Raw genomic sequence first — 288,358 nt, 5'->3', positions numbered from 1 at the left:
CAATGACTCGCCGGGTGGCAATCGCATAGTTTATATTTATATCTCGATTTATTATTTCCCTCAATTTACAAGTACCCCCTCTGTGCCACGGAGTGGAAACGGACAGTTGTTCCTCAAACTTCACGAGTCTGTCTAAATGTTGAAAGAGGAAAGACCTTCTTTAGGAATATCCATGACTAGGCAGAGAATATGGAGACATACGAACCAGATCCGGATGCTCCACTAAGCTGCCGGATCTAAGCTTGTCACAAAGGCTGAGAAAGTGATGACGTTAGCCGAACACTTTCTCTGTGATGCAACTCCACTTCTATGCACACCCATGAGTGTAGATGTGTCATAGAGTGAGCTACACTGCCTCGGAATCCGGGCTTCAGAAACAGACTTTCCCTGCTTCCTGCAGATCATGCTGTGTACAGAGATGTCTTTTACGTGTGGCATTTAATACATTTTATTGAATTAGTATTTCGCTCAAGGAAACCAAGATAATAATAATAATAATAATAATAATAATAATAATCATACATCTTCATTATAGACCGTTATGCCTTCCAGCGTTCAGTCTGCAAGCCTCTGTGAATTTGCTAAACGTCACCAGAATCTCCCACTTGTAACTAGTTCTGTGCCCTCGATTAGTCGTATACCTCTTAGCTTTAAATCGTTAGAAACTGAGTCCAACCATCGCTATCTTCATCATCCTCTGCTCATCTTACCCTCCATAAAAGAGATTATAATAATGTTATTTGTTTTACGTCCCACTAACTACTCTTTTACGGTTTTCGGAGACGCCGAGGTGCCGGAGTTTAGTCCCGCAGGAGTTCTTTTACGTGCCAGTAAATCTACCGACACGAGGCTGACGTATTTGAGCACCTTCAAATACCACCGGACTGAGCCAGGATCGAACCTGCCAAGTTGGGATCAGAAGGCCAGCGCCTTAACCGTCTGAGCCACTCAGCCCGGCCAAAAAAGAGATTATAGGTAACCTATCCTCCACCATTCGCCTCACATAACCCTACCACCGAAGTCCGTTTATGCGTACCGCTTCATACATAGACTTTATTCCTAACTTCTCCTTTATCTCCTCATACCACGCACCCTCCTACTATTGTTCCCACCTGTTTGTATCAACAATCAGTCTCGCTACTTTCATGTCCAATACTTTTAACTTATGAATGACATATACTGAGTCCACCCAGCTTTCACTCCCGTAAAGCAAAGTTGGTCTGAAAACATATCGATGTAAAGATAGTTTCGTCCGGGAGTTTTCATCCTTAGTACACTGCACCATGATTCAATCTCACTTACTACACTACCATTCTGGGAGAACACACATACTAAATAAAATACTTCAAATTATCTACTTGCTCCAGCTTTGTATCCGCAATCTGACATTCAATTCTCTTGGATTTCTTACTTATTGACATCAGTTTCGTTTCGGAAAAGCTAATTTTCAATCCATACTCATTTCACCTATTTTCATGTACCAAGATATTAGACTGCAGGTTTTCGGCACAATCTGCCATTAAGACTAAGTCGTCAGGATAGGCCAGACTGCTTAGGCCTACTACATTTCCACCTAACTGAATCCGTCCCTGCCACTTTATACGTTTCAGCAGATGATCCATGAACAACAAAGATGAAAGATTACAGGCTTGCCTAACGCCCGTTAAGTACCTTAGTATATACCATCAACTCTCATTGCGCCTGGCGTCTGATCCCAACTTGGCAGGCTCTGTATTGGCTCAGTCCGGTGGTATTTGAAGGTGCTCAAATACGTCAGCCTCGTGTCGGTAGATTTACTGGCTCGTAAAAGAACTTCTGTGAATTAAATTCCGGCACGTCGGAGTCTCCGAAAACCGTAAAAGTAGTTAGTAGGACGTAAAGCCAATAACATTATTATTATTATTATTATTATTATTATTATTATTAATTCTCACTGCAGCCCAAATGTCGACATAAATGCCTTGGATTGATTTTAATAATCTACCCTTAATCCCATAGTCCCCCAGTATGGCGAACATCTTTTCCCTCGGTACTCTTCATATGCTTTCTCTAGATCTACGAAACATAACTGTCTATTCTTCTCGTAGCATTTTTCAATTACCTAGCGCATTCTGAAAATATGATCCTGATAGCCCCTCTATGGTCTGAAACCACACTGGCTTTCATCCAAGTTCCTCTCAACCACTGATCAGGGAACACTTTGCCTGGTATACTGATCAATCGATAAATTTTGCAGTATTTTCTGTTCCCTTTCTTATATATAGGTGAAATTACTGCTTTTGTCCATTCAGAAAGTATCTTACTAGCACTCCAAGCTAATCTTATTACTCTATGAAGCCATTTCATTCCTGCCTTTCCACAATATTTCATCATTTCAGGTCTAATTTCATATATTCCTCCTCGTTTATGACAATGGACGGCTCCATGGCTATATGGTTAGCGTGCTGGCCGTTGTTCTCAGGGGTCTCGGGTTCGATTACCGGCAGGGTCGGGAAATTTAACCATAAATTGTTAATTTCTCTGCTACTGGGACTGGGTGAATGTGTCGTCTTCATCATCATTTCATCCTCATCACGACGCGCAGGTCGCTTACGGGAGTCAAATCAAAAGACCTGCATCTGGCGAGCCGAACTTGTCCTCGGACACTCCCGGCACTAAAAGCCATACGTCATCCCATTTCATTATGACAATGGAGTTTATTTACCATCCTTTCCACTTCCTCAGGCGTAATTTCACCAACATCATTGTATTCCACCCCATGAGCTCGGTTGTTCGCAACGCCACCACGAAGATTTTCTTTTATGTTGAGAAGATATTCAAAATATTCCTTCCTCCTGTCCAGTGATTCCCTTGGGATCTATTATGAATTCACCAGGATTACATAAAACATTATTCATTTCATTTTTCTCTCCCTTCCTAAGATTCTTTATTACTGTCCAGAAAAGTTTCCCTCCTGCTTGACCTAGCCTTTCTCTTCTTGTTTCGCTGCGTTTCTTTCTCCTATGTACAAATCCCTGTCTGCATCAGTCCTTATTTGAAGCCATTCCTGATATGCCTTCTTTTTATGTTTACAAGCTGCTCTCACTTCATCATTCCACCAAGTCGTTCGCTTTTTCTCATCTTTACAAACTGTTGCTTTTAGGCATTCCCTTGATGTTTCCACTACAGCATCTCTGTATGCTACTCATTCTCTTTCCATATCCTGAACCTGCTTATTGACCATCGTTTGGAACTTTTCACTAAACATATCCATAGACTTCTGTATCATTTCCTCGTCCTGGAGATCTTCTACACTTACTCGTCTGCAGAAAGATTTCACTTTCTCTATCCTGGACTTAAGTTCACTACAGATCAGATAGTGGTCTGTGTGATCGAAAAATCCCCGGAACATCCGCACATTCTTAACAGATTTCCTGAATTCAAAGTCGGTTATGATATATTCTATTATGGTTCTGGTGCCCATACCCACCCATGTGAACAGCCTTATGCTTGAATAATGTAATCGTAACTGCTAAACCCATACTAGCACAGAAGTCCAGGAAACGCTTCCCATTCCTATCAGCTTCCATATCTTCCCCACATTTACCATTCACCCCTTTGTACCCATCAGTTCTATTTACAATTATCGCATTGAAATCGCCCAGTAACATTATTCCGTCCTTAATTTTTTTTTGTTTTTTTTGCTAGCTGCTTTACGTCGCACCGACACAGATAGGTCTTATGGTGACGATGGGAGAAGGAAGGGCTAGGAGTGGGAAGGAAGCGGCCGTGGCCTTAATTAAGGTACAGCCCCAGCATTTGCCTGGTGTGAAAATGGGAAACCACGGAAAACCATTTCCAGGGCTGCCGATAGTGGGGTTCGAACCTACTATCTCCCGTCCTTGATGTTGACCCTGACTACAATGTCACTCAATGTTTCATAAAATTTGTCAACTTCATCCTCATTTGAACCTTCACATGGTGAATACACCGAGACAATTCTCGTCCTAACTCCTCCAACTGTCAAATCTACCCCACATCATTTGCTCAATTACGTGCCTAACAGAAATTATGTTGCTTGCAATAGTATTCCTGATGAACAGCCCTCCCCCCCCCCCCCCCCCTACACCCTGCTTTTCCCTTTTTAACACCAGTCAAATACACTTGATAATCTCCTATCCTTCATATCATTTACTCCTAGCACATCCAGATGCATCCTCTTTGCTGACTCAGCCAGTTCTACTTTCTTTCTTCCATAAGCCCCATTAATACCGATAGCACCCCATCGAATTCCGTTTCGTTCGCCAAGTTGTTTCCAAGGAGTCCTTCGCCTGTCAAATGGGAATGGGACTACTCCCATAGGTCTGAGGCTTGCTTAAAATGTTCTGAGCTCGGTAAATTCATGAAGCAGGATGCTACCCTACTTACACATAGTCCAAGTGAGGATCTCTCCTCTGACGGATTAGGAACCACCGGCGCATTGTATAGTCCTAACCACCTGAGCACAAGGAGGGCCATGATTCAGAATATGTCCGAGATGCCCACTCCCATTCCGTAGCAACTGGTATCCCGACTCTCAGGAGCACTTAGTAGAACACTCAGCCGTTGCCCATGGTTTACGAACGAGGACGTGACTACAGTAACCCACACCATGAAGCAAAATAATAATAATAATAATAATAATAATAATAATAATAATAATAATAATAATAATAATAGTAGCCTCCGTGGCTCAGACGAAAGCGCGTCGGCTTCTCACCGCTGGATCCCGTGGTTCAAATCCCGGTCACTCCATGTGAGATTGTGCTGGACAAAGCGTAGGCGGGACAGGTTTTTCTCCGGGTACTCCGGTTTTCCCTGTCATCTTTCATTCCAGCAACACTCTCCATTCTCATTTCATAGCATCTATCAGTCATTAATAAATCACCTTGGGAGTGGCGACCCCATGGTACTAATAGCCTATATCTGCTTCATTCATTACATCCCTGACCCAGTCATTGACTGGAAAACAGGTTGTAGGTTTTCATTTTCACTTTCATTTTCAATAATAATAATAATACTAATAATACTAATAATAATAATAATAATAATAATAATAATAATAATAATAATAATAATAATAATAATTTCGTGTAGCTATTGTTAGCCTGTTGCAGCACTTGTAGACAGAACCTTCGGTGAGGGTTGGTGGCATCTGGTGTATATAATAAACTGTGGGTTAATGTGGTGGGGGTGTTTGGGTGGGGGTGGGGGGATGTTGAGTGTAGTGTGTGAGTTGCAGAAATATTTTAGGGACAGTACAAACACCCAGCCCCAGAAAAGTGAGAGTTAAACACAAGACCGAGCGAGCTGGCCGCGTGGTTAGGGTCGCGTAGCTGTGAGCTAGCGTTCGGAAGATGGTGGGCTTAAATCCCATCGTCGGCAGCCTTGAAGATAGTTTTCCGTGGCTTCCCATTTTCATAGGTGGCAAATGCTGGGGCTGTACCTTAATTAAGGCCACGGCCGCTCCCTTCCCAATCCTAAACATTTCTCCTCCTTGCATCGCCAAAAACCTTCTTTTTTTTTTTTTACAAGTTGCTTTACGTCGCACCGACACAGATAGAGTTTACGGCGACGATGGGGCAGTAAAGAGCTAGGAGTGGGAAGGAAGCGGTCGTGGCCTTATTTAAGGTACAGCCCCAGCCTGATGTGAAAATAAGAAACCACGGCAAATTATCTTCAGGACTGCCGACTGTGGAGTTCGAATCCACTATCTCCCGATTACGAAAACCTTCGATGTGTTAATGCGACGTTAATCCACTAGCAGAAAAAAATATATAGCTCTTACAGATGACTTTGTGTTTTTGAAAAATCAAAAAAAGAATAGACACTTGGGTAGTCCATGTCTAACGTTTTCCTGGCATTGTACATTATATACTAGTGTCCAGAAGTTAAGTATAAGTTACGAGTAAGCAGGGCAACAGGAAATAGACCGCAAATCGCACGACATATGCACCTACCAACCTTAGATGTTCGCTCTGTAAAGGAGTGTTCCCTAGCGGCGTAACCGCAAGGTAAACACAGCCAGTGCCTGCGCCCCTTCCTCAGTCGTGTTTGCCCTGTTATAGTGTGCGGAGTGTAGCCTCGTGGTGAACGTGACAACATAATAGCACAACGACGCCATTTGGACCCCGTTTTGCAGGGTAGATTACTCGGCCGCCTGGAAGCAGGCCAGACACAGACCGAAGCCGCTGTATCTTTGAATGTGCCATAAAGTGTCATTTCCAGGCTTTGGAGACAATTTCGAGACACAGGAGATGTTAGTTGTAGGCCAGTACCAGGTCGACCGAGGGTAACCACCCCACAGCAGGACCGATATCTGGCCTTAACAGCCCAACGAAATCGGAGTGCACCTGCAAGACAATAATATTGTCGGCGGAGCTTGCAGCCGTCTCAGGTGTTGCCGTTTCCCGGCAAACTGTGTACCGGAGGCTCAGAACAGCAGGGCTGTTTGCCCGACGTCCAGCGGTGTGCGTCCCGATCACTCCAGCACAGAGACGGGCCCATTTACTGTGGAGCCGTCAACATCTAAACTGGACCATGAATGTATGGAGGCATGTGCTCTTCACAGATAAATCCCGCTTCAGTTTGCAGAACGATCTCCGTCGCACATTAATCTGGAGAGAACCAGGTAGCCGATACAACCACAGGAACATCGTTTAACGGGACCGGTATGGCGGTGGTGGCGTCATGTGTGGAGCGACATCATGTTGAATGGCCGTACGGACTTGCACATCTTCATGGGTGGTCCGAGGAACACTGTTAAAGCTCGGAAATACAGGAATCAGGTACTGAGACCACATGTTCGACTCTTCAGCGGTGCGGTTGGTCCAGACTTCCTCTTAATGGACGATAATGCCCAACCGCACCGCGCTGCTCTGGTGAATGAATTTTTGCCTGGGGAAGACATTCATCGCATCGACTGGCCAGCGAGGTCTGCGGATCTGAATCCTATTTAACATTCCTGGGAGACATTGGGGAAGCGAATTGCATCCCGTCAGTCTCCACCAAGGACCCTCCAAGACCTTGGCATTGCCTTTTCGAAGGAATGGGATCGACTGCCACAAGAGCTCTTGGACCATCTGATAGGGAGCAATGCCACGTCGCTGGGAAGCATGTGTGGCCGTTACGGGTAACCATACACCCTATTAACAGCATATTTTGTTGTGGAAGACATTGCCAGGTTGTGTTAGTTGTTGTCAAAGGTGTACCTTAGCTATCAGAACCTTTCTGACACTGTTTTCTTTGGACAAATTGTGTGACATATGGTGTGCGATCAGCTTCCGTTTGTTCAAGAGTCCGTCTGACATCCCTATCAGGCCGTATGGCCTCGTTTAGTGATTGTGCTTAACTTTTGGACACTAGTGTACATCACACCCCCTTGCCATTCAAAATACTAAAACTGCACTCACGGACATTCGTTCCGCAAGAGCCATGATCCATATATGTAAGAAAGGACTACAGAAAATTGTCATTTTTTTCTATTTTTACGCTCAAAATGATGGCCATGAGCCCAGGACTCAAACAACGGGCCATCAAATTGTGCATATGACCAATCCTGCCAAGAAGTGTGAGTTAACTCGTTCATATTTAAAGGTGAGTTAATTTATTTACTGATCTGGTTGTTGATAAGTGCAGCATACTTGAACTGTTACTAGAAGACATTAGATTAAAACAGAGTAAAAGCGCTTCTGTCAACACCGGGTGAAATTCTGTTTTACTCTGGAAGCAGCAGACGGAGAACGTCACGTAATTCTAATTTTCTTTCCAATTATTTTGTCCTTCACCTCTCATCTTGTAGAAAGCGTAGCACAATATTTGTGAAGGAATGAGATCTAACAAATTATCCACCGAAAACTTTCTCGTAATAACTCAGCTACAGTTAGGTACACGACCGTATTTAGCATATTTACCGCCCCAGTCCATTAACAGAATGTCGCCCCTATCCCATAAGAAAATACATATTTTTAAAAAAATTGCTTTACGTCGTACCGACATAGATAGGTTTTATGGCGACCATGGGGTATAAAATGGCTAGAAATGGGAAGGAAGCGGCCATGAGCTTAATTAAGGTACAGTCCAAACATTTGCCTGGCGTGAAAATTGGAAACCACGGAAAGCCATCTTCAGGGCTGCCGACAGTGGGGTTCGAACCCACTGTCTCTCGAATGCAAGCTCACAGTTGCGCGACACTAACCGCATGGCCAACTCGCTCGGTCACAAGAAAAGAAAATATAAGAAAAGAAAAGAAAAGAAAAGAAAAGAAGATAATGAAATGAAATAAATAAATGAAATTAATAATCGACATATAAATTAAAAACTTAAAAAACGAAAAAGACAGAAAAATAACACTTTAAAAAAGTAGTACATAAGTCTATAGTTGGCTTCACTTGCCAATACGAGACCACTGCTGAAGAGGTTTTTTTTCGCACTTTCTGTTGGGCAAAGCCATCGATCACATGCCCTTCTGGTGGCCACAATCGTTAAGGCGTTAAGTTTCTATGGTCTGACACCGAGGTTAGCCGGTTCGAGTCCCGTTGATGGAAAACAAATCACCATTAGAATGTTGGTCGTCTGGGTAGGAGAGATGGTGGTATTCAATTTCTAATCACTAGGTTGTGAGCCAAAAGCATGGATTCAATTCCAAATATCTCCGCAATATTAATATCGGGTGAGGGTATAATATGACTCTGTTGATGGTTTTCGTCCGTCGGATAGCGACGTTAAGCCTTGTGTAGACCACTTGGTGTTATTCGGCAGGAGTAGGCTATGTGCCGATGCCGGGTTTGACCCTCTCTCTACCCTCATTATCATCCCCACATCCAGACGCGCAGGTTACCCACGGGAGTCAAAAATAAAGACCTGCAGTAGGCGAGCCGAACATGTCCTCGGACACTACCAGCACCAAATGCCATACGATAAATACAATCGATCACATCATCAGAGTTTGTTGATGTTAAGGGTTAATGCTCAGTACACAGGAAAGTCTTGCAAGCCTTCTTTAAAAAGGAATTCTAGATGGGATAGGAAAGGCCTAGGAGCGGGAAGGAAGCGGCCGTGGCCTTATATTAAGGTACAGCCCCAGCATTTGCCTGGTGTGAAAATGGGAAACCACGGAAAACTATCTTCAGGACTGCCGACAGTGGGATTCGAACTCACTATCTCCCGGATGCAAGCTTACAGCTGCGCACCCCTGCCCGCACGGCCAACTTGCCCGGTGTCTTTTATGTGTCCTCTTCTGTTTCCCCCACTGCTGCTTCTCTATCCTGTCACTTGTATCTTTCTCTGTCATTAAGCTCTGGCATACTGGTTAGTGTATATTTATTTTTCCAGGTCTCTGTCCCTTCCACCTTGATACCCACTTAGTTCCCGTCTTTCGTCTGGTCCTACCCGTTGTCTCCAATATTTTTCTAGTCATTTTCTCCATATCCATCCTGATCACATATCTAGAAAATAGTCTTGTTTATTCCGAGATCGTTGCTCTGAACCTTGCCTACCTAGCGTCATCGTTTCGTCCGTGTACAGTACCACGTTCCTTACTGTTGCTTCGTAGTGCCTGAGCTTTGGGTCCATTGATGAGTTTCTTTTACAGTATATGTAAATGGGTAATCTCAGAAACTACTCGTACTAGCCCGATTTTGAAATTTCTTTCACCATTTCAAGGATGGTATCATTCCGGGTAACATAGGCTATGTACAAGGTAGTTAGAGTAAAAGGTAGGGATCACGCGCAGGTCTCCCCACCACGCTTGGCCGTCGATGACGTCAACATGAACCCTCAGCGCCTTGTCTTCTGTTTGAGGTAGGCTGCTGTAAGCTATTCTGTTTTAGCCACAAGTTAGAGATAAGAGAACTTCATTGATATTTTAACATCACCTAAGAAAATGCATTCCACTCCACTATTACAGTAGAGTAATACTAGGAGATCAAATACAGTGTGAATCCAGCAGCGTGTCTGAAGTATTTCGATCTGTATAAAAGGTTGTAACAATGCTAAGACTGTGATCGCAGTGGAATGACCATTCCATATGTTCATGTTCTCAACACCTATGATAACAATAACAAGGGACTCTAATTGTTACAGACTCGAACATTAAAGCTTGATGACTGCAAGAAATATGTCCGTTGTTACAAGCAGTATTGGGAAACTATATACACTGTCAACAACACAAACAGCAAATGTCAGGAAACTGTCCACAACACAAACAGTACAGTAAATGTTCTCCTCCAAGTGCCAGGAAATGACAAATTCCACGTTAACATTAGGTAGGCCATATTAATGAGCCTGTATATTAACATTCTTAGCACTGGTTTCATATAAAACATAATAAACTGCCTTTCATAAAAAAAAACCGGTATGTTATACACAAAGAATAATGCTGATATTAAAACAAAAAGAATATCAAAGACACTTATCCATAGCATCAGTGGAATTTCTTTGCTTTTCTTCTTTCTTTATCGGTGTTGTATTAACTGAAACCCGGTCTCTTCATTGTCTTACTTTTGTTTAAAGCGTCCATTCGAATGAAAGAACGGCTTCTCACGAAGCAACTTGCAAGCTCATAAATTTCGGGGAATTTCTTTTTCAGGATATCCGTAAGGTTGGTGATGATGTTAGAACCGTCTTTCAGTTCTTTCCCGTGGTAAAATTGAAACTACCGAGCTCGATAGCTGTAGTCGCTTAAGTGCGGCCAGTATCCAGTATTCGGGAGATTGGGTTCGAAACCCACTGTCGGCAGCCCTGAAGATGGTTTTCCGTGGTTTCCCATTTTCACACCAAGCAAATGCTGGGGTTGTACCTTAATCAAGGCCACGGACGCTTCCTTCCCACTCCTAGCCCTTTCCTGTTCCATCGTCGCTGTAAGACCTATCTGTGTCGGTGCGACGTAAAGCAACTTGCAAAAAAAAAAAAAAAAAAAAAAATTTGGGACTCTTTGAAATTTAATTTCTACCCCTTGTAGTTTGACCTGTCTTTTCTCCGTAATTACTTTCTATATCGAGGTTCTTCTTCTTTATCCTAAAAGCTATATAGCCAGTGAAGTCTTCAAGCAGCTCCTTGGTTTCACGACTGTCCTCGAGCTGTTTTACTAGATCTTCAAGGGCTTTAACGAACTCTTGCTCATCCTCCGATAAAAAATAGGATGTTGTGGGCTCAACGCTGGCCTTCAGACTGGCACACGACATCCAAGTTTTGATCGAGTTCATCAGTACATATTTGGGCGTAATATTTCATAATCTTTCAGAGAACAGTTGGAAATTCTTATCGCCTCGACAGCATTGAGGCTAGAAGCAATGATTTCACCTTTCGCGTCACAGCTGTCGGAAGCGGCTCGTCATAAAGCCTTCCGAACCCACGAAGCTGAGAAAGATAGCTTTCGATAATGTCTTGATTACTTCTGTCACCATTTATTTACGTCAGTGGTTTTAGGGAATACATGAAAGTGTATGTTTCGTTCCTTCGCGTGCCTGCTATGATTTGTGCAACCTGCAATGGCATGACAAAGCATACTGAAAAGTGTACACTGTTACTGCTTTTTACGTTTTATCTCATAAAATAAATACACACGGTTTCTTATACACCACAGATATGTTACTATCGTGTATTATTAGCACCTAGCTTCTGCGTGTACAGCGATTCTTATTCGAACTACCTCTATCTCATTCAGAGCAGATTCAACGCGAGGGTCCTGCGTGACGTCACAGCTCTGCTTTGCCACTGCTCACCTCTCTCGTGATCCCTACCTTGTATTCTACGTACCTTGGGCTATGTATTGTACCTCTCCCGGGCATCGACTGAGTACTAAGTATAAAAATCCTGCCTCACAGATATGTAACGGATGGAAATTTTTTGGATGAAGAATTTCGAAAAATCAAACGTGGGCATTGAAGTCCCATCCTCCCAACTTTCATTCAGAGCAACGGCTTGGCTCGAAAGCATATGGGTCATGGTTCTGTCCGACGAAAATAAAGTGGGCATGTAACATAAACATCTTGAAAGTATGGCACGATAGCAAGAGGAATACATTAATTCAAGAAATAATAAGAATGCATTTTTACCAAATTCAAAACACAATTTTATTCACTGAGAGATGATCTATGAAAAGTTCTGTATACACATGACATGCCAATGATTTGCCTCCGTGGCAATTTTTGAGATATGCTACACTTAACTTATCGCACGGACAATGCCACCTAATGTCTTTATGAGTTCGTTATTCACTCTTAAATTGTATTCTGACATTCCCAAGTCGAAACCACTCAACACTGCATATATTACAGATTCGTGGCAAATATTAGGGACTTTTCCCCTTCATTTTAATAACGATATCATTTGGATATCTACTTCGTTACAAAGGTCAATGATCCTGTTTGCCCCTATGGCAAATATGCCATCCACTTATTACTGTAAAAGAACAATATAAATTACACGAATGCATTTGGCATCTCTAGTGGTTTTTATGTCCGCGATTGTGAAAGTATTTAATAAGTACGTTCCACATAAATCAACAAAACACCTAGTCATGAAAATCCCACAGTCGCCTATTACTAATGGTTCCTATAATATCTCATTACAAATTACCGCACTACCGAATACACGTGTCTCTCCGGGGTGACCAGCTTATTAAAAATATTTACAATGTGGTCATTACAACGCTGGTGATCCTGTAACTTCAAAAATGAATCACCAAACAGTTACAGAAGACACAAATAATAAAATACATAATACGATGGAGCATTTCCCCTCTAAACAAGGCAATCAAATACTCTCCAATGCTCTCCGGAATCTGTGACCCTACAAAGGCCTTCTGGTATCGACCCAAGAACTTCGGTACCAGTCGGGTATCGAACCCCGCCATCCTCACTCGATGTGCTAACTACGAATTTATTTTAATACCCTAATTGGAGAGAATGCATCAACTACCGGTTCATTAAACACAGAACCTTCCAGTGGCAAAGACAAATTACTGCGCAAGTGAATATTTTAAGTATCGTGCGTTTAAATGGGTGAAACTTTCTCTGCAGGTGAGGAACACCACATGCTTGGGACAAGGCGAGCAAAAAGAAACAAAAACGACGAATCGCCCACTATACCGCGCCGCGCAGCGCAGCGCAGCCGAGAAGAAATTTCCGTGGTCTGCTTCTTGTGAAATGAAATGGCTGAACGCCCACTGCAGGGAGCCGCGGAACAGGCTTGTGGAATTTCCGCGCCAGAAGCCTCCAGGTTTCTGGAACGGAACTTTTTCCTTTCGGCGCGCTTGTCTGGCGAGGGTAGAAGGATGGAGTAACGGAAAGAATGTGGTTTCGTGCCGTTTCGGCAGTCCTCGGGAGTCCTCGACTACAATAGTGCCAGCATGCTAGTACCTTCACGCGGTTAGTGGTATTGTGCACTGTACGCCTTTCTGTTAGCTTGTCTGTGTTTCTGTTGTCTTCTGAGTTGTGTTTCCTCTTCTGTCCTGTGCTCATCGTTCATTGTGGTAAGTAAAATCATGCATAACCGAATTGAGCTAGAATTCAACAAAATCAACATCGAGCCGGATGTTTCCATGTGTTTTTATACTGTAAATTTAATTAGAATATAATTTAAAAATGTAAAGGTGTTACTTCTCCAACAAACTCTTCAGTGACGTTTATTAAGTTAGGTAAAACAAATTTAAGGTTTTCATTTCTTTTTTTAAATTCAGATTTTCAGAATGAATGAAGAAGGATTGGTGCTTTCGGTGAAGGAATATCCCCATCTGTACGATCCCTCTCATCCCAAGTACCACGATAATCTGGCAAAAGACAATTCGTGGGATGAAATCAGCAAGGAAATGGGCCTCAATGGTAAGTACATTTATTTCCAATTGACAAGCACGTTAAAGCTATTACCCAGTACAGTGAAAAAAAAAAGACATATCAAATACAGCCATTAAATTCTAAGGATATCATAATTAACGCTCAGCCTTCTATCCATAAGCAAAACGTGTTGGAAGGAAAGTAGTAGCGTAAAAGCAAAAGCCGCTATAAAATTGTACTACGTGACAAGAAAACAATGATCCTATACCAAAAGAAAGAGTAAACGAAAGGAGTTAAAAGATAAACAGATGTAGTGCAACCTGAAAAAACATCAGATTTTAACATTATAAATATGTTTAACAATTGATCACATTTTTGTTTTCTTATTACTTAAGAAACTTATTGTTTGTTATAATAATTATTGCCTCACATATTCATGCATTTCATGATTATGTTTCCGGTTAGGCAATTGTTCATCAAAAACACATATACAGAGAGATGAAAAACGATAGTTTCATTATGATGAAAAGTCTAAAATTATACTACTTAGTTAATGTAAAACGTTTACTAATAATTGTAGGCTATCATGTTAAGTTCTCAAAGACAATACGTTAAGAATTAACTTTTATTCGTTAGTGTTCCTTCGGCCAACATTTATCATTCTTTCTTGCCATTCCACCGATCCTGCATGGGAGCTGAAATAGTCCTTAAATCTGTCCCTGATCCTGTGTACGTCCCTCCAGTGCGTCTCAAATCTTGAAGCGCAGGTGTTCTGCAAGCAGATTTGGATGATCTTCGCGTAAGAAATTATGAAGCACGCAGGTTGCCAAAACAAATTTCGTCATATGTTCTGGCGAAACTTGCATTTTCCTCTGATATATTCTGAACTTCTTAGATAAAATGCCAAATGAATCCTCACAGGTATTTCTAGCTCTGCTGTGTCGGTAATTGTATATTCTCTTCTCCGCGTTTCTTTTTGATTCATCACCGGGATAAGGCCGCATCAAGTTCCGTTGCAGAGGAAATGCTTCATCTGCAACAATGACATGAGGCATGAGCTGATTCGTTCCAGGTAGAATTTTATCCGGAGGAAAGTCCAGTTTGTTCTGCTGAAGTTTTCTTCCGAAAATACTATTAGAAAATATTCCCCCATCGCTATTTTTGCCCTGAGCCCCTACATCTACAATCACAAACTTATAATTGGCATCGACTAGAGCTAGAAGCACAATGGAGAAGCTTTTTTTGTAATTGTAGAACAATGAGCCACTGTTGGCAGGCTTGTCAAAAACCACATGTTTCCCGTCCATTGCTCCCACACAGTTCGGGAAATTCCATCTTTCTCGGAACTCGAGTTCATTTCTCTCCCAGATTTCTTTGTTTGGTTGAGGCATGAAAATAGGAACCAACTTTGTCCACACAGCGTCACACACATCGTACACAATCCTTCTGACGCTTGTCTCTCCAAGTCTAGCTAAATGCAAGTGTTATGAAATAGTTCCCGGTAGCAAGAAATCTGAAAAGAAAAAGAAAATAAATAAATAAATAAATAAATAAATATTATTGCTTCTTGCCTAATTCTTTGCGTTTGTTAAATGATCACAAATTTTAATTCATCTCTGATCTGATTACTTTCTTTCTCCAGCTAACAAGAAATAATTTGATAATATTAAATGCCCTGTCAGTTTGATCAAAAGCCTGTAATTTAGTTGTGAAATCCCTAAACTGAAAGGATACAATTTTGTGACTGGTAAAATATTCGGAGAGATCCTGCACGTCCCTTAACATCCCAAAATTTAGTACAATTTTGCTTTGAGCCATTGATGGTTACGTGTTTCTCTTAATTTCTAGTGAACAAAATAAATATGATATACTCAGTTTTGCTTCCTACGTCACGATGAAGAGAACTGCTCAAGACAGTGGGATGTGGCTACAGTGACAAGGCTTAGCCTTTAGATAATGATTGATTGATTGATTGACTCATTGATTGATTGATTGATTGATAGTTTTTATATTTCAATAATGATATAAACATTTAAGAAATTATTTAAACTTTTATGCATAGTTATATAATTAACTTATTTATTTATTTATTTATTTATTTATTTATTTATTTATTTATTTATTTATTTATTTATTTATTTATTTATTTATTTATTTATTTATTTATTTATTTATTTACTTTCAGCTGATGAGTGCAGAGCCAAATGGAAGTCCCTGCGGGAATGTTATCGGAAGGCTTTAAGAAAAAGACAACCGAAATCTGGACAAGCAGCCAAGAAAATCAACCCTTGGCGCCTCGAGGCACAAATGGAGTTCATCAGGCCCTTCATCAGAATGCAGAGAAGCCAGGTGAGCAATGGAGGAACTCCATCCGATGACGATGAACAAACAGATATTTCTGAGGTTCAGGAAGAATCTCAGGATGTCGACTCGGGTTCCTCACATACAATTGAAGATACTCAGAAAAATGACAAACGACCAGGATTGTGGAGTGGCAAGAGAGAGAAAACTGCGCCTTTAACACTTTCGGCTGCTATTTTTAAAGAGTTTGTTGAGTTGAAGAAATCGCGACAATCTTCTCTAGGGCAAAAGGGTGACCATCTCCGAAAATACTTTCAAAGTGTAGAAGAGACAGTAAGAACATTTCCACCACAGTTACAAGTAAAAATTAAAAGTCAGATTTCCACCATCATTCATCAGGCAGAATTTGAAGCAATCAATATGCAGTCATTTCCAGCACCAAATTTTATCCATCCCGAAATTCCTGTCCAGTATCGATTTCCACCAAGTTTGACTTCTTCCAGTATCCTTACACACACTCAAACAGGTTCACAGATCCCAATCCCACCAACACCAGGCCATACTCAGGCACCCCAGTTCAATCAAAATCACCAGACGAATGACGTCAACCACCCAGTGAACGACAATTAAAGTGTAAACTATTTCGTTACTCTCCATACCGCCTCCCACAAAATTATTGAGACATCTGCTTTTGTTATAAGACGTTATTAGAGCAACAATGATATGTTCATGTTATCTGTCTCTGTGATTCAGATTTGCTTTCATTTCTCAGTGTAGCAAATACGTTCCATTTAACAACTTGAATTTCTATTTAGTAACTTTTTTTATAACTACGTTCCTTTGCTTTAGATTTCCATTAAATAATATATTACATTTTCAAACCTAAACTGCTGAGTAACAATGACTTTGTTATGTTGTAAGTGGTTCTCTGTGCTTCAGATTTGTAGTACGGTAATTTTAGTGTGTAGCAAATACATTCCATCTGAACAAATTGTCTGTGCTTTAGATTTGCACTAATTTCTTAGTGTTGCGAAACATTCCAAGCCCTAAACTGATATTATATTTTGTGTCAGTCTTTGTCACGTATTTCTGTAAATATCTGTCTCTAGCAAATAAATTGCATTTTAAAACAATTTAATGAACGTTTTTGTGTCTATTTTTTTTGGAAATGGCGTAGTTGAACGATTTTCTTTTGCGCATATCTTCCCGACAAACAGTTTTACAATTATTTTAGAGATTGGAACATGTTCCATAAAAGTATGTTAGTCACGAAATCCATTAAAATAAAAAGTATATTAAAAATTCAGCCTTTGGGGAAGAGTTTCCCAACTAACGTTTGTTCACCTACGCCTTTTCAAAAAAACACTGAGTCAATTATGTTATATTTTATTTCCTCCAGAACCTGTATAGTCTTAAAATGATTTAGTGCATTACCTTAGGATGGAAATTTTCAGCAGCTCTGTGATACTTTCATACTATTTAATCTGATGCAATTGTATAATCTATTATCATCTTTAGCCCTAAAGTACCTTCGGATAAAATGGGCTTTTGTGTATCGGACAACAAAATAAATAAATAAAAACCTTTTCGATACGCTACATTGAATTATCAGTAACTACTATTACTGTAGCTATACTGTGTTACTATGTTTGTACGAGAAAATATGAAATTAAAATATAAATGAAACAAATAACTTACCTGAGGCATACAGCAAGTCTTTCTTCACATGGTACAGCTCGGCGAAAGGTGGTATTTTCTCGCTTTACACGCGGCTTAACTAGGTTCAATAGTTCATAGAATTTTTCTTGGGACATACGAAAGTAGTGGAAAAATTTACTTCGGTCCTGTAGTAGATCAGGAAATAAATGGTGAAACTCTCCGTACGTTTCTCTTTTCTCATAAGTGTTGTGGACCCAAACTTTTCTTTCGCGTTTTTCTTCTTCCTCATTTGCAAGTAGCGCAACCAAAAATAATAAATCCTCCTCGGAACTGGAACTCATCTTTCTGTGTGAGCTGCACTTCCCCAACTGGTGAGGCGCGGCGCGGTGAGGTGTGCTGTATGGGCGAAGTCTCTTAAAATGGCCCGTGGAATGTTCCGCGCGGCGCGGCGCGGCGCGGTTCCCTGCAGTGAGCGATTACCTTATTACCTATTTGCTTTCTGCCACCAAACTGAATAACAATTAATTCCCTTGAAAAGTCATATTAGGGTTCTTTCTTCGTTTCTGGTCAATAGCGGTCATAACCCTCCCACTTCGAGGCCATATTTCATTCGCCTAGGGAAACACGCCCTGGCCAAAACAGCTGAGCGGCTGCACACTATTACACCCGGAGTAAGCGATTGATTATATTCATTCATATCTATCGCATGTTGTTCCGGACATATTATCCTCCATGGATATTAATCCCATATTACTCACTTACTTCCAATGCCTCTGCAAATTACACTACTGGCTTATATAATTATTATTTCTCATATCCTGCATATCTTTCACACATTCTCTCTATCGCCTTCTATTTCAAACACATATACTTAATATCCACACTATTCAAATACCTCTAGAATATATTACGATGATCCTTACCGAAAGGGAATTATAATACAATACTTCACACGTGAAGCAATCCTGACTTTACGTCTGATCTTAGCGGATTGAATCAAGAAGGACAAGCCCACGTACATGGCATTCGTAGATCTAGAAAAGGCATTCGATAATGTTGATTCGACCAAGCTATTTATGATTCTGAAGATGATAGGGATCAGATACCGAGAACGAAGAATTGTCTACAATCTGTATAAAAATCAATCTGCAGTTGTAAGAATCGAGGGCTTTGGAAAAGAAGCAGCAATCCAGAAAGGAGTGAGGCAAGGCTGCAGTTTGTCCCCTCTCCTTTTCAATGTTTACATAGAACAGACAGCAAAAGGAAATCAAAGAGAAATTTGGAAAGGGAATCACAGTCCAAGGAGAAGAAATCAAAACCTTGAGATTTGCCGATGATATTGTTATTTTATCTGAGACTGCAGAAGATCTCGAGAAGTTGCTGAATGGTATGGATGAAGTCTTGGGTAAGGAGTACAAGATGAAAATAATTAAGTCCAAAACAAAAGTAATGGAGTGCAGTCGAACGACGGCAGGTGATGTAGGAAACATTGGATTAGGAAATGAAGTCTTAAAGGAAGTAGATGAATATTGTTACTTGGGTAGTAAAATAACTAACGATGGCAGAAGTAAGGAGGACATAAAATGCAGACTAGCACAAGCAAGGAAGAGCTTTCTTAAGAAAAGAAATTTGCTCACTTCAAACATTGATATCGGAATTAGAAAGCTGTTTTTGAAGACTTTCGTGTGGAGCGTGGCATTGTATGGAAGTGAAACATGGACGATAACCAGCTCAGAAAGAAAGAGAATAGAAGCTTTTGAAATGCGGTGTTACAGAAGAATGCTGAAGGTGAGACGGATAGATCGAATCACGAATGAAGAGATACTGAATCGAATCGGTGAGAGGAGATCGATTTGGCTAAATTTGACGAGAAGAAGAGATAGAATGATAGGACACATCTTAAGACACCCAGGACTTGTTCAGTTGGTTTTTGAAGGAAGTGTAGGTGGTAAGAACGCTGGGGGTAGACCAAGGTATGAATATGACAAGCAGATTAGAGCAGATGTTGGATGCAATAGTTACGTAGAAATGAAAAGGTTAGCACAGGATAGGGTGGCATGGAGGACTGCATCAAACCAGTCTATGGACTGATGACTTAAACAACAACAACTTCACACATTCACGTATCTTTCAAGGTCATTAGTTCACACCTCGAGTCATCCTTTCCTTTCTTCGCTTATCACCATCCTTAAACTAAAGGAGGATGTCTACAACCATGCAAAATTTAATTTGTGAAGCACCTGGACAATTAATGATCGGAACTTAGGAAGATCCTACCAGCTGATTTAAATGGAAATATTATTAAAGTCGGCTGAATTATTTAAATGCACCCCATCTACGAATGCTTCACTAAACACACATAACAACATATAGGGCATTAAATACGAAATGAATGAATGTTTTCTTTGCTATTTGCTTTACGTCGCACCGACACAGATATGTCTTATGGCGACGATGGGATAGGAAAGGCCTAGGTACAGCCCCGGCATTTGCCTGGTTTGAAAATGGGAAACCACGGAAAACCATCTTCAGGGCTGCCGACAGTGGGGCTCGAACCCACTATCTCCCGATTACTGGATACTGGCCGCACTTAAGCGACTGCAGCTATTGAGCTCGGTAGATGAATGAATGAATGAATACGTATGGCTTTTAGTGCCGGGAGTGTCCGAGGAAAAGTTCCGGTCGCCAGATGCAGGTCCTTTGATTTGACGCCCGTAGGCCACCTGCGCATCGTGATGAGTATGAAACGACGGTGAAGACGACACACACACCCGGCCCCCGTGCCAGCGAAATTAACCAATTATGGTGAAAATTCCCGACCCGGTCGGGAATCGAAATCGGGTCCTCTGTGACAAAAGGCTAGCACGTTAACCATTAAGCCATGGAGACGGACATTAAACACTAATCCAGATTCCCGGAGATAAATAAAACAAATAATCACCCAGAGGGCAAGTAAAATAAAGCTATTAAAGAGACTATACCCTTTTGAGACTCGCGTATCTCGCTATCTACACACTATACATGAAATCAAAATGCGTGCTCTTGAATCTGTCTCCTGAGTTAAATTATCGTAATAATGCGACCTTTGACGGATTTTCATGTTAGGATTTCATTGGAATGTACTTATCATTTCGGTGTGTAACCTGCTGTCATCTGGCGATACCCATATCCATATCCATATCCATGACCGCCATCTCGCTAGTAGAAGATCCTGGGTTCATCTGGCTCCGCGTTGGCTTCATGATGTACTGGAAACTGCTACCTCCAAGCCGTTGAAAATTCCACGCTTTCCTTCCACTCAGGAATACCGCTGGCATATAGGCGCGTTATTGTAGTTGTCGGTACTGTGTTCAAGGGGCACTCGCATGCATGTGAACACAAATGTAAGTCGAGTTATTCGAAGTACTGTTTATCTGACTTCAAGACAAGTGTAATCATGGTAGTGACAACTCATAGGCTCGAGATGGACTACCACAAGAAGCGATTAATGTCCCTGAAGATCGCCAGTCGCGCTCCGTTCATTACAGATAGCGATATTTGACAATTTATCTATCCCCAAAACTGAGCCTCACTATTTAACTTACTTATTCCTTGTTAATATTATAACATTTATTTGATAGCGTTTATAGCCTCTGGTAGCTGCACACGAACTATAGAACTATGTTGTTTAGCTCTCCGTAATCACAGTCTCACTACACACTGACGAGTACAGCTAACGTGACCCGATCTCTAAATGTAACTAATTTATTTAGCCTGTCTAGAATATCACTTATAATAATATCTTTTATTCACTCCATCACAAGAGGAGTGCTGATCACAGGTAATGCTGTCAATACCGCACACACCTATCACACAATAACTGTAGATATGTGCACAAAGAAACACTTAATCTGCACTATGGCGTGAATCGCACAAACCATGACATAGTATAAGCTGAAATGTGCAGGGTGAAACGCCTTATACAGTCGACTAGTGGAGTTCGCTATGGAAAGAGAAAACTCCTCCCACTTTTACATATTCGCTCCGTTAGTAGTCATCGTCCAGAGTCGAATGGTTGCTCAATTTGTAGCACTTTACACTATCTATTCTCATTCAAATCGGATCGTGCGCTTCATAGTAATTACGAATGCGTCCTTTGTATTTTTAGGCGCGCGTGGTGGGGATGATGGGGAATCCCAGCTTTGAGTTAAGAAACGCCAAGAACCATTTAGCATTTACCACTGCGATGCTGTCTCAAGTGGCGTCATTAAAACTGCGTCGAAAAGTAAATCACATTTCTAAATCATTAGATACTGCAAATTATGCGAAGTTTATTGATCCTTCTTATGTAGTTTTCCTGAGTTTGTGACGAATTATCATTATTATTATTATTATTATTATTATTATTATTATTAGTGAGCGCGCGAAATCTGTCGGTTGGTGTCCGGGAAATAGGCAAGGAAGTGGTGGTAATATACAGTTCTTAGGTTGAAACCCTGTAAATTAGCCACGCCTTTTGACACAAGCAGCATCCTCAGCCTAGCGTTATATCGTCAACTCTCTTGCACGATAGAGGTCACGCTGTATCCAGAGCTTCTCTCTCTCTTCTTACGCGTAATTAGGGCTCCAGTCTCGGAACTCACCCAGCGTCGTTCGTATTCCGGACAAGGCATAAAATGCTATTTGCAACCAAATATTTCATAAATTAATGCGAAAAACGGCACATACATCTTACTAGGCTTTCAGACATGTCCAATGACGTGGTATTGAACGGTTTCAGTATCATTGTGGAATATCAGAGGCTTCCCATAAGAACCGTGATTTGGGCCCTCCGCCACATTAGCATAGGCTAATACAAACGAAATATCGAATTTGTCGTACAAGGATGAGACAAAGCTCATTCTAACCCTCACGATGCGAAGAAAAAACTTGGACGTTTTAAGGCCCTAAAACCAACCGTTTCGAGATATTGGCAACACACTCCCCCGCTGTAGGAACTGGATAGAGAAATGACTGGCCGTAACCATGGCGACGTCCATTCAAGTGTTCTAGAATCAGGGGCGTAGCCAGGGGGGTGTTTTACTGGGGTTTAGACCCCCACATGGAATTTTTACAAAAAGATAAGAACAGAAACTGACAATAAACTAAATAAACAATCAGAGACATAATTGTTGAACCAACAGATATGTAATTCACTTGTAGCAGTGTTCTTATACCGGCAACTATTTCATGCACCTCCATTGTATTCTACCATAATTTTGTAACTAAAACCCCTCCCCCCTCGGCTGATCCTGGCTACCCTACTGTCTAGAATACATTCCTAAGCGTGAGTGTAGGCAAGACCAAGGAGAGATTCTCTTTAAACATTTTAAATCATAGCTAACGTTAATCTTCGACATGCTAATGGTCATTGCATATACATAGCCATACTCTTATCAGCACACTGATTTCGTACTAAAGTGTTGATTCGCTTTTTACATGAGATTCTGTTTAAATATTTTAAAACTCATAGACAAAGCTAATCTGTCGAGATATTCTAATGGTGGATGGATCCACATTTCCATTCTTTGATCACTATAATTATTGTGGATGGCCATAAAGCGTAGTTTTCGCTATTTACAAGGCCGAGAAATAGAAGAAATATCCTCAACAAAACCTGGTCGTAGCCAAGGCCATGGCCCTCTTCATGTAAGGTCAAACATCGTAACAGTGAAAAAAAAAATTCAGTAAAATTTATAAATTCCTCTTGTATAGTTGGAGTCTGACATTTGAGCGCCGAAAGCAAAAACAACGAACTACGCTGCGTTGTAGTAGTTACCTCTGTCTGCGGCATATCACCCTTTCATACAGGCTGAGTATTTAATAAAACATGTAGGTCTTATGCAATTCAATAAACTTTGACCGGTTCCTGAGCTCGGAATAATAATTCCATCATTTAAGACAGAACATTGCCGATAAATATGAGATTTCATAATCACCAACAAAATCATCAGTTTCTGGCACTAGCCTCAATAAATGCACATGTTCAATACAGAATAGAACTGTACAACTAGCCAGTGATTAATTTGCAAAAAGAAACTAACAACGAAAATAATATACAACTAATACAGTACCACTCCGAATAACATCACAAAAGCGACTGAGAGCAAGCCAACTCACGTGGCGATAGCTTCCTTAAATGAGGCATCGCTGTTATCGTTGCCATAGCAACAGACGTTTTTCGAGCAGCGTTAGTCAACTTTTTCTTTCGCCGGTGACGCTAAACGCCAGACTCCAACTCTCGTGGGCCTTAGTATAGAAGTAATACACATTGATGTATGAATAATAGCGTTATTCTGTATTGCCGCAGTTCATTGTCTCAGCCTGTTTTGATCTTCTTCTGTCGGTTAGACCATTCCTACTTTAGTTATTTCCAAGGCCGTCCCTAAGAATTATTTTCGGAAGAGGTTAGGATTGGGGGGGGGGGCTTCCAAAAGCAAAATCTATAATAACAACAAATATTTTTTACTTTCAAATAGATTTTACAGAATGAAAAGTTTTAGAGCGGCACCTTTTACAACCTAACGGGAGAAGTAGAAAGGTAAATTTATAGCAGTCTGGTTGGCAGAACACGCTTTAACACGTGCGTGCAGTGCGGTAAAACGATTTCCGTCATTTGTTTAAAAATGGAGGCGACAATGTGTTTCACTGCAAGTAATAAAACGATTTAGAGGTTTGATTCATTTCGTAAAAATCTTCTAGCGGCTCGATAACATGAAAATATTTCTATATGTTTAATAAATTTGGTTTGTATTGTGCAAAATGTATTAAGAACATTAAAAAACAATCCGTATATCTCACCAAAATTAAAATTTCCATTTAAGGTTTCGGTAAATTTGTTAACTATATTCATACAGAAATATTTGACCCAGTCCGGTGGATATGTGAAGGTCTTCAGCCTGTTGTCGATAGATTTACTGGGACGTAAAAGAACTACTGCGGGACAAAGCTTCGGCACTTCGGCGTCTCCGAAAACCGTCAAAGGTAGTTAGTGGGACATAAAAAACAATATGATTTAAAAGGAGAAATGTTTAACGATTTTATAGGTTAAATACAATTGTTTACTTTGAAAATGCTTGTTTCTATAATACTAATTTATTATAGGCTGTTCAAAACCCGTATATGTTGTTTAAATTTGTCAAGTTCACTTTCATTTTGGAGGGGGTTTGAACCCCCCTAAGCTTCCCCTGGGTACGGCCTTGATTATTTCCATATGACCTTGTGACATATCATTTTGAAGTCTGTACAATATGATTTTGCAAGATTTGTGCTATTTTATAAGGCGGGGGAATTCAGAAAACTTGGAGCCTTTGTAATCGTTAGACCGAACGACAGTGTTGCCAACCCATAAATATTTTCTCCGCTAAATTTTAGTTGAATATCCGCTAAATTCCGCTAAATATCGAACTGAAGCAAAATAGCATATACCAGCTATTTTAATTAAAGAGATTAACTCACTACTCACCAGTTTCAGAACAGTTCATCTTCTTCTCCTCCCCGCAATATATCCTTTGAAGCAGATGTGCTGGATTGAGGTCCTGTGGTTTCATATGAAGCCACATGGTACCATTCTTTTTCAAAGTATATGCTGGCACTTCACAGCAGCAAAGCACATACGGAAATTTCCAAATCTATTTCGGAAGTTATTTTCACTTTTTTTTACTCTTTTCATTGTTTTTGTTAAGAGCGGAAAGAAATAATGTCAAACAATTTCCCACATATATTGCACTGCCAATAGGTGCATCGTAGGTATTTGGGGTTAGTGAGAAGCTCAACCAACTAGTATTTTAAAGTTTAATTCTTTAACCACTCTTTACGAAATATCTGACTACTTGTTAACCTCTTCTTTCGACATATTGTCGTGCCAAAAAAAACCTGATGTCAAAAGAAACACGTTATCAAACACGACACTCCCCGGCTCCTGAAGAGTAGGTACAGTAATGATTTTAACAAATTCTGACTGAGGCTGTGGGCAAGAGCTGGTCTAGAAAACGAGTCGTAGTATGCAGCATAAAATCAATACAATGGGAATAAGTAGACTATTTTGCCTTAGTAAGTTCTATATTATTTTTTTCCTGGCGATGAAAGGTGATATTGTTACCACTGAAAATCGCTAAAAGAAGTTTGAAAATCCGTCAAAAATCCGCTGTCCGCTAAATGGAAAATTTATCCGCTGTTCTGTTTAAAAATCCACCAAATTTGGCGGAAAATCCGCTGAGTTGGCAACACTGCCGAACGAAGCCGGGGCGGACATCTAGTGACATAATAAAAGTATCTTGATTTGAAAAGAAATACCTCCCTCCCACCGGCAAAGGCCCCTGTTGGCCATGTTGGGCATTGGTTCGTTATATTTACATACAAGATCATTAGTTCAGGCTTTTTAAAGTCCATCATTCGGAAGAGAACGCCATAAAATCATAGGTAGCCGTTATGTTGGAGATTGGAACCGAGATCTCGAACAACGGCGCCAGCGGCTTGAATCGAAGCATAACCTACTGCTTCAGAAAGAGTAGACTATAATATTGTACATACTTGTATGTCTTTTTATGTTTTACTATTAGGAGTTATGTTACCATTTGCTCTCTGTAACTTATTCTGAAATCTCATGGAGGTAGGGACGTTCCGACATACTAAAATTTCGATATTTCATTCGATAACAGTAGCGTGATTAGCTGCCACCCCTGGAGGCCCGGGTTCGATTCCCGGCTCTGCCACGAAATTTGAAAAGTGGTACGAGGGCTGGACCGTGGTCCACTCAGCCTCGGGAGGTCAACTGAGTAGACATGGGTTCGATTCCCACCTCAGCCATCCTGGAAGTGGTTTTCCGTGGTTTCCTCCAGGCGAATGCCGGGATGGTACCTAACTTAAGGCCACGGCCGTTTCCTACCCTCTTCCTTGTCTATCCCTTCCAATCTTCCCATCCCCCGCAAGTCCCCTGTTCAGCAAAGCAGGTGAGGCCGCCTGGGCGAGGTACTGGTCATCCTCCCCAGTTGTATCCCCGACCAAGAGTCTGAAACTCCAGGACACTGCCCTTGAGGCGGTAGAGGTGGGATCCCTCGCTGAGTCCGAGGGAAAACCGAACCTGGAGGGTAAACAGATGATGATGATGATGATGATGATGATGATGATGATGATGAACAGTACTTAATGAAAGTATCGATATACCGACACTATCAAAACAAAATATTAATATTTCTCGATACCAAACGATATATTTTTTTCCAAAATACAAGGATTTGAAATGATATTGAATTACGTTAAATTTGCAATCATGGCAGTTCCAAGAGAAACAAGATAATTAAGAGAATCAAATATGACAACAATGTGTGTAAAATCATAATCAATAGTTTGTTGTATTAGAACTGAACTTGACATGTTTACAACATTGTTTACATACTCTGACACTTCATTATTCTTGTTAAGTACATCCATGCTGTAGTAGTCGGTGGAGCAATTTCCGCAGTAACTTTCATGAGAAAAACAGGAATGCCAAAACATTTATGCGATGAGTATTTCAGATTTACTCGCAAATTAAAACACAGAACACAGATAACTGAATGGACAAAAGTTCTTGTTAACAGTCACTTTGTCTATACAGCCGAACCTTGATATCTCAGCCCTCCATTTCTCGGGTTTTTAGTATCTCGAAGTAACTTAAATTTCCAGGCTGTTTGTCCTATTTTTCACGTGTATTTATTTCTTTATTACTCGAAATTTGGTTACACGAATTTCTCGAAGCAAATATTTCCTCCCTTGAAGTAAAAAAAATACTCTGTTACTCGAATTTTGTGCAACACTAAAGGGGTCCATAGACGTGCAATATTATTGTGCAATATCGTAGTTTGTGCAATATAATTGATAGTGTGCACTTCGTATTGAAGGGTTGTGCAATATATTGTACGAAATCAAAGAAGTTTGAAATACACTGACTGACAGTGACAATGCAACACCAAGGAGGAGTGGTTCGAAAGGGATGAAAGTTGGGGAAAAAACAGAGACGGCACGGATGAATAATTGATGTTTATTTCAAACCGATATGCAGGTTACACAGTGCGCACGGCATCGACTCAGTAGGATGTAGGACCACCGCGAGCGGCGATGCACGCAGAAACACGTCGAGGTACAGAGTCAATAAGAGTGCGGATGGTGTCCTGAGGGATGGTTCTCCATTCTCTGTCAACCATTTGCCACAGTTGGTCGTCCGTACGAGGCTGGGGCAGAGTTTGCAAACGGCGTCCAACGAGATCCCACACGTGTTCGATTGGTGAGAGATCCGGAGAGTACGCTGGCCACGGAAGCATCTGTACACCTCGTAGAGCCTGTTGGGAGATGCGAGCAGTGTGTGGGCGGGCATTATCCTGCTGAAACAGAGCATTGGGCAGCCCCTGAAGGTACGGGAGTGCCACCGGCCGCAGCACATGCTGCACGTAGCGGTGGGCATTTAACGTGCCTTGAATACGCACTAGAGGTGACGTGGAATCATACGCAATAGCGCCCCAAACCATGATGCCGCGTTGTCTAGCGGTAGGGCGCTCCACAGTTACTGCCGGATTTGACCTTTCTCCACGCCGACGCCACACTCGTCTGCGGTGACTATCACTGACAGAACAGAAGCGTGACTCATCAGAGAACACGACGTTCCGCCATTCCCTCATCCAAGTCGCTCTAGCCCGGCAACATTCCAGGCGTGCACGTCTATGCTGTGGAGTCAATGGTAGTCTTCTGAGCGTACGCCGCGAGTGCAGGCCTCCTTCAACCAATCGACGGGAAATTGTTCTGGTCGATATTGGAACAGCCAGGGTGTCTTGCACATGCTGAAGAATGGCGGTTGACGTGGCGTTCGGGGCTGCCACCGCTTGGCGGCGGATGCGCCGATCCTCGCGTGCTGACGTCACTCGGGCTGCGCCTGGACCCCTCGCACGTGCCACATGTCCCAGCGCCAATCATCTTCGCCACAGGCGCTGCACCGTGGACACATCCCTATGGGTATCGGCTGCGATTTGACGAAGCGACCAACCTGCCCTTCTCAGCCCGATCACCATACCCCTCGTAAAGTCGTCTGTCTGCTGGAAATGCCTCCGTTGACGGCGGCCTGGCATTCTTAGCTATACACGTGTCCTGTGGCACACGACAACACGTTCTACAATGACTGTCGGCTGAGAAATCACGGTACGAAGTGGGCCATTCGCCAACGCCGTGTCCCATTTATCGTTCGCTACGTGCGCAGCACAGCGGCGCATTTCACTTCATGAGCATACCTCAGTGACGTCAGTCTACCCTGCAATTGGCATAAAGTTCTGACCACTCCTTCTTGGTGTTGCATTTGCTCTGTCAGTCAGTGTATATTGCACAAACCACAAAATACTGTGCCGTTTGTTGGCAATATTGTGCAATATCCCGTCCTCCCGCGAGTTGTTATCAACAGGTGGGGGAGAACGTATCGCGATGGCAGACAAACAGGAGGAGAAAAAGTTTCTTTTGGAGTTTATCGAAGTGTACCATGACCTTCCGGCTCTATGGGACGTTAAGAGCAAAGATTACAGTAATCGCGTTAAAAAAAAAGTGAACAGTACGAGGTGCTTATTTATAAATATCGCGAAAAATACCCGAACGCCGATAAACAAGAAGTTATTAAAAAATCAATTTTCTGCGTAATAGTATTCTTTTTCTCGATTTGAGGCGTAACCAAAGCGATAAGTTCATCAAACAATTCACCATTCATGCGCAGAAAGTTTCGAAAATCATTTGGCTAGCATTTTCTCAGTTCAGTGAGTAAATTTTCATGAGTGTATCTTTCTCTGTCCAGAAACCACTGTTTGGCCCATGTCCTCCTTTTCCGTTTCTGCTTCTTTTTGGCACTTACGCCCACGGCGAGTAAAACTCAGCAAAGATCAGTGTCACTCAACATGTTCACCAAACAAAATAACGGCATGGACTGACTATATATTGCAACGCATATTGTACGTCTGTGACCGCTTTGCACAATATATTGTACAACCCTTCAATATTAAGTACACACTATCAGTTATATTGCACAAACCCCGATATTGCGCAATAATATTGCATGTCTATGGGCAGCTAACAATATATTGCACAATCCATTTTGCGCAATAATATTGCACGTCTATGGACCCCTTAACTGTGCAATACGGCATATGTGGTTTGTGAGGAACAGTTAACGAGTAAAGAAAGGTTTACAGTGATGCTGGGAGCTAATATGATGAGAAAAGAAAAACTAAAACTTCTAATGATCGGAAAATCGGCGAAGCCTCTCTGTTTCTCGGATGTGAATTAATTGCCGGTCACGTACGAAAGCAATCCCCGAAGTCGCGGTTGACAAGCTCCATGTACGAATCTCGGCTGCGTGGTATTGACGAGAAGTTTCAAAGTGAAGGGAGGAAAGGTTAACAGTAACAGAAGAGACTAACGGATTTTTTTCCAAAGGTGTTAACCGAGGTACATTTCTTGTTTCACTACTGTATGTACTGTATCCTGCCTTCTAAAAAGTTACTATAATAAGGGTGATAATTAAGGGACACTAGGACTGAGCTTTAGGCGTATTTCATCAAATATTTCGATTTTTCGATTTTCACATAAGGCTCTACCCCTGACCATTGCGGATAAATTAGCGATATAATTTTCCACGTTCCGCCATTTTTAAAGGCACAGCGGGACATTGAAATGCCTGCTGCACAGCCATTTAAACGCCCCTTCCTCTTCGATTCTCACCGAACATTATCCTGCACACGCATTTATGCGTTTTTCATCACATAATTTTGAAATGTGGTGTATGGCACCAACACAGTACTGAAGGAGGAGTGTGTAAACCACATTGCTAAGAGAATGGGAAAAGGTTTGAGACAGATGATACAAACTTGGAAAGTGAAGCGTGTGCATTTAGGTGGCCGTTCAGGTGGTCTTACTAATGCTACAATTACCAAGTTTACCAGCTATTATAGGAATTACATTGTACAAATCACACTTAATGTTGCAAACATGAAAAATGCTATCTCTGCCACACTCTACTATTACATATCCACCAACAGTAAGCCTCAACATAAGAAATGCCCCCAAGGCTTAGATGATTGGTGCTTCTATAACAAAGGCATAGCAGAAGGTATGGTACCTCAGAGTCATGATAAAATGTCGGTCAAACTTTCTGAGCCATTAGTGTGTAAGATTATGCCTGTGTATCAGAGGCTGGCCTCTGATGAAGTACTATCCCGATGTGTCCGTGGTGCCACGCAGAATCAGAACGAAAGTCTACATTCTAGCATCTGGAGAAAGTGTCCAAAGGAAATTTTGTATCAAGAAAGAGACTTGAAATTGGTGTATGCACTGCTGTGGCAGAGTTCAATAAGGGGTGCAGTGCAAAGTCGGATATCAAAAGAACTTCAGTCTCTCATGTGACAGAAAAATCAGTCCTTAGGCTGATGCTCGCAGAAAGTATGAAATACAGCGATCGTCCTCTGAGAATAAAAAATCGACTCGACGGAAGGCGAAGGTCACAAAAATGAAGAAAGAGGCTTAAAACGGAAGACAGAGAGTGTGGCTTATGTTGCAGGACAGTTCTAATGAGTAAGTCAACTGACAATATTAAAAAATATGCATGACTTTAGAAAAATGCTGTTTTGTCAGTTTCACATTTTCAGATGTATAAAATGTCATCCACATTACAGATATGATGCTATTACCTTGAAAATTCACACGAATGTTCCTTAGTACATTATCCATAAGCGTGTGCATTACTTTTACGATTGACATTCTGGTTTGCCTGTAAAAAATTTCAAAACTTAAAATTTCAATAATTTTACAAAAAATAAACCTGAACAGGGGAAAAGTTCTATCTCCATAGTAAATAATACAATCTCAAAAATGATGCACAGTTTCATTTATATAAGAATGATCATTACTTAAAAAATGTGCTATCTGGATCACTTTGATATGCTTAACATTTAGAATATTTTAATTATTTGCATATAAATATTAGAAAATAATTAATATCTATGAAACTAATAAAGCTACACTGATGAAATTTAGTACAGATATTCATAATAATACATACCTTGAGCAAACCAAATATTAAGGTGATATCCTAATTTTTACAGGAATTAGAAATTTCAGTCCCAGTGTCCCTTAAAGTAATGCTGTAAAATAGAGTTTGTATATGTTTAAATACTGTTAAAAATAGCATATTCAGTATAAGACCATAGATACATATTATTCAATTATGTGCCATATATGCTCAAAAACTGTATTCTCTACATCTCGAAATTTCGATAACCCGAAATAAAATTCGAGATATCAAGATTCGAGATATCGAGGTTCCACTGTATTAACATACTTCGTGCCTTGATTTTACGCCCCTTGTGCGTGGGGGCGGTAGAATAATACCCACGGTATCCCCTGCCTGTCGTAAGAGGCGACTAAAAGGGGCCCAGAGGCTCTCAACTTCGGGGGGGGGGTGGATTGGCGACCACGGGGCCCTTAGCTGCGTCCTGATATTGCTTCCACTCTTCAATTTCATCTATCATATCTGACCTCCCTTGGTCAACCTCTTCATCTTTTCCGAACCCGACGCTATTAGAGCATTCGAGGACTAAGGGAGTCTTTCATTTTCGCGCCCTTCGTGGCACTTATCTTTCTTTGGCCAATACTTCATTTTCTGAAGTGTCGCATCCCCTCCCTTTTTTCTCTCTGATTTTAGTATTATATAGAGGATGGTTGTCTAGTTGTACCTCATCTTAAAACAATAATCACCAACACCACCACCTTGCTTTTAAGGTAGCAGGACTACTTATAATGTTTACTTTTCTTTATAATTTTGTACGCATTGTTCGATTAATCACTATTCCTTAATTTTTCCTATCGAACTTTTAGAATCGGTAATGTCTAGGGCTGGGAAGTTGAGGAGTCCTTTTCTTCTCGAGAGTCCGAAGACGAGGCCCAACAATTATGTTCATTCTCGGTCAGTGTAAGCCAAAAAATAGTGGGTTTTATTTGCCGCTTTTTTCCTTTTCTACGGTTTTTGACTTAAAAGTGGTTTTTTTGCCTTTTCTTAGATCTTAACGGCTTCTCTTTGCACCTTCACTTTGTCTCGACTACATTTGTACTGCCCATTGTTAATTCTAATCATCAGTAGTTCGTCCATCACCTCTTAAACGTCTTTTCTGTAGTGAGAGAGAGAAAATGAAATGGAAATGAAATGAAAAAATGAAATTATGTGCAATATAAATGAAATTTTGAAAAGAGAAAATGTTGATGTGTTTTTGAAGACGAAGTTCAAGTATGAGCCCTTAACATCCGTTCATGTTGAGAGAAGTTTCACGATGTTTAGCAACGCGCTGTCTGAAAACCGACGATCTCTCCACTTAAGAACCTGGAGATGACTATTGTGATATACTGCAAATCCAACTGAGGTAAGATTTCCGAATTCCAATTTCTGTAACCCTAGTGTGGTTATGCCAAATATGATTCAATCACAATTTCTTTTTCCAGCGGGTTCGCTGAATTCATTCTTTTTTTTTTTTTTTTTTTGCTAGTTGCTTTACGTCGCACCGACACAGATAGGTCTTATGGCGACGATGGGACAGGAAAGGGCTAGGAGTGGGAAGGAAGCGGCCGTGGCCTTAATTAAGGTACAGCCCCAGCATTTGCCTGGTGTGAAAATGGGAAACCACGGAAAACCATTTTCAGGGCTGCCGACAGTGGGGTTCGAACCTACTATCTCCCGAATACTGGATACTGGCCGCACTTAAGCAACTGCAGCTATCGAGCTCGGTTGAATTCATTCTAGGTGGAAAAACATTTCATTCTAAATTCTGCAGGTGATTTAAAAATGGATTTCTTTTTTTTAAATGATCTTAATCTAAAAATATATATTGTCTGATATATTTTTACACTGTATGTTGCATACCACCAGAATGTTGGATTTTAAAGCATTATATTCCTTTATTAAATAAGTAATTAAAACAGAAATTTTGAATAAATTTTGATCGCATTTTTACATGCTTTTTGCCAGATTTTAGGTCCAATTTTGGATTTTTTTTTAGGCATTTTTACAGGTCTTTTAAGAGAATTTTTACGTCTTCAACTTCCGACCCCTATTCATAACATACTATCGATAGTACATAAATATCGATACTGATATATCGAATACCGTCAGAAAACTGTCGATATATCGAATATTGACAGATATTTACTCATATTGATAATCCCTACGTGGAGATGGCGGTGGTGAGTACACTTTTAAGAGAAAGTACAACTGGGCATTCATCCCCTCGTAACACTGATCAAAGAAATGAAATGGAAGTAGTCCGGCCCTTCTAATAATGAAGGTATCGGCAAAAGAAAGGGAAGAGGTTTGGAAGGGCGTACAAATGAGACTACCTCGCTTTCATCGTCGAGGTGCGGTCGCGTCGCAGAATTCCTGCTTCTTGAGTTTCAGCTCGCGAGCCACTACGAAAATGCGGGGATGTTTTGGCTAAATAATGGTAAGGCTGTATTCTGCTCGAAGGCAGGTCCGAACCTCCGCCTGAACCGGAGTTTACGTACGGTAGGGTGGCCAATGGCCAGTTCCTTTACGCTCCTTCATTCCCCTACCCCCACCAAATGCGCGTGGCAACCGCTTGACCCAATGTTGCTTAACTTCGGATATCTCACTGGATCCGGTGTTGCAACACGGCTACGGCTGTTGGCGCTAAAAATGAGACAAACAATAATGAAATAATAATACGTTGGACAGTACAAATCCAACTACACACTGTGTTTTTGGGGACAAGTAAATGTAAATGATCTCATCATGTGTGCGTGTGTCAAAAATATTTTGAGTCTTCCAGTCAATCAGTACATTATTACAATTACTTTCTTCTTCTTAATCTGTTTACCCTCCAGGGTCGGTTTTTCCCTCGGACTCAGCGAGGGATCCCACTTCTACCGCCTTAAGGGCAGTGTACTGGAGATTCAGACTTTGGGTCGGGGGATACAACTGTGGAGAATGAGCAGTACCTCGCCCAAGCGGCCTCACCTGTTATGCTGAACAGGGGCCTTGTGGACGGATGGGAAGATTGGATGGGATAGGCAAGGAAGTGGGGAGGAAGCGGCCGTGGCCTTAAGTTAGGTACCATCCCGGCATTTGCCTGGAGGAGAAGTGGGAAACCACGGAAAACCACTTCCAGGATGGCTGAGGTGGGAATCGAACCCACGTCTACTCAGTTGACCTCCCGAGGCTGAGTGGACCCCGTTCCAGCCCTCATACCACTTTTCAAATTTTGTGGCAGGGCCGGGAATCGAACCCGGACCTCCGGGGCTGGCAGCTAATCACACTAACCACAACACCACAGAGGCGGTACAATTACTTTACAGAACGTTAATCTAGAGGAAATTACCGGTTTTTATTTTATTTTGGTTGGGGCTGGAATAATGCAATCTCATCACTCATCACTAATCCTCGACGTCTTTGCATTTATAGAAAAGACGCCCTACAGGAGCACTTGAAGGAATACCTGTGTTTCTTTTGAAGAACATCGTTGGAATGTGTTTGAAAGTACTGGAGAGGTAAGAAGTACCTCACCCAGAACTGGTGAAGCTACTGGTTCTATTGTAATACAACTTACACGTTAGTGCCACCGAGAGATGTACATCAGTTACTAGAAAGTAACTATTACAATTCTATTTCAAGAAGTGCATTCTTTCTTTCTTTCTTAATCTGATTACCCTCCAGGGTTGGTTTTTACCCTCGGACTCAGCGAGGGATTCCACCTCTACCGCCTCAAGGGCAGTGTCCTGGAACGTGAAACTTTGTGTCGGGGGGATGAAATCGAAAAATAATGATTTTTAAAATGTTATTAGCTTTGTGTTCCACTAACTATTTTTACGGTTTTCAGAGACGCCGAGGTGCCGGAATTTAGTCCCGCATGAGTTCTTTTACGTCCCAGTAAATCTACCGACACGAGGCTGACGAGCACCTTCAAATACCACCGGCCTGAGCCAGGATCGAACCTGCCAAGTTGGGTCAGAAGGCCATTGAAAATGATTGACGCGCAGGATTCGAACGCTATTTCTCCCATTTTTAGACCGTCAAATGAAAGCTTCAACCCCTTTATAAATAATAAAATAATAATAATAATAATAATAATAATAATAATAATAATAATAGTACCTGGAGGAGAAGGAGGAGGAAAACCACTTCCAGGATGGCTGAGAGGTGGTGATCTAACTCCCCTCTACTCAGCTGACCTTCCAAGGCTGAGTGGACCCCGTTCCAACCCTCGTACCACTTTTCAAATTTCGTGGCATAGCCGGGAATCGAACCTGGGCCTCCGGGGATGGCAGCTAATCACACTAACCACTACACCAAAGAGGCGCAATTTACTTGCTCATATCGATTGAAATAATCATTTATTCACATCATCACCTCATCATCAGCCTCTAATTCTGCAAGAGGTTTTCACATTGCTGAGCATACTAGCAGCGATGTAATGCGTAAAAATTTCCACCAGAAATTCCATCATCTGTCAGTCATTTTTATTAGCCTATATGAAAAATGGTATATGTTGCATGCAATTCTAAGTGTCTTAGTTCACTATTGTTCTGTGATAAGTGACAAACAATAAATAACTTCTGGCATTTCTACGATGAAATTCCGTCAAACTGCCAATACTGGACTAAACTCTTCTTCTTCTTCTTCTTCTTCTTCTTCTTCTTCTTCTTCTTCTTCTTCTTCTGAGAGGACAAGTTTCTTCACCACGTCCTTCCTTGTGGAAGTCCTCTTCCCAGCATACTAAATGGCTGACTGTCTAATTAGGTTTGCTCGTGTTACTCAAGTGACCCAGTGGAACACTCGCCACAGTGTCTTGAGCAGAGAAAGCCCAGCTCGCTCAGCGGAGAGCCAAGTAACGGTGCGCACTTCTGAAAGCAGCGAACTGAGGTATACGTCGTGTAGCTCAACGAGCAGCTCATATTTCTGTGCAGAAAATGATTGAAAATGTTCGACGCGCAGGATTCGAACGCTATTTCTCCCATTTCTAGACAGTCAAATCAGTGAAAGCTTCAACCGTTTTGCATTCATCTGTTCAATACCATAGTAAGACCAAAAGTAGAATATGCCAGCATTGTTCGGAGCCCTGAGTGTCAAACATATGTCTATCAGATTGAAAAATTACAAAAAAAGATTTTTAAAATACTTACAATATTAAAAAAAACTGGCTGCTATCCCCGTATGGTACCCTATAGTGATATCCTTTTAAATTTCGGAGTGGAGAGTTCAGAAATTCGCAGTAAACTTTCTTTTTAAAGTTGGAAGCTATGCTATTGATAATCCTGAATTACTGTCTCCCCTAAATTTCCATGTACCTCGCTTCAATTCCAGAAAAAACATAACATTTTAAAATGAAAAACCAGGACGTGTGCCTATGATAACTCGCCGGTAAACAGGATCTGTAGTATCTTCAACAGTGCCTTCAGTCTGCCATTGAGTGAGTTTATAACTGAACTTCATCGCGCAATTGTATGAAGTCCTAAAAATAGGGGAAATTGTAAGGTGAAGTCCTATAATATTATGTTTGTACCTGTATTGCTTCATTTACTTTGTCATTTTACTTTGTCGTGTGTTGTTCCATCATATTAACATAAGTTTCTTTAGTTTTTAGAAAAATAGTTTAATATTTTATATCAATATTATAGGAGATTAGATAAAATTGTAGAATATAGTTTAGATATAAGTATCACCACGTTAATTGTAGCTTATCTGACGTAGTTACCACTGTAATTGGGACACTAAGTCCTGTAGTGTGCAATAAATAAATAAATAAATAAATAAATAAATAAATAAATAAATAATAATATACCGGGCTGAGTGCCCTTCTGACCCCAACTTGGCAGGTTCGATCCTGGCTCAGTCCGGTGGTATTTGAAGATGCTCAAATACGTTAGCCTCGTGTTGGTAGATTTACTGGTACGTAAAAGAACTCCTGTGGGACTAAATTCCGGCACCTTGGCGTCTCCGAAAACCGTACAAGTAGTTAGTGGGACGTAAAGCATATATTATTATTATTATTATTATTATTATTATTATTATTATTATTATTATTAATCTTTCTTTCTTTCTTTCTTTCTTTCTTTCTTTCTTTCTTAATCTGTTTACCCTCCAGGGTTGGTTTATCACTCGGACTCAGCGAGGGATCCCACCTCCACCGCCTCAAGGGCAGTGTCCTGGAGCGTGAGATTTTGGATCGGAGATAAGCTTGATGATGATGCTTGTTGTTTAAAGGGGCCTAACATCGAAGGTCATCGGCCCAGGATCGGGGATAGAACTGGGGAGGAGGACCAGTACCTCGTTCAAGATGCCTTACCTGCTATGCTGAACAGGGGCCTTATCGGGGGACAGGAAGATTAGAAAGGATGTACAAGGAAGAGGGAAGGAAGCGGCCGTGGTCTAAAGTTAGGTAGGCCTACCATCCCGGCATTTGCCTGGAGGAGAAGCGAGGAAACCACGGAAAACCACTTCGAGGATAGCTGAGGAAGGGATCGAAAACACCTCTACTCAGTTCACCCCCCGAGGCAGAGTGGACCCCGTTCCAGCCCTCATACCACTTTTCAAATTTCGTGGCAGAACCGGGAACCCGGGCCTCCGGCGATGGCAGCTAATCACAGTAACCACTACACCAGAGAGCTGAATAATAATAATAATAATAATAATAATAATAATAATAATAATAATAATAATAATAATAATAATAACCCGTGTGGGGATTTACCGGTTACCTCCATCGGGCGCGTCCCATTGGAATTGGGGAAGCTCACTGGCTCTGCCGCCAGCAGAGTCAGAGGGTAGTAGGGAAATAAAATACCACCGTGAAAAAAAAACTGATCCCTTGCCAGGGTTACGGCGAAGACTGGTAAATGACCAGAAACCAGAAAACATCTTGAGGCAACCTCTAGGGCTAACAACCCTAGTTGTAAAAGGATGGGTACCCGTCCAAAGCAAAGTCAAGTCAAAAAGCATGATGGCACAACATTTCAAGAAACATACCCCGGGGGGTAAATCTTCGGATAAATCCCTCGTCGTGAACGCCACGGCGCACGAGTCTCGTTCGGATTCTGGGGGAGACTCGACATCATGCAAGAGAAGAGTCGGAGCGTCTCGGTGTACCTCGAAGAATCAAAAACTCAGGCCAAAATCTAAAACCTTTCTAGCAACTTTCAACATAAATTCACTTACACAAACTGGCAAGCTGAAAACCCTCACCAAAGCTCTTCACGAAAATCAGATATCCATACTGGCCCTACAGGAAACAAGGTACCCAGATGAAGAGATTTTTGAATCCGAAGGCTACCGATTTTTCAAGAGCAAAGCGCAAAGAGGAATCCTCAATGGAGCTGTGATGCTTGGAACCGCATTTGCTGTTAGAACCAAGATCCTTAAATCGGTTGCAAATTTCGAACCTGTGAATAACAGATTGTCTATACTCACAATTAAACGCGTGAACAAAACCTACGCCCTAGTTAACGCACATGCTTCTGCAAACGATAAGAACAAGTCTGATCCAGACGAAGTTGATAATTTCTGGGACCTACTGGATGAAAAATTAAACAAAATCCCCAAACGCCATGTCAAGCTTCTTTTGGGTGACTTCAATGCCCAACTAGGTCGTGAACAGAAGTACAAGAAAGTTATAGGAAATTACCCTGCTCACAAAAGAACCAATCCCAACGGCAAAAGACTAGTGTCCATTTGCGAAAATCACAACCTGCAGGTCATGTCGACATACTTTCGCCATCTACCCAGAAAGCAAATGACTTGGCGTTCTCCCGTCCAAGCTCTCGGAGAGTTCCAAATTGATCATGTTGCAATCTCCAGAAGAAACAGCCCTGAGATTATGAATGTCTAGGTAAAGAAAGGCATCAATGTGGCCTCAGATCATTATATGTCTCTTATCAAATTCAAACCAATTCCCGCAAACACAAGAAAGACAACCAAACAGATCACACGCTTCGACAATGATAAACTTCGGCAAAGGGTCGAGGAGTTCCAGGAGAAGGCTAGACCAAATGACTGTGACCTTAACAACGCCAAAAGTCTCCTTGTTGAGGCCGCCAAAGACGTTGCAGAAATCAAGAGAAGCAAAAAGCATGCCTGGTGGAATGGTACTTGCGAATCAGTCCTCCAAGAAAGACTCAATGCGTGGAAACAGTACTACTCTACGAAATCAGAAATTGATTGGGAAACCTACAAAACCCAACGTGCCCAAGCAGCTAGGGTGTTCAGAACTGAGAAACGTAAATACGAAAAATCTCTCATTGAAAAGATAGAACAAAACTTTAGGAAGAATGAAAGCAGAGAGTACTACAGAGCCTTCAAACGCAAACTATCTGGCTATAAACCACCATCTCTATGCTTTGAGCGAAAGGACGGCACACTGGCGACGTCAAATGAAGAAAATTGCAGCATTCTGGCAGATTACTTCAAGAATTTACTTAATTTCTCTAAACCGCAAAGCGCCATTGAGACCAAGGAACCCTTACTCAGGTACCCAGATTCCAGACCACCCGACAGAGATGAAATCAAGCGCCACATTGCCCGTCTCAAAAATAACAAAGCGCCGGGGGAAGACTCAGTAGTAGCAGAACTATGGAGATATGTCCCAGAGGAATCACTTGATATCTTGCAAAAGCAAATAGAAGAAATTTGGAACAAGGAGACCCTACCCGAAGATTGGAAAATAGCTTTGATCCATCCATTACACAAAAAAGGCAGCATGAAGAACATCAACAACTACAGAGGAATATCTTTGCTACCCGTGACTTACGAAATTCTATCACTTGCCATCCTGGAGCGTTTGGAAGCACAAGTCGAACATCAAATAGGTGAATACCAAGGAGGGTTCAGAAAAGGTCGCTCAACAGCTGAACAGATCCAAAATATCAAAACGATCATCAGATATTGTGCAGTAAGGTCCAAGCAGTATGTGTCTGTCTTTGTGGACTTTAAGAAAGCGTACGACTCCATTGACCGGGAAGTCCTGCTAAATATCTTAAATGAATTTGGAGTTGATTTGAAACTGCTGGCATTAATTAGAGCCACCCTGACCGATACAAAATCCAAGGTGAAGTTCCACGGATGTCTCTCGCATTCCTTTGACATCAAAACAGGAGTCCGACAAGGTGATGGGCTATCCCCGATACTCTTCACCTGTGTTCTTGAAAAGATCATCAGAACCAGGCGGGTGAGATTACAGGAAACCAACTACACTCCATTGAGAATAGGAACCAAATCCAAGGGCATCGCAACAGACTGCTTAGCATTTGCCGATGATATTGCTGTTCTCTCTAACGACATAGAAACCGCTAAAGTTCAAGTTGAAATTTTAAAGGACATTGCCGAACAAACTGGTTTGCAGATATCGTTTTAGAAAACAGAAGTAATGACTAACATCAAAGAGGCTCCACCAAAACTCCATACAAAATACGGGGACATCACCCGAGTAGACAAATTCAAATACCTGGGTGAGATCATCATGAAAAATGGACTGGACAAAGAAGCACTTCAGGAGCGAGTACGCAAACTGGAAATAGCCTACCAAACATCCCGCACAATCTACAACAAAAAATGCCTTTCCCAAAACACCAAGATACGTCACTATGAAACAGTTCTGAAGACAGTAGTTCTATATGCAGCCGAAACCCTGTCTCTAAATGCCAACAAAGGACTCCTTGAAGAACTGGAGAAAAGAGAACGCAAAATTGTGAGAGGAATCTTGGGATCAAAGTACAGAAATGGAATCCATCAAAAGAGATCCAACAAGGAAGTCTACAGCAAAATAGAGAAAGTTACCGACACAATCAGAAAAAGACGGGCACGATTTTACGGTCATCTGAAAAGAATGGACGGAAGAAAGTTAACTAAAGAAATCTTTCACTTTTTTGATTCAAACCTCAAAACCACAATTCCCTGGTTTAGAAATACCAATGAAGACCTGCAAATGCTACATATCTCAGCTGAAGACGCCCTTAACAGAGATCTCTTCCGCAAGAAAATTTTGACGAACGGGCTAAACCGAGACGAGCAACCGAAGAGAAGACACGGTGCCCCTTGGACAGAGGAGCGTAAGCAGGCCCACTCACAAAGAATGAGGGAAATTTGGGCTCTAAAGAAGGCCAAGTTCAGTGTCAAATGCAACAAGACTTAACGTGGTCCTTGATGGCCCCAGCGAATTATATAATAATAATAATAATAATAATAATAATAATAATAATAATAATAATAATAATAATAATAATAATAATAATAACAACAACTAGGGCACCAGTGCTGCTCCGCAGCATTATTTTGGATTATTAGAATTTAAAAATAACGACATTGTGTAATAATGTATAACATTTATTTCACAACACTTCCTTCCAGACAATGTTCGCTGTGCGTCGATCCTTAGGTTTAATTTCTACTTTTACATCTTTAAATGTTTTCCCTCGGGATAAAGCAACATACAATTGTCCGTGGCTAAAAATAGGATCAGGCAAATAGATTCCAACTCGATGAAGCGTTTGAACCTGAGCTTTGCTGATCGTAATACAAAACGCTAATGTAATAGGAAATTGCCGTCGTTTGAAAGAGAAGGGCATTGTAGTGTCAGATGGTGACAAATCTGCGCGAGGTGGTAGTATTCGCTCCCCACTGTTTACATCAATTAGAACTTCTAAAGCTATGATATTGTCGTGCATTTTTCTAACTATTAGCCTCGTCCCGTTCAGTAATCCCTTAGTTGCATTGAAAGTCCTAAGGAGCATTACAATAGCACCTTCTTTCAAAGTCAGCACATGGGGAGGTAGACAACTCATCTCAAGGCTGTTCAAAAATTCAATGGGAAACTGCAAAACTTCACTTTCTTCTTCAGTTACCAATGTATTCACACTCGTGTAAGATTTTGAAGTTCCTGGAAGTAGATCTGAAACTACCCTATTAATTTCATGGCAATGTTCACTTTTCGGTGCAAGAACTGCTGTCGTGCAGAGATTGAAGGTGTCATGAGAGGATGAACAATTTTTGCCACACATTTCAGTGACGATATCTGTATTTGAAAGTATCGAAGAAGGCAAGTCGATAAAGTTCTCATCATTAGAAGGGTGTTCACCATTACCGATTTTCAAGAGGAAGTCTGCAATTTCACATTCATCCGCCTTAGCTCACATATTCTTGTGAAGTTTAAAAATTTTGAAAAGTGACCACAGAGATGAAAACTTAATTGAATTTTGTACTATAGCAGCTCTTGTTGCATGATGAACAACAGGTAATACTTGTCAGAAATCTCCGCCTAGTATGATAATTTTTCCACCGAAAGGTACCTCATTACCCATGATATCTTTCAGTGACCGGTTTATACACATTAAAGAATGTTTGCTATGGGTGCTTCATCCCAAATGATGAGCTTAGCAGAACGGATAATGTTAGCCTCTTTGCTGTTCACATTCAAACTTGATACAGAATGTTCATGTAAATTTAGAGGTAATTTAAATAGCCTGTGAACTGTACGACCATGAGGAAGCAACATAGCAGCAATTCCAGTCCACGCTACAGAAATGACTTGTATTCCTAAATTAATACAACTGTGGATTAAACACCGATACACAAACGTTTTTCCAGTACCGCTTGGTCCATCCAAAAAGTATGCCTTGCAGTCACTTGTAGATGCGTCACTATTCAGGAGTAACTGAAGAATTTCGTCAATAACAACCCGTTGTTCTTCATTAACTGTAGCCCTCATCTGTGTTAATTCACCAACTGTGATTTCCTCCCGAGTTTCCTCTTCATTTTCAGGGGGATCCCCAATATTAGGTAAATCGAAAGACGAAAGAGAAAAACCATGTAAATTTAGTGTAGTGGAAATGTCTTGCATAGCTAATTGGCAAGCTATTTCGGGTGTGTATGATTTAAGAAAATTTTCAGACATAGCCTCTTTGAAGATATTCCATACCGGGCGATCTGGCCGTGCGGTTAGGAGCGCACAGCTGTGAGCTCGCATCCGTGAGATAGTGGGTTCGAACCCCACTGTCGGCAGCCCCGAAGATGGTTTTCCGTGGTTTCCCATTTTCACACCAGGCAAGTGCTGGACTGTACCTTAATTAAGGCCACGGCCGCTTCCTTCCCATTCATAGGCCTTTCCTGTCCCATCGTCGCCATAAGACCTATCTGTGTCGGTGCGACGTAAAGCAACTAGAAAAAAAAAGACATTCCATAAATTTGAAGCATTTGAAGGTGAATGAAATATGCAGGCAAATAACTGTCGAAGCTGACACGGCATTTGAAAGGAAGAGGCCTCTTCCAGACCACGTTGCCATTCAATATCGTTCAATATTAGCCCTCGTGCTGTGGCGGCTGCTTTGAAAGTATGGTACGTTACATTTTTATAAGTCCTCAAATCTTCGAAACAGGTGGCTCCTACCATATGTAGAAATAATAGACGTAAATGATATCGCTCCGAATCAGGTCAAACATTGTACATTCGGTCTATAGTTTTAGTATACATTTTACGTTCATGCCATTCATTCTTACTCAATGCATAAAGAAGTGGAGTTTCAGGGTAAATGTAAGGACTTCTTGTCGTAGGATTGCTGTTCAGTTTGAACCATTTAACTAAATGTGTCATACGTAACTCAGCTTGGATCAATGCTTCCTCAGGAGAATCATTCTTGAAGTAAACGTTGTGAGAGTCAGGCAAATGAACTGGCAATCGAACTATAGTATGCGACTGATCGTGCATACGATTACGATGACTGCATGGTCCATGTACCATATGAGCTTTCACCATTTCATAGAGTTCTTCATTAGAAAGATCATGAATGTCAGCTGATACAACTTTATCTATGTCCTCTGTGTTCCTAAATTTCGAATTATCTTGTAAGGTTAGTAAGAAATGATTGTGAGACAGCACACGTTTTTGAAATTCCACAGTGTACAAGAACGCTGTAACTATTCCAAAGATTTCCACTTTATAAATTAGTCGTAATAATTCTTGCACCTTAGGATGGAAAACTCGTACCACAATGTCCGGTCGATTATTTAGTGTCTCCCAAGGATGAATACTATTTATTATTTCAGGCGATGTAGGGTTACGGGTGAATGTGATAAATAGATCTGGTTTCCCAAACTTTCTGACTACTGCCATAGCATCCTGGTAATTCTGCATCATATTACTTGGACTTCCAATGAACGAAGAAGGCAGAACTACCATTCTACCAACTCTCAAATTCTCCTGTTCAGCTCTCACACGTACAGCATCTGCTAACCCTACATATGTCTCTACACGCAATTTAGTTTGTTCCCTCCGAATGTACTTTAGTCTGTCCCCTTCAATACGGCAGTAATAGTCCACAAAATGTTGTTGAGTAAGTTTTCCAGCATTTATGACAGGATTGAAGGTACCAGAAGGACCACCTCCTCTCACTGCAATTCTATATAAAATATACTTTCGCGTAGAAACATTCTTCCTTATTGGTGTCTGACGTACACCCTCAATAGGCAGATCTATATGCCAACCAGGTTCACCACAGGGCCAAATTAAAAGTATAACACAGAGGATCGCAATGCATACTATCATAAACTATTTTCTGCAACCCGCCTTCCTTTTTATACACTGTAATTTGTCTGTCAGAAGGTGGTGCTCCATCAGCTGTTTCAAACACAGTAGCAATTTCAGAATTTGTTGGATCATTATAACGTCGCTTATCTGGAGATGGTTCATGGTAGAACCGCATAACAAAATTGAGTCGAGGACGATTTTCTTTCTGAGCAAGAACTTCCTCTTTGACCTTCTGGTGCATGGTCTTGTATGAACGAACATAAGGATTACATGTATTTAACAAATCGTTCAAATCTGTAAGTGTCTCTTTGGTCAAATTTAGGTTAGCATCATGGGATATTCTTACTTCATTAGCTTTGGCTAAGTCAAGAATATATAACTGACCATCTGAAGCACTTTGCCCATCTTTACGGTATAATGTTGAAATTCGATGATGAACCATACCGTATTTTCTGCAAGTGTAAGGGCTATAATTTGGTGGTAAGTCAACTTTTGCACCAAAGGAAACAAATGAAATTGCGTTATTGTACTGCCGAATATTCAGTCTAAAGTTTTTGGATTTTCCATCGCTACCAGTGAACAACTGTTCCAGTTTGTCAACAATTGTAATAGGTGGAAGTTTTACCTTTCCATCATAACAACAGAGAGTGAAGCGTCCTGCTGTATTCCTCTCGAATTTAAAATACAGCGCAGAGCAATATTGACAAACCTCTTGAAGATCACCTACAGAAAAAGACCTTACATTTGGAATAACACGTGAAACAGCACGGCTTGAAGTAATATTAAATTTCAGACCGTCAGTTTGGTGATTACCCTATCTTACAGACTTAGCAGTTGACTCACGACGACCTGTTAAAGTGGCTTTACGTTTAGGCCTCTGAACTTCAGGAGTAAGACCTGTATTGTTGGGTTGGTGTTTATCCAAGATATTATAATGTCCATTGTCCAAATCCCCAGTAAATAATAAGTCATGAATCATGTGACCAGAACCGTAATCCGTTATTACATCATTATTTTCCATTTAAACTCTGTAGAGGTGCTCAGAAAACAACTCACCCGCACAGTGAAGTTCAGCATGTCCACCTTTCTGTCCTTTACCAATCATTACACATTTATAATAAGCAACCTTAGTGATGTTTTGTCCATACGACTCGTCAACAACAATAAAATTCCGATATGCATGTCACTTTTTGGTAATATTGTCTGCAAAAATTGAGCGTATTTCAATATGTCTATCTTCATTTCCATATAAACAATATGAAATTGCGCGGAATAAACAATTACCATCACCAATAAAAGGAATCACTTCAAAATTGTTTGTATTTGAAGGACCACACGTCACTGAAAAGTTCTCAGGCACAAGAAGTCTTGTTGTTGTTGTTGTTGTTGTTTTTGTTGTTGTAGAAGGACCACACGTAATCAAATTGCACTCCGTAAGAAATTGCTTGCCATTTTCCAACTTACGTTTTTCATACATCCGCTTAGCACTCTTCGTCTTCCTACCAACACCCATAATCTATTAAAAGAACTGACACTACTCGCAAAAATTAAATGTGTACATCATCATGTAAAACAGTATCTTATAGTCCATGTAACAACAAATTTTCTCATTCCCAAGGAGGCTGATTAAACGCTACTTGGAAGAACACTCGATTTGTTCTGGGTGATTTCCGACAAAAGAGTAGCGTTACAAAAATGTTGCAAAGTTTGGGCTGGGTAGAATTGAGAGAAAGAAGGAGAGCTGCTCGACTAAGTGGTATGTTCCGAGCTGTCAGCGGAGAGATGGCGTGGATGGGGAAAATATTCATTTATAGGAAGGGGAGTTAGGGATTGGAATAACTTACCAAGGAAGATGTTCAATAAATTTCCAAGTTCTTAGAAATCATTTAGGAAAAGGCTAGGAAAACAACAGATAGGAAACTGCCACCTGGGCGACTGCCCTAAATGTAGATCAGTATTGATTGATTGATTGATTGATTGATTGGATTGATTGATTGATTGCTTGCTTGATTGATTGATTGATTGACTACGCGTCGAGCTGTTTGCTCTTTGAATATGCAATGGCGTGAGTTCCTTCCCAAGGCGGCTGAGTCTTCGATATGCTCAAAAAACACTGCGCGTCAAGCTGTTTGCTCTTTGAATATGCAATGTATTGACTTCCATTTTTTAATAACTTCCGTTTTTCCATACATCCAACTCCCATAATTAAAATATTTTAACTACTCGTAAAAATTGACTGTTTACGTCTTCATGTAAAACAGCATCTTATAGTCCGTGTAACAACAAATTTCTCAACCCCCCCCCCCCCAGGGTGGCTGAGTAAACGTTCCTTGGAAAAACACTACGCGTCGAGCTGTTTGCTGTTTGAAAATGCAATGGCGGGGATTCCTTCTCAAGGCGGCTGACACTACGCGCTGAGCTTTTTGCTCTTTGGATATGCAATGGCGGGAGTTCCTTCCCAAGAAGGCTGAGTAAACGTTCCTTGGAACAACACTACGCGCCGAACTGTTAAAAAGTCCTTCAAAGATCTTCGTCATAGAGACAAATGTACGCATAACTTTTCTCAGAATCTAATTTATGAGTTAATACCCCAAAAGAAAGCGCTTGATCCATTGAATGTTTTTAGACCAAAACGAACTGTGTACCTTAATTAGAACGAAAGATATGATCGCTTCAATGAAAAAAGAAAAATGTTGAAGAAATGAGACGTCGAATTGATTGTGCACTCATAACTTTCCTTAGAATCAACCAATTTGAATAGTTAAGAGCTGGAATGAAAGAGCTTTATCCACTGAGTGTTCTTACGGCAAAAATAAACTCCGTACCTCAATTAGAACCAAAGATATGATTGCTTCAAAGAGACAAAACATTGAAAATCAAATAATTTGAGAAAGGCGGAAGTTAAGTGATTTATAGTACTTGATGACAAATCTGTACATGAATACCTTTCAGTTTAAACAAATGAAGGAAATCGACCGGATAGAATGGCCGGACTGACTGACTTTAGTTTTCATAAAAAAATATATATATAAGATAATAATAATAATAATACTACTACTACTAATAATAATAATAATAATAATAATAATAATAATAATAATAATAATAATAATAATAATAATAATAATTGTTACGGGGTTACCCGTGGAGCAGAAAGAGGTTAAAGAAGGTGTGGGCTTGAATGGGTCTAACTACGACATCAAAAATTGAATTAAAACTTTAAAAGGTTATATTTCTTTTCCGAAAACAAACTTAACAATCTTTTTCACTGAGTGAACATAACAACATGACAGGTACAAATAGAAATCTTGAAACAAGACTAGGAAAATCCAAGATTAGTGAATTTTACAGATTCTGGGCTTCAAGCCCCTTGTTTACAAATTTACAATTTCAAAGTGGTATAATTTAGGCAAGGATAGAAATCCCCCAATTCAAGAACACTTTGCTCCAACAAATTTACAGCCTTCCAGAGGCACTCCTCAAAATTACAATAAACTTAGAAAAGAGCTTACAGGCTCTCCAACATTCTTCCAATTTTAACTGCCCGCTTAAGGCAACATTACACAAAACTCTTACACTCTTTGGCCTCTCTAGGCACAATTTACAATTGAAATTACTTTTACAGGGGTATTCATATCCCAACCTACTGGGCCTTCATGGAAAAAAACAGGTTAGATAACTGGTCCAAACACAAAATGAATGGAGGCGTACACTTGCACTCCTAGATAATAAAGAATAAAATCCTAACGGGGCTCTTGGGCCATAGATACAGGGACTAATCCCAAGCTACTGAGGTGACATGAATAAAGGTTAATTTAATGCATTACGGAAAGGAAGAAAAACAGTTACAAAAACGTAGTCACTTCAAACCAAGATGGAGGGGAGCTCGAGAGGGTAACTCACTCTCTATCCCCGATTTACAGTTAAAACTCTATGAAATGTTTACAATTAGCCGAAAGAAGATTTAAATTTTAGAAAAGTTTGTTACATAATTAAAGATTCGGACCTTCCCCTCGGATTACTTGGCGGATACAGCAAGAAAGTTAGAATTTATGTGTCCATTACCTTGTAGATGTTCTGCTGGCCGAAGAAAGAGGCGCCCCGCCTCCTGCCTTAACACACACACTTAGAAAGACGGCGATAAATTGACGAGGGAACGTGAAAAGCCGCAGTTTATATACCCGCAGGAAAGGTTCGAGAGGATTCTGGGCTAATCCGTACACGCCCTCTCAATTTTGTTGGTTAAATTCAAAAGTTACACTCAAAATCGAACAAGAAGACTGTGATAGGTTGAAAATTAATTACTGAATTTTTTCATTGGCCAGATTCAAAACTGGCGGAAGGAAAGAGAAGTGTTGCCAACCCAAAAAAATGAACATCGATTCAGTTATGAAAAACCTAGGAATACAAAACTTCTTTAGGTTATAAGTTCTTCCATCTTGCGCCAGAGTGCATGTTCATAATTTTTGGTAGTGTCATCCGTGGAAAAATGTCCAAACTTCTTGATATATAGCAAAACAAAACAAGGAGAAATTCAATCAGTTTAGGAAATTTCAACATAACACAATTGCTTAATATTTCAGTAGTGACATCTTCTGATTAACGTTCTAAGTTCCTGTAGTATCAGTTCACCTTTGGATCGATAGAGGAGTTTATTAAGGCGCTCATTTTGAATGCGCGGGGTTGCGGTGTACCTTCCGGTACAGTAATAATAATAATAATAATAATAATAATAATAATAATAATAATAATAATAATAATAATAATAATAATAATAAACCGAACGAGCTGGCCGTGCTGTTATGGGCGCGGCTGTGAGCTTGCGTCCGGGAGATAGTGGGTTCGAATCCCAGGCAAATATTGGGCCTGTACCTTATTTAAGGCTACGGCCGCTCTTTCCCACTCCTAGGCTTTTCCTATCCAATCGTCGCCATAAGACCTATCTCTGTCGGCGCGACATAAAGCCACTGGCAGTAATAATAAAATTTATTCCTTTGATCCTGTGTGCAGGAATTGTGATTTGATACCATTTAGGCCCCCTCCGAGTGAATATCTATGTTTTGTTTATCAGTGCCAGATTGCAGAGAAACCAGAACTCTGTTTGGGCTATCTACGGGTGAGTTTTATTTCATTTCGACGGGTGAAGACCAGAGAATTTTGCATCCCGACGTCCTACGACTTGGAATGTCGAATGTACTTTTTATCGCCCTTCAAAAATCCGACTACCTCCACCAGGCTTGAACCCCGATCTTGGAATATTTAGGCTGACATTCTACCATTAATCCACAGAAGGAGCGTTACAGACTGTTTTGTCTTTTAGCGTTCAATCACCAAATTTTACATTTCTGCTTACGTCCCACCGACACAGACAGATCTTATGGCGATGATAGGATATGAAAGGCCTAGGACAGATAAGGAAGTGACCAACGCCCTTATTAAGGCACAGCCCCAACATTTGCCTTGTGTGAAAATGGGAAACCACGGGAAAACATCTTCAAGTCTGCGAAAAGTGGGAGTACCTTAATCAACGTTATGGTCGTTTCCTTCCCACTCCTAGCCCTTTCATATCCCATCGTCGTCATAAAAGCTGTCTGTGTCTTTGTGACGTAGGCGTAAATACAAAATTGAAAAAAAATGTGTCACCATAGCAGTTCTTTTTTATTCCAATAAACTAACGAAGAACACGATTTCGATTGAAAGACCTGCATCAAGCCTGTCAGGAGGCCATAATAAATAAATAAATAAATAAATAAATAAATAAATAAATAAATAAATAAATAAATATTAGTAGCATCATCATCTACGCCATGATAGTATTTGAATTAAGTAAAACTACAGACGGAGACTATGTACTAGTGTATTAAGAAAAGAAACAATGAAACTTCTTGGTGCTACAGAAACAATGGAGTACTGACTGACCGCTACCAGGCTGTTCTATTAGATCTGCTCGTATTACTCAAATCTAATTTCGTGTGGCTATGTCTAGCCGAGTGCAGCCCTTGTAAGGCAGACCCTCCGATGAGGGTGGGTGGCATCGGCCATGTGTAGGTAACTGCGTGTTAGTGTGGTGGAGGATAGTGTTGTGTGTGGTGTGTGAGTTGCAGGGATGTTAGGCACAGCACAAACACCCAGCCCCGGGCCATTGGAATTAACCAATTAAGGTTAAAATCCCCGACCCGGCCGGGAATCGAACCCAAACCGAAGGCCAGTACGCTGACCATTCAGCCAACGAGTCGGACGTATTACTCAAATGACCCAGTATGTTACTCGTGCCAGTGTCTGAGCAGAATAGGTTGTCGTGTGATCAACAAGAGGTGTATCTTCTATTAAAGGCAGTTTTTACTTCAGATTCACTGGGTTTTAGGATCAGATAGTTCCTAAATTGACGAGTTGACTTTCTGGAAGTGCTATGTGTCATTTATGTAAACATTGAGGTTATACTTTTTCTGCTCATATAACTGTTACGGAGTTATCCGTGGAAGTCAGAGGTGAAAGAAGGTGCGGGCTGGAATGGGTCTAACTACAAGTCCGAAAGATGAATTTAAAATTTAAATAAAGGTTATATTTTCAATAGACAACAAGAGTTAACAAAAGTTTACATAGAATTTGAAAACTTAACAAGTCAATCAGGTACAAGACCAGAAAAGCACGGATTTAGATACAAATTAATGATCTGGGCTTCAAGCCCCACCTTTTACAATCTCTGAGCTCTCAGCTCACAACCACAAAATACCAAAGGGCAGAAAACCCTTAATTACATGGAGCATTAGCTCCCAACTTTACATCTCAAGCTTCTCTAAGGCACTTTTACCACAACACCATAAAGAGCTGACCCGCTCTCGATCGTTCAAGCCTATAAAGGCAATAACAGACTTTTACACAAACTGCCATCAAGGCATAATAAAGAAACAGGGGTGTCTCGTACCCAATCTACTGGGCCTTAGTGTGCAAAAACTAGGTTAATTTAAATGGCCCAAAACAAAAAGGATGGAGGCGTGAATTTGCACTCCTAAATCTACATTTTAAAACCTAAGTGGCGCTAGGTCGATACACAGGGGCTAATCCCAAGCTAGGGAGGTGACTCGTGTGAGAAAACTTTAATACATTAAGGAAGAGAAGAAACGGTTACGAAAACGTGGTCACCCCAATTTCAAATGAAGGGGAGCTCGAGAGGGTAAAGCACTCTCTATCCCCGAATTAAAGTTCAAGAAAACTGAAGTTTACCAGGAAAAGGGTTTACATGTTTAATAGTTTACATATTAAAGGTTTCGAACCTTCCCCGGGAGTTAAACTGCTGAGCTAGCAAGAAATAAAGATGTTAAGAGGCCATTACCTTGATGAAGAGCTGCTGCCTGAAGAACGGGGTGCTTCCCGCCCCCTGCTACATATCCACACACTAAGCTAGATGTTACTGAAGTGGCCCGGAGACAAGGAAATCACCAGTTTTTATACCCTCGTGGAAAATTCGAGACCTTTCAGGAATGAGTAGACACACCCACTCAATTTTTATTGGTTGACTAAGAATTACACATGGAAATTTGAAGAAGAAAGCTATGATTGGAGGAAAATTAATTACAGAAATTACTGATTGGCTAAATTCAAAACAGGCGGAAAGAAAGGATTAATGTTGCCAACCCACAAACCACAGAACAAAATTTAGTAAAGACAAAACTTATGAATACAAAATTTCTTCAAGAGAGTTCATTCCATTGCACCAGAGTGTATTACCATAGTTTTTGGTAGAGACATCTGTTAGAGAATGTCCACACTTCTTGATCAATGAAAAACAAAAGCAAATCAAAAACACTCAGTGACATCTTCTGATAAACCGTAGAGTTGGTTCAGTTGTTAAAGTTCCGGGTTTCTCCAGTAGAGAAGTTTCAATTAGCGCAAGATTTGAACTTGCGTCGTAGAGGTGTACAGCCCGGTACAATAACAATAGGTCTACTCTGTGATGTGTATGTAAATAGATATAATTAAGAACTAACTAACTTGGCGTCCAGCCGCACGGAGTAGGGAGCAACGCGTCCGCCTGTCACCCGCCGGCCCCGGATTCGATTCCCAGCCGGGTCAGGTGTTTTGATTGTAAATGATTAATATCCCTGGCCTGGGGACTGGGTGTTTGTGTTGTCCTTACCGTTCCTTTTCTCACACTCAACACTTTACATTTCCGCCATTTACAAATTACACGCAGGTTCCTCACATATGGTGCAAGTAGGGGCAAAGGATATTTCTAGGTAGACGCCCCGAACAAATAGCACTTTTAAATTTTAAAAAATAACTAACTTGGCCCTGAAGTTCACTCAGATTAATTCCTGGGGGCAAAGGTGGCCGGGCGTTGAGCTAACCACTCTACCCAATCAAGTGCCGAGGTTACGGATAGTGGAAGTTGTGGAAGCTCTTAGAACGGTCCTCAATGGCCTGTACAGAGATGACTTTGATTTGCTGTCCGGCTCCATGGCTAAATGGTTAGCGTGCTGGCCTTTGGCCGAAGGAGTCCCGGGTTCGATTCCCGGCGGGGTCGGGAATTTTAACCATAATTGGTTAATTTTGCTGACACGGGGGCTGGGTGTCTGTGTCGTCTTCATCATCATTTCATCCTCATCATGACGCGCAGGTCGCCCACGGGAGTCAATTCAAAAGACCCGCATCTGGCGAGCCGAACTTGTCCTCGGACACTCCCGGGACTAAAAGCCATACGCCATTTCATTTCATTTGATTTGTTTTTTTTCTTTTTTTTTTCTTTTTCTTATGACTAACTAGGTGAGGGCTATCGTCAAACATCTATTCCCTAAAGTGCTACATGCACGGTGTTTTAATTTGCTGTTCTTGCTGTAGCCGTGACTGATTCTACTTGTGAATCAGACCGTTACATTAATGCCTGTCCGGCTCTGTGCCTAAATGGTTAGCACACTGGCCTTTGGTTCAAAGGGTCCCCGGTTCCATTCCGGGACCGGGTCGGGGATATATTTAAACCTTTCTGGTGAATTCCTCCGGGGAACTGTGTGTGTGTGTCGTCTTCAACATTAAAGATTTCTCTCTAGGTAGAGCCTCATCTCCAAGGATGCGCAGGTCGCCCTTAGTATCAACTTGAAAGACATACACCAGACTTCTCCGGAGGCCACATGTCATTACATAAGCGCGCGTCTCTCTATATAAAACTGTGTTCATGCCTGTACTCTTTAAATGTAATCAGATACTTCTACGGTGTTTAAAATAAGTTTTACATTCCGGTTTAGTTCTTGCTAAATGTACGTATATCAAAGCGTACGTACCTTAAGAAGGGCATATACAAAGAAAGTCCACCTCTGTGGTGTAGTAGTTAATGTGATTAGCTGCAACCCCAAGACGCCCGAGTTCGATTTCCGGCTCTTTGAAAAGTGGTATGACTGGAACGGGGTGCACCCAGTCTCGGGAAGTCAAATGAGTACAGAGGGGTTTCGATTTCCACCTCAGCCATCCTCGAAGTGATTTTGCGTTTTTTCCCCACTTCTTCTCCAGGCAAATGCCGGGATGGTTCCTAACTTAAGGCCACGGCCGCTTCCTTCCCTCTTCCTTGCCTGTCCCTTCCAATCTTCCCATCTCCAAAAAGGCTCCTGTACAGTATAGAAGGTGAGGCTACCTGGGCGAGGTATTGGTCCTCCTTCCCAGTTGTATCTCCGGCCAAATGTCTCACGCTCCAGAACATTGCACTTGGGGCGGTAGAGATGGGACCCCTCTCTGTGTCCGGGGCAAAAATTAACCCTGGAGGGTAAACGGATTAACTAAATACATTTTTAAAAAATAGTATGCAAAGAAAAACAACACGCAGTCAGCTGTGTAAAAGCAACAGAAACGCAACAAAAGCACAACATTAGTAATGTGAGCTTTTGAATACAAAAATATTGTTCATTGTCCGCCTCTGTAGTGTAGTGATTTGTGTGAGTACCTGCCACGCCTGAAGGCCCGGGTTCGATTCCCGGCTCTACCACGAAATTTGAGAAGTGTTATGAGGGCTGGAACGGGGTCCATTCAGCCTCGGGAGGTGAACTGAGTAGAGGGTGGTTCGATTCCCACCTCAGCCATCTTTGAAGTGGTTTCCCACTTCTCCTCCAGGTAAATGCCGGGATGGTACCTAACTTAAGGCAACGGCCGCTTCCTTCCCTCTTCCGTGTCTATTGCATTATGTCGATAATAAATTCAAGCCGGGATGAGTGGCTCAGGCGATTAAGTCGCAGGCTCTCTGAGCCCAAGTTGGCAGGTTCGATCCTGACTCAGTCCAGTGGAATTTGAAGGTGCTCAAATACGTCAGTCCCGTGTCGGTACATTCACCGGCACGTAAAAGAACTCCCACGGGACAACATTCCGGCACTTCGGCGTCTCCGAAAACCTTTAAAAATTAACTAATAAGACGTAAAAACAATAACATTATTAATAAATTTGAATGTAAAATGTATTTGTTCATTCAGAAAATCAACGACATTTAAAAGGCTGTATGTCATAGACTAATGGTTCGGTTATGGGAAAATGGTTATTGTGCTGACCCTTGGCTTCGAATACTGGCCGGGTCGGTGATTTTCACCTTTATTGGTTTATTCACTCCGTGACTCAAGCGGTAGGACGTCGGCCTCTCAGCTCACTCCATATGAGATTTGTGCTGGACAAATCGGAGGGGGGACAGGTTTTTCTTCGGGTACTCTGTTTTTTTTGTCAACTTTCATTCCAGCAATACTCTCCAATATCATTTCATTTCATCCGTCAATCATTAATCGGTGCCCCAGAGGAGTGCGACAGTCTTCGGTAGCCGGCACAATTCCTATCCTCGCCACCAAAGGGGACTTCATTTATCTCATCCCTGACTCGGTCGAATGACTGGAAACTGCCTGTGGATTTTCATTGGTTAATTCCGATGCTCGGGGACTGGGTGTGTCTGCCGTCTTCATCATTAGAATTCTACATAGGTAGGGCCCCATCCTCATAGATACGCAGGTCACCTATACGGCGTCAACTTGAAAGACCTCATCGGAGGCCACACGCCATTATTATTATTATTATTATTATTATTATTATTATTATTATTATTATTATACCCTAATAAACAGTAAATTCCCATAGTAGTGTCTAGCCGAGGGAGTAAAGACATACTGTCGCCCAAAGCTCCGCCACCGAACCCCAACACACCGAGTCAAACACTGACTCTACCTCTGACTCCAACAATGAGTCTCACACTGACTCCAACGATGAGTCTCACACTGACTCCAACGATGAGTCCCACACTGACTCTAACACTGACTGACTGTCCGCGGCGAGCCTCCTTTTTATAGCTCGGGTGATGTGTGCCGGAATATTCGCGACGTGGTTAGAAACGGAACATTTTCGTTCCATCTCCATATACTCGCAAGTAAATCAGCCGACGAGAATAATACACGGAAAGGCCGGCCCCGCCCTCCAGGCCGGCTGTGAGATGCCCAGTCGTCTGACTCACTAACTCCTTCCAAGAACTACCGAAATGGGCTGGCACGTACTATTGCGGTTCTAGCGAAGGTCATCTGGATCAACAAGTCTTACTCCCAATTTCCTACACACCTACTCCATAAACTCATTTAAATCCCCAATCATCCTTCAGTCAGCATCCCTCCTACGCACTATCCCACTGGTAACAATCTTTGCTTCCTTAAACTCCTTCCGTGGTGCCGTAACCAGATCCTACACATCTGCAACTATGTTACCACCTATTCCTGCTTGGCTTAAGTTGTTGGTACCAACGTGGAAAATGACTACTTTCTCCTTACCTTACTCCTTCCCTTCTATTTTCCTCAACATCTGTCTTAACCTAATTCCTGGATAACCCTCTACTCTGCTTCCCTTTCTCCCACACAATTTCCCACATGACTTACAATTGAGTCACCCATAACCAGAACCTCAATCCCACCCACCTCATTATATCTCCTCCTCTACTGGTCTCTCTTAACTTCCCTGACTCCTGCTGAGCCTACTTCCCTCTCTCTACCCTGTTCCACCTCTCTCTTCCTATCCTCTACTCTACGTTTCCCTTTCCTACCATTTTCTTGCCCCGCCTCTGTAACACTTTCCTGATCACCACCTCCCTCCCTCTGCTGTTCTACCTGTAGTGGCTCACACAGATTCTTCACCGATATCTTTTTTCTTCAGCACTTGCTTTACGTCGCACCGACACAGATAGGTGTTAATGGCGACGATGTGATAGGAAAGAAAGAAAGTGGGAAGGAAGCTGCCGTGGCCTTAAATAAGGTACAGCCCCAGCATTATCCTGGTGTAAAAATGGGAAACCATGGAAAACCATCCTCAGGGCTGTTCCACAGTGGGGTTTGAACCCACTATCTCCCGGATGCAAGCTCATAGCTGCGCGCCCCTAACCGCACGGCCAACTCAGCCGGTTCACCGATATCTCTCCTGTGCTCACTCCCTGACGAAAACCCTTAGTCCTCAGTTTCCTTCTGCTTAAAACATTAGCAAACCTCTGAGCACACCTGTCTTGCACAACGTTCTCTCCTTCATTTCCCTCCCTCTTGCCTACCCGTATCCTGTACATTGATATTCACTAGACGCTGATTGAAAATAACATATTTTACGATTCTGTTTCTTCCTTATTTTCATACATTTACAGTACGTACCAATGGCCTGTCAGCTTGGTTCACCTGTAACTCAGTAGAGGTCTAAAATCTAGCGAGAAGTTTCCTAACCTGTCTCTGTAAGTTTCTCTTCCTCCCACACTTCGAGATCTCCAGCGACGTTATGGAGAAACCCGACATTCCATTAATACACGGTGATGCGCCCCAGTTATTCATTCCTCTCACTAGAACGAACTAAGAAAGAATCCGTTGTGGTGGTCTTAGCTTGAGCAATTCTCCATGTTGTCATGAATTGTTATTTATTACAGCTGTTTCTTGAAACATTGTACTACTTAGGCCTAGTTTTCTCTGTCTCGTAACTTACAGTGTTAGGCGTGTTTATAATTAATTGGGGCCAAGATTGGAAAGGAAAAACAATTAAGTTGCCCATTTGCAAAATGTTCCTATAAAGAGAATCTTCGGGAATGAAAAACATATTCCGAGTGCTACACTTCATCTAGGAGGCGGAAGTTGTTGAAAAAGTCATCTTTTTTTTTTCTTTGCACTAGAACGTTGCTCAGTAGCACAATAATTCATTCTGCATTATAACGAAGGATAGACTAATACCGCGTTTTCCTTTCTTCTTCTTTCCTTTCGCCCTCTTTCGGGTACCACTGCATCAATCATTTCTCTGTGTGTTGTTCTTTTCTTAGTGCCCAGTATTACTTCGTTATTTCTGATCTTCGTTTCCGCTCGTCTTCCGAGATAATACGTTTGGCTTTTAATGTAGATTTGCCTTGGAACCTTATATTTAGTTATTATTTTAGCTGTTCGATCGAATAATGTATTTTCTGTAATTTTTAGTTCTACTAGGTCTTTTTCAGTTTCTTTAAACCAGTTGGGTTTTGTTTGGCGGTTACGGATGAAGTCAAAAATTTGTTAGGTTAATCTATTGGAGTTCATTCTGAGAAGACGACCGTACAAATTTGAGAGTTTTCCATTTTCTTATAGAGTATTTCATTCTTGATGTATGTCATCTTATTATCCTGAAATTTTGGTCCTATGATCTTGCTTAAACTTTTCCTTTCTTTTATCTCGAGTTTCTCCATCCGGCTTTTGAAATGTTTTTATGAAGTTGGAAGGCCCGTTCAAGTTATTTCTCCTGGAACCCATTGCTTTGCATTCCACAGCATTCCAAATAATCCATTCTCCGATATATTTAAATTCTTTTACTGTTTCAATCTTTTGTTCTTGGAATTTGAGGTATCTATGTGGGTGTTTGTTGTTTGTCGTTATTTTGTTTTTTCGAAGGGGATGTGGAGACCTATTTTAGCTGCTCGTTTCTCTAGTTCAAGGATTTTTCCCTTGCTTCCTCCATTGTTTCAGCTAACAAGACCATATGATCTCCATTCTTTTGCATTATATTGCTGATGTGGGATGATGGTCATTATTTCATCTTTTAATAAGTTTTCAGGACAATATTGCATAGCATTTTGAAGAATTTTTAGATTATTTTGATATGTTTTTTTAAAAATGTAACCATTTATTCTCTATTTTCAGACCAATAGAAATCCACAAGTGACTATATAAACATTATACTTTTTCTTACATTTCGTTAAATTTGCTAAATGTCTTTTATGGTCGAACAAACTGACCAGCACTTGTTGGGTGGGATCTAAGAAAGGATAAGGGAAGTTTATGACTGTGAATCTTGTATATCCAAAATCTGTACAGAACGCAATACAGGACTCTGATAATTAGGAGAAAGTATTTCTTAACGTGTCTCAAGAACCATATATATATTTACATACAGTATTTACTAGTGGCGCCGCCTCTGTGGTGTAGTGGTTAGCGTGATTAGCTGCCACCCCCGGAGGTCCGGGTTCGATTCCCGGCTCTGCCACGAAATTTGAAAAAGTAGGGCTGGAACGGGGTTCACTCAGCCTCGGGAGGTCACCTGAGTAGAGGTGGGTTCGATTCCCACCTCAGCCATCCTGGAAGTGGTTTTCCGTGGTTTCCCACTTCTCTTCCAGGCGAATGCCGGGATGGTACCTAACTTAAGGCCACGGCCGCTTCCTTCCCTCTTCCTTGCCTATCCCTTCCAATCTTCCCATCCCTCCACAAGGCCCCTGTTCAGCATAGCAGGTGAGGCCGCCTGGGCGAGGTACTGGTCATACTCCCCAGTTGTATCCCCCGACCAAGAGTCTGAAGCTCCAGGACACTGCCCTTGAGGCGGTAGAGGTGGGATCCCTTGCTAAGTCCGAGAGAAAAACCGAACCTGGAGGGTAAACAGATGATGATGATGATGATGATGATGATGATGATTTACTAGTGGCGTTCGGCGTCAGAAGACCACACGGCAAGCATTTATAGAGTGAGAGAGCATACATTCATACTGTAGATCTTCTTGGTTGAAAAAAAGTCATGACTATAGCTCGGAAGTTGAGGAAATTTTTTTCCCTCGAGTGTCTGAAGACGGGGCCCAACGTATGTTCATTCTGGGTCACGTTGGCCAGAAAATGGTGGGTTTCCCTTTCTTGCCTTTTTTTTTGGATATTATGGCTTGTTGGTCCTTTTTTAGCCTTTTCTCAAAGGTCTTAACGGCTTTTCTTGCTACTCACCTTCTTTCAACTACATTTTTACTGCCCATTCTCAATTCGAATCATCATTGGTTCATCGACAACCTTTCAAACAACTTTTATCTAGTTGTACATATATTTGAACCATACCTGGAAAGGGAGGATATGAAACGAAAATGAAATAGAAAAATTAAACTAGTGTTTAAAAAACAGGAGTATCAAGTTGTGTGCAAGATGAGTGAAATATTGAAAGGAGAAAATTTTGATGTGAGTGTTTTTGAAGAGGAAGATCTCACTTGCTTCAAGTATGAACCCTTAATATCCGTTGATAAGGAGGGAAGTTTCTCAATGTTTCGCAACGTGGTGTCTGAAATCCGACGATCCTTTACACCTAAGAACCTGGAGATGACTAATGTGACATACTGCAAAGACAAAAAACTGTGGTAAGGTTTCCGAATTCCAATTTCTGAAACTCTAGTCTGGATAAGCCAAATATGATTCCAGTTATACTAAATTCAATTTATTTTTCCAGGATGTCCATTGCGGGTTGGATGAATTCATTCTAAGTGGAAAAAATAATTCTAAATGCTGCAAGTACTTTATTTAACAAACACGTAATTCCCTTTTTTAAAATTATATTAATCTAAAAAATATATACTGCCTGTAAGAATATTTCACTCATATATGTTTACACTGTATGTTGCGTACTACCAGAATGTTTGCGTTTTTAAACATTATATTCCTTAATTAAATATATAATTAAAAATATAATTGTGAATGAATTTGGATTGCATTTTACGTCCTTTCTGCCAGCTTTTAGGTCCTTTTTTTGGACTTTTCGGGTGTTTTTTATAGTTTGTTTAGGCAAATTATAGGTCTTCAATTCCGAACCTTAGTCAAGACTTATAATTTAATACTACAGTCTGATAAATATTGAGGAAAGGGCTAGAAATGGGAAGGAAGCGGCCGTGGCTTTCATTAAGGTACAGCCCCAGCACTTGCCTGGTGTGAAAATGGGAAACCACGGAAAACCATTTTCAGGGCTGCCGACAGTGGGGTTCGAACCTACTATCTCCCGAATACTGGATACTGGTCGCACTTAAGCGACTGCAGCTATCGAGCTCGGTATTATTATTGAGAAATTACAGCACACCAACCTTCGCACTGGGCCCTACAATCAGTTATCCCCCCCACCCCCCTGTGCACCTCAAGGCCAAGAGCAAATGGAAAAAGAAGGGATTTAAAACAACAGTTAACTTTCCGCTTCAGTACAGAATTATCCTCTGAAGTGAATACTATTGTTCTGGGCAAGAAAAATGCCAAATGTAACACCACCAAAACGTGCATTTTAAAATCAGCTAGTGAACGAATTTGGAAAAGATGTGTTTACGACAGATGAGCATGTTTTATTTGAGAGCGGATAGGAATTTTATTGTACAGCAGCCCGTTAAACGAGAAATACATCCGGAATGGCACGAGTGCGAAGAACAACAGGAGTTCCCATGCTCTTCGGAGACAAGACTGCTAGATAGCACTACATCCAGCAAATCATTACGTCAATACACTTCCAAGTAAATTGGGAGATAATTCTTTCTTAATCTGTTTACCCTCCAGGGTTGGTATTTCCCTCGGACTCGGTGAGGGATCCCCCCTCTATCGCCTCAAGGGCAGTGTCCTGGAGCGTGAGACTTTGGGTCGTGGGATACAACTGAGAAGGATGACAAGTACCTCGCCCAGCCGGCCTCACCTGCTATGCTGAACAGGAGCCTTGTGAGAGGATGGGAAGTTTGGAAGACATAGACAAGGAAGTGGGAAGGGAGTTAATATACCATCCCGGCTTTTTCCTGGAGGAGAAGTGGTAAACCAAGGAAAACCACTTCGAGGATGCCTGAGGAGGGAGTCGAAACCCCCTCGTCGATGCGACGTAAAGCAAATTACAAAATAAAGGTAACGGTAGTCGAACCTGGGACCTCAGAACCGAACTGACCATTCAGCCAACGTGCCTGACCGAATATATTACTACATTGTGTGTATTATAATGAAATTATATTTGCGTTCGAGTTGCTACCATGAACACAGTTCGAAACCAATAGAAATTCAATTAATCTGTTAAACGAATTCAGTTAACCCACTAAACATTCTAATCAATCGACAGTCTTATTTTTAATAAATATGACCGTTTTCTAAACCATTAAGTCTGAAGTGAACACTCTTGCCGTCAAACGATATTGAATACATTACAATAATTGTTTGGGCTACGATTGACCTACCGTGTGATGCTACAAATATTATTATGTGTCACTGGCGTGCGTAACAAGTGACGCGCGGATCTGTATTACCGAGTTTAAACATCATTTTTAAACACTTAACCATAAACCAATATACAATTACATTATTAATTTAATTTCTTTTTCTAGCTCCTGATATTCAAAGCTGCAACCAGAAATAATGATAGTAAGAATGAGCCCACGGTCTCCCCCTGCCCGACTGAAATGAGCCCCAGGGGTCTTTCAAGTTGAGGGCGTGGGTGGGCAAACACGGGTCCCTAGCTGAGTCTGGTCTTCGTTCCACTCGCTTGTGTCAGGCTTCTCACTTTCACTTTTCCTATTCGACCTCACTTGGTCCACTCTTGATCTCTTTCGACCCAGACGGTTTGCGAGTCCTAGGGACTTTTTCATTTTTACACTCTTCGGGGCTTTCCTCTTTCTTTTGCTGATACCTTCATTTTTCGATGGGTCTGACCTCTATCCGTTTCTTCTCTGATCTGATCAGTGACGGTTGCCAAGTTGAACTTTCTCTTAAAACAATAACACCACCACTATAATAATAATAATAATAATAATAATAATAATAATAATAATAATAATAATAATGTCCGCCTCTGTGGTGTAGTGGTTAGTGCAATTAGCTGCCACCCCCGGAGGCCCGGGTTCGATTCCCGGCTGTGACACGAAATTTGGAAAGTGGTATGAGGGCTGGAACGGGGTCCACTCAGCCTCGGGAGGTCAACTGAGTAGAGGTAAGTTCGATTCCCACCTCAGCCATCCTGGAAGTGGTTTTCCGTGGTTTCCCACTTCTCCAGGCAAATGCTGGGATGGTACCTAACTTAAGGCCACGGCCACTTCCTTCCCTCGTCATTGTCTATACCTTCCAATCTCCCCATCCCCCAACAAGACCCCTGTTCAGCATAGCAGGTGAGGCCGCCTGGGCGAGGTACTGGTCATCCTTCCGAGTTGTATCCCACGAGCCAATGTCTGAAGCTCCAGGACACTGCCCTTGAGGCGGTAGAGGTGGGATCCCTCGCTGAGTCCGAGGGAGAAACCGACCCCGCAGGGTAAGCTGATTAAGAAAGAAATAATAATAATAATAATAATAATAATAATAATAATAATAATAATAATAATAATAATAATAATGGCATATGGCCTCCGGAGAGGCCTGGTGCTGGTCTTTTTTTTTCTAGTAGACGGCCTATTAGGCGACCTGCATGTCTGTGATGATGAGGGCCCTACCTAGGATGATTTCTAATGTTGAATACGCCACACACACACACCCAGCCCCCGAGCCATTGGAATTAACCAATTAAGGTTAAAATCCCCGACTCGGCCGGGAATCGAACCCGTGACCCTCTGAGCCGAAGGCCAGTACGCCAGGCCAGGCCAGGCCCAGTCGGACTTCAACGTGATAAAGGACGGTGACTCAGAAAGCAGGGGTGTCATCAAGAAACTTGAATCGTGGCACCATCGACTGCTTTCTTGAATTCTGTACTTTCTTCTTTGTATCCTCTTGATGTGGACAACCCTGGAATCTCCACCTGCGCCACCTGGTGGGAACACCGGCGTACGACTGCAACCTTCTCTACTCTTTCTCTTCAGTAAGAGCTTACCAACGGTGCAGGAGAGACAGGTTTCATGTGCGACAGCGCTCAAACATGTGAGTGTGTCACTACAGCCTTAGAGGCAATGTGGTGAAACATTTGCTTCTCGCATCATGAACTTTCAAGTGAAATCCGTCTTTTTTTCTAGATCGACTGTCAAATTCTAAGTTCTGTCATGACTTGATGACCATATTTAATGGAATAAATTATGAACTAATCTAGTTTTGCGAGTGAAATTTTAAATAATTGATATTATAAAGGTTCGCCCAAAATAAGTTTTCAAGCAGTGCGCGGATTAATTTTTGTTCAGCACAGATTTTTTTTTAAAAAGACTGAAAATATTATACTCTTGTTTCGTGTGTTGTGTGTGTGTTATTCCATCGATGATGCTATTTTGTTTCAACAATGATTCGATTAGGTGAAACATGGACGAATCCGGTGTTACCCTTGTATGTCAGGTGACCTAGACAGTCCCAGTGTTCTAATTTTTGTGTTGTGGTAGTGACGTGTTACTAAGTGACCTTCAAGAAGGAGTACCAATAGGTTTTTTTGTTTTTGTTTTTTACTTATATCGTTATTCTCCCCTAACAAGATGGTGGCTAAGGTTAGTTACCTCTGCTGCCGCGGGCGGACATTACATCCAGCGCTAGTGATGATGGTGATCGTCTTCCTACGATCTGTTGAAGGTAAGATACGATACTGAGGTCTTTAACCTGTTGTGAAGCATTGCGTTACCTTGAAGCAATCAAAATATAAACACAAGTAGTACGATGTTCGGCCTTCAACTTGAACTGCCGTTTGAGGCAAAGGCTGTCACTTCCTGCTCCTTGTGAAACAGTCTTAACGTAGGTGACGGCTTCTGAAGCCGTTTATTAAATAATGTTCCAGCATGATCAACCAGCATGAAGACAGAAAATGATAAGCATGGGTGTGAATAAGATTAGCATTGCAGATGAATATTTATGCTTTGTTAAGCATATTGGTACTACCAGAGAAGCGAACATCAAACACAAAATGAATGCATTAGGTAATTAATAGAAAACGGGAAAAGACCTACTGTTAGAACATACCTGGTTTTTATACGATAAGGACTTTTAAGTCCTCAGTTCTGAAAATAACTTTACGGCATGTAGATACCGTACTATTGAATCAATGATATGAAATTACGTATGGCTTTTAATGCCGGGAGTATCCGAGGACATGTTCGGCTCGCCAGGTGCAGGTCTTTCGATTTGACACCCGTAGGCGACCTGCGTGGCGTGATGAGGATTAAATGATGAAGACGACACATACACCCAGCCCCCGTGCCAGCGAAATTAACCAATGATGGTTAAAATTCCTGACCCTTCCGGGAATCCTGTGACCAAAGGCCAGCACGCTTACCATTTGGCCATGGAGCCGGACTATTGGATCGATGATATCTAAATATTAAATGTTATTACAAACCAAGAGCCTCCGTGACTCAGGCGGCAGCGTGCCAACCTCTCACCTCTGGGTTCCGTGCTTCAAATCCCGGTCACTCCATGTGAGATTTTTACTGGAAAAAGCGGAGGCGGGACAGGTTATTCTCCGGGTATTCCGGTTTTCCCTGTCATCTTTCATTCCAGCGACACTCTCCTATATAATTTCATTGGTCAGTCATTACTCATTGGCCCAGAGAAGTGCGACAGGCTTCGGCAGGCGGCACTCTTCCTGTCCTCGCCGCTAGATGGGGTTTCATTCATTCCATTCGTGACTCGGTCGAATGACTGGAAATAGGCTGTGTATTTTCATTAAAAACCAAGCTAATTAAGTCGTAAATAGATTCACACCTTGTTTTCCTTTTAAATTTATATAATTATTGTAATCTTTTAATATCAGCAATTCTGATTTAGGTACTTTTGTGTCCTGAACCATTTGTTGTCTTAGTTATATTCCCTCTATGCCCCCTCAAGCTACACAATTAAAACATAAATACTCCAATATTAGTTACTGACCAACATTCGAAGAAGAGTATTTGTTGCAATATAATGGCTGAGGTTACTGGCGGTATACTGTAAATCACATATGATACAACAGGTTCAAAGATGTTAGGTCCTAAATGAAAGAGAAACTTCAGACATCATCATGTATTCGTACCGTAGTAGGAAAAATTTTGGGATGAAAGGCAATCCGGCTTCAAAATGACGGTTTCGGCAGTTATCTTGTACATTAATAATACCAATAATCCCACTCACAATCGCGTGTAGGAAATGGATATTGATAAGCAAAATATTAGATTAAATAATACCAATGAGTAGCCTCTGTGGCTCAGGTAGCAGCGCGTCGGCCTCTCACCGCTGGGTTCCGTGGTTCAAATCCCGGTCACTATATGTGAGATTTGTGCTGGACAAAGCGGAGGCGGGACAGGTTTTCACACGATTTCACAATACCCTATACGAGGCTTGCCAGCATTACAGCATTAAACGAGACACAGCACAGCAGTGCATTCTATGCTCGAGAGTGGCTAAAACTTTCTTTTTTTTAAGTTGAACAGTGAGCAAGTGTGGCTGGCTCTAATCATTCTTAAAACCTATTTTAAAGTCTGGTGAAATCTAGTAAATATGAATGCCTTTGCTGGCGAGATCTAGTGTTTAAAGTACACTATGTCTTCCGATATAGGCTAGAGCAATTTTGTTACTTTCATTGATCTGTCTCAGTCTTATTCTTTGCTTTGACAATATGAAAGTGACCGAGGTATGAGCGATGCCAATAATACCATTCCTTATGCAGCCAGTCACTGTTATGAATAGTGTGAAAATGTTGCTTGACAGACTGATATGTAATAGCAACTTCTAGCTCAGTGAGGAAAGCACCGGGAAACTACCTCACTCCTCATTTCCCTAGTACGCCTCTTCAGTGATGCCAAGGCCATCTATGACAGCTGATGGTAGAACTGTAGAGGATCCAACCAGCCTTCGGGCTGAGGACTAAACATACAGAAAATATGATATTCATTATAATTATTAACCACAAGCTGTCTAGGGCTAATGCTCGATAGAATGGTGCAAGAATGGTAGCGTTAAAATTGAAATAACTACACTTTAGTAAATCAAAATTACTGTTGTAAAACTGAAGTAATAATCAATATTAGTATTTACTGGGTTTAACTTTTAACTTTTTTTTTATGATGATGATGCTGGTTGTTTAAAGGGGCCTAACACCTAGGTCAATAAACCCCTCTTTTTAAAGTTGAAACTTAGCAGTATATACTATTTAGTGAATTGTGTCAATTGAAACCCCTTTGTTAGCTTCTTACATTCAAAATAACACCTAAGATCAGAACTAATGATTAGTCTCTAATGATCATAATGACCGGGCGAGTTGGCCATGCGGTTAGAGGCGCGCGGCTGTGAGCTTGCATCCGGGAGATAGTGGGTTCGAATCCCACTGTCGGCAGCCCTGAAGATGGTTTTCCGTGGTTTCCCATTTTCACACAAGGCATAAGACCTATCTGTGTCGGTGCGACGTAAAGCCACTAGCAAAAAAAAAAAAATGATCGTAATGTGGCTACATATAGTCTATCTCTGAAACGAAACTTCTTGTAAACAGGTGTATTCAACACAATAATGAAGTGGAATGGAACAATACGTTAGAAAGCTTCAGTAAAATTTGAACGGCTTGTCTTTTCCTGAAACAAGAACAAGAACCTGCGAAGTCACTCGTCGCCAAGGGAGCCTTGATTTATTTTCGCATACAAACCGAATTAGTCCCCTCAGCATTGGTCTGTATGGAAAGAGTGACACGCTATCTTCAGAAGTAGAATACTCGGGAAGGTTTACAAGGACTAAGTTGGTAACGGGGAACTGTACTAATTACAGTAACTGCATAGAGCACCAGGAAATCCGGCTTCATCACAGTTAAAATTCCCACAAGTTGCTATTTAAGGTAAGAGAGGACAGTAGTACTTTGTGATGACGCAGCTAATTGTTATCTTTTTCTTTCATGGACTCTGTTTATTCATGATTCCCATGCACGTAACATATTATGAGGAAACTTGATAATTTGTTTTATGGTGGTTCCTAGATTGTGTGTAGCTGTATATGAGCTACATTTTAAGTACAGTGAGTTGTTCATTTCCATTTATTTGCTCTTCAGGCATGTTTCAATGAGACAACCCTGTCCAGTCCATAACAAGACACTTAAATCATAGCAGAGTGTGGAATCACTCTGGTCCTCTCATGCAAATGTTACAATACGACTGAGGAAGTCGTCACGCTAACCCTGTGACACTCAGGAACTGCTGGCTGTCTGGCTGGGCAGCAGTCGTTTGACTTTTCTCGTTTTTGGCTGGTGATTTAATCTCGTAGGCCTACTAATACCTTCAGATTTTCAGCGACGATGGGTTGAGGAAATGAATCTTAATTAAGGGGGCATGTGCACGAAATCCTTCAAAACTATGATTTTTTATTGTTGCTGAAATTGCTAGCTTATTATGTAGGGAATCTAGTCCCAAAAGGATTTGGTTGAATTCAGTGCACTAAATTCATAACACATGCGCGTCAGGTGCCATGCCCCCTTTTTTCAGGCATTGCTTTTATATATTTTTTTTTTTTTTTTTGCTATTTGTTTTACGTCGCATCGACACAGATAGGTCTTATAATATTATATATCTCGTAAAGTTTTCAAATATAAAAGGTAATTTATTTTTAAAAATCGAAATAGGAATGAAATGAAAAACGCATGCAGACAATAAATCATCAAGATCTTAGAAATTACTAAAAGAAATTACAAGGTCCAGGACCTCCGCGTTGCTGAGAAAAGAGTACGTCAATATGACAAAAATTCAAATTTGAGTTTTTTCAATTTTTTAATTTAAATTAACTGATTAATGTTTATAGCTAAGAACGATGTATTTTAAATCAGTGTACAAAGTTGCATGATTCTTATTCAAATAATGTCCAAGTTACATAGGCCTACATGAATGAATTTTCGTGCATATCTTTCCTTAACGCAAAGCCCCAGGATTTTACGGGTGTGATAATGGGAACCCACGGAAATCTATATTCAGGGCTACTGATGGAGGGGTTCGAACCCCCATCTCCCGAATTCAAACTTACGGCTACATCACTCGTACCGCGTAGATAACTCGTTCGGTGGCACCAGTTGTCTTGACATGTTCAAGACCCTTAATGTTATGAAGTTTTATATAGGGTGTTCCCAAACATGTTGGAAGTAATCGGGAAGTAGAGGTTGAGGTTTAATGTAAGTACATTCGCCGTAGTACACCCCAAGACAACACAAAAAGTTAACCGTTTATTAATTCATAGGGTAATTTGTAGCCTACATCAGGTTCAGTTACAGGGATGATGGAATCTATCCAGGGAAATATACAATAGTGATAACTTTCGCAACACTTTCTCCGAACCTAGTCGTGTAGTCTGAAGCATCAATTACAGATTTATACTTCTCATTTCCTGAGGAATGCTGACTGGTTTTTCTTTCAGTGAGCTCTTTGTCTTAACCTTTGTTATGTATATCCCTTTCTTAACGGAGCCATTGCTTCACTCTTGAGAGAACCTGTCCATAGGTAATAATACTGAAAATCGCCACAATAATGCTTTGTTCTACGTCTCTACTATTATTATTGAAATTAAGAGAAGCAGAGGTACAGAATCTTTGCCTGCTACTAAATTTAACGTTTCTGGAATGTTAACCGACTGTGCTAGGACTCGATCAACACAGGACAGAAACAAACGCCAAATATAAACCTGTAACACAACAGCCCATTAAGGTCTTGGCATGCCACGATGACTGCTGTCCAACCAGACGACCTTCAGATGTCAGCGTGACGATGTCATCTATGTTGCTTGGCTTCTGACCGAATCCGCTATCTCCAATATCAAGAGCTCCTCAGTTGGTCTCACGTTGCTCAATGAACCCTGTCTGAACCATCACTCCAGATTTAAAGTCTCTGGACCGGCCGGGAATCGAATTCGGGGTTTTCGGGTGAAAGGCAGACACTCTTCAACACAGACGACGAGCATCCAGTTAACTACCCTACCCAGACAGCCGAAGATGTTAAACGTATTCTTGAATCCACCTACCTCCAAAATCAATGGGTATTCACTAAAACGGCCGACCTTTTCACCCACTGAACTATCTTGGTGGTTGTAGCCTATTACTAGATATTGTTAGTTCCTATTAGAACGAGATCATCCTTCATAAGAGGTTCTTCTTTAAATGCCGTATCTGTTTCGGATGTTACTTATCATCATGGTGATTTCAGACTTGTTGGTGGCGTTTCAGAATAGTTCTACTGAACACGTGTGGTTTCAATCTCTCACGTTCCATAACCTCAAGACCTATCGGCGTCCTCTACTTCTCTTTGCGATTATCTACCCTTGCATGACGAGCTGGAGTTTTCGATAGGTGGCAGCCCTATAACTAGCCTTCAAAATGGTGTCTGTAACTTAGGTGCATACCAAACAGAGAGCAGTTATTGAGTTTCTTTTGGCGGAAAACCACGGAGTCACAAATATTCATAGGTGCTTGCAGAATGTCTACGGAGACCTAGCCGTGGACAAAAGCATGGTGAGTCGTTGGGCTAGGCGTTTCATCGTCACAACAAGGTCGAGCAAATCTGTCTGATCTCCCGCGTGCCGGCCGGCTGTGACGCCTGCAAAGTTAGAACGTGCGGACACCCTTATTCGAGGTGATCGACGGATCAGTCAAACACCTCACTGCTGAACTTGACATCTCTGTTGGTAGTGCTGACACACTATCCGCCAGTTGGAGTATTCAAAGTTTTGTTGTCGCTGGGTTCCTCGACACCTAACGGAAGACCTTAAAGAGCAAATAAGAAACATCTGGGAGGAATTGCTTGTTCGTCATGAAGCTGAAGGTGACAATTTCATGTCAAGCATTTTCACAGGCGATGAAGCATGGATTCATCACTGCGAACCGGAAACAAAACGGCAATCCCTGGAGTGGCGCCACACTAATTCTCCCACGAAGAAAAAGTTCAAAACCGTACCCTTAGCTGGTAAAGTCATAGCTACGGTCTTGGACTCTGAAGTGGTTATTCTGTTCGATGTCCTCCCTCGTGGTGAGAAGATCAATCCATAGAATGTCTTGACTCCAATCAAGGCGATACTCCGGAGATAAAAATATATTTTTACCTAATGCATGGATTTTCACGAAACTCTGTGGGAATGTCATCTTTATAAAAATAGAGATATCACGAACATTTCTTTCATAGACAATTAATAGTTTTCCACAATTTTTCTTTGACATTTTTAATACCATTTTTTCATGAAATTTAATTAACATGTAAATTAGCAATTAGGTAGACAAAACTTCTTTTCAAAGCACCACGTATAGATTTTTCTGTACATAATTTATATAAGGAGATATACCGTGTCCGCCTCTGTGGTGTAGTGGTTAGTGTGATTAGCTGCCATCCCCGGAGGCCCGGGTTCGATTCCCGGCTCTGCCACACGAAATTCGAAAAGTGGTACGAGGGCTGGAACGGGATCCACTCAGCCTCGGGAGGTCATATGAGTAGAGGTGGGTTCGATTCCTACCTCAGCCATCCTGGAAGTGGTGTTCCGTGGTTTCCCACTTCTCCTCCAGGCGAATACCGGGATGGTACCTGAATTAAGGCCTCGGCCGCTTCCTTCCCTCTTCCTTGTCTATCCATTCCAATTTTCCCATCCCCCCACAATGCCCCTGTTCAGTATAGCAGGTGCGGCCGCCTGGGCGAGGTACTGGTCATTCTCCCCAGTTGTATCCCCCAACCCAAAGTCTCACGCTCCAGGACACTGTCCTTGAGGCGGTAGAGGTGGGATCCCTCACTGAGTCCGAGGGAAAAAACCAACCCTAGAGGGTAAACAGAGTAAGAAGAAAATAGATCGTACTAAAGTTTGTGTAATTCGTACGTTGTAAAATTTTGGACTTAAAAAATACTACTACAGTAGAAGTCCGATAGTCCGGCACGCTCGGGACCGGCCCGGTGCCGGATTACCGAAAATGCCGGACTATCGGGCGGTACCTCTTACTACGATATAGGTTAAGGCGTACAGCGAAAACAGCTGTAACACAGCGTTTTGCAGTAAAATGTTGATCAGCAGAATCATTAGTTTAATAACTTTAGCTCAAAATTAGGGCAGCACCAAATTTTCCTTCAACACATTCAGTTTACAATATTTTAGTGTGACTTAAAAAAATCTCGAATATCTTTTTGCTTTCGAGACCGTTGTGGCTTGGCATAAAAGTTATTTCTGATTATACTGTATATAAATCAATAAGTACAGTGGCATTATAATTAGTATTACATTCGGCAAAAGTGATGAATTTATTTAGGGACTCGGCGGCTCGATCGCAAACTGTAGCGAAAAGTGCTCGCAATCAAAACAAGGAACTGAGTGTGTGGTGACAGCCGATTGTGTCTACCAGTAGCAGACGCGTTGTGGGCACTTCCGGGTGGTTTCGAACCACGCCGTGCGCTTTAACTGTCGCAAACGTAAATAAAAAAATTTCTGGAATGGTGCCGGACGATCGGGTGTTCCGGACTGTTGGATGCCGGACTAATGGAATTCTACTGTACTTGAAAAAATTTTGCAATAAAAAAATCCATACGCAGGTTTCTTAATATAGGTAGCTGTGATACATATACCATACACATTTTGTTACATATGGCAGAATATTATGGGAGAAAATTGGGATTTAAATGTAAAATTACAATTGGCAAACAAATCATTATTACAGTGATAAATTGTTTGAATTCAGCGAAATAACTTCGTGACAAGAAAAAAGAAACTCAATCCTTTCAATTTTAGTAAAAAAAAAAAAAATCACAAAAATGACAAAAACATCGATTTTTATCTCCGGAATGTCGCCTTAATTGGGAAAAGACCGCCAAGAAGAAGAGGAGGTTATAGTTTGATGATAGAACGCAATGAAGGTGCTTGTGCATATGTGCTGCGCGCATGCAAGGCTTCTCATTATTAATAGGACACTGATACAAGTGAATTATGTTGATATTTAGATCGCAGTACACTACAACATCTTACATTCAAATACAGAACAAGAACAATACGATCAAGGTCAGTTTCTGTTTATTTTCTCTTTGCAAAGCCGGGCGGAGTGGCTCAGACGGTTGAGGCGCTGGTCTTCTGACCCCAACTTGGCAGGTTCGATCCTGGCTCAGTCCGGTGGTATTTGAAGGTGCTCAATTACGTACGTCAGTCTCGTGCCGGTAAATTTACTGGCACGGAAAATAACTCCTGAGGGACTAAATTCCGCCACCTCGGCGTCTTAGAAAACCGTAAAAGTAGTTAGTGGAACGCAGAACAAATATTGTTGTTGTTGTTGTTTGAGTCATCAGTCCTTAGACTGGTTTGATGCAGCCCTCCATGCCAGCCTATCCTGTGCTAACCTTTTCATTTCTACGTGACTATTGCATCCTATATCTGCTCTAATCTGCTTGTCATATTCATACCTTGGTCTACCCCTACCGTTCTTACCACCTACACTTCCTTCAAAAACCAACTGAACAAGTCCTGGGTGTCTTAAGATGTGTCCTATCATTCTATCTCTTCTTCTCGTCAAATTTAGCCAAATCGATCTCCTCTCACCAATTCGATTCAGTATCTCTTCATTCGTGATTCGATTTATCCATCTCACCTTCAGCATTCTTCTGTAACACCACATTTCAAAAGCTTCTATTCTCTTTCTTTCAGAGCTAGTTATCGTCCATGTTTCACTTCCATACAATGCCACGCTCCACACGAAAGTCTTCAAAAACATCTTTCTAATTCCGATATCAGTATTTGAAGTGAGCAAATTTCTTTTCTTAAGAAAGCTCTTCCTTGCTTGTGCCAGTCCGCATTTTATGTCCTCCTTACTTCTGCGATCGTTAGTTATTTTACTACCTAAGTAACAATATTAATCTATTATTATTATTATTATTATTATTATTATTATTATTTTGTAAAATTTCTATAGGGGAGGGGTATTCTAACCCCCAGTAACCCCCTGTTAGCTTCTCAACCTAGAAACAGGGTCAGATTCTACCACTCAGTCATACACCAGATAACATTCAAACAGGCTTGTATATACAAAATCACCTGTAAAATCTGTGACTCTTTTAATACTGGATAAACTAGCAGAGGATTTGACACTAGATTTCAACAACACGTGGTGGAATTTCGGCTATATAAGCATGATAAATCAGCAGTTGCTGCACATCTACATAGCACAGGACATGAAGTGCCATATATAAAGAATTATCTCACCATTTTACACACAAACATATCTGTAAGGGATACACTTGGACATTTTAGAAACACTATAAATTCATATACATCAAGTAAGACATCTACAACATATGCTCGGTGCTAAAATGGAAAATAAATATTTTTAAAAACTCTTAAGCTGTAGCAACAATTGAAACGACACACACACTTACAGGACCCAACATGAATGTTGTATATTTACAGCATAATATACACGCATGGACAGAAATGGTGTGCCGATATAAACAAAGCATGGCGTCCCTATACCTCCCCATCTCCTCGCTTAACGCACTGCTGCAGGTAGACAACTCGCTACAAGACTGTTGTGCCTGAAATGGGCACAGTGGTGGATGTATAGCAGTACACTCACTGTGCCTTCATCACTACCCGTCCACTCCCTTACCCTCCTTTTCAGTAGCGGGGTGGGGCAGTGTTGACTGTTTATGTCGGGACACCATTTCTGTACACACGTGTACCTAACCCCTATTCTTAAATGTAATACTTTCGTTCTTTCTTAGTCATTTTGCCAACCAGGGTTGGTTTTTTCCTCGGACTCAGCGAGGATCCCACCTCTACCGCCTCAATGGTAGTGTCCTGGAGCATGAGACATTGGGTCTGGGATATAACTGGGAAGGAAGACCAGTACCTCGTCCAGGCAGTCTGACCTGCTCTGCTGAACAGGGGCATTGTGGGGGATAGGAAGATTGGAAGGGATAGAGAAGGAAGAGGGAAGGAAGCGGCCGTGGCCTTAAGTCAGGTACCATCCCGGTATTTGGCTAGAGAAGAAGTGGGGAACCACGGAAAATCACTTTGAGGATGGCTGAGGTGGGAATCGAGCCATCCTCTACTCAGTTGACCTCCCGAAGCTCGTACCACTTTTCAAATTTCGTGGCAGAGCCGGGATTCGAACCCGGGTCTCCGGGTTGGCAGCTTATCACACTAACCATTACACCATTACCAAATGTAATACTACAGTATTATATTATTCGGAAACAAACGCATATCAAGTAGAATAACAATGTCTGATCACCATTTCACCACGTAACGATGGAGCACAGTCTCCGAAACGTGTTGTGAAAATTATTAAACAAAAGTTCGAAGTGACTGATAACAGTGTTTTTTTAATGTTTCATAAAGAAGAAGAAAATAATTTGCACAGTGAAATGCTGTTTTGTTACAGTGGTGCAACTGGAAGACTGGTACCAATAATGTGGTCTATTATTTTGTAGTAGTAATTTTTTGTTATTGGTTTTTACGTTGCAGCGACTCAGACAGGTCTTACGGCGACTGTGGAATAGGACTGGGCTTTAGTCCGAGCATTTTCCTGGTATGAAAAAAAAAAAAAAAAAAAAAAAAAAAACCATCGAAAATCATCTTCAGGACTGCCGACGGTGGGGCTTGAACCCACTATCATCCGAAAGCAAGCTGAAGGCTACGTGACGTAAACCGCGCAGATACTCGCTCGGTAATTAATATTTACATACGGAGAGTGAGGGAAGTTCTACCCAGTGATGCATTTAAGTGGAGTAGATGTCAGGCCCTCATTCCTCACACACAACTTTCCTCGTCGTGCTACCAATTAACGAGAGGTGCTTTGGAGCTCGCTATGCCCTAAATAGCACCAAGACCGAGGCACTGGCCCGAGACCCGCCATGTTCTCTTCACGAGGATTCGTTACGACACCGTGAGATATTGTTTGTCTCCATACTCCGATGATTCCTAATCTTCTTATATGAACCGTTTATTGTGAAGTACTCTTTCCGGCAGTGGTAAAAGTGTGGTTTATCTACTGGCTGTCCACCCATACGGCCGAGGTTCGAATCCTAGTGGAACCAGATATGGCGTACAGTCGTCTAGTATTCGCAAGACAATGCCATTGGTCTGCTTTACGTGGTTTTCTTATTTTCACCGAATGTGACAGCCACATGATGCGAGCTCTATAGGAGACTATAGGAAACTTGTCTTCTCCACAGCTGAGTTAACCTGTTCGGTAGTAGGTACTTAAGAGGTATTTTGTGAATATAATGACAAAAATAAGTAAATACCACTCACTATTATCCATTTACATAATATTTCGTTTTATATTACTGAACTGCAAGATAGTATTTTACTTCATAAATTGGCTAGGCTAAAATAAAATAATATTTGCCGGGCTGAGTGGCTCAGACGGTTAAAGCACTGGCCTTCTGACCCCAACTTGGCAGGTTCGATCCTGGCTCAGTCCGGTGGTATTTGAAGGTGCTCAAATACGACAGCCTCGTGTCGGTAGATTTACTGGCACGTAAAAAGAACTCCTGCGGGACTAAATTCCGGCACCTCGGCGTCTCCGAAGACCGTAAAAGTAGTTAGTGGGACGTAAAGCAAATATTATTATTATTATTATTATTAAAATAATATTCCTAGTGAGAGAAAATCTGTTTTAAATAGGGTTAGAGCCATGTCGTGTTAATTAAACAACGCTGACATACATGTATTTTTTAGTGCACATAGATGGTTGTGCACTTCTGCTCAGTGATGGAGAATTGATAACACCATATAAAATCAAAGAATCTATTAAATATTTCATAATAACAGCTGTAGTTTAATGAAATGAAATGTCGTATGGCTTTTAGTGCCGGGATATCCCAAAACGGGTTCGGCTCGCCAGGTGCAGGTCTTTCTATTTGACGCCTGTAGGCGACCTTCGCGTTGTGATGAGGATGAAATGATGAAGACAACACATACACCCAGCCCCCGGGCCATTGGAATTAACCAATTAAGGTTAAAATCCCCGACCCGGCCGGGAATCGAACCCGGGACCCTCCGAACCGAAGGCCAGTACGCTGACCGTTCAGCCAACGAGTCGGACTGTAGTTTAATGATTAACAGTTTTTAGAAACAGTTTTGGTTTAATTCAAATGAGTGATACATGAGTGGAATAGCAGCACTTATCTCTCAACTTCTTGTGGAATAGAGGGCGATGTTCAGAAAGGACAGTCCGTTTATATTCAAAATACCACGTCTTTGCGGTTAGGAGACTTTTCGGTAGAGTAGATCAGGGGCGTAGCCAGGGGAGGGGGGTACTGGGAGTCAGACCCCCCCCCCCCCAATGGACATTTTACAATAAGAAAATAAACAGAAACTTACAATCTATATATATAAAATAACTTGTCCTGACTGACTGACTGACTGACTGACTGATTCATCATCGCCGAGCCAAAACTACTGGACATAAAGAAATGAAATTTTGGGGATATATTCATATTAAGATGTAGGTGCTCGCTAAGAGAGGATTTTTGGATATTCCTTGGCTAAGGGGGTGAAACGGGGGGTGAAATTTTAAAATGAGTGTATCTATATCTCAAAACTTTAAAAGTTTACAGATGTAAAAATAGGTATTTAGAATCTTCTTTAAAAATAAGGAAACACGTATTTTTTTGTTTTCAGAAAATCGCAATAGGAGGGATGAAAAAGGGTGAAAATGTGGGAAAATGGGTTGAATGCCTTTAATCAGGATACCGGTACTTATATCTCAGAAACTGAAGATATTACAGACCTGAAAATTGGTACTTTTGATCTCTTTTAAAAATAAAGAAACGCGTATTTTTTTGTTTTTGGAAAATCCAATTAATGGGAGGGTGGAAAGGGGGTGAATTTTTAAAATGAGTGAATTTATATCTACAAACTTTTTAAGTTTGCAAATGTAAAAATTGGTAATTAGAATCTTCATTAAAAATAAAGAAACACGTATTTTTTTGTTTTCGGAAAATCGCAATAGGAGTAGTGAAAAGGGGTGAAAAAGGGGTTGAATGCCTTTAATGAGGCTACTTATATCTCAGAAACTGAAGATATTATAGACCTGAAAATTGGTGTTTGGGATCTCCTTTAAAAATAAAGAAACACGTATTTTTTGTTTCTGGAAAACCTAATAAAGGGGGGGGGGGTGATAAGGGGATGTATTTTAAAATGAGTGTATCTATATCTCAAAACTTTTAAAGGTTATAGATGTAAAATTTGGTATTTAGAATCTCCATTAAAAATAAAGAAACACGTATATTTTGTTTTCGGAAAATCCTAATAGGAAGGCTGGAAAAGGTTGAAAAAGGGGTCGAATGCATTTCATGAGTCTACTTATATTTCAGAACCCGAAGATATTACAGACCTGAAAATTGGTGTTTGGGATCTCCTTTAAAAATAAAGAAACACGTATTTTTTGTTTGTGGAAAATACAATTAATGGGGCGGGGTGAAAAGGGGGTGAATTTTTAAAATGAGTGTATCTATATCTCAAAACTTTTTAAGTTTATAGATGTAAAAATTGGTATTTAGAATCACCTTTAAAAATAAAGAAACACGTATTCCTTTGTTTTCGGAAAATCCCAATAGGAAGGGTGTAAAAGGGTGAATAATGGGTTGAATGCCATTCATGAGGCTACTTATATTTCAGAACCTGAAGATATTACAGACCTGAAAATTAGTATTTTGTGTCTACTTTAAAAGTTAAGAAACACGTATTTTTTCGTTTTAGAAAAATCCAAATATTGGGGGGTGAAAAGGGGGATGAACTTTTTAAAATGAGTGTGTCTACATCTTAAAACTTTAAAATTGACAGATGTAAAAATTGGTAGTTAGAATCTCCTCTAAAAATAAAGGAACACGTATTTTTTTGTTTCCAGTAAATCCTAATAGGAGGGGTGTAAAAGGGTGAATAATGGGTTGAATGCCTTTAATGCGGATACACATATCTCATAAACGAAAGATATTACATAACTGATAATTCGCATATGGGATCTCCTTTAAAAATAAAGAAACACGTATTTTTTAGTTTTTGGAAAAGCCAATTAATGGCGGTTAAACAGGAGTGACAAATTGGGGTGAATTTTTTGAAAGACAATATCTACAGAATATCTTGGAAACGTAAAATGTTACAGACGTAAAAAGTGGGTGTAAATCTCCTGTAAATGTAAAGAAATATAGGTGATTTGTTTTTGGAAACTCCACTTAAGGGGAACTCAAAAGGGGTGAAATTTTAAAATGAGAATTTTTACAGTATATCTAAAAAAAACTTAACATGTTACAGAAGTGAAAAATGGTATATTTTATCTCTATTAAACATAAAGAAAAGTGTGTTTTTAGTTTTCGGAATTACCACTTGGGTGGAGGGGGGTTATGAGTGACTGAAAATGGTGATGAATTCTTTTAATTAGGCTACTGATATCTCAAAAATGAAGATGTTGCAGACGTGAAATTTGATATTTGCAATCTGCTTTAAAAGTAAAGAAACATGTATTCTCGGAAAATCCAATGAAGGTGGGGGGGGGGGGTGAAAGAATTGAGAAATTAATTGACTTAATCGTATGAGAATGCATACATCTAATAAAAACTAAAGTTGTTACAGACGTGAAAATTCGTATTTGGATCTCCTTTAAAAACAAAGAAAAACGCGTTTTGGTGGGGAAACCATCTTGGAGGGCGGGAGTGTAAAGGAGTTGAATTCCTTTCATGAGGACACATAAATCAAAAAGTGAAGAAGTTAGAGTCGTGATAATTGGTATTTAGAAGATCCTTTACTATTAAAGAAACAAGTATTTTTTGCGGGAAAATTCACTTAGGGGGGGGGGATTATTGTGAAATGAAGTGAAAAAATTAAATTATTTTTATGGGGATACTTATATCTCAAAACTGAAGGTAATAGACGTGAACATTGGTGTTTGAAATCTCCCTTAAACATAAAGAAACAAGCATTCTTTTATTTTATTTTTTTTGGCGGGGGGTGGCGGTAAATAAACTTAACGGCGGTGGGGTGTAGAAGGAGGTGAGACCAATTGATTTTACTGTTATTAATGTACTTATAAGGATCCTCCGTTGCTCAGGCGGCAGCGCGCCGGCCTCTCACAGCTGGGTTCCGTGGTTCAAATCCCGGTCACTCCATGTGGCATTCGTGCTGGACAAAACGGATGCGGGACAGGTTTTTCTCCGGATACTCCGGTTTTCCCTGTCATCAGCCATTCCAGCAACACATAATAGTAATAATAATAATAATAATAATAATATTCCGGACCTCGTCAAATGTGCGGACCGCGCTGAAAACGGCTCCTGGACGGGTAATGACTAAGGCACCCAATATGACAGCACGCCGGATCTCCTAAAGGATTTTATCCATATTAAAAATATTATAGGAAAATATGGCATAGATTTACGGGCCCAGCTGACCGGGAGGAATACCTGAGCCTAGCCCGGGAAGTACGAAATCGATTGCTGGAAAGAAAGATTTAAAAATGGGAGGAAACGTGCCGTAAAATAATAGAAAACCAGTCAGATCGGGAATTTTGGTGGATTCTCGCAGAAAACGAGTCAGATCGTGAATTTCGGCGGATTATATATCTAAAACAATAAGCATTCAATTATAAATTTCTGTATAATACCGTAGCGAAGCACGGGTATCTTGCTAGTCTATATATATAAAATAACTTGTCCTGACTGACTGACTGACTGATTCATCATCGCCGAGCCAAAACTACTGGACATAAAGAAATGAAATTTTGCGCATAGATTCATATTAAGATGTAGGTGCTCGCTAAGAGAGGATTTTTGAATATTCCTTTGCTAAGGGGGTGAAAAGGGGGTTGAAATTTTAAAATGAGTGTATCTATATCTCAAAACTTTGAAAGTTTACAGATGTAAAAATTGGCATTTAGAATCTCCTTTTAAAATAAGGAAACACGTATTTTTTTGTTTTCAGAAAATCCCAATAGGAGGGGTGAAAAACGGTGAAAAATGGGTTGAATGCCTTTAATCAGAATACCGGTACTTATATCTCAGAAACTGAAGATATTACAGACCTGAAAATTGGTACTTTTGATCTCTTTTAAAAATAAAGAAACACGTAATTTTTTGTTTTTGGAAAATCCAATTAATGGGAGGGTCAAAAGGGGTTGAATGCCTTTAATCAGAATACCGGTACTTATATCTCAGAAACTGAAGATATTACAGACCTGAAAATTGGTACTTTTGATCTCTTTTAAAAATAAAGAAACACGTAATTTTTTGTTTTTGGAAAATCCAATTAATGGGAGGGTCAAAAGGGGGGTGAATTTTTAAAAACAGTGCATCTATATCTCAAAACTTTTAAAGTTTACAGATGTAAAAATAGGCTTTTAGAATCTTCATTAAAAATAAAGAAACACGTATTTTTTGTTTTCGGAAAATCCCAATAGGAGGGGAGAAAAGGGGTGAAAAATGGATTGAATGCCTTTAATGAGGATACTTATATCTCAGAAACTGTCGATATTACAGACCTAAAAACTGGTGTTTGGAATCTCCTTTAAAAATAAAAAGCATGTGTTTTTTGTTTTTGGAAAATCCAATTAATGGGGGCGGGGTGAAAAGAGGGTGAATATTAAAAATTTGTATATCCATATCTCAAAACTTTTAAAGTTTATAAATGTAAAAACTGGTATTTAGAATCTCCTTTAAAAGTAAAGAAACACGTATTTTTTGTTTTCGGAAGATCCCAATAGGAGGGGTGAAAAAGGGGTTGAATGCCTTTAATGAGGATACTTATATCTCAGAAACTGAAGATATTTCAGACCTGAAAATAGGTATTTGGGATCTCTTTTAAAAATAAAGAAACAATTTTTTTGCTTTTGGACCATCCAAATTCTGGGGGTGAAAAGGGGGTGGAATTTTAAAATGACTGTATCTATATCTCAAAACTTTAAAAGTTTGCACATGTCAAAATTGATATTTAGAATCACCTTTAAAAGTAAAGGAACACATATTTTTTTGTTTTCTGTAAATCCCAATAGGAGGGGTGTAAAAAGGTGAATAATGGTTTGAAAGCATTTAATGAGGATACTAATATCTCAGAAACTTAAGATATTGCAGACCTAAAAATAGGTATTTGGGATCTCTTTTAAAAATAAAGAAACAATTATTTTGCTTTTGGAAAATCCAATTAATGTGGGGGGTGAAAAGGGGGTGAATTTTTAAAATGAGTGTATCTATATCTCAAAACATTTAAAGTTTATAGATGTAAAAATTGGTATTTAGAATCTCCTTTAAAAATAGAAACACGTATTTTTTGTTTTCGGAAAATCCCAATGGGAAGGGTGGAAAAATGGGAAAAGGGGTTTGAATGCCTTTAATGAGGCTACTTATATTTCAGAACCTGAAGATATTACAGACCTGAAAATAGGTATTTGGGATCTACTTTAAAAATAAAGAAGCAGGTATTTTTTCGTTTTTTCGAAAATCCAAATAATGGGGGTTGAAATAGGGGGTGAATTTTTAAAATGAATGTGTTTGCATCTCAAAACTTTAAAAGTTTACACATGTAAAAATTGGTATTTAGAATATCCTTTAAAAGTAAAGGAACACGTATTTTTTGTTTTCTGTAAATCCCAATAGGAGGGGTGTAAAAGGTTTGAATCCCTTTATGAGAATACATATATCTCAGAAACTGAAGATATTACAGAACTGAAAATTTGTATATGGGATCTCCTCTAAAAATAAAGAAACACTTATTTTTTGTTTATGGAAAATCCAATTAATGGCAGATAAACTGGAGTGACAAATTGGGGTGAATTTTTTGAAAGACTATATCTACAGAATATCTGAGAAAGGTAAAATGTTACAGACGTAAAAAGTAGGTATTTGCAATTTCCTGTAAATGTAAAGAAACGTAGGTGATTTGTTTTTGGAAACTCCCTTTAAGGGGAAATAAAAAAGGGTGAAATTTTAAAATGAGAATTTCTACAGTATATATCAAAAAACTTAACATGTTACAGAAGTGAAAATGGTATTTTTATCTCTATTATAAACAAAGAAACGTGTATTTTTAGTTTTCGGAAATACCACTTGGGTGGAAGGGGTGTGTGTGTGTAAAAGTAACTGAAAATGGTGTCGATTTCTTTTAATTAGGCTACTGATATCTCAAAAATGAAGATGTTACAGGCGTGAAATTTGATGTTTGGAATCTGCTTTAAAAGTAAAGAAACACGTATTTTCGGAAAATCCAATGAAGGGGGGGGGGGTGAAAGAATTGAAAAACCAGTTGACTTAACTGTATGAGAATACATACATCTAATAGAAACTAAAGTTGTTTCAGACGTGAAAATTGGTATTTGGCTCTCCTTTAAAAACAAAGAAAAACGCGTTTTGAAGGGGAAACCATCTAGGGCGGCAGGAATGAAAAGGAGTTGAGTTCCTTTCATGAGGACACACAAATCAAAAACTGAAGAATTTAAGAGTCGTGATAATTGGTATTTAGAAGATCATTTACTATTAAAGAAACAAGTATTTTTGCCGGAAAATTCACCTGCGGGGGGGGGGGGGTGATGAAAAGGTCAAAAAAAGGTGAACTATTTTTATGGGGATACTTATGTCTCAAAACTGAAGGTAAGACGTGAACATTGGTGTTTGGAATCTACTTTAAATTCTTTTAATTTTTCTTTGGGGGGGGGGGGTAAATAAACTTAACGGCGGTGGTGTGTAAAAGGAGGTGAGACCAATTGATTTTACAGTTCATAATGTACTTATAAGGAGCCTCCGTTGCTCACTCGGCAGCGCGCCGGCCTCTCACAGCTGGGTTCCGTTGCTCAAATCCCGATCACTCCATGTGATATTCGTGCTGGACAAATTGGAGGCGGGACAGGTTTTTCTCCGGATGCTCCGGTTTTCCCTGTCATCATTCATTCCAGAAACACTGTCCAATATTTAATTTCATTTGTCATTCATCGCTCATTGCCCCAGTGGAGTGCTTCGGCAGCCGGCACAATTCCTATTTTCGCCGCTAGATGGGGCTTTATTCATTCCATTCCTGACCCTGTCGAATGACTAAAAACAGGCTGTAGATTTTCGATGTACTTATTCTGATCATAAACCGATCATTTTTAATCTTTCCTGGGTTCGATTTCAACAGCCATATTTTCCTTCGGAGAACATTCTTAGATTACAGTAGACTCTCCTGGCATATAAATAAAAATTTAAACACATTTGAAATAAACGATAGGAATGAGATTGACCGTCAAATTATTCACCTCTATAATAGGGTCAGTAATGCACGGAAGTATGTCATTCGTATCGCCAGAAATCCCGGACACTTGCCTACGCGCGACAATGGTGTTGGTCACATTGTCAACAATGACATTGGTAGCAGATGTAATTTACCGCCAAGTAGCGGTCTTGCATCTTGCTGTGGGGTCCAGAACATCTAATAATAATAATAATAATAATAATAATAATAATAATAATAATAATAATAATAATAATAATAATAATAATAATAATAATAATAATGTTCTGGACCGTCGTCAAATTGTGCGGACCGCGCTGGAAACGGGTCCTGGCCTGGTAATGACTACGAATACAGTCAAGCCGCGGGTTCAGTACCGCCAAGGCACCCAAGACGACACCACGCCGGATCTCCTTCAGGATTTGATCCATATTAAAAATGCGTATAGGGAAAGATGGCAAAGATTTAGGGACCAAACTGACCGCGTGAAATACCTGGACCTACCTCGGGAAGTACGAAATTGATTGCTGGAAAGAAAGATTGAAAAATGTGAGGAACTTTGCCGTAATCTCCCAGAAAACGAGTCAGATCACGAATATCGGAGGATTATATATAATACGTTAAGCATTTAATTATAAATTTCAGTATAATACCGTAGCGAAGCACGGGTATCTTGCTAGTAAACAATAAAATAATTAAACATTCAGAGACATAATGTAGAACCAACAGATCTGTAATTCACTTGTAACAGCGTCCTTATAATGACAAGCCATTCATCCACTTTCATTGCGTTCTACCATCTTTTTTTAACTACAAACACCCTCCCCCCCAACAGCCGATCCTGACTACGCTACTGGAGTAGACTATAATTTATGAAGTGTCCGTTTGAGTTGCAAGACAGCAGAATGGAATGTTTCTCCTTGTACATTAAAGTAAATAAATACTCGGATTATTTGCTTATTGCCGGGCTGACTGGCTCGGACGGTTGAGGTGCTGGCCTTGTGACGCCAATTTGGCAGTTTGATCCTGGTTCAGTCCGGTGGTATTTGAAGGTGATCAAATACGTCAGTCTCGTGTTGGTAGATTTCTAACACGCAAAAGAACTCCTGCGGGACTAAATTCCGGCATCTCGGCGTCTCCGAAAACCGTAAAAGTAGTTAGTGGTACTTTAAGCCAATATTATTATTATTACTATTATTATTATTATTATTATTATTATTATTATTATTATTATTGTACCGGGCGGTACACCTCCACGCCGCTAATTCAAACATGGCGCCAGTTGAAACTCCTCTACTGGAGGAAGCCTGAACTTTAACAACCATGTTAATTCTAAAGTTTCTCAGAAGATGTCGCTATTGTAAATTTTGAAAAGTTCTGAACTGTGTCTTTTTCGATTTATATTTGTTTGCTCTGTAGTAAGAAGTGTGAACATTCTCTTCTAGATGGCACTAATTAAGAACTACAATTGTGCACCCTAGTGCGAAGTGAAGGAACTTTTTTTGAAGAAATTTTGTAGTCATAAGTTTGTTCTTTGTTAAATTTCTTTCAGTTATTTTTTGGGTTGGCAGTATAACCCTTCTCTTTCCGCTTGTTTTGAATTTAGCCAATCCTGAATTTCTCTAATTAATTTTTGACCAATAACGTATGTCTTCTCCGATATGGAGATGTTGCTTGATCCTAGCCAATAAAATTGAGGGGGGGGGGGTTCTCATTCTTGAAAGGTCTCGAATGTTCCACGAGGGTATTTAAACTGCTGATTTTCTGGTCTCCGGGCCACTTCAGTAACATCTATCCTAGTGTGATTATGTAGCAGGAGGCGGGAAGCGCCTCTTTCTTCGGGCAGCGGTTCGTCCATAAGGTAATGGCCTTTTAATAACTTCTTTTCTTGCTAGCTCAGCAGTTTAACCCTCGGGGCAGGTTCGAAACTTTTATCATGTAACTTTCCTTTAAAATGTAAAAGACACTTGGTCTAAATCCCGTCTCTTTAACTACAAATTGGGATAGAGAGTGCCTAACCCTCTCGAGCTCCCACTCATATTGTTTTGAGGTGACGACGTTTTCATAACAGTTTCCCTTCTCTTTGTAATGTAATAAAGTTTTCCTATCGTGTCACCTCCGTGGTATGGGATTAGCCCTTGCATAAGCGGCCTAGTGCCAAAATAGGTTTTAATAAAGTGTATTAGGAGTGCAAGTTACGCCTCCACTCAAGTTGGTATTTTGGGGCCATGTAATTGTCCTATTTCTTTACTGAATAGGCCTCAGTAGGTTGGGTATTTTTACCCCTGTTCTTATGTGCTTGGAGGGCAGCTTAAAGGTGGAGTTTGGTGTGGCCTTTGAATAGGCTTGAACTTTTAGAGCGGGTTACTCTTTCTTAAATTTGGTTTCTGTGTGCCTCGAACAGGCTTAACTGGGTAATTGGGAGCTAGTGCTCCTTGGTATGATTGGGGTTTTCTGCCTCTTTGTTGAACCTTATACATAAGTAAAGTTGGGCTCATTGCCCAGGGATTGTGTGTCTGGGGGCTCGAAGCCCAAATCCATTCACAAATTGTAATTGTACATTCTTAATTTGTTGATATGCTACTGAGTACCTGTTATTCTTGTTATTTCTTGATCTTGAAAAGAAAATATAACCTTTGTTAAATTTTAAATTAACTTTAATTTCGTAAGTTGAGACCTATTCATCCCAGCAACTTCTTTCACCTCTGCCGGTCCACAAAACATCGTAACAATTATTATTATTATTATTATTATTATTATTATTATTATTATTATTATTATTATTATTATTATTATTATATTTGCTTCTTTGAGATAGTAAGTTATTATTGATAGAGGATTTAAGTAATGATTTTCAGATATATACGCATACATTGCCCGTCTGTACATTTTCGCCGCAGTTTTCGAACCTTTCTGTGCTATTCTCGCTCCTATCATCCCGTGAGATTCCATACTCTGAAGCTCATATTCTGTTTCCATTGTCGTCGTATAGATCCACCCAGTTCAAGGCTATTGTTGTGACTTAATCACTTATACCTCTCACGGAGGATTAGCCCAATGAATACGTATTGGGTTACCTTCCCAGCCTCCATGCATCCCCTGGAGACAGGGTGGTCCAATTATATCCCCAGGCACCGGGTGGCCATTTCAGTCGATTCTTAAGACACACGTAGACTATGTTAGGAACTATTCTTTAAACTCGGTAACCACAAGGGAATTTTCATCTCGGACCAACACAGACAGGTCTCAAGGCGACGATGAGCTAGGACTGGGTTAGGAATGGGAAGGAAGTGATCGTGACTTTAATTAAGGAAGGTCTACAATCTCAGCATTCGCCTGTGCCAAAAGGAAAACCATCTTCAGGGGTGCTGACAGTGGGATTCGAACCCACCATTTCCCATAGCTACGTCAGCCTCGTGTCGGTAGATTTCTGACACGTAAAAGAACTCCTTCGGGACTTACTTCCGGCTCTGTCGGTGGAAGAAAACATTATCTAAAGAATGAAAGAGGATAGATTACCTAGATGACAATGGACTTGGCCATGGAGGGTAAGAGAAGTAGAGGGAAACCGAGGCGATGATGGCAAGACTCAGTTTTTTAATTACTGTACTCGTTAGTAAATAAAAGTAAACTCGTGTCCTCACTGGATGTGAGGTGAATGTACCATTTTAACCACATACCAGCCTTCCTGCCAATCGAAACTTTCTAGTAGCGCCGGGAATCGAACCCGGGCGCCCGAGGACTGAAGCTAATAACGCTGACCGTTACAGTACGGAAGTGGATAATGATTTAGTGTCAGAAACCACAAAGCTAGTTGCAAATAGAGGATTGTGGAGACGCATAATTAATTAACTGAGGCTTGCAGACTGAACGCTGAAAAGCATAACGTTCTGTAATGAAAAGGTATGATGTATGTTCCGTATGATGGACGGAGGATATAAATTGGAAGGGTAAGATAAGAAATGATGACATTCTTAAGAGGGTTAACGAAAAAAAAAAAAGAAACACAACGGAGCAGGGTTGAGTGGCTCAGACGGTTGAGGCGCTCGCCTCCTGACTCCAAATTGGCACGTAAAAGAACTCCTGCGGGACTAAATTCCGGCATCTCGGCGTCTCCGAAAGCCGTAAAAGTAGTTAATGGGACGTAAAGCCAGCAACATTATTATTATTATTATTATTATTATTATTATTATTATTATTATTATTATTATTATTATTATTATTATTATTATTATTATTATTATTGATTTAAGTCCACTAGGGAGCGCTTATGACAAGTTCTTTTTGGATGTTCGCTTTCGTTCCCAATACCTCTCGAATCCCTGTTATTAGTTTTTTTTCTTTCTTTCCTGCGAAAGAGGTTTGCGAGATTTTACAACCTGTGGTAGAGGAGACCACGAGTTTACAAATTTGAAAAATTTAGGACGGTCTCAAAACATCAGTATCAGAAATCCCCGCACGATGAGTTCAGCCTCTCCAGAATCCGAACGCCTGAATGCGCCACCGCTGGTGGTGGAAGATTGGATGCTCCCTGGGGTAGTAACATCTGTGTCGTTGTTTATCACCGCATAAGAGCTAGTAAAGGGATTTACTAAGGGTGAAGACCCAGGGTCTTCAAGGCCGTCCATTCCGAATCTTATTCAGGAGCGATTGCCAGTCGCTCCAGCCCTCGTCCTTTTTCCGGGCTTGGGACCGGCTACAGCACTACTGTACTAAGCTACTCAATTCACTCAGTAGTATTATAGGCGGAGTTAGTAGTAGTAGTAGTAGTAGTAGTAGTAGCGGGCAGAATGGAACCGAGCGAGTAGGCCGTGTGGCTAGAGGCGCGGCTGTGAGCTTGCATTCGGGAGATAGTGGGTTCGTATCCAGTTGTCGGTAGCCCTGAAGATGAATACTGGGACTGTACTGTAATTAACGCCACGGCCGCTTCCTTCCCACTTCTAGCCCTTTCCTAACTTACCGTCGCCATATGACCTACCAGCGTCGATGCAACGTAAAGCCAATTGTAAAAAATAAAAACCATGATGAAGACAAGAAAAATGCAAGCTAGTTAGATAGGAGAGAATGTATATTAAAATTCACGTTTCTAGCCCTTCAGGCAAGCAACTCAACGTTGAAAACATCCTAGGGATACGAGCTACGAATTTTTGGTAAATATAATAAAGTATGAGAATATATTCTTTGGTTATTCCTAAAAAATACAATCCTTTTCTTAATCATCGTTATCCGGTCGATTAGATTTGCAGTTTGCCTTTTTCTACAGCTACGAGCGCTAATGTGAATCAATGCATAGTTTCACTTTAGACCACCGGGCGAGTTGGCCGTGCGGTTAGGGGCACGCGCAGCTGTGAGCTTGCATGCGGAAGATAGTGGGTTCGAACCCCACTGTCGGCAGCCCTGAAGATGGTTTTCCGTGGTTTCTCATTTTCACACCAGGCAAATGGTGTACCTTAATTAAGGCCACGGCCACTTCCTTCCCATTCCTAGGCCTTTCCTCTCCTATCGTTGCCATAAAACCTATCTGTGTCGGTGCGACGTAAAGCAACTAGCAAAAAAATTCACTTTAGACCTTATAACTACATTCGATGTAGACATTTTTCAAAAAAAAATTTAAAAAAATACCTGAGGGTATTGAACCAAGGAACACATTACAGAAATAATTATGTAAATAAGTTAATTTGGCTAGGATTTGAATAAAAAAAGATGAGTAAAGAAACAAGCGATTTTACGCTGTTTTTCGGAAACTGCATTTAGGCCGGAAGTGATTTTCGAAATTTGTTTTTTAGTTTGGTAGAGCTGTCCAGGACTCACAATTTGAAACCTTTCCGGGCCCTTTAGCCCGTAATTTTACGGTTTTCGTAGTATGGCGACCCCTACTTTGTCGGCTAATAATTGTCGTTAACATTAAAAACTATTACAAAGACACCTCCGTACAGGCCATGAAGGCCCTTGAGGGAGTGGAAGGTAAAGGCTTCTACCATTGTTAACCGCGGCACGTGATGGGGTAGAGTGGTTAGCTCTACGCCCGGCCGCCTTTTCCCCCAGGAATTAACTTGGTACTCATTTTTGGTGTAGGCTGAGCGAACCTCAGGGCCATATGCACCTCCGGAAGTGGAAATCTCGTTTCTTAAATTTTACGACTTCCTGACTGGGATTCGAACCCACGTCCTTCCAGGCGAACCGAGCACGCCTTTACCGCCTCGGCTAGGCAGCCCCTATTAAAAACTATTACAGAGAGGAAATTAAAAATGGGAAGAGGGTCGAGGACCACGAAGAATTGAAATAACAGTTTTAAACAGGGGTTGTACATGTCGTCGTTGCGCCTCGAAATACCGCTGTGTGACGTTGTTCAGGGGAGAAATACTAACCCGCACCACAGTATCACCTAAACAATATTCGTTGATACAGTTCATGCAATACTGAACTTCAGATGACAGAACCTTTCTGGTCAGAGTTCTAAACTGAAATATTATCACATAGCGGTTTTTCTAGGCGCAACTACGATATGCTCAGTTGAAGGAAGAAAATAATGTACTATAGAAGTGCTTGAATTGGAGGGTGCAGTTCCGTCGATATCTGCCTACGAACAGAGATACACGGATGATGTATGTATACATGTATGTATGTATGTACATTTATGATTAAATACTTTCTTAAGCTTATCCCAGCTTTTTCCGGGGTCACTGGAGCCATCCAGGCTCATTTTGGCTGGGAGGCTTAGGCCGGATATCATTCCTGATGCCATGTGATTTAAAAAATGAAAATCGCAACACAAGATCGACCGGGATTCGAACCTAAGTTTTCCGAGGGAGAAGCCAGTAGATAAGCTACTGGGCTAATAACCCATCTCTCCTTATGTATGATTAAATACATACAGGGAAATAAACAAATCTTGTGTCACCTCAGTATTCTTGTTAGCTTTAATATAGATATGAAATCTCACTCACTCTCTACATGTGTGAAGCCCCTCAGCCACCTTCATCAAAGCAAGTGATAGCGCCCCAATATGTCACAAGCACCTGGAAAATTCGGTTCGTGAAAGTAGGATCTGAGTTCCGTTGCTCTGTTCATACCAGAGAGAGTAAGTAGGTTTGAGGCTGCCTATGAGAATTGAGTTGTTCATATTATATAGCTAATTGGGGGACGAGAACGCAGTATATTCTACTTTTTGAAATTTTTCACCCACTTCGTGATGCTGATGGAAATTTAGTTGATTGAAGAGAGAGAAAGTGTCGACAGTTATTGATCTCGAAAGGATTTTTACTTCATCATCATCATCATCATCATCATCATCATCTGTTTACCCTCCAGGTTCGGTTTTTCCCGCGGACTTAGCGAGGGATCCCACCTCTACCGCCTCAAGGGCAGTGTCCTGGAGCTTCAGACTCTTGGTCGGGGGATACAACTGGGGAGTATGACCAGTACCTCGCCCAGGCGGCCTCACCTGCTATGCTGAACAGGGGCCTTGTGGAGGGATGGGAAGATTGGAAGGGATAGGCAAGGAAGAGGGAAGGAAGCGGCCGTGGCCTTAAGTTAGGTACCATCCCGGCATTCGCCTGGAGGAGAAGTGGGAAACCACGGAAAACCACTTCCAGGATGGCTGAGGTGGGAATCGAACCCACCTCTACTCAGTTGACCTCCCGAGGCTGAGTGGACCCCGGTCCAGCCCTCGTACCACTTTTCAAATTTCGTGGCAGAGCCGGGAATCGAACCCGGGCCTCCGGGGGTGGCAGCTAATCACGCTAACCACTACACCACAGAGGCGGACATCATTCCATTTTTACCGTTTAAAATCATAAGTTATTAAGTTATACCTCTGCCTACCCGACTACTTACGTTGCAAATAGTTTTTTATTTTGCTAGTTTTTTAAAACTCAGGTTATCGGCGATGAAGGGATCGGAAGTTAGGACTGGAAAGGAAGTGGCCGTGGCTTTAGTTAACCGTTTATAGACCGCTGGTTGAATAATTCCTCGACCTTTTAAGTTAGGTTACAATGTTCCTCGCTCAGACAAATTCAGGTCTCTAACACCGTAAGATTCAATAGGTCCGGCCCCGCGGTGTAGGGGGCAACGCGTCCGCCTGTCACCCGGCGGCCCCGGGTTCGATTCCCGACCGGGTCATGGGTTTTCAATTGTAATGATTAATATCCCTGGTCTGGAAACTGGGTGTTTGTGAAGTCCTTAATCTTCCTTTCCTCACATGCATTCCACACTACCGCCATTCCAATTACACGCAGATTCATACAATATGGTGCCAGTAGGGGCAAAAGATCCACATGGGTCGACGCCCCAAACAAATAGCATTAAAAAGCAGATTCAATAGCGCTAGGGTGGTCGTTGTTTAGAAGTGAGTGTTGCTAGTGTGTCGTACTGTTAGAGCAGTTGTTGTCGACCTGTGTTGTATAGTAGTCTTGCCGAGTGATATGTGTTTAGTAGTTTAGTGTGTGGAACAGTAACGCAAGTTGAATGTGCGAGTTATAGGTCTTGTCTGGAGTCGAGCGAAGTGCGTAGCAGTCGTGTATTTGATCAACAGATTTGTGTTCGAACCTGTATGGATGTAGGTGCTAAGTAAAGTGACGGTGGGTGCGATACCAGTGAAAGGAAGGGATTTGTCAATCAAAGTTACAGAAGGGGCGCCCGTTCCAGGTATACCGGGTGGTACAGCTGCCCCTATTCACGCAGCTTTATGCAACCCGTAGATTATAGTCGAACCTAAAAATATTGACCTTGACTACTCACTACAATGTCTGCTCTTACAACGCTTTCCGTAATTCGTTTATTCGTGTCAAGCAAATCAGCATTAACGATAAAATATCGATTGATGGTAAAGAATCGTGAAAATTATGTGTCGCTGAAACGTCCTGTACAGAGAATATTATTGGTGAATGACTAGAAGTAGCAGCAACACAACAGCGCTGAACAGCAACCCATGATAGCCGAGCTTGCTAAAAGTTAGAGGAGAGTACCGGTGTTCGTTAATAGGCGGTTCGAGTCCTGTGTACGACGAATATTTTTATTGCGTTGTTGATGTTCGTGAGAGTCGTGTTGTTGACGACAAATCTAAATCATGATCAGTTCTCATATTGCAGGTACTCAGCTATGTTTGTTTTTTAAGGAGCTCTGAAAAGAGCTATTTGCAATAAAGTGAGATTGTACCGACAGCGGTGCGATGGGCTTATGCATGGCCATTCGATTAATGAAGCAAATGTTCAAAATGACCACCTGCTTCGTTAATGCACATCTGAGCACGGTGGAGGAGAGACATTCTTGCTTGCTGCAACATATGTGGTGGAATCTGCCTGCAGGCTTCCGTGATGAGCCGCCGTAAATGATTCGTGCTCTCAGGCTCCTGCTCATAGACTCTTTCCTTTAAATAACCTCAGAGAAAAAGTCGAGTGGAGTAAGGTCAGGTGATCTAGCCGGCCATGTGACCGGACCCCCTCGTCCAATCCATCGTCCAGGATATGTCCTATGCAAGTGGTTCCGTACTGCCAACGACCAGTGTGTGGGAGCTCCATCCTGCTGGAACCACATCCGTAACCGTGTCATAAGGGGCACATCCTCCAATAAGAGTGGGAGGTACTCACGAAGAAACTCTAGATAGCGTCGTCCCGTGAGGTTTCCTTCGAAGAAATATGGTCCAATTATCTTGTCACCTAGTATCCCGCACCACACGTTGACGCCCCATTGTACCTGAAATCGAGCTCCCCTGATCCAGTGAGGATTTTCAACGCTCCAGTAATGGAAGTTGTGACGATTAACAGTTCCGTTGTTGTGAAATCTGGATTCATCACTAAAGAGAATGTCCATTAAGAAATTCGCATCAGCTTCAACTCTTTGTAATATCCATTGCGAAAATTCTATCCGTTTTGGAAAGTCATCTCCGTGAAGTTCCTGGTGCAGCTGTTGATGGAAAGGGTGGAATTTATGGCGGTGCAATATTCGCAGTACAGATACATGACTGATGTTCAGTTCATTTCCTATGGCCCGTGAGCTTGTGTGCGGGTTGTATGCAATTGCATTTTGAACAGCTTCGTCGTTATTTCCAGACGTCACTGGAGCATCCCGAACGGGGGGTAATGTATGAAATGACCCCGTTGCACGCAACCGTCTTTCAACACGTCGAAATATATCTGCAGTTGGCAACCTTCGTCCAGGAAATCGTTCTTGATACAAGCGTCTGGCTTCCCGTGCATTTTGCCTTGCTTCTCCATAAAGTAGTACCATATTCACATAATCATCCCGTGAATACATAATGTTTGCTTTCGTGCTAACCGTACAGTACGTGCTCACACGTTGCTGCTAGGATTACGATATGCTGTTTCATGTGCCCTACGTATGAAGTGTAGACCGCTGTTAGTTGGTCTTCGAGTCGAACGTGCGCAGTTGCTTGGTTGAATGGGTGGGTCAGAATGTTGACAACACATGCACTGCGCTTCATTCCCTGTAGTCGTTTGGCATACGGAAGTCGCATGTTATTATTCCTTTCGTATGTATGCTTTCTTTGTAAAGGTGGCAAATTACTTTTGAGACTTAAGAACGTTAAATATTTATTACGAATCGCCTTACAAGTATAATATAAAAATAAAATTGAAAAGCTCGTAACTAGATTCGAACTCTAAATGCCCGCTAACATATCGTATGCTCGGTGCGATTGGTGCCATGTAGCCACTGCAGGCGACAAAGAATTGGTCTCGTAGCTCTGTACTAATGGAATTACCTAGGCTATCGCTTCGATACTGATCGTTGATGTTAAAAGTTCTGAACTCGAATGTGCAAACACCACAGTGAACTAAAGAATCGCGTCTCTCTTACGCCCAGATAGTTGCAACCATTTTCTACGCGTTACTTGGTTGAATGAGTCCAGCGTTATGTTTCAGGTGGTATTCACAATCGGTGCGTATGTGGCGATATTTATGATACCTGTTTATTATAACTTCCGTAGAAGAATATCGGAGACTTCAGAAAGGTCTTCGTAAACGATGCCTAGGCGAATACGAAATGACATTAAAAAACGCATGACTCAAGAATGGTTGGAACCCTTCCTGCTTCAAGTAACCTATCGAGGTACGTCTTCCATACGTAATTCCCCGCAGCTATTTGCAACGTACAAGCGCCATCCTTGTAACTCTGTATTCACGAGGAGAGCGGAAGTTCCCGCTTCGACAAGTTACTGATGAGTTACAGCCTCATGGTCCCGTTTTATGCCTTTTTTAATCGCTCTAACGGTAGTAATTACATGGCGTAAGCTATCATATCTGCTGTACAGCATTTGCGTGCCACAGATTATAAACTACAGTGCAAAACACGTTTCTATCAATTTCGATGTGATGAGACTGTACAAAATGGTGGTGCATTGACATGTGTGTAATTGGTCTTACCCTATCACGTTTTCTATGATACCACGACCGCCCTTTCTATCAAAAGAAAATGGCCTCTTGGACCAATCAGGTGCGCAATACTCTACCGACAGCTATAGGCGTGTTTATGGTTTGTACAGTATAGTAACATTTCGTAAAAATTAGTAGAGTATTGGACACCGCTCTACATAAAATGGTACAGTGTTTTTGAGATGGACCTCACTTACTGCCTCTTGTACCATTTTTCCATTGTGCGGAGAAGTCTACATCGGGTTAACTGCACATAACATTGCTGTAAGGTGTTGCGCAAGATGGGACTAAGAGGCATTTACGTCCTAGCTGGTTGCATATATTCGGGAAAAAATAGGGGCAGCTGTACCACCCGGTATATCAGCAAGCTGGAGACCTGTTGTGAGGACAAGAGGCTTTTGTAAATATCCACTAATTAGTGAACTATTACCAATCATTTTCAAGTATAATTGTGTGTGTGTGGGTAAGTAGGCTACTGATTGGGTCATCCTAGATAAACTTAGTCCGATAAAACAAACAGTGTTTTATTCGTAGCAATAACTCCTGTGGCTAAATAATTCTTTAGAAGTGTTAGATTTACCCACAAGTCGTTGCATTGGCGTCAGTGGTAATTTCATTCTCCCTGTGCACAATCTGACAGCAGGGTGCCTTCACGACTTCTTGAAATAAACTAGTCACTGCAACGGAATTCTTGAGGCGTTACACCGTAAGATTAGTGCAAACTAGTCAATTCGAGGGCAAGCCACGAAATTCTGAAATCAACTAATCACATCCCAGCAACTGTAGGCGGTTGTCCAAAGTTTTCAAGAAAAGCGAACAACGGACAGGTGTTTCAACAAAATAAAATTCAAATTTCAAATGTCAAATATTATTAATAATAATATGGCTAAATGGTTAGCGTGCTGGCCTTTGGTTACAGGGGTCCCGGGTTCGATTCCCGGCAGGGTCTGGAATTTTAACCATCATTGGTTAATTTCACCGACTCGGGGACTGGGTGTATGTGTCGCCTTCATCATAATTTCATCCTCATCACGACGCGCAGATCGCCTACGGGAGTAAAATCAAAAGACCTACACCTGGCGAGCCGAACATATCCTCGACACTCCCGGCACTAAAAGCCATACGCCATTTCATTTTTTCATGGCTTGTAAGATCGGTTAATGTATCAGTTCACTGATGCTGGCAGATCGATATGTAAAAGCGCTTTCTGGCTTTGCGAGGAAAGCAGCGGGTGATTATTTCACTCTTCATTTTCTCCTGTGAAATCTGGAATTTCTGTGGTAGCTAGTGGGGACTGAACAAGTCTTCGAGCGCATGCCTCAACATACACAGACGTAATACCGTAATAGATTGACTAGATGTGTCAGAAGGATTTGTTCTTGGGAGAACGTGTACAGGGTGGCTTATCTTATAGCTTCCAAGCTTCTCTTTCTCCAGGTGTTGCTAAAACCTTTCTTTTCATTCTTTCCTTATATGTACGATGTTTTAGTTCTACTGTCTGATTAGAGGACACAAACTCATAAATTTAACGTGACTCCAGATGTACTACCCATAAGTTGGGAAGAAAAGAACTATTAATCGAAACAGAAGAAGAGTTAGATTTTTAAGACGCACCTTGAGACATCCAGTGATTGTGAACCTGAGTTGTGTCGGGTAAGAATAGTAGGAGGAGACAATGAAATGAATCTGCAACGAGATTAAACTACAGTAGGAATGCAAATATGAAAAATCAGGACAGAATACACAAATCTAGTTTTGAATTGGATTTTAAGTAATTTAGGATTGATAGTGGTGGTGATTAGTGGCGACAGGTGGGGGGGGGGGGAGGGGGGCGTCAGTCACCCCTGCATTTTGTGTGGACAAATGAACTTTTTGTTCCATTTTAGCCGCGTAAAACTAGGAATTACATTAGTTATAAAAGATATACCAACCTTGTTGTCTTATCACTAGAGCTAAGAATTTTAGGTGAAAAATGTTGGTTAAAAATGTGCAAAAAGGTGCCTTAACGTAGTCGAAAAAGGTGCAAATTTTAAATGTAAATATTTATATAAACATCACCAAAACCAATTTTACATCATATAAAAGGACACAAAATTCACTCATGTTATCATGTATTAAAAAATCTGCCTAAAACAAGTCCATAACACAATGTTAGTAAAATCACATGTCCAGAAAACTGCCGAACAGATAACATTCAACATTTCAATGTTATTTTCAGTGAGGTGGCAGCTCCGGTCACTAAGTAGATACTTAAACATAGCTATACACTGCATCTGCCTGCTGTCATTTGTTGATGGATACAGTACTTTTGCATCCATCTCTTGGCACAGGCCAGAGTAAAGTGTAGCTTCCACCGAAGTCCCAGTCAACATCCTTAACATCAGGATTTTCGACTAAGCCCTGTTCTAGTATCTGATTTGGAATACCATCCACTGCTTCCTTCACATCCATGTTAACTGTCCATTTAAGAAATGTCATAAGTTATAGCTTCCTTATTCTTCACATATTTTGCCCTAGCTATACACTGCATCTGCCTGCTGTCATTTGTTGATGGATACAGTACTTTTGCATCCATCTCTTGGCACAGGCCAGAGTAAAGTGTAGCTTCCACCGAAGTCCCAGTCAACATCCATGGCTGTGACAATATGGAAGTTGCTGGGGTATGGGTAGTGCTGAATAATGACATTCAGAGCATGACTAGTGCATCTGACTGTTATGAAGGGTGCTGCTCATAGGGTCAGTCGTGCTGCAATAGTACTTTCTGACCCAGTGAGGAAAGCAATGACAAACTACCTCACTCCTCATCTTGCCTAGTGCGCTTCATTTTGGCGCTGCCATTGGTTTTTGGGGTTTCCATATAACCACATAACCTTTTGTGGTGCTATTTGAGGATCCAACCAACCTCTGGGCTGATGACCTAACAGACACAGACATATACTGCATAACACGATTACGTTCGTGTTTTTGTTTGTTTTGTATTTATTGTCATTGATATATCACAATTATTACACCTCAAGAACTGAGCCATGGCTCCGAATACCATCAGCACTAAACTGTTTGGCACTATCACGCATTTTCTCGGCGTTCATTTTCTGTTTCAGCATACTTGATACTGATACTACAGTAATAGCAAATAGCGTAATACTAAGCTATTTGCTAATAGGACAGTGGCAAACACCACACACAGTCAAAACGTATTCTGAACCGTCACCTGCTGATAAGTAACTGACGAAGGGCGGCAAACTAATAGTTCAACAATCGCCAAGTGCATACTTAAGCTCCCGATTAGTGCAGTATATCCGATTCCATGGCTAAATGGTTAGCGTGCTGGCCTTTGGTAACAGGGGTCCCGGGTTCGATTCCCGGCAGGGTCGAGAATTTTAACCATCCTTGGTTAATTTAACTGGCACCGGGGCTGGGTGTATGTGTCGTCTTCATCATCATTTCATCCTCATCATGACGCGCAGGTCGCCTACGGGAGTTAGATTAAAAGACCTGCACCTGGCGAGCCGAACATGTCCTCGGACACTCCCGGCACTAAAAGCCATACGGTTATAGCGAAGAATTGAGGAATTACATAGAACCAAGCTTTACAGACGAAATGTTCTGTTTTTCTTGTTTAATATCTGTTGGAATAAAATGCGGTAAAGGAGCCAAAAAAATATTAAACAAGTAGGAAAAGGTGTTGACATTGAGCAAAGGTGCAAAAATGTGCTAGCATTGAAAAAGGGTGCAAAGAAGCGCAACTAAAACACGGTTAAGGGTGATCATTTTATGTTTTCTTTGCAAGATAAGTTAATTTGGGCATTTTAATAGCGAAAAGGAATTATGATGCAGCACCTAAAATTTCTAGCTCTACTTTTCACCTAATTCTTTCCTTTAATTTATTTAATTATTTAAAAATTACTTAGAGGAAATACAAACAAAATGACTTGCGTCGCGGCTAACCGTTTCGTTCAGCGCCACTTAGTACGACTCGTTGGCTGAACGGTCAGCGTACTGGCCTTCGGTTCAGAGGGTCCCGGGTTCGATTCCCGGCCGGGTCGTGGTTTTTAACCTTAATTGGTTAATTCCTACGGCACGGGTTCTGGGTGTTTGTCTTGTCTTCATCATCATTCCATCCTCATCACGACGTGCAGGTCGCCTACGGGAGTCAAATAGAAACACTTGCACCTGGCGAGCCATCCCGTCCTGGGATATCCCGGCACTAAAAGCCATATGACATTTCATTTCAGCGCCACATAAAGTATATCACGAAGGCAGTGGTAGTGAAGACTCACGCAGCGGCGTGTAACATGTGCTGTTGGGAAGGGTAGCAGGGGTATATTTTCGCCACGTGCGGCGGGATTCGTCGGTCTAGCACTCTCACTCAGTCAGTGTCTGTGTAATTCTATCTAGTGTGTGTTAGTGCGTAGTCAGATAATAAATTAATTTTTATTGCATAATCACGTCGTTCATCTCTTTTTGTAATACATGGGTAATTGTTCCTTTAATGAAAGTTTTTATGTGTAGTATTGAATCAAAATTTAAAAAAACAAACTATTATTACCCTAGTTAAGTTGGTAAACTGTCAGCCCTGACTTTTCTGTCGCAGTTCGCTCAGAGAGCATAAAGCATTTCGTCGTTGCCGGGACAAAACCTCCTATGTGGTCATATTTTGGAGACATACTGAGCCGCAGCACATATATTATGAAGAGCCTTGAAAATAGTCACACATTACACCTTAGATAGCAGAACCTTACCGGCCAAAAAAAGTTCTAAGCTGAAATATTTCACATATGAGGTTTTGTCCCGGCAGCGACGATTTACCATTCTGTAGCGCTTTTCTTTCAGTTTTGTTGTGTTAACAACCCTCACCTCTACCGCCATACTCCACAGACCCACGGCACTTTTTATTGTCTATACATTTCTCTGCCGCCCCCCCCCCCTGCAGTACTTCTTAATACCCGTCAGTGAGGGAAATGACGTAGCCTACCAAGGGAACAAAGGAATGCCTTTTACACAAGAACTTGTAAAGGTCCTCCTCAAACGTTCTGATAACTAAACAGTGCTCATTCCTACGCCACATAACCGACAGCTTTATATCTGATCTGCACCGCAGGACGGTTACTGCTTTATTTATTTAGACATTTTCACATTCATAGATTCTGGGACTTCATGAAAAAGCTATGTTATTACTGAGATATTAGGCCCGTTACTCTAGTGAGAAATTCTAAATGATATAATTTCTCATATATTCTGTTTGGCATTGATATACGCTTCACATATATTGCTTGCTATCCATCAGCTTTCATGGTGATTCTATTGATATACTTAAGAATGACTTTCCGATATGTTTCGGTGAAAGGTATTGTACCGTTTATAGTTTTTAGGAATACATATTTCTGTATTTGTGTTACACTATATCTGTGTACACTCCACTGACATCCTTGTGCTTTTTTTTTTTTTTTTTTGCTGGCTGCTTTACGTCGCACCGACACAGATAGGTCTTACGGCGACGATGGGAGAGGAAAGGGTTAGGAGTGGGAAGGAAGCGGCCGTGGCCTTAATTAAGGTACAGCCCCAGCATTTGCCTGGTGTGAGAATGGGAAACCACGGAAAACCATCTTCAGGGCTGCCGATAGTGGGGTTCGAACCTACTATCTCCCGAATACTGGATCCTGGCCGCAGCCTTGTGCTTTTAAAGAGAGGTTCAGAAAGAGGCGTTATAAATCGTTATATTGTGTGCCTGTACAATACCATGAAATAATAACTTACCATTATAAAGATATTCTCTTGTAACTTAGTATTTAGCTATTATTATCAATATTATTATTCTTTCTTTATTAGTCTGCTTACCCTCCAGGGTTGGTTTTTCCTCAGCGAGGGATCCCACCTCTACCACCTCAAGGGCAGTGTCCTGGAGCGTGAGACATTGGGTCGGGGGATACAACTCTGGAGGATGACCAGTACCTCGCCCAGGCGGCCTCACCTGCTATGCTGAACAGGGGCCTTGGTGGGAGATGGGAATATTGGAAGGAAAAGACAAGGAAGAGGGAAAGAAGCGGCCGTGGCCTTATGTTTGGTACCATCCCGGCATTTGCCTGGAGGTGAAGTGGGAAACCACGGAAAACCACTTCGAGGATGGCTGAGGAGGGAATCGAACCCCTCTCTACTCAGTTGACCTCACGAGGCTGAGTGGACCCCGTTCCAGCCCTCGTACCACTTTTCAAATTTCGTGGCAGAGCCGGGAATCGAACCCGGACCTCTGGGGGTGGCAGCTAATCACACTACCCACTACACCACAGAGGCGGAATATTATTATTATTAAATGAAATGGCGTATGGTTTTTAGTTCCGGGAGTGTCCAAGGACAAGTTCGGCTCGCCACAATAATCTTGGTTTGAGGATAGCATATTTCTCGTCATTTTTCGTAGGCATGTCAACACTTCGTATGCCATCTTTGCTGTTGCCATTGTTAAATAGTTTACTAGCCCTGTATAATCTACTTCCTTCAAGATTCTATCTCCTAATCAGATATTTCGCGCATCGCCTTCATTCGACTGCATTCCTCATTTTGCATACATTTTCTTTGCTGACTTGTCCGTAATTGATACTTTTAGTTCTTCTCACATACGACTGACCTACGGGCTTTTATAACGGACTACGAGTTCTTTCATCGTGTAATTGTACGTATATATGAGTAATTAGTTACTGTACATATCACGAAGCCTACATTTCAGAGAATATGTTACGTACGTTTCCGTTAGACGAGAAAAAGTAGTCCTTGTTGTTTAAAAAAAAAAGTGTCTTACCTCACCCGGTCCTGTGGAATCCAGATCACATGTACACATAAAGTGTTCATATAAAGATTGTACGAAATGTACTTCAGTGACGTCCTTAACACTATTTTAATATTCCGCTCTAATAATAATTTAAAAAAGAGTGGAATCCATAGTGGTCCATTCAGATTCTGAATAACAATTCACCCATGGCATTTCCAGAGAGAAGAAATACAAAATTGTCAGACAAGTTTTATGCCCCTTGCTTTATTCTAGCATGGATAATTAATTTACCATCTCTTCTCATAACTGACGTAGATGATGTGTCACGTCACCAGTCGCCTGTGATAAAATACTGTTCTGTAAATGTTTTTAATTAACCAAAAAGCACATAATATTTTTAATAGATAGGAACGTGTGTTGTGGGTTTGTACAACAGAAAAATGATGGATATGTTTTGCGGGCTGGTATTTGGATCCAACGCAGGATAACACACCCGGCTTAGAAATTATTTAATCTCACTTTTTTTTTTTTTTAGCGGGCTAGTGATTTTGCTTCGCACTAACATTCGTAGGTTTTCGCGGACGATGGGATGGGAAGGGGCTAGAAGCTGTCGTGGCCTTATTTATGTACAGCCCCGGCATTTGTCTGGTGCCAAAAATGCGAAACCATGGAAAACCATATTCAAGGCTATCGACAGTGGGATTTGAACTCACCATCTACCGAATTCAATATTACAGCTACACGATCTACACCGACAGCCAACTTGCTCAGTAATTTAATATGAAGGCAGCAATAAAGAGCAATTTAGAGCTGTTTGTTGTAATCCTAAGCGTTGAAATATCCGAATTCATTTGTAAATAAAGAACACTAGTAGCCAATTAAAATATTAATGGCTTGGTTCTGGTTACGTCGTAAAATTTTAAAACTCCCTTAATAATCAGAAACATAAAAGTGACGCGTCAGAGGAAACGGGGCCTTGTCTTTATCGTTCTTATTTTAGAGGCGTCCGACTCGTTGGCTGAATGGTCAGCGTACTGGCCTTCGGTTCAGAGGGTCCCGGGTTCGATTTCCGGCCGGGTCGGGGATTTTAACCTTAATTGGTTAATTCCAATGGCCCGGGGGCTGGGTGTTTCTGATGTCCTCAACATCCCTGCAACTCACACACCACACATAACACTATCCTCCACCACAATAACACGCAGTTACCTACACATGGAAGATGCCGTCCACCCTCATCGGAGGGTCTGCCGTACAGGAGTGCACTCGGCTAGAAATAGCCACATGAAGTTATTATATTTTAGAGGCTATGCTATGATCCGTAACTATTTTTTTGTTGTTAAAAATATGTTTAGCGTTTGCTGTAATTATCGAAAATCATGAAATTTCGACCTTCAACACTAGTTCTGCCTCTCTTGGAAATTTTGCTGTGTGAAGAAAAGGTTCTTTTTTTCCTGACGCTTCACAAATGAAGAAGCTTTGTGTGTATGAAAAAAAGACTGTCTAGAGGTCACAAGCGTAAGTTAACAAAAGTTAAAGAAAGAAGAAGAAGAAGCCTTCTGTTAATTCAGGATGTTAAATCATGATAGAGGGTTGGTTTCTACTGAAATTCCTGTTCATGAAGAAATTCGTTATAGCAACCGTGAAACTGCAGAAGACGGGGGCGCTTAAACGAGCAGGAGCATATTTTAAGCTGTATAACCAATTCCTGCCCGGAGGCCCGGGTTCTATTCCCGGCTCTGCCACGAAATTTGAAAAGTGGTACGAGGGCTAGAACGGGGTCCACTCAGCCTCGGGAGGTCAACTGAGTAGAGGTGGGTTCGATTCCCACCTCAGCCATCCTGGAAGTGGTTTTTCGTGGTTTCCCACTTCTCCTCCAGGCGAATGCCGGGATGGTACCTAACTTAAGGCCACGGCCGCTTCCTTCCCTCTTCCTTGCCTATCCCTTCCAATCTTCCCATCCCTCCACAAGGCCCCTGTTCAGCATAGCAGGCGAGGCCGCCTGGGCGAGGTACTGGTCATACTCCCCAGTTGTATCCCCCGACCAAGAGTCTGAAGCTCCAGGACACTGCCCTTGAGGCGGTAGAGGTGGGATCCCTCGCTAAGTCCGAGGGAGAAACCGAACCTGGAGGGTAAACAGATGATGATGATGATGATGATGATGATAACCAATTCCTGCTTCCTGGTACCTTTAGGTACCATCTGCGTCTGCAGTTAATTGATTAAATTTTGATGACAAGACATCCTCACTTTTATATACGATCGATACTAACCATGGCCGAAAAAACAAAGACGTGTTCGCACACGAATATATACTGACAACTGAAGAGACATTGATAACCTCAAATGTACAGTGGCTGGTGCTAATAAATCCGTCTGCACAGTTCTCTTTGTACTGTGCGACAGCTCCATCGAGGATGGTTGGGTGATACATATTCATGTCTCCTTGGGAGAGAGGATGTAAAGTTTTTCGTTGACTCTGGCTGGTCTGCGGGAGACGGATGTGCCTCCGGCTGGAGTTCTTCATGTAGGTCACGGCTAGGGACCTGCTAAGGGGAAGCCTTTTTCAAGGCTAGAGAAAGTTCCACTCCTTCAAGCAGCTTAACAGCACACGAAGAAGGAAAAGATTTTATTGATACCGTCGTAAAAGCCTTTCTCTCTTTAAACCCATTAACTTTCTATTTGTGCCATTTCAATGGTTTATACTGTCGTAAATCTGAAGAAATTACAATTGTTAGAATACAGTGACAGTCGTGTATGTTAGAAGAAATATTGAAAGCCATTCTACGGAGTATGAATTCCATCCATGTGAAGAAAAAAATCCACAGGCAAGCAATTCAATGTTGAAAATATCCTAGGGATATGAGCTACGAATTTTTGGTAAATATAATAGAGTATGAAAATATTCTTTATTTATTCCTAAAAATTATAATTTTTTTCTTAATCATTGTTATCCGGTCGATTAGATTAGCAGTTTGCCCTTTTCTGCCACTACGAGCGCTAATGTGAGTCAATGCACTGTTTCACTTAAGCCCTTATAACTACATTCGGTGTGGAAATTTCTCAAAAATAAAAAAAAAGCCTGAGGGTATTGAACCAAGAAACACATTAAAAAATAATTATGCAAATACGTAACGAGTAAGGAAACAAGCAATTTCAGGCTGATTTTCCGGAACTGCATTTAGGCCGGAAGTGATTTTTCAATTTTTTTTTAGTTAGATAGAGCTATCCAAGAACACAGTGTGAAACCTTTCTGGGCCCTTTACCCCTTCAACGTTCGGCATAATTGAGGAAATTACTTAATTTTACGTTTTTCGTAGTATGGAGACCCTACTTTGATAAGAAATATTTTCAACATTAAAATCGTTAATCTTACGTCAAGGTAACAGATGTTGCATCCGGGAGACCGTGGGTTCGAGCCCCACTGTCGGCATCCCTGAAGATGGTTTTCCGTGGTTTCCCATTTTCACACCAGGCAAATGCTGGGGCTGTACCTTAATTAAGGCCACGGCCGCTTCCTTCCCACTCCTAGCCCTTCCTTGTCCCATCGTCGCCATAAGACCTATCTGTGTCGGTGCGACGTAAAGCAGCTAGCAAAAAAGAAAAAAAAGTAACAGATGGTAGTCCCAAAGCTGCCTCTACCAGATAAATTCTTCACACAATTTTTTAAATATCATAGTTATGATCAAATCTTTGAAGGATCCAACGAACGACGGTGATGAATTGCATGGACTCTCCCGATTTATCACGCGTGGAAAAGTTATAATTTGGGCTTGAATATCGCAGTCATTTCCGCTCTGGCCACGAAGTTCTGTGGAGGGTAAAGGTAAGGGCAAACGAAAGATAAAACCGTTTACTTTCAAGCTCGGCACTGAGTGGGATAGATTGATCAGCTCTACACTATACCCGGCCGCCTTTGTCGCTAGAGTTCTTTTTTCTAGTTGTTTAACACATACAATGTTTTCGGCGAGGGAAGGATGTATCAGTGCTAACGGACGGGATTTTGAACATTTCAGGGTTCGATTCAGTTGGCACTGAAAATGAAAACCTACAACCTGTTTTCCAGTCATTGACCGGGTCAGGGATGGAATGAATGAAGCAGATATAGGCTATTAGTACCATGGGGTCGCCACTCCCAGATGCTACGAAATGAGAATGGAGCGTGTTGCTGGAATGAAAGATGACAGGGGAAACCGGAGTACCCGGAGAAAAACCTGTCCCGCCTCCGCTTTGTCCAGCACAAATCTCACATGGAGTGACCGGGATTTGAACCACGGTATCCAGCGGTGAGAGGAAGACGCGCTGCCGCCTGAGCCACGGAGGCTCACTCCAGTTGACACTATACAGTCGTTAGTATATTTCGTGATTTGCGAGAATAACTTATTGCCACTGCCGTATTGTTAAAATCACTAGTGTTACATTTCTTCTTCTTCTTCTTAATATGTTTACCCTCCAGGGTTGGCTTTTTCCTCGGACTCAGCGAGGGATCCCACCTCTACCGCCTCAAGGGCAGTGTCCTGGAGCGTGAGACATTGGGTCGGGAGATACAACGGGGGAGGATGGCCAGTAACTCGCCCAGGCGGCCTCACCTGCTATGCTGAACAGGGGCCTTGGTGGGGGATGGGAAGATTGGAAGGGACAGACTAGGAAGAGGGAAGGAAGCGGCCGTAGCCTTAAGTCAGGTACCATTCCGGCATTTGCCTGGAGGGTAAGTGGGAAACCCACCTCTACTCAGGTGACCTCCCGAGGCTGAATGGACCCCGTTCCAGCCCTCGTACCACTTTTCAAATTTCTTTGCAGAGCCGGGAATCGAACCCGGGCCTCCGGGTGTGGCAGCTAATCACACTAACCACTACACCACAGAGGCGGACAGCGTTACATTTGCGGGTATAATTAAAGCATATTTTCTTTTCCAGTATAAACCTGTTTGGGTGAAACCAGGTAAGTGGAATTGTGGCAAGTTCGAATAATATAGTTGGTGTGAAATGACGAGCGCAGCATTTTATTAATTACGTTGTCCGGCTCCATAGCTACATGGTTAGCGTGCTGGCCTTTGGTCCAGAGGGTCCCGGGTTCGATTTCCGGTCAGCTCGGGGATTTTAACCTTCATTAATTAATTCTGATGGCTCGGGGCTGGGTGTGAGTGACGTATTTAGCATTAGAATTCATCACAGGTAGGATTCCATTCTCATAGACGAGCAGGTCGCCAATACGGCGTCAACTCAAAAGACCTGTACCAGGCTTCTTAGGAGGCCACACGCCAGTATTACTGTATTATTATTAATTACGTATTTATTTCGTCCAGTACTTACGTATAGAATCCGTGAACCTCCATTATTGATACTTACTTTGCTGTTAGTCTGTTGATGGTTATATCTCGTGATTTCAGTATGTAACTAGTCAAGTTGGCAGCAGTGATGAGCCATTAAAAAAGAGAAAATAGGGCGGCGATACTTGCCTTTTAGTGTATAGCCTTACGTGACGAGTACATGCTACACCAGCCTTTCATTTTCTCACACACTCACATCTTCACATATAGACCTACATACCGCAGTTTCTTTCAATTGAAATAATGTTTTTTCTTCATTTGCAATTAAAAGTGGTCAGAGTACTTAAAAAAAATGAAGTTCTTAAGGTCATAACTAGAGCCCGGATTGTATGTAATATACCGGTACAAATGAGAAATATGTACATAAATATGTAGTTAAATGTGTAATAAATTAAAAGTATGTAACTTAATATCCAAACTTTATTTGATGTATTCTTGTGTACAGAAAAGGAAACAAAGCCGAAAAAAGTTAAAAGTGCAGATGTTATTGAACCTCTAAATTTCATTTGGAGGCACAATTAATAACTAAATAGTTTTTTCAAATTTTCTGCGGTCATCGAATGCCTTCTGTCTGTTAGGACGTTCTTATGCATAGGAAAAGACCTTTCAACTTCACGTGAAATCACCAGCGCGTATTTCAAATGACGCGGCAAAGAAATATTTAATTGTAGTCTTGCTCAAGCAAGGAAGGTCCTTATTAAGAGAGAAGAAATGATTTTGATCTCATCAAACACAAATATGCTTATTAGAAAAATGTTCCTGAAGACTTTTGTGTGGACTGTAGGCCTTTATGGAAGTGGATGAAATAACCGAAGAAGAAAGAAAGAAAGAAAGAAAGAAAGAGAAAAGGCGCTTTTGACGTACGGCATTAAACCAAGGACTGGCGAAGGGATCACAAAAGAAGAGTCACCAAATCTGAGAGGATAACAGTGTGACAAAGTTTGTTGAATAGACACAACTCGAGACACCTAAGACTTGCACCGTCAACTTAGCTAAGGGATGCGATTCTTTGACAGCATACTTCACTTTAAATTATTAAATTATTTTAGATGTTAGAGACGCACAGGGTTTTGAACTATTTTCAAGTGTTTAGTTAAAAACTTAAATCGATGAAAAATTAGTAAAAAAAGAATTGTGTTTTCTTTCAACTGCGCCATATCCCTCAAAATATTTAAAATATGTAATATTTATCAAAATATTTATTATGCATCGAAATATGTAAAAATATGTAACTTTAAACTCCTGGGCCAACGGCCGTAGCCGTGTTGAAACACCGGATCCCGTGAGATCTCCAAAGTTAAGCAAACATTGGGCGTGGTCAAGATTTGATGGGTTGCCACGCGCTGTTGGTGGAGGGTAAGGGAATGGAGGAGCGGAAAGGAACTGGCCACCCTACCGCACGTAAACTCCGGCTCAGGCACACCTCTGCGGAGGTTCGGACCTGCCTTCGGGCAGAATACACCCTTACCTTACCTTAAACTCCTGGAATAATGGTCCTTTTAGTGTGATTCGCCGACATTTTAGTTTTCCTTGTAGTTACATATATGGGAACAGAATATGTAATTACATATAATCCGGGTTCTAGTATTAACGTAAGTTATAAATTCCAGTTATCCAAGATATTATAAGAGTTGGAGCAAGATTAAGAGAGGAATATATGCCCTGTAACCAATTTCATTCACTTATCGACACAAAAACTGATCTGTTCTGGATGTAGATCGCCCTTTACATCATTTTAAATGGTATGAGGGTGACTTTTGAGAGTCTCTTTCTTACGATTCTGTCGTGCTTCAAAGGGGATGGGTGCTTATCCCCTTTAAACCAAAAAATGCCTGGCTGAGTTGCCCAGACAGGAGAGCGCTGGTCTTCTGAGCTCAAGTTGGTGGGTTCAATCGTGGGTCAATCCGGTGGTATTTGATGTTGCTCAAATACGTCAGCCTCGTGTCGGTAGCTTTAGTAGCACGTAATAGAAGTTCGGCGGGACAAAATTCCGGCACCTCGACGTCTCCGAAAACCGTAAAAATAGTAGGACGTAAAACCAATAACGCCCTTTGGTCTGACTTTAGTCTCATGAAACAAAGGCAGATCTCTCCTGTGCGATGTCACGTCTGTCGATACTTTAGCACCATCTCATTTGACTCACACTTGCAAGGCTGCTGGTTCTGCTGCGAAATTGGCTGTGCGCGATAAAAGGGCGACAAAGTTCCTAGGATTAATTCTTGACGAATTCCTCTCTTGGAGTTATCAGGTTCAGAAGATACGTAATAAAATTACACCAGCAATTGGTGTTCTTAATAAAATAAATACAAACTTACTAAGACTCTACTAAAGAATATTTATCACACGCTCTTATTCAAAGTCATATTATATGGTACATATTTGGGCATGTTGCAGTAAAGAGCTATTTCAGACTGGTGAAATTCTACACAAAAGAGCATTAAACATACTTTTTAAGCTGCCAAAGTCGTATACTTTATATGGTACATATTTGGGCATGTTGCAGTAAAGAGCTATTTCAGACTGGTGAAATTCTACACAAAAGAGCATTAAACATACTTTTTAAGCTGCCTACATTGACACCAACAGCTTATCTATACAAACATTATAATGTTCTTCCACTTGAGACTACGTCAGAAAGCTTCAGCTGTGATGGTCTACACTTTTACTTAATCCGGTCTTCTTGTACCATGAGGTGTTGAGGATACGAGAGATATTCATCTACTCCTTTCTCCGGTAATGCAACGGCCTCTCGTACAGAGAGTCCCCTCTCCCGCAGTGCTTCTCTTGATGGTCTATACATTGGTTCACTCCAATACTTTGTGTGTGACAAATTCTGACATTCATTCATACAATACAAGAGGTGTCAATAAAATTCACATTGAATTAATTAAGTCAACTAAATATGGCAACTACACATGTGTATAACTCACTTCCTGAACATATTCAACAGGCTGATTCATTTTCTGTATTTAAGCAGAAACTTGTAAAATATTTACATAATGCCTATTGCTCACGGTAAAATGTTTCGTAAAATTTGTTGTACAATTAATTTTATAAAATTTTAGTAAAAACAAGTTGTATTGCTCACGGTAAAATTATTTTTAAAAATCCGTCGAAGCATCAGGGTGGCCATCTATGAACTCACTTCTGAACTAAGATGTGTATGTGTTGCCATCTATCGATAAACTTTTAAACCAAGAATCAGCTGTTCAACTTACAGTGTGTTTGAGAGTATGGCTCCAACAAACAAAGCAAAACTTACTGCTTTAGCTGCACTTATATGTTGTACAGTGGTAAAAAGGAAGAAAAGAAATGCCAGGAAATGATGGACTCGGGATTGGATCAAAAGAAGATAAGAAGGTAAAGGATTGCTGTCCTTGGTCGAAAATTAGTTGAGGTTAGAAGACCAGCATTCATATAGGGATTCGGCGATTGTGTTTTCTGCCTCTCTTCTTGCATTTCTATTGTGGTAAAGTGGTGCTTTAACTTCGTACAAACAAGGATATTTCTGGTATTCGTCAGTAAAACACTAACAGCTTCCTTAGACCACCCGGATCCTGCCATTTTAGAAAGAAGTGTTTGTTTACAATCGAGCTTCACAATCTTCTCACGACGTAGCGCCAACATCATCGTGATGTCAGCTTCGCTGATTGGTTCGTTTCGTAAAATTAGTTTTACGGAATAGAACATGTCCTATTTTATGAAAAGTTTTATCATATGTTTTATAAAACTTGAATTTGACCTTGAGCAACAGACATTTTATAAAATTTAATTGTTGTACAATAAATTTGACAGAAAATTTTACCGTGAGCGACAGGCATTAGATGCTATGAACATCTGAGTTATCTTGACTATGTAACTTGTATACGTTAAATGTACCGTACCTCTGTAATGAGTTTAACCCACTTTCTGTGTATTCTCACGTAAAATATCAAGTGTACTTAAGATTCTGTGTTATCTCCTAATTCTGCTACATGTATATCAGATACGTATTGCACCTATATGAGCTGCGGCTCAGATGTCGTTTACGAAATAAAAATTTAAAAATACAGAGCAGTAACGGACAACTACATCTTCGTGGTATTCGCAGTTGAAACGATGGGGACAAAAATCCTGGTTTCAAATATTGGCAAAAAATTACCTGCAATCACTGGAGACTTCTCTTCAATAGAATACCTGAGGCAGCGGACAGGAATTGCTGCCAGGGTTATGGGCTCGTTTACGGATAACGCTCCACTACACGAACTCTTTTATCATCTAAAGACTTTCGAGCACCGGGCGAGTTGGCCGTGCGTGTAGAGGCGCGGGGCTGTGAGCTTGCATCCGGGAGATAGTAGGTTCGAATCCCACTATCGCCAGCCCTGAAGATGGTTTTCCGTGGTTTCCCATTTTCACACCAGGCAAATGCTGGGGCTGTACCTTAATTAAGGCCACGGCCGCTTCCTTCCAACTCCTAGGCCTTTCCTATCCCATCGTCGCCATAAGACCTATCTGTGTCGGTGCGACGTAAAGCAACTAGAAAAAAAAAAAAAAAAAAACAACTTTCGAGCTCTAGCGAAGCACCAAGGTCAACAGTAGGAAACCTTGTTCGAATTATCTCACTTTATAAATAAATAAATACTGTTATTAGTTATTAAAATATAGAAAACCATAATCATTTGTACCATTACTTATAGTGCTTCAAGTCATTCTTTATTAGAATGCTTCTTGTTTTGGTCTATACTTAAAATATTAACTATTTCCGCTGAAAAATGTTGGGTCCTAACAAGCACGCATGTCACCCTCCTCCCCCACCCTCCTGGAAAACTAGCAAAGTGTAAATTGTACTGAAACAAGTTGTGATTCCTCATGTAACACCCAGTTTTGTATTTTAATGGTTGGTTTTATGTGTTAGCCACAGAGAATCAGATGTCAGATTTTGCTAGAAGGTAGATCTTATATAAAAAGTAAAATCTAGACCTTACCTGCAGAACTACAGATTCGGTTAGTTTGTCACTTTCGCTAGTTTGTCAGAGGGGCCTTGCTTATCGATATTTTTTTTTAAAGTGAATTACATTACATTATATATATGTGGAACTAAAAATGACAAAGGAACATATTTTTATGATTATCTGTAGGTTTTTACTGTATTAAGAATCAGTCTTTGTGCATAAATGTTATTATTCCTTCCCCTTCTGCTTTTTCCACATCTGTGGGATTGCGGGTGCGAACTGTGTCGAGCATGTGGATTTGGCCCCTTTTTTCGGTCGGATGCCCTTCCTGACGCCAGCCGTATGTGGAGGGATGTAATCACTACTGCGCGTTTCTATGGTGGTTGTAGTGAATATGAAGAGGAAAGTGCTGGGAAAGACACAACAACCCAGCCCCGGAGCCAGAAAAACTAATCACACGTGATTTAAGTCCCCGACCCGGCCGGGGATCTGAACCCGTGACCCTCTGAACCGAAGGTCTCAACGCTGACCATTCAGCTAAGGAATCGGACCGTCAGTGTTTTTATTTCCAGACTATTGTGAATGATTTCAAAGATGAATGAACATTTATTTCGCTTCACTTAAGCTTATTCGTCTATTACAGTAATGTCATTCCACGCCATCTCTCCACTGACAGCTCAGAACATACCACTTAGTCAATAAGCTCATCTCCTTACTGCCAATTCTTCCCTGCCTCTGTGGATCAGTGGTAGAGTGTCGGCCTCCGGATCCCCAGATAGCGCGTTCAAACCCGGCAGAGGTAGTTGGATATTTGAAGGGCGGAAAAATGTCCATTCGACACTTCATGTCGTACGATGTCAGCATGTAAAAGATCTCTGGTGACACATTTGGTGTTTACCCGACAAAATTCATTAAATCGACGCCCAAGAGAGTTTCGGTTTACTCTGTCTGCCCTCTAGTGGGCCTAGAGTAAAACGGAACGTCGATATTGACGAGCAGACAGCCGGATGGCGTCAGATTGAAATGTATGTACACGGTAGCTGAGGCCATACGATTATTATTATTATTATTATTATTATTATTATTATTATTATTATTATTATTATTATTATTATTATTATTGTTCCGGAGTATCTGTGGAACGCAGAGTTGAAAGAAGGTGCCGGGATGAATGGGTCTAACTACAAGGTCAAAGTTAATTTAAAATTCTAACAAAGGTTATATTTTCAGAAGAAACAACAACATTATAACAACTTTTCACTTGATGAAATAACAATTTGGAAACAAGACTAAGAGAGATCGAAGATTTCAGAATTTTAACACTCTAGGGGCTTTTACAATTTTGAGCTCCTAGCTCAACATTACAAAACACTAATTGTTCAAAGGGCAGAAATCCCCTAACACATGGAGCACTTGCTCCTAATTACAATATCGAGCCTCCCAGAGGTATTCTTACAATACTTGAAAAGAGCTGAGGTGCTCTCAGTGTTCCCAGCCTACTCAAGGCAACACAATGTGAAAATCTAGTAATTACTGGCCTTACAAGGCACTTTTTACAAATAGCAATCTTATTACACAGAGGTATCTAGTACCCAACCTATGGGGCCTTAATGAAAAATAATAGGTTCAATAAATGGCCCAAGTTACAACTGGAATGGAGTCAAAAATTGAGCTCCCAAAGAGAAATTTAAAAACCTATAGGGCTCGTGGCCAACGAACAGGGGCTAATCCCAAACTACTGAGGTTGCTCGGATAGAGCTAACTTTAATACATGTTAAAAACAAATGCGGTACCTCAAACCAAGATGAAGGGGAGCTCGAGAGGATGTATCACTCTCTATCCCCGATTTACAGTTAAAGATTTTATGAAATTTTTCTATAAGCCGGCAGAAAATTACATTTTAGAGAGGGTGGTTACATGTTAAAGTTTCGGACCTATCCCTCGGGTAAAACTGCGGAGCTAGAAAAAGGTCAAGATGTTAAGTGGCCATACCTTGTCGAAGTACTGCTGCGTGATGAAAGAGGCACTTTCCGCCTCCTGCTTCACACACACACTTAGATGTAGATCAAAAGGCCAAGAGACGTGAAAATCCGCAGTTTATAAATCCTCGGGGAAGGTTCGAGACATTTCACGAATAATCAAGACACACCCACAGAATTTTATTGGAGGATACAAAAGTTACACACAAAATCGAAGAAGAAATATGTGATTGGTTGGAAATTAATTACAGAAATTCTTGATTGGTTGGATTCAAAACAGGCGGAAAGAAAAGATAAATATTGCCAAGCCAAAAATGGATGAACGAAATTTAGTAAAGAAAAAACTTATGAATGAAAAATTTCTTCAAAAAGGTTCTTCCACTTCGCACCAGGGTGCATGATCAAAGTTTGTTAGTAGTGACACCTGTTGCAGAACGTCCAAACTTCTTGATCAATTTTAAACAAAAGACGTAGAATTTTATACAGTACGGGAAACTTCAAAAATAACCAATATATTCGGTAGTGACATCTTCTGAGGAAACGTTTAAGTCTAGTTTAAAGTTCAGTGTTTCTCCTGTAGAGGAAGTTTTATTAGGCGCAACATTTAAATGTGCGGCGTAGAGGTATACCTCCCGGTACAATTATTATTATTATTATTATTATTATTATTATTATTATTATTATTATTATTATTATTATTATTATTATTATTCCCAGCCCACAGTTTGCAAAATTTTATAATACTACTCTTTTGTCGGAAATCACCAAAAACAAATCATGCTACTTTGGATCTTCACGAAGTTGACACTTGGAAAATATTTTATTAAGAAATAACATATCTTAGTGATTAATAAGTGATTCATATACAACTCTGTATGCGTATTTTGTATACTGTATTCTGTGTTTATTAATTACTAGCTGTATTACCCGGCGCTCCCGGATACTTTATTGATTGTTTATTTTTAGGTATCTTATTACCTGTTAATTATGTGTGAAGCAGAATTCTTGTAGATTTCGTTATTGTGACGTTGACTGATACTTCACCCACTTTCCACCCCCACCCAGAGGGGTGCACACACATAAATCGATAATCTGGGCCATTTTGGACTTTTTCACCCCTTTTCACTCCCCATGCCGATGGGGGCTGAACTTGGACTTAAACGACATGCGGAATGTCGCTGTTCATCTCAGCGACCCCGAAACCTATGGATTCGACAAAATTTTGATTATTTTTATATGTAACCTCCTCCCCACCTTCTCCCATAGGGGTGGCTTAATCCTACAGTGTTTCTCTCCAGGCAGTCATATGTGTAGCAGAATCTCTCCTTGGTCTAGCCTACATTAACGCACATGTCTACTTCGAACCGCACGCCTGTATTCTACTGTACAGTAGATCCATGAACTGACGTTGCCATGGTTACTGCTGGTCATTTCTTCCGATTCCTAGAGCGAGGTAATGTGATGGCAATATCTCAATAACGGTTAGTTTTAGGCTCTTAAAACGTGATTTTCGGAACCCGTAGAGCCTTAGTGAGTTATGTTCATCGCGCCGTGAGACTTAAAATGAGCTTTTTTTTTCTATTTGCTTTACGTCGCACCGACACAGATAGGTCTTATGGCGACGATGGGATAGGAAAGGCCTAGGAATGGGAAGGAAGCGGCCATGACCTTAATTAAGGTACAGCCCCAGCATTTTCCTGGTGTGAAAATGGGACACAACGGGAAACCATCTTCAGGACTGCCGACAGTGGGATTCGAACCCACTATCTCCCGGATGCAAGCTCACAGCTGCGCGCCCCTAACCTCACGGCCAACTCGTCCGGTAAAATGAGCTTTGTCTCGTCCTTGTGCGACATATTCGATATTTCGTCTCTATTGGCCTATAATGACTTTTATAGGCACATTTTTTATACCTTGTGTTACATTATTTCAATTTTCGTAGGGATCTCTAATTGTTGTGAAAATGTTAGCCTTCTACAGGTGAAAGAATAGTTAAAATCGGTTCAGTAGTTTCTGAGTTTATCCATTACAAACAATAATATACAAACATACAAATCTTTTTATCTTTATAATATTAGTATACATGTATATTACGGTAACCTTAAACTGTTGCTGCTTGCTTGCTTGTTGTTTTAAGGGACCTAACATCGAAGGTCATCGGCCCGTACCTTAAACTGTTTGACGTGGTTTAGCTATTAGGGTCCATTCCTGTAAAGATAAATGTCGTTTCAAATATATTTTGTATAATGTCATTTACCCTATTATTTTGCTGATTTTCACATCTCTTGGCCATTTGATCAACATTTAACCTAGTGTGTGGACGTGTAGCAGGAGGCGGGAGGTGCCTCTTTCATCAGGCAGCTGGTCTTCAGTAAGGTAATGGCAGTTTAACATCTTTATTTCTTGCTAGCTCAGCAGTTTAACCCGCGGGAAAGGTCCGAAACCTTTACAATTTGTCCGGATCACCTACGGTGCCGTTTAGTTCGGAGAATCGAGATTCTCAGCCTCAGTTAGGGGCATCGCAGTAGCCAACCTACGCTATCAGTTGGAAAGCCCCTGCGGGTTACCCGTTTTATTCGCCTCTTAGGACAGACATATTGTAATGCCACCATCATACGACATAGAGCGCCGAATTGATTTTTTGCCGCCCTTCAAAAATCCGACTCTCCTGCCGGGTTTCAACCTGCCATCATGGGATCCACTCTACCACTGACCCACCAAGGAAGCTTGTTTCTGCACTAAGGAGGTAAGAACTAAGGAGAGATCGAGTAAACATGAATATTACTACTACTTCATAGAACTGGTTGGACTAACACATTCTTACTGAGTTAATAATAAGAAACTGGATCAGTGGTGTCAGGTGGATACTTTCTCTCCAGTTATATCGAGAATAGTCGGTTAACGACATGCTATTAAGCTTACCGAAGTACTGCTGATCAGGTAACCACTAAAGCATTTTACAGCCGCAAAATTATCGTATCTTCATATTAGCACTTACTCCAGTAACTATACGGTCGTTCCAGATCTATATTCATACACATGGATTGTTACAGAAAAATATGATGGTTTTCAGGAGTGGATTCCTTAGAAAATTATCATTTTGAACCCGGATAACTTACCCATCTCCAGCGATAAATAGTTGTGAACTTACATATTAAAGTAATAAATAATAATAATAATAATAATAATAATAATAATAATAATAATAATAATAATAATAATAATAATAATAATAATAATAATAATAATTGTACCGGGGCCGTAACACCTTCTCCGGCCAGTTCAATTGCGTGCCTTCTATAAGGCCATCTATGTAAACAAACTTGAACTGTTGTATTGCAACTGTTGTCTTCAACTGTTAGATGTCTCTACCATAGGTTCAGTTGCTCCATCTAGCGGGCTAAACTACAATTATTCGTAAAGAAATTTGTATTTTTTCTGTTTGTTAACCTGGTTCTTAGGTTTCTTTTTTGTACCGAAGAACACCTCTGCTGGTTCCTTCTTCAATAGTAATCAATCTATCAGAAACATGTAAATATTTTCTCTAACCAGTTAAAATTGTGGGGGGTGTGTACAAGAATCCAGCCTATCAGTAAACAGTTCTGGAAGCTTCACCTCAAAAATTACTATAAAATCTGGGCGCTTTAGGGCCGTAAGATGTGATTTTCTCGAGTGTGAGGAGGGTATATTGACGTGAACCTGGAGGCAGGGGCCGCGGGCGGCGTTTGGAAGGCCCAGCAAGTCAAGGTAATGGCAGACTGTTCATTAACATGTGATAGCTACTGCGGATAGCTTGAGGGGAAGGTTTCAACCTCTTTTATTTATGTAAAGTTCTAAATTTGGTGGTTTAAATGTAGAATTTTCGGCAAGTCTGAGGCCTCTAGTCTATTCCCTACTGGGAAATGTGTAATGTAAGGGAACAAAGTGTGATTACCCTCTGTTTGTTCCCATTCAACTTGGCATGGGGTGACTACAGTTTTCAAAACCTATAAATTCCTCTAATCACATTTGGCTTTAATATTTATTTCTTAGTCACCCCACTGTAGAATAGGCTTAGCCTCTGTATCATTGGGCCATAAGTACACTTAGGGTTTTATCTATTTCTATAAGGAGGGCAAGTGTTTCGTCTCCTACCTTTTTGTTTATGACCAGTCACATTCAACTTTTTTTTTTTACACTAAGGCCACTTAGAATGGGCAATTATGCCTCTGTAAATTTATTGTTGTGTGTAGAATTGTTTCTGATGTGAAGTTCCCTTGAGGAACAGAAAGTTATAACCTGTTGAGCAATAGATAAGCCCACCTCGGGGCTACTGGGTGAGAACAACCGGTGGATTGTCAGGTGTAACTTAGTGCGCAATAAGAAATTTATGCTTCTGCGAGGATGGACTGTAGGAACGTTTGGAGCTCAGACTCCCATGTCGTATAAATGATCAGAGCAAAACATGCTCTTTGTAAAATACTATTCCTATCAAGAGCAATGATGCTCTTTTCTATGTAAATCAATCAAACTATTAACAATTGTAAATTTTCTACCTGATTTTCGGACTTTAAAGTCCTTGTTATTGTTAGAGCTGACGAGCTCATTAATATTGTTGTTATTCATTCAGATTTTCTATTTATCAGTCTTATATTAGAGAAAAAAGGACAGAATAACATTTTAAAATTTGTTGTGTTAAATTATGCTCTAGTTAATGTCTTGTCCACCCATTCAACCCTAATGCCTGTTGCTCACGGTAAAATTTTCTGTCAAATTTATTGTACAATAATTTAATTTTATAAAATTTCTGTTGCTCACGGTCAAATTCCAGTTTTATAAAACCTTTGATAAAACTTTTCATAAAATAGGACATGTTCTATTCCGTAAAATTAATTTTACGAAACGAACCAATCAGCGAAGCTGACATCATGGTGATACTGGCGCTACGCCGTGAGAAGATTGCGAAGCTCGATTGTAAACAAACACTTCTTTCTAAAATGGCAGGATCCGGGTGGACTAAGGAAGCTGTTAGTGTTTTACTGGCGAATACCAGAAATATCCTTATTTGTACGAAGTTAAAACGCCACTTTACCACAGCAGAAATGCAAGAAGAGAGGCAAAAAACACAAACGGCGAATTCCTATATGAATACTGGTCTTCTAACCTCAACTAATTTTCGACCAAGGACCTCCTTCTCTTCTTTTGATCCAATCCCGGGTCCAGCATTTCCTGGCATTTCTTTTCTTTCTTTTTACCACTGTACAACATATAATTGCAGCTAAAGCAGCAAGTTTTGCTTTGTTTGTTGGAGCCATACTCTCAAAAACATTGTAAGTTGAACAGCTGATTCTTGGTTTAAAAGTTTATCGATAGATGGCAGCACATACATATCTTAGTTCAGAAGTAAGTTCATAGATGGCCATCCTGATGTTTCCACGGATTTTATATAATAATTTTACCGTGAGCAACACAACTTGTTTTCACCAAATTTTTATAAAATTAATTGTACAACAAATTTTACGAAACATTTTACCGTGAGCAATAGGCATAACGCTTCTTATCCCTCTGTGATCCACGGAAACCCCGTAATAATAATAATAATAATAATAATAATAATAATAATAATAATAATAATAATAATAATAATAATAATAATAATGCCCGCGTCTGTGGTGCAGTGGTTAAAGTGATTGGCTGCCACCCCCGGAGGATCGAAATTTGAAAACTGGTACGAGGGCTGGGACGGGGTCCACTCAGCCTCTGGAGGTCAACTGAGTAGAGGGAGGCTCGATTCCCACCTCAGCCATCCTCGAAGTGGTTTCCCACTTCTCCTCCAGGCAAATGACGTGATGGTACCTAACTTAAGGCCACGGCCGCTTCCTTCCCTCTTCCTTGTCTATCCCTTTCGATGTTCCCATCCCCCCACAAGGCTCTTGTTCAGCATAAGAGGTGGGGCCGCCTGGGAAAGGTACTGGTCCTCCACCCAGTTGTATTCCCCCAGACCCAAAGTCTCACGCTCCACGACACTGCCCCTGAGGCGGTAGAGGCGGGATCCCTCGCTCAGTCCGAGGGAAAAACCAACCCTGGAGGGTAAACGGATTAAGAAAGAAAAATAAAATAATAATCTTCTTCTTAATCTGGAAAGGAGGACCAGTACCTCGCCCAGGCAGCCTCACCTGCTATGCTGACCAGGGGCCTTGTGCGTGGGATGGGAAGATTGGAAGGGATAAACAAGGAGGAGGGAAGGAAGCGGCCGTGGCCTGAAGTTAGGTACCATCCCGGCATTTGCCTGGAGGAGAAGTGGGAAACCACGGAAAACCACTTTGAGGATGACTGAGGTGGGAATTGAACCCGCCTCTACTCAGTTGACCTCCCGAGGCTGATTGGACCCCGTTCCAGCCCTCGTACCTATTTTTAAATTTCGTGGCAGAGCCGGGAATCGAAACCGGGCCTCCGGGGATGGCAGCTAATGACACTAACCACTACACAGGAATAATAGTATTTTGAAGTAAAATTTTCTACATTGTATCATCGTTCATTTTTAAATTTATGTGTTCTTTCTTTTAGTAGTTTTTTTATTATTATATATTTTCCAGCATATAGTTTTCCTTCAACCAAAGGGAACTGCTGTTCAGCTTTCGCATAACGGTCAGCATAGTTCTATACACAGCCGTTAACTTCGTGTTCCTGTTAGAAATTCATTTGAGCGTGTCTTGAATCTAAATCTTGTTCTGCCCCTTCACAACGAGGGGCGAACTTTAGTCAGTGACCGTCTTCGCATTCCGCTGTGAATGAGTGAGCTTTTGAAAGAATTGGAGCGTTAGCTTTCTTCTGTGGATTAAAGTCCCCTGCTTCCACCAAATGCAACGCCTTTTCTGACAGAACTCTTACAATCTCGCCTCACCCTCCATACCAAACCAGTGAATGCACGACCAGCCCTGGTAAATTTAAGGATTTGAATGACAGAAACTTAACAGAAGTTTGTTTCAGAAATAATCACTATAGATTTGTTCGTAAGAAGGATACAATCAGAAAATATCACGTTACATGTTGAATTACCTTTTAATATTCTTTTACATATTTTCAACATTCAAGTGCGGTATTAAATGCTCAAGTAGGCCCATCTGGAAGCTGGTGAGAGTTTAAAAAAAATTAGGGTCAATTTAAAACAAGTTTCAATTCATGCAAGCTACTGTCCTGTATCAGAAATATTATATGAGAGCTTTCTTCTTCTTTTAACATTTCTTCTTATTAAGAGCCACAACAATACTAACATTTTCTTACACTAGAATTCATTAAAACATGTTTTTAAAACTGAAATCTTCTCTGATTATCTCCATTTTGTGTGTGTGGAAATTACAGTGTATAAAATGATCAGTAAAATGTGTAAATAATAATACAATGACACAGATAAATAGTAATTGTTCTGTATATTAAAGATTGGATTTATAGAAATACTAGCAGAACACATCCAGTTACGACGAGCAAGTCTTTGAGTGAAGTCACTGTTCAGTACATTGCAAAATACAAATGCTCGCTCTTTTACAACGGTTAAATAATACCTGTCCGCCTCTGTAGTGTAGTTCTTAGTGTGATTAGCTGCCACCCCCGGAGGCCCGAGTTCGATTCCCGTCTCTGTCACAAAATTTGAGAAGTGGTAGGAGGAATGGAACGGGGTCCACTCAGCCTCGGGAGGTCAGCTGAGTAGAGGGGATCTGATTCTCGCCTCAGCCATCCTCGAAGTGGTTTACCATTGTTTCTCACTCCTTCTCCAGGCATATGTCGGGGTGGTACCTAACTTAAGGCCACGGCCGCTTCTATCTCTCTTCCTTGTCTATCCCTTCCAATCTTTCCATCCCCCACAGGCCCCTGTTCAGCATAGCAGGTGAGGCCGCCTGGGCGAGGTACTGGCCCTCCTTCCCAGCTGTATCCCCCGACCCAAAGTCTTACGCTCCAGGACACTGCACTTCAGGCGGAAGAGGTGGAATCCCTCGCTGAGCCCGTGGGTAAAACCAACCCTGGAGGGTAAACGGGCTAAGAAAGAAAGAAAGAAAGAAAGAAAGAAAGAAAGAAAGAAAGAAAGAATTATATGAGGTATAGAACTAAACGAGGCCACGAGTTACAAAGGGACAATTGTAGAGGCACTTAAGTAATAACTGATATAGAGAAGCTTTAGACTGACCGCTAAAGGGTTATGTATGTATGTATGTATGTATGTATGTATGTATGTATGTATGTATGTATGTATGTATGTATGTATGTATGTATGTATGTATGTATTTACCGAGCAAGAGGCTGTGCGATTTGGGTCACGTAGCTATTACCTTGCATTCCGTATATAGTGAGTTCGAACCCCATTGTCGGCAGCCCTAAAGATGGTTTTCCACGGTTTCCAGTTTTTGCACCCGGCAGATGGTCGCTTCCTTCCCAATCCTAGTCTTCCTATCCCATCGTCGCCATAAGACCTATCTGTTGTCGGGGCGACGTAAAGCAGATCGAAAAACGTTTCATTGTTTTTATGTTTGTATTATTACTAATTATAACAACTTAGATTTAGGTATTTGAAATATAATAATCTGTACGTTTCGGTCAGGATCATCATTATAAATTAGTTGATGGTATGTCCTCGTAGTTGCCGAAATCAGGAAGTAGATATAAAAGTTGGACCTCACTTGAGGATATAACTATGGATAGGTGTCCGACTCCATGGCTATATGGTTAGCGTGCTGGCCTTTGGTCACAGGGGTCCCGGGTTCGATTCCCGGCAAGGTCGGTAGTTTTAAACCATTATTGGTTAATTCCGCTGGCAAAGGGTCGGCTGTATATGTCGTCTTCATCATCATTTCATCTTCATCACGACACGCAGGTGTCCTTGGACATTCCCGGCACTAAAAGCCATACGCCATTTCATTAACTATCGGCAGGTAAATGGAGCAAGTGTTTCTTGTAAGAGTAACTTGTTAAGACCAAAAATAAAGAAGAATGAAATAACAATTCTCTTGAGCTGTCGAAAGTTGAGTGAAATATAAATTGACTTGATAACTCATTTTCACCTCTTATAGTTCATATTGAACTCTGATATTTCATAACTTTCTAATTCTATTCGTTACCGTGAGACTGATCGCCTCCTGGTGATCACGACTCTTCAGTAGGGCGTGGGAGCAGAGCAAGTCACGGACCGGCTAACATGCCCGAAGAGTCCAGGCAAGAGAGAGATAATCCACCTGATAGCTGCCCCTATTAGGGAATCAAAATATCGGCCTCCTAATCAGTTCATATTAATACTTATTTTATATGATGTTTAAATTAAACAGGGCTTGAGTCATAACTGAAGTTTGAAATTGCTACAGTGAGGCAGATTGTATCTTTCAGATTTTATTTGAAAAAGAAAATCCAGTACACGATACATCAAGTTAGGGAGTACAAATGGTGTCTAACAATCGCCATTGAATTTTTCAACGCAGAGTCCGCTGTGGTCTGCATAATGGTGTGCGGGATTTTGTTTATTCTTAAGAAGTTCAGCGTCTCCTTAGGAATTGTCCCTCTTGCGTCAATCATAAGGCCAATGACTTCCCATTTTGTAATTTTATACTTCCTTCCGAGATCCTGAAGGCCTGGTTAATATATGGTATTTTCCTCCCTCCCCACACACTGATCAAGGCTACTCTATCTCCTTGTATCATACAGTGGGTTCAATGACCAAACCCGTACCTTTCGCTCGATCGATGACAACAATATCAGCTCGTCTTGTGGATCCATTTGTGGAAAGACAACTTGCTTCTTCATGGATCTCTAAGTGGTGTTGTTTGTGGAGGCTTCCAGCAATCAATGTGCGAACTGTATTGTGCCCCTTGATTCTCATCACCTCTCCCCTACGACAGAACCCTAATACATGAGGAAAGGTTTCGAACTCCTCACGTCTTTAGCAACGGGATAAATTAAGTCCCAAGGAGAGATCGACCTGGGATTACATTACAGTTCATTTTAATTGCTTCTGTCCATTCTCCGCATGACATGCCTAGGTAACAATGGAAAATAATAATGGTTACACTACTGTTCCTCATAAGCAGTGTTGTCCACTAAAAATCCCAAAATATGCTCTATAAATGCCCAAACGTGCACTACAATAATATGTCCAAATATGCACTAAACACTCTTGAGCTTGCAAGCTCTCTGTTGTATAGGATAGATGAAAAACAAAACACTTGCAACATAACATCAAATATTCAAATTTGAAATCGTAAAGATAAACACATTATTTATGCTCACAAACCGTATTCGTACCTACACTTTCTTAGTATTCTACCAAGAGATTATTGTAAAACTCTTGAGATACTATAATTCTCTCCATATTTCCTGATTCCAACTAATTTATCTTGTCCATAAAAATATACAGATAATATCCTTTCAGAATCACAAGAAGTGGGTGAACAAAATTTAGAAATCATGCAATAAGCTTAGCTTCTGAAGACCATTATTTTGTACAAGGACGTTTGCCATTCTCTGCTTCACATCATTGCCACGTTTTCCACTAGCTGCGTCCACACTTTTTATGGCACCATCAAGCACCTTCAGACTTTCAGAAACCTCCATGCCGTGTGTTTTCAGTTGCTTAGTGCTGTTGCACAGACTTCGAAACTTTGTTTTTATGTAGACTCTATACCCTGTGCACAGCGTTACCAAGATTACCTCGGCATTACCGACTTACAATTTTATCAAAGATGGTGTGTTGCATGTTATGTACTTTCTGAAGTCCAAAAACTCGAAAATGGTATTCACCACAATTAATTATAAATATGCTCTTAGCATCAAAATATGTACAGACGTCGAAAATATGCACATATATGCAGGAACAAAAATGCTTCAGCTGACTTAACATCAAGCATGAAACATGTTATTACTAAGTTTTATTAAGATACGCGCCTGCACTGAAATATACATGTATTTCTCAGCACTGCTCATCAGAGATGCCGGGGCTCTGAAAATTTCACCGTTGACAAAAAGTGTTTTTTAATTATTTTTTTACGTCGCAGGGATTGGTGTTTAGCTCAGTGGCTTAGCTACAAGTCGATCCTGGGTTGAAATTTTCATCTCAAGAATCATATGGCATCAGGAAGGACATCTCGTCTTAAAACCCCTGCCAAAACCAAAATTAGCCTGGGTGGCTCCATTGACCCCAGAAATAACTGGGATAAGCTGAAAAATGTTTATTTCTTTTACATCGCATCGACTCAGATTTTATGACGACGATGAGATAGGACAGGGCAAGGACTGTAAAGGAAGCGACCGTAGCCTTAATTAAGGTTCAGTCCCAGCATTTGCCTAGTGTGAAAATTGGAAACCACGGAAAACCATCATCAGAGCTGCCAATCGTGGGGTTCGAACCCACTGTCTCCCGAATGAAAGCTAACAGCTACTCGCCTTTAACCGCTTGGCCAACTCGCTCGGTGAAAAGAAGTTCGTTAACGTAAATATACTGACACGAGTGCATTTCATATTCACACGCTCTAAGTTTTCAATCGTTAACTTGACATGCCTTAAAATCTACAGGAATAGAATGTTTATTATTATTAAAATAATAATAATAATAATAATAATAATAATAATAATAATAATAATAATAATAATAATAATAATAATGTTATTTGCTTTACATCCCTCTGACTACTTTTACAGGATTTCTTTTACGTGCCAGTAAATCTGAGGCTGGCGTATTTGAGCACACTTCAGATACCACCGGACTGAGCCAGCCAGTATTAAAATAGATTCTAAGTAATCATTCCTCTTTAAAGGTTTCCGGAGGCAAACGTGAGGTACCGCTACCGAACTTGCAATCTAAGCGTAGAGTTTCACCATAAAACGAAAAGGTCTTGAACAAGAACTTACTACCAGTGACATGTAGGGGACGAAGTAAAGATTGACACACAGAAAAGTATCTGTCTCTGAAACTGGAAGTAGTCTGACAAGCTGTGATGTCACCGTGAGAACAGTTACTGAAGTCTTGAGGGTTATCGGTAACGGGACATTTTCGTTCACGAGCGCTGTCTCAGCGTGTGACAGCCTGTTATTTCCCAGCTATGCAATAAAATTCGATCTAAATCACAATAACATAGAGTTTGGTCAGCAAATCGAATATTGCTCCTGGGTTACTTTTTAAAAAAATATTGAAATGGACCGTGCTATATAGGCTTACTAAATTTTGTGTGGCAATTGCTAGCATGGCCAAAGTTAGAGTAAGCAGAAACTGATCTCGGCCTAACTCGTAATACGATGAGTAGTGGTGATAATTGCTATTGTTTTAAGAGGAAGTACAACTAAGCAGCCATCCTCTAATATAACACTAATCAGAGAGAAAAAAATGGAAGGGATCCGATACTTCGAAAATGAAGGTATCGGTCAAAGAAAGACAAGGGCCACGAAGGGCGTGAAAATTAAAGACTTTCTAGGTCTCCATACGTAATACCGTCGGGGTAGGAAAAGAACAAGTGTTGACCAAGGGAGGTCGGATAAGATAGATGAAAGTGAGGACCCTGGCATAAGTAATACCAACAGTCAGCTAAGGGCTCCTTGGTCACTAACCCACGCTACCAAGTTACGAGCCTCTGGGTCCCACTTTTAGTCGCGTCTTACGACAGTCAGGGGATACCATGGGTGTTATTCTACCGCCCCCCACCCACAGGTGATCATAATACGATGAGCACAATACGACTTGTTTAGGGGTTGGGAGAGTAACAGAAGCTGCCCCGAGCATGGGAATATCCCACTGTACAGAACTCTTACGCGCACCTCGGAAGCATCCTTGGCTGCGTGGTATAGGCTGCGTTTTGTGAGATGGTGGGTTCGAACTCAATTGGCAGTCCTGAAGATAGACTTCTGTGGTTTTCCAGGTGAAATATGAGGCTGTTCCTCAATTAAGGCCATGGCTGATTTCTTCCCAGTCCTATTCTTTCCTATCCCATCGTCGCCTAAAACCTAAGTTAGCACGACAAAATCACTAGAAACAAATCCTGGCACAGATAGATAGGTTTGAGAGTGATTAAATGCGTGGTGTAAGGTTAGCGTGTTACCACTCACCTGGAGGCTCCGGGTTTGAGTCTCGTCTCATCCACGGATTTTAATCTTAGACTTAAGGTAGGAACGGGATTCGCTGAGGCTCGTGAGACCAGTCCAAGGGCTGTCTGGTATGAGAGGCAGTGGCTCTGGTTATGAGAGCCGAGTAATATGGCTGAGAGAAAATCGTTACGCTGACCACGTCACACTGCAATGTCTGCTTGCCTTCTGGCTGGGCAGAACAGCCCAAGTCCGTTAGTGGGCTGTAGGGACCTTTCTTTCTTAGCTTTCTCAATCATCTGGTGTCGGCACTATTATGGATTAAGCCCATTTTTACGGCCAGATGCCCGTCCTGACGCTAACCCTATGTGGAGGAATGTATTAACTATGACGTGTTCCTGTGCTGGTTAGTAGTGTGGTGTGTTGTATGTATGTAAATATGTATTTTAAGAACCGATCAGGTTAGCTCAGTGCATTGCGGCACGGCCCGTTATGGTTGCTGGCTCTGTACTCGGGAGACGGGTGAGTTCGAATACCCTGTCGGCCATCTTCGAAATCGTTTTCCATAATTTCCCATTTCAACTTCAGGCAAATGCTGGGATGGCACCTTTCTCAAGGCTGCGGCCGTTTTCTTCCCACTCCTAGCCCGCACATCGTGGGGTGTACAGGGAAAAGTAGCTAAAGAACTGGGAAGCCGAACAGAGTTTTTTTTTTTTTTTTTTTTTACAATTTGCTTTACGACGCACTGACACAATAGGTCTTATGGCGACGATGGGCTAAAGAAAGGGCTAGGAGTGGAAATGAAGGGGCCATGACCTTACTTAAGGTACAGCCCCAACATTTGCCTGGTATGAAAGTAGGAAGGACTGCCGACAGTGGGGTTCAAACCCACTAGCTCCCGAATGCAGCCTCTCAGCTGCGCGCCCCTAACCGCACGGCCAACTCGCTCAGCGAGAAATTAACTATACGCAGTTAAGAATCCTCGGCCCCGCCAGGAAATCGAACCTAAGGCTCTCCGAATCGACGACCTGTACGCTGAACATTCGGTATACGGTATAATAATAATTATTATAATATAATTTCGTGTGGCTATTTGTAGCCGAGTGCAGCCCTTGTAAGGCAGGCCCTCCAATGAGGGTGGGCGGCTTCTGCCATGTGCAGGTAACTGCGTGTTATTGTGATGGAGGATAGTGTTATGTATGGTGTGCAGGGACGTTGGGTACAGCACAAACACCCAGTCCCCGGGCCATTGGAATTAACCAGTGAAGGTTAAAATCCCCGACCCGGACGGGAATCGAACCCGGGACCCTCTGAACCGAAGGCGAGTACGCTGACCATTCAGCCAACGAGTCGGACTGAGCATTCGGTCAAGGAGCAGGACGTGGGCTATATGACTGAAGAAGTTTTATACTTTATTATTATTATTATTATTTTGGAAAGGCTCGGCTTGTGGCGGTAACATAATGGTCTGACTCGGCCTAAGCAAGGAGTCACCCTCTTGATTATGAAACTATAAGTGCATACATATACAAATATTTACAACAGAAATAATTACAGCATATACATTTATACAATAAATACCAACAACTCCAAACAACTTCTTATCTCCCCGTTTTGGGAATCTGTTCTTCAGTATTACTGGAACTGCGACCTGGAACTTCATGCTGTTTGGAGTAAGTCAGAGGATCAGTCCGATTCCTTCGCTGAATGTTCACCGTTGAGGTCTTAGGTTCAGAGGGTCCCTGGTTCGATTGCCGACCGTTTGGGGATTTTAATCACGTCTGATTAATTGTCGGGGACTGGCTGTTTGTGTTTTTATCCCAAGACTCTCGTCTTCATATTCAGACAACACACCACACTACCAATTACCACCAAAAAAAAAAACTCAATAGTGAATACATCCCTCCACATAGAATTGGCGTCAAGAAGGGTAACCGGCCATAAAACAGGGACAAATTGACTAGTGCTGCACAATTCCCCCCCATGATCCCACAGGTGTGGGAAAAGCGGTAGAAGAAGATCAAACTTCTTTCGACTTCGTGCCACTCTCCGGGTACGCAACCAGTCGTGTCTCAGCCTCAAGGAACAACGACTGCCAACAACTGATATAATCTTTATAGTTTTTTTTTTTTAGTACAATATATTGCACTTGCTATGAGTGAGCGAGTATGTCTCTGTGAAACAGCTGATAGCCCGCATGGTGCGTGACGCAACCTGCTGACCCGCTTTCATTTGCATCAGCAAGCTCAGTGAGTCTCCCACAGCAAAGTTGCATCAGTGGCAACTATAATTTGGAGACAGTTAACAGAACTCTCTTCCGACATGCTTGGTTCATAATTACTGTTCGGTATGCCTGATAACTCTAGATATAATAATGAAGAACGGGATATACTGTAAGCTTGGATCAAGTCTTTCTGGATGAATGAACATTTGACGTGGATACATTGAAGAATTTACCGGGTTACTCACTCCTTGAGAATGTTTCGGTCTGATAATTCGTTCAGTTTAATTCAATGAGAATAAAACGATTCTGGAATTAAACGACATGGAGCCTCTTCCATGACAAAGACGACCTTCCACCTCTGCATCCCTCGTTCAGATCTCCGTGACTCCAAATTAATGAGCAAGCAAACATGTAAGTTTACACAATTGTTGATGTGATTGTATCCACGGGACCTCTTCTTTTACAAAGACCGAGCTCGATAACTGCAGTCGCGTAAGTGTGGTCAGTGTCCACTATTCGGGAGAAAGTGGGTTCGAACCCCACTGTCGGCAGCCCTGAAGACGGTTTTCACACCAGGCAAATGCTGGGGCTGTACCTTGATTAAGGCCACGGCTGCTTCCTTCCCACTCCTAGCCCTTTCCTGTCCCCTCGTCGCTATAAGACCTATCTGTGTCGGTGCGACGTAAAGCAACTTGTGTGTATATATATCCTTCCAGAAAACTGAATTTTTCTGTGCAAAACTAGACATCCATAGTCTCAATACAAAATACGGAAAAATCAACAGAGTCCCTCACTTCAAATACCTGGGCGAAATTCTCGAACCAACCGGACAAGAGAAAATAGCCCAAAACAACCGTGTCCAAAAACTCAGAAGAGCTTATGCGAGAACAAGAGAAATCTACAACAAAAAAATGTATGTCTCTGCACGTTAAGATTAAACATTACAATACTGTAATCAAACCTGAGACTTTATATGCAGGGAAAATTCTAACGCTTCATAGAAAGGGCGAGCTGGAAAATATCCTAAAAGAAGAGCGAAAAATCATGAGGAAAATTTTAGGACCAAGACACACGGGAGAAGGGTACCACCTCCAAACCCGGAAATCCACAGAAAAATTATTTAATATTGCGGCAGATCTCAGGAAAAGAAGGCTGACATTTTATGGACATGTTAAGAGGCTTCCAGAAAATAGGCTAACCAACCAAGTTCTTGAAAGAGTTGATAAACTGAAAAATTTCCCTTGGATACAACAAACAAAAGTGGACATGAAGAACGCACAAATTCAACCTGAAGACATTTTGAATCGAAATATATATAGAAAGAAAATTGACAAGTGGGAAGTTACTCCAGAGAATGAAGTACCAAAAAGAGCAGGTACCAAGTGGACGGAAGAACGGAAAAGGATCTTTAGTCAACAGATGAAAGCGTCCTGGATCCTCCGCAAATGAAATCATAAATAAAGCTTCGTGTGTTCCAAAAGGGACCATTCACATATTATTATAATATTATATTTATTATTATTATTAATAATAATAATAATATATATATAAACTTTTACAAACAGGACCATTGGGCTAACACGCCTCAATACTCCAAGTTAAATAAATGTTGAGCAAAGTGGAGGGAAGGCAGGTTTTCTCTGAGACCTCTGTCAATTTAATTCCAGTAACACTCCACAATAATTTTCATCCTGGAGGTGTGCGCCAGGCCTCACGAAGCGGCACGGTTAAATCCCTGAATTAATTAACGTGTCATAAATCTTCTTCTTCCTTCTTTTTCTACCGCTTTCTCCCCACACCTGTGGGTTCGCGGGTGCGAAGTGTGTAACACATGTGGATTTGGCCATGTTTACGGCCGGATGCCCTTTCTGACGCCAACCCTATATTGCGTATTTCTGTGGTGGTTGGTAGTGTAGTGTGTTGTCTGAATATGAAGAGGAAAGTGTTGGGATGAACACAAATACCCAGTCCCCGAGCCAGAATAATTAATCAGAAGCGATTAAAATCCCCGACCCAGCCGGGAATCGAACCCGGGACCCTATCGGTCCAATACATCGACAGTATCACCTGCCCGTCATAAGAGGAAGGGGGACCAGGAGATCTCAACTTGGGAGAATGGTTTGGCGATCAAGGGGCTTCCAGCTGAGTCTGATGTTTCCAGTTACTTGTGTCAGGCTCTTCACTTTCATCTTTCCTATGCGGTCTTCCTTGGTCAACTCTAGTTTCGTGGCACTTGCCTTCCTTTGGCCGATACCTTCAGTTTTCGAAGTGTCGGATCCTTTCCATTTTTTCCCCTTTGATTCATGTTAACAGGAGAGGATGGTTGCCTTGTTGCACTTCCTCTTAAAACAATAATCATCACCAATAGCACTGGCAAAGCCATACATGAAAATGAGAAAATAATTCTGGCCTGTGCCAAGAGACAAATGCAAAAATACTGCATTCATTACGAAATAGCAAAGGGTGGCATGTAGAACCGTAGCAGACAAATTCTAAATCAGCTCGCTCAGTGGAAAAAACAGCAGATCCCAACTCAATCCACGTGTGAGATATGTAAAGTGAAAGTTACAGTAAATTTATTAAAGATGTAGGTGACATACTTCAAAATGCTTTGGGGAAAGTGAAGGATATTCAAAAAACTCACTGTTGCAATTCAGTAGTGGCCTAGATCAGCGGTATTCAAATTTTTTGGTTGGCGTACCCCAAAAATCCAGCTGTTTTACCTTCGTAGAGCGATGCTACTAAAACATTCCTTACTCAGCCAATCTCTGTTATGAATAGCGTGAAAATATCGGTCATAGGGTCAGTTGGTACGTGAATTTCAGTGGGCTTGGCAGATTGATATGTAATAGCAACTTCTGGCTCGGTGAGGAAAGCAACGGGAAACTACCTCACTCCTCGTTTCCCTAGTATGCCTCTTCAGTGACACCTGGGCTATCTATGACAGCTGTTGGCGGAACTGTGGAGGATCAAACCAGCCTTCGGGCTGAATACCCAACATACAACATATATATACCCTCGAAATACGAGTACGTTTCGATAATACCAAAAATTACGAATGATTGCTGCTGGATGTCAGATAATACCACGGTCACCGGGATGACAGGCAAGCAGCTAAGCCGCTACACCACCATATTCCTCAGTAATAACATTAATTTATTGTTGTTTGTGTATATCATCGCTCGGCAAAGCTAAGCGAAACTGAGCGGTGAGCAATGGCCGAAGAACTCTTCCACCGGGCGAGTTGGCCGTGCGGTTAGCAGCGCGCAGCTATGAGCTTGCATCCGGGAGATAGTGGCTTCGAACCCCACTGTCGGCAGCCCTGAAGATGGTTTTCCGTGGTTTCCAATTTTCACACCAGGCAAATGCTGGTGCTGTACCTTAATTAAGGCCACGGCCGCTTCCTTCCCAGTCCTAGCCTTTTCCTATCCCACCGTCGCCATAAGACCTATCTGTGTCGGTGCAACGTAAAGCAGGTAGAAAAAAAAAGAACTCTTCCTGGCATTTTCAGTGCTTAATGATAGCCCAGTTATTCGACCATTAGAGTCTCCTGTTCCCTTCTCAGGCAACGCGGCAAACCTTGACAAGGTAGTCGGAGAAACGTGGTTTTCTCGTGAGTGGAATTACGAGGTTTTCATTGCCTAGCAACGATATATATGTCTGTCTGTTAGGTCATCAGCCCAGAGGCTGGTTGGGTTCTCAAATAGCACCACCAAAGGCTATGCAGTTAAAGGAAAACCGCAAAAGCCAATGGCAGAGCCCAAATGAGGCGTACTAGACGAGATGAGGAGTGCCATTGCTTTCCTCAGTGGACCAGAAGGTGCTACTGCAGCAAGACTGACCCTATGAGCAACACCTTTCATAACACTCAGACACTAGTTGTCTTCCAAATGTCATTACTCAACACCACCCATACCCCATCAGCTTTCATATTGTCACAGCCATGGATGAGACTGGAACTTTGGTGGAAGCTATACTTTGCTCTGGCCTGTGCCAAGAGACAGATACAAAAATACTGTATCCATCAAGAAATGGCAACATGCGGACGATATATATATACGAGTATATTATTAATGCAACAATCACTATTGTACTATATAATACTGCTACTGAAGAAAAATTGAAATGAATGAGTGAATTTCGAAACAAATTAAATTAAAAAGGAGCAATGCAGCGTAAGTCAGTGGGAGGTACAAATTGAAATCATTTAGAAAGAATAGTTTGTAAAGGAGACTCTGTGTATTGGTAAATAAAAACACTAAATTAGAGCAAGATTTTATTGAAAATACGCTGGCTCAACTCTTTTCTGAACTGCTCACCCAAAACAGTTAGAAGCCACGATAAATGTGTGTACCCCTCAAGACGACTCCGAGTTCCCCTTGTGGTATTCTGTTTCCTCATCAACAAATTCAAAAATTTCACCCTCATTTGTGTCATTTCTAGTCTTAAGGTTATCGTAAAAATCATGATAAACTGGGGTACTTGAGATTGTATGTGTTGACATACAGACTCGGGCATTCAGCAGCAGGATACCAAGTACACCCTACTCTTTAATGAACGTAGGTTTTTGTGCCTCATTGTCATTTATTAAAATAAATAGTATAGGTGGATTAAAGTCACTTTATATTCACGATCTAACTAAACACACAACTGAGATTTCTGGCAAGTTTCATTGGCTTTCATCAGGGCAAAGCATGTGAAAGTCTGCTGCTACATCACCAAATACATAGTGACCTGTACTTCAGAAATATATGCGTAACACCGCCATGCCACGGCACGCGACGCACTCCAGAAACTGTCGCCAGAGGGCGGTGAGTTAGTAATTTCCCTTCCGACCACCCAGTGTTGCCAATTTAGCCATTTTATAGCTACTTCTAGCTATTTTGACAAGATATTTGCTACAAAATTTTGAGTTTAGGTATTAACTACATTTTTAACTATAAATTTCCGTTACGTGAACAATTTTGGCTTTCTTCCATTTTGAAAAGCATTAACGATTCATGGATATTTTTCTATAATATAAGTGTGAAATAAAATCAAAGATCACATGAACAACGCAATATCCTTTGATAGCGCAGTCATGGCTATCTCGATAGGTAGTTCCGGCCTGCTACACTTGACAGTTCCATAGAGATGACGTCACACTTTTAGTGCTTCGATATGGAGGCATAAGTATTGTTTTCATGGTGGTTTGGTAGCACGTTATTGTTATCTCAACATTATTAGAGGTGTTCGTCGATGTTTTCAAATGGCAACTGTACGAGAAAGTATCAGTACAAGATCTGTTTTCAGCAATAGTATGTGTTTGCTACAACGGCATTATAATTTGAGCAGTCTGCTGCTAGGAAGCATTGCTAGGTTAAGTGATAGGTTACGTAAACTTACTGAACTATTATTAATTGTCTAATATACTTTAAAGTTTAACATTTCATTATGATTAGTATTATAATTGGCATTTCATTATTTTAAAAATCAGACATGCCCTAATGACCTCATGAATGTAAGGCCCTATCTGTAAGATATGTAAATATGTAAATGTTACTATATGTAGTTGAATAATGTAATTTATTTAAGGAGGTTGAGTTTTATTTATTTTATTTATTTAAGGTTTTGTAAATATGCATATAAAAAGGTCTCTAGATTTAGTTTGAACTTGGTTAATATTTTAGGAAATTAGTGTCATTTACTTAAGATGTATTTGTTGTATATTATGTTTTATTGAATCATCTTTGGGCCGATGACCTTCGATGTTAGGCCCCTTTAAACAACAAGCATCATGAATCATCTTTAATTGGGAAAATAACCTGTTGATGATAAATAAATCTATTCTATTCTATTCTACTCTATTCTTTTAATATTTTGAAAATGAAAGTTGAAGAACCTGGCCAATTTCTGCGACAAGCGCGGGTGTGTGATTTAGAATTAATGAGTGTTGTGTCCAAGATCTGTCATATTTTAGGAAACTTTTAACAGTTATTCATAAATAATTACGGTAACAATAATATCATGTGCTCAAACAAGCATAAAACAATGCCATTATTTTGAGAGATAAAATTTCCCATAGTGACCATCATCGTACAGTCCAGAGGAGTGGTCTTCATTCGAACATTTTGCAATATGTAATACTGTATACCTTAAGTGCATATATTTGTATGTAATTCCATTAGATAAAATTTTTTCATTGTTATGCGTTTATGAACTTATTATTGCATTTCTTCAGCCATATTACGATAAGTCTCGTATCAGTGGTATAGGACTTCTACGCGACCACGAAGATTTAGCACTAAGCGTGTGACGTCACAACTCTTGGTAGCAGGCTTCTGTATCAAGATGGCTGTGGTGCAGTTGATCCCTTTACCAGTCTGCGTCGACGATCAACAAACTTCCACGTTGCAAGCTCAATAGACGTACACGAGACAGAAGGTGAAATAGAAACAGAACAGAACATGTTCCTATACTCACAACTGACCACTAGTGAGCGCTCTACAAATGTGCTTTCTCGGACAATAAATTTTCTGACATTCGTCTACACCGCACAGTACACAAAAATGATTAAGAATGTGTTAGCACCTACTTGTAGTCAGGAATCAATCAGTCACTACCGATCTGCATTTAGGGCAGTCGCTCAGGTGGCAGATTCCCTATCTGTTGTTTTCCTAGCCTTTTCTTAAATGATTGCAAAGTAATTGGAAATTTATTGAACATAATCCTTGGTAAGTTATTCCAGTCCCTAACTCCCCTTCCTATAAACGAATATTTACCCCAATTTGTCCTCTTGAATTCCAACTTTATCTTCATATTGTGATCTTTCCTACTTTTAAAGACACCACGCAGACTTATTTGTCTGCTGATGTCATTCCACGCCATATCTCCACTGACAGCTCGGAACATACCACTTAGTCGAGCAGCTCGTCTCCTTTCTGCCAAGTCTTCCCAGCCCAAACTTTGCAACATTTTTGTAACGCTACTCTTTTGTCGCCAATGGCCATTGAAACACCGGATCCCGTGAGATCTCCGAAGTTAAGCAACATTGGGCGTGGTCAAGATTTGGATCGGTTGCCACGCGCTGTTGGTGGGGGGGGGGGGGGGGTAAGGGAATGGAGGAGCGGAAAGGAACTGGCAACCCTACCGTACGTAAACTCCGGCTCAGGCACACCTCTGCGGAGGTTCGGACCTGTCTTCGGGCAGAATACACCCTTACTCTTTTGTCGGAAATCACCCAGCTGATTGCAGCTGTAGGTAATAATGAGAAATATAGTCTGATAATAGACGAGTGAAGCCTCCGTGGCTCAGGAGGCAGCGCGCCGGCCTCTCACCGCTGGGTTCCGTGGTTCATATCCCGGTCACTCCATGTGAGATTTGTGCTGGACAAAGCGGAGGCGGGACAGGTTTTTCTCTGGGCACTCCGGTTTTCCCTGATATCTTTCATTCCAGCAACACTCTCTAATCTCATTTCACTTCATTAAGCATTCATTAATCATTGCCCCAGAGGAGTGCGACAGGCCTCGGCAGCCGGAGCAATTCATATCCTCGCCGCTAGAAGGGAGCTTCATTCATTCCATTCCTGACCCGGTCAAATGACTGGAAACAGGCTGTGGATTTTCAATAGACGAGTCAACAGACGTATCTGTTATATAACTTTTAGTCGTTAGTGTGCGTTATTTCATTCACGGTCTCAGTAAAATTGCATCCACATTCCTTGGCATCGTGGAGCTTGAACGTGGGGGTGCTGATAGTACAGTGAAAAGAATACTACGTGTACTCTCTGAAAGAAATTTGCATTCTAATAGCTTAATTGGTCTAGGGGTAGACAATGCTAATGTTATGACGAGAGTAAATGACGAAGTGTGTGCTCAACGCAAAGAAAAGTTACGAAATCCTTGCATAGTTTTGTTTCGATGTGTGTGCCATTCCTTCCAGCTTGCAGTATGATACCCTTATGAGGCGACATAAAAAAGTAATTTGGATTATTTAATCAAAGAAGCTTACAGCTGGATTTCATATTCGACTACAAGGCAAATTGCATATAGAGAAATATATAAAATAATACATTGCGGCAATGAACCACTGAAAATTTCCCAAATGAACAATACTCGCTGGATTTCTATAGAGTCTGCTCTTAGCAGCATTTTAAATCAGTGTAACTAACTGAAATTACATTTCGACTTGTCGAAACAAAGAGAAAAGTGCTAATACGCTCAAATGCTTTCTGGCATGTACAGTGACCCATATAATGTGCTGTGTCTTTCTTATTTGAAACCCGTTTTGGTGGCACTTCAGAAAACCAATAAAGCCTGTGAGGAAGAAAAAGTTATTGCATGCCCTAACTCAATTAGTAGAGTCATTGAGTAGGTGTATTTTGATTCCTACATCAAGAATTTACCCATCAGTCACTTCATTTGGATGCAGCCAGTCCCTGCTATGAATGGTGTGAAAATGTTGCTCATAGGGTCGGTTGATGCATGCATTTCAGTGGGCTTAGCAGACTGATATGTAATATCAACTTCTAGCTCGGTGAGGAAAGCAACGGGGAAATGCCTCGCTCCTCATTTCCCTACTACTCCTCTTCAGTGATGCCTAAGCCATCTATGACAGCTGATGGCGGAGCTGTTGAGGATCCAACCAGCCTTAGGGCTGACGACTAAACATACATACACTTCATTTGGAGGTTATCCGGACCCAAAACGATACCTTGTTTTTGATTTTTAATTCAGCTTTAAGTGAAACCAGGCATAGTATCATAGCTGACACTGAGTTTAACATACGCCAAAAATGAACAATTTTTACTGAAAAATTGAGCGATGAACTGCGGTCACGCCTTCCACACAATATAAATACTACGTACATGACCGCACTTGACCAAGCTCGGTAGCTGCAGTCGCTAAAGTGCGGCCAGTAGCTTATATTATAGAAAGCTTATTATTTAATAAATTCACCCATCGTTGTTTACTTGAAGGGCAAACAATTGAAGTAATTTGAGCAATTTTCAATGTTAGGGAGATAGTGGGTTCAAACGCTACTGTCGGAAGTCTGAAGATGGTTTTCCGTGGTTTCCCATTTTCACACCAGGCAAATGCTGCGGTTGTATCTTAATTAAGGCCACAACCTCTTCCTTCCCACTCCTAACCCTTTCCAGTCCCATCGTCGCCATAAGACCTGAAATAAATTTGCATTCTAATAGCTTAATTGGTCTGGAGGTAGACAATGCTGTTTTGACGAGAGTAAATAACGAAGTGTTTGCTCAACGCAGAGAAAAGTTAGCTGTGCCGATGAGTAAAGCAACTTGTAAAAGGTACGCAAATGAAAGCATTTCTTTGTTGTTGGGGAAACCCTGAAAGTACTGAAATCTTCAGTTATTAATATCGCACGTGACCTTGGTGTTTTTCTCTGATAATATAGACTTACCGATAACTAGGACCCGGATTCATATGCACAAATAACTCCAAAAATATGCATGCACATATGCACTAAAATGTTGAAAATATGCACGAAAAATAAAACTAAATACACAAACCAAACGCATTATTTAATTTTAAATCGGTGTTAAATTGTTAAACATGTTTCATTCCTTGCAAAATGACGCTTGGCAGTAGGTTATGAACAATTTTTCAATGTTTTCAGAGGTCAATGACTTTCTCTTGTCGGACAGAATGAATTTATACGCTGAAAATGATCGTTCTCCCTCGACGGTCGTAACCGGGTAGTACTTGTTCACTGGCACTGACTGCTCGGAGCATTCTTCTGGCAAGGACTGCCTGATTTGCTTATGGATTGAATCTTCTTTAATCCTGGGTTAGACTACAACACCGCACTGAGTTTCCTTTTAACCTTTTCTCCAGTTTCACCGGGTTCACCATTTAAAGAACTATTGGTGTTTTGAATTACATACATACATACATACATACATACATACATACATACATACATACATACATACATACATACATACATACATACATACATACATACATACATACATACATACATACATACATACATTCATTCATTATCATTATAGACCGTTATGCCTTTCAGCGTTCAGTCTGCAAGCCTCTGAGAATTTACTAAACCTCGCCACAATCCTCGATTTGCAACTAGTGTTGTGGCCTCATTTAGTTCTATACCTCTTATCTTTAAATCGTTAGAAACCTCTACTTCTCTTACCCTCCATAGCAGAGTCCATTATTATCCTAGGTAACCTATCCTCCTCCATTCGCCTCACATGACCCCACCACCGAAGCCGGTTTATGCGTACAGCTTCATCCATCGAGTTCATTCCTAAATTAGCCTTTATCTCCTCATTCCGAGTACCCTCCTGCCATTGTTCCCACCTGTTTGTACCAGCAATCATTCTTGCTACTTTCATGTCTGTTACTTCTAACTTATGAAGAAGATATCCTGAGTCCACCCAGCTTTCGCTCCAGTAAAGCAAAGTTGGTCTGAAAACAGACCGATGTAAAGATAGTTTCGTCTGGGAGCTGACTTCCTTCTTACAGAATACTGCTGATCGCAACTGCGAGCTCACTGAATTAGCTTTACTACACCTTGATTCAATCTCACCTACTATATTACCATCCTGGGAGAACACACAACCTAAATACTTGAAATTATTGACCTGTTCTAGCTTTGTATCACCAATCTGACATTCAATTCTGTTGAATTTCTTACCTACTGACATCAATTTAGTCTTCGAGAGGCTAATTTTCATAATTTTCATAATTACCTGAAGGAATTCATGTAAGGGTACACCGCGAGTTTCTAGGCCCTTAATCGCCTTCGAAAGTGACGAGTAATGCATATGAATGAAACTGATACCTTTATATACAGTTTCAGATTCAAATGCGCATTTTGCTTCACGAACACACGCAATGTGATTATCATCAATACTTTTAACTACATCTTTCATTTTTCACTTGATTAAAGTTCTCCTGGTAGCACGATACTGCGGAGATAACCAAGTTCCCCATTTTGTGAGAACAGGTTCCGGCAAAAAAGAAACCTGAGGTAGATGAGTTTTATACAACTGTACACGAACCGTGTTTTCAGGAACAGTTTTTTCCCACTTGAAATTACTTTATTGACAGATGGAAATAGGGTACGTACCTCTCTGAAATACGATGCAATCCATGGGCCAAACATGTGACATGGATGAGATTTGGAAAAAATACTCTAAGAGACTGACCAGCTTTCAACATATTACGAAGCTGGATCTGTGACTAAAAGGCGCACGTTGTAACAATCGCTCTCCGATGCACTATGCGACACACAGAAGTCGTTCAGAAATCTTAGATAATCGATCACACATAAGAGAAAATATATCTGTATGTGCATTAACGTTCCAAATATGCATCTGCATATGCGCATATACATTTTAAAAATATCCGGGCCCTACTGATAACCCAACGGAAAAAATATTACACCAGATAGCAAAATATTTGAATATACAGTAATATAGTTTTGAGTTGGGAGGTAGATGATAGTAAAGAAAATCCCTATCAAGAACTTGTATTCTTGGCATTTCCTTTATTAAGACTACCATATTCAAATGCTGATGTAGAACATTGGATGCCATTCTGCTTGTACGTTTTGGTCCCAGGAGAATCAGTAGCTGTTGCCATTCATAAAAACTCCCTACAAGTGTGCTTAAAATAATTGGCACCACAACAGCGGTTGAGAGAGTACTATCTGCGCACTTTTTAGTGATAGATTTACACCCTAGTGCTGAAGCGGTCGACTTTGGTTATCTTCGAGATTCGTATTGGCAACCTTTGAAACACAAACTAAGAATCGCTTATCATCGCTGTGCGCCATCTGGCGTACACTATAAGTACTCGTACTGTTGTTGTTTACACAGCAAAGCCAAACTATAGAATTCATGCTAGGAACACGTTTCGCAACGGGAAATGTTATATAGTATTAAATATTGTGTGTGTGACACAGTTGTTTGCTTAAAATAATAAAGGTTTATAAAATTCATATCGATCGATCATATTATCGATTCAATTCAGATTTCATTTCCATTCAGTTGGCAGTATTAACGGAACCCTTCTTACTTCTCCAACGAGTACAAAAATCTATCACTAAAAAGTGCGCGGATAGTACTTCCGCCGAGCTCCGGTCTGTATCTTCGATCACAACTCATACGAGGGAGTTAGTGCAAGTTGCGATCGCGACTGCAGGGAAGTTTTATCATGAAGGTAAACACACAAAACATATTTACTATCGTTGGTTATATCAGTGGCGGTGGGCTCTCAGGAGCACATGAGCACGTGAACACCCAGTTGTAACGCATATTCACGCATTCATGGATAACGGCAATTCAAAATTGTTTCCTTTTTTTCGACCTGATTTCGTCAATCGTTCAAAAGCATTCGACTTATATCGAAGCTCCGTTACACTGACAGCTGTTCGTTTCGACTGACAATGTCAGGGAGCACACTGGAGATTTTGCTATGAGCCTTAAGACTATACGCATACGCATGGAGATGACGTCATGGTTTATGCACAGATATAACCGTGGAAAGTGTCGTGTGATGTGTCGTGGTCATCAACCTGGTGCAACAATAGGTAATAAAACGACCAGAGCAATCTGACACAGTGAATACTGTATAATAAAAGAGAAAAAACATAACGACTAGGAGACTATAGACATTTTTTTCCATAGTTGCAGCCTGACATTTCAGTGGCAAAACGCTGAACTACAGAAAATAAACAAACGCCACTAAAGAGAGTAAATTGTCAAGAATAGTTAGTATCACGCCCCCTCTCACAAAATCTCGTTGTTTCGGAAGATTTGATTCATTCTCTGAAGATGTATTGTATTTTCATAATACGATAACGCGATGAAAAAACCTTTAAAGTGAAAGCGAGAATCTCGTAGGGAATAAAAACTTAGTTATACATACATACATTATCATTATAGACTGTTATGCCTTTCAGCGTTCAGTCTGCAAGCCTCTGAGAATTTACTAAACGTCGCCACAATCCTCGATTTGCAACTAGTGTTGTGGCCTCATTTAGTTCTCTACCTCTTATCTTTAAATCGTTAGAAACAGAGTCTAACCATCGTCGTCTTGGTCTCCCTCTACTTCTCTTACCCTCCATAACAGAGTCCATTATTCTCCTAGGTAACCTATCCTCCTCCTTTCGCCTCACATGACCCCACCACCGAAGCCGGTTTATGCGTACAGCTTCATCCATCGAGTTCATTCCTAAATTAGCCTTTATCTCCTCATTCCGTGTTCCCTCCTGCCATTGTTCACACCTGTTTGTACCAGCAATCATTCTTGCTACTTTCATGTCAGTTACTTCTAACTTATGAAGAAGATATCCTGAGTCCACCCAGCTTTCGCTCCCGTAAAGCAAAGTTGGTCTGAAAACAGACCGATGTAAAGATAGTTTCGTCTGACAGCTGACTTCCTTCTTACAGAATACTGCTGATCGCAACTGCGAGCTCACTGCATTAGCTTTACTACACCTTGATTCAACCTCTCTTACTACACTGACTGACAGTGACAATGCAACACCAAGGAGGAGTGGTTCGAAAGGGATGAAAGTTGGGGAAAAAACAGAGACGGCACGGATGAATAATTGATGTTTATTTCAAACCGATATGCAGGTTACACAGTGCGCACGGCATCGACTCAGTAGGATGTAGGACCACCGCGAGCGGCGATGCACGCAGAAACACGTCGAGGTACAGAGTCAATAAGAGTGCGGATGGTGTCCTGAGGGATGGTTCTCCGTTCTCTGTCAACCATTTGCCGCAGTTGGTCGTCCGTACGAGGCTGGGGCAGAGTTTGCAAACGTCGTCCAATGAGATCCCACACTTGTTCGATTGGTGAGAGATCCGGAGAGTACGCTGGCCACGGAAGCATCTGTACACCTCGTAGAGCCTGTTGGGAGATGCGAGCAGTGTGTGGGCGGGCATTATCCTGCTGAAACAGAGCATTGGGCAGCCCCTGAAGGTACGGGAGTGCCACCGGCCGCAGCACATGCTGCACGTAGCGGTGGGCATTTAACGTGCCTCGAATACGCACTAGAGGTGACGTGGAATCATACGCAATAGCGCCCCAAACCATGATGCCGCGTTGTCTAGCGGTAGGGCGCTCCACAGTTACTGCCGGATGTGACCTTTCTCCACGCCGACGCCACACTCGTCTGCGGTGACTATCACTGACAGAACAGAAGCGTGACTCATCGGAGAACACGACGTTCCGCCATTCCCTCATCCAAGTCGCTCTAGCCCGGCATCATGCCAGGCGTGCACGTCTATGCTGTGGAGTCAATGGTAGTCTTCTGAGCGGACGCCGGGAGTGCAGGCCTCCTTCAACCAATCGACGGGAAATTGTTCTGGTCGATATTGGAACAGCCAGGGTGTCTTGCACATGTTGAAGAATGGCGGTTGACGTGGCGTGTGGGGCTGCCACCGCTTGGCGGCGGATGCGCCGATCCTCGCGTACTGACGTCACTCGGGCTGCGCCTGGACCCCTCGCACGTGCCACATGTCCCTGCGCCAACCATCTTCGCCACAGGCGCTGCACCGTGGACACATCCCTATGGGTATCGGCTGCGATTTGACGAAGCGACCAACCTGTCCTTCTCAGCCCGATCACCATACCCCTCGTAAAGTCGTCTGTCTGCTGGAAATGCCTCCGTTGACGGCGGCCTGGCATTCTTAGCTATACACGTGTCCCGTGGCACACGACAACACGTTCTACAATGATTGTCGGCTGAGAAATCACGGTACGAAGTGGGCCATTCCCCAACGCCGTGTCCCATTTATCGTTCGCTATGTGCGCAGCACAGCGGCGCATTTCACATCATGAGCATACCTCAGTGACGTCAGTCTACCCTGAAATTGGCATAAAGTTCTGACCACTCCTTCTTGGTGTTGCATTTGCTCTGTCAGTCAGTGTATATTACCATCCTGGGAAAACACACAACCTAAATACTTGAAATTATCAACCTGTTCTAGCTTAGTATCACCAATCTGACATTCAATTCTGTTGAATTTCTTACCTACTGACATCAGTTAAGTCTTCGAGAGGCTAATTTTCATACCATACTCATTGCACTTATTTTCAAGTTCCAAGATGTTAGACTGCAGGCTTTCGGCACAGTCTGCCATTAAGACCAAGTCGTCAGCATAGGCCAAACTGCTTACTACATTTCCACCTAACTGAATCCCTCCCTGCCATTTTATACCTTTCAGCATATGATCCATGTAAACTACGAACAGCAAAGGTGAAAGATTACAGCCTTGTCTAACTCCTGTAAGTACCCTGAACCAAGAACTCATTCTACCATCAATTCTCACTGAAGCCCAATTGTCAACATAAATGCCTTTGATTGATTTTAATAATCTACCTTTAATTCCATAGTCCCCCAGTATAGCGAACATCTTTTCCCTCGGTACCCTGTCATATGCTTTCTCTAGATCTACGACACATAAACACAACTGCCTATTCCTCTCGTAGCATTTTTCAGTTACCTGGCGCATACTGAAAATCTGATCCTGACAGCCTCTCTGTGGTCTGAAACCACACTGGTTTTCATCCAACTTCCTCTCAACGACTGATCGCACCCTCCTTTCCAAGATGCCAGTGAATACTTTGCCTGGTATACTAATCAATGAGATACCTCGATAGTTATTGCAATCCTTCCTGTTCCCTTGCTTATAGATAGGTGTAATTACTGCTTTTGTCCAATCTGAAGGTACCTTACCAACACTCCACGCTAATTTTACTATCCTATGAAGCCATTTCATCCCTGCCTTCCCACTATACTTCACCATTTCAGGTCTAATTTCATCTATTCCTGCTCCCTTATGACAATGGAGTTTATTTACTATCCTTTCCACTTCCTCAAGCATAATTTCACCAACATCATTTTCCTCCTCCCCATGAGCTTGGCTGTTTGCAACACCACCCTGATGATTTCCTTTTACATTGAGAAGATGTTTAAAATATTCCCTCCACCTCTCCAGTGATTCTCTGGGATCTATTATGAGTTCACCTGAATTACTCAAAACACTGTTCATTTCCTTTTTCCCTCCCTTCCTAAGATTCTTTATTACTGTCCAGAAAGGTTTCCCTGCTGCTTGACCTAGCCTTTCCAGGTTATTACCAAAATCTTCCCATGACTTCTTTTTGGATTCAACAACTATTTGTTTCGCTCTGTTTCTTTCATCTAAGTACCAATCCCTGTCTGCCTCGGCCCTTGTTTGGAGCCATTTCTGATAAGCCTTCTTTTTACGTTTACAGGCTGCTCTTACTTCATCATTCCACCAAGATGTTCGCCTTTTCCCATCTTTACACACAGTTGTTCCTAGGCATTCCCTTGCTGTTTCTACTACAGCATCCCTGTATGCCACCCATTCACTTTCTATATCCTGAACCTGCTTACTGTCTACTGTTCGAAACTTCTCACTAATCATATCCATGTACTTCTGTCTAATTTCCTCGTCCTGGAGATTTTCTACCCTTATTCGTTTGCAGACAGATTTCACTTTCTCTATCCTAGGCCTAGAGATACTTAGTACTACAGATCAGATAGTGGTCTGTATCATCGAAAAATCCCCGAAAAACTCGTACATTTCTAAAAGATTTCCTGAATTCAAAGTCTGTTAAGATATAGTCTATTATGGATCTGGTACCCCTAGCCTCCCATGTGTGGCGGTGAATAGCCTTATGCTTGAAGAATGTATTCGTAACAGCTAAACCCATACTAGCACAGAAGTCCAGCAAACGCTTCCCATTCCCATTAGCTTCCATATCTTCCCCACATTTACCAATCACCCTTTCGTATCCTTCAGTTCTATTCCCAACTTAGTTATAAGTTGAAATATTTTGCACTGCCATTCCTCGTAATCTACCTACTGTACGATCAACAGGTTACGTAGTGTAACATGGAAACCAAAAAATCACGACGGGAATATTTGACGCGGAACTGAATCCAATGCAACGAACCACAGAGCATAATATTAAAAAAGCAACCAAAATAACTAGTTCGTAACTCAGTGAAAATCACTCCTGCAATACTAAGAAACTAGCCGAACAGTGCCTCTAAATGAAAACAAAACAGTTACTTGCCCATCAGGCCACCGATGCGGCAAAGGTTGAATAAAGGCCCCTCATTGTAGCTGCTAGATGTTCCACCTTGGTTCCAACTGCAGCGCATGTGTCGGAGCACGATTGTCTTTTCTTGACAATTCTTACATGATCGACTGTCTTCTTTCGTTAGTTCTTGGATACTTCGCCTGTAGCAGCGCTGACGTCGGCTTTCTTACTTGCAACGAACGATTGTCAACTGCACAATCTCGAAAATATGGTTATGGTACAGTTTTTCATTGCCTGCGCATGTTCTGACTAGTGACAGAAAACCATTCGTCTAACACGTCAGGAGTATTTAGCTGAGAACCATTGGAAGAGAGTTGACCCCCTGCGTAGAGGGAGACCGAGCGAGTTGGCCATGCGGTTAGGGGCGCGCAGCTGTGAGCTCGCATCCGGGAGATAGTGGGTTCGACCCCCACTGTCGGCAGCCCTGAAGATGGTTTTCCGTGGTTTCCCATTTTGACACCAGGAAAATGCTGGGACTGTAGCTTAATTAAGGCCACGGCCCCTTCTTTCCCATTCCTAGGCCTTTCCTGTCCCATCGTCGCCATAAGACCTATCTGTGTCGGTGCGACGTGAAGCCACTAGCGTAGCGGGAGGTTCTGTTTCATGGCCAGTAGCCCACATGGTTTAGAATATTTTCTTCTATGGTAGTTGGTAGCGAAATCTAGCTCCTTTTTCTGTGAGTGACGTCATATCGCATGAAGTTCCACAGTGGTAGTAGCCGCAGGAAGGATGAAGATGCAACATTAATGAACGATCTTATGTTATAAAAGTAAATGTATTTCTTTGGGCGGGTTGGTAGGTTCCTGGCCTTCGTAGTAAACACATCTCTTCCCTACGGGTTGGGCTGAGTGGCTCAGACGGTGGAGGCGATGGCCTTCTGACCCCAACTTGGCAGGCTCGATCCTTGCTCAGTCCGGTGGTATTTGAAGGTGTTGATGGTATGAAAGATGACAGGGAAAACCGGAGTACCCGGAGAAAAACCCGTCCAGCACACATCTCACATGGAGTGACCGGGATTGGTTCTGCCTAGAGTATGTACACTATTACGATGCAGTGCCAGGTTGTAGACCCGATAACCTGTCCGGTGACCTCACGAATGTCACACGTACTGGCCGAGTTGAGTATTGCCAAGTAGGCGAACACAATTTGTACCGTACCACATCTCCTGTAGAAGTCACGGTGTTCTATCCCGGAAGTGAAGTGAATGAAAAATAAATCTGATCTATAGGTATATGTGTGTATTATGACTTATATCTTGTTTCACGGCTGGCAGATATATGAGACATTCATTCCGTCACTTGAATTACCGAGTCTTGAGCCTTATTGATGACAGAGCTTATTGTTTTCCACCTAGTGGTCGTGAGAAGGATTCCTGGACGAATTTGTGCACTTTTATTGCCCTTACTATAATCAAAGTTGGTAAAGACAGGACAAAGTTTTACATTGTTTTTCTCTTGAGCGTTCGTGTAAGTAACACACCTGTTACACTGTGTCGCATAGTACAATATTTTGAGTAATTTATGTAACAAATACGAGTGTTCCATGTACCATTGTCCTTATTCAAAGCTTATACTCGATAGTAGACCTAACACATGTGATAAGTGGTCCAGGGAGGTCAGAAATAATCTGACATAAAGTGTACTAAATCGTGAAGACAATGTTAACAAAACCAAGTACCGGCACCAGATCAGTAACTTCGAAGGCTTTCGTGAAGAAGAACTGCAGAACAGCAGGTGGACAGAGAAAGGCTGCCAGGCACTGTGTTTAATAATAATAATAATAATAATAATAATAATAATAATAATAATAATAATAATAATAATTTTTTGCTTGTTGCTTTACGCCGCACCGACACAGATAGGTCTTATGGCGACCATGGGACAGGAAAGGGCGAGGAGTAGGAAGGAAGCGGCCGTGGCCTTAATTAAGGTGCAGCCCCAGCATTTGCCTGGTGTGAAAATGGGAAACCACGGAAAACCATTTTCAGGACTGCCGACAGTGGGGTTCGAACCTACTATCTACTGGATACTGGCCGCACTTAAGCGACTGCAAATAATAATAATAATAATAATAATAATAATAATAATAATAATAATAATAATAATAATAATAATAATAATAATACAGTAATAATAATAATAATAATAATAATAATAATAATAATAATAATAATAATAATAACGGCTTCAAATATCTCGATGAAATTGTGCAGATGGGGTATAATGAAAGAGGAGCTAACAACAGTAGGTGAGAGAGGAAGGCCGCAGAGTTTTGCAAAACACACGACCTATACAAGAAAAAGGCAATATGAAAGTTCTGACTAAAATGGTACTAAATCGTGAAGACATTGTTAACAGAACCAAGTACCGGCACTAGATCTATAACTTCAAAGACTTTCGTGAAGAAGAACAGCAGAGCAGCAGGTGGACAGCACAAAGGAGACAGGCTGCTGGAGAGAGAATACAACGTTACTGGACTGCAAAGAAAGCTTCTAAACATGTGTAAATGTTGCTAATTGTAATAATAATAATAATAATAATAATAATAATAATAATAATAATAATAATAATAATAATAATAATAATAATGTCCGCCTCTGTGGTGTAGTGGCCGTAAACGTATTATTATTATTATTATTATTATTATTATTATTATTATTATTATTATGTCTGCCTCTGTGGTGTAGTGGCCGTAAACGTATTATTATTATTATTATTATTATTATTATTATTATTATTATTATTTCGTGTGGTTATTCCTAGCCCGATGCAGCCCTATAAGGCAGACCCTCCAACGAGAATGGGCGACATATGCCGTGTATAGGATACTGTGTGTTTTTGTGGTGGGGGATAGTGTTGTGTGAGAGTTGCAGGAATGTTGGGAACAGTGCAAACACCCAGTCCCCGAGTCTAAGGAAGTAACCGTTTAAGGTTAAAATCTCCGGTCCGGCCGGGAATCGAACACGGAGCCCTCTGAACCGAAGGCGATTACGCTGACCATTCAGCCAAGGAGCCGGACACTGTATTTAATAGAAGCTATTGTTGACGGTGTACCAGTTTTGTTTTGTTTATTTAGTTACTTTAGTTATTATATTTTGGTTATTTAGTACAATGACGACAGTACCGGATGTGCCCACGTGTACAAGCATTCACGTCAGTGGCAAAGTGCAACATTCGTCCGTCGTTATTTCGCGAACTGTTCGATAGCCATCCCTTGTTTACCGGGGTGTTTTGGCTTTTCCTTTGTGTGCATTCTACTTTCGGCTTGTGGCATCATTTCTGACACACTCTGTATTCAATATTAGGGTAATAATAATAATAATAATAATAATAATAATAATAATAATAATAATAATAATAATAATAATGTCCGCCTCTGTGGTGTAGTGGTTAGTGTGACTAGCCGCCATCCCCGGATGCCCAGGTACGAGAACTGGAACGGGTCCACTCAGCCTCGAGAGGTCAACTGAGTAGAAGGGGTTCGATTCCCACCTCAGCCATCCTCGAAGTGGTTTTCCGTGATTTCCCACTTCTCCTCCAGATAAAATGCCGGGATGGTGCCTAACTTAAGGCCACGGCCGCTTCCTTCCCTCCTCCTTGTCTATCCCTTCCAATCTTCCCTGTTCAGCATAGCAGGTAAAGCCGCCTGAGCGAGGCACTGGTCCTCCTGCCCATTTGTATCCGCCGATCAAATTTCTCACGCTCCAGGACACTGCCCTTGAGGCGGTAGAGGAGGGATCCCTCGCTAAGTCCGGGGGAAAACCAACCCTGGGGGATGAATGGATTAAATAAATAAATAAATAAAATAAATAAATAAATAAATAAATAAATAAATAAATAAATAAATAAATAAATAAATAATCCTACACGCTTTGCGAAAGCTGCTGAATAGATTACCATAGGTCGGGTTAAATACTGAAGAGCAAATTTTGTAACGGCAGAATGTGCTGCATTTGAATGGGATTCATCATCTTCGAATATATAGGATGATTCACTTCTCCATGTTCATATCAGAAGAAGACTGAGGATGACATAAGATTGGAGAAAAATAAGATATGATTTTCCATGTCACCACCCCTTTTTGAGCTATAGCGCTATAGCCTAATTTCACTTTAAGGCATTCACCTGAAGTTCAAGCAAATGACTATCTTTATTTATACTTATAAATTAGGGCCTAACGCTGTTCAGACACGAGTGCGGATTGGGTGGATTAAATATTTCTTTTGATATTGTTTTTTATTCGTACCAACACAGACAAGTCTTATGGTGACGAATGTATAGGACAAGACCGACTGCCACGGCTGGACAGCTCCTTGGTAAGTGTGAAATGTCATTTAAACATTTATCCCGCAGATGTGGAAGAAGTGAGTTAGCAAATATTAGATTCGGAGTTTCTCTTGTGGTCATCATTAAGTCTTGTGTACTTCTTGCTTTCTTCTCTACGCAATAGATCGCAATCGTGAAATACTCATCACGCGAATTTGAAAGAACAGAGAGATTACTTCTTGTGCCGGATGAAAGTGTTTTTATATCTGCCCTACACTGACATGACCGAGGATCATCTACATTTCGTTATCTGTAACAATAACAGTAAAATAAAACGTTAGTAAAATAGTTATAATAAGTAGGATACGTATTTATTTCAAATCGAACTACCGAGCTCGACAGCTGCAGTTGCTTAAGTGCGGCCAGTATCCAGTATTCGGGAGATAGTAGGTTCGAACCCCACTGTCGGCAGCCCTGAAGATGGTTTTCCGTGGTTTCCCATTTTCACACCAGGCAAATGCTGGGGCTGTACCTTAATTAAGGCCACGTCCGCTTCCTTCCAACTTCTAGCTCTTCCCTGTCCCATCGCCGCCATAAGACCTAATCTGTGTCGGTGCGGAAAAAAAAATCGAACTGGAGAGGACGCTGTCATTTATTGTCACTACCTTGGATTGCTAGCAAACCATTTCCGTTTTCTTTCTTAATCCGCTTATCCTCCGCGGTTGGTTTTCCCCTTGAATTCAGGGGAGGATCCCACCTCTATCGCCTGAAGGGCAGTGTCCTGGAGCGTGAGACTTCGGGTCGGGAGGATTCAACTGGGGTGGGGGCCAGTACCTTGTGGGTCGTGTGGGGGGATGGAAAGATGGGAAGGAATAGACAAGAAAGAGGGAAGGAAGCGGCCGTGGCCTTGAGTTATGTACCATCGCGGCATTTGCCTGGAGGAGAAGTGGGAAACCACAGAAAACCACTTCGAGGATGGCTGAGGTGGGAATCGACCCCCACCTTTTACTGAGTTGACCTCTCCAGGCTGAGTGGGCCCCGTTCCAACCCTCGTATCACTTTTCAAATTTCGTGGCAGAGCGTTGAATCGAACCCGGTCCTTCACGGGTGGCAGCTAATCACACTAACCACTACACCACAGAGGCGTAAAAATATTTACTTCCGCAGAACAGTATTCCTTTTGTTTGGGCTTCTAAGCGAAACATACGTGTTTCCGCGATGATGTATAGCTGTGTTTACCCTTTTTACTCAGCATAGATTTCATGTCCACTTCGACTAAACACATAAAACACATTGGTATGCCTTCACATGAATGTTGAACCGTCGTTATCACGACATTTCGATGGGTAAACAAGTACTGTATACCGTTTTTCACGAGAGTTTAATCCTGATGTAAACAAATAGGTGGAGCACCTTTCCTTTGCACGTAGACATAGACGCAGTTGATTGGAGAAGCAACCGTCGCACTCACTCGACTGTATGCGAGCTCGAAGAGAAGTAGTACGTCGCATTAATTTCATTTTATTTTAGTTTATTACATTCACAAAGTTTGGAAGAGTACGTAATCAAATTAAAATATGATTGTCATATATACTGGTATATATATAATGTAAAATAGTGAATAAATAACGAGATATGAAGGCACAAGGCGTGGTGTAATACAGGAAGTCCTCTCGTAGTGGGGGAAAGTCCCAGACTGTACAGCATGGAGATAAGGTGTTGCATCTTGCAGCAGCAGTCAGTGTCATTATTCATAGTGAGAGACATGGAGCAAGAGGTAGGACTATCGCGTGTAGTGAAACACAAAAGAAGAAAACCGCTCAGAAGTGACCATAGGCAGTGCATTGTGAATGTGTTCAATAAACTAAGTGAACAGAATCCAGGGTTAGTCTCTTATTTAGAAGTTGCACTGTTGTCGTATGCAATGCGCAGCAGTGTACGTTCGAACACGAGACGTTGACGGGGTGGAGGTCGGTACTACACGCTCAGCGAATCACAACTCTTTCTCTGGCGGGGGCGTGGACATACCATGTTTACATCAGGATTAAACTCTCGTGAAAAGACATATAGTACGGTATAAGATGCACTCCGTGGCAGATTTGAAAATTCGACTTCCTAGGCAAATGGGGTCCAGTCTACGTATAGTACATCTCGAGTAAAAACATAAGGCAATTTGCGTACTTACAAAAAGGTAAACAGATCCCTCGAAGGCAATTTACGTGTTTCAGATGCCATGTGTCACTGTCAGAATAGAAGTGTCGGGTCTCGGAGAAAACCCACACGATACTGACAAAGCCTTACAATTATGACAAAGGACCGTCATGTCCCGGTATCATCCGATAAAAAGACACCATGAACGCTCTAAGCCGGAGCACTTCTAAAATTATCCTTAATTACAGCAGTAGAAGAGTACTCGAGTGATCACCTTAAAGTTGGCTAGAACTGGTGTGCACGTGGCAAGTGCCTGAAGATAATATTACCGTGACCAAAAAATATTGCGACTGCAGTAGAGGAAGTATTTTCTTCCACCATCTGCATGGTTAATGTAAATTTGAAAAGTTACTTTCCTTTCAATGGGGAAAATTTAGTTCAATGCGCGCTTCTTAATACCGCTTCTTAATCTCACGAATTTATTCTTTTTCGCAGCGACTTATTCCGCCGTCATTCGGTGTGAAAGTTTCTCGCAGCATTTGAATCATGTTCCGCTGACCCAGCTGTCACAGTTCTGGTCCCCTAGTCCGGCTAACAAGCCGCCGGCGTCTTATGGAAACTAGACAAGACTATTCAGTTTCTTCGCTTCTTGTGTGGCTTTCTTCCGTTAAAACGTTTTGTTATAGGATAACTGCAAGTAGTTGGTGGTGTTAGCCGTACTTTTCTGAGGGATAAAACACTGTGAAATACGCAGAAATCCGTCTACTTAAATAATAAAGATATGGTGTATAGAACGGCCATGAAAGTTGCAAAATGAAGAACTCCGTGCTTCCATTTATTTTTCGACCTGCTTTACGTCGTCCAGACACAGATAGGTCGTATGGCGACGATGCGATAAGAAAGGACTAGGAGTGGGAAGGAAGCGGCCGTGGCATTAATTAAGGAAACCACGGAAAACCAACTTCAAGACTGCCGACAACGGGTTCGAACCCGGTATCTCCCGAATGCAAGCCGTTAGCTACGTGAATTTATTTATTTATATACGATATAGCCATTTATTTCTTTATATAAAATTGGGATCTTAGGCATCTTGGCATTCTCTAATAAAAACACCCCCTGTGGGTGGGGGTGTACGATTTCATTTTCACGCCCTTCGTGTCCCTAACATTTCTTTTTCCGATGCCTTCATTTTTCTAAGTGTCTGATCTCTTCCATTTTCTCTCCGATTGGTCTTAAGAGAGGATGGTTGCCTAGTTGTACTTCCTCTTAAAACAATAATTAAATTAATGTTATTTGCTTAACGTCCCGCTAACTACTTTTACGGTTTTCGGAGATGCCGAGGTGCCCGAATTTAGTCCCGCAGGAGTTCTTTTACGTGCCAGCAAATCTACCGACACGAGGCTGACGTATTTGTCCACCTTCAAATACCACCGGACTGAGCCAGGATCGAACCTGCCAAGTTGGGGTCAGAAGGCCAGCGCCTCAACCGTCTGAGCCACTCAGCCCAGCCCTCTTTAAAACAAAGGTCGGGACCGATGACCTTCGATGTTAGGCCCCTTAAAACAACAATCATCATCATCATCATCATCATCATCATCATCAAAACAAAGGTCATCATCACCACCCCTTACACTTATACATTTATTGAGTTTTTCTGTAGTAAGATTTAAAATGCGAAGGTAAAGCAATGATATGTGGCCTCCAGAGAACTGAGCAAGTGGCTATTATTCCCTGCAGTTTATCTCTGTCACGTCGCAAAAAAAAAAAAAAAAAAAAAATGTACATTACGTGCATTTTAGTGGTGTTTAGCGCCCATATCAGTGCTGTCTCCTTGGTGCTATTATATAATCTCTAATGAATTCTTTCCGTTGTCTTACAGTAACCGATGATGGTAGTAGAACTTCGTGTACCTTAAAATCTCGTTCCACTGTGCTCGTTTTCTGTGTTCTTCGTAAGCAGACCAGACCAGATGTTTCGTAGTGAGATAGTCATGCTTGGAAATCACTACTTTCTACTAAGTAGAACATATCTGCACGGGAGAAAGTTCGAAATTCTTAGTGTGTCTACAGAGAGCTCCTCTACAGTAATTGTTCGCGTGGATTATGTGTTCTTACTGATCTGTAACAGGCCGCTTAAATGTTGAAAACCGTGAAAAGTTCAAGGTCTCAATGGAAGCAGGATAGATATTCAAGGCAGAATTGATGGTGGAGGTGATGATGATAATGATGATGATGATTACAAAGACTATTGATTCTAGTTTAATGAAGACTCATTTTTCTAGTTGAATACCCGTAGAATTCCCTTACTTGCATGCGGAAACCTAACTGCCATTTTCTTGATGATGATGATGATGATTGTTATTTAAAGGGGCCTAACATCCAGGTCATCTGCCCAATTGCCATTTTCTCCCCGATATCATATACCATCACATATTTGTGTATTTTTGGTTACAGCGATCTACCATTGAATTAGGAATTTTTCAGTTTGTTTCTACATTTGCTTGCAAAGGCACTCTGAAGTGCTAGCTCATCCCAATAAGCACTCAGAACTGAACCTCGCGATTAGTGTGTACGCAATTTGATTGTTTGTGATTTGAAACATGCATTTTATTTTGTATTTTTAACTAAAAGTGTAGTTGTTGGTTTTTGTACTTTTGTTACATGCCATTGTAGAGTTCTGTGGAATTTTATTCTGAATTAATGAGGTATCAGGATGAGGAAAATGGGTGGTGAAGACGACGCAGGTATGTCACGTTGCATTCGAACCCTCATTAAAGCCAGAGTTTGAGAAACGAAGTACTGAATACATTAATTTGATGACAAAATGTATTTCATGTATTCAAAGCCGTACCCAGGGATGGGGGAGGGGGGAAGTTAGGGGAGTTCAAACCCCCTCCGAAATAAAAATGAACTTGACAAATGTAAACAGCATATACGGGTTTTGAAATAGCCTGCAATAAATTAGAAAATATTATAAAAACAAGCATTTGCAAAATAAACACTTGAATTTAACCTATAAAATCTGTGCCGTCTTTAAATGTTTCTCTATGAATATAGTTAAGCCTGCCCCGTGATGTACGCGTAGCGTGCTTGCTTCTTTCCCGGAGGCCACGCGTTCGATTCCCGACTGCTACTGGGTGGGCCAATATTCGTGTAGAATTTGATGATCCTATCTTTCCTATAAGTGATTCAAACCATGAGTTATACGTGCACAAGGTGCAAAATTTAGGTACAATCCAGAAAGAGAGCCCAATTTAACGGATAAGGGAGAGAGATACGACAAAAAGTCATAGGACCAAAGTTGTAGATCACTCTAAATTGAACTCAGCTTGTACCATCGGTTTTGTGATACGACTTACCGTTTAGCCAACAAATACCTCAAAAGGAATGTCTGCACAGTCATTAAAATTGCCTCCATATTTCGATATCTTTGGGGGTAAAAAAAACAGTTTGGACATCTTGGAATTTTTCCGTCGGTTAGGTACTAAAAGCTATAATTTCTCCAAATTTCAATTTTCTACCTCGTCTGGTAGGTTGTACCTCCATCTTGATTTGGGGGGCGAGGGATAAAAATTAGGAAATTCCTGAAAGTTTTTAAGCCCACAAAACCTATAGGTTGTCGCTTTGGATAAATTATACGACTGCGTTCTTATGCTGAGCCCAAAATTTGAGGCCTCCCCAGCGTGCCCCCTTCAGGGAATTTTGAGAATTTTCGATTTTTCTAGGGATCCTGGGGTCATCAGCTTCTCTCGTACCAAGTTTCAATTTTCTGAGATTACTGGAAGTGCCTCATTAATTCACGTCTATTTTCATTTTTATACCTTTATATACCGTATATAGATCGCTCCAGACCGACTTGCTTTCATATATAGATTCTTTGCAAAAAATAGTTATATCGTGGAATGTCTTTCCTGGAGCTAGTAGTACAATTTGTTTTGCAATAATATTATACAGATGGTCGAAAACAACGTGAACAGGGTAGATGAACCTTAGAGGGTTGGTCCTACTTATAAATAATTTTAAAACATTAATTCGATATCTCACGCCATTGTTATTTTATCAGCTGCTAAAGTTAGCCAATCAGATCACTTCGCGGGCGAATTCAAATGGCCTTTACTAGGCGGTGTTGCTAAATCTGCACGTGGCTTAAGATCGGCTTGAGAGCCACGCCGAGAAATCAACACCGTGAGTTTCAACCGGTGGCATCGTAGCGTGCTTGCTATGGCGCGATCTTGTTAATTTGGAGGTCCGCTTTCAAATCCGTCCTCTGGGGAAGTTTTGTTTTCCTTCGATTGGTCTTTTCAAGCTGGTTTTAAGCCAGTGCTGATTTAGCAACACCGCCTCGCAAAATCCATTTGAATTCGCCCGCGAAGCGATCTGATTGGCTAACTTCAGCAGCTGATAAAATGATAACGGCACGAGATATCGAATTATGTTTTAAAATTATTTATCAGTATGTCCAACCCTCTAACGCTCATATAGCCGGTTCTCGTTCTTTTCGACCACTCTGTATATAACAGCAAGATCTCGAGATAGAACACAATGCCTCGCACTCCCACTGCTGTGTTCAATTCGACATTTCTACGCCGTCGCACTGAATCCCGGATGCGCTCATGCGTGTAATGCTAACGGAGGGTATTTTAAACGTTTCATGTAAGGAAGAGATTCAACTAGTACACTGGTACATTCTGTACCCGTGTGTTTCCCATTATTAATGCACAATGTAGAGTTGTAGAAAACAGGTTCTAACATGGAAATAAGGCGTGCTCGGACCCATGTTCATATTTATAACATATTTTCTTCCTCTAAATGCGTCTGATTTTTATTACATCGATTTTGCGAGAACTTCTGAACCGATGGACATCGTAAATCATTCTGACGAAAGCTCTTGGCCTGTAGATTGGCAGAGTATCTTTAAAATCATAGAAATTTCTTGCCGTATATTTGTAAATTATTAACGAAAAATGTAGCATTCTGATTGGCTCATGCGCTCGCCTGCTGGCGAGCCCAAGCCCGCTTAGACCGTGAGAGCGCTGAGCAGCAGGCACGATAGGGGAGGTGGGAGGGGAGTAGGCACGCATGCACAGTCAGTGTCTTACTGATCAATTGGTACTTCATGGACAGGGAAAATCGCTGTTTTACTGGCCAGATGTTGAACATGCACATTACATTCAACATTCCCCTAAATTTATATGAGAATTCTGTGTCTGATTTAAAATTTAATTCCAAAGCAGCTGGCGATATTCGATAAGCACGGCTCAATATGGGATAAAGCCCCAATGTCAAATAGTCATTCAGTATGTGTGGGAATCTACTTCTAAAATATATCGTAGGTAACGGCATTCCATTCCTTCTGGTGGGAAAATTATTGTTCTTGGGAGAGACTTCATAAAGGTTTTTTTCAGTTTTCCCGCATGCTTATAAAACCAAACCCCATGGTGTAACAGCCCCAAAGGGCCATGACCTACCAAGCGACCGCTGCTCAGCCCGAAGGCCTGCAGATTACAAGGTGTCGTGTGGTCAGCACGACGGATCCTCTCGGCCGTTATTCTTGGTTCTCTAGACCGTATTTATTTATAATTGTCTTAAATAATCTCCTCTTTGAACCTTTTTCAAAATACGCCACTTATCTTACATAAAATATGCGGGCAAAATCACAAAAGAAACGGAATTCGCTCATTTGTTTTGCAAGAAGTCGGTAACGGTGACTGTCCCTCGTTAGATGGTGACAGATCAAATGTTATTGAACTACCAGCCAGAATTTTAGCACATGATGATATCGCAATGGAAATTTATAGCAAAACGTTCACTTCTGCGCAGCATATCGTAAGACTCAACGTTATACATGTACACTACTAATTGTATTGTTTTTTACGTCTCACTAACTACTTTCGACGGTTTTCGGAGACACCGAGGTGCCGGAATTTAGTTCCGCAGGAGTTCTTTTACGCGCCAGTAAATCTGCCGACACGAGGCTGACGTATTTGAGCACCTTCGAATACCACCGGACTGAGCCAGGATCGAACCTGCCAAGTTAGGGTCAGAAGGCCAGCGCCTCAACCGTCTGAGCCACTCAGCCCGGCACCTGTACAAGCATTGACCTGTTAAGTAGAAAATAAGATGTAAATTTACGTATCCGGCTTCTTAGTTGAAAGATCACCGTAGTGGCCTTCGGTTCAGAGGGCCCTGAGTAAGAATATCTGAAGGGTCGGAGATTTTAACTGCGTATAGTTCATTCCTCTAGCTCGGCGACTGGGTATTTCTGTTCGTCTTCATTCACGTACAACACAACACACCGCACTACAAACTACCACAGAAACACGCAGTCTCTCTCTATATATATAAAATCAGAGTTTTGTGTGTACATTGCTCAGAATTTGAAAATAATTGTATTTCTCTATCGGTCATGTCCACAGTAACAAGGAAATGCACTTTTTACTTTTCCGAAATTTCTGTCTGTATGTATGTATGTATGTATGTATGTATGTATGTATGTATGTATGTATGTATATACTCACATCATGAGAAAACGACTGAAGAGGATTTGATGAAAATCGGTATGTAAAGTCGGAGGTTGAGCCACTACAATCTAGGATATAATTCATTTTATTCACGCTGAGCGAAATGGTAGTTTAGAGGAAGGCCTAAAATTTAATTCTCAAATATTTATATTAATAGTTGTCCTATCGATAAATACTACATAATAAAGTTATATAGAATTAAATGCCCGATCATTTATGTCCTATGCATTTTTACCGTACCGGCTATAACACATATATTCGTGGATTTCTATTTTTATTGCTAAGTCCATATCAACGCCGAGCCACGAGACAATGGGTGAACAGAAGTTAATGAAAATCGAAATATTGAGTGGGGGAATAATAAACTACAGTCTAAGCTATAAACAATTTTATTCACCCTGGATGAAATTATAGTTTAGGGGAAGGTGCCTAAAATTTAATTTTTAAATACCTACTGTATATTATTGGTCCTATCGAAAAGTACTACATAAAAAAAGTTATAGAGAATAACATTTTCCATCATTTATGTTTTATTCAGTTTTACCGTACTGACTATAGGGGCTGCTTGGCCGAGGCGGTAAAGGCGTGTTCGGTTCGCCTGGAAGAACGTGGGTTCGAATCCACGTCAGGAAGTCGTAAAATTTAAGAAACGAGATTTCCACTTCCGGAGGTGCATATGGCCCTGAGGTTCACTCAGCCTACACCAAAAATGAGTACCAGGTTAATTCCTGGGGGCAAAGGCGGCCGGGCGTAAAGCTAACCACTGTACCCCATCAGGTGCCGAGGTTAACAATGGTGAAAGCCTTTACCTTCCACTCCTCCAAGGGCCTTCATGGCCTGTACGGAAGTGACTTTGCTTTGCTTTTTGCTTGTACTGACTATGATAAGATTGGTATTTCAGTGTCGGAAGAAGACTAAATGTGAAGGCCTAGAATATCGAAACATAACATTGATCAACAATAACTTTACATTGACCATTCTTTGTTGTGATGTTCTCTGTCTCTTATTCCGCCACTCAACTCCGATAAATGGGACTACTGCTGCGTATCGAGTATAACAGCCTGAGTGAATATTGGCGGGAAATAGCTGGGGAGAGAAAACTTTCTTCTTTAGCATGCCATTCCTCTGGTTCAAACATTTTCTGTTGATTATTTCATATGAAATCATTGCCTTTAATCGCGCCATTCCTACTGACGTCATTGTAATGACCTATGTTCATTTCATTTCGGAAAACCACTAAGACAGTCTTTCTGAGGATGTAAAAAGGCAGGTGGAGAGTGAGTGTCTGCTATTATAATGAAAACTCCTCAACCTGATTGTGACTTAACTTATGTTAGGCAAGCGGACCTACCATTACAATGAAAATTCCCTATCCCAGTCTTCATATGAGAAAAGACGTTTGGTGACTTACCCCTCCCATTTCTGGGGTAACGTTAAGAGCTATGCAATTTAATACATTCTTGCTCACAACCTGTACACTACCTAACGTAGAATTCTGTATACAGTGTAGAATTCCGTAGCGAAGCACGGGTACACGAGCTAGTAGTATAAATAAAATAATGGAGTGTGGTCTGTGAAGAGGCCTGGTGCAGGTCTTTCAATTTGACGCCGTATAGGCGTCCTGCGTGTCTATGAGGATGGGGCCCTACCTGTGATGAATTCTAATGATGAAGACGGCACACGCACTCAGCTCCCGAGCCATCGGAATTAACCAATGAAGGTTACATTAAATTACGGTACCGACCCGACCGGGAATCAAATCCGGATCCCCTGGCCCATAGGCCAGCACGCTAACCATTTAGCCATGGAGCCGGACAACACGCGATAGTGAATACATCCCTCCATATAGTGTTGTCGTCAGGGAGGGCTGTAAAAATTGGCTTAATCCATACGAAGTGCCGAGTCCGAGTAATTGGGAAAGATCAGGAAGAAGAAAAAGAATGTAGATTTTCGTAAGTGGCTGCTTTTTTTTTTTTTTTTTTTTTTTTTTTTTTGGCTTCATCCTTTTGTCGCGTTTAGGATTTTTTCTGAGGCCTCGCCAGACCGTAAGTCCTTGGCATTGCAGATACCTACACGTACTGAATGTCGGCCAGTAAGGAACAGCACTCAAGGCACTCCCTGGGCTGCTCCTAGCGTGCCTTCATTACCTTCACACTCGAGAGGTCTGTGCCAAGATCTCGCCCAGTAACGGGGTCTCCCGCGTGTCTTTTATGTGTTACTAGAATAGTCAACACCGCGGTTACGTCTGCCTTTGTATCTAGAAGACCGTGCTTAACTTGTACGCCAAGTCCAGAACGCAGAGTTCCAGGAACTAACTGGTCCACAATTCGCATTATTTGTTGCCAATTGTGATGATGCATTTTCATAACCCACATGATTACTGTAATTTATTTACCGAGTGTATATGGGTTAGTAGAGAAACGAATCAGAATATGATATTTTGATTCAATTTATGACAATCATTTCCAACGCGGAGTGCTCTAAGAAAACCCTTCTTGGTATACCATATCTATGAGACAAGTTATAATGGAGTGGTTGCGGTTGGATCCTGGATTCATACATTTTTCCGATCTTGTGTATAATTTCAGCCCACCATTCTCCAGATTTCTTTCTTTATTTTGAGTTCTAGAACAGCTGTTTTAATTTGGCAATTTAACGTACTGTCCGCCTCTGTGGTGTGGGGGTTAGTGTGATTATCTGCCACTCTCCGGAGGCCCGGGTTCGATTCACGGCTCTGCTACGGGGCAGTTTCTCTTCCATAGAACACAACCAGTTCATTTCACCTCCGTATCTATTTCATTCACCATAATCTATTTCATTTTCGTTAACTCCTTAACTGAGGTTGCTGATAGGAAGGAGCATCCGGCCATATAATTTCATCGCACTTCATTTCCCACCCTGTGTCAAGAAACAGGACTAAGGGGTAGGTAACTTATTTATTGACTGTCTCTTATTACGGTAAATATGCAAATTCGTGTTCTCATCACAAGGTGGTGCAGCTCTTTTCAGGCATACTGCCAATGGAAGAGAGCTAGATATACCTTTTTAGCCACATATCAGCCCTCCTCCTCCTCCTACTACTACTACTACTACTACTACTACTACTACTACTAAAATGTTTTCATTCCTCCCCTGAAGGGGGAGGCGGGTCTCTTAGACGGTGACGCCGTCTATCAGGCCGCGAGATTTGTTACGGTGAAGGAGATTCTAGGAGAAGGGGAGGGGGTTGGCGGCCGTGGCCTATACTAGGAACTGTCCCGGAATTCGCCTTAGTGCAGGAGAATGGAAAACCACGGAAAACCATTTTCAGGGCAGCCGGCGGTTGGAACCAGCCGTGAGGTCCAGCCCTGTCCCGTCTCCCGAATTCAGAGGCATAGAACCACGGTGGGGTCGTGGGTGGCCACCCCTCCTCTGCTCGGTTGGCCGGTCAGAGAGCAGGGCTGTTGGACCACGCATCAGCCGTGGCCACTTAGGGGCCGAGACCCACTCAGCATCTATCGACCCAGCCCTCCTAGTAATCTTACATTTTTGACAGTACCGGGAATCGACCCCGGAGCTCCGACGATCGCAGCAAACAGCACTAATTGTTACACTACGAAGTTGGACTTGTTGCAGTAATGAAGCTTATAATGTAATTTATTCTTTGAGGGTTATGAGGTTATGTACATGATATGCTATTGTTGTATTCATTATCACGCTAGAAAGCGTCGCGGGGAAAGTAACGCTCTTGAGCGAGGGTTGAAAGTACAGTGACCTCTGTCGCAGAACGGGGACACTCTCCTGCAATTCACAGCCATGCTCTTCCATCAGCGGGGCCTGCAACACAGCTGAGCAAGAACCGGGAGATTCTATCTCGTATATCGCATATATAGAGATTGATAATACATTTCTAGTAACTGACGGATATTCTACGAGTGTGGAGCTTGCAGAGAGGGAAGAACATACTGTATACAGAATGTAGGAAGAAGGCCATGCAGCAGTAAAAGGCCGAGATAAAAGGGATCAGACAATTTAAAATGAGGACGGGGACCAACCCTCTTATTCGTAACTTTCATATAGAGTCAAACGGGCAAGAAACATAATGTACCTCTAGTTTTAAACGACGTTTGAGACTCAGAAGCCTCGAAAGGAGTCCCGCGACGTTTAAATCACCCTTATGTTGCAAAACCCATTTTTTTCAGTGTCCAGTGCTCATGAAACGCAAAGATTTGTCAAAAACATGCTGTCAAATTTTTGCACATTTTTTTCACTCATGGCGTCTTTCGAGAGTACAAAATCGAACTGAGCGAAAGCTGAACGATCGCGGGGACTAAGAAAAGTCCTATGGCGCAAGGGACCCGAAGGGTCTTGGCCTACCAAGGGACCGCTGCTCTGCCCGTGGTGTCATGTGGTCGGCATGACGAATCCCTTCGGCCGTTATTCTAGGCTTAAAAGACCGGGCCTGCTGTCCCACCGTCAATAGCTCCTCAACTGTAATCACGTAGGCGCAGTGGACCACGAATCACCCCTCAGATCCAGGTAAAATTCCCTGACCTGGCCGGGAATCGACCGGGGCCTCCGAGTAAGAGGCAGGCACGCTACCCCTGCATGGTTACAAAATTACATTATTGTAAAAAACTAGGTACAAGGAAGTATGATCAATAACCTTATTTTTTGACATAACATCCCATTCAGCACGAGGAATTGGTAGCGGGATATTAACCCTCTACTGCATACTGTTGCCTTTTGGCAACAAATAACTTTTCATCTCTATAAATGGATAATTAATGTAGACAGAGGTAGTTTTACGGCACACCTTCAACTGTACAAACAATTAAACACATATCCCAGTGATGCCTTGTTTTTTTTTTTTTTTTTTTTACATAACATAAGTCAAAACAGCCCTACAACCAAAGGTACTCCTTCCACCCCGTCAACATCCACGCGAACCAACCACCGTTTATTTTACGTGGGCCCTCCCTATCACATTACCACAGGCTTCAGGAGTACCTGTGGCTCAACCTCAGACATTACCGACCTACGGTTCTGCAAGTTGTACTTGCGCCTTGCAGTACGTACCCATGGCCAGTAGGTAGTAATGATCGGTCTTTGAATGTTAAAAGCTTAGCGTAAAATCGTGAAAAATCGTATATATATTCAACTATGGCAATCCACATCACATATGAGTGTTAAGCTATTAGCCCCAGTTAAGAATTGCTGGTACATCTAATACACTGAACGTATGTTGAACATTAAAGCTTGAAATTTTCTTCACCAAACGAAAACGAAAAATAATTCATGCAATAGAGGGTTAAGTGTTTATGAACATAGTTTGCTGATGAGTTTTACGACATTAACACCGCCTTGTGCGGTGGCGCTACGAACCCCTAGAGTAATGACCATGTTGCCATATCAGTTTACGTCCATCTTTTGAAGCACCGACGGGTTGGGAACATTACATCTAATCTCATCAGTTGTCGATTTGCGTATTTAATTTTCCCGTTATTTTAAGATACCATTCCGCAACTTTTATGAAAGATATGTCATCTCCAAGTCCTGTTTGTACAAGGTAATTAATTTGTTTCTAATATAATTGTTGGGTATTCAGCCCGAAGGCTGGTTTGATCCTCCATAGTTCCGCCAACAGCCGTCATAAATAGCGTAGGCGTCACTGAAGAACAGTTTATTCCCTACATATAAAAGAGGCATACTAGGGAAATGAGGAGTAAGGTATAGTACGCGCACTTTATCTTGAGCCCTAGTTCCCATTCGTTACTATGGAGATCCGGGCTCAAGATAAAGTGCGCGTATGGTAGTTTCCCGTTGCTTTCCTCACCAAGCCAGAAGTTGCTATCACATATCAGTTTGCCAAGCCCACTGAAATGCATGCACCAACCGACCCTATGAGTAATATTTTCACACCATTCACAACAGGGACTAGCTGCATAAGGAACGGTATTACTAGCATCGCTCGTACCTCGGTCACCTTCATATTGTCAAAGCCAAGGATGAGACTGAGACAGGACAATGAAAGTAACTAAAATTTATTCTAGCCCAAACCTTAAGACATAGTGCACTGTCTAATATAATAATATTAATAATAATCTTTCTTTCTTAATATGTTTACCCTCCAGGGTTGGTTCTTCCCTCGGACTCAGCGAGGGATCCCACTTCTACTGCCTCAAGGGCAGTGTCCTGGAGCGTGAGACTTTAGGTTGGGGAGATACAACTGGAGAGGAGGACCAGTACTTCTCAAAGGCGATCTCACCTGCTATGTTGAACAGGGGCCTTGTGGGGGGATGTGAAGATGGGAAGGGATAGACAAGGAAGAGGGAAGGAAACCGTGGCCTTAAGTTAGGTGCCATTCCGGCATTTGCCTGGAGGATAAATGGAAAATCACGGAAAACCATTTCGAGGATGGCTGAGGTGGAAATCGAGTTCCCCTCTACTCAGTTGACCTCCCGAGGCTGAGTCGACCCCGTTCCAGCCCTCGTACCACTTTTCAAATTTCGTATCCGAGCCGGGAATCGAACCCGGGCCTGTAGTAATAGTAGTAGTATTTCCACCTAGCTACCATCTTCGAATGCCTGGTTTCTATTCCTGGTACTGCCAGAAATGTAAGATTAGCAGGAGGTCCACTATGTGGATAAAACATATAAATATCGAGCGAGTTGGCTGTGCGGTTAGGGGCGCGCAGCTGTGAGCTTGCATTCGGGAGATAGTGGTTTCGAGTCCCACAATCGGCAACCCTGAATATGGTTTTCCGTGGTTTCCCATTTTCATACCAGGCAAATACCGTGGTTGTACCTTAATTAAGGCCACGGCCGCTTCCTTCCCACTCCTAGCCCTTTCCTATCCCATCGTCGCCATAAGACCTATTTGTATCGGTGCGACGTAAAGAAAACGAAGAAAAGGTAGGCTACATGCAACTCATCTCCATTGGGTGTGTGCCTGAAAAGAATTGCACCACCTCAGGACGAGGACACGAATTTACTCTCAGTACTTTTACAATTATGTGAGTGTTTATGTGACTTTTTATATACTTTGTATAAAGATGACTGTCAAATCCCGTCAAAGATCGAGGCAATAAGTAAAATATTTTAATTTCGTGTGGCTATTTCTAGCCGGGTGCAGCCCTTGTAAGGCAGACCCTCCGATGAGGGTGGGCGGCATCTGCCATTGTAGGTAACTGCGTGTTATTGTGGTGGAGGATAGTGTTATGTGTGGTGTGTGAGTTGCTGGGATGTTGGGGACAGCACAAACTCCCAGCCCCCGAGCCACTGGAATTAACCAATGAAGGTTAAAATCCCCGACCCGGCCGGGAATCCAACCCGGGACCCTCTGAACCGTAGGCCAGTACGCTGACCATTCAGCCAACGAGTCGGACAATAAGTAAAATAAAATTTAAAAACTAAGTATCAGGTTGAATTTTAGTCGAGAAAATGGCAATGCAGTTCAATACGAAATTCCAGAACTCATCGTAATATAATATTAAACGGCTTTATAGGATATTTGTTCAACTCGTAGTTTGTCTGTGTATTTAATTGAACAGAGTACGGGACAAAAGACTAGACCCCTCAGGTGCTTGAAAAAATTGATTAAATTTATATTTTTGAAGAGAGGGAGGTTGATTTACAAGCGATAATTATTAACCCCCAATTGTTCCGGTATAGGATGCCCTTGTTACGTGCATCACAAACTTCAGAAAGTAATTTTATCATATTCGTCATCCTGTGGGAATTAATAAGTAAGCGCTTTGTACCTCTTTTATTGTCTGGTTCTATGGCTAAATATGACATGCCGGCCTTTGTTTCAAGAAGTCCCGGGTTTGATTCCTGGTCTGGTCAGGGAATTTAACTTTCATTTAGTTAATTCTTATGTCTCAGGGGCTGAGTGTTTGTGCCGTCTTCAGCATTAGATTTCACCTTAGGTAGGGCTAACTCGAAAAACCTGCACCAGTCCTCTCCGGAGGTCACACGCCATTACAGTATTACTTTATCTATTAAACGCCTTGGATTGGGTGTTTACTCAGTTGATTTGTCCTTTTCTTACGAAATCGGGAAAAATGAATAAAGGGTAATGTACGAAGGTATTCTTTACTTGTATTATTTTTACTAGCATCATAGTAAAACGTCTCAATCCTGCCTTCTGCTGATAGGAGGCACGCAATATCCTTTTGAGACGAAAGAAAATCCTGCATTCAGTTGTTGTTCGGTAGTCAAGTTTAGCCTTTTACATGGAAATTTTGACCCAGCCTTCGTGCCCTATTTTTACATCGTCCTTGCACCTGAGCCATTCATCATGCCGTCACGCACGCAAGATTTTACGCAATTCAAATTCCCGTCTCGGGCTCCTGTAGACTCAAGTGCCACACGGGTCAGCGCTCGGGCCCCTGGAATGTCTGCCTGCCTGCCTGCTTGTAACGGGATCGCACCGCGGCCGGAGTAACGGGACTCACATTCACATATAGACGTAGAAGGCTTGGAAAGAACACCTTGCTGAAAGGGCAAGTCAGTACTTCACTCATATTTACTTATCGCAGGTTTCTATATTTTTGAACTTTCTCGTGTTTTAAAAGCACTGACTTAGCATAATTCCAACCTGTTCAATTACTGATGCACTTAGACTATATTTATTATCTCGAGATGCGCTTGGAAGTCGAACCGAATCAAGCAAGATGTAACAGCACGACTGAGTAGCTCGGACAGTAGAGCGCTGGCCATCTCAGCCCAACTTGGTTCGATCCTGGCTCAGTCCGGTGGTATTTGAAGATGCCCAAATACGTAAGCCTCGTGTCGGTAGATTTACTGGCACGTAAAAGACTCCTACGGGACAAATTCCGGCACATCAGTGTCTCCGGAAACCGTAAAAGTAGTTAGTGAGACGTACAAAAAAATAACATTATTAAGATGCAACAAAGCTATTGTGGCGATTTAGTTTGCGACCACTGAACTGTACAAGGAACACGTTGATTCCAATGTTAATTCCCCCTACATCGCTCAATTTTATGCTCATCCTATTGTATGGGAACAAAGCTGAGTAGATTTGTTGAGTGGATAATCTGAATGTATCAAGGAGTATGATCCCTGGAATGGTATGATGATAAACGGGGTTAAAAGTCAGGTTCTGAGTTTCACAAGTAGGAAAATACCTCTCAGTTGATGGGGTGAAAGTTCCTTTTGGGATCATTGTAAGTACCTAGGTGTTAATATAAGAAAAGGTCTTCATTGGGGTATTCACATAAATATGATTGTAAATAAAGGGTACAGATCTCTGCACATGGTTATGAGGGTCTGTAGGGGTTGTGGTAAGGATGTAAAGGAGAGGGCATACAAGTCTTTGGTAAGACCCCAAATAGAGTATGGTTCCAGTGTATGGGACCCTCACAAGGATTACTTGATTCAAGAATTGTTCTGGATGATTTCCTACAAAAGAGTAGCTTTACAAAAATGTTGCAAACCTTGGGCTGGGAAGACTTGGTAGAAAGGAGACGAGCTGCTCGACTAAGTGGTATGTTCCGAGCTGTCAGTGGAGAGATGGCGTGGGAGGACATCAGTAGACGAATAAGTTTGAGTGGTGTCTTTAAAAGTAGGAAAGATCACAATATGAAGATAAAGTTGGAATTCAAGAGGACAAATTGGGGCAATTATTCGTTTATAAGAAGGGGAGTTAGGGATTGGAATAACTTACCAAGGGAGTTCAATAAATTTCCAATTTCTTTGCAATCATTTAAGAAAAGGGTAGGAAAACAACAGATAGGGAATCTGCCACCTGGGCGACTGCCCTAAATGCAGATCAGTAGTGATTGATTGAACAAGCAAAATATTATTTCTATTGAAGAGATAAATTCCAAGTTGAGAATAAACACCTTATTATAAAGCAGAGCAATTATTCGTTTTTTGTAGCAGGCGCGATGGAAACGTTTACTAATACTGAAGATGGCACACGTACCAAAGCCGAGGCCCCGAGCCAGATGATTCCTCACCAGGAATCCAAGCCAGGAAACCTTTGACAAAAGGCCAGCATGCTAACGCTGCTTAGACGCCAAGCCAGAAATAATAATAATAATAATAATAATAATAATAATAATAATAATAATAATCGAAGGAGGGAAAGCTGTTATTTCCAAGAATGAGGGTATCGGCAAAATAAAGACAAGGGATGGTGACGATTATTTTTAAGGTCTTTTGATTTGATGTCATTTAGACAGCCTGCGTGTCAGTCTTGACGTTCCGTTTTACTCTACCAGATGGCAGAGGAACGAATATCTGTTGAGCGATCTATGTTTGAGTATTTTATTATTTTTGTCCAGTAAACACCAAATGAATCACCAGAGAAATTTTACATGCCGACATCGTACGACATGGAGTGGCGAATTGACCTTCCCACCCCCAACCCTCTCTTCAAAAGCCAGACAATCTCCGATGGATTCGAACCTGCGAAAGATTTGAAGGCCGATGCTCTTCCACAGATCCACAGAGGAAGCTGGTGAGAATCTCATTAAGATGTCATAGAGCGTACGTGTATTTGAAATTGTCTGTTGCAGTAATTTTTCTCTTGTTTTGACTCTGGTCACCAAAATTGAGTCCCATATTAATTCCTGGGGGCAAAGGTGAACGGACGTAACCACTCTACTCCATCAAGTGCCGAAGTTACGAGTAGTGGAATATGTAAATAAGTAATAAAAATAGGCGGTAGGCTGGCACTGTTGTAACGGCCGCAGGGTTTTGAGGGTTTCGTAGACTTATTTATTAGAAATAAGAGACAATTCCATACAACTGACCACGATGTATTCACAATGACAGCTAACCTCCAATCCAATTGAGCGCGCGAGTCAACACAGCGCCATCTTATAAGAGAGTATGCGTGTGACGTCACATATTTAACACAGATTTTGCCTGATATTGCATGAAAACTGCGTTTCATATTTTTCATTTTTTTTTTTTTTTTTTGACAGGTAGCCTCCTCTTTTATCTGTCAGTTGAGACATTAAACATAACATACATACATCATCATTATAGACCGTTATGCCTTTCAGCGTTCAGTCTGCAGGCCTCTGTGAATTTACTAAATGTCGCCACAATCCTCTATTTGCAACTAGTGCTGTGACCTCATTTAGTTTTATCCTTCTTATCTTTAAATCGTTAGAAACTGCGTCTAACCATCGTCGTCTTGATATCCCTCTACTTTTCTTACCCTCCATAACTGAGTCCATCATTCTCCTAAGTAACCTCTCCTCCTCCATTCGCCTCACATGACCCCACTACCGAGGCCGGTTTATGCGTACAGCTTCATCCATCGTCTTCATTCCTAACTTACCCTTTATCTCCTCATTCCTAGTACCCTCCTGCCATTGTTCCCACCTGTTTGTACCAGCAATCATTCTTGCTACTTTCATGTACTTTCACTTATGACAAGCTATTCTGAGTACACCCAGCTTTCGCTCCCGTAAAGCGAAGTTGGTCTGTAAACAGACCGATGTAGAGGTAGTTTCGTCCGGGAGCTGACTTCCTTTTTACAGAATACTGTTAATCGCAACAGCGAGCTCACTGCATTAGCTTTACTGCGCCTTGATTCAGTCTCACTTATTACCATCCTGGGAGAACACACATCCTAAATACTTGAAATTATCTACCTGTTCCAGCTTTCTGTCACCAATCTGACATTCAATTCTGTTGAATTTCTTACCTACTGACATCAATTTAGTCTTCGAGAGGCTAATTTTCATACCATACTCATTGCATCTATTTTCAAGTTGCAAGATATTAGACTGCAGGCTTTCGGCACAATCTGCCATTAAGACCAAGTCGTCAACATAGGCCAGACTGCTTACTACATTTCTACCTATCTGAATCCCTCCCTGCCACTTCATACCTTTCAGCAGATGATCCATCTAAACTACGAACAACAAAGGTGAAAGATTAAAGCCTTGTCTAACCCCTGTAATTACCCTGAACCAATAACTCATTCTACCATCAATTCTCACTGCAGCCCAATGGTCAACTTAAATGCCTTTGATTGATTTTAATAATCTACCCTTAATCCCGTAGTCCCCCAGTATGGTGAACATCTTTTCCCTCGGCACGGTACCCTGTCATATGCTTTCTCTAGATCTACGAAACATAAACACAGCTGTCTATTCCTCTCGTAGCATTTTTCAATTACCTGGCGCATACTGAAAATCTGATCCTGACAGCCTCTCAGTGGTCTAAAACCACATTGGTTTTCATCCAACTTCCTCTCAACGACTGATCGCACCTCCCTTCCAAGATGCCAGTGAATACTTTGCCTGGTACACTAATCAACGAGATACCTCGATAATTGTTGCAAACCCCCTTTTCCCTTGCTTATATTTAGGTGCAATTACTGCTTTTGTCCAATCTAAACGTACCTTACCAACACTCCATGCTAATCCTACTACTCTGTGAAACAATTCCATCCCTGCCTTCCCACTATACTTCACAATTTCAGGCCTAATTTCGTCTATTGCTGCTGCTTTATGACAATGGAGTTTATTTACCATCCTTTCCACTTCCTCAAGCGTAATTTCATCATTTTCCTCCTCCCCACGAGCTCCGTTGTTCGCGACACCACCATGAAGATTTCCTTTTACGTTGAGAAGATTTTCAAAATATTCCCTCCATCTGTCCAATGATTCCCTGGGATCTATTATGAGTTCACATGAATGACCCAAAACACTGTTCATTTCCTTTTTCCTCTTTCTTCCTAAGGTTATTACTGTCCAGAAAGGTTTCCCTGCTGCTTGACCTAACCTTCCCAGGTTATGACTTCTTTTTGGATTCAGAAACTATTTGTTTCGCTCGGTTTCGTTCATCTATGCACAATCTCCTGTCTGCATCAGCCCTTGTTTGGAGCCATTTCTGATAAACCTTCCTTTTACGTTTGCAAGCTGCTATCATTTCACCATTCCACCAAGATGTTCGCTTTTTCCCATCTTTACACACGGTTGTTCCTAGGCATTCCCCTGCTGTTTCTACTACAGCATCCCTTGTATGCCATCCATTCTCTTTCTACACTCATGCTCAGAAATAATAATAATGCCGATACATGGTGAAACAACGCTTTGGTGGGCGGTTTGCGGTTTTAAATCACCTCGGGGTATGACCATGTGGTGCATTTGACCTGCGGTCGTCGCACGGTGGTGCTGGCAGCAGTCCAAATACGCAGAGGTGTGTTGGTGCAAGTCAGAGTACGGTGCAGCGAGTAAGTGTACAGATGTTTTCAGACGTGTTAATGGCGACTGTTTGGTGAAAATGGCTCAACGAACACATATTGATGACGTTATGAGGGGTAGAATAATAGGGCGACTGGAGGCTGGTCAAACACAACAGGTCGTAGCACGGGCCCTCCGTGTTCCACAAAGTGTTATCTCAAGATTATGGCAACGATTCCAGCAGACAGAAAACGTGTCCAGGCGCTACAGTACTGGACGTCCGCAGTGTACAACACCACAAGAAGACCGATATCTCACCATCAGTGCCCGCAGACGGCCACAGAGTACTGCAGGTAGCCTTGCTCGGGACCTTGCCACAGCCACTGGAACACTTGTCTACAGACACACAGTCTACACACGACTGAACAGACATGGTTTATTCGCCCGGAGACCTGCAAGGTGCATTCCACTGACCCCTGTTCACAGGGGAGCCCGTAAAGCCTGGTGTCAAGAACACAGTACATGGTCATTGGAACAGTGGTCCCAAGTTTTGTTCACGGACGAGTCCAGGTATAGTCTGAACAGTAATTCTCGCCGGGTTCTCATCTGGCGTGAACCAGGAACCAGACACCAACCCCGTAATGTCCTTGGAAGGGACCTGTATGGAGGTAGTGGTTTGATGGTGTGGGTGGGATTATGATTGGTGCACGTACACCCCTGCATGTCTTTGACAGAGGAACTGTAACAGGTCAGGTGTATCGGGACGTCATTTTGCACCAGTATGTCCCCTTTTCAGGGGTGCAGTGTGTGACACCTTCCTCCTGATGGATGATAACGCACGGCCACACCGAGCTGCCATCGTGGAGGTGTACCGTGAAACAAAAGATATTCGGCGAATGGAGTGCCTGCCTGTTCTACAGACCTAAACCTCATCGAGCACGTCTGGGATTCTCTCGGTCGACGTATCGCTGCACGTTTTCAAACCCCTAGGACACTTCAGGAGCTCCGACAGGCACCGGTGCAGGAATGGGAGGCTATACCCCAGCAGCTGCTTGACCACCTGATCCAGAGTATGCCAACCCGTTGTGCGGCCTGTGTACGTGTGCATGGTGATCATATCCGATATTTAAGTGGGGGTACTTGCGCAGGAAACAGTGGCGTTTTGTAGCACATGTGTTTTGGGACGGTTTTCTCAACTTATCACCAATACCGTGGACTTACAGATATGTTTCGTTTGTGTTCACGATGTGCCTATGCTATTAGCGCCACTTTTGTGTGGCACCACAATATGCAATTATCCTTCATTTATGAGCCTGAGTGTATATCCTGAACCTGCTTACTGTCCACTGTTCGGAAGTTCCTAGTAATTTACTCGTCCTGGAGATTTTCTATCCTTATTCGTTTACAGACAGCCTGGAGATACTTAGTTCACTACAGATCAGATAGTGGTCTGTATCATCGAAAAATCCCCGAAAAACCCGTACATTCTTAACAGATTTCCTGAATTCGAAGTCTGTTAAGATATAGTCTGTTATGGATCTGGTGCCCCTAGCCTCCCATGTGTAGCGGTGAATAGCCGTATGCTTGAAGAATGTATTCGTAACTGCTAAACTCATACTAGCACAGAAGTCCAGAAAACGTTTCCCATTCCCATTAACTTCCATATCTTCCCCACATATACCAATCACCCTTTCGTATCATTGAGTTCTATTTCCAACTCTCGCATTGAAATCGCCCATTAGCACTATTCTATCCTTGCTGTTGACCTGACCACGATGTCACTCAGTGCTTCATAAAACTTGTCAACTTCATCCTCATCTGCACCCTCGCATGGTGAATACACCGAGACAATTCTCGTCCTGATTCCTCCAACTGCCAAATCTACCCACATCATTCGCTTATTTACGTGCCTAACAGAAACCATGTTGCGTGCAATAGCATTGCTGACGAACAGCCCCACCCCAGACTCTGACCTTTCCTGTTTAACACCCGTTAAGTGCACTTTATAATCTCCTAGCTCTTCCTCTTTATCTCCCCTTACCCGAACATCACTAACTCCTAGCACATCCAGATTAAACATAATCTTAAGTTAAATACTCCCAGCGATATACGTATTCTACCCAAACACTAAAAGCGTCTTAACATTTTTCTTTCTGTGTACACGTTTTCGAGGAACGGAAGTCTACATTAAAATCATCTTTCGATGTGAAAGAAAAAGCAACAACTCTTTTCCATTCCTACATCTAGTTCCACTCCTTAGCCGCGTGGTGGGCGGGATCGTTAAAGTGTCAAGTCTATATGGTCTCCGGTTCGATTCCCATTGGTCAATAGAATGTCTATCTAGCTGCTTTACGTCGCACAGACACAGATAGGTCTTATGGCGACGATGGGATAGGAAAGGGCCAGGGGTTGGAAAGAAGCAGTCGTGGCCTTAATTAAGCTACAACCCCAGCATTTGCCTGGTGTGAAAATGGGAAACCACGGAAAACCATCTTCATGCGTGCCGACAGTGGGATTCTAACCCACTATCTCCCGGATGCAAGCTCACAGCCGCGTGCTCCTTACCGCACGGCCAACTCGCCCGGTCAACAGGGTATTAGAGGTGGCGGTATACAATTTCTAATCACTGGATTGCTTGCCAAAAGCCTGCGTTCAGTTGCAAACCTCTTTGCATTGTTCATATGGAATGATGGCTTATGACGCTGCTGATGGTGATTCGTCCGTCGGATGGAGACGTTAAGCCTTGAGTAGACCCTTGTATTATTATTTCGTATGGCAGAAGGATACAAGTACAGACATTGCTAAACAAATATTTAAAACTATGTACATATTTGAGTAGTCTTAAAACAAAGCGAATTAGAATTCACATGATGTAGTAGTATCAGAGCTGAATGTCCAACATGCTTAACCATTTTACAGCTTCTCCAGTGAACACTTTGGTGCTATACGACAGGAGTAGGCTAAGTGCCAACACCAGGTTTCACACTCTTCCTTTATACGGTCATATATTACGGCATTTATTTAATCTCATTGATGCATCCGGTCGTAAAAACTCGCTACGAAGATTCATCTCACTTAATACCCGTACAGAAACGGGACAAACGTTGGACAACATCTTGTTCCACTAGTTAAAATTAGAGCAACCTTTTCACGGGACTTAAATAATTGCAGAGTGCATTCTGCACCTTGTTAGCTAATCAGACCGTGGAATACCAGTAATTACGCAAACTAGATCGTGTAACACGAATTTTAAGACCCGAAGCACGAAAGTTATCAATACCATCGTAACGAATATTCTTCTTCTCATCTCCTCGACGACTAAAAAGAAAGGTTAGGTTAACGGTATTCCAATTATATGCTATTTCGTGTTTATATATTTATTGTAATTGTAGTGGGAACCCCTGAAGGTCTCAGTACTGTTATACAACTGCTTGCAAATGGGTCATCTCATCAATTTGTTAAATGTAGATACTTTCGTGTTGCATCTAGTTGTGTGAGATAGTAATAATTCTACTCCTCTTCTAGTTTCTTCTCCTCACAGACGATTGGCGAACTTCGTGGAGTAATTATGCATATCAATCAGTCATCAATGATCTGCATTTATGGTGGTCGCTCAGGTGGCAGATTCCCGTATCAATTTTTTACCTCATGTCTACATTTATTTATAACTGTTTACCTAGCTTGTTCTTAAATATTTTCAAAGATCTTGGAAATTTATCGAACATTCATTTGCCCCAATTGATCGTCGTGAATTCCAACTTTATCTTCATATTATTATCTTTGCTACTTTTAAAAGCTCCACTCAGGCTTATTCTTCTTCTACTTATGGCTCGAAACTTACCACATAGTCGAGCATCTCTTCTCCTTACTCCCAAGTCTTCCCTCCCCAAAGTTTGCAACAATTTAGTAACACTACTCCTTTGTCGCTGCCTGCTGTCATTTCTTGATGGATACAGCACTTTTGCATCCATCTCTTGGCACAGGCCAGAGTAAAGTGTAGCTTCCACCGAAGTCCCAGTCAACATCCATGGCTGTGACAATATGGAAGTTGATGGGTATGGGCAGTGCTGAGTAATGACATTCAGAGCACGACTAGTGCATCTGAGTGTTATGAAAGGTGCTGCTCATAGGGTCAGTCGTGCTGCAATAGCACTTTCTGACCCAGTGAGGAAAGCAATGGCAAACTACCTCACTCCTCATCTTGCCTAGTACGCCTCATTTTGGTGCTGCCATTGGTTTTTGGGGTTTCCTTATAACCGCATAATCTTTGGTGGTGCTATTTGAGGATCCAACCAGCCTCTGGGCTGATGACCTTACAGACACACTCCTTTGTCGGAAATCTCCCATCGGTCGTAGTCTAGTTTGCGCTGGGTTGCTGAACCGTGGATGCTGAACCCCTGTTGGATGCATTACTGGACCATTCTGTCATCTCTTTGTTAGTTCAGTAGAACCTCTGTTATCCGGAACACTTTTAACCGAAATACCGTTTAACCGAAACGGCAGAAAAGAAGTATTTTCGGTAAAAACGAATTGAAGGACCATTGTTTGTTATGTTATGTTATGTTACGGCAAAGTTATGAGTAACTGAATGCTTGCATTCCGATCTTGACTGCCTCCTTCTCATCTCTGTAGCCAATACAGTTTGTTTTTGTCTCCTTCATTCGTTCCATTGTTTGGTCTGGTATGGCTAGGGCTCTGAAGTTGAAGACCTATACATTGCCTAAAAATGACCTGTACAATGACCTAAAAATATCCAAAACTTGGAAAAATGACGTAAAAATCCGATCAGATTCATTCATAATTTTAGTTTTAATGGCATATTTAATAAAGGAATATAAATTTGGTCCGCCTCTGTGGTGTAGTGGTTAGTGTGATTAGCTGCCACCCCCGGAGGTCCGGGTTCGATTCCCGGCTCTGCCACAAAATTTGAAAAGTGGAACGGGGTCCACTCAGCCTCGGGAGGTCAAATGAGGAGAGGTGGGTTCGATACCCACCTCAACCATCCTAGAAGTGGTTTTCCGTGGTTTCCCACTTCTCCTCCAGGCAAATGCCGGGATGGTACCTAACTTAAGGCCACGGCCGCTTCCTTCCCTCTTCCTTGTCTATCCCTTCCAATCTTCCCATCCCCTACAAGGCCCCTGTTCATTAGAGCAGGTGAGGCCGCCTGGGCGAGTTACTGGTCATTCTCCCCAGTTGTGCCCCCCGACCCAGAGCCTGAAGCTCCAGGACACTGCCCTTGAGGCGATAGAGGTGGGATCCCTCACTGAGTCCGACGGAAAAGCCAACCCTGGAGGTTAAATAGATTAATAAAGAAGAATATAATTCTTAAAATGCAAAATTCTGGTGGTATGTAACATACATTGCAAAAATATATGAGTGAAATACTTCTTTCAGACAGTTTATATTTTTAGATTAACGTAATTTATAAAAAGGAATTCCGTGTTTTTAAAAAAATACTTGCAGAATTTAGAATCAAATATTTTTTCCACTTTTAATTAATTCAGCCAACCCGCAATGGACATTCTGGAGAAAGAAATTGAAATTAGTGTAACTGGAATCACATTTGGCTTAACCGCACTGCGGATACAGAAATTGGAATTTGTAAACCTTACCTCCATTGGCTTTGCAGTATACCATAATGTTCATCTCCAGGTTCTTAGTCGGTTTTCAGACAGAACGCTGCGAAACATCGAGAAACCTCTCTCCTAATCAAAGGATGTTAAGGGTTCATGCTTGAAGCAAGTGAGTTCTTCCTCTTCAAAAACACTTACATCAACATTTTCTCCTCTCAATATTTCACTAATTAATTTCGTGTGGCTATTACTAGCCGAGTGCAGCCCTTGTAAGGCAGACCCTCCGATGAGGGTGGGTGGCATCTGCCATGTGTAGGTAACTGCGTGTTATTGTGGTGGAGGATAGTGTTATGTGTGGTGTGTGTGTTGCAGGGATGTTGGGAACAGCACAAACACCCAGCCCCCGGGCCATTGGAATTAACCAATGAAGGTTAAAATCCCCGACCCGGCCGGGAATCGAACCCGGGACCCTCTGAACCGAAGGCCAGTACGCTGACCATTCAGCCAACGAGTCGGACAATATTTCACTTATCTTGCACATAATTTGATATCCCTGTTTTTACAAGCACTATTTTTTTTTTTTTTTCAATTCACATCCTCTCTTTTCAGTATGGTTCAAATATACGCATTTACTAGAGAAAAGCCTGGTTCCATGGCTAAATGGTTAGCGTGCTGGCCTTTGGTCACAGGAGTCCCGTGTTCTATTCCCAGCAGGGTCGGGAATTTTAACCATCATTGGTTAATTTCCTAGACACGGGGGCTGGGTGTATGTGTTATCTTCATCATCATTTCATCCTCATCACGACGCGCAGGTCTCCTACGGGAGTCAAATCAAAAGACCTGCACCTGACGAGCCGAACCCGTCCTGGGATCTCCCAGCACTAAAAGCCATACGCCATTTCATTTCATTACTAGAGAAAAGATGTTTAAGAGGTGATGGGTGAACTGATGATGATTCGAATTGAGAATGGGCAGTAAAAATGTAGTCGAAAGACGATGGAGTTGCAAAAAAGCCATTAAAACCTAAAAAGACTAAGAATGGACCAACAAGGCAAAACAGGCCGACAAAGGCAAAAAAGGACAATATAATCCTACATTTTCTTACCTACAATGACCCAGAATGAACATGTATTATATTGGGCCTCTTCTTCGGACACTCGGGGAAAAGAGATCTTTCCTCAACTTCCGAGCCCTAGTTATGACAAAGGGGATGAGTAACGGAATGCGTGAACTCCCACCTTGACTGCCTCCTTCCCTTCTTTTTTTTCAACTCTGTTGGTGATGTGACGAATCAAAGCCTTCTGACGTTCTGCTAATGAAACGATGGTGTGATAAAGCGGCCAAAAAACGACGTGAAAAGAAAGGATTTTTTTTTTTTTTTTACAAGTTGCTTTACGTCGCACCGACACAGATAGGTCTTCTGGCGGCGATGGGGTAGGAAAGGGCTAGGACTGGGAAGGAAGCGGCCGTGGCCTTAATTAAGGTTCAGCCCCAGCATTTGCCTGGTGTGAAAATGGGAAACAACGGAAAACCATTTTCAGGGCTGCCGACAGTGGGGTTCGAACCTACTGTCTCCCGAATACTGGATACTGGCCGCACTTAAGCCACTGCAGCTATCGAGCTCGGTGTGAAAAAGAAAGTAGAAGATGTTTTCAAAAAGAAATGGTGCAATATGCACATGTTTTACTTTAAACGTGTACGGTAGTTTGGCTTTATTAAAATGCTTTGTTAGTATTGTACCTATGTATTGTCTTCATTTACTTTAATCTAAAAGGTCGAAAAAAGTTTAACTGCAAAAATGTTATTTTAAATGTTATCCGAAACCACCTTTCCCCCCTCCCTGTTCCGGTTAACGAAGTTTTTACTGTATTCAGTTTGCGAACTGATCAGCGATCTATATTTTCAGGTGGTAAGCCTGTACCAATGTTGTCGACAGCTCGTAAAACAACTCCTCCTCGATCTGTCATTTAGTTAGCTATCTTCCTTATTTTCCAGTAACAAGCGTTAATACTGAGCATGCCACAATGTTCTCACCGGAAAAAGCGTAATAGCCGAATTACATCGTCCCTGGCTTACCACCAAGATGGCCGTTGATTCGAATCCCGATCAGAGGATGTCGGATTTAAAGAAATGAAAAGTAAGGCCCCTGTTGGGATTCGACGTAAAACGAGAGATCTCGTGGCGGTGATCATGATATCAACACATTTTTATTATAGACAGTAGCCGTGTTGAAACACCGGATCCCGTGAGATCTCCGAAGGTAAGCAACATGTGGCGTGGTCAAGATTTGGACGGGTTGCCACGCGCTGTTGGTGGAGGGTAAGGAATGGAGGAGCGGAAAGGAACTGGCCACCCTACCGTACGTAAACTCCGGCTCAGTCACACCTCTGTGGAGAACACACCCTTACCTTACCTCATTGTAGACTGTTACGCCTTTCAGCGTTCGGTTTGCAAGCCGCTGTGAATTAACTAAGCGCCTTTCTAATCCTATTTTTGCAATTAGCTCTGTGGCGTCGTTTAGCTCTAGGCCTACGTCTCTAATCTGTAAATCATTAAAGATTCGAACCATCACCCTCATGGTTTCCCTCTACTTCTCTTATCCTTCATAGTCGAGTAGGCTGAAAAAACCGTCCCGCATTTTAAGGTATTTTGTAAATGTCCCGCAATTCTTTCGCTTTCTGTCTGAAAGAATTTTCGTGTTATTGTCTGCGATACGAATTTTCACAATACGCAATTGTCCTGTCATCTAGTTTCAGGTTATAGCATCTTCGCAGAAGCATTCCGGATGTACTGTAATTTCCGAGTTAGCGTAGTCGTAGTCTGGGGCGTGGCATGTGTGGCCATTCTGTAGCATGAAGCGCATGAACATAGATGTGTTGTATTCACTGGTGTTTTTCTTCAAGATTTTATGATTTTTGTAATGGATTCGGCGTCGGATACTCTGGTGACTGTATTTCTACCTCGTCAAAAAAAAAAAAAAAAAGCCATCATTTAAACCCGAGAAGGCAACAGAAAATATCGTCGGTAGATGCAAAGTGGGTCTCGGCCCGTAAGTGGCCACGGCTCTACCATGGCTCTACGCCTCTACATTCGGGAGTCGGGACAGGGCTGGATCTCACGGCTGGTCCCAACCGTCGGCTGTCCTGAGAATGGTTTTTCGTGGTTTCCCATTCTCCTGCACTAAGGTGAATTCCGGGGGACAGTTAATAGTATAGGCCACGGCCGCCTCGAGCATCTCCTTCACCGTCACAAATCTCCCGACCTGAGACACGGCGTCACCGTCTAAGAGGCCCGCCTCCCCCTTCAGGGGAGGAATGAAAACATTTTTGTAGTAGTAGTAGTAATAAAATATAAACGTGTATGCGCATTTAATGCAAAGTGTGAAACTAACACGCCATACTTACCTCCTTGTCGAAGCAACGTCCACAAAGCATTTTGTCAACTTTGCAAGAAGACGTTCAGTATACCTCATGGATGTAGGGTCTTCAACCCATAGAATGGAAAAGAAATTTTACAATAGAGATGAATTAAATGTGTGTGTGTGTTTTTTAATGTTATTACTTCAGAAAGAGAACTCTTGGTCAGAAAAGGGGGAATGTGGCATCACACTGCATTTGGAAAACAATGTTAACATTTTTGTCGTTTTAAAATTTCTGCTTTAAACGTAGGTGTCCCCCAAAATTGTGGAATGTTCCTCTTTTTTTACTGTCTTGTTCTTCATTCCTTCTTTCCTTCTTTCCGAGTCCGTTATTTTCCTAGGTAACCTATCTTCTGTTCGCCTCACGTGCCAAGGCGGTTTATGCGAAAAGCTTCTGCCATTATTCCCCCCAGTGTTTGCCATCAATCAATCAATCAATCAATCAATCAATCAATCAATCAATCAATCAATCAATCAATCAATCACCACTGATCTGTACTTAGGGCAGTCGGCCAGATGGCAGATTGCCTATCAGTTGTGTAGCGAGTCTTTTCTTAAATAATTTAAAAGAATTTGGAAGTGTATCGAACAGCTTCCTTGGTATGCTATTCCAATCCCTAATTCCTCTTCCTATAAACGAATATTTGTCCCAATTTGTCCTCTTGAGGGGCTGCCTCGCCGAGGCGGTAAAGGCGTGCTCGGTTCACCCGGAAGGACGTGGGTTCGATTCCCCGTCAGGAAGACGAAAAATTTAAGAAACGAGATTTCCACTTCCGGACGTACACATGGCCCTGAGGTTCACTCAGCCTGCACCAAAAATGAGTACCAGGTTAATTCTCGGGGGCAAAGATTGCCAGGCGTAGAGCTAACCGCTCTACCCCCACCAAGTGCCGAGGTTAAGGATAGTGGAAGCCTTTACCTTCCACCACTCCAAGGGCTTTCACGGCCTCTACGGAGGTGACTTTGCTTGCTTGCTTTGACCTGTCCTCTTGAATTCCAACTTCATCTTCATATTGTGATCTTTCCTACTTTTAAAAACACCGCTCAACCTTATTCGGCTACTAATCTCATTCCACGGAATCTCTCCACTGACAGATCGGAACATACCGCTTAGTCGATCAGCTCGTCTCCTTTCTCCCCAAGTCTTCCCAGACCTAAGTTTGCACCATTTTCATAACGCTACTCTTTTGTCAGAAATCACCCAGAACAAATCGAACTGCATTCTTTGGATATTTTCCCATTCTCGAATCAATAATCCTGGTGAGAGTCCCATAGGCCTACACTTATATGCCCTCTCCATTACATCTTTACTACAGCTCCTGAATACCTTCATAACCATATGAAGAGATCTGTAACCTTTATGTTATGCTTATGATATTACCCCATTGAAAATCTTTACTTAGCTTAACATCTAGGTACTGACAGTGAACCTCATGAGGAACTTTCACCTCATCAACGTAGTAATTAAGACTGAGATGAATTTACTCTTTGTAGAACTCACAACTTGACTTTTCAACCCGTTTATCATCATACCATTGTCTGCTGTCCATCTCACAACATTGTCGAGGTCTTTGTGCAGTCGCTCACACCCGTGTAACTTATTTATTACTATGTGTAACTCATTTCTTACTCTACACCGTATAACGTCATTCGCAAAAGGCCTTATCTCTGATTTCAGTTCTTTACTCATATCTGTTATAACCAGGGCTACGATTTTGATGACATGCCATCTTTTAATTGGTTCACAACAGCCATTGCTAATTTGATAGTTCCCACATTATCATTCTTGCTACTTTCATATTACTTCTAATGTCTTATGAATAAGACCCAGCTTTCATTCCCGTATAACAAAGATGACAATGGTAGTTTCATCCAAGTACTGACTTCCGACGATATCAACACTAGTAGAAATACAGCTTTGCTTATTGCTTGCTCGTTTTGTTTTTTTGTTTTTTAATTTTTTAAATCGGAGAGACGCTGCTTATGGACCATTCGCTGTTCACCACTATCGTGGGTTGGTGATTATTTCAACGACAAAGTAAATGTAAATGTAGTGACTCGGAACACTTACAGGTAAGATCTCTTAAATAGCAACAGATTGTTCCGGAATTCTGTAGCCCTGAGCAGGAGAGGCGAGTGCGTAACTAACGGTCCAACAGAACTGGCCTTTCTACTTTTAATGTTGCTTCCAGGCGGATCGGTGAACAGTTATTTGCTTCGATTTCATATTTGAATTAACCAAGTTTAGCGAATATTGTGATTCGCTGGTTTGTTTACGTCTATAAAATTACAGTTATAATTTTGTCTTTGCACTTTTCTGCATCAGCTCATCTTCTGATCAAATTTCACCAAATCGTTCTCTCCTTACAAATTTGATTATCTCTTCATTCGTGATTCGATCTGTCACTCTCATATTCAGCATTCTTCTCTAATCACATTTCCAAAGCTTCGATTCTCTTTCCTTCTGAGCTAGTTATTGTCCATGGTTCACTTCCAGACAATGCCACGCTCCAGAATGAAAGTCTTCAAAAACATCTTTCTAATTCCTATATCAGTGTTCGAAGTGAGTACATTTTTTTTCTTGTGCTAGTCTGCATATTATGTCTTCCTTACTTATGCCCTCATTAGTTATTAACAATATTGATCCTATTCCTTTAAGGCCATTTCCTAATCTAATATTTCCTGCATCGCCTGACTTCGTTCGACTGCACTCCTTTACTTTTGTTTTGGATTTATTTATCATCATCTTGTACTTACTTTCCCTGACTATGCCCATACCATTCAGCAATTTCTCAGGATCTTCTGCCTCAGCATTGACCTGGTGTGAAAATGGGAAACTACAGAAAACCATCTTCAAGGCTGCCGCAAGCTCACAAGCTGCGTGACCCTAACCGCACGGCTTAACAAATCATCGGCAAATCTCAAGAGTTTTGATTTCCTCTACTTGGATTCAGTGAGGAAAAAACGGGAAACTACATCAGTCCTAATTTCCCTAGTATGCCACGTCAGTGACACCTAGGCTATCTATGATAGCTGGTGGTGGAGCTGTAGAGGATCAAACCAGTCTTCGGGCTGAATATCCAACATACATACTACTTGGATTGTGATTCCATTTACCTACAGACACGTACACAGTATTTGACTTTCAACGCTTGTCTGACCTAGCAAGTGTCCGAAACGGGATCGTCACCATTGTGTTCCATTATTCATTACTGCGTTCACTTCGCACAATGGAGTGTTTTTACTCACATCTTCATTAGATCATTCACCTTTTTTTAAATAACTTGTTTATTTATACTACATAGTACCTAATACATAGAAACTAATCACATATTTTAACAAATCATAATAATAAAAATGAAAACAACCCAAGTCCGCCTCTGTGGTGTAGTGGTTAGTGTGATTGGCTGCCACCCCCCGGAGGCCCGGGTTCGATTCCCGGCTCTGCCACGAAATTTGAAAAGTGGCACGAAGGCTGGAACGGGGTCCACTCAGCTTCGGGAAGTCAACTGAGTAGAGGTGGGTTCGATTCCCACCTCAGCCATACTCGAAGTGGTTTTCCGTGGTTTCCCACTTCTCCTCCAGGAAAATGCCGGGATGGTAGCTAACTTAAGGCCACGGCCGCTTCCTTGTCTATCCCTTCCAATCTTCCCATTCTCCCGCAAGGTGCCTGTTCAGCATAGCAGGTGAGGCCCCCTGGGTGAGGTGCTGGTCATCCTCCCCAGTTGTATCCCCGACTCAGAGTCTGAAGCTCCAGGACACTGCCCTTGAGGCGGTAAAGGTGGGATACATCGCTGAGTCCGAGGGAAAAACCAACCCTGGAGGGTAAACAGATTAAGAAGAAGAAGAAGAAAACAACCCAAACAAAGAAAAGACATATACTCTATGTCTACACGAAGAGTTTTTTTATAAGCTGCTTTACGTCGCACCGACACATAAGTCTTATGGCGGCGGTGGGATAGGAAAGGGCTAGGAGTGAGAATGACGTGGCCGTGGCCTTAATTAAGGTACAGCCCTAGCATTTGCCTGATGTGAAAGTAGGAAACCGCGGGAAACCATCTTCAGGGCTGTCGACATTAGGGTTCGAACCCACTATCTCCAGGATGCAAGCTCACAGCTGCGCGTCCCTAACCCCACGGCCAACTCGCCCGGTACAGTGGGGTTCGAACCCACTGTCTCCCGAATGAAAGCTCATAGCTGAGCTCCCCTAACCGCACGGCCAACTCGCTCGCTTACATGAAGAGAATGAATTAGTTTTTCTATTAATATCTCATTGATGTCCAACTTGAGACTATAAGTAATAACCGTAAAAATCACACAAACATATATTTTACTTGTATGGGATATTTCTTGATGACAGAATTTTAACACTCAGATCATTAACAAATGTTTACCAAACACTGATTATAAAGATATCCCTTTCACCGTTTTCCATCTTTCTTTCCGAAGGTGATCCAGGAAACCTGTGAGAGCATTGTCCGTAAACTCCTTCCGACAAAGGTTAAAATATATCGTTCCACCTTTTAACTCATGATGTTGCAATATTCTGTTAAAATCATTATCCGACCTACTTCCTTTTATGATGCTGCATTTATTTACAACACACCTCCAAATCACTTCTGCACTTCCACATTGGATTACGCGCTGTTTTAGAGTCAAGCTGTTCACATTCCGGACATATCCTGGGTCGTTTCAACTTTTCGGCCGTGGGAATAATCTCGTTGATGTAGTAATAGACTGCCGCACGCCATTCAGCGGGAAGCCAATTACTTTGAAGATCCTTCCAAATTGTTGCCAGTCCTTCGTAGGATATTTCTGCTGCATAGAAGGGATGAACCTGCGTTCTCGAAGCAGAAAGTGTTACACTGTTTTCTGTCACGCGAATTATTATTGCCATACTTTAATTGCCTGACTGTGTAGTGAAGAATTAAGAGTAAGGGCCTGCAAATACTCATAACCGAAAAGGTCACCAGAACCCATTTTATCAATCATACGTTGGACCAAAAACCCCCTCACTTCCCTTGTTCACTTTTCCTCTTTCTACCATATCCTAGCCTCGCATCTTCTCCCTAGCATCCTCACATAACTCATTATATTTATGCTCTGCACTGTCAAATATTCTGTATTATGTCTCTTCTGAATAAAGTTCCATCTCCGCTGCCCTACTTAGCCAAGAGGTCAATTGTCCGCTTCTCCCCCTTTTTCATCCAAGCCTTACCCCTCTCCTTCATTTAACGTTTCTCCATATCCCCGTCACCTATCCTGGCCAGAGAGAGGGCGTAACCCTCTAGGTGGCCCGCCCCACCCCTTCAGAGTGGGGAATGAAAACATATTCGGACGAACGAACGACCAAAAAGCTGCACATTTTCATTCCACTGCGACTACCCGTAGATTAGACATGCTGGAAGGTTTAATTGGTTACGTCGAAATCAGTAACGGTAGCCTGACCACACAAAGAAACCTATTGCACCTTCGTACTACCGGTACATCTTTCTTACGATCTCCACTATAGGATCATGGTCTTGCTGTTTTCCTTGCAGTAATGTATTTTAACGTAAAAATCCACAGTTCCAGCCCATCAGGCAAGCAACTCTATGTTGAAAACATCCTAGGGATATGAGCTCCGAATTTTAGGTAAGTAAAATATAATAAAGTATGGGAATATATTCTTTATTTATTCTTTACAGTCCGTTCTTAATTATCGTTATGTGGTCGATTAAATTAGCAGCTGCCTTTTTCTGCCACTACGAGAGCTAATGTGAGTCAATGCAGAGTTTCACTTAAGCCCTTATAAACTACATTCGGTGTGGACATTTTTCAAAAAATTAAAAACCTCCTGAGGGTTTTGCACCAAGGAACATATTACAGAAATAATTTGTTAATAAGATAATTTGGCTAGGATTTTAATCAAAAGGAAAACGAGTAGTCCGCCTCTGTGGTGTAGTGGTTAGTGTGATTAGCTGCCACCCCCGGAGGCCCGAGTTCGATTCCCGGCTCTGCCACGAAATTTTAAAAGTAGTACGAGGGCTGGAACAGGTTCCACTCCGCCTCGGGAGGTCAGCTAAGTAGAGGAGGGTTCGATTCCCACCTCAACTATCCTTGAAGTGGTTTTCCATGGTTTCCCACTTCTGCTCCTGGCAAATGCCGGGATGGTACCTAACTTAAGACCACGGCCACTTCCTTCCCTCTTCCTTGTCTATCCCTTCCAAACTTCCCATTCCCCCGCAAGGCCCCTGTTCAGCGTTGCAGGTGAGGCCCTCTGGGTGAGGTACTGGTCATTCTCCCCAGTTGTATCCCCCGAGCCAATGTGTCACTCTCCAAGACACTGCCCTTGAGGCGGTAGAGGTGGGATCTCTCGCTGACCCCGAGGGAAAAACCAACCCTGGAGGGGAAACACATTAAGAAGAAGAAGAAGAAGAAGAAGAAGAAGAAGAAGAAGAAGAAAACGAATAAAGAAACAAGCGATTTTAGGCTGTTTTTTCCCGAATTGTATTTAGTCCGGAAGTGATTTTCGAAATTTGTTTTTTTTGAGTTTGATAGAGCTATCCAGGACTCACAATTTGAAATATTTCCCGGCCCTTTAGCTTTTCAACTTTCGTCACAATTGAAGAAATTGCTTAATTTTACGTTTTTCATAGTATGGGGACCCCTACTTTGTCTGTTAAGAAATCTTTTCAACATTAACAAACAGGAGAATTGAGCGCCGACGAATGTATAGTCCGCGCACCTTTTAGCGATATTTCTTTGTACGGGGTGGAGGAGTAACGAGGGAGCTCTTCCGGTTCCGGTAATACTGCCAACTGAATGGAAATGAAATTTGAATTGAATCGATAATATGATCGATCGATACGAATTTTCTAAACCTTTATTATCTTAAGCCAACAACTGTGTCATACACACATTATATAACATTTCTCGATGCGAATCTTGTTCCCAGCGTGAATTCTGTAGTTTGGCTTTGCTGTGTAAACAGCAATAGTACTAGTACGCAAAGTGTACGCCAGATGTCACACAGCGATGCATAAGCGATTCATAGTTTGTGTTTCAAAGGTTGCCAGTACGAATCTCGAAGATACCTGAGGTCGACCTATTCAGCACAAGGGTGTCCATGCATCGCTAAAAGGTGCGCGTACGGTACTTTAGTTCGTCGAGCTGAGATAAAATCCCGCCTTGCAATCTACGTTCCATGGAAGAACTAACAGGATAGTGCTAAGCATACTTACTCTCAATTTACAGCTACCATCCTAAAAATTGCTTCTTCCCTTTCCAGCATAAAGAATTTGGAATAATGAAAAATGCGAACAATTGACTGTGTATTCCGAACACGAAACTGACAATATTTGTTTCAGATATGAGGTTGGGAATACAAAACCGGAACAGCTGGATCGTTTGAAGTATGTAGGATGTATATTGTCCCAGGATTTTAGTAGACCTATAGGCCTACTAAGTGAGTTGTTGTGTATGTTGGGTATTCAGCCCGAAGGCCGGTTTGATCCTCTGCAGCTCCGCCAACAGCTGTCATAAATAACCTAGGCGTCACTGAAGAGGCGTACTAGGGAAATGAGGAGTGAGGTAGTTTCCCGTTGCTTTCCTCACCGAGCCAGCCGCTGCTATTACATATCAGTCTGCCAAGCCCACTGAAATGCATGCACCAACCGACCCTATGAGCGATATTTTCACACCATTCATAACAGGGACTGGCTGCATAAGGAATGGTATTACTAGCATCACTCATACCTCAGTCACCTTCATATTGTCAAAGCCAAGGATGAGACTGAGACAGGTCAATGAAAGTAACAAATTTGATATAGCCCATACCAGAAGACATAGTGCACTGTAAACACTACATCTCGGCAGCAAAGAGATTGAAACTAATGCCGTAAGCTCGCAATTACGGTCAAATATAGTATGTTAGAAGGAAGTCAGCTTTTGGACGGAACCGTTTGCACTGGTCTGTTTTCCGACCGCCTTTGTTGTACCGGAGTGAAAGCTGGGTGGACTCAGGGTATCTTATTCGTAAACTGGAATTGTCACATATGAAAGTAACAAGAATGATTGCCGGTATGAAGAGGCGGCAACAGTGGGAAGAGGGTACTCAGAATGAGGAGATAAAGGCTAAGTTAGGAATGAACTCGATGGGTGAAGCTGTACGCATATACCAGTTTCGGTTTCATGTGAGGCGAATAGAGGAGGATGGGTTGCCAAGGAGAATAATTGACTCGGCCATGGAGGCAAGGCAGACGAAGGCGACTCACTCTACAGAGTGTCCTTGAAAAAGGTTCCATTATTTACAGAGGAGGTAACACGCAACAGACGAAGGAAGGATGGTCATATAAACAATCAATCAATCAATCAATACTGATCTGCATTTAGGGCAGTCGCCCAGGTGGCAGATTCCCTATTTGTTGTTGTCCTAGCCTTTTCCTAAATGATTTAAAAGAAATTGGAAATTTATTGAACGTCTCCCTTGGTAAGTTATTCCAGTCCCTAACTTCCCTTCCTATAAATGAATATTTGCCCCAGTTTTTCCTCTTGAATTCCAACTTTATCTTCATATTGTGATCTTTCCTACGTTTACAAACGCCACTCAAACTTATTCGTCTACTAATGTCATTCCACACCATCTCTCCGCTGACAGCTCGGAACCTACCACTTAGTCGAGCAGCTCTTCTTCTTTCTCTCAGTTCCTCCCAACCCAAACTTTGCAACATTTTTGTAACGCTACTCTTTTGTCGGAAATCACCCAGAACAAATCGAGCTGCGTTTCTTTGGATTTTTTCCAGTTCTTGAATCAGGTAATCCTGGTGAGGGTCCCATACACTGGAACCATACTCTAATTGGGGTCTTACCAGAGATTTATATGCCTTCTCTTTACATCCTTACTACAACCCCTAAACACCCTCATAACCATGTGCAGAGATCTGTACCCTATATTTACAATCCCATTTATGTGATTACCCCAATGAAGATATTTTCTTATATTAACACCTAGATACTTACAATGATCCCCAAAAGGGACTTTAACCCCATCAACGCAGTAATTAAAACTGAGAGGACTTTTCCTATTTGTGAACCTCACAACCTGACTTTTAACCCCGTACAGGCCAGTAAGTTTGACGTGCATTGTATGTAAGCTTTGGGAAGGCATTCTTTTTGATTGATCACAAACCCAATATCTTCGGAGTTATGGTCCACTACCTCTACCATCAATGATCAGTGATTATCATGTTTTTGGTCTGCTCTTCCCAACATGTGCTCGATGTGACTGCCATCCATTGCAATGTAGCCTTTCACCCTGTACAAATTACAGTACTGCAGTGTCACAACAAAACATACGCCATTTGAACACTACCGTGCACCTGACGAAACTAACCTATCTGACTGAGAGCAATACGGTCTGTAGTACGCAGTGGAATACTTCTTATACAGTACAAATGCACACACACGATGTACTGCATCAATTGTCTATGTACTGTACAATAGTTTCGCATTTGTTTCGTGGCAAAGTGGTCAGAGTGCAAGATATGCCCCCTCCTACGTAATAAGACCATAACACACCACGCTAGTAGGCTTACGACCAATGTTTGGGTAGGAACCTATTTCCTTTTTTTTTCTTTCTTTTTAAGTACGACCCTCCGTAAAGTATTAGAACATCATGATCATTGATGTAGTGGACCATAACTCCGAAGATATTGAGTTTGCGACCTATGTTTATAGGACATTTTTTTCTTCGTTTGTTATGTTCTGCCTCGCCTGTAAATACTGTACCTTTTTCAAGGTCACCCTGTATATCTATAAAATTAAATGTTTGTCCTGTTCGTTATAAAAATCTACACGTCTCCACTGATCTGAACCAAAATTTTCACCACAATTCAGTATAATTCCTAAGGTCCACGAGTTAACGGACTTTCGATTATACAGACAATTCTTGCTCTTAATGGACCGTTAAATAGAGGATTTACTGCATTGTACAAAGGAGGACTAGGTTACCTGCGGGAATGCAAGAAGCCGGGCTCAAGTAGAAACTATTCTTCTTCTTCTTATACTACCGCTTTTCCCGCATCTATGAGGTTCGCGGGTGCGAACTGTGTTGTACATGGGGATTTGGCCCTGTTTTACGGCTGGATGCCCATCCTGACGTCAACTCTATATTGTGTGTTTCTATGGTGGTTAGTAGTGTAGTGCGTTGTCTGAATGTGAAGTGGTAAGTGTTGGGATAAACAGAAATACATTGTCCCCGACCCAGAAGAATTAATCAGACGCGATTAAAATCTCCGACCCAGCCGGGAATCGAATCCGGGACCCTCTGAACCGAAGGCCTCAACGCTGACCATCAAGCTGAAGTAGAAACTATACAGCGCTAAATTCAGATAGGATAGTATAGTCGCCAAACTGAGACTGTTGTAAGTTGTGAATTCCTAAGTAATATAACTTGCAACAGTGCAACACGTTCAACAATTTCACTTTCCAGATTTTCTAGTCGACACACTATGTGTGGTATGGGCTGCGATTTCTCTACTTTAGCATTGCGTGGAACGTTCATACTTGCAGTCCGAAAGGAAGACAGCTTTCACCATTGTACTGATCACATTGTATTTTGATATGCCAACTCGTTAGAGTGTTATTACACATAGACTTCTCGCAATTAACGGAACTTGAAGAAGTTGGTAATACCTCCGACTGACTGGTTTTAAGAAACTCTGTTGACGTCCATTAGTTTTTACGCAACGTACTGCATGTACGGTAGTGGCACCGAATGAATATTTTGTATTGTGATGGTTAATTTCCTCCATAAAGAATTATGATGGTGGTATTTGCTAATTATATGTTTAATATTTTAGAGGCGGCACTTGGAGTTAAAAGAGGAATTACACAAACGTTTACTTAATTTTCAAAACTGAAACATCTTAAAGCCTGGACGTCGAACAGAATTTTACGTTATTCGGTAATATGGAAGGAGAGAGGGCATATAACATTTGTTCGGAGCAGATCTTGTTAACAGTTTTTCACCTGTAACTCTAAACATTGTACTTCCCCATAATTGGATATATTCAATTCTTAATAGTTTCATTTTCTAAAATCATTCCATTCTACACTCCAGACACATGAATGCTGAACGAAATACATCAGAAACTGTTCGATATCTTTAAATTTTGGTCCTATAGCTGCTAAGAGTTCTTTCTTTCTTTCTTTCTTTCTTTTCCTACCGCTTTTCCCACACCTGTGGGGTCGCGGGTGCGATCTGTGTCGCACATGTGGATTTGGCCCTGTTTTACGGCCGGATGCCCTTCCTGACGCCAACCCTCTATGGAGGGATGTAATCACTATTGCGTGTTTCTGTGGTGGTTGGTAGTGTAGTGTGTTGCGTGAATATGAAGAGGAGAGTGTTGGGACGGACACAAACACCCAGTCCCCGAGCCAGAAGAATTAATCAGAAGCGATTAAAATCCCCGACCCGGCCGGGAATCGAACCCGGGACCCTCTGAACCGAAGGTCAGTACGCTGACCATTCAGCCAACGAGTCGGACCTATAGCTGCTAAGAGTATTGTAGTTAATTCGTAATATCACTAGGAATAAGGGGGCGACACATTATCACTGAAAGTGGTAGTGATTGTTGTTTTAAGGGGACAAAACAACTTGATTGCGAGCCCCCAGCAGAAAGTATCTTGCATTATTTTTATTTTACTAGCAGTTTTATGCCACGTTAAGAAGACGTAAAAATTTTCAGTGACACTAGAAGAATTTCATGAAATTACATTCACTCGTTTATGTGTGATAGAAAATTGTAACTAAAACTATTCATAAGTTTGTTTGCTTAAATGCGGGGTTGAGTGGCTCAAACGGTAGAGGGCTGGCTTTCTGAGCCCAAGTTGGCGGGCTCGATCCAGACGCAGTCCGGTAGTACAGTAGGCCCTATATGAAGGTACTCAGATATACCATTCTTGTGTTGATAGGTTTACCGGCATGGTCGAGTCCGGCTCTATGGCTAAATGGTTAGCGTGCTGACTTGTGCTCACAGGGGTCCCGGGTTCGAGTCCTGGCAGGGTCGGCAATTTTAACCATCATTGATTAACTTCGCTGGCACGGGGATTGGGTGTATGTGTTGTCTTCATCTTCATTTCATCCTCATCACGACGCGCAGGTCACCTGCGGGTCTTCATCTTCATTTCATCCTCATCACGACGCGCAGGTCACCTGCGGGAGTCAAATCAAAAGACCTGAACCTGGCGAGCCGAACATGTCCTCGGAAACTCCCGGCACTAAAAGCCATATGCCATTTCGTTTACCGGCAGGTTCGAAATTTCTATCACCTTGGCATCTCCGACAAAATAAATAAAAAAACAAGTTCCCAGAAGGGAATCAGTTTGATTGACTGAGAGTATTAAAGTATTAAAGATCTTTAGGCATTTTCAATCGTGAAATTACCAGCGTTTCGCCACAGTGTGATAGCGGGCTCGTCAGTTGGATTGTCACACCTTTCCAAGATACTGGCGGCTAGTGCGCCGTTTGAGACACCATTGCAAACCAACTAACGAGCCCGCTGCCACACTAGGTCAATTTTACGATTGGAAAGCCCTAACGAGCATCAGTATTTTTAACATGAATATTATTGTTTGCCTAACTGGAGATTAACATAAATTATGGAACAAAAGTTCAGAATTTACTGACAGGAGGGCAAATTTGATATGCCGGACATGGATAGCATTACATACTGAATATACACATTTTGTTCTTCCATTTTCAAATAAGCAGCTCCCGTATTTTGCAACTGAACTTGGACGATAGACGCGGTCAAGTGCCATCTTGCAAATGGTTACAGTATACTATCTGTTTTCAAAGATAGGCTAAATTCGGAATGCCAGAACTTGCACCTGGTAAAATCGCTCATAATTTCCCGCTCAATCAGGGGCGTAATGTTAGGGCATGCAAGGCCTGCAATGCAGGCGGGCCCGGGCCTCAAGGGATCCGCAGACTCTTAGCAAATATATACGAATTATGGTCAGAAGAACACATCACGACGAAATAGTTTGTTTTTACAATGAGTGCGCAGGGGAATTGCCGCTTGGTTGCATCTATAGCAACAGTTTATCGTAGTGAGTGTCCGGCTCCATGGCTAAATGGTTGGCGTGCTGGTCTTTGGTCACAGGGGTCCCGGGTTCGATTTCCATCAGAGTCGGGAATTTTAACCATCATTGGTTAATTTCGCTCGCACACGAGCTGGGTTGCGTGTGTCGTCTTCATCATCACTTCATCCTCATCACGACGAACAGGTCGCCTACGAGAGTCAAATCAAAAGACCTGCGCCTGGCGAGCCGAACATGTCCTCGGACATTCCCAGCACTAAAAGCCATACGCCATTTCATTTCATCGTGCTGAGTGTTGTGTTACACAGCACAGCTGCCGTCTCTCGTAACACTGCGACAAGCTCCTCACAAAAAACCGGCACAAAATTAATCAAAAATAATCACAGAAACAAAAATTTATACCAAAATATATTTTTGTTAGAAAATTATACTTTCTTGATGTGTAGGCTACTGTACCTGGGATTGTAATAATGCACACATTTTGCTTATCATTTAACTTTTTCAAATAGCCTAATTAACCGGGACCGAGCTCGATAGCTGCAGTCTCTTAAGTGTGGCCAGTATCCAGTATTCGGGAGATAGTGGGTTCAAACCCCACTGTCGGCAGCCCTGAAGATGGTTTTCCGTGGTTTCCCATTTTCGCACCAGGCAAATGCTGGGCTGTACCTTAATTAAGGCCACGGCCGCTTCCTTCCTATTCCTACGCCTTTCCTATTCCATCGTCGCCATAATACGACGTAAAACAAATAGCAAAAAAAAAAAAAAAATAACCGACAACAATGTATAATTCCAACAATAATTTGGTTTAGTAACAATCAGTCAACTTGGTTTCGAACAAGCTCTCTTTGCGTGAGTAATAATAGACTTATCAGTTGCGCGGTTTGATATTTTTCAAAGTTTATTTGAACAGTTTTTTTATTTAATTTCAATCGTATATTTTTCTGTGTTGTAGTCGAATACATTATTATAACTGTGACTTCAGTATCAGTTACACAGTATAGTTCTGTAGTTAATGAAAAATGAAACCAATTTTAAGTACGAATATCTAAGTGGTGTACGTTTGCGTTGGCAGTTCAGCAGTTTAGCCGTTAGAACACGGAGGCAGTCAAATATAACCTATTAAAACATTAGTTTTCAATCATTTTACAGTAATGAATAAATTTTATTTATTTATTATTTATTCCTGACTTACATTTGTGGCGAAGTTAGGGCTCACGGAACTTTCTTACACTTAACCACTATAAATAGAATTTAAAAATGTAAACATAAAAGTAAGATATAGAAATTCTAAAAAGAAATAATACTACTGATAGATAATTCTAAGACTACCGGTAAGTTAGGCCTACATATCAGTACAGCAATTAATGTGATAATTACTAATAATAATAATAATAATAATAATAATAATAATAATAATAATAATTGTTACCGTGGTTTGGTGGATTAGCAGAGGTGAAAGAAGGTGCTGGGATGAATAGGTCTCAATATACGAAATTAAAGTTAATTTAAAATTTAAAAAGGTTATATTTTCTTTTTAAGATCAAGAAATAACAAATATAACAGGTACTCAGTAGCCTAGCAACAAATCGAGAATGTACAATTACAGTGTTACAGGATTTGGGCTCCGAGAGCCAGACACATAATTCTTGAGCAATTAGCCCAACTTTAGCCAGATACCAGGTTTGACAAAGGGGCAGAAAACCCCAATCATGCCCAGGAGCTCTTGCTCCCTATTACTCAGTAAAGCCTGCTCGAGGCACACAGAAATCAAAATTTTAAGAAAGAGCAACCCGCTCTTAGAGTTCACGCCTATCAAAGGCCACACCAAACTCCACCTTCAAGCTGACCTCCAAGCACATGAAAACAGGGGTAAAAATACCCAACCTACTGAGGCCTACTCAATAAAGAAACAGGACAATTACATGGCCTCCAAAATACCAACTTGAGAGGAGGCGTCCTTGCACTCCTAATACACTTTATTTAAAACCTATTTGGCACTAGGCCGCATATGCAAGGGCTAATCCCATACTAAAGAGGTGACACGATAGGAAAACTTATTACATTACGAAACGAAGAAAAATGGTTGAGAAAACGTAGTCACCTCAAAAACAATATGAAAGGGAGCTCGAGAGGGTTAGGCACTCTCTATCCCAATTTGTAGTTTAAAGATAGAATTTATACCAAGAGTCTATTACATTTTAGAGGAAAGTTACATAATAAAAGGTATCGAACCTGCCCCGAGAGTTAAACTGCTGAGCTAGCTAGAAAAGAAGTTATTAAAAGGCCATTACCTTATTGATGAACCGCTGCCCGACGAAAGAGGCGCTTCCCGCCCCCTGCTACATAATTTACACAATGATAGGTGTTACTGAAGTGGCGCAGGGACCCGAAAATCAGCAGTTTATATACCCTCGCGGAACATTCGAGACCTTCCATGAATGATAACACCCGCCCACAAGCATTTTATTGGACGGCCAAAAGATTACAAGTCAAAACTGAAGAAGACATCTAGGATTGGTGGAAAATTAATTACAAAAATTACTCATTGGTCGAATTCAAAACTGGCGGAAATAGAAGGGTTATACAGCCAACCTAAACAATGACTGAAAGAAATTTAACAAAGAACAAACTTATGCATACTAAAATTCTTCAAAAAAAGTTCTTTCACTTCGCACTAGGGTACACCGTTGTATTTCTTCAGTAGTGCCATCTAGAAGAGAATGTTCACACTTCTCACTACAGAGAAAACAAAAATAAATCGAAAAATACACAGTTCAGAACTCTTCAAAATTTACAGATAGCGACTCTTCTGATAACCTTTAGAATTAACATGGTTGTTAGAATTCAGGCTTCCTCCAGTAGAGGAGTTTCAACTGGCGCAAAGTTTGAATTAGCGGCGCGGAGGTGTACCGCCTGGTACAATAATAATAATAATAATAATAATAATAATAATAATAATAATAATAATAATAATAATAATAATAATAATAATAATAATAATAATAATAATAATAATAATAAATGAAGAAAACCCATTCACACAACATACACACAATGAGTCACACAACTCAGTTTTATGTTACCAGGAAAAACTTTCTGCAGGCAGATTTGAATTTATGAGAGGAAGTAAGGTGCCGAATGTCCATTGGGAGTGTATTCCAGAGTCTCGATGCGGTAACTAAAAAGGAATGATTGTAGGAATTCGTTCGACTTAGTGGAATTTCAAGTAAGGAACCAGAACGGGTACTAATTTCATGGAATGAGGAAAGGAAACGAAAATTAGAAGAGAGGTAAGTAGGAGAGTTCGTCGAGAGCACTTGGTAAACAAGTGTCATTAGGTGAAAATTTCTTCGTTCATTCATGCGTAGCCATTCCAATGTTTTGAAATATGGTGTAACTTGAGTGTCATGTCGCAGTTGGAAGGCATATCGTATGCATGAGTTTTGTGCTCGCTGAAGTCTCAAAGCTTGTTCAGCATTTAGATTGACTAGTACCGTATCACAGTAGTCTAAAATTAGGAATAGTAGTGCTTGGATTAATTTTAATTTAAGTTTTTGAGGAAAAGAATTCTTGTGACGTTTCAGGGGATATAGAGTTGCATGAACCTTTCTACATACTGTACATTTGTTACGTGTTCATTCCAGGTCAGATTCTCATTGATGAGCCCTTTGTTCATATAATTTGACAATGCATTAGTTCTTTCTTTGTTTCTTTCTCTTCTTTCTTTCTTTCTTTCTTTCTTTCTTTCTTTATCTGTTTACCGTCCAGGGTTGATTTTTCCCTCGGAATCAGAAAGGGATCCAACCTTACCGCCTCAAGGGCGGTGTCGTGGAGCGTGAGACTTTGGGTCGGGGGATACAACTGGGGAGGAGGACCAATATATCGCCCGGGAGGTCTGACCTGTTATGCTGAACAGGGGCCTTATAGAGGGATGGAAAGATTGGAAGGGATAGACAAGAAAGAGGGAAGGAAGTGGCCGTAGCCTTAAGTTGGGTACCATCCCGGCATTTGCCTAGAGGAAAAGTGGAAAAGCACTTGGAGGATGGTTGAAGTGGAAATCGAACCCCTGCTCAGTTGACCTCCCGAGGTTGAGAGGTCCCCGTTCTAGCCCTCGTACCACTTTTCAAATTTCGTGGCAGAGCCGGGAATAGAACCCGGTCTTCCGGGGCTGGCAGTTAATCACACTAACCACTACACCACAGAGGCGGTTTGTATTAGTTCTACTTGCTGTAATTACACGAATATTGGTTAGTCTTAGGTTTTACATTTCATTTGAAGGGGCCCGAATTGTTATTTCGGCAGGCGGGCACGTATCACCTTCGTTACGTTCCTGTGCGCAATCCGTTAAATGGTGGTGAAGAAGAGACCGCCCAATGTGTCGATATGAGTCAGCAGAGCAGCTGACTTGGAGGTCGCTCTGGTGAAAGTCAAGGCGAGCGGGATGGTCATGGTACCGGTCTTAAATTGCTGCTCCACTGCCTGCTTCATCGTCTTCAATGGCATTGTCGTATGTCCAGTTTGTTGTATCCTATAAACGACTATCAGTCTACTGTACATGACTTTTTAATTTTCTCATAAACAAACCCAGAGTGACAGAGTCAGAGTGGGGTGGAACATTTGGGCATGAAGGAAAGGACGTGATTGAAAGCTTGATTATGATGATGATGATCGAAGCCGTACCCCGGGGGGAAGTTAGGGGGTTCAAACCCCCTTCGAAATAAAAGTGAACATGACAAATTTAAACAGTATATACGGGTTTTGAAATAACCTACAATCGATTAGAAATATTACAGAAACCATCATTTGCATAATAAACAAAATTTAACGTACACAACTGTGCCATCTTTAAATGTTTCTTTATGAATATAGTTAAGAAATTTACTGAATACATGAATGGAAATTTTAATTTTGGTGAGATATACGGATTGTTTGCTTTTTATGTTCTTGTTAAATTTTGCACGATAGTCCGACTCGTTGGCTGAATGGTCAATGTACTGCCCTACGGTTCAGAGGGCCCCGGGTTCGATTCCCGGCCGGGACTGGGATATTAATCGCTTCTGATTAAATCTTCTGGCTCGGGGACTGGATGTTTGGGTTTGTCCCAACACTTTCCTCTTCATATTCAGACAACACATCACACTGCCAACCACCACAGGACCACGCAATAGTGATTACATCCCTCCATATAGGGTTGGCGTCAGGAAGGACATCTGCCCGTAAAACATGGCCAAATCCACATGTGCTATGCAGTTCGCACCCGCGACTTCACAGGTGTGGGAAAAGCGGTAGAAAAGAAAGAATACATTTCGCACGGTAAAAATCAATTACAGTAAACATATAGAAATATTTTCCTGTTATCCGTCCGCTAGAAGAATTATTGTAAAATGAATCAAACCTCTAAATATTTTTAATACTTAGAGTGAAACATATTTTTACCTCGATTTTTAAACAAATGACAAACATCTTTGTGTTGCACCGCACGCACATGTTAAAGCGTGTTCTGTCAACCAGACCGCTATGAATTTACCTTTCTACTTCAACCGTTGAGTTGTAAAAGGTACTGCTCTAAAAATATTTCATATTAAATCTATTAGAAAATAAAAAAATATTTGTTACTATAGTTTTTGTTTTCGCCCCCCAAATCCTAACCCCAACCGAAAAATTTCTTGGATACAGCCTTGATGATGATGATGATGATGATGCCATTACTACTAATAATAGTAAAAACTCTGCCTGCATTAACTCCCAAGCGCGGAAAAAGAAGGAGGGTTGACTAAAAGCCGTAACAGAACAGCCAGAGAACATCTTACGGCAACTTCTAAGGCTCAATACTGTACTTAAGTTGCAACACTGAGGTCGACTACGGTTAATATCCCCATTACCTTCAATTGACTATCATGAAGGAAGAATTAGCTAAAATGGCATCAAACCCAGAGAGTAGTAGATATACTACGTTATTTCAGTCTTCGGATACGGAGGAACCTAAAACATGTGGGAGCTTCCGAATGGGATTTGGTGAAAAGGAAACGATAGGCAATCTATCAAATCACAGAAAAAATTAATTAAACAGGATGATATTCCTGACGGATTTAACAGATGATGCCAAAGAAAGTCTACCCAGAAGCCTATTGCCTGTACGTAATTCAGTTGGAAATTCGATGTTTATAGACCCTGTGACTCCACATGAATAACATACAAATAGTTTAAAAGTATTCTAACAAAGAATGGTTTAACAAATCCATTTCTAAAGAAAATTAAAAATACGCTGAATCGTGCCACTGCAGATTTTATTTATTCAATTCAAACTGGCTCCCTGCCAAAAATGTGTACCTATAGTTTTAGAGTTATTCCAGTTTTTATAGGAGGCTGTATTTCATATACATCGAATTACCGATCCATTTCAGTTTTACTTGTTTTATCTAAAATATGTGAGAAATATATGAAACACAGATTATATACGGTACCTATTTAGAAAAAATAGAGCGTCTGAATGGTTTTCGGAATCATCTACGACACTACGGTATGTGCTAATGTTGACATTTTTACTAAAATTGGAGAAGCCCTGGAAAGTAAAAAAAAAAAAACGTTCTTCGAGATATATTAATGACTAGCAATTACCCGCGACTTCGCTCACGTGGACTTCGTAATTTGATCAAAGTAGGCTAATCGTTCCTCGGCATTGTACTAAGACATTATCTGAAAATTCCTAAAGTATGAAAACTCACCCAAAAATTGAGTTTCTTTTGCTGAGTTTCTTTTGCTCCAGAAATTCTTTGTAAATCATGTTTGTAGTATTATCTTTTGGGGCTAAGACGACCATGCGACATAGAATTGTACATGTGAAAAACAGTCTTCTCTCAAGTCGAAAAAATAAATACATGTTTCTTAATTTTTAAAAGAGATTCCAAATACCAATTTTCACGTCTGATACATTTTCAGTTTGCAAGATATAAGTATCCTCATAAAAAACAATTCAACTACTTTTCACTTCTTTTCACCGCCCACGTTAAGTGCCTTCTCCGAAAACAGAAAGGTATATGTTACTGTATTTTTTAAGGATTTCCCAAATATCAAGTCTCTTGTCTCTAACATGTTAGGTTTTTGACATATAATGTAGATATATCGGTACTTATTTTAAAAATTCACCCGCTTTTCAAATTATTTTCAGCCCCTTAACTGGATTTTCCGAAAAAAAAAATACGTGTTTCATTATTTTTAAAGGAGATTCCAAATACCAGTTTTCATGTCTGTATGTCTGTAACATTTTCAGTTTTTGAGATAAATGTATACTCATAAGAATAATTCAACTTCTTCTTCACTTCTTTCCACCCCTTTCCGAAAAAAAAAAAAAAAAAAAACGTGTTTTTTATTTTGAAAGGAAATTCAAAATACCAACTTTCACGCCTGTAACAGCTTCAGTTTTTGAGATATAAGTATCCTCATAAAATTATTTCAACTTCTTTTTCACCTCCCCAACCCCCGCTTTCCTTTCCGTTAAGTTCATTCCCCCTCCCCAAAAGTGCGTGTTTATTTATTTTTAAAAGAGATTCCAAATAACAATTGTCACGTCTTTAACATTAACTTTTGAGATATAAGTATCCTCATACAAAGAATTCAACTAATATTTCTATTAATTCACCCCCCTTAAGTGGATTTTCCGAAGACAAAAGAACATGGGTTTCCTTACTTTGAAAGAAGATTCGAAATAAAAATGTTCACGCCTCTAACATCTTCAGTTTTGAGATATAAGTATCCTCATGAAAATAATTCAACTCCTTTTTCACCCCAGCCCGTTAAGTTGATTCCCGCCCCCCTTCCCCCTCCAAAAATGCGTGTTTCTTTATTTTTCAAGGAGATTCCAAATACTAATCATCACGTGTGTAACCTTTAGTTTTGATATCTAAGTTTCTCCATAAATAGTATTAAAATTTTTCACTTCCTTTCAACCTCCCCACTTAAGTGAACTTGCGAAAACCAAAAATACTTGTTTTTTTTTAATTTATAAAGGAGGTTCCAAACGCCAATTATCACGACTTCAGTTTTGAGATACCGATAGATGTATCCTCATAAAAGGAATTCAACTCCTTTTCCACCGCACCCGCCCCCAAGTTGATTTCCTCCAGAAAATGCGTGTTTCTTTTTTAAACTTCCAAGTACTAATTTTCACGTCTGTAACATCTTTAGTTTTTGAGATATAGGCCTAAGTATCCTCATACAAAGAATTCAAATAATTTTTAAATTAATTCACCCCACTTAAATAGATTTTTTTCACAGACAAAAGACTACGTGTTTCTTTACTTTGAAGGAAAATTCCAAATTCAAATTTTCATTTCTGTAACATCTTCAGTTTTTGAGATATAAGTATCCTCATGAAAAAATTCAACTCCTTTTTCACTCCACCTCCGACCGTTAAATTGGTTCCCCCACCCAAAAAATGCGTGCTTCTTTGTTTTTAAAGGCGATTACAAATACCAATTTCGACGTCTGTAACCTTTAGTTTTGAGATATGAGTTTCTCCAGAAAAAGAATTAAATTTTTTTACTTCCCTTCACACTCCCCACTCAAGTGAATTTTCTATAAACAAACAGTACCCGTTTCTTTAAAAGAGCTTCCAAATACCAATTATCATGACTGTAACATTTTCAGTTTTTGAGATATATGTATCCTTGTAAAAGGAATTCATCTCCGTTTTCATCCCCCCTACAAAGTTTATTCCCCCCCCCCTCAAATGCGTGTTCCTTTATTTTTAAAGGAGATTCCAAATATCACTTTCCACGTCTGCAACATGTTAAGTTTGTGAGATATACTGCAAGTAGGTTACTTTTCAAAATTCACCCCCTTTTTCAGTTCCCCTTAAGTGGATTTTCCAAAGACAAAATATCACGTGTTTCTGTACTTTGAAAGAAAATTCCAAATACAAATTTTCATATCTGTAACATCTTCAGTTTTTGAGATATAAGTATTCTCATGAACAGAATTCAGCTCCTTTTTCATTCCACCCTCGCCCGTTAAGTTGGTTTTCCCAGACCCAAATGCATGTTTCTTTATTTTTAAAAGAGCTTCCAAATACCAATTCTCACGACTGTAACATCTTCATTTTTTGAGATTTATGTATCCTCGTAAAAGCAATTCATCTCCGTTTTCATCCCCACCCCTACCAAGTTGATTCCCCCACTAAATGCGTTTTTCTTTATAAAAAATATTCCAAATATCAGTTTTCACGTTTGTAACATCTTTAGACATTCTACATTCTCATACATACGATTCAACTAATTTTTCAATTCTTTCACACCCCACCCTCCCGTTAAGGGTTTTCCCGAAAACCAAAGAATACGTGTTTCCTTATTTTTAAAGGAGATTCCAAATATTAATTTTCACGTCTGCAACATGTTAAGTTTTTTAGATATACAGTAGATACGCTAATTTTAAAAATTCACCGCCTTTTTCAGTTCCCCTTAAGTGGATTTTCCGGAAAAACTATTTATGTTTCTTTACTTTTACACGATATTCCAAATACCAGTTTTCAAATCTGTAATATGTTACGTGTCTGAGAGAATTTCCAGATATAGTCTTTTTAAAAATTCACTCCGTTCGTCACTCCTGTTCACCCCTCATTCATCGGATTATCCAAAAACACAAAAATACGTGTTTCTTTATTCTCAACGGAGATTTCAATTTTCATGTCTGTAACATCTTCAGTTTTTGAGATATAAGTCTCCTCATAAAAAAGGTGTTCAACCCATTTTCCCCTTTTCACTCCCGTTAATGGGATTTTCCAAAACAAAGAAATACTTACTTACTTACTTACTTACTTACTTACTTACTTACTTACTCCTCGGCGCTACAGCCCTTGTAGGGCCTTGGCCTCTCTGACGATTGTAGCCCAATCTTCACGATCTTCTGCACGCCTCGTGTGGGTCGTTTACCATTATCATCAGTCCGGCTATTCTTGTCTGTGAGTTTCGTAACGAGTTGTTTTTCCGATATAGGGTTGTTAGCCCCATGAACAACCCCCAACCTGGAGGACCAGGGTATCCCTCTTAGTCTGACCTATCACCTTTGACCTGTCCGGCTTGGGTGGCCCTACCAGGAGCTTATGCTCCCGCTGGCATAGCTCTCAGGATCACTTAGGCACGCAAGCTCCCACATCGCGACAAGATGAAGATACCAGCGTGGGAGAAAAACAAAGAAATACATGTTTATTTTTAAAGGAAATTCGAAATGCCAGTTTTTACGTCTGAAAACTTTCAAGTTTTTGAGACATAGATATCCTCATTTTAAAAATTCACCCCCCTTTTCTCTCCCTTGTCTGTCTGTTAGGTCATCAGCCCAGAGGCTGGTTGGATACTCAAATAGCACCACCAAAGGTTATGCGGTTATAAGGAAACCGCAGAAACCAATGGCAGCACCAAAATGAGGCGTACTAGGCAAGACGAGGAGTGAGGTAGTTTGCCATTGCTTTCCTCACTGGGTCCGAAAGTGCTATTGCAGCACGACTGACCCTATGAGCAACACCTTTCATAACACTCAGATGCACTAGTCGTGCTCTGAATGTCATTACTCAGCACCACCCATATCCCAGCAGCTTCCATATTGTCACAGCCATGGATGAGACTGGGACTTCGGTGGAAGCTACACTTTACTCTGGCCTGTGCCAAGAGATGGATACAAAAGTACTGTATCCATCAAGAAATGACAGCAGGCAACTTCACCCCCTTAGCGGCAGAATATAAAAGAAATTCTCCCTTAGCGAGCACCTACATGTTAATATGAATGTATCCCCAAAATTTCATTTCTTTATGTCTAGTAGTTTTGATGAATCAGTCAGTCAGTCAGTCAGTCAGGACAAGTTATTTTATATATATATATATATAGATTTACGAAAAGCTTTCGATAGACACAGTAGACCATTCAATTCTGTTCAATAAATTTGAGTGTGTCGGGCTAAGATGTTTTACATTGGATTGGTTTAAACGTTGTCTGTTTGAGCGCACCCAGTACTGTTCAGTAAATGTATCTGAGAGCGATAACCTTCCAAATACTTGTGGAGTGTCTCAAGGATCAATTTCTCTTTTTAATATACACCTATGACATGTACAACTTATCTTTCGTACTGCATCATTGTAAGCTGTCCGGCTTCATGGCTAAATGGTTAGGGTTCTGGCCTTTGGTCAAAGGGGTCCCGGGTTCGATTCCCGGCAAGGTCTGGAATTTTAACCATAATTGATTAATTCGGCTGGCACAGGGGCTGGGTGTATGTGTCGTCTTCATCATCATTTCATCCTCATCACAACGCGCAGGTCAGCTACAGGCGTCAAATAAAATAAAAAGACCTGCATCTGGCGAGCCGAACTTGTCCTCGGACACTCCCGGCACTAAAAGCCGTACGCGATTTCATTTCATTGTAAGCTGATGATATTAACATTTTTGATCATTCTTGATCAGTCAATCCTGGACATAAATGCAGATCTTAACCTGCTAAATAACTGGTTGATGTTAAATCAGTAACCTCCAAACACCAAGAAAAGATTTTAAGACATTTCACAAACATAGAGTGACCATAGCGATTTTTAACCAGGTATTAATTGAAATAATATTATTCAGTAAGTACACGAATTTTCTGTTTTCGGTTTAACGGCAGATTATTATTCCGTTAGGAAATAACACATTTCCAATGTATGCAATAGGATTGCTTCAGTTATAGGTATGTACAGGTGATTTAAAAAATCTTATACTTATCATTTTCTTCTCAGAGATCCTTGTGGTATACTTTCATACATCCTCATATAATGCAGATGATGTTAATTATGTTCACTTGGGGCCACAGGTTTAAAACAAATTTGAAACAACTGAAGGTTCTACAGAATAGAGTTATTCTTCTTTTCGATTTTAGCCATCTAAGGACCACGGAAAGTAACCCTGTGCATTCATCTTGACCCATTTTTGACTTCCAATAGTTCTTCATCTTTTCTCTTTGCAGTTTCCTCCACTTTTGTGTCCAGATATTACAGTATTACCTTTCATATTCTCCTTCTCCTGGCTATTATAAATTTTGTTAGGAGCACCATATTTAATACATACTCAAATTCTTTGTGAGGAGACTAGGATACTGCATTTGGATTTAGAGATAAAGGTTTAAAAATGCTGCTGTAAATGTTAAAAAATGTTAAGAATCAAATACATAACAACTTTTCATGCAATATAGTAAACATATGCATCAATACGACACTCGCAAAAAAATCTCAATATTTATACTTTTGAGTAACCTCTGGGATAGAACAAGCTTGCTATTTTCATTTAGCCCGTGGACCCGACCAGAACTATGCCAGCTGTACGCGCATGAACGACTACACAGTTCTAATCACGACGACGATGGTGATTGTTGTTTTAAGGATCCAAATATCGAGGTCCTCTGCTCCAAGGTTCTAATGACTACGATGACTCCAGCTCTAGAATGAGCCATAGGTAAGCAGCAGAAAAACCTATATTAACAACTTATTCCCATCATCTCGTGACTTTCAGTTTGGTATAGGCGTGGCTATAGATCTTTCCGTGCTCATTTCGGGAACGGAAGTATCGGCCAGTCAGTGGAGCGACAAGAAGTTCCTCGCGATGTTTACCTCGTGACCTTTCACCTGTCACACTTTTTAACTGGCCCATTGCATTGCCCCCAGATGATTACACGACTTGACCGCAGTTGTAGTTGCCGGAACTACACACCTTTGTGTTTTGCAGATTCCGCTTCTACGGAATTTAGTGAGGGAAGTCAAAGTATAGTTTATTACTATCCATGCACTTGAACATGGCGTCGATATCAGTACGGTATCTTCGGTTCTATGGTCGACAAAGGAAGATGTGTTCTCGCATACGAAAACTGAGAGTGTGAGGTAATGATGATCTATGGCCTCCGGAGGAGCCTGGTGCAGATCTTCTTAGTTAACAGCAATGGACTACCTGGTGATAATAATGAGGCAGGGAGTGGGTGAAATTCCGCGTCGGCGCATAGCCAATTTCTGTCGAATAACACGAAGGGATCTGCTCAAGGCTTAACGTCTCCATCCGACGGATGAATCACCGTCAGCAGCGTCATATGCACTTCATATGAAGTGTATCTGAGAGCGATAACCTTCCAAATAGTCGTGGAGTGTCTCAAGGATCGATTTTAGGACCTCTTCTCTTTTTAATATACATCTATAACATACACAACTCATCTTTCGTACTGCATCATTGTAAGCTGATGGAGAGTCTTGAAATTAAATTCAGAATTATGGCACGCAATCTAGTGATTATAAATTGTATACCACCACTTCTCATACCCTACTGGCCTAACCAAGCGAGTTGGCCATGCGGTTAGGGACGCATAGCTGTGAGCTTGCATTTGGGAGCAAGTGGGTTTAAATCCCACTGTCGGCAGCCCTGAACATGATTTTCCGTGGTTTCCCATTTTCACACCAGGCAAATGTTTGGGCTGTACCATACCGACGCCATATAACCTAACTGTGTCGGCGCGACGTAAAGCGACGTATATATTCAAAAAACTCACTGGCCAACATTTTGGTGGTCACGTTTTTGGCCACCAACGGGACTCGAACCAGCTAACCACGGTGTCAGACCATAAACATTTGTCACCTTTCAGGTCATGGCCACCAGACGGGCTATGAGAGTATGAAAGGCTGGAAAATAAAATACTTCGTCAAACTTACATAACTCTGTGGTCAGATAGGAACTAGAATATATCAAAGGAGAAAGAGAATTCGTATTACTGCCTTCCATGATGGGACTCGCTGATTCATAGCTGGCTGACAAGGGAACTATTTTGGGTTGGATCTGATTGATTTCAGTGAAACTTGGCTGAATGATCAATTAACGTATACTAGGTTTAATGCTAATAACCATTTGGCCTCAAAGCCAAGGGTAGTGTCGTAATTATTAGCTGAAAAATACAATTTTGCAACTGGCTTCACTTTGCACCGACACAGATAGGTCTTATGGCGACGATGGGACAGGAAACGGCTAGGAGTGGGAAGGAAGCGGCCGTGGCCTTAATTAAAGTACAGGCCCAGCATTTGCCTGGTGTGAAAATGGGGAAACCACGGAAAATCATCTTCAGGTGTTCCGACAGTGGGGTTCGAACCCACTATCTCCCTAATGCAAGCTCACAGCTGCGCGCCCCTAACCATACGGCCAACTCGCTCGGTATCTGAAATATAGCTGGGCCACTCGGATTACAATAGTTACCTGATGTTGACGTAAATGACGGTGCATGTTCACTGTAGGAATATACCAATAGTTTTATTTTAAAGTTACATGAAACATTTTGTACTGAAAATGATATTTTAACAATACATACTAATTGTCACGCTCCACAAACCTATCAAACTAATAGTATATCAGTGGCATGGCAGTCTCCTGGGTGTTGCCGGTTTGAAACTGATACAGTCAAGGAGAGGATGAAGTTCTTTCGAGTGTTCTACTAACGTTTTAGAGGGATTTTTTTTTTTTCAAATACAATATCCAATGTGTAGAATGTGGATCCGTGGTAGAGTGTCGACCTCCGGGTCCCAAGATAGCGGGTTCAAACCCGGCAGAGGTAGTCGGATTTTTGAAGGGCGGAAAAAAGTCCATTCGACACTCCATGTCGTACGATGTCGGCATGTAAAAGATCTCTGGTGATACATTTGGTATTTACCCGACAAAATTAATTAAATGTCAGCCATAGACGCCCAAGAGTGATCCGGTTGACTCTGTCTGCCATCTAGCGGACCTAGAGTAAAACGGAACGTCGAAATTTACGAGCAGACAGCCAGATGGCGTCAAATTGAAATGTCTGCAAACGGTAGCTGAGGCCATACGATTATTATTATTATTATTATTATTATTATTATTATTATTATTATTATTATTATTATTATTATTATTATTATAGTGATAATACGTATGTGTATTTTTCATTTTGGAGCATGTTACCAAAATATACGCACAGCCACGGCGATTCTGTATACAATGATACTGTTATGAATAAAACACCGTCTCTTTTATTAAACCCCATGGCACTACAGCCCTTGAAGGGCCTTGGCCTACTAAGCGACCGCTGCTCAGCCCGAAGGCCTGCAGATTACGAGGTGTCGTGTAGTCAACACGATGAGTCCTCTCGGCCGTTATCCTTGGCTTTCTAGACCGGGGCCGCTATCTCACTGTCAGATAGCTCTTCAATTCTAATCACGTAGGCTGAGTGGACTTCGAACCAGCCCTCAGGTCCAGGTAAAAATCCCTGACCTGGCCGGGAATCGAACCCGGGGCCTCCGGGTGAGAGGCAAGCCAGAGCCGGCCGTCTGTTTCATTACTCTAATTTATTTCAGGATGACCCATTAAACACACACACACACACACACACACACACACACACACACACACACACACACACACACACACACACACACACACACATAACTATGAATGAACACACTCGCTAATTTATGTCTATTTACGAGTCTCTGCTCTTCTCACACAGCGGGTGGTCCGCCTCATTACTACCTGAGGGTTTTAAAATCTTATTCACAAGTTCGTCTTGCTTCCTTTTCTCTAAGTCCTGTCATTCTGCAAAGCAACTGCGAGCAGACAGCTAGATTTGAACACAGTGCTATGGCTACTCAACACACGATGACTGTTCCTTGGTTCGACTCCAGAGATGTCCAGTAATTTACAGAGTCACATGCAGTGAACAACTAAACGCAACAGCTCAACAGTATTCAACAGCAGGATGATACTCACAACAGCGAATATTAAGACAGATCCAATTACAGTCACGATAGGTGCTTCAAACACTGACTCACAGTGGTCCTCAGTCCACACACACACACATACAGAGTACTACAAGGCAGTACACATTCTTCTGTCCCATACGCCATCTTCAGTCCAGGTACTCACTGGACACAACAACATCAACCACAACTCTTTGTTCAGACCTCGGTGGGACACTAGCGACAACCAACACTTCCGTCACCCTCAGCCCAGCCACTGAACCCCAACACACTGATACTCACACTAACTCCAATGTTGAGTCCCACAGTGTCTCTAACACTGACTCCACCACAGAGTCAAACAATGACCCCGCGTCTAGCACGGACTTACTGTCCGCGGCTAGCCTCATTTTTATAGCTTGGGTGATGTGTGCCGGAGTATTCGCGATGCGGTTAGAAACGGAACATTCTCGTTGCATCTCCAGTACAGGCCGCCAGCTGGGAGATCCTCGGTCGTCTGACTTCCAGGAAGTTCCGAAAGGGGCTACCACAGGACTGGATCGTAACAGTACATTAAAATATCTTTTGAAACCTCCATATGAGATATTCTTCAGGTCTTTTAACCCAAAAGTTGTCTGTCATTCGAAACAATATTTTTTCACTAAATGTACATGATCCTAAGTAAGGGTTTAGAGAGGCTGTCTATAACACCGTCACAATCATAGGAGAATACTTCACCAGTCACTTTAGAAGCCATGCTTGGGGAGCGTAGGAGAAGGAAGAAAAACACAGTTTGCCTTTGTGTCTAACCGGCAAATGATGCATGACGCCAAGTGCGACATACTCTCACCACTGAACTGAAGGTTAATGACTCCAGCCTGAGTTAGTTCGCCGTTGAAGAGCAGGATGTAATATGTGGCGTAAATCGGAAGCACTGAAGACGTTTTGTGTATGTACTAGCTTATGCATCAGTTCAGTTCATCGGCGCTAGATGGCAATCATATCTTTCCTAACATGTGTTAACGGGAATCGGGTGGTTTTAGATAGTTGATAGAAAATACAAATTATATAACATAGACACCACCCCACGCCCCTCCAACAGCCTATAAGAATATATAAAAATATTAGTTTGTAAGTTAGAATGTTATTTAAGTACGGTATGAAATCTTTTGTCATCTATAGGGTCCTTCAACAAGCGTGCTAATTTTGATACACCAAATTATGAACTTGTTTTTTTCAAAACACATTACCGGTAATAAAATACAAAAACATGTTCATCACACGTTCCCATTTCAGGTATGGAGAATCATGTTGGACATACCCCCTCTCCTACTGCGCTGGCATGCAAGAATTATGTCCATGAAATTCCCTATGACTGCCTGACAAGATTTCACTTGGATTTGGCCAACAACTCGTCAAATTTCTTCCTTTAACTCGCGGATGTTTCGGGGTGTGACATACCGGTACATCATTGATTTAAGAAAACTCAGAATTTAAAAAATCGCAAGGGGTTAAGTCAGATGCCATTGTTGGTAACCATTGCTTGAGATGAGACGATCAAGAAACCGCTCGTGGAACAACTCAGTTGTTTTAGTGTTCACTGTTGAACCCGTTTCACTTAACTTTACTATAATAGCCATATGGAATTATATATTGTGTTCTCAAAATGTGTGTCCTCTTTTTATAGTGTCAAATATTTAGAAAGTAAAGTATATTATTAAGGAAAAAAAAGTTTTCGATTTTCTGCATTGACAAGATGATCCTTATCTTTTCAGGTCTTGATCCGTATCAGAAGCCTTCATCACTTCCAAAGGAGAAAAGCCTGCCTGTGATATCCATGGCAACGTCAGCGCCTCACTTATCTACGTCTGAAACGGCTAAAGTCTCCACCAGTGAGGAGCCCTTCAATACGAGACCTTCCTCGACGCACATTTCTTTGGACATTGCACCCTCAACGAGTGATAAAGAACAACTCTTACAGCCTTCGGCTAAACCAGAGACACCTCCGGAGCAGGACGATCATAGGGTGAATCCGAGGTCGATTGACAGTAAGATCTCACCATCGCAAAATATTCCAGACTCTGTACATGAAAAGGATGACATCTTGGAATCATCAGTTAAAAAAGTGGAGGATAATCTAGAGACAAACGAAGTCGGAGTAGGGTTAAGTGCTGGAAGATATTTCGAAGAAATTCGGCCAACACGGACGGGACAGAGTTCTGGAGAAACTTTGGGAGAAATGTTTACAACTTCGTTGGATGGGAGGATTTTGGAGGCTGAGTCCCAGTCGGGGGAAGGGTATGGGGCTCCGCAAGGGAGGTCTCTTCCCTTGACGGAGCCCAGTTCGGGGGTTACTGCCCCCGTGAAGAACCAGACTGTTTATCCCTCGGCGACGTACAGGAACGAGGAACGAAAAACGAACCCTGATATTCAAGACATCATAACAGGTATTGTCAAGCTATTAAATGGTAATGTCAAAGTGCAGGCAAGTCCTAATGTTCCTCCACCAGGACCCATGATGGGTAGTGGTGGAAGGCCTTTACGACCATTAACAACCAGGATAAATAACAGAGGACCTCCAAGGATAACAGATTTACCTCCTCTTCCTCCTCTAGACTTTGATTCTCCCATACCTCCTTCAGCAATGATACCACCTCCCCCACCTACTCACTCCATAGGGCCAACTGCCACAACTCGAATTCCACCTCCCTACCCATTTGACTTACCCCCTAGTATGACTGCTTTGCCTCCTCAGCCTTCAAACAGTAACCCAAATAGTCATCCATTCCTCAATGGAGTCCCAATTCCAGAACAAGTTGTGCCTGTTACGAATCAGAATCCAACGTTCAGCAGTAATAATCATCCTCAGAGACCTCAGAGGCCACGCCCACAGAGACCACGTCCAGCAGGTCAGCCTGTAAGGAGACCATTACCACCACAGCCTATACCATCAGTACTACCAACGTATAACACAGATATAGAAGATCCTTTAACAGGATCATCTGCAGAGGGTGAAGTGTTATCTGGAATCAATAGTGGTCCTGTGATTCCTCAAGATATACCTGTGTATTCATTTCCAGAACTCACTTCACCTACTAATCAAGGATCTTCCATAGATGATGAAGAAGATGAAGAAGAGGATGGTGGTGAAGTAGATACTTCGCTATCATCTCTGACATCAGCTGCCTCCTCATCTTCTCCAACATCTTCTACAACAACAACAACAACAACAACAACAACAACAACATCAACAACAACTACTACCACAACTTCAAGTACAACAGCAGCAACTACAACAATACCTTCTACAACACCATCACCAAAAATAACAACAGCATCATCTGCAGCCAGTAAAATAAAAGATATGAAGGAGAAAGACGAGGAAGGTGTGAAGAAGAAAGTGACAGAAACAATGAACAAGGAAAAGCAACCAAGTAAAGTGAGCGAAGATAACATTACGATTGAGATGAAGCCTGGCAGCAAACTCCCAGAAGAAAATGGACTAAAGATAATAGCTTCAATGACATCTTCATCTTCTACTGTAAATGAAGCCACCCAAGAACCCACTCTTCCATTGTCATCTTCAGTGCTTTCATCACAAGTATCATCAAGTGTGAAGAATTCTTCGTTATCTGAGATAGTTGTTCCAGTTCCACTGGAACCTTCCACAGGAGTTGGTGTAGCAACACCAGTGCTAGAATCTTCAATGATGGAGTTGATATCTTCTGATGCTACAAGTTCCAACAACTGGGAGACAGTAGGTGCTACTCCTGACTCGGCTGTAATACCTACTGGAACAATATCATCCACAACAACACTGATGAGCCAACAGAGCAGTGAAAAGAATGTAGATACTTCTATCAGAGGGAGTAGCAAACTACCGACTTCATCGTCCCAGCCTCTGCAGCCTTCCATTGGTAAGTAAATAACAGTAGAAATAGTTGTCTATTGTTATTCCTAACATATGGTGTGAAGCAGTTCAATAATCATTTCTTACTATTATAATTTCCAAAAGGGCTGATTAATTTTGTAACCCTGTAGCATCAGTCCTCCCATCGCATCTAACAGACACATAAATTCAGTCCATCTAAACAACCCCTATATAATTTGTGGAAGGTAGGAACCAACATAAAATACATTTTAAGCTTTATTCACAACATAACATTGAAATATTGAGAAAGGATGCTGGCATTTTTGAAACAATTAAACTAATTATCTGATTTTTCTTTTCACAGTCTTCAGGATCTTGAGATTGTAATGTTACTTGATTAGTGAAACAACTCACTGGACACAATACAGTTTTACATATCATATTTATATTCATTTTCCATTTCAAAAGATCTCGACCTGCAAGCACTAGCACGAACAATTTTGAGCTAATTCACAGCAAATCAAACGCATTAAACATAAACATGTATACTTTACAAATTTACTCGCGTTGTATCTGTGAGATAAAGCTGGCAGCAGCTTGTGACATTTGTATTGCATAAAGGTCACAACACGACTGGATGATGATGATAATAATAATAATAATAATAATAATAATAATAATAATAATAATAATAATAATAATAATAATAATAATAATAATAATTTTTATTTATACTGGCAAAGTTAGAGATGTACTCCCTTTCTTACACTTAACCAGCCTTAATCTAGAATACTAAATAATAACTGCTGATGATCATAATATGATGATATTAACAATGATAACAGTAATAGTATTAATAAAAGTAACCACACTTAAAAAAAAAATCATATTATCTATATAATACACATCATACATAGAGTACATTAAAAATATATGAATAATGAGTACTATAACTACTGCACTACTCAGGAGAATAGAAAATGTATACATTTCTACAGTACACTGAAATATCACCTTCAATTGAGAGGTGAAGAGAAGGATTAGTAAGAAGAAGATCTGTAAATGGAAGAGGGAAATAATGATGACGAGGTGGTAGGAGGAGGTGTTTTCAGGTCATAATTTGATGATTCATGCATGTTTACCTAGTATTTTGACACAGGCATGTTTAAAAGCTGAGCTGCTGGACATGCTTCTGACATCCACTGGTAAGAGATTCCATTGTTGGGCTGCGGTAACGGTGAATGTTTTCGTGTAGATTGCTTTTCTGTGTACAGGAAGGGATAAACACATGGTGCTGCAGGATCCAGTATTTTTGTTAGGGTCTGTGGAGAGGAACTTGATGCGATCACAGAGATAGGCTGGTTGAGAAGTTTTAAGAATATTATGCAGAAAGCAAAGAGCATGAAGGCGTCATTCTTGCAGGCGAAGCCACCCGAGCCATATGTAAGACGGTGTGACGTGGTCAGCGTAACGAAGTCCACAGATAAATCTTACACAAGCATTCTGGGCACACTGTAATTTCCTTCTCCAATTGTTGTAAACTATGTCGCAATAATCAAAATGAGGTAATGCGAGTGATTCAACAAGAATTTTCTTTAGTTTAAAAGGGAAAGTGAATTTGAATTTACTGAGACAATGTAGCATTCCATATATTTTTCTACACACAGATAGAGTTTGGGCAGACCAGGGTAGATGTTCGTCAAATATTATACCAAGATTTCTTACATTTTGGCTATACTGTATGGGAGTACCACTTATGGACAACTGTGGTAACGCTGTTTGATTGAGTTTGCAAATCAGTTTAGGGTAACCAATAATAATTATTGCCTGGGATTTTGATGGGTTTAATTTTAATCTGTGATTTTTGGCCCATATATCTATGGTCATCAAGTCTTCATTCAGGCGAAGTGTTTCTGAATGTAGGTTTTCGGGTTTGCTGTCTATATATATCTGTAAGTAATCTGTGTGTAAGTGGTATTTACTTCTGAGAGAGGAAGCTAGGAGTTAAGCCAATCTTCATTACTTGTATGAATGGCATTTTTAGCTTATACCGGGTGAGTCAGCTACGCCTGACGTTTTATGCTGGTAGGCTTCCCACTGAACGTCACTAGTGTCGTCTATGGTCTATTCTCCTTCGCCGCATATTAAGCAACAATCACCTTTAATCACTCACTGCACCATTAGGGTTGCAAAAACATGTACCATATGCGACAGGCATTTACACAATGCATGAAACTGTCGTACAGTTATGTAAAAAGTACGTGCCAATTAATGTTTCAGCACGCCGTTGAACTGGAAATGGGGCTCTTTGTGGCATTCTGGGTGTTACAGATTCAGAGGCTTCTGTAGTAAGGTTTCAAAGGCTTTGAGGATTTTCCGGCTGCTGAGCGTATACTACATCCTTCAAATAGCCCCATAGGAAGAAGTCCAGTGCCGTCAAATCAGGCGATCTAGCAGACCAGGTGACAGGTCTTCCCCTTCCTATCCATCGAGCGGCATGTATAACATTCAGGTGGTTGCGAACATCTGCTGACATGTGAGGGAGAGCTCCGTCATGTTGATATCACATGGTTACATGCTCACCCATATCACACCTCTTGACGCAAAGAAAAAAATTGTAAAATGCTGGGTTGTGTTATTAGATGAACTAAAACAAGCAGAATTTGTTAATCTCACGGGGGATTTTTTTATTTTTCATATCTAACCATAGCTACCTGGGGGTTACAGCTCATTGAATTGATTCAAATGTTTAGTATTGTTATTCAATATTAAAGTTAAACATCATAGAGAAAACCACATTGCCACTTACTACACAGAAGGGTTTGAAGACTTTGTTCGTGTATAGGAGTTGGAAGACAAAGTTGTTACTGTTTCCACTGACAATGCAAGAAATATCATTCTAGGAGTTGAGAGAATAAAGTACGGCAAATTTTGGTGTGCAGCCCACACTCTACAATTAACTTTAAATAAAGCTTTCAAGGATTCTGTGTGAACCCAATTAAAATTTTATTAATGGACTGATTAATTGATTAGCCTAAAGGCAGTTGGTTAACTGATCAAAATTTTTAATCGATCGACAGACTCGTGCTTCGTTTTCCCAACTGAAATGAATATAGGTCATTACAATGACATCAGTAGGAATGGCGCGATTAAAAGCAATGCTTTCATATCAAATAGTCTATCAAATGAAAAACCACACATTTTCTCACTTTTAATGAACGCTGTCGACCTGACAGTCCAAAGTTCCAAAGCTGAAATGACCAAGCCGCAAACAGCCGAGATCTGTGAACACTTGTCTTTTTTCGGTGGGGGGAGTCAAATAGTGGAGAGTCCCAGGGCAAAAACTGTGCCATTTTACTAATCTTTTGCCTAGGAGTACCCAATGAGTCGGAAAATCTCAATTTAATACACTGGCGGCGGAAAGATCTATCTGACTTGGAGGCAAATTTTTTTTTCTCCAAGTCTGAGCAGACACCCTCTTCACTACAAATTTAGAATAAAATGAATGTCGACTTTAATAAAAGTGAAGAGGAAGAAGCTTTTCTTAAGAAACGGCTTTTTTCCAGGTTGAATTTTTAGGTTTTTTTTTGGTGAACTGTGGTGGCTTAAATGGGCACACTGCTCATTCAAAACAGCACGTCAGAGTAGGGATCAGCTTGCATCCGGGAGATAGTAGGTTCGAATCCCACTATCGGTAGCTCTGAAAATGGTTTTCCGTGGTTTCCCATTTTCACACCAGGCAAATGCTGGGGCTGTACCTTAATTAAGGCCATGGCCGCTTCCTTCCAACTCCTAGCCCTTTCCTATCCCATCGTCGCCATAAGACCTATCTGTGTCGGTGCGACGTAAAGCCCCTAGCAAAAAAAAAAAAAAAAGTGTAGGGATCGTACAGCTGGAATACTATGATGAACCAGTATGTTACGTACCAGCAGTGTCAGAAAATGTATGAACCAGAGGAAGGGCATGCTAAGGAAGACAGTTTTCTAACTCCCCAGCCATTCCCCGCCAATATTCAGTCAGGCAGTTATACTTGGTACACAGCAGTGATCTCATCTATCGGAGTTGAGTGGAAGTACAAGAGACAAAGAACATCACAACAAACAATGGTCAATGTAATGTTATTGTTGCTCAATGTTATGCGGTTTTGATATTGTAGGCCTTCATATTTAGTTTTCTTCCGACTCTGAAATACCACTCTTACCATAGTCGGTATGGTAAGACTGAATAAAACACAAATGATCCGAAATTGTATTCTCTATAACTTTTGTTATGTAGTAATTTTTGAGAGGACCAATAACATAGGTATTTAAAGATTAAATTTTAGGCACCTTCCCCTAAACTACAATTTCATCCAGGGTGAATAAAATTGTTTCTAGCCTGACATAAATGATCAGAAATTTAATTCTATATAACTTTAATAATGCATTAATATATCGATAGGACCACTAATAATATAAATATTTGAGAATTAAATTTTAGGCCTTCCCCTAAACTACCATTTCACTCAGCATTAATAAAATGATTTATAACCTAGATTGTAGTGGTTCATACCCAATTTTCATGAAATTCTCTTCAGTCGTTTGCTCGTGATGCATGTACAGACAGACAGACAGACAGACAGACAGACAGACAGACAGACAGACAGACAGACAGACAGACAGACAGACAGACAGACAGACAGACAGACAGACAGACAGACAGACAGACAGAAATTACCGAAAAGTAAAAAGTGCATTTCCTTGTTACAGTGGACATGACCGATACAGAAATACCATTCTTTTCAAATTCTGGGCAATGTACAGACAAAACTCTTATTTTATATATATAGATTATAAATATTTCCAAAATTATCAGCATACCTTTCTTATATGCAATATTCAGGTCTGTCTCTTATTTTGATATATCTATTGCGAGAAAACATGATGTGATACATAGAAACGGACAACAGATTCGTGTTCAGCGATCCAAAATTAGTTAAGATCACATATCACACCTCTTGCTGCAAAGAAAAAAATTTAAAATGCTGTGTTGTGTTACCGAACTGAAACAAGCAGAATTTGTTAATCTCACGGGGGAAACATCATAGAGAAAACCACGTTGCCGCTAACTGCACAGAAGAGTTTAAAGACTTTGTTCATGTATGGGGGTTGGAAGACAAAGTTGTCACTGTTTCCACTGACAGTGCAAGAAATATCGTTCTAGGAGTTGAGCGAATAAAGTACGGCAAATTTTGGTGTGCAGCCCACACTCTACAATTAAGTTTAAATAAAGCTTTCAAGGATTCTGTGTGAACCCGATTAAAATTTTATTAATGGACTGATTAATTGATTAGCCTAAAGGCATTTGGTTAACCGATCGAAATTTTTAATCGATCGACAGCTCTAGTGGAGATATGTCATCAGGAATGCAATACTAAAATGATAAAAAATGAGGCACGATGCTTAGCAGTGAATGAAAGATCAGTTAACGAATAGGCTTACATACTCTACAACAACTGTATGTCATGAAGAGTGAATTCAGTACTTGAATAATTTCTGAACTATATTTCTTTCTAATAGTGAAGACTTCCATAGTTGCCATGTAAAGGAAGAAAAAAATTTCTGATTGGTTCATCAAGAGTTCTGTAGCCTTCGATAGTCTTTCCATTCCTGTGAGTGGTAAATTTGTTCTACTCTCATCTATTACAGGATTTCCATACCAGCCCTATCGTCCTCGACCTGGTATTGTACTGGATGATCCTGAATATAAACCTGGTTTGGGACTTAACCGACCAATCATCACAGCTCCTCCAGCTGGCAGCCTGGGTGAGGTGTTTGATGTGACGGTTTCAGCTATACAAGGTCCTGGGAGCGGGTCAGGTACGGGCCACACTGGACAACCTTTTGTACATCCAGGTGGGTGAAACTTTCTTTCGAATTGGTTTGAAAATTAATTTAAATAATGCACATTTTTTCAAAGATTTTGTTGAACATAGAATATTTATTTTGATCTTGAATTTTAATACTCACATTCCTAGCTTAATTTTACTTCTGGTTAAAGAAATGTTTTTTTTTCCCTTTCATTTCTTTAAGCATCTCTATGTTTAAGCAGTATTATTTCCTTCTCTTTCTTCACTTATATTTTGCTCTGTCCTCATAAAATGATCTTGTAGCTCTTATCTTTTGAAATAATGCAAATCAATCTTAAGGTTTTAGGCAAGATGTGCATTCAAATGCAATATATATGATACAGGAGAAGTGCCATCTGTTTTTTGACAGAATGTTCTTATACCTATTCCCAAGAAAGTGGAGCTGACAAGTGTGAAAACTACTGCACAATTAGTTTAGCATCTCACGCCTGCAAAAGTTTTAACATATATTATTTACAGAAGTATGGAAGGATAAGTTAAAGCTGAGTTGGGGAGAAGATCAGTTTGGCTTCACTACAAATATAGGAACATATGAAGCAATCCTGAGCTTATGTCTGATCTTAGAGGATCGAATTAAGAAGGATAAGCCTATATACATGGCATTCATGGATCTAGAAACGGCATTTGATTACGTTGATTGGACCAAGTTATTTGAGATTCTGAAGGTGATCACGATCAGATACCGAGAAATAACAATTATCAACAATCTGTATAAAAAACAGTCTGCATTGAAAAGAATTGAGGGTTTTGGAAAAGAAGCAGCAATCCAGAAAGGAGCAAGGCTGCAGTTTGTCCCCTCCTCCTTTTCAGTGTTTATATAGAACAGGCAGCAAAGGAAATCAAAGAGGAATTTGGAAAGGGGATTACAATCCAAGGAGAGGAAATTCAAAACTCTGAGATTTGCCAATGATATTGTTACTTTATCTGAGTCTTTCAAGGTTATAAACTTCATTATTGGTTCCGTATTGAATTAAGATTACATATATGATTCTGTCAGTTGCACTCCACCGGTAAGCTTCTTTTACATTGCGCGCAAGGTTCTATTGGTTCCTACTTGAATTGGGAGTATTCTTTATAGCACAGCAAGATTTTATTGTATTACAAGAATGTCGAACAGTTCTATCAACATTTAACCTCTGTTGTGGATTTATTGGACATCATGCAAGAAAGATTCCCTCTGCGGCATTGTTGAACTTTATATCTTCTAGAAGTCAATAGAAGCATTTGGATTTCACTTTAAAACCAGCATATTACGATTTTAAATCTGCAATTTTAGAATATTCGTCAACAGAGCTCATTTTATTCAATTTTACAATACTTGTAAGATAAATATTCATATAGTTTAATTATACGTGACATAATTCCAAAGATTTTATTTGTCACTGATAAACACAACATTGTTACATCTATAACAGTTCATAGATTCACCATTTTATGTGCATCATTCCATCACATACTCAATTCATTCTTTTATATTTCATTCCACCATGTAATTCTGTTTTAAGACTTTGGCATACACATATGTATCTTGGCTAGGCTGATGATGACCCATACAGGGTCGAAACTAGTACCTCGTAACTTATTGTAATGTTTTTGTAAACATCGCAATTTATGTAAAGTATTGAGTAGTTGGATTAAACTTTGTATTTATTTTATATGTTATCTGAGTCTGCCGAAGCAAGTCTTTCTTGATACTACTTGTTGAATCAAGAAAATCAAGACTAAAACATTTGTTAGATATAAAAATTTCATGATGGTATGTTACTCTGATAGTATTTTCGATAAATTTATTTTTAATATATAATTAGTCTATGTTAAACCTAATGAACCATGATTCTCTGGAAAAATAGATCAAGGTTTCTGGAGTCCATCCTTCATTTCTTCTCCCTTATTTAGTAATTTTACAAATATATTTGATTTTCAGTCATAATTGTCCACAGTTCCTTTAATACTAATTTGAATGCACTTTATTTCAGTTGAAATAGAAGGAGTCAAACTGCCAGGAGCATCAGGCAGTGAAGTGGCTGTGATTACTGCTCCCGAGAAAGGTCAGCACTTTGTATCAATAGATGGCAAGAGGACCTACATCAATCTGTTTGGCAGTGCTACTGAGACAGCAGGAGCAACAATCACTCCTAGCAGAGTGCAAACAGGCAATCCTATCAGTCATATGCAGCCAAGTGTCATTGGAACTGGGTAAATGTGTTAATCAATCTTCTTATACAAATTATACTTTTGCAGAAAGTAGTTGCTGGCCAGACTGCCAATTAGTTACTGCTCTTGACAGAAGCTGCAGAGTGTTAATCATCTATAGTAAATCAGTACTTCCTTCAACTTTATTGCTAGATGTCCCTTCTTCTTCTTTATTTTAGAAAGTTCCTCATTCAATTCTTATTCTTTTATTATTATTATTTTTATTAATATTATGACTAGTGGTTCATGTTTGTGGGTTACTGTAGTCATGTCCTAGTTTGTGAACCATGGGCAACGGCTGAGTGGCCTAGTAAGTGGTCCTGAGAGTCGGGATACCAGTTGCTATGGAATGGGAGTGGGCATCTCGGACATATTCTGAGTCGTGGCCCTCCGTGTGCTCAGGCAGCTAGGACTACACATTTCACCGGTGGTCCATAACCCGTTAGAGGAGAGATCCTCACTTGGACAATGTGCAAGTAGGGCAGCATCCTGCTTCATGAATTTACCGAGCTCAGAACACTTTAAGCAAGCCTCGGACCTATGGGAGTAATGGAGTCCCACTCTCATTTGACAAGGGAGGGACTCCTTGGAAAGAACTTGGCGAACGAAATGGAATTTGATGGGGAGCTATCAATATTAATGGGGCTTATGGAAGAAAGAAGGTAGAACTGGCTGAGTCAGCAAAGAGGATGCATCTGGATGTGCTAGGAGTAAGTGATATTCGGGTAAGGGGAGATAACGAGCAAGAGATAGGAGATTATAAAGTGTACTTGACGGGTGTTAGAAAGGGAAGGATAGAGTCTGGGGTAGGGCTCTTTATCAGGAATACCATTGCACACAACATAGTTCTTGTTAGGCACGTAAATAAGCGAATGATGTGGGTAGATTTGTCAGTTGGAGGAATTAGGACAAGAATTGTGTCCGTGTATTCACCATGTGAGGGTGCAGACGAGGATGAAGTTGACAAGTTTTATGAAGCATTGAGTGACATCGTGGTCAGGGTCAACAGTAAGGATAGAATAGTGCTAATGGGCGATTTCAATGCGAGAGCTGGGAATAGAACTGAAGGATACGAAAGGGTGATTGGTAAATGTGGGGAAGATATGGAACCTAATGGGAATGGGAAGCGTTTGCTGGACTTCTGTGCTAGTATGGGTTTAGCTGTTATGAATACATTCTTCAAGCATAAGGCCATTCACCGCTACACATGGGAGGCTAGGGGTACCAGATCCATAATAGACTATATCTTAACAGACTTTGAATTCAGGAAATCTGTTAGGAATGTACGAGTTTTTCGGGGATTTTTCGATGATACAGACCACTATCTGATCTGTAGTGAACTAAGTATCTCTATGCTTAGGGTAGAGAAAGTGAAATCTGTCTGCAAACGAATAAGGGTAGAAAATCTCCAGGACGAGGAAATTAGACAGAAGTACATGGATATGATTAGTGAGAAGTTTCGAACAGTAGACAGTAAGCAGGTTCAGGATATAGAAAGTGAATGGGTGGCATACAGGGATGCTGTAGTAGAAACAGCAAGGGAATGCCTAGGAACAACTGTGTGTAAAGATGGGAAAAGGCGAACATCTTGGTGGAATGATGAAGTAAGAGCAGCCTGTAAATGTAAAAAGAATGCTTATCAGAAATGGCTCCAAACAAGGGCCGAGGCAGACAGGGATTTGTACGTAGATGAAAGAAACAGAATGAAACAAATAGTTGTTGAATCCAAAAAGAAGTCATGGGAAGATTTTGGTAATAACCTGGAAAGGCTAGGTCAAGCAGCAGGGAAACCTTTCTGGACAGTAATAAAGAATCTTAGGAAGGGAGGGGAAAAAGGAAATGAACAGTGTTTTGAGTAATTCAGGTGAACTCATAATAGATCCGAGGGAATCACTGGAGAGGTGGAGGGAATATTTTGAACAACTTCTCAATGTAAAAGGAAATCATCATGGTGGTGTTGCGAACAACCAAGCTCATGGGGAGGAGGAAAATGGTGTTGGTGAAATTATGCTTGAGGAAGTGGAAAGGATAGTAAATAAACTCCATTGTCATAAGGCAACAGGAATAGATGAAATTAGACCTGAAATGGTGAAGTATAGTGGGAAGGCAGGGATGAAATGGCTTCATAGAGTAGTAAAATTAGCGTGGAGTGTTGGTAAGGTACCTTCAGATTGGACAAAAGCAGTAATTGCACCTATCTATAAGCAAGGGAACAGGAAGGATTGCAATAACTATCGAGGTATCTCATTGATTAGTATACCAGGCAAAGTATTCACTGGCATCCTGGAAAGGAGGGTGTGATCAGTCGTTGAGAGGAAGTTGGATGAAAACCAGTGTGGTTTCAGACCACAGAGAGGCTGTCAGGATCAGATTTTCAGTATGCGCCAGGTAATTGAAAAATGCTACGAGAGGAATAGGCAGTTGTGTTTATGTTTCGTAGATCTAGAGAAAGCATATGACAGGGTACCGAGGGAAAAGATGTTCACTATACTGGGGGACTATGGAATTAAAGGTAGATTATTAAAATCAATCAAAGGCATTTATGTTGACAATTGGGCTTCAGTGAGAATCGATGGTAGAATGAGTTCTTGGTTCAGGGTACTTACAGGAGTTAGACAAGGCTGTAATCTTTCACCTTTGCTGTTCGTAGTTTACATGGATCATCTGCTGAAAGGTATAAAATGGCAGGGAGGGATTCAGTTAGGTGGAAATGTAGTAAGCAGTTTGGCCTATGCTGAAGACTTGGTCTTAATGGCAGACTGTGCCGAAAGCCTGAAGTCTAATATCTTGGAACTTGAAAATAGGTGCAATGAGTATGGTATGAAAATTAGCCTCTCGAAGACTAAATTGATGTCAGTAGATAAGAAATTCAACAGAATTGAATGTCAGATTGGTGATACAAAGCTAGAACAGGTTGATAATTTCAAGTATTTAGGTTGTGTGTTCTCCCAGGATGGTAATATAGTAAGTGAGATTGAATCAAGATGTAGTAAAGTTAATGCAGTGAGCTCGCAGTTGCGATCAGCAGTATTCTGTAAGAAGGGAGTCAGCTCCCAGACGAAACTATCTTTACATCGGTCTGTTTTCAGACCAACTTTGCTTTACGAGAGCGAAAGCTGGGTGGACTCAGGATACCTTATTCATAGTTAGAAGTAACAGACACGAAAGTAGCAAGAATGATTGCTGGTACAAACAGGTGGGAACAATGGCAGGAGGGTACTCGGAATTAGGAGATAAAGGCTAATTTAGGAATGATCTCGATGGATGAAGCTGTACGCATAAACCGGCTTTGGTGGTGGGGTCATGTGAGGCGAATGGAGGAGGATAGGTTACCTAGGAGAATAATGGACTCTGTTATGGAGGGTAAGAGAAGTAGAGGGAGACCAAGATGACGATGGTTAGACTTCGTTTCTAACGATTTAAAGATAAAAGGTATAGAACTAAATGAGGCCACAACACTAGTTGCAAATCGAGGATTGTGGCGACGTTTAGTAAATTCTCAGAGGCTTGCAGACTGAACGCTGAAAGGCATAGCAGTCTATAATGATAATGTATGTATATTATTACTATTTGTTTTACGTTGCACCAACACAGATAGGTCTTATGGTGATGATAGGATAGGAGAGGGCTATACCACTTTTCACGAGCGTTTAATTCTGATGCAAACAAATAGGCGGAGCACGTTGCCTTTGCACGTGGACAGAGACGTAGTTGATTGGAGAAGCAACCGCCAAACTCACTTGACTGTATGCGAGCTCGAAGAATAATAGTTCATGACATTAATTTTATTTTATTTTAGTTTATTACATTTAGAGAGTTTGGAAGAGTATGTACCAGTAATCAAATTAATATATGGTTGCCATATATACCAGTATATATATATTTTTTTTTTAATATAAGTTAGTGATTAAATAAGGAAAAATGAAGGCACAAGGCATGGTGTCATACAGGAAGTCTTCTCGTACTGAGGGTAAGTCCCACACTGTACAGCATGGAGATAAGGTGTTGCATCTTGCAGCAGCAGTCAGTGTCAGTATTCATAGTGAGAGAAATGGAGCAAGAGGTAGGACCATCGCACATAGTGAAGCTCAGAAGAGGAAAACTCCCCAGAAGTGACCATAGGCAGTGCATTGTGAATGTGTTCAATAAACTAAGTGAACAGAATCCAGGTTTAGTCGTTTATTCAGGAGTTCAGATCTTGACACTGTTATCATATGCGATGCACAGCCCTATACATACGAACATGAGACGTTGACAGGGTGGAGGTCGGTACTACACGCTCAGCGAATCACAACTCCTTCTTTGGCGGAGGCGTGAACATACCATATTTACATCAGGATTAAACTCTCATGAAAAGACATATAGGAGTGGGAAGAAAGCGACCATGGCCTTAATTAAGGTACAGCCCTAGCATTTGCCTGGTGTGAAAATGGGAAACTATGGAAAACCATCTTCAGGGCTGCCGACATTCGGGTTCAAACTCACTGTCTCCCGATTGCAAGCTCACAGCTGCGCAACCCTAACCGCACGGCCACTTGCTCGGTAATTCTTATTCTTCTCTGATCCTTAACAGTATTATATCTCCATTTATTTTACCATAATTGAGGACTTCAACATTAATCTCCAATTTATGTGTCGAATTTTCATTATTTTGAAAGACAAACCCTCTTTTTTAAGTTATTGGAGGTGGTGTTTATTGTTTTAAGGGAAAGCACAGCTGAGCAAGCACCCTCTCGTAACACCAATCAGAGGAAAAAGTGGAAGGGTTTTGTCCCTTCAAAGAATTAAGGTATTGGTGAAAGAAAGAGTCACGAAGAGTGAGAAAATGAGCAATTCCCTAGACCTCGCAAATCTAACACCGTCGGGGTCAGAAGAGAACAAGAGTTGATGAAGGGAGCTCAGATAGGAAGTAAGGAGACTGGAACAAGAAATTGGAAGCAATGCCAGACTCAGTTGGGGGACCCTTGACTGCCAACCCACGCCCTCAAGATCAGAGCCCCTGGGTTTTACCCCTTTCAGTCGCCTTTTATGGCAGCAAGGGGATACAGTGGGTGCATTCTGCCACCCCAACCCACAGAGGGTGTTGCAGTTAATGACAATTAAAGTAATCATCTACTCTATCCACTCTTGGTCAGAGCGAGTGGCTGAGTGTTTTAGATCATGTAGCTGTCGGCTTGCATTCAGGAGATGGTGCGTTTGAACCCCATTGTCGACAGCCTGAAGATGGCTTCCCATGTTTTCCCATTTTCACACCAGGGATATGCTAGGGCTGTACCTTTATCAAGGCCACGGTCACTTCCTTCCCACTCCTGTCCCTTTCCTGTCTCATGGTTGCCATAAGACCTATCTTCTGTGTCGGTGCGAAGTACAGCAAATTGTAAAAAAAAAAAAAACATTACAACACTTGTCGCCTTTAGAACAGAGATCTAGGACATCAGTGGCCTGGAAGGACTTTCATTTTCCAGTTTTTCATGGCTCTTTTCTGTGTATCATCATTCTTTTGAGCCTGCCATTGGTCAATGAGTGATCTAACTCGTTAGCTGAATGGTCAGCGTACTGACCTTCGGTTCAGAGGGTCCTGGGTTCGATTCCCGGCCGGGTCGGGGATTTTAATCGCTTCTGATTAATTCTTCTGGCTTGGGGACTGGGTGTTTATGTCCGTCCCAACACTCTCCTCTTCATATTCACACAACACACTACACTACCAACCACCACAGAAACACGCAATAGTGATTACATCCCTCCATATAGGGTTGGCGTCAGGAAGGGCATCCGGACGTAAAACAGGGCCAGATCAACATGTGTGACACAGATCGCACCCGCGACCCCACAGGTGTGGGAAAAGTGGTAGGAAAAGAAGAAAAGAAGAAGATTGGTCAATGAGTGAACAAGGCGCTCACTTAATTCCTTATTGTTGTCGGGAGAATTGTTTTTATAAAATGAGACTCCCCTCTATATTTCAACCACAAAATCACCATGAAATATCTGTAATATATACCACATAGTCTGGGAGGAAGAAATTCAAAGTTCATAAATAAACATTTTCTTAATGATGAGCTGAAAGGATGCTGCAGAATTGCCTTGAATGTATTAGATGTTGTGGATGAAGAATGTACTTTTTTCAAACACCATTCACCACGTAGAATTAAAAGAAATACATAAAATAGCAGCTGCGATTGAAATTGTCATGAACGACATTGTCAAAACAGTATAGAATGAATATTGTGAAGTTGAAACTTGTAGGTTTTCATCAAGTCCTATTAAATCTGGCCTTGTGATTGTTGTCTAGTAAACAAGAAATGATGTAGATTAAAATGAAGGAAAGGAGATGGAAAAAGATAAGAGAAACAAAACAATAACATATTGGGAAACGTATTGTACTTCCTCCTTGTTGATAATGTTGGTGTGTGTATAGTACGCAAAACTTTTAGTGATACTTCAGCTTCCTAGTGCTGAATCGGTAGACCTCGGTTATCTTCAAGATTCGTATTAACAACCTCTGACACAAAAAAATATGAAACCATTATGCATCGCCGTGAGACATCTGGCGGTATAATTACAACACTTTAAATACTGTTGTTATTTACACAGCAAAGTCAAAATTTAGGTTAAGCTTTAAGATGAGTGAGGAAAATCAAGGTACATCACAGGAACAACCTAGAATCCTACATGGAAACGATGGTTTAGAAAATTGATAATCGATCGATCATACTATCGATTCAATTCAGATTTCATTTCCATTCAGTTGACAGAATTACTGGAACTGGGGTAGCTCCCTCCTTACTCCGCAACCCCGTAAAACAAAGTATCACTAAAAGTTTTGCATACTATATGTGTGTGTGTATGGACTGGCACAGCTGTTCTGTGAATATTAAATATGTATTCATAAAGTATGTTGATATCGTCAGAAATTTCATTTAAATTCAGGTTTGAATTGTATTTCTGATCCAAATTTATGTGTATATTTTTGTAAATGTTGAGCAACTTGGCTTTTTTTAATCTAACATGACAAATATCTTCAAGTTTTAGAGTACAAAATTGAAACGTTAATATTTTTGAAAAATTCTAAACAATCTATATATATAAAATAACTTGTCCTGACTGACTGACTGACTGACTGATTCATCATCGCCGAGCCAAAACTACTGGACATAAAGAAATGAAATTTTGAGGATATATTCATATTAAGATGTAAGTACTCGCTAAGAGAGGATTTTTGGATATTCCGTCGCTAAGGGGGTGAAAATGGGGGTGAAATTTTAAAATGAGTGTATCTATATCTCAAAACTTTAAAGGTTTACAGATGAAAAAATTGGTATTTAGAATCTTCTTTAAAAATAAGGAAACACGTATTTTTTTGTTTTCAGAAAATCCCAATAGGCGGGGTGAAAAAGGATGAAAAAGGGGTTGAATGCCTTTAATCAGGATACCGGTACTTATATCTCAGAAACTGAAGATATTACAGACCTGAAAATTGGTACCTTTAATCTCTTTCAAAAATAAAGAAACACATATTTTTTTGATTTTGGAAAATTCAATTAATGGGAGGGTGAATTTTTCAAATGAGTGCATCTATATCTCAAAACTTTTAAAGTTTACAGATGTAAAAATTAGTATTTAGAATCTTCATTAAAAATAAAGAAATACGTATTTTTTGTTTCCGGAAAATCCCAATAGGAGGGGTGAAAAGGGGTGAAGAAGAGGTTGAACGCCTTTAATGAGGATACTTATATCTCAGAAACTGAAGATATTACAGACCTGAAAATTGGTGTTTGGGATCTCCTTTAAAAATAAAGAAACATATTTTTTTTTGTTTTTAGAAAATCCAATTAATGGGGGGTGAAAATGGGGTGAAATTTTAAAATTAGTGTACCTATATCTTAAAACTTTCAAAGTTTACAGATGTAAAAATTGGTACTTAGAATCTACTTTCAAAATAAAGAAACATGTATTTTTTGTTTTCGGAAAATCCCATGAAAGGGGGGTGAAAAGGGGGGGGGGGGAAGTGGTTGAACACCATTTATGAGGAAACTTATATCTCAAAAATTGAAGATGATACAGTCATGAAAATTTAAATTTCGGACCTCCTTTAAAAATAAAGAAACACGTTTTTTGGTTTTTGGAAAATCCAAATAATGGGGGGTGAAAAGGGGGGTGAATTTTTAAAATGAGTGTATCTATATCTCGAAACTGTAAAAGTTTACAGACGTAGAAATTGGTATTTAGAATCTCCTTTCAACATAAAGAAACACGTATGTTTTTTTTTCTTTCTTCGGAAAATCTCAACAGGAGGGGTGAAAAGGAGTGAAAAATGGGTTGAATGCCTTTAATGAGGATACTTATATCTCAGAAACTGAGTAATTAAAGACCTGAAAAAACGTATTTTGGATCTCCTTTAAAAGTAAAGAAACATGTACTTTTTGTTTTTGGAAAATCCAAATAGTGGAGGGTTGCAAGGGGGGTGAAATTTTAAAATGAGTGTATCTATATCTCAAAACTTTAAAAGTTTGCACATGTAAAAATTGATATTTAGAATCTGCTTTAAAAATAAAGGAACACTTATTTTTTGTTTTCTGTAAATCCCAATAGGAGGGGTAAAAGGGTGAATTATGTGTTGAATGCCTTTAATGACGATACATATATCTCAGAAACTGAAGATGTTACAGAACTGAAAATTTGTATATGGGATCTCCTTTAAAAATAAAGAAACGCGTATTTTTTGTTTTTGGAAAATCCAATTAATGGCGGTTAAACAGGAGTGACAAATTGGGGGTGAATTTTTTTGAAAGACAGAATATCCGAGAAACATAGAATGTTACAGACGTAAAAAGTGGTATTTGGAATCTCCTGTAAATGTAAAGAAACATAGGTTATTTGTTTTTGGAAACTCCTCTTAAGGGGAACTAAAAAGGAGGTGAAATTTTAAAATGAGAATTTATACAGTATATCTCAATAAACCTAACATGTTACAGAAGTGAAAAATGGTATTTTTATCTCTATGAAAAATAAAAAACGTGTATTTTTAATTTTCAGAAATACCACTTGGGTAGACAGGGAGGGGGGGTAAAAAATGGTGTTCTTTTAATTAATTTAATTGCTATCTTTTAATTAGGCTACTGTTATCTCAAAAATGAAGATGTTACAGACGTGAAATTTGATGTTTGGAATCTGCTTTAAAAGTAAAGAAACACCTATTCTCGGAAAATCCAATGAATGGGGGTGGAGGTGAAATAATTTAAAATTAATTGACTTAATTGCATGAGAATACTTACATCTAATAAAAACTAAAGTTGTTAGGGCCTACAGACGTGAAAATTGGTATTTGGTTCCCCTTTAAAAACAAAGAAAAGCCCGTTTTGGGGGTGGGGGAAATCATCTTGGGGGGGAGTGAAAAGGAATTGAATTCCTTTCATGAGGACACATAAATCAAAAACTGAAGAACTTAGAGTCGTGATATTTGGTATTTAGAAGATCTTTTACTATTAAAGAAACACGTATTTTTTGCCAGAAAATTCACTTGGAGGGGCGGGGGGGCAGTGTGAAAGTGAATTATTTTTAAGTCTAAAGTGAAGGTAATAGACGTGAACATTGGTGTTTGGAATCTCCTTTAAGGGCACGTGTCTGTGAAGGCCATAGTAAAATAGTGCAAAATCACTATATTTGCCAACATAATTTGAACAGATACACTTGTTTTAGGTGGACAAATATTATCATGTGCAATGAATGAACATTGTAGATTGTTGTTATATCATTAATTGTTGGTTAAAGTTCATTGTTAATTTTTTATGAGAGTTTCTTTCTTGTGATGTTTTTTAAGATTGCAAAATCACTCCAAGCTGTCAGAAGGGTACACTCAGAAACTACTTATGTGGTATGAATGATATTTTTACAGATGCTACCCACAGCATGTAGCTACAAAGTAGACTACAATCATAATATGCAGTAAAATGGTTCTTTTGTGGGAAAAGTTTGAAAATTATTAAAATTTTCATAAATTTTGTTGAATATTTTATGATCTATTTTTCATAAATAAAGAGCTACATTCATGATTGTGGTCTACTTTTCAGACAATAGCACACTAAAACTGTGTGCCGAATTTCAGTGTTCTATCATTAACGGTTACTGAGATAGTAAAATAAATATTCATAAAAAATACAATTTTTCAGGAGAGCCAATCAAAGTAAAAATTTAAGTTTGTGACCAACCCTTACAGTTTCGATGCATTCCAGCTCCATATTCCTCATGATTTAGGACACTCTCATCATCCTGCTGTGTTTTCCTATTTCTACTATTTGTTCTGGCTTCTTTAGAGCTTTCAAATACAGCCCTCTCAGCGTCAATTACCCTTCGACGATCAATTGCAGCTAATACTGAGGCCATATTTACCCCTGGAGATATTCCTAAAGACTCCAGTACCTTACATCTGGATGTAGCACCTGCTTTGAAGTAGATAACTGCATCCAATACACCCATTTTTAGGGTAGGAAGACCTACAAATACGCTTTTTGGCACAGGTTCTCAAATGCAGTGATGGAAACTCTAATTAGGGCACTGTGTTCATCCATGAAAACATTTTTCTAAGAGATTTTTGGCACTAAGATCTATATAAATAGGTTTTATGGCTTCAATAACAACATAAGGGTATGAATGTTTATGACAATAATCTTTTACCCTCTGTCTTTGCTATCTGGTACCCACATCAGAAGTCTGGACCTGGAGGACATAACACGTGTTGTGGGTGGTCATCAGTTGATGCTTTGTGAATTAAACTAGCCCATACAGATTTTCTCATAGCTTCCAAATTACCCTGGTTTCTCCTTATAGCTAAGCCATAGTACAGTTTTAATAAGCCCTGAAGGAGGTTTTCTGTGGTTTCCCATTTTCACTCCAGGCAAATGCTGGATGTTTACAAATTGAGAATTTCATGCACGTTACTATACAATACAATACTGGCTTCTGTTTACAACCTAGCACGTTGCGGCTGGCAGGTCTAAGAGCAATCAATTTTTACGCAGGGCAGCTTTCGATAAAATACTACTTACCGCTTTCCGATATCTTTACTGGTGGAAAAGTTATGACACTTTCAAATGTCTGATATTTAAAGGGGCTTGGCTACTTAGCGCAGACATTCTTAAAAACAACATTTAGGACAAAATATGCTTGCTAACATATGTAAACTATATATATTCTGAAAGAGAGAACTCCAAAGAATAATAATACATGAAAATCAAAAATTCAATTTTTTGAAAATTATCCACGTACACGTGCCCTTAAACATAAAGAAACACGCCTTCTTTTAGTTTTTTTGGGGGGTGGTAAATAAACTTAACGGCGGTGGGGTGTAAAAGGAGGTGAGACCAATTGATTTTACTGTTCATAATGTATTTATAAGGAGCTTCCGTTGCTCAGCCGGCAGCGCGCCGGCCTCTCGCAGCTGGATTCCGTGGTTCAAATCCCGGTCTCTCCATGTGACATTCGTGCTGGACAAAATGGAGGTGGGACAGGTTTTTCTCAGGATACTCCGGTTTTCCCTGTCATCATTCATTCCAGCAACACTGTCCAATATAATATCATTTCATTTGTCATTCATTAATCATTGCCCCTGAGGAGTGCGACAGGTTTCGGCAGCCGGCACAGTTCCTATTGTCGCCGCTAGATGGGGCTTTATTCATTCCATTCCTGACCCTGTCAAATGATTGGAAACAGGCTGTAGATTTTTGATGTACTTATTCTGATCATAAATCGATCATTTTTAATCGTTCCTGGGTTCGTTATCAACAGCCACCTTTTCCTTCGGAGAACGTTCTTAGATTACAGTAGATTCTCCTGGCATATAAATAAAAATTTAAACACATTTGAAATAAACGATAGGAATGAGATTGACTGTCCAATTGTTCACCTCTATAATAAGGTCAATAATGCACGGAAGTATGTCATTCGTATCGCCAGAAATCCCGCACACTTGCCTACACGCGTCAATGGTGCTGGTCACATTCTCAACAATGACAATGGCAGCAGATGTAATTTACCGCCAAGTAGCGGTCTTGCATCTTTCTGTGGGGTCCAAAACAAATGTGCGGACCACGCTGGAAACGGGTTCTGGACGGGTAATGACTAAGAATGCAGTCCGGCCGCGGGTTCAGTATCGCCAAGGCACCCAAGATGACACCACGCCTGATCTCCTGTGGGATTTGATCCATATTAAAAATGCTTATAGGAAAAGATGGCAAAGATTTAGGGACCCAACAGATCGGGTGGAATACCTAGACCTAGCCCGGGAAGTACGAAATCGATTGCTGCAAAGAAAGATTGAAAAATGGGAGGAAACTTGCCGTAATCTATTAGAAAACAAATCAGATCACGAATTTTGGCGGATTCTCTCACAAAACGAGTCAGATCGCGAATTTTCGTGGATTATATATAAAAAATAAGCATTCAATTCTAAATTTCAGTATAATACCGTAGCGAAGCACGGGTATCTTGCTAGTTATTAAATATATGCAATATACTGCCCAAAAGGCCTTGCCTTATGTGGTTTTCTATCAATGGTTATTTTTGTAATTTCCATGTCATATTTGATAATGTAATGATTAATTAATGTACTGTTAATAATAATTAAAAATATTAATGTAGCTCACTCCCATGGGGTGTACTGGGTAAAGCAGCTACAGAACTGGTGATCTGAACATGTCCTTGGACAGTCCCAGCAAAAAAGAAAATAAATAATAATAATAATAATAAATAAATAAATAAAGAGAAGAGAAAGAATTGGGCATCCTACATATATTTTTAGCTCAAGTAATGGAAAGAAACATAAAATAGGAAAAATACAGTGACTTGTCAGTGAAGGAAATAGAAAGAAAGCACAAAAGGATATGAACAATCTCCACATCTTCATATACTTCCTGGTCTTTTTTCAGTTCAAAATCAATCACTACTGATCTGCATTTAGGGCAGTCATCCAGGAGGCAGATTTCCTGTCTGTTGATTTCCTAGCCTTTTCTTGAATGGTTTCAAAGAAATTGGTAATTTATTGAATATCTCCCTTGCTAAGTTATTCTAATTCCTAACTCTCCTTCCTATAAATGAATATTTGCCCCAATTTGTCCTCTTGAATTCCAACTTTATCTTCAATTACCTGGTGTCAGCACATTGTATGGATTTATCCCATTTTACGACCAGACATCTTTCCTGGTGCCACCCTAAGCGGAGGGATGTATTCATTATGGCGTATTTGTGATGATGGTTAGTAATGTGATGTGGTGAATATAAATGAAGCACATCTTCATACACTGGAGTCTTCAAACAGATAGACTCTCTCTTCATCTATTTCAATTCTTCTACGTCCAGTATTTTCAGCTTCCGATGAATTCTTTTCTGTTTCCCAGCTTCATCAGGAGGAAAGGTTTCAACACTCACATTTTTAGCTTGATGTTGCAAATGTAATTGGTTGTGACCAGTAACTGAAAGAGAATACTCATTGTGATGTTCCCTGTTAAGAGCTATATTACTTGGGACTTGTAAATGTTGAAAGACCTCAATAAGAAAATAGTGAATATTTTGACATGAATATGTCTTATGGCTGAAGGTCATCCAAAGATTTGTGTAACATAATGCGACAAAAGTGTGATGTAGGGCTTGGTCGCCAAAGATGCTGCAGCTTCTTTGACGTAGAGTTGCAGTTCTCCTTGGATATAACATTGAGTTTAATTTATTGATAGTTATTCATGATCATTAGCTTTTCGCGAAGGGAAACGTTTCTTTTTAATCACTAATTTCTGGAGTAGATTTCTTGGTAAAATATATGGTATCTATTCTCGAAACTTAAACCTTTGTCGAATATGACAAAATAATTTTTGACTATGCATCAAAATAAGTGTAATTAACTTGGCATGTTCTACATTTCCATTATGTTACAGATATGCTGTGCCTGAGACAGAGTCACCTCTTCCTGCTGGTGTCCGCCCACAGGTCCCTAGCACACCAGCCCCACCACGAAGACCTTACACTCGCAGACCAAGTCATCCACCTGTCAGGTAGGGCTAATTTTGCTGGTATTTTTTTTAAGTTACAGGAAATTGATTCAGTCTAACATAGATTCTAAGTCAAAGCAAAATCCCTTATGGATTATTGTAAAATTAAATAATGTTAATTATGTGTCTATTATTTATAATAGCCTAATAGAACTTGTATATGGCCATATGGCTGCATTAAAGTTATTTTATCGTTTTATGTAGGTTTTATGAACTTTTCCCATTATTCTTTTACAGGATTGATACATGTATTGTGGGAGACCCTTCAACATGTGATTCAGCTCAGAATGAGTTCTGTCGCACTGAGTTAGGAGTGTCCAGCTGTCACTGTCGACCTGGTTATAGCCGAAGGAAACACCGTGAGCCCTGCCGAAGTAAGTCTGCTGCATGTGTTCTCAAAACAACTCAGGTTAGACTTCATCCACAGTAGCTGGTCATCAAGTCTGCTGATGGAAATGGTTTTAATTTTGTTGAGTGAGAGAGGAAGTTTTTTTTAATTTTTTTAAATTTTACAAGTGCTTTACATTCCACCAACATAGCTAGGTCTTACGGCGACGATGGGGTAAGAAAGGGCTAGGAGTGGGAAGGAAGAGGCTGTGGACTTAACTAAGTTACAGCCCCAGCATTCACCTGGTGTGAAAATGGAAAGAGAGAGAATCTCTTATCTTGAATTCTTAGACATGTTTATAAATTTTATATTATTATAATTAATATTAGCTTCTTGCTCCAAAAATTCTGAGTTTGCAAACAATCCACTTCATGGTCTGTACTGATAAATTAATCTATAAATCAAGCAGAGAAATAGTTCCACCTAATCGATACTTTTCATTTTTGCCTTTGGCAGATTTAATTTACAAGTAGTACATGTTTCGTTTAGGCTGACTAAATGTCATCAGCTACACTTTTTGGTTTAGGTAGAAATTCATAAAAGTACAGAGACATATTATTCCATGTGAATCTTAAAACCATCTCTAACATATTCATATTTTTTTCCGGTTAAACCTTTGAAAACATGGGAGGGGTCGAGGGGGAGGTGGGGGAGGTTAAGGACTTAGCTATGACTATTTTTGTTAAACCTTTTGGCTAGTAACTATTTTTATTTAATAGTGTTTAAACTGGAAATTCCTAGTTGTGTCTTGTATATTGAGGCTAATGATATTTGTGATGGAATTTAATGTTACTCTAAGAATTCATAAGTTAGTTTCCGGTTTAAACACGGTGCTCTAAGAAGACAGTTCACATTTCTACATTCCATGTTATGGGAACACAAAAAGAACAAAGACATTTTCTAGTCATTAATTACAACATGTTTTTAGAAATGGTTACTAGACAAAACGTTTGACCAAAATAGACATAGCTAAGTTCTTAACCTCCACCCCTTGCCCCCTCCTAACCTCCGACTTGCCCCCCTCCCATGTTTTCAAAGGTTTAACTTTAAAAAAATTTAATATCTTAGAGATTGTTTTAAGATTTACATGGAATAATATATCTCTGTACTTTTATGAATTTCTACTTAAACCAAAAAGTGTAGCTGTTGATGTTTAGTCAATCTAAACGAGGCACGTATTACCTGTAAATTAAATTTGCCAAAGGCAAAAATAAAAAGTATTGTTTCAGTGGAACTATTTCTCTGCTTGATTTATTAATCCTGGGCTTGTTACTGTCTGGAAGTCAGTAGAATTTAGAAGATAGGAAAATTCATACCATGTTGTGTCCCTCATGCAGGCATGTAAAAGAACCCTGGTGAATATTTAGGTGTTCATTCGCCTGAATTCTCTCAATATTCTAATCTGTGTAGAGCTTCAGTTTTGCTGATGGGTGCACTAACTGTAGTCATCTTCTGCCCTTCATTTTCCTGTGTTTGTCTTATTTGATATGCCATAAACCTGAAAGACATAATCAGATCTATCATTCTAGTTCATGAAAACACCCTATAACAAAATTTGTTCAGAATATTTGCTCATATTCTATATACTTTCACCATTTCCCATGGTATTTTTTCTCTCTAATCAAAGTTAATCTTGTAGGCTGTTCATACACAGTGCTTAACAAAGTAAGTAATGGAAACTAATAAATAAATGACAAAAAAATAAGAGCAACAGAGACAAAGGAAATAAAGAAAATATTAAAGGACATGGACAATCTCCACATATTTATACACCACTGTGTCAGATAGAGTCTCGGTTCATTGTATCCTGTTTTCTACACCCGTTTCTTCTTAGCCCCTGATGAGCTATTTCTACATCTACTGTAGCTTCATGATACTGGCCTGGGTGGTAGAGATATCTGAATTATTGCCAACCTGTGTTGGAATCAGACCACATCATTTAAGGTTAATAATGAAGGAGCGAGGCAGCCTGAAGATCTGAGCAGTGGGGAGTGGAAATAACCAATCAAGGTGACATCTGATATTAGTGCTGTTAGAACTGTACCTGGCAGGTCCCAAAACGATAACCACTGTTGGGAATGCCACAGTGGGTATGAAACACTTGCACATGTTTTGGGTTCTTGTTTGTATGGCAAATTACTGCATAATTGTAATGTTTTATTTTACCTGGCAAGATTAAGGCCTTCAAGGTACCATAAAATAAGATCCTGCCATTGTTGATGCTTTAAGACAAAAAGGAATTTTCTTTTTTTGTTCATGGAGAAGTCCATGGAATCTCAGAAACAGGCAGCAGAAGGCATATCAACATGATAGCCATCAACTCTGAGTCAAGAACAACCATATGATGTGCACACTGAGAAATGCTCCATGTATAATCCAACCAACCCTTTAAAGTCGAAGTAGAAACTAACAACATTAAAGTTATTGCTTTAATAATTGGTATGACAGAAATGATCCCAGGCTTCTTTGCAAAGTTCTGAAGGGCTTTCATCTGGACAATGCCTTTGTTCAAAGAATTGCAATTACTGCTCCAAAAGGCTCAGTTGGAATATTACACAATCATTTCATTGGACTCTAAACTATAATTTTAAAAAGAAATCCAAACTCTCTTATCTTTAATTATGATATCATATTGTTCAGTAGGCTTTGTCTTACGACAATCCCTCAATGGGGAAAGCATGTTTGTTATCTATATATATAAAATAAGAGTTTTGTCTGTACATTGCTCAGAATTTGAAAATAATGGTATTTCTGTATCGGTCATGTTCACAGTAACAAGAAAATGCACTTTTTACTTTTCCGTAATTTCTGTCTGTCTGTCTGTCTGTCTGTCTGTCTGTCTGTCTGTCTGTATGTATGTACACGCATCACGAGAAAACGGTTGTAGAGAATTCAATGAAAATCGGTATGTGAAGTCAGGGGATGAGCCTCTACAATCTAGGCTATAGATCATTTTACTCACGCTGAGTGAAATTGTAGTTTAGGGGAAGGCCTAAAATTGAATTCTCAACTATTTATGTTATTAGTGGTTACTGAAAATCGGTATGTGAAGTCGGGGGATGAGCCTTTACAATCTAGGCTATAAATCATTTTACTCACGCTGAGTGAAATGGTAGTTTAGGGGAAGGCCTAAAATTGAATTCTCAACTATTTATGTTATTAGTGGTCGTATTTTAAAGAAAATGGGTATGCAAAGTTGGGGAATAAGTTGCTACAATCTAGGGTATCAATAATTGTATTCACGCTGAGAAAAATGGTAGTTTAGGGGAAGGCCTAAAATTTAATTCTCAAATATTGTTGTTATTAGTAGTCCTATCTTGATGAAAATCGGTATTCAAAGTCAGGAAATAAGTCGCTATAGTCTAGGCTGTAAATCATTTTATTCACGCTGAGTGAAATGGTAGTTTAGGGGAAGGCCTAAAATGTAATTCTCAAATATTTCTTATTATAGGTGTAATCGATGAATGCTACATAACTAAGGTTATATAGTATTAAATTTCCTATTATTCATGTCTTATACATTGTTACCGTACTGGCTATGATCACAAACATATTCATGAATTTGGATTTTTGTTACTAAGTCCATATCAGCACCGAGTAACGAGAAAATGGGTAAACATTATTTAATGAAGATCGCTATATAAGTCAGAGAATAAGAAATTATAGTTTACGGTATAAAATATTTTACAAATCACAGAGTCGAAAGAAAACTAAATGTGAAGGCCTACAATATAGAAAGCTCCTAACATTGATCAACAATAACATTACATTGACCATTGTTTGTCGTGATGTGCTTTGTGTCTTCTGTTGCCCCTCATCTCCGGTAGATAGGGCTACTGCTGCGTACAGAGTATTTTTTATTTGATTTACGTCGCACCGACATAGATAGGTTTTATGGCGACGATGGGATAGGAAAGGGCTAGGAGTGCCTTAGGCCTTAATTCAGGCCCAGCATTTGATTGATGTGAAAGTGGGAAACCACGGAATACCATCTTCAGCGCTGCCGACATTGGGGTTCGAATCCACTATCTCTCGGATGCAAGCTCACAGCTGCGCACCGCTAACCACACGGTCAACTCGCCCAGTCGTACAGAGTGTAACAGCCTGCCTGAATATTGATGGGAAGTAGCTGGGGAGTTAGATAACTTTCTTCTTTTGCATGCCATTCCCCTGGTTTATAAATTTTCTGATACTACTGGTACGTAACACACTGGATCATCATAGCATTCGGGCTATTCAATCCCTACTCTGAGGCACTGATTGGAATGAACAGTTTGCATATTTAGCGGAATAATGGCAGGTGAGTGTTCATGGCAATCTATGGCCTGGTCATCCCAGCTCTGGAATTTTGGGCTGTTAGATTGGCACCGCAATCTAACCGCACCACTGTTCGTTAAAAGTGATAAAACGTGCGGCTTTCCATTTGATCGAGTATTTTATATGATAGCATTGCTTTTAATCGCTACTTTCATACTTGCGTTTTTGTAATGACGTATGTTGATTTCAGTTAAGAAAACCACAAAGTCAGTCTTTCTGAGAATCCCGTAGCGAAGCACGGGTACATCAGCTAGTCAGTCAATAAAAATAGGACAATAAGCAGAACACAATGAAGGTGCTTGTGCGTGTGGTGCTCGTATGCAAGACTTGTGATTATAAGGACACTGATACAAGTGAATTATGTTGATATTCATATTGCAGTACAGGACAAAATCTTACATTAAAATAATAACACGAGCAATATGATCACGGTCATCAGTTTTACAGCGAATGGCATGTTCAGTTTACAATCTAAAATCCAGTTTTCAAGGCATCTTAGAAAATATATTCAACAGATTTGTTAGTTCTACAATTCTATCTCTGAATGTTTATTTAGTTTATTGTTTATTGTCAGTTTCTGTTTACAGTATTTTCTTTTTGCAAAATTTCAATTTGGGAGGGGGGGTTAACCCTCAATAACCCCTCCACTGCTATGCCCCTGACAATAAGAAAAACAGAATACGGAGATTATCCTGTTGGGATCCATTATTCCTTTTGTGTTTGTCCTGTGTTCCTAATCTTTTACCACCTTTATTTTCTTTATTCTATGTTTCTTCCCTTTTCCTGTATTTATCTGCCTTTCTTATTATCCTACACTTTCCACATCAAGACTGAAGAACTGTCAAGATGGCCTCTCAACAAATGTTGATGCCCGCTCTCTTTATGAAGCTGGGAAGCAGAAACGAACTTGTTTGGGGCTGAGAAGAGAAGGATGTAGAACAGCTGGGATTGACGAGGAGAGGGCCTGTCTATTTGAAGAAAGCAGTCTGTTAAGATGTGGAAATTGTCCTTTTGTGTCTTTATGTTTGTCTTTGTCTCCTCTTTCTGTACTCCATCTTCCCACACAATCCTATCATTGCATTTGTCCTATTATGCATTCCTTTTCTTCAGTGGCATTGCGTGCTTAAAATATTTGGATGTTCACACAGAGCTGGCAGTAGATTAAAGAAAATCCAATGTGCAGGCCTAAGTTGCTCCTTATTCGGTTAATAAGTTAACAGGAGCTCAGTTAGCCTATATTGTGTCGCCTCTTTGGTTTATTAAGCAATATTGTGTTACACGTGCCACTGTCAACAGCGCCATGCAGTTAGTCAATAAACCATTCTAGGGTAACAGCTCTTTGCATTAACCTCTGCTACCGGCTATGCGATACATGCTATCATCTTTGGAATTTGAAAATAACTTTTAAAGAAGGCATTGGAAGCGGGTCAGCGATTCTTTTTTTTTGCTTTACGTCGCACCGACACAGATAGGTCTTATGGTGACGATAGGACAGGCGAGGCCTAGGAATGGGTAGGAAGCGGCTGTGGGCTTAATTAAGGTACATCACACCAGGCAAATGCTGGGGCTGTGCCTCAGTGAAGGCCACGGCCGCACCAACATTTGCCTGGTGTGAAAATTACAAACCACGGAAAACCATCTTCAGGGCTGCCAACAGCGGGGTTCGAACCCACTATGTCCCGGATGCGAGCTCACAGCTGCGCGCCCCTGACCACATGGCCTACTCGCCTCGTTCAGCGATTTGTAATCCATTGCCTGCTTGATATGAAGCAGCCATCGGATGCATATTGAGCAGGCAGTGCAGTGGTCACGCAGTAAACTGTGATCGTATTCGCCATACCCATAGCATTGCCCCTTCAAGCTCTAGCTATTCAATACGCCAAAGTTTGTAGTTCAAAACGAGGTTGTGATCGGCTGGCATTGCGCGTGATTCAAATGGAAATGGAAAGTGAATCGGCACTTAACAACTTTATTAAATCAATACAAGTAAATTTCCACCTGTTTGATAATATGTATTTGTTTTAAGCAAATTAATTATTTGTAGAACATGTTTCATTCCCTAGGAACATGTTCAGGTACATAACATTACTTAGGTGAAATTACATAGAATTTTCTTCTTCTCAAAAAACCATCTTAAAATAGTACCTTTGTTATGCTTAAAACAAAACGGAAAGCCGCATCAGTTGCTGCTAGACCCCTCGAAGGGCACAGTAGGTTGACAACATAACAAAACTTTGGGGAAGTGTTTTCATAACATCAGTAAGACAGAAATCAGCTTCAGAGTATCACTTAATAAACAAAAATTCAAGAGACCCATTTTCATCAAATTAAATCAAATGACAAATCAAATAATCACTTCAGAAAAGAAGAGCAGCTGAAGTGAACAGTAAAAAAAATTTAAGACATAACATCGACATGAAAAAGTCCTTTTCAAGAACTTTTTAAAAAATTAACAACTATGGTAAGAAAAACATACACATCACATATGAACAAAAGTGTTGTATACTAACAATTTTTAACATCTATTTAAGTGAATAGGGAATTGTTTTAAATGAGGTTAGAACATAAGTAGATCCATCTTTCCTTCCCACTTCACTGCCTCACTCAACCCTCCCCACTGATTTTAATTATTTTTTTCTTTTTAAATTAGTTTTGTTTTAAGCATAACAAAGGTACTATTTTAAGATGGCTTATGAGAAGAAGAAAATTCTATGTAATTTCACCTAAGCAGTGTTATGTAGCTGAACATATTCCTAAGGAATGAAACATGTTCTACAAATAATTAATTGCTTAAAGCAAATATACAGGGTGAAGCGAAATTCGCACACTCGGGCGTCGCAGCATGACTCCTCACATGCCAGCAATAAAAAAATGTCTTTCACAAAAGTTCGTCTTGCGAGTATATCCGGCAGAAAAAGAACGTTGAAGGGTGGCAATCTGGCAACACTGTAACCACATGTAGGGTAACTACGTCTGTCAGCACATATTAGTCGTGCTGTACAGTTGGTGCAGTGGATGGTGTTTTGGGTTAGCATGCAGGAGGTCGAGGGTTCGATCCTGGGTTGAGGCGCTTTTTTATTTGCTAATTTCCATCAGACATTACATACTGTAATACAGTAAGACACCGTTCCTTAGGTCACATGTATCCTACATTTACTAAGTTTAGTAACGCTGAACACGTTGTAACGCATCTAGTAGATGAAGTGGTGCAAATAAATTCACGCCCACGACGTGGTCTTTCAAAGCCGACCAATGAAAACGAATGTTCGTCCATTTCTACGATCGTAGTATGTAAGTGCAAATGGTAAGTAGAGGACCCGCTGCAATCCTGTTGATGATTAAGATGCCAGATACCATACCACCTGGACTACATTTACGAAATAAAAAACATATGCCTCAGTCCAGGATCGACCCCTCAACCTCCTGCATGCTAAACCAAAACTCTATCCACTGCACCAACTGTACAACACGACTAATATGTGCTGATAGAGGTAGTTACCCTACATGTGGTTACAGTGTTGCCAGATTGCCACTCTTCACGTTCTTTTTCTGCCGGATATACTCGCAGGACGAACTTTTGTGAGAGAGATTTTTTTAAATTGCTGGCATGTGAGGAGTCGCGCTGCGACGCCCGAGTGCGCGAATTTTGCTTCACCCTGTATAGTATCAAACAGGTGGAAATCTACTTTTATTGATTTAATGTAAATAAGATTTGATACGGGGACTGAAGCTGATTTCTTGCAACTTACAACTTCGTAAATACATTCTCAACATACAAAAATATTTTTCTCATCATACAATATTGTGTACATTTCAAGCATTTCGGGATTACCAGGGTGTTCACATGCTTGTGTGATCCTTGTTCCTCTGACACTTGCTTATTCCTTTCCAACACTGGCATAAATCAATAAAAATAATAGAAATGACAAATCGAGTCCTGTGTAGAAACAGTGTGGGAAGAAGGAGCAACAGAATGAGTAGGCAAGGACAGACATAAAAACATTAAAGAACAATGTCTACATCTTCATGCACCATTGTCTTCAAATGCATCTCAGTTCTTCTACATCCATTTCTTCTCAGCCCCCAATGAGTTTGTTTCTCCTGTCTAACTTTATTAGGAGGGAGGCCACCTTGACAGAGCTTCATTCTTGATAGAGGAAGTGCAGAATGACAAGAAAGGTGGATAATGTCAGAAAAAGGGTAGAGACAAAAGATAAAGATGAATACAAGTCATTGTTATCCTAGTAAATGTTCCTGTCTTTCTACATACCACTTGGCAACGGTCTCAGTACAGTAAACTATCTGATGGTTGTGCTATAGAACCATCAATATATTTCTTTTTTACAAGTGGTTTAAGGTCACACTAACTCAGAGTTTTGTCATCTCAGGCCTTCCCACTGCACAGCCAACTCATTTAGATCAATTCCTGATTGTTAAATGTATTGATTAGGTATATAATATCATCATCATCATCATCTGTTTACCCTCCAGGTTCGGTTTTTCCCTCGGACTTAGCGAGGGATCCCACCTCTACAGCCTCAAGGGCAGTGTCCTGGAGCTTCAGACTCTTGGTCGGGGGATACAACTGGGGAGTATGACCAGTACCTCGCCCAGGCGGCCTCACCTGCTATGCTGAACAGGGGCCTTGTGGAGGGATGAGAAGATTGGAAGGGATAGGCAAGGAAGAGGGAAGGAAGCGGCCGTGGCCTTAAGTTAGGTACCATCCCGGCATTCGCCTGGAGGAGAAGTGGGAAACCATGGAAAACCACTTCCAGGATGGCTGAGGTGGGAATCGAACCCACCTCTACTCATTTGACCTCCTGAGGCTGAGTGGACCCCGTTCCAGCTCTCGTACCACTTTTCAAATTTCGTGGCAGAGCCGGGAATCGAACCCGGGCCCCTGGGGGTGGCAGCTAATCACGCTAACCACTACACCACAGAGGCGGACCAGGTATATAATATATGTTGCCAAATTTCACGATATTTTTGAACGTGTCTAACATTTTGTTTAAGGAGATCATGAATATTGCAGTACCTAGAATACTTCCAAGTACAGAAACAGAGAAACTCTTTCTAAACATAGGAGTATCATAAAATCATACTCATTGTTACATATAAATGTTGATGTGATGGGAATTATTTCTATTATTGAAGAGTTAAATTGCCAGGTCAGTGTAATTCTTCAGTGATGATTATGACCCTTTCTGCATAATAAATTAGACAATTTCTTCTTTAAATGCTCTTTTGTATTCCTTATTCAAAACAAGTAAACCATATCTACAATCTGCACCTCCAATATTTTCTGTCTGTCAAGTTTTACACTCTAGTCATCTATTTTTAAGCAATATTATGCAGTATTTGACATGTACTGGTATTTTATGCATGAAAAATATTCTCCAGTAAAGCAAAGTGCTTTTTTTTCTCAAGGGGTGGTGTCTATCCTGCTATCGTTACGGGTGGACAGACTGTATGACCGCCGCCTGAAGTGGAACCATGAGTTACAGGACCAGCAATCTGAGCTGTACCAGCAGCTGCAATGGGAAGCCAGTCGAGCTGTAAGTGTTTTAGTAATAAATAATAACAGTAGCCATTACAACTGCATTGTAGTCTAAAATAAATATTTAAACGTTTATAAAAAAAAAAAATCATTTGGAGTAACATTTTAATCAAATCAAATCAAAATAACTTTATTTGCAAATGAGATATCTACCTCGGTGGCAGATGATACACAAAAATACATTATTATCAAGCACTAAATTTTAAATTTTTAAAAAAGAAGAAAATTTCCTAATATACAGTACTCTACAATTTACACTAACATTTTTTTCTAATAAACACACTGCTCATCCTTAATAAATTTATGTTATTTACAAAATTCTACTCATAATATCTTCTGCACTTAAACACATAGTCAACTCATATACAGTACATAGAATCACTTCAAACAATACTATACAAGTGTTATAAGAACTACAGTAAGTTTACATTACTTTTTTTATTTTTTATTACCCAGTTTGGTACCTGACATGCATAACGACCTGCTGCTCTTAACCAGAGCCCCTTTTGCCACCGCTTTTCAGAGTTCCTGAAGGACCTTCTCAGCTACTGTAACGGTCCTAGGGCCCTCAAAGACCTCACTATACTTCACCTCTACAGGTAATCCCGTATAACTGTACAGATTTTGGAAAAGGATCAAATACTTCCCCTGGTAAACTGTTCCACTCCTTCATAATGAATGAAAATTTACCCCAATCTCTTCTGCTAAAATCCCATCTAATTTTATACTTGTTGTTAGCCCTGCCGATATAATTGTTTTCCAAATGAAGCCTCTCACGGATTTTCCCCCATGCTTCCTCTCCTGTATAAAATCCTATAAATCCAAGTTTTCTCCCTTCTCTTACTTAAAGCTCCCCATCCAACTTTCTCTAACATTTCTGATAGTCTATTACAAATCTTGCTGCTTTCCTCTACACACCATCTATTTTTATTAGGTATTCCTGAAGAGGATCCCAAACACTGTTTGCATATTCCAATAATGGACGAACCATTCTTAAGTAACTTTTCTTTTTTAATTCTATGTTGCATTTTTTAAGTAGTCTCATTATGGCATGTAACAGTCTGTGTGCTTTCCCAACAGTGTCGGCAACATGACCCTTCCAGTGCAAATTTCAAATCTCACACCTAGGTATTCGCACTTGCCATCTTTCGGGACAGTTACCTCATTCAAAGTATATTTAAATTCAGTTGTTAACCTCCTGTTTGTAAATGTTGTGATAGTTGATTTGCCTCCATTAATCTTCATATTATTTTCTTCCCATTGTTGGATACTGTCCAGGTCCCTGTGTAATTTGTACAATCCTCTGTCATTTATTTCCCTATAAACAATTATGTCATCTGCATACAATCTTATTTTTTATGTTATATTGTTCCCTAAATCGTTTACATATATTAAGATAAGTTATGGACCTATTATACTACCGTGTGGAATTTCCTTCCAAACTTTCTCTTCCTGTGATACATGATTCACTACTTTGACTTTCTGAACTTTGATATTTAGAAATGTTCTTATCCAATGTATAACCCTTGTGTGCAATTCTATTACCTCCGGTTTATCTAATAATATTCCATGTTCCACTCTGTTAAATCCTTTGGAAAGATCTGTGGCTATGCAGTCCAACTGGCCTCCTGAATCCAATTGTCTCATATGTCCTGCTGAAATCCCACCTGTTGTGCATCACAATGAAATTTCTTTCCAAATCCATATGGCTCCTCATGAACCAATTTTTATCTTCACATACGCCTCTAATATACTTTGCTATTAAACTCTCCAGTATTTTACAAACTACACTGGTCAGGCTGACTGGTCTGTAGTTCTCAGCTTTCCTTTTATCACTCTTTCCTTTATAAATTGGTATTATTATATATTCCTTCCATTCCTTTGATATTACACTATTATTCATGACATAGTCAAAGAGAAATTTTAAATAAGGCACTTTGTAGCACCCCATTGTCTTTAGGTACGTCCCCAGTAAATTAATCACTCTCTGCTGCTTTTCCTTGCTGAAGCAGTTGGATTTCTCTGAAAAATATCTTCATTTGTGAATGAGAAGCTTCTTGTTTTTTTTGTGTCCCTCTCTTTCTATCTTCTGTTTCAGTTTCCAACTCCTGATAATCTTCCACTGAATCTATGAATTCTGTACTAAATAGATGTGCTTTCTCATTACCTATAAAAAAAAGTGTTCACCCCCTTCTGCCACCATTGTGGGAATTTGGATTCCATTTCCCTTTTGATTCCCAATATATGAATATAGCTTTCTCCATTTCCTTTTGTGGTCATTACCCTTATAAAGTATGCCATTCATGTAATTCTCTTTTGCTTCCTTTCTTTGCTCTATTAAGTTACCTTATTAGCTGTTTTCTAGGTTTTCTATTGTCCCTACCCTCTTTGATTTTCCTGTTTACTATTCTACATTTTCTTTTTAATTTTCTTATTTCTCTTGTATAATAAACAGGGTTGAGGTCATTTTACCCTTCTTAACAGATACAAATCTCTTCTCTTCTTCCCAAATGATTCCTTTAAAGTTAGCCCAAAGTGTATCCACATTACTTCCTTCACTTTTCCAACAACTGAACTGTCCCAAATTCATCATCTTTAGTTTTTTTTTCCTGTACAATTTATTGTCTTGTGTGACCCTCTTGCTAAACCTTTTTTTAGTACCAGTCCTACATCCATTATTACAGCCTTATGGTCACATATTCCTTCAGTTACCTCAGTTTTATCAACAATTTCTCATATTTAATCAAGAATATATCTAGTAAGTTATTGGGTCCAGTTGGTTCTTGTACTACTTGTGTAGTATATTTTATATATTAATGCTCAAATAACTTAGGGGTAGCCTTCCACATACTTCAGCTGACGTAGGACATTTGAACCTTCAGCTCCTCCTTTAATATTCCTTTGAAACTGTAAAGCATAGATGGGCAATAGTTTTTTCAGATTAACTTTCCTGAAGGCAAGTTCTAAAAATCAAACAATATGGAAGAATATTGACCTCATTGAAACTATCCATTAACAAAAAGAACTTTATTTTTAGAGCAGTTTTCCATGTTATGCAGTATTTGTATGCATTCCTTAGAAATACCATCATCTCAACTAAACTCAAACTATGCTATCAGTCTATCACCATACACTATCCGTGAGGAGAAGGAGAAGAAGAAGAAGAAGAAGAAGAAGAAGAAGAAGAAGAAGAAGAAGAAGAAGAAGAAGAAGAAGAAGAAGAAGAAAGCTTTGTTTCTGGAAAACTAGTACAAATACAGTAGAGATAATACGCGACACTTACGGATTTCGCCTTGCTAAAATCGGAGACAATTCGACGGTGGCGCTCCTAGTGACTTGACCTGAACAAATCGCGCTAAATTCAAATATCAATGGAAATGTATATATGGAAATGGATAAATAAATTACGTCTAGAAAGAAAGTGTTATTGAGACATTAACTTCGAAGTTGTTAAAGCAATTCTGGATTTATTTATTTATTTATTTGTATCAGAAGCATACATTTTGCATAGCATAATGGTACTTAATGACATACATATCAAGTAGTGTCTGCCCAGAATTGCCAAATCACGGGCATTAGGTGTTGCAGCCATCAAGTCCTCTATTGTGCAACTTAAAGGACACTTACTACAGTTCATGAAATGGGCTGTGGTTTGGTCTTCACCACATTCGCATTGCCTGGATGTGCCAGGAAAGCCCCACTTTACCATATTGGTTCTTGATCTACCAACCCCAGCGCGAAGCCTGTTCAACGATTTCCACGTAGACCAATGTTCCTCGTGTCCTGGGGGGAGATGTTCAATTGGTAGCATCCAATCAGCAAGTTGAGGATTTCTAGTTCTCCATAATCTCAACCTTGTGGATTGAGCAGATTCGTTTAAATCTTCGGTTGTATTCAGGAAACTCCTCCTAGACCTCAATCTTCGGTGGGCAGGTTCATATCCATTCAATGGGTGTGCACATGAGGTAAGTGCTTTAGTTCTCTCATTCATGGATGTAACTTCTCTTCTTATATCTGGTGGGGCGATTCCAGCCAAACAGTAGATTCTATCTCGTGGAGTTGGTCTCAAGCAGCCAGTAATGAGTCGACATGTTTCATTTAGAGAAATGTCAACTTGTTTAGCATGACTTGATCTGTACCAAACAGGGCAAGCGTACTCTGCAGCGGAGTAACACAGAGCCAGGGCTGTAGTTCTCAACGTCTTTGGATGTGTACCCCAATTGGTTCCAGACAACTTGCGAAGGATGTTGTTCCTAGCCGACACTTCTGCTTGATGTTCATGCAGTGTTGTTTGTAGGTGAGAGCACGATCCAGTGTTACACCTAGATATTTAGGTGCTGGGCAGTGATCTAGTTGAGTATCTTCCCATACTACCTGCAATTTCCTTGACGCCTGTCTGTTCTTTAAATGGAAGGCACATACCTGAGTTTTAGATGGGTTAGGCTTCAATTGATTTCCTATGTAGTAGTAGGATAGTTCAGAAAGAGCCTCTGATAACTTTTCTTCTACAACCTCAAAGCAGTTTGCTTGAGTAGCAATAGCTCGATCATCCGCATATATGAAGCTTCTGGTGCCAACTGGAAGAGGTTGGTCATTCGTATAGATATTAAGGAGCATAGGGGCGAGAACACTGCCTTGTGGCAGACCATTCTTTTGTTTCCTCCATCGACTTTTCTGATCCTGAAATTCAACGAAGAACCTACGATTTTGGAGAAGATTGCAAATTACTTGAGTCATCTTGTAATCTTTTGTCATGTTGTATAATTTGCGCAACAGTATACGATGATTAACTGTATCATATGCAACAGATAAGTCGATAAAAGCCACCCCTGTGATTTTATGATTTTCATATCCATCTTCGATATACTGTGTCAGATGGAGGACCTGTGAAGTACAACTTTTTCCTTTACGGAATCCTGCTTGCTCTGGAATAAGAAGTGGATAAATGAATGAAGAATTATTCAAAAGGATATTATTCAAAGACTGAAATTAGACATATAAACAAGAAGTGAAATGGACTGGTGTGAAATGGCTTGATCTTTCACTTATGCATTACTTTTTTAGCTTTAGCATTCCTGCCTGAATTCTTACGGTTGGATTTGTCTTTTTTCTCAGTTAAAAACATTGTATCATCACATTAAGACACTTGTCAATAAAAATATCGGCACATTCCTTACACATATGATGCAATGAACTAACATTTAATAATAATAATAATAATAATAATAATAATAATAATAATAATAATAATAATAATAATAATAATAATAATAATAATAATAATAATAATAATAATAATGTTTTTTGTTTTACGTCCCACTTACTACTCTTTTACGGTTTTTGGAGACGCCGAGGTGCCGGAATTTAGTCCCACAGGAGTTCTTTTACGTGCCAATAAATCTACCAACATGAGGCTGACGTATTTAAGCACCTTCAAATACCACCGGACTGAGCCAGGATCGAACCTGCCAAGTTGGGGTCAGAAGGTCAGTGCCTTAACCGTCTGAGCCACTCAGCCCGGCGAATTAACATTTAATAGCTGGACAATTTTCCTCCTAACATGAAGCCTACTAACAAAAAGATAATCTATAAAATCCCGGCTTTAATCTGAGAAGAGGGATAAAAAAAGAAAAGTATGAAAATGTTGTCGATAGTGATGCTTTAAGGAATATTTACGTACAATTAGAGCAAAAATGTAACATACCCTTGGCTGTACTGTCGAGAATTTTTGAAGTCGCTGGCCTGGAAATGATCTGAACTGATCTTATAATTCTTATATAAGCGTAACGTCCCTTCTTTCTTGTACACCTTATCCAAATCACTTCTGTGACATTTCAAAACCCACAGATCACACCTACAACAACACATCAGTATTGAAGGTTAACTGCTGCACTATAGAATAAAATATGCGTATTACATTTTATGCGAGTTAAAATATGGGTCGAGCAGGTCAAAAGATCATGAAGTACTATAAAAATCTCTGTCACTGGAAGAATATATATGCAAACACAATATTACTTACATGTTCTTGTCACGAGGGAACCTGAAGAACGACCGCGCATTTTTCTCTACTTCGTAATTACTGCAACCAAACACAGCACATACCTTTCCCCTCATGTTGAGAGGAGATATCAAGGAATGACACACGCTACTATTTATTTATGTCAACTCACTGAAAACGCATAAATAACACAAAAAACTTCACACAAAAATACACGTGCTCTTATGAGAGAATCAGTACTGTTCAGGTCTGTCCGCTAGAGTGAACTCCAGTAGCTGTCCCTCGATATCTCGCTCAGTGTCGCGTATTATCTCTACTGTATTTGACTAGTATTATCCACATGAAAACTATGACTGTCATATAAATATTTAGCCTACTATTCCTACTCTACCAGAATTCAAAGTGAATGCTCCTAAAATAGCTAATCTACTGCAGTTATTGTAAGTATTGGATAGGAACAAACAATTGTCACATCTTACTACTGAAGTTATTAGATACTCTATCTTTCATATTGGTCTCATATTCTTAATTTTTGCCAATCTGCAATCTAACAGTAGAAATACAGAATTGTAAACACTGCTTTTTCAGTACTTGTTGCCTGCTGGAAAATAATTTAGTTATTACCAGAGTTAAAAAAAAAAAAAAATCACATAAAATTCAAGAAGTCAGTCACCCCTCATCTCTATTTGGAGCTGTCACCCAGGTGGCTGATTCCCTGTCAGTTGTTTACCCAGTCCTGTCTTAAAACGATTTCAAAGAAACTGGACATTTGTCAAACATCTCCCCTGGTTAATTATTCCCACCACTAATTCCTCTTCTTATAAATGAGTATTTGCCCCAATTTTTCCTCTTGAATTCCAACTTCCAACTTTGTCTTCACTATCATGATCCTTCCTACTTTTGTAAACTCCGTTCAAGCTTATTTGACTACTAATGTCTTTCCATAACACCACTCCACTGACAGTTCAGAACGTACCACTTATGGATATTGATTCCCATAGGGAACCTAGCCATGCATCTTGGTAGGTCTGCTAGTTACCAACTGATGAGGCCAAATTGGCACACCGGGGAGAAATGCTGGCAACCAGGAATGAATTAGCTGTAAAATTTATAATGTCCAGTAACGGACAAAAATTACATTGGAACTAAGAATGTACGACTTAGTCAAACATCTCTTCACCGTACTTCCAATAACAGACCATTTATATTGGCGTAATACTATCTTGTCGGAAGTCACCCAGAAAATTCATACTGATTTCCTTTTGATCTTTTCTAGCTCTCAAATCAAGTAATCCTAGTGCGGATTCCATACACTGGAGCTGTACTCCAATTGGGGTCTTACCGAGCTTGATAGCTGCAGTCGCTTAAGTGCGGCCGGTATGCAGTAATCGGGAGATAGTGGGTTCGAGCCCCACTGTCGGCAGCCCTGAAGATGGTTTTCCATGGTTTCCCATTTTCACACCAGGCAAATGCTGGGGCTGTACCTTGATTAAGGCCACGGCCACTTCCTTCCCATTCCTAGGCCTTTCTTGTCCCATCGTCATCATAAGACCTACTGTATCTGTGTCGGTGCGACATAAAGCAACTAGCAGTTGGGGTCTTACCAGCGATTTATACCTCCTCTCCTTTACATCATTACAACAATCCCTGAATACCCTCATAACCATATGAAGAGATCAATAACCTTTATTTACAACCTCATTAATGTGATTATTCCAATGATGATCTCTCCTTATTTTAACACCTAAGTACTTACAGTAATCCCCATGAGGTACTTTCAACCAATAAACACAGCAATTAAAACTGAGAGGACTTTTCCATTTGGTGAAACTTAATCTGATTTTTCACCCTGTTTACTATCATACCATTGTCTGCTGTCCATCTCACAACTTTGTCAAGGTCTTTTTGCAGTCATTCCTGTATCTTATTTATTACTACATACAGTATAGTATGATTCACAGAAAGCATTATCTTATTCCTATTCACAATTAGGTGCAGACTCCAATTGGGACCCCCAACTTGTAAGATATGCATTAGAATGTTTTGATTTATTTTCTTGAAAATGAAAACAGATAATTAGAGTATTTTAGAGCCATTTTCTTGGAAATGAAGGCAGTTATACAGCAGACTATTTTAGACATTTTCCCAAATGAAAACAGTTGTGCAATAGATTATTTTATACATTTTCTCAAAATTAAAACTGATGTTCATTAGAGTATTTTTGAGTCATTTTATTGCAGATGAAAACAGTTGTGTATAAGGGTACTTTAGAACCATTTTCTTCAAAATGGGAACAGATATGGATTTTCAGTTCTATTTTTGAGAATAGGAACCTGTCTTGAATTCCTCTCTAAAATCAACATCGCCATCCATTCACACATTAGACATAGTGATATGTTGCGGCATTCTCTCACCAATATTGCGTTGGACAGCCATTGGACCTTGTTCCTTTAGGTTAGTACTTGACAATTTATCTGAGAAATTGTCCTGTATCCATTCTTCAAACATGATTTTTCCATCTTTCTAGAAAACAATGTATGTATGATTCAATTACAAGTTCCTTCAATACCTTTTCATTTCCTTTATTATCCCATCAGGTATATACTGCTGTTCTTCTAATATATTTCTTGAATCATTCAATGTCTGTTTATAAAATTTTTTCTTTCATTACAGATTGATTCAGCAATGTCAATGACACCATTTTCTGATGACTTTCTTGGAGTTCGAGTTAATAGTATCTATACAACTCCAGACAAGGGCACGGGAACTGTATATGTCAATGTGACTCTACAGCTGGAAGAAACAGCAGAAACTCTCCGACCTGCTGTGCGACATGATATTCAGCGACATCTCTTAGGTGTCATACATAGGCGAAATAACAATGTGGGCAACAGTGCTGTGTGGGTCGATAGTCCACCTGGATCTGTATCCCATCTTCAAGGTGAGTTTGGAAAGCAGTAGACTTATGGTTATAAGAATTGTGAATTACTTTATACAGTGAAATCTCGATACAGTGATATCACACAGACAGAAAAATAATACTGTTATAGAGAAATTTAGAAGAATGGGTTCTCATATCAACTGGTGAACACAATAACATCCAAAAATTGAATTACTTTAACTACCTGCCACATCATATCATTTAATTCCTGTTATGATCCTAAGGATTGGACAGGCTGAGGGCTAGGGTTCAGAATTTTTTTGGGAGCTTACACTAGGCAGTGACAAGACTAACTTTCCAGCACACACAACTCCCTCCACCTGTATTATTTTAAAACTTAGCGTATAATACGAACACTCAAATTCTACAAAAGACTTGAACTTATTACAATTATGTACAACTCTTGGCTTGAGGTAGACTCTTTCAAGTCCTTGTCTCCCCAATTTCTCTCTACACTATTCACTTCAGAAATGCTAAGCTTTGGGAAACTTGGTGAATACTTAGCTCATGTTCGAAGGCTTCTTTCTTCTCCTCCGAGATGTCGTAGTCGCCTTGAGGATCGTGATGACTTGTTAAAAGGGAAGTGCAAACCCAGAACTAAAACTTGGCACCTCCAAACTCCGTCGTCAGTCAGCTTGACCAATCTCCCTTCGCTACTGGTTGCAAGTATAAATTGACAGTAGTCTCTCCCTGCCTTGCGCATTCTTCACAATATCTGGACTGATTCGCCCGGCCACATACAACTTGTTCTGCGGCTCACTGCCACACATATGACTCTCATAGTTCCTGCACTGCTTCTCCTCCAGTCTCTCGAAAAACTCCACCTATATCCTCAGTCTGAGGTTTCTAGAACATCACCCCTCTTCTCTCCCAGAGATCTGCTGTGTCAAAGTCTGATTGGCTCACGTGTTCCTTTCACTAACTGATGGGGAGTGTCATAGAACACACTCATACAAAATATTTTTCTAATGTATCAAAATCACTGCGCTTGCCTACGTGACATCTTCTTCCACTGGTTTCTCGAAATACCATTAGGGCTCCTATTGTGCTCCTGTTTTTACACTGATGTCAGTTTTAACATTTTCGAGATTTCCTTTGTTTCCAAACATATTTATGTATGTATGTATGTATGTATGTATGTATGTATGTATGTATGTATGTATGTATGTATGTATGTATGTATGTATGTATGTATGTATGTATGTATGTATGTATGTATTTATGTATGTTCAGTCTTCAGCCCCAAGGCTGGTTGGATCCTCAACAGCTCTGCCATCAGCTGTCGTAGATAGCCTAGCATTATAGTTGGATTTCTAGAGTGTAAAGTTAGCACCCTGTTAATATGAGGAACATTAAATCGCCTGAACTGAAAATTTGCATATTTTGACTTATACTCTTTTTCCAGAGCTGTGAATAATTCTTCTATGATTAATGGTTCTCTTCTAAGAATGATTATTATTGATTATTCAATTTCTCCAGTTAAAATAATATTCTCAATTTATATTCATTTCTTAAGTTATGATCTCATAGAGAAGTACAGATCTAAACTTTTGGTAGTCTTCTTTTCAAGGATTGTATCAGTGTAACTTACAAAGAACAATATTCTTACTTGAATACTGATCTGGTTCTTTGAGATACAAGTTTTCATTTCAATATCTCGCTTATCAGACCTACAAACTTAGCCTAGCTATTAACAAAATGTTCCTTGTTATGTTTTAGATGTTGACGAATGTAGCAGTCCTGACCTACATGACTGTCATGCACAGGCTACATGCAGCAACATCTTTGGTTCCTTCCGATGTGTTTGCCCTGATGGGTACCGTGATCCCTGGATTGGGAATCCTCATCGTAGTGGACGGCAGTGTGAAACTTGTCCATCAGAATATTGTAATGGGAGAGGAGACTGTCGGTTTGAGTCAGGACAACAAGTTTGCTAGTAAGTGATGGATCCATTTCTTACCTCCTACCATACTCTGATTGATTAAAATATAGTGGCAATTATTGTCAATGTACTTTTGCTCCAAACTAAAATGCTCTTAGTAGTTCTTATTCTAACGATTGATGATCAAGAATTTCTCTCGTCATCAGTCTGGTATGTTGATAAAAAGGAATGAGGCAGGTTTACAGGCCCCCTCCCAAAGATGAAGATGAATAAATCTGAAACAAACGTAATTGGATGTAATCAAATGAAGTAATGTGATGCAGGATCAATCAGATTAAGATATGAAGTTTGGAAGTAGGTAAATATTACTATTTAGGTAGTAGAATAGTCAGCGGATGGCAAAAGCAATAAGGCTTTTCTTAAGAAGAATTTGCTTTCTATAAACATACATTAGATATATACATTAGAAAGATATTTCTGAAGATATTTATGTAGAATGTGACATTGTTCAGCAGTGAAACGTGAATTAGTTAATGATAATGAAGGAAAGCAAAGATAAAAGTAAAGGATAACCAACAGAGGTTGTAAAAAAATTTCAAATGCTTAGAAAGTGTAATCACAGGGGAGATTGGAAAGTGAATGTCTTTTACCATATTGTGAGGGGGGGTATACTGTGGAATGAAGACGTTCCAAGGAAATGCAAAGAAGTTCTGTATTCAAAGTATTATGCACTGATATTGGCATATGCAGTAAATACGCAAACAACAACACCACTACGAGGTGAGAGTAGAGTTCAAGCAGCCAGGATGAAATCCGTTAGAGGTATCATAGGGAAGACAAGGAAAGATAGAATCAGAAATGAAGAGATTAAAACTACAGGACAAGATAAAAACAAGCAAGCTTAAATGGTGTGTACAGAAAATGCAAATGGGAAAAGACTGAGTTCCAAAGAAAGTATTAACAGAGAAATCAACAGAAAAAAGACTATAAGGAAGGCCTTGAAAGAGGAGGATGAATACAATGGAGGAGAGTATAGAGAAGAGAGGAGGAAAGATAGAAGGAGAAATATTGGAAGCAGGAAGAGAGTGGTGAAGAAACAGGAAACCAAAGATGTCCTTGGTTCTTAAGCTAACCGGTGGTGGTGGTGGTGATTATTGTTTTAAGAAGAAGTACAACTGAGCAACCATCTTCTATATAAGGTCAATCAAAGATAAAATAGAAACGGCCCAATACTTCGAAGAATGAAGATATCGGCCAAAGGAAGACAAGGGCCACGAAGGGTGTGAAAATGAAAAGACTCCCTAGCCCTCGGAACCTAATAGCGTCGGGGTCAGAAAAGAACAAGAGTTGACCAAGGGAGACCAGATAGGCTAGATGAAAGTGAGAAGCCTGGCATAAATAAGTGGAAGCAATGCCAGGACTCAGCTAAGGTCCCCATGGTTGCCAATCCATACTCCTAAGTGCAAAGCCCCTGGGGTCCCTTTTAGTCACCTCTTAGAACAGGCAGGGGATACTGTGTGTGTTATTCTACCCCCCACCCATAGGGAGTTCTCAACCTAACCGAGGAAAGAATGAAAAATGAGAATTGGATGAAGAAGAAGAATGACCTCGCTACTAATTTTGATGGTAAACAAGTTACCTTGTTGGAGTGTTTTCAGCTGATATTGTTCAGCCATCTTCAGCAACTGACTCCTGATGGAAAACATTTTGAGTCACGTATCTGTTTCCAACACTGATTAGAAAAGTGGTATTATGTGACAATCACAATGTGCGATTGCAGGCATTATACAACCGCTTGAAATGCGGTGGCTAGCCTGGTGCAAGGGTAGTGTGCCTACTTCTTATCTGGAGACCCTAGGTTCAATTCCCGGCTAATTCAAGGAATCTTTCCCTGAACTGAGGGCTGGAACGGGGTTCATTTAGTCTTGTGAGACCAAGCTGAGTAGCTGTTTGATACGAGAGACAGTGGACCCAATCATGCAAGCCAGAAATACAGCCGAGGATGTATTTATGCTGACCACATACCACTTCAATATCTGCAGGCGTTTGGTTAGGCAAAAGTCATCTTGGCATGCCAAGGGCATAGTGACCTATATGAGCCATGAATTGGTTGTTGAAAGGTATTGAATTTTGGAGGTGAGGTGAGTAGATCGGATCAAAAATGAAAAGATACTGAATCACATTGGCAAGAGAAGGATAATTTGGCAAAAATTTGACCAAGAAGAGTGGCAGATTAGTAGGTCACATCTTAAGACACTCAGGACTTGTTCATTGGGTTTTGGAGGGAAGTGTAAAAGGTAAGAATGGTGGAGGGAGGCCAAGTACCAAGTTTTAAATATGACAAACAGATTAGAGCAGTTGTACATTTGAAAAAGTTAGTACAGGATAGAGGGAACGGAGACTGCATTAAACTAATCTGTGGACTAATGATCCGGGCAATAACAAATTCTTTCATGCCAAAATTGAGACATTATTGACTTGAACTTGCTTAAGTGAATTATTAAGCAGTTCACAGTGACAGCGTCTTATCTAAGCTAATGCTTGGAATTCATCCATATACAGTTGAAAGCTGATTTTTAAAAATTTATTTATTTCATACCACCAACAGAGATGTTTCTCCCATTACAGGTGGCTTAGTCACTATACATTAATTATTAAAAATAACAAATGTCAGAATGTAATATCTAAAAGCAAAAATATACAACATTATTAATAAGTAAAGTAGCAAACGGAATTTACAGCACATTAATACTTCATCAAGTTTGAAGTGGACTTCGAACTTGAAATGTGGTAGTGACTAATAGTGGCAAATATTGGCTAGGGATAAACACCCCAAAGCTACAAATTTGTACAAGACCAACAGCAAGAGTCCCCAGTGATCACCTGGAGTTGAAGACTCATTGAAATAATTATTGTTCTGGACAAGAGTTGTACAATGCAAGTGTGGAAGAAGAATAAAAATTTTTAAAAGGATTTGAATGTGATAGTGGTTTAGAAGAGACAGAAAAACACTTCAAAGATGACTGAATTGTGAGTCAGTTTTCAGGTGGCTCAATATATACTCCCTGCCATGTAAGCTTATACACTAAGGGTACAACCTTACTCTTTCTCCTCTGTTAATACTGAAGATAGTGATTTGTAGTTATTTTCTAACTGTTGGGTTCGATTCAGTGTTGCTAACCATGCAGTTTAGGGACCCTGCTTGCTGATACGTCTTACAGTTACTGTTAATCTGGAACGTTGGTGCTATACAGTCATGGTTTATTTTATTTTGTGATTTGCGAGAATTATGCATTGCCACTGCCATATTGTTAAAATCACTAGTGTTATATTTGCAAGTATAATTAAAGCATACTGTATTTTCTTTTCCTGTGGGACTGTAAATATGTTTGGGTAATACCAGGTAAGCAGAATTGTGGCACATTCGAATAATGCACTTAATAACGTAGTTGGTGTGAAATGATGGACCCTGAATTTTATTAATTACGGTCTTATTTTGTCCAGTATTTATGTACAGAATTCGATTAGGATATCTAAGAAGCAAGAAAAATCTGCAAGAACTCCTCCAAAAAGGAAAGCTACATTACCTCCTCTCTAAAGTTCAGTTCAGTTCAAATGAGAGGAAGTCTTGTTATCAATCTAACTTAATCTAACCTTGTCGTGTCACGACTTTGGTACGGTTGGTAGACTTAGCCTTTGTGTATTCTTATTGACTTACGGCATATATACATGTAATATATTTGTTTGTGTGTATTATTACAGCGTGGTTTCTGACAAATATTAGCAAATATAATAGAGTTTGAGGAATGTTCTACTATTCAACACAATGTAAAATATTTGAAATTTATTAAGTGAAGACCGGTTTCGACTCCCTTGGAGTCAAAGACTTAATAACAATAAGAAATCTTCCACCTTTTTGATACTTATATTTGCATTTAAGCAAATCAATTAATCATACACAGTACATGTTTCGTTCCCCTTTAGAACATCTTCCACTGATTTACATTACTTAGGTGAATTCACTAAGTACTGCTGTATTTATCTTTATAAGAACATCTTAAACAGGTAAGTTACCTTGTTTTTCTTAAATACTACATAAATGTAAAATAAATTAAAAACAATGTGGATGGTTGAATGGGGTAGTGAAATGAGAGGGAAATGGATTTACTCCTTCCAAGGTGGTTGCTGTTTGTTTTAAATTTACAAAATGTCTCTTGAATTCGGTTAGGTTTTAGGACAACCTATTGATAAGTATTTAGGTAATTGCCTTTGTGCGTATAATTTTGTCATGATTTTTTGTCAACCTATAGAGATGTATGTAGGCAATCCCCATGTTGATTGTTATCAGATTTCCATTGATTTAATTATCTACAAGAACTGTTGATGAGTCCAAGGGATTTAATAAATTACATTGTGTTGAATGGTGGAAAATCCCTCAAACTCTATTATATTAGTTATACATCAACACGAAAATGAAAATCATAACCTATGAAAATAATAGCAAATTTCAAGAAGGGAGTTGAATTATTTATCCAAGGCAAACACCGAAGAATACAGTTATAGTAATGTGTACATCAAAATAAAACCAGAAATATATAACATTAAATTGAGTGAGGGTGAGAGAGAGGGTGTGTATTTACGTAATTCCTAATTAAGCTTGAAGACCGACTTAATTATGAATATCTTGATTGATCATTTATTTTCATTTACTTGGGTAAGGAAACCTCCATTATTGATACTTACATTGAGGTTAGTGTGTTGATGGTTACTGTATGTCTTGTGATTTCAATATGTAAGTAGTCAAGTTGGCAGCAGTGATGAGCCATTAGAAAACAGAGAATAGGGTGGCGATATTTGTCTTTTAGCGTATAACCTTATGTGACGAGTACTATACTCCATGCAGTGGAGGCCCAGCAAGCTGTGAGATCATGTCCTGTGACTTGACCATATGGTGGTTGTCTATGTCGTGGTAATTCTACTGTTCTATTTGGTTCATAGTGATGTTATGCGATTAAATGTGATGCATACTATGATGATGATATTATAGTTAGAGCCCTGCACAGATGCGGATATCCGCGGATATCCACAAAGTTAGTGTCTTGGCGGTTGCGAACTGTATGGCAGTTTAAGTAATTAAGTAATTAAATTTATTAATTTTTACTTGGGTATATTCTTATTTTTGCTTGTGGTTAAGTGACCCTTGACATTGGTATGGGAAAATTGTGATAAAGAGCCTTGAGACCATAAAGCAGTAAATCTGACCTAAGCCTAACTGGATCCTGCCCTCAATTAATGGAAGGAAGGAACAAAGGTCAACAATATGTAGGTAGTTGTCGCAAGAGAAAATCCCCCATAAACCTGTGACTGTGGGGTGTCTGGTGCCAGGTATCAGGCCTGTTGTATTATGTTAACAGATCTGTCCATTCCAATACCTTGGGTGTAATATACTGTAGTTAAGTATTTATAATATCCATGGATAACTATTTGTGGGTGCCGGTAACCATTTTCGGATGCGGATGAAGGAAATACGGATGAGGATAATATTTTGTATATCTGTGCAGGGCTCTAATTGTAGTATTTTGATTCTTGTAAAGCAATCCCTTGATAAAATATTTCCTGTGTATTGCAGCTGTACTGGAAACTTCTATGGCTCCCAATGTGAGGTGGATGGTGAAGTATTAGGTGTAGCAGTTGGAGCCTCAGTAGCTGCAGTTATCATCATTGTGCTCACACTAGTGTGTCTCTGCATGTGGAGGTGGGTACAACACTGCATTTTGAAAACTTTCCAGAGCTGTACACTGAAAACTAAATGCCGTGTTCATTCTATCAGTAAAAATAGTACACACACAAGTTTTCTCGGCTGCTTGGCTCCCTAGTCATGACTTAGTTTGTTTCAGTCAGCTATGTGGTGCTAGCAACCTTGAAACCTGGAATGTGCTTTGACTGCCCCAACATCTTGTGGTTGTATTACAAAACTTTCAGTATTGTCATGCGTGACATGCTTAGTGATAATACCACATGTTCAGTAGTTCTTTTGACGAGGTTAAATGAAGGAGATAACTTAATTAGTGACTAATAAAAGTCCATTAAACATCTTAGATACAGTCAAACATCAGTATAGCAAAATGCTGGGATCCACAAAATTATTTTCACTGTATTGAAATTTCATTCACTCAAGTATTGGTCATTCATCCTAAAACCTAGATCTGTTTACGAAGTTGATTACACTGCTACAGACATCAATAGCACAAGTATTGTGAAACACCTTATCAGACATATCATTCATGCATGGGCATGCACTTACAATTTTGTTAACTTTGTTTTCTATAAAATTTCACTTTTGTGTTACATTGTTTCAGTCGACGTTGGAGTCGTGAGCAGAAGAGTGCAGGTGCTGGTCTTGGTTCACCAGTGTTTGGTTACATGGGGACTGCTGGTAGTACTGTTAAGACCCCAGCAGTAGGAGGACCTCCATACCAAGTATCACTCGAAGATAGACTGCGATGGGCACAGATTGCAGATGTCATGGCCCAAGCTAATCATTATGCTGTAAGGATATTACTGGTTTCATTGTCATAAACATGTAACCTTTCAGACATATCAAACTTTTATATAGGAAAGCACTTTAGCAGAAAGCCTTAAGGAAACTTATATTGCAAATATCGAATTATGTATTACTTTTACTTGCTTCAGTCATCAATGATCTGCATTTAGCGCTGTCGCCCAGGTGGCAGAGTCTCTGTCAGTTGTTTATCAAGCCTTTTCTTAAATGTTTTCAAAGAACATGGAAATTTATCAAACATTTCCCTTCATAAATAAATCATATTTCAAATGTTATAAATGAATATTTGCTACAATTTGTCTTCTTGAATTCCAACTTTATCTTCATATTATAATCTTTTCTACTTTTAAATGCTTCACTCATGCTTATTCGTCTATTAAATGTCATTCCATGTCATTTCAAAACATACTGCTTAGCTGAGCAGCTCGTCTACTTACTCCCAAGTCTTCCCAGCCCAAAGTTTCCAACATTTTCATAATAGTACTTTCTTGCTGGAAATCACCAAGAATAAATCGCACTGCTTTCCTTTGTATCTCTTCTAGTTCTTGTATCAAGTGATCCTGGTGTGTGTCCCATACACTGTGACCGTACTATAATTTGGGTCTTACCAGAGACATGTATACATTCCACACTATCACTCCACTGACAGCTCAGAACATATTAGTTATTGTTACAGTTCTTGTTTTTATTTTCCACCTAATTCAATACATAAAAATATTTATTGTCTCAAGAGGTACATTTTATTACAATATAACACTAACAGGGACGTGTTTCGCTCGTTATACCGAGCATCTTCAGCCTCATTTGAACAAAATCTCAAAGGTCAAGTCTTTATATTGAACCTTCTTATAATTAATTTGTTTGTTAAAATTGTTTTACACCATTAAAATATTACCACTAGTTAACACATAACTAAAAAGAATTAACATATTAAAATATAGTAGTGATGGACTAGATATTGATCACAATTTACTGATGTCCAAGTCATAGTAATGTTCTATACATCTGTAAGATTTGACTAAAAATCTCCTGTTTTTACTAATACTATTTAGTGCTCAGTTATTTTTTCTAAGTTTAAATGTCCTGTTTGGAATTAATGATGTTAGAGGATTAAACTTGCGATGTTTATCTCCTTCGTTGTACTTTCAGTTTATTTGAGGAAGGTTTGTAGTCTGCTGGAAACTTCGTACTAGTAGTCCTCACCGATCCTCGCCTGGTTTGAGTCAGCCTATTTTTCCACTGAACTGTTTATCGAAGCATCGTTAAAAGGGACACCAATAAATTATACTTAGTTGCTGGTGTATTGTTTTACTGCAACATTTGTGGAATAATGTGTCTGTAACAAAAGAATATTATGAGTGTGTTGTTTGTAGTTGTTATGAGAAATTCTTATGGTTGGAATTTCACTTAACCCTTTATTCACGCTTTAGTGCCTTGCTGTGTTTTTTGCAGTACTGAGACTATTTGTTATCATGTTTCTACTTCTTGTGTTATATTCATTGGGCGGGTGTGGTGGAGGGCGAGTAGGAAGCGTAGGGGAAGGAACTGTGGGCGGAGCTTTAGGCACTGGTGTAACATGTGGAGGGCGAGTAGGGGGCGTAGGGGAAGGGACTGTGGGCAGGATGTTGGATACCGACTTAGCTTGTGGTGGGGGGGGTCTTTATGTGTTTTCGAGGTGGGATTTGTATTTGTTAATGTGTTGGAAGGTTTATAATTGAATATTTTGAAGATTTTACTATTTTCTGATTTGAGAACTTGTAGCAATTTTGGCAATTGCTCTATTAACGGGCTTTTTATTTCGATTGCATCGTTTAGGTTTTTCCTTATTGAAATACTGATCCAAATGAATATAAATGTTTTCGTACTCAGTCATTAACTTCTCTTTCTCAATCCTTTTTATTATTTTAAGGTCCCTGTCTATTGTACTAAATTGATGGCCGGTCTCTTTCATGTGATTGCCCATTGCTGAATACTTATTATGTTTTAATGCGTTACAGTGTTCCATGTATCTTGTAATAAAGCTGCACCCAGTTTGGCCAACATATGAGAAATCACACTGTGTGCATGTCTACCTATGTATTCCAGATCCCTGATATTCATCATTATTTAAATTAACAGTATTGTGGTTGAAAAAAATGTTTTTATTAGTGTTATGTGTCTTGAAGGCTACTTGTAAATCTCGTTTTTTCAAGTACCGGTAATTTGTAATTTGGTGAATCACAGGATTGGTGTAGGTGAAAGTTGAGTATTTGGATTTTTTAGTCTTTTCTGGAGTAAGATTAGTGGTCAACTTAAGTTTTACTTTGTTAATGATTTGATTCACTCTCTCCGTTTTGTAACCATTAGTCAGTGCTAGTTCTTTTATAAATCTAAGTTCTTTCCTTAAGTTAACAGGTGACAAAGCTATTTTGAAGGCTCTGTAGACCAGGCTGAAAAAGGGTGCCTGCTTATGGGATTTCGGGTGAAGGGAATGATTTTTTATTGTAATTGGGGTGTGTGTCGGTTTTCTGTATATCTGAAAATTAAATCCTAAATTTGTATGTGTGACACTCACATCTAGAAAATTTAATGAACCATTGTTTTCGTCTTCCTTGGTAAGTTTTATACAACTGTCTATTCTATTTAAAAATTCTAGAATTTTTATACTATTATTTTTTCAGTGGTCTATTATTACAAACATGTCATCTACGTACCTCAGCCAAAGGTGTAGCCCTTCTATATTTGGTTTGATTTTAGATTCTTCCAAGTTATCCATATATATATCAGCCAGTATCACTGAGCTGGGGCCCCTCATAGCCAAGCTTAATTGGTGATAAATTTTATTATTGAAAGCGAAGTAGTTATTCAATACAAATTTGAGTAACGGTAATTTAAAAAATTCTTCTATTTCTAGTTTACTAATTGCTATATTTGGATAAATTGGATTTAATTATGTGAACTGTTTCATTAGTAGGTATGTTTGAATACATTTTAATGATATCAAACTCTTTTAACCTTTCACAGAATTCTATCAAAATTTTTACTGAAGAAGTATTATTAATCTTGTAATGTTTTTTTTTTAGAAATTGGTGTATAAATTTTGATGTGTTATAAGTGGGGCTATTCATGCTATTTATGATTGGTCTAGAGACAATAAACATTTTTATGTATTGAAATAGGTGGAAAATAAAACCAAGAACTGTAACAATTAGTATTAAGTTCAATACGGGTAAAAACCACGCAAATAGTTTTATGCACATACCACAGTCGATCAGCTTGTAATCCTTACTCCCAAGTCTTCCCAGCCCAAAGTTTGCAACATTTTCATAACACTGCTCCTTTACAAGTTATAAACCTCATTATAAACCATATTGGAGATCAGAATATCGAAGTTTACAAACAAATGAAATATACCACCTTTCCAATACTTCACAATCCTTATTTCTAGGATACAAACATTATACAGATGTTAAAAATTGGGACATTTTATTATCGTATCCAGTTCCTGTTTTGCTTTCTCTGGCTATTCATATTTAATATACCCTCTCCCCAATTCTTCACTCTTTTTTAACTCTGTTCTTATCCCTCCCTACCCTCCTTTTTATCAACACCCACACTGTAAAGTGATGTGATTTAACCCAGTCTCCTACCTCCATCCTTATGATTTCCTCTAACATATCTACTGACCTTATTACTATGTCAATCACACTTCCTCCTTGTTCTGTAACATAAGTCAGCTTCCCATTCCTGTCATCCTCTTTCCAACCATTTAGAATATATAAATTTCCCACTGCACACATTCCTAAAATTCTATATCCATAACTGTTTATAACTGTACCTTCACTTCTTCTACTTTTCCTCATTACCTTCCCATCTTCTTTACTGTACATTGGGCTCTGCTCCCTTATTCTCGCATTCCGATCCCCAAATAACAACATACCATCTTCTTCTTCAAACTTCCCTCTTATCATACTAATTTCCAGCAATAACTCCTCAAAAAAAAAAAATGTTTATTTGTGTATAAAGAACTCCTGAGGTGGCAATATGCAAATGCTAAACTTACCTTCTTAACCCTCCCTTCTTCCCTCCCCACATTAAATCTAATCCAAATCACTTCTTGCATCTGTCTCAATATCCTCTACTAGTTCACTAATATCTTCCTTTATTAGAACCACTATTCCTCCTGGGGTCCTCCCCTTATTCTGCTCCTTTCTTTTGGATTTATACTTAACCACAAACCCTTCTCATGTTATCTCCTTCCCTATTTCAAGCCATGTCTCCAAGAGTGCCACAGTATCGAAACCTTCCACTACTTCTTTAACCTTTTTATTACCTAATTTGCCTAACGGCCCCTCAATATTCACAAACCCTATTTTCCAATTTTGTTATAACTTAGCCCCCCCCCCTCCAGATTTCCTCCCCTATTCTTGCTTCATGTTAACATAGCCTTTTCACTTTCTGTCTCCATTTCTCCCTTTCTTACCATTTTTTGTCACTCTCTTCCTTCTTTATCCTCCAAACCTTCATACCTTTTACCCCACAAGTCTTTTAGACTCATACTTCTTCCTTTGCTCCTAGCTCCTTTTCCTTGCTGTTTGTCATGCATATCACCACCTTCATGGTTCACTTGTGCATTGCACTCTGCACTTAAAGATTCTTCAGACTCCCCCTCGCTCACCACTTCCCGTCTCCCCTTTTCTACATCCACACTGCACTGCTCACTTCCTCCTCGGTTGCTTTCCTCACTTACCTCCACTCGTTCCATAATTCATTCTGCGTCCTTCCTAACCTCTTGCCTTGCCATCACTTCCTCCTCTGATTTGGCATATACGTCCATCACCTTCAGTTTTGACACCAGCCACTCTCGAACCCATCTTTCATTTGACACCACTAGCCGTTGCCTCCTTATGTGGGCCTTCAGCTCTTGGTGTCTCGCCCTCCCTAGATGCCGCTTCAAAGTTTTCAGATTTTCACTTCCTTCTCTACCCATATCTCTCTTTACCCAGATTTTGTGTCCTTGTAAATTGCTAATGCTTCTTAACACTATTCTGCCATTAAAGAAGATAGTAACTTTAGTCTAAATGGGCTGTGACCTTTAGCTTTACCCACTCTTTCCACATCATCTATATCCACTTCATTAAAATTTATTTTCATCTTGTACTGGATGACCTCCACCACCTTGCAAATTTCGTCCACTTTTCCTTCTTTCTCATCTTCCTGAACACCATATACAAATATGGTTTTCATCCTCTCCTGGTTGCATACTTCTGCTTCTTTCTTCAACTTCAGCACCTTCTCTTCTAGATTTTTTTACTTTCCCTCTTAACAGCTCTACTTCTTTCTCATTGCTACACGTTTTGTTCATCATTTCTTCTGCCTTTGCTTCCAGCCATTTCTTCATATTCCCTATCTCCCTTGATTGCTCTTTCATCATTGCCTTCATCTAGTCCCAAGGGCAGGATTCTTGTATAACTTCCCTCACTATCTCCGTAATTGTTGCCAAGTCTCCCCAGCTGAAATTGGCGCTGGTATTCGGGGCGGAGTTTATTTCTACCCCTCCCCCCGCAAATGACCAGAAGCACAGCTATCACTGCTGCCACCAATACCGTCTCACCCATCTTTCGCAGCCCTTCTTTTCTCTCCAAACCATTCTTAGAATTCTTCCCCTGCTTCCACTGCCACCTCCCAATTGCGGCCCGGTACTGTTCGACTCCCACCATACTTCATGACATATGCTACGCAGCACGTTCTCTCTCGCTGCTTGCTCGAGCTAGACTGAATTTCTTATCCGATATAATGACATTATCAGAGTTTTGGAAATGTAAGATAACAGCAAAAGTAACTAACGTTGAAATGAATACGGGCCTAAACTGTCATTGTGTTTATTGTATTGTGTGTTCCTTTCTAGGTTCCTATCTTTCTGTATTTACACTTTTGTTCCTTTCCATCACTGATATTGTATATCTGATAATTTAAGGTAATGTTACCAAAAGGAATCTTTCCTGGACAAACAATAGAAATGATTATAATAATACTATTTCTTGGAGTAAAAGCAAATTTAATATGTTGTTACTTTTCAGCAGCCTGAGCCTATGAATGCTCCAACACGTCCATCCTCTGCAATTCTTGGCTATCCTAGTCTACAGACTCTCACAGGCACGTTACCACCTGTCCCTCTACCACGTCTGGGTCTGGGTAACATGATGGGAGGGGGCAGCCACACACTCAGTGTCCATGGTGGTCCTATATATGGTATTCAAGGTGCCCGGACTCCAGAACGTACTGTTGAAACAAGCAGCAGCGAAGAAGAGGATCGCACAGATCTCTTAGGACGTAACTTTCATGTACCAAGACCTAAGAGCAGATCTTCTATTGCAGTAAGTTATGATTTCATGGTATAGATAACATATGATAACCTCATTGTGACTATTCTTCTTCTTCTTCTCCTTCTGGTTCCTGTCTGTTCCGGATGTTGGCAACCATCTTGGCTGTGCTTGTCCTGTCATTTGCGGCTCAAAAAAGCTCAGTAAATGTTTTAGAGGTCCACGTTCTGATGTTCTTAAGCCAGGATATTCTTCTTCGGCCAACGCTTCTTTTTCCTGGAATTTTTCCTTGCAGGATGGTCTGAAGGAGATTGTATCGGCTGTTGTTCTGCATGATGTGTCCCAGGTACTGGATCTTTCTTGCTTTCACGGTGATCAATACTTCTTTCTCTTTCTTCATTCTTCGTAGAATCTCGATATTTGTGACATGCGATGACCACGGTATTCTTAACATTCTTCTATATAGCTACATCTCAAAAGACTCCAAGCGTTTACCCAATGATTCTATCAGAGTCCATGTTTCAACACCATAAAAGAGAGTGGAGAACACATAGCAGCGTAGAAGTCTGATCTTCGTCGACATTTCTAACCCGTGATTCTTAAACAGATTGCTCATCTTATTGAAAACAGCACCGGCTTTTCCAATTCGGGTCTTCACCTCGTCAGAAAGATCCCACTGGTCATTTATGGTGGTACCAAGATACGTGTATTTATGAACTTGTTCAGTGCTGTTCTGGCCTATCTTAAGATGACATGCAAGAACCCTGTTTTTACTGATTATCATTGTTTTAGTTTTTTGTGTTGACATCTAGACCATATTCAGAGCTCTTTTGTGTAAGTCTGTCTACAAATTACTGTCCTCACTATGAGAAAAGACTATTGTGTCGTCGGCATATCGGACGTTGTTGATATATTTGCCGTTTAAGAGCACTCCCATCTCCACTTCATCAAGAGCTTCCTTAAAGATGCATTCTGAATAGATGTTGAAAATCAGTGGGGATAATATACAACCCTGCTTACACCTCGTAGAATGTCTGTGTCCTCCGTATTTTCTCCGTCCAACCTCACAGAAGCTGTCTGGTTCCAATATAAGTTTACTATTATACGCAGGTCCTTGTCATTAAAACCAATGCTTTTTAAGATTTTAACGATCTTCTGGTGTTTTACTCTGTAGAAAGCTTTCTAGTAATCAATAAAACAGGCAAAAATGTCACAATTCACGTCTCTGCACCTTTGAAACAGCACCTGGATACAAAACAATGCTTCACGCGTACCAGATGTATTTCTGAAACCAAATTGTGTAGGAGAAATTTGTTCTTCTCAGATCATGTATATTCTTCGGTGAATGATCCTCAGAAATATCTTTAGTAAGTGACTCATGAGGCTGATGGTCCTGTACTCACCACATGTTTTAGCTCCAGGTTTTTTGGGCAATGTAATAAATTCAGATTTAAGTCAATCCTGTGGAATGCAACCCGAGTCGTAGACGTCATTGAATAATGCAGTCAACCATTTTAAAATATCTTCACAGAGAAGCTTTAGAATTTCGGAATTTACATTGTCAGGGCCAGGTGATTTACCATCTTTCATTCCATTTATCGCAGTTTGTACTTCTTCCATCAGAATTCTAGGTCCTGTTTCGTAGTTTACTTCAGGTGGTTCAGGACGATTGTCATAAAAGAATTGTTCTCCATGTTTTCCATGTGTGTTTTAGCTCCTCTTGCCCAACGATTATTTTCCCTTCACTATTTACCAACCTGTTCCCTGTTCTTGATTTGTATTTCCCAGTCACCTCTCTGACTTTTCGGTGAACATTGAAACTGTCATGGTTCAGTTATAATTTCTCTATTTCATTGCACTGTTCCTGTATTTCTCTTTCCTTAGCTTCTCGTATCTGTTTCCTGATCTCCTTGTTGATATTCCTGTATTCATCATGGTTATTTTTTCACTTTCCTCCTTCTGTCCATCATTTCAAGTATTTCTTCAGCATCCATAACTACCCACAATCATCTCTTGTGCTAATGAACCTGATTGGCAAGACACAGAAATTGATAGATAAGTATTATTGTAATTTTTCTTAAACTCTGGTGGTTATGCAAGTTATGTATGGTTCAGGCAGAAAGAACACAGAAACAGTGTAACGTGACTCTTGCTCCTTTAACTCCAATTCTAATTGTCTTTCATAATTCAAACAGTATAGAGAAATGTTATCCTAACATTAATTCTAATTGTTTTTGTCATACTCCAAACATTCTCTTTCTTTCTTAAACCATTTACCCTCCAGGGTTGGTTTTTCCTCTTGGACTCAGCGAAGAATCCCACCTCTACCGCCTCAAGGGCAGTGTCCTGTAGCATGAGAGTTTGGATCGGGGTATACAACTGGTAGAAGGACCAGTGCCTCACCTGTTATGCCCTGGCCTTACAGTAAGTTAGGTACCATCCTGGCATTTGCCTGGAGGAGAAGTGGGAAATCACGGAAAACCACTTTTGAGGATGGTTGAGGTGGGAATCAAACACCCCTCTACTCACTTGACCTCCCAATGCCGAGTGGACCCCGTTCCAGCCCTCGTACCACTTTTCGAGTTTCGTGGCAAAGCCGGCAATCGAACTTGGGTCTCTGGGGGTGGCAGCTAATCACACTAACCACTACACCACAGAGGCGGACTACTTCAAACAACATTAGGAAATATTATTGTAATATTATTTCACTCTGGCGGTGAGAGTAAAGGTGTGAAGTGTCCATAAGTGTAATTGTGTTAGGTCCGATTCTAATTGTCTAATGTCTTTCAAGTGGTTGTGTGTTTGAATTACTAGCTGCTATCAGTTACACATGTGAGAAGTATTCTAATCTATACTTTTTCCTACATTTTTCTTTGTTCTAATGTATTTGTTAAATTCTCTTAACAATCATCCAATGGGCAAGCAGCTCTTGTTGTTTCAGGCAACTATATATGGTATAACATGATACGACATTTTCGGTAATGGAACTTGTGAGAAAACAGCTGAACAGATTTCATTGCCCTCATTTTAGAGCATACGATCTGGAGGTCCTCAGAAAATTAGTATTTTTTATAGGATTGCTGATTTTCCTACAACATTTTCTTATTTTCTCCAATAAACTGTGGTGTGCAGATGGATACCATTGACAGTTGGCATAGTTCCAAGGTACTCCACTGCATGTTGGCATTAGTACTATATTGAGAGAATTGCCAGTTTTAAGCAATAGTGTATTAGCATGCTGTTAAGATGGTAGTGTGAAGTTACTACAAGCTATGATTGGAGCTTTGCTTTTATGAACCTATGAAATTATCTTCTCTATATAGAATTGAATATACAAATCATTATACTACCAGATCTTCTGCAGGATGTTCCCATATACGTGGCCAATCCTACAGACACTCATTTGAGAGAAACTGAGCTCAGAGAGTTGCAGTAGCAACAACTGAATCACAAAGACCAACTGAACTTTTGCCAAAGTACCTTGGAAACTCTATTTTGAAACTTGTATAACCTCAAGTTTTTCAATGTCAGATACCTTATTCATTGACAGAAAACACGAATGATCAAATAAGGTGGTCGGGACTGACCAGCATGTGAGCGAAACCTAATTTTGGTGAACTTTGAAGTAGTGATTGACTTAACATTGTTTGCTGGGTTGAGTCGACTGGCTCTTATAATTCCTTTTCCTCAGCCACCATGGGAGGAACTGATCTGGGATTTGCCTGGTAGTGAAAATGGGGAAACCACAGAAAACCATGGTGGGGTTTGAACCCACTCATCTCCTGAATGCAGAACTTTGCTCCGTAACTGTAATGAGTTGACACATATGGCTACTCCTCTCAATGTACGTCCTACAGGTGGGGTTGCAGAAATCTTCTGGGATGGTTTATAAGGTCAGCACCCTTATGCATCAATTATAATTTCCTCTTTTCCAGCTCCAGCCAGGTTGGGGCATTAATGGTACTCCTCCACCTTCTCCTCTCCTTTCACCATTCTTCTTCTGTAATTATGTTCCATTCCAGGTTCCTTCTTCTTGATCAAGTCTATCCATGTTGCTCTAGGTCCTCCTCTTGTTCTCATTCCCTCAGACTTAGCCTCCAACATCTGTTCCAGTAAACTTCCCTCCTCTATTTTCTCTACATGCCCAAATGATCGTAGTCTATTCTTTTGAGTTCTGTCATTCAATCTTTCTACTCTAATTTCCTTCCTGACACCTTCATTTCTCACTCTGTCTTTTCTATCACACTTATAATTTCATTTCACCGGCTTGAATTTTGCTCCCATTTCTTCTTGTCACTCCCCAAGTCTGCTGCATTTGTCAAAATGGATGTATAGTAAATCTTCTAATTTACTTCCTTACATCTTTTTTGTACTTCCAAACTAGATTCTTTACATTTTGGTAGAATGCTTTTGCCTTTTTCATCTTTTTGCCTTGCATTTTGTCTTAATTTGCTTCCTGGGTATTTGAACCTGTTCACAATTTCAAGGGTCTGACCTATATTAATGATTTCCTTTCCTTATTCTGCCACCTCTTGTTATCACCATTGTCTCATGCTTCACCACACCATGTTGTATTTCACAATTTTCTTATTTAGTATGTCCAGTTATTCTTGTACATCCTTAATGTCTGTTCCCCATACCATAATATCATCAGCAAATAATATTACCTTCATCTCTCTTTCACCGTATGCATCCTTTGACTCCTTCACAATTTCATCCATTACCATTATCAATAACAGTGACGACATCATGCTTCCCTGTCTTAGCCCAGTAACATTCCTTTCCTCACATTCAACACTCTTCACTTCCGCAATTCCAATTACACGCTGGTTCATATCATATGGTGCAAGTAGGAGCAAAAGATCTCTATAGGTCGATGTCCTGAACAAATAGCATTAAAGAAAACATTCCTACACCATTCCATCCTTCCAACTTGGGTCTAGACAAAGCTAAAACCTAAAACTTACCATACATTTCATGTAGAATTTCCATCATTTGTTTGCCAGCTCCCTTTCTTACCATTGTTTCCCATACCTTTTCTCTGAGTATAGTGTTGTAATATTTACCATATTGAGAAATGTCATTACTAGATTTTCATCATACTGCCAATGCGTTTTCATCAGCTGTGTCATACATACTAAAGATGGGCTCCATTGTTGATCTGCCATTTTCAAAGCCATACTGCTCCTCTTCTGAGTGTCCTTCTGTCTTTCTTCACAATCTGTTTTCTATTATCCTTTCCATTATTTTTGAAACTTGTGATACAAGTGTGATTCGTTGACAGTTATTGCATACTTTCTTGTTCCTCTTCAATCAATCAAAGATCTGTATTTAGGACTGTCATCCAGATGGCAGATACCCTATAAATTGTTTACCTACATAAAACAGTATTGAATAATCAATTATTCAGGTTCCCTAAGGGAATATGTATCCATAACATACCACTTAGTCGAGCATCTTGTCTCCTAACTCTCATGTTTTCCCAGCCTAAAGTTTGCAACATCACTTTCCCCATTCTTCCAGCTAACATTTCAGAATCAGTATACATTTTACCAATCTACACAGCCATTGTAGGCCAACAGGTTCAGCTGCAACCCTAAGCATAAGGTGATTGTGACTTTCTTGCAAGATACTTTCATGATGCTAAGAGGAACAGGTACAGAGACAGTTTAGGTACCATATTGAGAATGTTATTCAGCACCATATACAGAGTGGCCTGCCCAAGAAAAAGGAAAACTGTGGACGGAGTAAAAGAAGAAGAAAAGTTTGTGCAAACTAAACCCATGTTCATTTCTACAGCTTTGGCATTTAATTTGGTGAAAGGGGGGAAAAATCTGCTTATATTGGAAGCATGTATGAAAATTGTGAGTGTATTAATGAAAAATACATGGTTCTTGTAAGGTGTTCAAGTAACACTGTCTGTAATACTCTTATAACTCTTTTACAAACCACTTCTAGATTACTTTTTGTCTAGAATATGTTAAGTCCCAAGTATTTGATCAACCTGACTTGATGTATGAGAGTTGTGTATAGAAATGATTGTTGGTCTTTCATGTCCTGTTTAGTTGTTAGTGATATACAACATCGACTGTTTTTGAAGCTAAGGTTATATTTTATTTATGAGGCACACCAGGTTCGGATGACCAGTTTCAGCCATTGCAAATGTCTTTTTATGACAGGATTTAATTTGTGTATTCATCAAGTCAGTAATTAATAACTGACAACCAAAATGAACTGATAATATTCAGGTTTGTTGTCTTTTAAATTGAATATGTGGACTTCATTGTAGTAAAATGGGTTTTACACCCATCCAAAAATAGGGGGAATGAGTTAGAGTCCAGAGGGAATACAAATATTTTCACCTCAGCTCTGTTTCAAAAATTGTAGGGGTCTGTTTTTATTCAGCTTTAAAGTTCATCTCTGTCCATTATAGTAACTTTGTAATGTGTTTTCTGATTGCAGAACCAGAGTGGAATCTATTATGATGTTGACTATGAACAAGGTGACTTGTACAGTCTTAAACATCAGCCAGCTATTCCTATGAGCACATATACCCTTGGGAGAACATCTTATAAACGTTAGCAACTTGGGCTATTCTGTTTACTCTGTTAAAATAATTTTTTATTATGGGATACATTTGTTCAAGTCTTGAATATGTGATCCCATTCAATGCCAAATACATGATGTGAACAGAATTTTTGTGATCCTCATCCTGTAGAGAATCTGAGCACAGTATTCATGAAGAAATGTTTTTAAAGTTGTAACTACAAAAGGTTCCCAACTGTGAGGTTGTTGCAAAGTTATTGCAGAGCAATAGATCACAGATGAGCTTCATGTACCATGAAAGTTGACACCAGTTGCTATACAAATTATATCTCAAAAGCCTTTGTATTTGTATTTCAGTGCAGATCATTGTGATTTTATTTCAAAGATCAGCTATCGGAATATAGATGCATCAGTTGACAAAGAACCCTGTTTTGAGTATTCAACCAGGATGGCAGGATGGATTTGAGTACCCTCACTGTAATAACTGTACCTTGAATGTGTACCAATACCAATCTCAAGAGTGTGGTAAACTCACCTTTACAATACTTAAAAAATTCTTTAATCCTTCTTTTTTTTAGGAAAGGGACATGTTTTGTCTATTTTGGAGACATCTTCAGCCTAGTAACAAAAGTATGGTAAGATTCATGGCGTCAAAACTTCATCAAAACTACCGTAATCAGCACACGTAGTCATTCTGCTTCTTCCCCTCTTTCAATTTCCCCTCACTTCGTTCATATGCTTGCTACTCCTGATAGACAGCCGGCTATCTGTAGTCTAACACAAGGCTGCATGCAGGTCGGCCGAGCTAGACAGAGAGAGAGATAGAGGGATGGACAGGTGAAGGAGTAGGTACTCAGACGTGTCTAACTTTTTAATTACTCAAGTCGCTTCACTTGTTCAGCTTATTCTAATTTTCTTTTTGTTTTTAGACTTCTTATTCTAATTTTTTTCCATAATACACAGTCATTAAATCTATCCGGCAACTCAACCTGCGTAAGTTCCACCTGAATTAAAGTCCATTTGAACTCAAACATTAGAACATTCACCCAGCCAAGTGTTGTTATTATTATTATTATTATTATTATTATTATTATTATTATTATTATTATTATTATTATTATTATTTATTTTCCTTAAATTGTACATGTACAATTTAGGAGTGGTAGATGGAGAAAGAGCAAGCCCCACATACACGGAAGTGCCTCCATCTCCACATGTGTACATACTCTACTGAATATTTACATACAAATGTAGACAAGTGTTGGACTATCATTCAACGTTTCTTATTGGACAGTCACATGGTCTATTAAAAAGCCTTGTATTTTAACTTTAGTAGGCCTGTTTAAGTGTATGTTTTAATTGTGCATTTGACAGAGTTATGTTTAACTCTAGAAATTTTGGATGTGTTATTTGTTGTAGCAGTTCACTAGGAATCCCATGAATCTTACCATACTTTTGTATTAGGCTGAAGATGTCTCCAAAATAGAGAATAAAGAATTTTTTAAGTATTGTAAAGATGGAGTTTACTCAAACACTGTTAAAACTTGTTCAAGGTTGACAATATGGATTAATTATGAACATTTCTTGTGGTGAATACCAATCTCTTCGACAATGTGTTCTGGGGAATAGAGCAACTAGGGACAGATTTTCTTACAGTACACTTGAATCCTCCTGTGTAATGATTCAGTTTTCACTCAAATTCATCCCTTGAATGACTGCCTCTTGTAGTACAACAATGTTCAGGTGCAGATTATTCTGTGGTGATAATTCATAACAGGAACAATAATGCCATCTCTGACTTGGTAGGAAGGTTGAAACAAAAAAGTGGAAATGAAGAAGAAAAGAAACTGCTGAGAACTGAAACAGTATACAAAACAGATAATGAAAAAAGAACAAGAAAAGTTTAAGATGTAATACATCTTTGTACCAGTGTAAGAACATCATATTAGTAGATGGAATATATAAAAGTTAAAACTTTCCTCTTCTCTTTAATAAATTAATTTCACATAATAAAAGTGTTAAAGAGTTAATGAGGAAAATAATAATGTATTTGTTGTGTTGCTTCCAAAGATGGATATTTCATTTACTGAATTCCCTTGTAAAAATGGTAATTCAATACTTTGTCAAGTAGTAGTTAAGTAATTCATTAGTAATTCTGAAAGATATTTAGGCAGTGTTATGTAATGTTATGTAATATTGATAAATGATAACACTGCTAAAGATGGAAGCAGTTCAAATAAACATTATGTAACAAAATTATATGATCACTCAATAAAAACTGTGGATATTCTTATATAATTTCCCATTCTATTTTTTTGGTTGCCTGGACACATCAAATCATACTTTATCCTACTTGTTACATGTGCAAAAGTCAAGGTAATGATGTCTCGTAATGTATACTGTAAAATGAACTATTCTAAAACAGATGCTCTTTGCTGATGAAGTGAGCTGGTATTAAAAAATGAGTGGGAGGGAAAGCAAAATATAATTTGTTAATTATTGTTATTGAATATTCTGTAAGTCTTTTGGTACATCAATGATCTTCTGTACATTGTTATGGGTAATAACCCTAGATTCAGAAAGTCCCTGGGATATTACACTTTTAATGTATACGGTAGTAGAGTTTTTTATTATGTTTCGATAATATCACGAAGTCACTTCTATAGAATATTCATCATTTTAATATTATTGTTCTTTTTGTATGCCAACCAGTTTTTGTTATCTATGAATGTTTATCGTATTTGATAAGAATGCTCGAAAAAGCTTATGGTGAAACAACAACGAGAAGAAATCAAACCATATTTTATACCTGTCATAAGGAAATATCCAGAAAAATGGGTGCAAAACACCTGGTTTCCTTTGTATGACAATGCACCATCACATCAATCAATGTTTGTAGGCACAATGGTAATGCTTTGGAGCATCCTCCATACTATTCAGATTTGTCACCATCTGGCTTGTTTCTCTTTCCATGGCTGAAAACTCATCTGAAGGGACAATGATGAAGTTACTGCAAATGTGACAAGAGCACTAATGATTTAGAAAAATGTCTTCCAGAAATGCTTCCAGTCACTTTATACCCGCTGGCAGCAGCGTGTCTCAGTGGAAGGGAATTATCTTGAAGGAAAGATTGTGTAATTTGCATAATGGTAACCAATTTCTGTGTTATTAACCTATTCTGAGAACTTTTTGAAGCTATAATTATTGAATCTTATATATTTATAAATGGATGTACGTGTGTATATGTTTCATATTCCTAAACTACTGGAGCAATTTCAACCAAACTTGGTACACATACAACTTACTATCTGGAGAAAAATACAGAGTATGACATCCCCAGGAGAAGAGATGGGAAGGGGGTGACATATAAAAATAATCGAAAATAGTGTTTAATCCATAGTTTTCAGAGTTGCTAAGATTAATAGCGTCACTCCAAATGTTGTTTAAGTCCAAGGGTGGTGAGAAGGGGTTAAAACAAAATGTCCAAAATGACAGATTATAGATGTATGTGAGCATGTTCCAGCATAGTTCTCAACTAAACTTGGTATACATATGACTTACTGTCTGGAAAAATAATAATGTGGGGGTAAGACACCCGTAAGGGAGTGAGCGACATGTAAAAATAATCAAATCGACTGGCATTGATGTCAAATCCATAGTTTTCAGGGTCACTGAGATGCATTGTGACAGCCTGGATGCCGTTTAAGTCTAAATTTAGCCTCCATTGCCATACAGGTTGAGAAGAAATGAAAAAGAAAAAAATGTCAAAAATGACCAAGAGTAGAGTTAATCCACAGTTTTCGGGGTTGCTAGACTAATTGTTGACAATCCTAGTAACAGCTGTAATCATGTACATCATACCTATAGTGCAATGCATAAATTCACACAGTTATAACTTACTTTTATTAGTTATTCAAAAAGGATCAACTACTTCCCAGTTCAGTGCAAAACTAAATACAGTGAAACCTTGTTAGCATGTTCTTCAAGTATCTAGGTGTTAATATAAGGAAAGATCTTCATTGGGGTAATCACATAAATGGGATTGTAAATAAAGGGTACAGATCTCTGCACATGGTTATAAGTGTGTTTAGGGGTTGTAGTAAGGATGTAAAGGAGAGGGCATATAAGTCTCTGGTAAGACCCCAACTAGAGTATGGTTCAAGTGTATGGGACCCTCACCAGGATTACCTGATTCAAGAACTGGAAAAAATCCAAAGAAAAGCAGCTCGATTTGTTCTGGGTGATTTCCAACAGAAGAGTATTTTTTAATAATAATAATTCGGTACTTCAGTATATGACAGTGCAATGTGTAATTGTGTCTAGTTGCACGCGACAACTTGAATACGATGTCCGAAATGCAACGTAAGTCATGGTTGTCGGTAATTTTGAAGAGATGTCACATAGCACAGCCCACTGTGTTGTTTATTCAAAAGAAGTAAAATACGTCGGCAGAAATACGGTACTTCTGGGATGATTCGACACTTAAAAACACATAATATAAATGAAGAGGAATAGTCACAGAACACCTCCGACTCGGTCTGAATCACAAGAAGCTACCCTGCCGACAATGATTGTGAGGCATTCAGGTAGGTTTACATCCTAATAACAGTTATTAACAAATTATACTGGTTATTCAGAAAAGAAGTCCACCTGAAATAACTCGTGAACAGTTTAAGATACTGGCATTCTGTCTACACTTTTGTTAATGGTATTAAGGAGCTCATAGTTCAACACGCAGTGCTTTCCTAGGCTTTTGACAAAATTTATTGTCACACACGCTTCCATATGAGAACTGCTGATGATAAATATCAATATTACACTCATAGTTACTGGGACGTTGCGTCGCACAGCTCACAGCACGCGAGAATCGGTCTCGAGAACGGAGCATAGGCAGGCATTTTAGATTACACGTTGCACTCATGTGTAATGGGGTTGCGTATGTAGCAAAGCAAATCTTCCCCGTCTCAAGTTTGAATAATGCACGCCTCTAGTATCCAACTAGGCGTACATCCTATCTACAGTTATTCACAAATTATGCAGGATTATTCAGTTAAGATGTCCACCCCAAATATGTCATGAACAGTTTAAGATACTGACATTCGGTTTTCACTTTCGTTAATGGTATTAAGGGGTTCATAGTTGAACATGCAGTACTTCTCCAGGCTTTTGACAAAATGTATTGGCTCACACGTTTTCATATAAGAACGTTATTTCACACAATAACTGCCAATGATATACTATCAAGTTTACAGTCATAGTTACTGGTACGTCGCACAGCTTGCACTACAGGAGGATCGGTCTCGGTATTCTCGCGAGAGTCTTGAGATCTGCGACGTCAGTCTCGAGCGAGAGCGTTGCCCATCACTACCTAACATTTAGGTCATCATCCTGACAATAAATTATTGAAATACTACGCAAAAAATCTTACCGTTTTACGAAGGAGTCACTGTGAACTATGATATTGATATGACATTCTATTAAGTCATGTATATTGTAAAATAATCACATAAAATTTCCTGTGGTAGCTTTACCCAAAAGAACAATGCTCTCAATTGTCTATTACAAGTGACCACATGCCAGCGAAGAGAGAAAATGTTTCCAAGAAACACAAAGCTAAACAGCTACACAAAAGCTCAAGTTGAAGGAACGATATTTCCAGCATGACAAGATGGCCAGCAATGTACACAAAGAGCCACAGATATTACAATCAGTAGCAATGGTTAGTATTACAAATTGGTATATTGTTAATTCAGCCAAATGATGAACTGTCTTTATATAGTTTTTACGTTGAAACTTACAATGTAGTCATCGGATGGCACCAGTTCTGTTTTGCAGGACCCCTTCACCAGGTCTCCTAATTATAAAGTAGGCTATTTGACTGCATTATTTACATCTCACATAGATGTAAATAATATTAGGGAACTATGAAAAACTTAACATCATCACATTTCTTAAGTTTATTTTTTGAAGCGTCAATACTGCAATAACAATCTCTCACTTTCATTTTTTAAATAACAATTCATCATCAATAAGTGCACAGAGTTCTGGAACAATCATAAAATTGTTGAAAGATAACTGGCAAAATAAATAATAGTACCATTGTTGTCAATGCAATTCACAAAAACACTTTATATAAAAACTTTTTCTTATCTTATTAATATAGAAAACTTGTATAAGATGAAGAGTTTCAATATTGATCACATGCGGTAAGATATGAATCAGTAGGAGAAGTATTATATTTATATGTTATGAATAACTTCAAAAAACTATCATCACACACAAAAAATGTGGATATCAATATGATTATAATATGACAGTACAAGACAGATACATCATTTAAACTCCTTGTCTAACATTTTGGAAGCATTACTTATTTCACATACACAACATTTTAAAGTGGGCATTTTTTAAGGAATAGAATATGAAAGAAAAACAAAATAAAATACAATGCTTATATTACAAAAGAACTTGAGCCCCAAAATGTAGACTAACAGAGTTTCATCTGCACAAAGACAAATATGTTCAGACCAAAAGTATAAGGTAGAAGGAGCTCACTTGAAGAGAGCTACAAATGTATTAACTAATCACTCACAGTGTGTGAAAAAACCACAAGGAGGAACAAAGTGATGGTTATATATCTTAAGAGAAAATACAAAAATGTATTATTAGTAAGTTATGCTTAAAAACCAAATAAAACAGATGTCCAATATGAACATGACTTCATTTTCAAATTAGGTGTTTCTTCCAAATGAAAATGGCATAGGTCAGTTCTGCAGGTAGGAAAAAAAAGTTATCATTAAGGATTGAATAATGATACCAATGATATACCTGTATGCACATATTATAAATGGATCTAGATTTTTAAAATGGTTATTTTTGGAGGAGAATATAGTAATTACATTCTAGAATCAAAATAATTTAAAGCATCATCATTTAAGAAACTAATATAAATGATGACATGGTATAAAATTTGATTTAAAAAAGTACAGTATACTTAATATATATTCCAGACAACACCACATTTCAAAGATACATACAATTCAAATCCCATTAATGGTTTTTTTTAAATAATATCTATAATATTGCTACATTAAGTGAGAAAATGGAGTTTGTTCCTCTTTGTGTTTGATATTTAATGAAGTTCAATACATTGTGCAGTTTGGAAAGACAAACACAGAATTACAGGTCAGAAGGCAAGAATATGCAGTCTTATAATTATTTTATAATATCACATGGCCAGATTTAACTTCCTGGTCAGTCCTGTTGGGGCTGTTCAGTGTTCTTCAATAGGAATATGTGTACTACAATGTAGGATCAAATTAATCAGTAACAAAAAATGCAAGTGAAAAGTTACAATCACTCTGTATTGACATCAAAATATAGGCAAAGAAATGGGTAAAATAGTAGAACATGTGCGTAAGTTAAGTACGATTAATCATTAAAAGCCACTTCATACTTTTAAGTTAAAGTTGGATTTCAGATTATGCTGGCAAACCACAATTCAAAAAACTAAAAGTAAAGAAGAGGATTGCTACCATGGTTATAATATCAGCAAGTCAAGAATACAGATCACTTTATGAAGCTTACACATCATGGAAAATTTCAAAGTATAAAATAAGAGCCATGGATAAAACACAACTTATACAGATGAGAATGAATTGCTTTCATTTCTGTTCTTGTTGTGGAGGAAAGGTACAATAGAAGTCAATGAAAGACTCCACAGGAGCACCACTAGAAAACTTTAGAAAAACACAATGACATATAATGTTCAAAACTAAACAAAAGATGAACTATGAGTTATAGCAGCAGCTTCCCATTAAAACTACCTTCTTTCATATTTGTTAAAAACTGACTAAATCCTTTAAATAACTGGCTTGACCTTTTTTTTTTTTTTTTTTTTGTGGCTTAGCTGATTTATGAGTTATCAAGCATACTTCAAAATAAAACTGGAGAAGTGAAAAAAATCAAACTTTAAGATTTTCTTCAGTTTATGTCAGATATTTCTGGGGTCGCTGGAACCACCCAGGTTCATTTTGGTTCTGGTGAAGGGTTTAAGGCCGAGTGCCCTTCCTGACTCCACGTGATTTTTAAGATGAAAATCTCAACCAAGGATTGACAGAGATTAGAACCTCAGCTTTCTGTTTGGGAAGCCAGCAGCTAAGCCACTGAGCGAGAAGGATATCTCTTTTCTCTTGCTTAAATTTAACTCTGCATCATCCAGAAATTAGATTATACACAGTCAGCCATATTAAAAAACATATATTGAATTATCTCCATTGATGAAAATCATCATAATCATTTTCCCATTTCCAGTTGACACCAGATGGGAGCAAATATGATATCAATAAAATAATAACAATTGTAGTAACATGTATCGTTGTGAAGAATATAAAGAACTGAAGTATCGGTACTGTTCTTCATTCACATAATATCAAACAGTTGTTCTTGATCAGTATCAGCATTATGAGAAAATCTGTATAAAGGTTTGAAAAATATAAAAACACACTTCAAGTATAACGAACAGCCATAGGAAGTTATGCAAAGATATAGCCAGAAACAAGCTAAAATCGACTAGAATAAGATATTAAAACAATAAGAAAGAAAACAAATTGGTTCTTAAAAAAATATTATTTACCTAGTACAGTATATACTGATATAAGATGTACAATATTATAGGTTAGGATCCACCTTTCAATACTCCGTAATAAGATGGTAAAAAGTAGTTACAACCTGTTTAATGGGACCGGTTTCAACACATTTTAAGTGTCATCATCAGCCAATTTGCGAAGATCTTAAAACAACTAGCACATTGAATACAGGCAAAAAATTAACATTGTATCATAACGTAGCAATTCAGTAAATGTTCAAAACACAATAATCACAGTCAAGAGAGTAAACAGAACATCACTATCTTGCGCCGAAAACAAATATAGCTGAAGTTCATAAGCAGGTCAAATATTCGCTTATGTAAAGTCGTTGCTAGGCAGGTCTTGTAGGCATTTGTTTCTCCGGCCGAAGAGCAAAAGGTGATGTGAATGAAGTCCTAGGAAAACAGTGTAGGATTTAATTTCGTCAAATTTCAAAGTGGATATATAGGTTTTATAAAATAATTTAAAACGTTAAAAAAGAATAAAGCCAAATAAAAAATATATTTAAAAAATAGGAAGAAATAATGAAAGAAATACGAGGTTCAACTCGAAACAACTTGCCGTAGTAATTGATAAAGAAATGATAAATAGAGAAAGGGGGGGACGTTAATTAGAGGGTGGTGATGGTGGTGGTGGTGGTGGTGGTTATTGTTATTAGAGGAAATACAATTGGGCAACAATCCTTAATATAATACTAATTCGAAGAAAAAAGAAAAAGAACCGACACTTCGAAAAATGAAGATATCGGTTAAAGGAAGACAAGGGCCACGAAGGGCGTGAAAATGAAAGACTCCCTAGCCCTCGCAAACCTAATAGCATCGGGGTCGGAAAAGAACAAGAATTGACCAAGGGAGGTCGGACAGGATAGATGAAAGTGAGGAGCCTGGCACAAGTAAGTGGAAGCAATGCCAGGACTCAGCTAAGGGCCCCGTGGTCGCCAACCCACGCTCTGAAGTTCAGAGCCCCTGGGGGATGGAGGATGGGAAGGAAAGAAAAAATGGAAGGGATCCGATACTTCGAAAAATGAAGATATCAGCCAAAGGAAGACAAGGGCCACGAAGGGCGTGAAAATGAAAGACTCCCTAGCCCTCACTTTCATCTATCCTGTCCGACCTCCCTTGGTCAATTCTTGTTCTTTTCCGACCCCGATGCTATTAGGTTTGCGAGGGCTAGGGAGTCTTTCATTTTCACGCCCTTCGTGGCCCTTGTCTTCCTTTAACCGATATCTTCATTTTTCGAAGTGTCGGTTCTTTTTCTTTTTTCTTCGAATTAGTATTATATTAAGGATTGTTGCCCAATTGTATTTCCTCTAATAACAATAACCACCACCACCACCACCACCATCACCACCCTCTAATTAACGTCCCCCCCTTTCTCTATTTATCATTTCTTTATAAATTACTACGGCAAGTTGTTTCGAGTTGAACCTCGTATTTCTTTCATTATTTCTTCCTATTTTTTAAATATATTTTTTATTTGGCTTTATTCTTTTTTAACGTTTTAAATTATTTTATAAAACCTATATATCCACTTTGAAATTTGACGAAATTAAATCCTACACTGTTTTCCTAGGACTTCATTCACGTCACCTTTTGCTCTTCGGCCGGAGAAACAAATGCCTACAAGACCTGCCTAGCAACGACTTTACATAAGCGAATATTTGACCTGCTTATGAACTTCAGCTATATTTGTTTTCGGCGCAAGATAGTGATGTTCTGTTTACTCTCTTGACTGTGATTATTGTGTTTTGAACATTTACTGAATTGCTACGTTATGATACAATGTTAATTTTTTGCCTGTATTCAATGTGCTAGTTGTTTTAAGATCTTCGCAAATTGGCTGATGATGACACTTAAAATGTGTTGAAACCGGTCCCATTAAACAGGTTGTAACTACTTTTTACCATCTTATTACGGAGTAT

At 40.3% G+C, this 288,358-nt stretch overlaps 1 protein-coding gene across 1 annotated transcript; it reads left to right on the top strand.

Moving 5' to 3' along the window:
• Positions 1-64,403: 64,403 nt before the first annotated feature.
• LOC136874353 (mucin-17) lies at positions 64,404-280,067 on the top strand. Its single transcript, XM_067147992.2, has 13 exons — positions 64,404-65,057; positions 213,064-215,205; positions 220,847-221,053; positions 223,044-223,263; positions 237,180-237,296; positions 237,531-237,667; positions 247,426-247,553; positions 256,230-256,497; positions 258,217-258,433; positions 264,009-264,134; positions 264,739-264,928; positions 271,001-271,297; positions 277,706-280,067. The coding sequence occupies exons 1-13, from the start codon at positions 64,964-64,966 to the stop codon at positions 277,823-277,825; spliced, it is 4,263 nt and encodes a 1,420-aa protein (XP_067004093.2). The 5' UTR covers positions 64,404-64,963; the 3' UTR covers positions 277,826-280,067.
• The last annotated feature ends 8,291 nt before the right edge of the window (positions 280,068-288,358 follow it).

This window comes from Anabrus simplex, chromosome 5 (genome assembly GCF_040414725.1).
Source record: "Anabrus simplex isolate iqAnaSimp1 chromosome 5, ASM4041472v1, whole genome shotgun sequence".
Classification (NCBI taxonomy): domain Eukaryota; kingdom Metazoa; phylum Arthropoda; class Insecta; order Orthoptera; family Tettigoniidae; genus Anabrus; species Anabrus simplex.
The sequence above is the reverse complement of the archived record's forward strand: the minus strand, read 5'-3'. Positions and strand labels throughout refer to the sequence as shown.

What these genes read in the sequence shown, in the direction of transcription:
- LOC136874353 (XM_067147992.2), top strand. Translation starts at nt 64,964, where the DNA reads ATGGTGGCTAAGGTTAGTTACCTCTGCTGCCGCGGGCGGACATTACAT. An exon ending in AATGGGAAGCCAGTCGAGCT is followed by an intron (nt 247,554 to 256,229) that starts GTAAGTGTTTTA and finishes CTTTCATTACAG; the next exon opens with ATTGATTCAGCAATGTCAAT. An exon ending in CCCAAGCTAATCATTATGCT is followed by an intron (nt 264,929 to 271,000) that starts GTAAGGATATTA and finishes GTTACTTTTCAG; the next exon opens with CAGCCTGAGCCTATGAATGC.